The sequence below is a fragment of the Anas platyrhynchos genome, chromosome 12, assembly GCF_047663525.1.
Source record: "Anas platyrhynchos isolate ZD024472 breed Pekin duck chromosome 12, IASCAAS_PekinDuck_T2T, whole genome shotgun sequence".
Taxonomy (NCBI): domain Eukaryota; kingdom Metazoa; phylum Chordata; class Aves; order Anseriformes; family Anatidae; genus Anas; species Anas platyrhynchos.
In genome coordinates this window covers 15,957,602-16,245,959 of record NC_092598.1, presented here as the reverse complement: position 1 = coordinate 16,245,959, position 288,358 = coordinate 15,957,602, and the positions used below count along the sequence as shown (strand labels likewise).

The window sequence follows — 288,358 nt, the reverse complement described above, 5'->3', positions numbered from 1 at the left end:
TCCAAGCTGCAGTGATAATTCCTACAGAAAAGCCAACCAGAATTATACCTTTCTCAGAATTAGATCAGATCTATAATTATTTTTCTTTTAGAATTTATGTTTATTAAAATAGCTTTAAATAAATAAGGTATAGGAGACATTATCTGATTAAAGACTGTGTCATAACATAAATAAATGGTATAGCCTTAATTTGGATGTTCTGTAATTTTTGAATGCTTGACTTTTTAACCTTAACAATGCTCTTCTGGTACGTACCCATGTAGTGCATGTAATATATAATAGAACAACCTTCAACCACAGTGTCCTTGTAGTAGAACAGGAACATTTACTATAGATTTTATTATAAATGCCTTAATGAAATTCTAATCAATAATACTTTGGAGAATGGTAAAGAAATTGAATACATTCATAGGTAAAAGGAGACGTTATTATCTCAGTTCAGTAACTATGAAATAGAAAGATGAAAAAAGTCTGTTTTTCATATTAGAGCGGAGCACAGCTGTACAGTTATATAATAAAGTATCGCTTGTATCCATGGCAATAGGGAGTAATTGATGCACCACAGTTATTTTTATAAACCCAAACAACAAAAAAAATTCAACTGGAAATTTCTTTTCCAGTTTCTTGGCATTGTATGCTTTTTATCTGTACATAATGTACAAATTTATAGTCTGAATACACTCACTGATCTGACTTGTTGAATAAAACATGCTGGTTTTTTGATGCATATTAAAGAAGATGGGGATCTCATACCCAACAACCCAGTCTTTCATGAAGGATTTCATGAAAAATATTTCTTGGAATAAGATATATTAACTCAACTTCATATCACTTTGGATTTAGGATATATACACCCTGGGGATTTTATTTTTTTTATGATTAAAATGTTTTGCAGATGTCTTACAATAGAAAGTTTAGGAAAATTTTAGTGAGAGTCAATAGATGGCTGTAACATATATAAAAAAAAAATAAATTGAAAAGATCTAAAAACACATTATTTATTGCATGTTGGACTTTCCCTGATATGGTCCCCTGGCCTGCCTTGAGTAAAAAATAGGTCAGATGTGCTGTTTTAAAGAAAGAGCTTTAATTGTCAATAACTCCTCTCATTCCTTGAGATTATCCCAGGAAAGGATATCACTGCTTTTTACTTTTTTTTTTATTTTTAATTCTATTTATGTACCCACTAGATAACTGAAAGAGAATCATGTCATCATTAATAATAATCTGGTCTGCTGCAGAAAGGATAGAAATATCTTTCAATTTCTCTTTCTTTTTTTTTTTTTTAATTTATTTTCAAGTGCAGATCCACTGATCGTACCAGGGTTTACATTTGCAATAACTAGTGTTTCCTTTATTTTTAAGTAACTACAAAGTTGAGAGGTTCTGCTGTAAAGACACATATTCTGTCAATCCACACCTCTTGTACTTTTCTTTGATGGGTTTTGTTGCAAGATAATTTTCCAGTGGAAAGACAACGACAACAACATGACAATGACAACTGAAATGACAATGACAATAGTTCTTATGGTAAACTTCTTTGATTTTGCATTTTTTTCTTTTTACATTTAGTCGTCAGAATTCTAATTGTTGTTACAAACTCAAGATGAAACATAGAATCATAGAATCATAGAATATCCTGAGTTGGAAGGGACCCTTAAGGATCATCAAGTCCAACTCTTGACACCGCACAGGTCTACCCAAAAGTTCAGACCATGTGACTAAGTGCACAGTCCAATCTCTTCTTAAATTCAGACAGGCTCGGTGCAGTGACCACTTCCCTGGGGAGCCTGTTCCAGTGTGCAACCACCCTCTCCGTGAAGAACCCCCTCCTGATGTCAAGCCTAAATTTCCCCTGCCTCAGCTTAACCCCGTTCCAGCGGGTCCTGTCACTGATGTTAATGGAGAAAAGGTCTCCTGCCTCTCGACACCCCCTTACGAGGAAGTTGTAGACTGCGATGAGGTCTCCCCTCAGCCTCCTCTTCTCCAGGCTGAACAGGCCCTTGTTATTTAGTTTCTGTTTTTATCCTTACCCGACTTCTGATGATTATTAAATAAATTCTTTACAATGAAAATTATGCATTGTATTGCAAAAGACAGATAAGAACTCAGGAGCTTTTAATAAAAGATAAAGCATTATGCATATCCCCAAAAAAGATTCCCAAACTATGGAACATTTAACTATGTATTCTTATAACTGTGCATTCAGTACTGTATTTCCCTTCTTTACACAGCTTAGTCTCTTTTGTCTCTTTTCCTTTTTCATTTTTTTTTCCATTGTTCATTTTCTTCCAGTTTGTTTTGTGGTTGTTTTTTGGTTTTTTTTTTTCATTTTCCCTTTCTCAGGTATCAATGAATACTTTGCTTGGATTGACAGATATATATGACCACAAGTCACTTGTTTATTTGCAAATTAAAAATGGGTGGTCTTTTGCAAATGCCTGTTGATGTTGTTTAGCAGAGATCCAACTAGTCTGGAAACTCTCCATCACCATTTGCTCAATCAATGGTCGTATTACATTGTATTACAGTCATATTTCATGAAACCAGCCTAAGAGCTTTTAAACATTTGGAAAATAAGAGGGCAAAGATGTACATACAATCCACATATCCACAGGTTTACTTTGTGTCCTCCATCCTGGAATTTACAGGTTTGTTCGGCAATTTGTGGTAAGTAGACTTGGCCTGGGTCTTTAATTCAGGACAGCAGCAGGCACGAGTTACAGTGTATATGTATATACACTTTTACCTAATGTAAATTAATTTTAGCTTTAACTTCCCTTCTGTGATTCAAAAATTATAGCCATTTTGATACAATTCACTGTTCTTGATTGTGTTTATATTTAATGAAAGCAGCTAAAAGTAATAATCTTCCATTATTTTCTCTGTTCAGGATATTTCTTCTCCTCCCCTCCACTACTATATCAAAATGCCTTTTTGTCTAGGGATACTAAACAGGGGATTAAAATGCGTTAACAAAAGAAAGGTTATGGAGTGTGAGTCAGCAAGAACAAAAGAACCAAATACATCATGTAGAAGCTAATAATATTTAGATAGGGAGCCCAGAATTTAGCATTTTCATTATATTTTTCAGTTAGCATGAAAGTTTAATCTTCCACTAATCATTTAAAATGTAAAACAAACAGAGCTCTCAGCATATCAGAGTCTATACTCAGATCCCCAAGAGAGTGAAAACCACAAAAGAAACCCAACAATATGATGCTATATATTCTGAGATATTGCCGGTCAATCTGATTTGCCACATGCCCATACATTTTAATGCTGACTTCATTATGAAATCTCTTCTTGATTAATCATTGGTGAACAATGAGTAAATTGCACTCCAGCATCAGCTTGAACCAGGGCGTTGTTAGTAGCAACATTCATTTGAAAAGCATACCAGATGGGCTGAGGAAAGGTCAGTATGGTACTACTACGATAACAATGGACAAAGCTCATAAACTGGTGGTAGAAATAGTTGAACTGAGACTACAGTAGCTTTGCAGAACAGGTTGAGACTCTTTAATCATGTTGTTTTTGTTTTTTTGTTTTTTTTTTTCTTTTAAACTATTGTTAAAGAACCATATTATCAAAACGTTTTATAGCATTCTTTGCCCCATCACAGTCCACGAAAGAGAAAAAGGAACACAACACTATTGAAACTACAAATAAGTTTGTATCGACTTTGGTATGGACATCTGTACATTGAGAATTATTACTGCATTTAATTGTATCTTCTATGACTATGCAGTTTTGCACGGTATTTGAGGAGCTGCTTAACATGTGAAGCAGTCACAGTCTGAAAGGTTCTTGAGCAAACTATATTAAAAAAAAAAAAAACAAAAAACACCATGGGTATTTGCATAACATTATAGTAGTAGATATACTTTACTATATTGAACATATTTGAAGGTTAGTAAGAAGTTCTGGTAAAATGATATTTTGAAGTTACCACATTACATGTTACTGAAACTACCAAAAAAAAAAAAAAAAAAAAAAAAAAAAAAAAAAAGCAGGGAGGGGAGAACATTCCCCTGCGAGCTCATAAACCAACAAAGATAACACTACACAACATTCTTATGTCTATTCAAAGTAGGAGTGGTTCTCAGAACACATTTTTGTGAAATTCAGTTGGGCATCCTGTACTGTTCATTACAATTTCCCATTCCACCTACATGTTGATCCCTTTTATGAGAGGCTGTAGGTTGTTGGGACATAAATATTAAGAAAGTTTACTGTCTAAGTCAAATGATTTTCTAGAATTTGTTCTTCAGAGTAGACTGAAATATGACACACTCCTCAGTGGCATCTAATGTAAGGTCGAATTCCTGTAGCCCACATTTTGCTCATCTGCTTTCCTTTAGCTGCTGAACCGTTACTGAGATCTCTTTCTGTGCTGGTTGTGTACTGCTCAATGGATTGTCTTCAAGGGACACCTCCATTTACCCCTGTATACAGAGCATTTGTTTTCAGGCACTGCCTCCATTTCTGCAGCCCAAATCTGCTTTTCTGCATGGCATCCTTATGTCAGATAAAAGAGGATGAGGTATGGCAACATCACCTCTTTCCAGTGCTACCATTGAGGATGCAGAAGGACAGTCTTCCAGCTTTCCACAGAGCTAGGGGCCATAGGGAAGGAAGTTCTTCAGTTTTATAGAAAAGCAATTGCAAAGTGTTTAATTAGAAATTCATGGTTAAAATATCGCAGAGGGAAAAAAAAAAAAGGAGGAAAATACTTGAAGTACTTGTAGCATAGAGAGTATTGTTCGGACAAGAGGCTGCAGGGAAGGACAGTGAAAGAGTCACTTTCTCATAAAGAGGAAGAAATGTAATTAGCAGACAGCTTTACTGTCTGCAAACTGTTATAGGATTAGCTGTTAACACAATATTTCTGAGTTCTGCTATCAACTCAAATTAAGAACATGCATTTTCAAGAACACATCATCTTTAGAAAGTATTTTGTTTGATGACTCTTTACCTGAAAACCTGATCAGAGAAATGACTAGTTTGTGAGGATTTTTTCCTGTACATTTTTTTCCTGAGGACTTTCTTCACTGTTATCTATATATATGATAAGTTGTGTTAGATCATTCAAGGGTGTGGTAGGTAGTGATTATTTAATATCATTGGGGAATTTCACATGATGGAAAAAGTATATCATGTTTCAGGAGAGTTTCTTTTGCTGGCAGAGAGTACTTACTGTGGTCATAGTGGGGACGTGTCAACCACATACGTGATTTTGCTCACCTCTGGATATAGAACCATTCAGCTGGTGAATTTTAGACTGCAGGGAATTTATTTCTCATTATGACTTGAACAAGACTGGGCCTGGTTAAAGGCTAGATGGGGATCTTATAGGAAAGTTTCTTTCAAGGTCAAGTCTTGTTAATAGAAACTATAATTGCTTAATGATTTTCCACGCAGGTTTCTAAACTGTACATTACAGAGAGGTGTATATAACCAGTAGGGTATCTTCACGGATTGAAACAATTCCTTATAGGAACCTAGGTGGCCTTTCAAAAATATATTTTATTTTCCTAGGAGAATAGCGTTGTTGAATAAAAGTCATAATATTATTAAGATGGGTATAAGCACGCTGTGTTTATCACATGCAGCAATGTCTTATGACTTGGTTGCATATTATGAGCACTTATGTGTGTTTGGGTTAACTGCTGCTTTTTAGAGCACCTGCTTCTATGTACTGTAGCTTGTAGGCTATGGGGCTATTTTATTTTTTAGATTTTATAAAGTACTTAGAAGAGCACTGTAGGCATAGAAGTATTTCAAAGAAAATTTGATGGCAGCATGAGGAGTATTAAATTTGTTGTAAAAAAATAAATAAAATAAAATAAAATAAAATAAAATAAAATAAAATAAAATAAAATAAAATAAAATAAAATAAATAAAACAGTGAGTCCAGGTTTTCCATCCCAAATAAGCGTGTCATCTGTATAACTGCATGGGCTTTGTAATAAAATTATTTAAAATCTGTTTTTTACAGCAGCTCAGTTAACTGTGTGGGGCTATATGTGCTTATGGTTCAGAAGTGTAGATTTTTGGAAGCAATGTTTTTCTATGTAAAGATGAAGAAGGTTAATGCTAAAATGTTTAGGGGATAACATGGCAAATGTCAATGTCAGCCTACGGCAGTAACATGCAGGTTAAAAAAAAAAAAGCTACATATAAACTATGTAGCAGTGACACATCCAGTGAAAAAAAGGGGGGGGGGAGGAATATTTTTTTTACATTAGAAAATTTCTGAATGGGTACTTCTTAGTCTTTCAAACCAATTAGATTTTCTTTTTAGGCACAACTCATAGCCCATTAAGCCTCAGAGACAACTATCTCCAGATCATCTGCTATGTATTTTTTAGCAACACTGTCAATCATACATTTTATTTTCCACTAGTACTTTGTATTCTACCATAGCATTTCTAAACAGAACCAGTATCTCCAGAGATAAATCATTTAAAGAAATTTCTTTTTTTAATCTATTTTTTAAAATCTTTTTTTCTTTAAAAAAAAAGAAAAAAAAAAAAGAAAACAAACGGTTTAAGTATAATCTTAGGGACAGGTGTCTACTTGGGTTATCAAATGCAAATATGTGTTTGATTCTTATCTACCATTTGTCAACAAGAATACCATAGTCACAAGGCAATGTCGTACCCCAACCATGTGCCTGCTTCCAGGTGGAAAGAATGACTCACATATATAAACCTTTTTCTAGATATCACAATGGAACAAATACACACAGGTGTCACTACCCTGTACCATTATGTTCCTCTCACTTAGAATTCCAGCCAAGAAATAGCAAACTTCACCCTTGGAGAGACTCATAAATAGTTAAGTACCCTCTATCAACAAAGGATAAAAGGGAAAAATAACCAATAAAACTACATAATGAACAACTACTGAACAAACAGAGCTATAGCACTCAAACACAGTCAAGTTATTGCCTAGGCTATTACAAGGATTTTACAGTAATATCATTTGATTTTCTAGCTCCACAGCAATTATATCAAAGGTCTTTTGGTCTTTTACTCTTTTCAGTTGTGTATCATTGTTTTAAAATAAATTCTATTATGAAGTCCAGGGTGGGAAGGAACAACAAGAAGTTGTTCAAGGTCACAGATAATGATGTTTGATAGCATGTTTGTAAATTTTGTTATCTTCTAACTCCTGGAAGTCAACTGATGATATATTCTGCTTCCCATGCAAAGAATACAGTAAAATACAACATATTTTTTCACTACAGATAAGGGAAGCCCAACTTCTTGATTCTAGATGCAAATTGGAATTCTCACAGTTCAGGTTAAATTGACTTTGGCTTCATCTCACAACATCTGAAATCATACTGCAGTTCTCCGGTGCTTTTAGGACATAATTAGATAAATTCATAGATTAAGCTGCTCCTGGCAGTAGTTGCTCTTCTGTGAATAGTGAACCAATTCCACAGCACATTGAAATACAAACTGTAGTTGCAATACCAAGTTGGCAATGCATCTTTGCTGTCAATTGTTGTGTGCCATATGGACCCACTTAAGCCTCTTCCTCTTTTGGCTCTTGAAGAGAAGGCAGCCATTGTGGCCAGTCATGAGGTCAGTTTGGAAACCAAATGGCCCAGGTGCAAAAACTTCAGCAGGGACATCTGCATCCATGACTGGTTTTTTGGCTAGATTCATCTCTGTCCATATTTAGAGATGATATCTGCCTTGCGTAATGTTACCATTTTCTGCCAAATAGACCCCAATAAGTCTGTTCTAATTTGTATTGTAAGCGATCACAAAATAAACCCAGTATATTGCTATTTTTTGCATCCCATTCTACTCTTTACTTCAAATATGAAAAGAGCTAACATTCTTTTTTCAGACTGCTTATTCTATCAGATAATGCACATAGAAGTTCAGGTGAAGGTTCTAACAAACTCAAATGTGGATATTAATAATTTCTTTTTAAAAAGTTAATGCCAGCCACCAAGGAAAGTTGAGATACTCAGAGGAAAGATCAGAAGTATAATTATAGTGATATTGATGCAGCTACAGCCTCACACTTTGTACAAAATGCAAATACTTTATCCTTTGATACACAATTCTTAAAAAGACTATATAGATGCATATTAATCAAGCTTATTTTGTGCTCAACAGTATCAGAGTTAACAAATATCTACTGGATGTGTAAGTCGTACTTATGTTTCCTGCTACAATTCTCTCAGAGGCCCAGATAATCATACTGGTCTCTTCTCACCTCAAAAAAAAAAAAAAAAAAAAAAAAGCCTTCTGAAATGAAAAAAAAAATCATTCAGATTCTATTATCATTGCAGGGCTGTAATGCTATTTGAAAAGCAAGCAAAGTGCATTCTAAAATAACTCATGCATTTCATATATTAATATTATTCTGTTGGTACAAGATTTTCAGTTTGTCATTCTTAAAACAACACATCAAATTTAACCTTCAGTTTGGACAAAGTACAGATAAAGAGTACCTGTGCAAAATCTCAATAAAGAGTCTGACCTACCATTGTACTGTTCAACTTTGATACTGTTCTAACAGCATGCAATGCAAGAATCAAGGCATCATGAATCAAGGTCACAATATTTGACAAAGACTTTCTAAAATTACATTTTTAAAAAAGAATTATCTCATAAAATATGTAAAAGGTATATATTTCTATTTATATACAAAAATCAAAAGCTTAGATATGCCATATACCAGAATTCTAGTCTCATTACTCTAATATATAGTATACTGCTGGCTTTATATTATACTTTGTTACAGCTTTCTTAGTTTTAAAATGGATTAAACCAATCCTCTTTTTATATTGATCTGTGGAAAAGCGTAACTCTCCCTCTAATGTAATTCATCTCTGCCCTGCTTTCCCTCTATCTTTTGTGCCAAACTGTTACACAAACCACCCTTGGGTTATTTCTCCCAAGGTAACTTGAGTCCGCTGGACATAGAACCTACAGACAAATCTGACATGACCCCAAATTACTAAAGTTATACAAATGTATTACAGGACTAAGCAGCTTTGTATCAGGCTCTTCAGCCTGGAGTCAGCTGCACTGAAATGAAGATCTAAAGGCAAATAAAAATGCCGATTAGGAGCTGCATCCTGGAAGAAGTAACTCTCAATTTTCAATTTTACTTTGCAAAACACAGTGCCAAACTCCCCACTATGGGTTAGCTTTGAGTCTCTGCCACAGTGGTCTGAATTCTGTCTACAGGCCTTCAAGAAACTACTGTTCAGCAGAAGAATAAATAAATTAATTAGTTAAATGTTGTAGTATGCTGTGTCCAGAACAAGTCTGCAAGAATGTTTTTTCTCCCAGAAAAGAAGGTGGCAATCTGGAATGCTAGTGAACTGGCTCATAGTTGACACTGAGCCTTTGTCAAATAACTGACAATACGTTTCAGAAATATGTGAGCATTAGCAGATGCACACAAGCCTTTGGAGAGCCCTAGAATTTATTTGTAGGTATTTCATACCAAGGAAATCCAGGATTCCATCCAGGAAATGATTTAGAATTCCAGACACACATGCAGCAGTCTGATTGGCATCTCAATAATGCCTAAGAAACACACAGGTTTCTTTGCTTGATTTTCATGTATGGATTCTGTCTCATATTAGTAATGAGCTGTTCCATTCCAGCCAGTGCATTTCAAGGCTCCTTCAATGATCACAGTGCCTCAGCTTGAGGTTCATGCTTTAAGATATCACTAGAACTGCGCAGCAGTTATCTAATTTAGGTATTTTCATGGACTATATATAAATACATATCTATGTATGCTGTATATGTGCATGCTACTTGGTTTCTTTTCCTTTCTGTACTAATAAATATGTAACAAAACTATATGTAACTCCAGAGTTTAAAAAAAATAATTGCTAAATGCCTCCTTTGTATTATATCTAAGACCAAAAATAATTTACTTATGTAGTTATCTTTAGGTAACAATGCAGAAACAATGCGATCCTGATAATATGTTGAAATGCAAAGATCACATTCAGCTTTGTTGATCTAATAACCGTTCTAGCAAGCAAACTCAGCACAATTTTTCCAATACGGCTTACAAATGTCATCAGAGTCCCCTCCTATGCTGCACACATGAAGATGTATGTGATGGTCATACCATCTCTACAGTATCAGCCCTGCCAAAAGATACTGGCTAGAAGCCAAAGTCACAGCCTGCTCTCTAATGAAAACAGAAGAGAGATGATAAGAGAAGCCAGGGCATTGGAATCAACACCAAACATACAAGCATAAATCTTCACAAATGCAATAGCTTAGACCTGTTTTTTCTGTTTACTTCTAAAGTTTTTAAGTATGGCTCTTCAAATCCACACACTTCACACTGGCTTCAGACATCTGGAACTACTATTGAAAAACAAAACAAAACAAAACAAAACCACACACACCTCACCAAAAATACAGAATACTACTGGTGCCTTTACATTTCCTAGAAAACTGATAAAGAAATGAAACATGACACCTTCCAGAATATACGCCATGATGGGCTTTAGTTATAGCCAGATCCTTGAAGATCATCTATGAGGCTTCTCCCTTTTCCTACTGTTCTTTTGTTATCACATTATCAGCTGGGACACCTACACACAGCCAACCAGACATAACTAAGTTGTAACTAAGGGTCTTCACTCCCCCACCCCAACACATACACAGACTACGAACATTTAGCTGGCTTACCTGTACCTGTTTGGATAAACAAGATGTTTATTCAGATATAAAGCAAATATCAACTTATATTCTAAATTACTAACATCATGTTTAATTCTGTTTTAAATTTGCATTAGTCAAATCATTACAGTATCCCTTTGAGTGTTTCAAGCTTACCTATAACTGGAAAAACATAGATAAACATCAAGTTCCTCTAAGTCTTCATGATCTCAGCATTAATACATCGTATTTACATTAGTTGATGTGATAGATGAATTCTGCCATCTGAAGAGAAAACATGGGACAAATGACAATGAAGCAACCTATAAATTTATTCTTAAAATACTTATAAAAGCAGTACAGTATTTAATCATATATACCAAAACAGAAGTTATTGTCATGCTCTTAGTAAGACTAAACATATAACAAGCTTAAAGGAAATCTCTCTACATCAGACTCAGATTCTACAAAAGGCTGTCAGCACAAATGTAAAGGATTTGGGGTTTTGAGATAAACCAGCCTTGAATAATAATCTTCTGATAAACTTAAAATTCCAGATGGTCTTTGTAGGTTCCAGACAACAGCTATATTCTTACAGCATCATGAAGAGGTATCTGACCTGTTTTTGATAAGGAATGTAGGTAACGCATTTACTTAATTTAATGTATTTTTTAAAAGAACTTGAAATATCCTAGGAGGTCGTATCACAATCTCCTCCTATGGTTCTCAGAATATTTTTAATAGGCTTTTGTTGAGTAACACAATAATTTAAAGGCAATTTTGTAATTTACTTAGCCTTTTTTAAGTGAACAAGATGCATTCTTCCAATTTACTACCTCTGTGATAATGTTCAGGGCTAAACAGTGTTTTTAGTCTAAAAGCAAGCCTCCAGATATTCTTACACTAGCACTGTTTTTTGACAAGTTCCTAATTAAGTGAACTCTTTGATACTGTAAGCTATAGCAGATCAACTACATAAAATGAGATGTCAAATCTTCCCCATACATCAGGCATAATGCTACTATTTTCATCGGATCTTTACAAGACATCAGATATGTTAATATTTATGGAGTATACACCGAGGAATACTGCTAGAATTAATAAATAATAAAGCTAATATTTTTTGCAAAAATAAATCATCAGATATCTCATTATAAACTGGATGTCTTCAGTTGTAGATAATTTAGTACAGTAATAAATAACAAGAGAACACAGTGCTGATGGAATTATATTCCATTATTCAAAATATCTTGCTACTCATAAGAATGTATTCTTTTGTGTCCAAAATCATGAAGATAGAACTGGTTTAAAATTGAGGGTACTTTCAAACAAATAAAACGTGGTTGCCTCTAATATGCCAGCTAGGCATTATTGAATAGATTTATACAAGACATACTGTTTCTCAAACGTACTTCAGATTCATCCTGGGATGTGTCTTTGGCAAGATGTAGCTCAAAAAAAGTCTATCCCATTGTTCCTATTGTCTCAGCTATAATGGACTTCTTTCTTGAACAAGGTACTATCTACAAATCTCAGGGTTGCCACTTGTAGTATTCACAAAATTCAGGTGTAGCATTTGCAGTCACCAAAGAGGCATAGATACCACAAAAAGGGGTGTAGCTTGTTTTTGAGCAACTACTGACAAATTCTTGGGAAGGCTTTATAAAGACCTTGCACAAAAGTTTGTTGCACCTCCAATACAACAAAACCAAATCAAAGCATTCGGTGTTTGTTGATGCTTGCATTCAATACTCTTAATAACTTTCTCTCATCTGTGCTGTAAGCTATTCCTATGGTTCAGTTCTGTAAAATCACTACCAAACTTGTGCACTGTAGTCTGTCAATCCAGGGAGACTACATGCCATCTTCAATGTCCCACCAAGTGCTGTGGGCTTGGCCACTTCACTGTACAGCTAGGCTTTCCACAGAGGGCTAGAGAAAAAGTATTGGGTTTGCACACTGGAACAGGCTCCCCAGGGAAGTGGTCACTGCACCGAGCCTGTCTGAATTTAAGAAGAGATTGGACTGTGCACTTAGTCACATGGTCTGAACTTGGGTAGACCTGTGCGGTGTCAAGAGTTGGACTTGATGATCCTTAAGGGTCCCTTCCAACTCAGGATATTCTATGATTCTATGATTCTATGATTCATTGAAAGTCAGAGGGAAGTGATGCTGAACTCCAGCAGACCTCTTAATTTTTAAAATCCCTGCCTATTCTCCTTGACATGGGACACGTCTTCATTCTCTTTTTAATCTATGTCTGGTATGTATTGTACAAGTGTTAATTAACTGATAGCAACATAATTAAGAAAATGTGGCCATGGATCATTATAATTTAGTTTCAGACACTGACAACCAAAATTGAAATACAATTCTAAAACTGCAACTTGCTGCCAAGCACAACAGAAATAGGAATATAAACATGAGGTTATGATTAAAACTCCAGAACCTTCAAAAGTAAGTCATGGTTCTATTGCTTTATTTTCCTGTGGCTCTCTTCCTCTTTCTGTGGATTTCCTAATCTATACACAGTACATGACTGAGATTTACACAGGATTCTAGTGAATCACTAAGCCCGGTCTATTATTGAATTTCTCCGTATGCGACTTAGTGAACTGGTTTTATGTTAAAATTACATTTAAAAAGATAAGCCAAGACACATTTTCATTCCACAACAGATAACTTCACAATGTATTGTTTAGTATTCTGTGTCTCCATCTAAATGACTCAGTGATGATTTGTTTAAGCTTTAGGGGTTTTAAATATATACTGATCAAATACTATGTAGAACAGCTTAAAGGGAAATTATACATAAAATCGATGTTTAATTGATTAATTTACAAGTCAGGGACTTATGAGACTACAAGCTAATATAAAGTGGAAGGCATAAACTAAATTATCCACCAGGTGGGTTCCAACACATTTCTACGTCTGCGAATTTAAAATTCTGGCAACACAAACAGTAATGTCACAACAGAGGGTGTAACACTACCTAGTCAGTAGGAAAGGAACAGAATGTTATTTACTTAAATTGCCATTGTTTTCAGTAGCACTGTGGCGATTTACACACAGTGAGGATGTGGTTCTCAGAAATCTACAACATACCTCCATTTTTATCATCATTTACTAGGTTCAGATTTGCTTTTTTTAGCCTATTGTAGTAACACTGGCAGGAGGGGAAAGGAAGCAACCCATTTACACTGAATTTTAATGATATTATTATGCAGATGAGCCACACTGCTCTATATCCAAGAAAAACTTCTAAGCCAAGTTTACAGTGAGCATAAAAGGAACAAATCCTCATAGTTTTTTAATACCGAGCTCCTAGAGACAGCCAGTACCCCTATTAGTCTCCTGTACAGCCCTGTACACAATACTCCTGGTGCAGTGACAACACGGTCAGTGGAACAAGAAAGACATTGAGAACATCAGGGAAGCAGAAGAGAAACAGGCAGAGAAATAAAAATTAATATTTTTATTTAAAAAAAAAAAAGTGTTTTGCTTATTCTCTTTATGCTGTAGGCTGCATACAATGTGATTACAGGGACTTCCAGAGCTACTTTCAGTGCTCAGGTAACAAAAAAGGGGTCCATAAACAAGGCTCTGAGACACTGACCATTTTCATCATTCCTTTATTTGCCACTGCACTCAACCCAGCACAGAGTGATGATGCAAAACATTGATTCCCACATTCAGAATCTGTATCTAGCTTTTGGAATCCCTAGTTTCCATCTTTCCACATTAGAGGTTCAAAGTTCTCTACAATGAAATACATACATATAGCAGAAAAATGTGATTCCTTATTTTGAGGGATACCTGTCCTACTACAAGTATTCAAAGACAGTTTGAACCCTATCCTGCAAATAACTGAGTGTATCTTTATGCATACTGAAATCAACAGAGCAGGCAAAACACAAGGTTACACAAGTAAGTGGTGTGGGAGTGGGGCTTTAGGCATTATACATCTGCTTCTTCCCAAAAGGTAGGATGAATTAAATCCTGTTTTCCACCTGTGAATTGAGTGAATAGAAGTCAGGGGAGCAAACACCCTAAAGAAGGCAAGTGACAGCAATAACGATACCATTCCTGAGAAATATAATCTAGAGTTATTAATGAGTACCTTTATGACCACCTGTCTAAAAGCTAAAGATTACCAATATAGAATACAGAGGGAAATTGTACCAAAAAATGTATTTTTAAAGCCATTATGAGGAAAATATAGGTTCGTTTGTCTTTTTTTTTTTAATATCAAAGTGGTTATTTTATGCATTTTTTAATGTAGGAATTCTGTGAGTTTATCCAAGGTAAGTATGCAAGCATTAAGAACATAAGAACATGGACATTGTTTGGGATTAAATTAAAACCATTTGCCTTATGCATGCTCATTTCCTTTTTTACTACTCAATTCCCCTATGATGCCATCTGATCACTTCTTGAATGTCCCCTGTGCTTTTGCCTTAACAATCTTGCCTGGTAGGCCATTCCACACATTTGTGATTCTCGGCATGAAAAAAATGCTTCCTGACATCTGTTCTGAATTTGTTTCTCTTTAATTTCCATTTATGCTTCCTTATCCTAACATCTGTGTCATTCTGAAAACGGTAATTCAGATTGACGTTATCTGTGCCATTTAAGATTTTACATTCCCTAGCTGAAAGCTACTCGTAACCACGTAGTGTTTTTGTAGTTCTTATTGATAGTTAGTTTAGAAACATTTCCTAGTTGTAATTCTTATGTTTTAGGTTATACTTCAGCTTTGTTGTTGGATTTTTATTCTCTTCTCGGGCACATTTCTTTCAGACTGAGGGCTAGCACTGTACTCAGTGGACCAATTTCAGCCCATAGGTCTTTCCCACAGCTGTCGTATAGGAGGAAAACATGTAGAATTTGGCCCAATAAGCTTAATAGGGGTATCAAGAGGATTGTATATTATGCTAATTCCTGCTGTGGGTTTATAGCGTGCCTTTGGTAGATCTACAAATCCTGCACTTAGGAAACATTTCAATTGTTTCTCTCAATGGCTTAGATATAGAAACAAGTAGAATTCAGTGAATATTAAGTTCTGATAATTTCACCCCACTTTGTCCAAACAGCCAGAGAGGTGAAAAGATTAACAAAACTACACTTAAGGTTCTCCCAGTCTACAAAAGAATTTGGGGATACTTTTTCTATTCCTTCAAATCCCTAAGTCTGGGACTCAAATATATGGTTCTACCTGCCCTTAATTAAACAAATTAATTCCAAGATATGAATTGTCAAACTGCCTAGACTCACATCAAGCAAAGCAATTAACAGCATGTTTAAAAGCAATTGGAAAACAGTCCCACTTTATATGGCTTGTAATTATGATTCAGAGTTTAAAACATAACAGAATTAGAATTTTTTCTAATACCAGAAAAAAAAATGGAACTAAAACAAAGCAATATGGTAGCTGATTGCAGTCTGGGCTAGGGGTTCAAGCTGGAGAATATAAACATTGACTACTGATCCCTTTTTCATGGTAGCAAAGAAGTATAGTTCATACAGAGCTGTCTCGCATCATTAACCAAGGTTTATCCTTCTGCTTCCAAAGTACACAAATCACTTAGATTTTTTGAAATTATCAAAGGACGTAGTACTTCAGGTATTTTTATTCTAACTTATTTGTGATTATTGAACTAGTACCTCCAGCATGTGTCCCGAAGGTGCTAGTGAATGATTAAACTGGTATTGCCTAGAAAGGTTCAAGCAATAATTGCTAGCACTTGGCTGCCCTACCTAAATTCCCCCCGAAGTATAACCTTTTACAGTTCATTCAAGTTTCAGTATCAAGTTCATAGTTTTCTGTCTGGATATGAACAGATGACACACTTGAAAGCATCATTATTACATTTAATTCCTATAACAGGGTAAGAAAATTACAAGTGTTTCTGTATATTTAGAATGAGTGAATGTTCTATCTAAGTAACATAGTCTTTTGTAATGGAAAGCTCCATGTCCATCATTTAGAAATTGTTTATTCTAGATGGAAAAAAAAAAAGAAGGTGACAATTTTATTATTTTAAAGTTTTGTCTTGATTCATTCATCTAAATTAAGTAGGGGATTTTGAAAAACCTAAATGTCATCCAGTTTATGGCACAAGAATACATCCAATTAGAGAAAAAACAAACAAACCAAAAAAAAAGCAGTCACACATAAACATGGTAGAGGTGTATGTGTGCATGTAGGAGGGCAGACCAACTTTAAAAAATGAGATATTCAAGCATGTCATCTAAATATCAAAGTAAAAATCCTGCTCTTTATAGCCAGCAGAGAACTCCTTATTGAACACACTGTTAGTGAAAAGGTGGAACAGGAAGGAACTGATCTCAATATCAGTTTTAATTAAAGGGCAGGAGGGAAGAATTTTTACTATATCATATTATTTACAGCTAGCACAGTACCTAGATTATTTTCCTTTAAACAGGGATTGCAAACAGCAAATGTTGCAGTCTAATCAATCCTGCTAAAAAGTATAAAGTTTTGTGGTTTTGTTTTGTTTTTCTTTATGCAGTCCTCGACGTTATCTGAAGTAAAATGAGACAGTTATTTTACATCATGTTGTTTAGGTTTCATGCTTTAGGCAGGAAACAAAGGTATTTTCGCAAAATGTTTGCTATTCTGGGACATAATAGAAATTCCTATACTTCCAAGTCATGATTCCTGTCTTACAAAACAGGCCTGGGCTACTGACTGTGCTCTAACTAAGCCTCTTCCCTGATTAAAAGGTAAGTTTCTTTCATGGTTATATCATTTTAAAGCCTATTCAGATGTGATAACATTTTTGCTCCTGTATCTTGGCAACATGATTTATTCCGTTAACACTGAGTGTTGCAGTCTCAAAAAGCTGTACCATCTGGGTTGAATTAATAGCCTACCCAGAGAAATAAATGAGAATGGTCTGCTATAATTAACATGTAGGTAAAGTATATTTAACAGATTATTATAATTAATATGTCAGTTACTGATTTCATGCTAAACAGAGTTGTGAACACAAGATATTAAGATTAGTTACCCTCTCTGTATGTGCTTTGAAAAAATGCAATGGAAGAACAGATCCACAGAATCAATAAAATTGACCTTAACGTTAGGAATATCAGATATGAAATTTTAAGCAAAGAGAGGCAATGTAAGATGTTATGGAACAGCAGGAGGAAATCACTGGTTTCAGGAATTCAGAATTAATACCCATAAAACTCAAATCTGACCCTAAAAAACAACAACAACAACAAAATGCATCAGTGATACAAATACTACTGAAGGCATCCATCTGTAAAGATTGACATGACAGATCTGTTTCTTAAAGATGTCTTGGTTTATAGCACATAAAGCACAGGATACATCAGAAAGCCAACAAGAGATGTGGATCTCATCAAAATTCCATCATTCATCCACACACAAAAACATTTGCTTTTTTTTGGTAGGCTTTTCATAAAACACAAATATTAGCTAGGTTTTCACAGGTTACCCTAAATCCAGTGGTTGTTAGAGTGACTTCCACAATAACATCCATCCCCCCAAGAATATAAAGTTCCATTTCTTCAGCTACCCCACAAAATATGGGATACCCCACTTTGTTCAGGGTCTTAGGGACCTTTTTGGCAGAACTGAGTATAATGATATTGCCAAGAGCTATCAGGCAAATAATTAGAACTTCACAATTAATACTGTGCATCTTTATTACGGCATTGTAAGAAATCTGGAAATATACAGAATTGAAGATTAATATTTGAAGATAATCCTACTCCTTAGCACAAAGTAAAAAAAAAAAAAAAAAAAAAAAAGGCTTCCAACTGCACCCCTCACCCACCCACCACTGCATAATTAGTGCTTTTGTGTCTCCAGATTATCTTTAAACTGATGTTATTATAAATCTTGTTTATTACTGAACAGACTAGGGGTCATTTGACAATGGTGTTAGGCACAGTACAAACAAAATATGTAGGAGAATCCATTCTACACGGCTTGCAATTTAAATAGAGAAGACAAAGAGGAGATGAAAGGGACAAATTAAATTCAAATGCAGTTAGAGAGCCAGGGGAATTCCCTGCTTTATCCTGACTTTCACTTTATGCACAGGCACAAAAGTTAAATGAAATACAAGAGTAATATTTTTTAACACATTTGGGATGACAGAATCATGAAACACATATAAACAAGGCAACAGATTAAGACAAAGAAACCTAAGCCGGACAATGCTATTCAGCACAGGTCTCTTAGAACAATAAGGAAAAATATATTGAAATTAAGGTTAAAATTCGTTTTTTAAAATAACAATATTTTGGTGGAAAACATGATTAATCAGCAGAACTTTCTGCTAGTGGAACTCCTCCAGGATGCCAATAGGTTGTGGAAAACACCAAATGCGAGATTGGCAGGCTGATTGCAGGGAACATTTGGTGCTTATGGGATTTCACAATTATATAGCTGAAAAGGAATGCTACAGTATTCTACAGTAATTGTCACAATTTAAATAATTACTTTAGCTGAGTTCTATAGAATAAGGAATAAAATCAACCGAAAGGATAATTACAAGCATGGCAGAAGGTTTCAAAAGCATCTATCTAGAGATTAAGATTAAGGGCAACCCTTCTGCATTCCTTTCACCTTCATGCCAACCACAATGATGCCATTAATACCCTCCAACTATCTTCAACTATCTCATTTCTAGGTACAGGAGATCCAAAGCAGTTACATTCCCAGCTCAAACTCACATTCTATTGTAAAATACATTTAAGTTCTGCAGAGTAATTTGACCTTAACATTGCCAAAGCAACAATTAGGATTTCTGAGAATTAAATATGTTTTCTGATTTATGCTTTACCCTAGAAAACTTGATATTAGTCTGACAATTTTAAGCAAGGTGGATCTACAGTCTGTTCCAAAGCCATAAATCCACATTTCCTTAACTCATCCAGACTCTTCTTTGTACAAAATAACATACTTGTGTGAAAAGAAGTCAGGATCTTTTAACAACTGTTCTTGTACCTTCTGGAAGGATATTAATTTTGCTAATGATTCTTGTTGGATTTCTCCCCTTCTGCACTATAGTTGAAGATTTAAAATAAATTATTTTGAAATTTTATATGTTCTCACAATACCATCTTTGCATAAAATTGGAGTGTATACCATAAACAATTCTTTATTTAAATTGTCTTTATATATAAATTGAATGTTATCAGAAAGGTTTTACAAGAATACCCCTGACACTAATGCAGATTTTAACATATTATAACTGTCACCGGCATGTGTCCCTTAATATACATGGGACACTGGATTAGGGAAGCAGAGAGGTATTTGGCAGGAGAAAGGATTCGTATATAATGAACATATAATCCCATAAGTGAGTTTACAGACAGACCTCAGAGCCCCACTACTTCACTCTGTTTTGTTTCCTTGGTGTCTGGACAACTTCCTACATTAAGTGGTAGCTAGAAAAAGCTATGAAAATATTTGCTTGATAGTATGCAGCTACCACCTTCTTCACATATTCAGTATTTCTTAGATAAATGTTTCTTGCATTTTAAGTAGAAAATGAAAAGATGTACCAAGTTTTATCTTTCCAAGAGTATTCTCGAATAGGTAACCTATGTGCTTCCCACTATATTTAACTCATGCATTACAGGATCTTACAAGCATGATGCTAAATGAAAGGCTTTTCTATCTGGCCGATATCTATTTATTTGCACAGCATCCTGTGTCTACAAGGTACCTTGCAACAAGTGAAAAATGCTAAGCAAAGAACATTATTGCTTTCCTGAGGATATTACATATGGAGAATCGCTAAAAGGCAAAAACCAGCTACTTAATAATTCTCTCCAGTAAACAAATGCAGGGGAAGTTCATGATATTGAGCAATATTGTTATCAAGTGTGCCTGAGACTCGAGCACCTGACTATTCTTTTTGGAAAACAGCTAGTTTACACAAAGGAAATACGTATGTCTTCTGGTCTGAAATGAGTGTCAGCAGGCAGGTAGGGAAGGTAGTGTTACAGTTCCATGTGGGCCAGACTTGGGAAGCTTATTCATAATAGAAATGCTTTCTGGATGATTAGAGTCAATACTATGTGCTTGCTTGCAGTGCATTTTCTTTTCAGGAAGAGGTAAGAATGATAATTTCAGCGTGGGTTACTAGCTGAGTCATACTATAAAGCGTGCACTTTTCATTTTCTTTTTTACTGTGCCATACATTAGATACATGCACTTAAGTTATCGGTGCATATGGAATCATCATTACATGCCATACAGGCAATGGTCCACAAGTGACCAGAGCTGTCTTTTGTCATAGTGGTAACTCCCACCCTAAAAATTCCATTTCTTCAATGAAAACCTGCCCAGAGATTCTAAGGCACTTTTTCTGTCAGGTCTTATTCCCCATTAAAATGATAAGCACATACTATATACTAGGTAATATTTTTAACAGTATTTTCTTCTAGAAGAAAAAGAAATAGAGAGAGAGAGAGAGAGAGAGAGGTCTCTTTCTGGTCTTATATAAATCCAATGCCAAAAACCAGGTATCTTAACCTGAAAAATTGTTCCACATCGTTCCACAGCCAACACTTCCTTTTTAAAAAGTAGAGAAGTATTATCCTAAATCAAGAATTGAAAGGGTCACGTTACAATCTACATAGGGGACAGTTCCAGTATCATCATATAAGGTACAACATAACTGTGGTGTGTGTGCTACAGGAGCGGTCCTCCTGGAACAAGGACAATATACATCTAGGGAAAATAAGATTTATTCTCAAAGTATTCTCCAAGAGACATCAATCTAAATGAATGACAAGAAGAGCAGATGAACAAAATAAGGAAGCAAAGGATAACAAGGAAGCTTGAGAAGCAGCACGATAAACTTAGGTCACAGCACACGGCCTGCTTAAGCACCACAAGCTCATCAAGAGCTTAGATGGGCTTTGGTTAAGCAGTACCAAGCTTTATGGCATTACTTTGGCCACTGGAGGGCTCTTATATTTTTCCATGAATACCTTGGTGAAGAATCAATATTGCAAGTGTTCTTGCTAATATCGTTTCCCAAGTTGCTATCATGACCAGCATGCCAGTGCAATTTCACACAAATCAGATTCAGTTTAGAGTGCTTTTAATTTATTCGCAATTAAAAGGTGAAAAGGTGAGAAAAAAAAGGGGGGGGGGGGGGAGAAAAAGCCCTCTCAAGTAGAGGCTATCCATTTCTTCATAAATAGGACACCTTTTCAGAGACTCTCTTTTGTATGCAGTGGTAGGAATGAGATCAGTACAAAACACAAAAGGAATAAGGTATCAGTGCTTGGTATTGTGAGGGCATTACCCAGATTCCCTGTCAAGTTTCAGTCCTGTACAAGCAATAATAACCATTACTGGGCTTTTTGGTTTTCAGTCACTGCTGTGACTCTCAATACAATGAATACAACAGAAAACATTTCAAAATTGCTCATAAAAATCTTTTATTTTTCCACCTTTGAAGAAGTGTTGGGAGAGTTTCTGACAAAAGAAGGAAGTAATTTCAGTGAAAGGGATAATGAGAAGTATGTTGAAAGAGAAAGAGTATAGAGGGCAGGAAATGCAACAATAAAGTTCAATTAAATTATAGAACAAACTCCAGCAGTGAAGTATATGCTGATTTTTTTTTCTTTACCTAAGAACAGACAGGAAAAGATCTATGTAGGCTATTGAAGATAAAAATATAACCATTGGATAATATATTGATCTTTGCCTCAAAAGCTGATGTTCTACTGAATACCTCCCATTCTTTTCAACAATTCCCTTCTGTAGCATTGCTGAGGAAATCAGAAGTGCAATACATGGAGGATCTAAAGTAGCATCCCTCAGTCGGTGATGCTGCTCATTTCATGTTGTAGAGACTGATGCCACAAGGAATGAGGTGGTACCCTTGTGAGTAACACATGACACTGAGATCAGACCCTTCTAACATCAGACGACACTTCAAGCCATGTACCACATTAGCAGCCAGTGATCTCATTCTGACGTTCCCTTTAGTTCTTTGAGATCTAAGGGAGGGTGGGGAGAAAGGAGTTAAAAGTATCAAGATAACTGAAAGAAATCACTGTTTGTTTTAGTTGTTTTCTACTTTAGAAATGCAAGTATACATTAAAAAACTCAAAGTTTTGGAAAATACACTTAAGATCGCTACAAAACCTACCAGAAATGTTCCCAATGTTTTGTCTTTGCAAGAGCCCTTCTTAAACCCTAGGACCAACCTTCACGTTGCCATAATTGTGACAACAGGATTTTGCCCTTAATTCTCTCATAGTGTGCTAGCTGGGAGGCAGGCTGGCGCTGTGGATCCCTGTGACACCTGTGAGGTTTCACACACTTCCAGCTTTTCAGTAGGTGCTGCCCATGTGGCATGAAAGGTTACTTTAACTACTTGAAATCCTGTTAGGACAGAAGGACTTGTGTCAGCCGGGATAACACCAATGCATAAATTAACTGCAAACAACCACGCAGCAACAGAACAACAAAAGCCTATAGGATGCGCTCTATGTTGTGAATTTGCCACACACACACAAAATACCACAACAACGTTAGTGCTCTGACCCAGCTCTCCTGAGACAGGGAGACCTCTTAGTGTTGTGTAGAAGAGAACAGGTACAAGTCACACTTGATGCCCAGAATTAGGAGACACAAAGCAAACAGTAACTTCTGCCAGCTGTGCCTACCCACCCCAGGGAGATACAGTGAGATATCTGCATTGCTAGCTGCCTGGCAATAGCTAAAAGCTCCAAAAGACAGGTCACTTGAGCTGCAGTTTGGTTTTGAAACTGACTTAAGACTATGCTTTTCCCATATATTGACCTTCACCTTTTAAAAAAATATACATGCTAAGACCAACAGTTATATGTGGAGAGGAAAATCCAAACTGACTTTAAGGTTACTGCCTGGGCTTACTTCGTTTTCTTGGTTAAACCAAAATTTCTATCCTCTTCATTTCCACAGCAGCTAAGAAACCTCTGCTTTTAAGTGCCAGCACTTAATATATGGAACTGGTCACCCCAAAAAAAATTAATATTGTAATTGAGCTGATCTGAGTGCAAAAGCCTATATTTACAATGCACTTGGCAAAGAAAAGTGTTTTGCAGGATTAGTGATTAATTCATAAGCATTATATATGACTCACTGTCACTATTTCCACTTGTGCAACCAAAGCAAGTCCACTGACACAGATTACCATACCAGGGTTGGAAAGGTAAATCAGTGGTTAAAGGGTATTCAATATGGAGAATTAATCCTTTTACATGCCTAGCTTTAAAAACATAAACCTGTTTTCATTGCTTTTCCTTAGAGCAGAAGCATAAAATAAACAAAAACCTATAGAATGACCTTTAGAAGCATATTAAATGCATATATTGCTTGCAAATACTTGAAATGTGGTATATTGTCTTGCAGAGTTTTAATATGGGAAAATATTTTTATATGTATGCAATACAGGTACAGATATACATCTTTCCAATAATACATTGGCAGAGAATTCTATTTTAAAGTTAAAAAGCACTAATAGTGAAAATAGCTTCTATTTTTAATTTTCAAATTATAAAGTTGGCTTAGGTAAGTATTTTCTCCTTAAAAGGGAATAATACATAATGACAGAATGATAGGAGCATAACAAATTATAAAGGACATAAAAATAATTAACCTGTAGAAATTAAAACACTCAGTACTTCAGCATCTAGAATCCATTAAAAAGTGTTGGGACCATTCTATGCAAAAAGCAAAGAAAACAGTCACCAAGCTGACAGCACTAATGTTTAATATTCTTAGGCTTTTTTAAAAAAAGTGTATTTGCTGATATTTGCAATTCTTATAATAAAAACTAATAAAACACATGAATATATGCATTTCTTTTATCTTGTGGTCTGAATTGTTGATCACATTGACTTCTCTCTGGCCTTCCACCCAACCTGAGAACAATAACCGGCAGCTATATCATAGCCTTCAACTGCAGCTGCAAGGTTAAGCAGCACGTCCCACTTGTTTCTTCATTTGAATGAATTAGTTCCTCTTTGAAGGAGCTGGTCTACTAAGGTGTGCAAAAAGTCTGCTTTGTATGAAGATGTTTGGAATCAGACAGCATCTCTGCCTGTCTCCTGATGGATACCCCAGTAAAGCCACTGGCACAGCCAGAGCCCTGGAGCACCACGAGGCAGCTGCATCTTGTAGCCCAGCAGCAGCAGAGCTGCCTTGGAAGGCACCACACCTTGCTAAGTAGTGCAAGCAAAGCCATAGCATTGCTGGTTCCCAGCAATAACTTGCTTAGTGTCAGTTTTCTTCTCTCTTTTTTAAACCTAATGTGATTTACTACCTTTTCTACAAAGGACTGAACCATACTCTCCTCTACTTAGAAGCCTCAGCAACAAGGCCCAAAAAAAAATCAGCTGTCACTGGCTGCTTTAATTCACAACTGAAGTGATTATAGCAAGAGTGCTAGACACTCCCAAACAAAAGATGAATATTAATAAAAAGGTCTAAACACTATTTTAATAAAAACAGAGGTATCCCAAATTAACAGCCACTCTTGAAAGCTGTGCCTCTGCTTTCCAGAAATGTGTTCAGCTGCTTCACTTCAAGAGAGGGAGCTGAATGCAGCCCTCCAAACAAGAAAAGCTCTTTAGTGACAATAATTGGCATTTTAATCAAGACATGGTCTCTAGGATTCTTGACATTCAAAAGCATTTTTATTTGCTGAAATGGAGAAAAATCCTACCAGAAGGTCTACAAAAATACCAGCAGCTTCAGCAGCATCTAGCTCCTCAATGTAATATTATTCCTGTCAAAATTCAGTATTTGGCACCCTACTCTATTTCCAACATCAATGCATGAAGCAAATGCAAGTGTTGCATTTCAAAAGAAATTAAGGGTTAAAATTGATGTACTTCATTCAGTTCACTTAAATCATTTCTAGTTAACAGGAGCGATGTCATATTGGAAAACAAAGTACCAGAATCACACTGAGTAAATGCAGCCCGCCTCTATCTTCCTTAAAGGCCTCTGCAAATATACTCTTCAACTGGCATTTAAAAGGGAAATTGAATTCCTTGTGCACTCATGTTTTAGAAGGGTATGTTGCTTTGTGTGAGCTAACAGGTACCCAGGGCTGTTCTGATGATGTGATTGGGACTCCATGATAAACTGATTTACTCAATACACTATGAAACCATAGGGCAGCAGAGGGACAGGCGCTGAGCTCTGCACTCTGGGGACAGTGACAGCACCCAAGGGAACGGCACAAAGCTGCATCAGGTGAGGGTCATGATAGGTGCTAGGAAAAAGTTCTTCACTGAGAGGGTGGTCAAGCACTAGAACAGGCTCCCAAGGGCAATGGTCACAGCCCCAAACCTGCTGGAATTCAAGAAACATTTGGACAACTCTCTGACTTAGAGTCTGATTTGGGGCAGTGCAGTGTAGAGACAGGAGCTGGACTCTATGATCCTTGTGGGTCCCTTCCAACACAGGATATTCTAACAGGCCAAACCTGTTAAGTTATAAATAAATGCATCTTCCTTTTTCACAATGGAATTGCCACAATGGTTCTTAAAGTAGATTAGTTTTACCAAACATTGTGTGCTGTAGGAGCCTTTTCTGATGGATGTGATAAAGCAGTGTGTGTTCTGACTCTGTGAAAGTGTAAACATGCAAAGCAGCACATTTTCCAGGGTTGCATAAGAATAAATATTATCTCAGAGTTCAAGTACAAATGGTCTTTGATTAAATAAACTGGGTACTTTAATTTTTATGGATCTATAACATTGATATTTAATGTTCTGTTGTTATAAATGATAAATGGAGTTTAAACACACATAACAATAAGATATTAACAACTATACTGTAACTTTTGTCAGGCAGTAATTTGCATTTAATAATTTCAGTCATTTCATTATTCAGAATTCCTATTTTCCCTTTTGGGCTTTTTGACTCCTCTTTTCCTCTGTGCTTAGGTTACTTTCTCAATGCAGCAAACTATTGGGATATAATGGTTAAATAATGTGAAATTGCACTGATGCCAGTGAAATAAAAGTGAGTTTTACAAAACCAAGTTCCTTCCCTGAACATAATAACAGTAAATTTCTAGTGTCCTGTAGTGCAATATCCATTAGATTTATTATGTTGCAGTTCCCAATCCCACTAGTTCTGCCTGAGGGTGAGTATATTACATTTCATCACAGTTTCATTTTCTCCTACAGATGAGAAATGGGAATGCTATTGCAGTTATGTAGCATGCATGTGTTAAATCTGATCTCTAATAAAATCAAACACATCACAACTCACAGCACTTTAGCACAGCGTCGGCAAAATGAAACACCATCTGTCATCATGTAGAGACTGCCTTATTGTAACACAAAATCAAACTGCTCAGTGTGAACATTGTTATTTAATAAATGGGTAAATGGAAACTGATAATTATGAACTTATTTATTTTAAATGACTGGTTAAAGCTACAAAAAATGCATTATAACTTATCAATTAGATATATGGACATTATACTAACACCAAGAACAAACATCCGTAAGTCAGAATTTTAAATGCATTTAGTGAAAGAGAGATAAATATGTGAAACAGACACTTTCAAAGACCTGTCAAAATGTACGCTAAGGATAGGAACAATGAGGCAAAAAAATCATTGCCTGTACTAATGTGACAATTGTAGTTTCTGATATAAAAACAGCTGAAGCCTATGTTGTTAAAGCATTGCAAGCTGTCCAAGCTGATAGCAACTTGTAGCAAGCTGGAAGGTTTAAAGATGAAATTAACATCAAGCTACGGTCTTAATGGGCTCTAATGCTAAAGGTTAGTCATCATTCTAATATTAACTGGATTTCTAGGAGCTTCTAGTTTGGCCTTTTTAATTCATATCAGACTCAAGAACGATGTGACATATTTGCTGTTAGAGAATTAATTACCTTAGAGAAAAAAGCATTTGTCAGCTAAACTGTTCTTTTCAATTGGCAACAACAGATAAAACAAGACTTTGTGTTTATAATTACAAGAATCTGGATTTGACAATTTAAATGCCAGTTTCTAGGAGTCTCGGTTTGTTTTTGCTGTTATAACAAAAACCTGAGTCATTTACCCTCAAAAAGGGACCTTTATACCCAGAATATGAAGGTTTTGAAGAGCTATTACTGTATCTACAAAGATAACGTGTTCTGAGAAAATCTTAATAGTCCCATTGCCCTCATAGCACATCTAAAGGACCCCTGAGCCTGGTACGATGTCACCAGAAGTGTCTAACACAGGAACAGCGAGGTTGCCTGATGTTTCAGGGAACAAATAATGCCAGTCAGATCTCCCAGGTTTAGCAGTGAGAGTTCTCTGTCCTGATGATATTGCATCATGACCTGAGCAACCACTAGCAATTCCAGCAGAAATGTACTAATGGATTTGCATTTAGGAATATTCTGCTGATTTAAGACTCAGGTTATTATAAAAATTTCAATATAAACAATAATTTAATTTTTTTACCTATTCATTTTCGGGTTTTGTTGCTTTAAGGGTTTTGTTTGTTTAAAAAAAAAAAAAAAATTATAAGTAGTGTTTTCCCTTGGAAAAAACCTTGTCCCCTGTTCTGAGCATGCCATTTATGGAGCTTTTATGCATAAGTGGGTGCAGCCATGAACAGAAATCCATGATTTCTGCAGTAAAAATGAAATCTATATGCGTGGTTACATTTTCTATTCCATTTATTAGACTGCAGATGCATAAAAAATGGACAAATAATTGAATGAGAAAATGCATTTAGCCTTAAATAAAATTCTCAGCATTTAAGACTGTAACAATCCAGACAGTTATTTCTTTGGCTTGCCTTGCTGTTCTTAGGCCTTGAAGCACCTCCATACAGCAATACCTACCAGGCAAGACCCCAATAAAACTTAGGCACCAAGTGGTAAAATAAAAACAGTGAGTGTCCTTTATCCTGCGAATTCTCAAGGCACCGTACGATACAGCCATTTACCTACCACTGAAATGCAGCCACTTGCAGTGAGAAACACAGCAGCTGTTTAACAGCCCACATTAACACTACGCAGCAGTCTAGGACAGGCGGCAAGGAAGAATACCCTATTGAGATGAAAGTGGAAAGAGAAATTACAAAACCTAACTATAATTACCAGGGTTGGATTGAGGCCAGGAAACAGTCACTATAGCATCTTGAATAACCACAATAAGTCTGCAACTTGGTTTTATAGCTCAGCCAGGAGATGGCATCTCAATCAGCACAGAGCTCTCTAAGACCATACTGGGACACTGCTTTTAGTGGAGAGCAAAAGGGAAATTAGGGATGGCGTATCAGCTTTATGCAGAGTTGTCATGGTTCTTGTTGGCTAAAATTAGATCTTGAACATTAATTTAATGTAGAGTTTTTGTGTTGATTATATCAGATTAGGAAATTATACAATCATATATGAGGCTTTTGAGAATAGCGAAATATTCTGCACACAGGGAACACTGATATACTTTCCGTATGTGCTTCATTTATGAAAGCACTTATACAAGGGAGCCCTTAGAGAAGTAACATCTTTCCAGGAAGACTCTGGAGGTTTGGTTGCTAGGAAGTTACATATGCTTGTGTTTTTAATGAGATTTAAAGTATCATGCATTATATATTATTTTCTGCATTTAGGATGTTCATTATTTGGCTTATTTTGTACCTCATTTTGCATTTCTGGCATGTAATCTCTCTGCATACAAAATATCTTTTATAAAGAATTCCCTAAGAAATTTCAGAGATTACATTTCAGATTTTTCCCCCTCAAAAAAAAAAAAAAAAAAAAAAAAAAAAAAAAAAAAAAAAAAAAAAACACTCATATAGCTTTTTCCTTTATTGACATCTGCTGCAGGCATTCATTCATTGAGAATTTGTTTCTATCAACTTAAAGAATTTATCTTGGCCTGTACTGCAGTAACTATTAATGAAGACATTGTGTGCCTTCTATCCTTTTTTGTGTCATATATCATCAGAATCCTTCCAGCTTTGTTTTCAGAAGATATGTTTAATGTCTGTAGGTTTTATTTCCATGAAAATCACAGAAGCAGTGTTTAAAGAGAATTTTTATAAAGATAAAATACTCAGCTTCTCTTACCTTTAAACATTAAATTTTACAATTTACAAGGACAGCAATTGCACAAAAGGATTTTAAGAACTATTTAGTTTTAACTGCCCATCTCAGGAAAGCAAATCATTATGTAAATGCACAGAGCCAGCTTTTTATATGGTCTTTCTTCATTTGCATAATAGAGATGCTAATCAAAGGTCAAAAAATGGCAGCAAACATTTCTGTTGAAAGTAGAGAATGATATGGCAAATAATTATGATGGCAGTTTTGGTCTAAGGAACTGTTTTGATCTGCAAATAGTTTTCAATAATTTTCAAAACTGCATATTTAATATTCATTGAAAATGATAGGCTGGCTTTTCACCAGCTTCCTGTATTGGATTGCTACTACACCTACATTACACAGAGAAAGAAATAGAGCAGTTTCAGCATTTTAACTTTAAACACAATTTGAGAGGTATGAATATCATAATCGGTTTGAATATTTGTACAAGTTGTATTACAAGTGCAATAATATGAGATGTTCTGATCACTGCATTATGGGCGTAACTATTATTCATTGCTGAAATACCTGGGGCTGGCCAGGTGGCTGCAATACCTGTGTGCACACAAGCAACCATACACCTCCAGTGTTGTGCTGGTCCCAAGCACTGCCAGTGACCCTATTTCCTGGTTATGTCCCACTATCTCCAGTTGTCCCCCCACATCCCCACTACTCATGCTAAACTCACGCTTGTTTTTATTTTTAACTCCCTCTCCATCACTGCAGCCTGTTCTGACCAACCCAGCCAGCCTGCCATAAGATGACAAGAGTATGCTAACTTATTTTAGGAAGTAAAAAATGTATTCATATTCAGAAAGAAATCTCTTGGGAACAGAGGAAAAACATAAGAACTGGAAACCTCAGAGCATGCCATATTTCCATCTGGTGGATATCTTCTATAGCACTGTCCAACAGGACACTTCCCTCTGACCAGTCAGTCTCAGAAATTGCTAAGGAACAGTCCCCTTGGTCCTCCTCTTGGACCTTCTCCCTCTGGTGAAGTACTGGCTGCATTGAACCAAGGTGGGCAATGCTTCCCCAGCCTGCTTAATTGGCATCTCTTACCAGCTCTGCTGCACCTGTCTCCTTCCAGCGCTGTTAAAAAACCCTTATCTTCTAACAAAATAGCTCACCTTGGCAACAAAATCTATGACCTAGTCAGTGAACAACCCAGCACTGGTGTGTTGGGGATTATCACAGTAACGGGTATAAAATCACTCAGAGAAAAGCTTCTGCCACTTCTCTGAATTCCTGCTGATCATCCATCTCTCAAACACATGTAAAAAAAAATATGCAAATCTGAACTTTACAACTCAGTTTATACCTGGCCTGGACTGTATTCAAATGCTAAGCCCTACCTTTCATTTTATAGCAGGTAGGAGGGCACAGATTATAGTAGCTATGTATTACAGTGGTCAAGGTAATAAAATCTCCTGTTGCAAACACCTCACAGGCAATTTGCTATTATAATTGCTTGATACGTGACAGGCAGTCAGTATTTACACTGTTTTATCGTTAGCGATAAAAAATTGAAGGCTTTATACCAGTACCTGCTCCTGCTATGACATTGAAAGAAACTCATATGAGACAAATAAAATATATGAAGTGGCTTTTGATCTTCATATGTGGTTTGTTTTGAGAAACAGAAGCTTAATAAAATTTCATACACGAAGTTGGCATCAGGTTTACTTAGTCTCAGATAGAGTCATACTGGGCATTTGCGAAAGAAAATTTAAGTCCTTGATGAGAGAAGTTGATAGCTGTTTCTCTAGAGAGACTGTCATGAATTAAGCTCAGTTTCCATGAGCAATCCCTGCACACATATTGGTAGATGTGGGAACTTTTGCCTGGTTCCCAGAGTTCAACACATTTCATGGCAATGAAATTAACAGGTATAACTTGAAAGGAATGAAATGTTATATCTGGTTATTTCTTTTGAAGTTTCAAAAAAATGACTTTTTCCACACTGTAATAAAGCATAATTTTATTCCTTGTATGGAATAAATAGAAAAGCGGTCAGTGCGGAGCACAAGCGGAAGGAGCAACCCAACAGTAAGAACCGTGACTGCATAAGCACAGCCATGCTAATGGTACTCAGCATCTTACTTGAGGCTTCCCTTCCCATTATGATTGCTTTTGCCAGAATACTTGTGCACTTACTGCACTTCAAACACATTGCATAATACCCTAATTTTAAGTCTAGGACTATCTACAGAGTTCTCCTCTTTATTTCTAAAGACTCCCTTAAAATGATCTGCTACAAATGTTTGAAGAGTTTGGTGCGCAGTTGAATCGAAATGATTCCTGTGTTGGTTTGCTTCAGATGAAGGAAATAACTTTTTATTTACAAAAACACAATGCTTAATCACATGCTTTTAAAGGATAAACTGTAGGCAATGGCTCTACAGGTTTGAGAGTGCAAAATCACTGAAACACAAAACCGTAACCCTACATTAAAAAAAATATTTGCAAGTTTGTATTCATAACTTCCCAATGCATGAGACAACTCAAAGGCTATAAGCATTCATAAACATCAACCAACCACCAGACGATGTATAAAAATTATGCCTTTTCTTTGTCTATTCAAAATTTGTTGTCAAAATAAAATTAAATGGCAAGATTAATCCTGTTAGTGTTTCCAAAGTGTGCTTTCGGTAACATGGGCATATGCTCTGTCACTTATTTCTCCTGTCTCCTGCAACACTGATGGACACAGCTGTGTGCTCCCGACACCCTCTAGCATATGGAAGTGTTCCCTAAATTCAAAAACTGGGAAACCGAAGCAGAAAGTTTTTAAGAGTCACCCTGAAAATATACAGAAATTAAACCCACTGCTCATGGTTATGGGGATCATACTGGAACACGGATAAGCAAAGAGATAATGCCTTAAACACAAAACTCTTCTAGCCGCAGTCGAATATTTACTGTCTGACCTGCAGCTCCCACACTCCACTGTCGTATATAAATCACATTTCTGCGATACAGGGAGATTTCACTTGCAATTGCAGCAAAACCTCATTAAAATGAACTGGCAGACGGAATATTTCTACCTTACAGAAAATTGGTGAAAAGACAAGAAAATATTCCTCGCCTGCACTTGATATTCAAACATTTTCAACCACTCTAGTTGCAATATTTATGTTGTACATATAGAAAGATGGATATATCCAAGCTGTAGAACACAAAGTCAATATCTTTCCCACGTACAACAAAATAAGCCATGTCTTCTGTTGCCTGCATGCACTTCTGCACACTGATTTACAGTTAAACTGCCACCACAGAAAACTGAAATAACTCCTCAAGCACAGCTCACATTTTTCCAACCAGTTTTTTGAAAGGTGTCTATTAATTCCCTCTGAATATTTGACAGAAAGCAAACAGGTTATTTTTATGAGTTGATAAACTCATGACTTTAAACTATCTTTCCTCAATTATCAGTAATGTGTACTGTACACTTCATTTGGTTCTTTCTTTGGAACTGAGTTAAAGAATAGTAACCACATATATGTGTGATATATAACCACAGCTACCTTCTCACGGGAGTTCATTACTCAGCAAAACTATTCATTTAATTGTACATAAGAAAAAGTGTTGATTATTCCCACAGGGAATGCCTTTTTAGCTTAAGTGCTAAGCTTCAGTCCATCCCTGGCAGAAATAATCCTTTTTGCAGGGAAAAGAAAAAAAAAAAAAAAAAAAGAAAAAAAAAAAAAAAGAAAAAAAAAAAACACCTTTGGGGGATTAAATGACAAATTCTGAACTGAGAAGCTGATACTGGTACTCTGTTCCTATTATGCCTGCAAGCAGGGTATTGTTTGGGGACCAGAAGTAGGAGGGAAATGGTGATGGCAGGATACTGTGAGAAGACTGCCAGCCTGGAAATTTCCTCACTCTGCGAAGCAGTAACTTTTCCATCTCTGAATGTCCCCATTGGAGAAGATCAACATCTGAAAAACCACAGCCTACACACTTACATTTTAAGAATGCATCTTAAAACAAATACTGAGTCCTCCTGCTGGCTTGCTGTCAGAGCAGCGTGTGCAGCCTGCAGCAGGGGCAGCACTCAGCTCCCCAGCCCTCAGATATTGGTACCCTACAGCGACTCATGGGATTTTGGCAATTTGATCAAAGGTTTTCTCCTCAGTGGAGAAGTGGCATTTTAGACCATTTCAGCAAAAGCATGCCTTGTTAATGCATGTACATAAATTATTCCATATTGTAATCTAAAAATTTGAATTGTTTCACAATTGGAAATCTGAACTTTATTGGAGCTTTGACAAGCAGTCGAGCTCTGCTGAGTCTGTGAGAAGCCTCTACACCAGCTACATTGCTATTCAGTGAAGGAAAAACCAGCACAAGTATTTTATACCTTTAAAACTCATTTGAGCTGGAGACATGATAGCTGGGGTAGGCAGAGTTCAGCTTCTGAAGGCCCTTCTTGATGGCATACAGCCTCCTGACAGCAGCTAACATCAAGCTTAACATACCAAGAGGACCAAAGTCAGCAAGTTGCAAGCAAGCGTTCCCCAGAGGAGGGCATTTTGCTTGTGCCCTCTCTGTGAAGGCTCCCAGTAGCCTCACGTTAGCGTTACCTGCCCTAAACAGAAAGAAAACTCTGAAATTAGAAAGCTGATGGCAGCAACCTGCACACCTGAGCAAAGGTACAGTAACACGTTTGTCAGTACCTGCTGGCTCCCAAGGGCACAGAAAGGGTCCTGGACAGGTTGCTGGGTTTCAGCCTATGCTGAAGCCTGAAACCTCATGCACCACTCCTGCTCTGAGAATACCTATAGCTATTGCAAGACCCTTTTTCTTAAAAGCTGAGATTTTTATTTTATACATATGTATTTATTTTAAGAACCATGGCTACCTGGAAAGGCAATCCCACAACAAGAAACAATATGCTACAAGTTTCAAGCCATCATTCTAAAGGGCTTAACAGGATTATATCATGAATCTCCAGTTTAAATTTACATACTTCAAGAATATCATTGTAGGCCAATAAGCATATTGAGTATCTATCACATTTGCAATAAAACCTGAACAGAACTACAAAATTGACAGCATGTAAAATTTTATCTTCTCTATGACAGGAATGGTTGATTGCACAGAGGTTCAGAGTTTGAAGAATGAGACAAAGAACTGAAGTTAAAAACTTGCCAATGGGTGATGAAAGAAATGCTCCAAGAGGAAAGGTGAAGCTTTAGTAACTTATCTTGAGAAAAGCAATAGACTGCCGTCCAGCCATAGAGGGGATTTTTAATTCTAGATGAATGTTGTGTTTCATTTATTAGTCTTAGAAATAAAGGAAGAAAAGTAGGCAAAGACATTTCTCTGAGCCTAGGCACCAGACAGCTTTCTCAGAGCATAGGTACCAGCATTTTACCACTTGGGTATGGGGAGGCATGGCAGTGGAGAAAGAACGTGGGAACATTTTAGTATAGCAAGAAGAAAAATAGAGATAGAAAAATGCTTTGTCTCTCCCCTTCTCTTAAACTGTGCTGCACAATCTAGGAAAGGGATGGTTTTCTCTTTCAAAGAGGATTTTAAGCAAATTTGTGCTGACACTACTATTCCCCTTTATACAATTTGAAGCTGGTTTCTAAAGGGACAAAGTATTTGATGTTCTGATATCAAGACGTGTGAGATTTTTCTTAGATCCTCAAAGTGCAGGATGACAGCCTCAGAAAAAAATGAACTGATGACAGAAACTAAAGAAGAGGCGATTTCTTTCTTCTGGACATTTAAGCTCATTTAGTAACTTTTACCTAATCTTTGTTATAACTCAACCATAGACTAGAATATAACACACTATAGACAGAAAATGGAACTTAAATGTCTACAAAAGGAAATGCAACTTACATGAGGTAGGTTATAAAGTCATTAAAAAAAAAAAAAAAAAATGTTCAAAAGCTTTGCAATGAACCAGGGAGCAGTAAAGGCAAGAATTTCTGCAAACCCTGAATAAAATCCACACTAAGCTAAGGGCCTCTTCCTGGTCTATAATCAGTTTATATTCACTAGGTTTGTTTTTGAAGTAACAAAGGTGGGTTAATAATCCCTGCGCTGTGTTCCTAGGTATATCACTTATTACGTTCATCACCAGCATGGAGAGCCATCCCTTTGAAACTGGTCACCCACTCACTTTAAGCCCAGATTTGCCTCAGGGACAGTAACAAAGATATTTCTGCCCTAGGATCATTTACTTCTTTCCTAATCCCTGCACCAGCTTTGACACCGGCACGAGTGAACATTCCCCAGCAACTTTGGTGTTCAAAATCAGTTTCTCAAGTTGTCCATTGCAATACTTCAAAACCCAAGAACAAAGAACTTACACACCTAAGGCAGCTGTTCCACAAACAACAGGCTGATAATATCTTTCCAGACAACAAGAAGGTAATCCAGAGGTCTGGTACACCCAAAAAAAAGTGGAAGAACTTCAGAAAGACAAAATTCACATCAAGCGTACGCAAAATAACCTAGTAAAATAAAAAGAATTTTTACAACTCTTTGATGTAAAACTTCTCATTGGTTAGATTAGAAATACTTGTAATATGAGAAACATCTCTACCTTATGTTGTCCCTCTTTTCAACCTCAGTTCCAGAAATTTGATTTTTTTCTTGCCTTACTAACCAGTGCTAACACTTTCAGGATGGACAGTTGGAAAAAAACACAAGTGAAATACTAACTCCATAATCATGAAAACAAAACAATGTTTAAACAAATAGCTAAATCATAATCCTGAGCCAACGAGCTGACTGTTTACCTTCAAACATCAAAATGGAAGTTGAAGATCACCTAAAAAGCTAAATTTTAATTGAGGAGAGACAGCAGAAGGAATTTAAGTTGCATGGATTTTAGAAAGGTCACCAAGTCTCTGCTTCTTCCTCCATTCCCTTTCCACCCTTCTTTCAGTCTTTTATTTCCCTCTGCACCACACAACTGAAAAGAGCATTTGGTCCAAAGTCATTAAGTATGGTATTGGGGTGAGCCACATATGTGGATAGGGAACTGGCTTAAATGTCACAGACAGAAGCTGTTTATGAGGCAGAGCAGTTTGGGACAGAGGGATTAGTGGAATGCCACAAGAATCAGTATTAGGCCCATTTTTGTTCATTTTATATATCACTGACCTAGGACATGAAATATGTATGAAGGTGAAGAAATTTGCTGATGAAACAAAACCTAAGAATGGAGCCACTAAAGACAAAAACAGAACAGCAATAAAATTCTGAATGACAAATAGACGAGGATCACAAGCTGATACTGTTAGTGGTTTCACTGGCATCTGCAATTCATTGTAAGGAAAGATAAGGTTATGAGATTACAAAAAAAAAATAAAAGGTAGTGCTCTCTCAATAGCCATATGTCACAAAACATTTAACAGGAGTCGAATATGGTCCTGGTACTGCAAAAAACTTGAAAACCATCTGCACAAGGATTAACAGTATTTAAATTAATAAGGCGAGAGAGATTCTAGGATAGATACAGTAAACAAAAGTAGGACTTGGAATAAATCACTCTAATACTACAAGGGAGACTCAAAGCTACATTTGGAATGCAGCCATAGTCCTTGTCCCTTTAATATAAGAAGAATATTATGAAAGTGAAGATATGAAAAAGGCAATCAGAATACTACAGAAACTAGAAATTTAGTTCACTTCACAAAGGAGTGAGCAGCCAGTAGACCTTGGGTTAAAAAAAGATCTTAGGGGATGGAAATCTTTTTGAAATATAAAGAACATCAACTGGAGTATAAAAGAAAGAATACAACTACCTAGAGTGAAGGAATTATAGTGATTTGAAGGCAATTTGTGAAAGTTATTTGTCTCAATAAATTTATTTACAGATTGCATAAAGTGAAGAGATATAACACACCAGTACGATGACAACCAGCATTGCCTGAAGAGCTATTCCACACGATGGTCAGGAGCATTGGATGCCATGCAGCAGTCCCACTGCATCAAAAGTAATTTCACACCGTGCTGTGTGGGTCACCTGGTAGATGGTGGTCAACACCACAGTTACCCAGAGGAAAAAATAATAAAGCGGACAGATCAGAATTACTAACTCATCTACTCCTACTGCATGTTCATCCTAGACTATATTAATAGCACAGAACTGCACTAAAATTAATGAGGTTTTGAAATTGCAAGGAATTTTATGACTGATAACACACTGTGGCACAGCACATCCTTCGGAGTCATACATTATCCCCCAAGGACTACACAATATACCAGGCCACTGATGGTTCCCTCAGATTTCTTTCCAGGATATCCTCAGTTCCTTTTACCCAGGTCTGATCCACCTCTTCCTGAAATCAGTGGATAGATTCCTAACAATTTCAGATGAAAATAGATTGTCCCTCAGTTGCTCGTGAATACATGCAACATCTTCAGAATTACTACATGGCATGGCAACGCAAGGTGAGAAGGCAAAAGAGTATATGATTTCTGTTGCAATACTAAAATTTTAATTTAAGAAAAATCTATTTTCTTAGCCTGTGTGATCTTCTCCTACCAACCTTAGTAACAACCAAAACCAGATTAATGTTATTAGAATATTATAAACTTTCATTATGTTTAATGTAAGAATCTGACAAGAGATTATATTAAATACATTTTCACCAAAATTAAAATCACATTGGAAAATTAATCCTACATTTGTCAGCTATAATTTCAGTCTCTCTGAAGTGATTGTTACAAATTGGAATCCTAAGAAAAACACCACACTAGGTACCTATCAGCCAGATAAAGTGAATTTGGAGAGATGAGTTCACTTGATTTGATAGCCACCTGCAAATACACAGGTTGTGTTCTTGTCATCTGCACTAATTATCCAGACATGACTGGCTCCCATTAGCTCTAATATGGTCTCAGAGGAATTCAACGGCAATGCCTCAGGTTGAAGGGAGAGAGGGAAGGAAAAAAAAAAGTGGCAGTTATTACTCACATCTGGCATCTTTTTCTTTCCCCCCCCCTCTTTAGTGGGAAAGCATCAGGTGCTACAAGCAGCACAGAGCGACACTCTTCCCTCAAAGGTCTTACTGACCTCATGGCCAAGCAGAACAATCGGAGAAAACATGCTTTTGGGAGGAACCTCTTGTTCTGAAGTCTTTCCTGCATTTACTCCATCTTCTATGCCAGGAAAAGCACCAAAGTAGCTCAAAACCAGGAGAGGAGCGGAGCCAGGAAACTTGACACCTGACAGTGCTCTCTATTTTTACTAACTGTTGAGTAAGGAAACCATTTGGACGTGATTTTTATTTGTATCATTCCTGATATTCCCTAATAAAATCATAAGAAGTTTAGGGTAGGGATCTTTATTTTACACCCCCCTCAAATCAAGATATTAGACAAATGCATGTTCATTTGAATTGTGAGTGCATGTGTGCAGTTATCAGTGTATGTTGAGACAGGTGCAGAAACTTTTCACAATCAGTTGATTAATCACTGTTGTCACTGGGAAACTGAAAAAAGTTTTCAGACTACTTTTGTATAGGACCTGCTCAGAGACAGTGATTCTAGTGCAACAGGACAGTCACAATTTGAAAAAAAAAAAAAAAAGAAAGAAAAAAAAAAAAAGTCAACGGCCTTTATAAGACAACCTGGAAATACTTGTATGCAGAAATTATGGCGGTGTTACAGCAGTGTTAAGCTGAACTTGCTGAATGACGATATTGCCTACTTTAGAGGAATATGATATTCCCTAAATAAGCTATTTAGCTGTATTCCAAAAAAAAAAAGTATATATTTTGCAACCATTGATTCTTTTATATTGCAGTTGTTATACATCTTGTATAATTATAGTGTAATTTAGCAGGTTACTTATTGCAATGACTTCACTTCTATATCAAGTTTGGATTTTCAAGTGAGTTATAATTATGTACCTGTTAAAAAAAGGCATGTGATAAGATCTTGCATAAGTACTGTTACACATGAAATAATTTAAATAGGGAAAGTTTCAGTGTTCCAGTTAGTGGAATAGACAGCGTCCTCCTTCAAGGACATTATTTATGCTCTTCAGCGTGGCCATGACCAAAGTGCACATGCACCTAAAACAGGAATTAGATAAATTTCAGGCTAGAAGGATTTCACTCTTTTTGTGCTGATAGAAGAGACATCACAAGGTGCAGTGCTGTGGAGATTCAGCACTTAAGCATAGCAGGATTTGTCCACGTGTAAACTTAGAAAATTCTGTTTACTGTGTCTGCAAAGAGAAAGTATTGCTATTGATTGCAAATAATTTTATACAGATGTTTGCTTACAGGCAAGTAAGCCTAAGAGACTAGAGGAAAAATAGTGATACAGATCAGACTTGTCAAAATCTAATTTAGCAGTTTTTGATCAGAAAGCAGATGACAACTGATGACTTTATGCAAGCTGTTCTGAAATGCACCACGAGATGCCAAATAAAGCACAAAAGGAATGCTTCCAAAAATACAGTACATGCCCTCAAAACCTTGAGTTTTAACACAGATGTTATTTTAGTTATTTTCAGTCTTTCTTACAGATTACTTTTAGTTTCTACAAGACAGCTAAAAGAAACCTCATTTTATTGAAACAGATCCTAAAGTGAATAATCCATTTCCCTGGCTCCTAGCCTCTACACATCATATCTTTTCAATGCCTAACCACCACTGATATCATCAAATTCAAGGTATCCATTATTCCATTATCCATTATATGATTCATTTCTAATGAAAATTACCTTTGCAGTCATCTTTGTTTAAAAAAAAAAAAAAAAAAAAAAAAAAAAAAAAAAAGCTAATATCTGCCTCTAGGTTCCTGCCTTTAACTGCAACTGCTTCTTCTGTTCTTTTTTTTCCCTAAATGATAACAGGCTGTCAATATCTCACTCACCCTCACTCACCTTTTTCAGGTGCCATAGCACATATGGGAGGGGTGGAGGAAGTAGAACAGAAAGTTGCATCCAGAATTCACTGAATATTGAAGAACAATCTACCAACTGCACATTGGTTTGCTTACAAATAGCCCCCAGCACAGCAGAACTAATAAGCTTATCCTCCCACCCTCCCAAAAAAAAAGACAGTGTTGACCCCACCGGCTGAAAATGACACCACAGAAAAGCAAACAGCATCTGAGGTAAGAACAGAAAATACTAAATCATGTTCATTTACTGACAATTTTGTACTATTTCCAAAGATAATCCTGATGTCAGAGTTGACTAGTCAACTAGCTATTAGTAAGCTGAAAGCAATTTTAGCTACTTTCAGTAGCCCTGATAAACTAGTGATTCAATATGTCAGCTTGAGAGTGATGAATTTCAGCGGTTTCAGAATGAATCCTACAGTATATTATACATGTCATAACAATCCCACTCTCTCCAGAAGTTAGTAGTCATGGAATATATCACACAGTTTGACAAGCAAATCTCTCAACAAGATCTACGTTTATTTCCTATGACCTACAAAGCAACTCTTATCACAACAAATGGAGCAAGCCCAGCACATCTCAGCATAAAGACAGATTGAGACAAATCTATCTACGTTACAGAACAACCTCAGAGGACTATCAAAGTAAGCTAAAGATATATGCGCTCTCTCACAGTAAGATTTTAAAATCTATCTTAACTCAAACTAGTATGTTCACAGCTAAGCGAGAAACGATGTGCCAGGAACTAATTAGGAAACAGATAAGATCCAAGGTCTTGGATTCCGTGTATTGTACTAAATAGCATCCTAATAGCAAGATATGGTCAACAGTAATTTTTGCCAGAAGTAACCAAGGAAACCACTTATCTGAGTGCATACATGGAGGGGGGGAGGTAGCAAAGGAATGGACTCAAATCCAAATTCAGAAAACTTGGAGAGCTAGCTGAAACAAGCCTCCAAAAGATGCAGCTGTTTGGAGAAAGAGCTTATACATATTTATTGAAACTTTTTTTTTTGGTCTAAAAGCACAGTGAAGACAAAGCAGATTCTCATACAGTACTGAGAATAGTATGGCAGTCAATATTGGTCATGAGGCAGTGGTGTCACAGTAATTCATAGTGAGATTCATGTTTTGGTAACTTCTGGATCTTTGATAAATCTTGCTTACAAGACTTGAACGTCTCAGCAGCGTTTATGCAAGTAATCTCAAATAGTCAGCAACTACGTCTATACTACGCTCTGCAAGATCAGCTTTCTGAGAGGTTGTAAACACAGCAAACATCCTCTTCCATATCACCAGAGCATGCCCCACACCAGTCAGTTCAGTCCCACCTGGTAGCACAGTGACACACTGGGCTTGCACCACCTCAGGTGCCGGGCAGCAGACATCGGGTGCCACCAAGAACTTCTGCCTCAGAGAGCAGCATCACACAAAGGTTTAAATACAGGGCTGCTGAACTGAGACCAGTCTGAAAACTCTCAAGCCGCAGCAATCACAGGATGACTTCCTATTTGTAACAGCGTACTGTAAGCTTTCTTCCTGGCACCGCAGCACATTCTTGAATAACCTCATGAATTAATGCTGTAGATGCCTATTTAGAGCTAACCTTGAAAATTGTCCAGGAACGTTGCTGTTGTAGAGTGTATGCATCACTAGAACATGATCCAAATTCTTTAAAATTGAGACATGCAAGCCCCCCTGCAGTATTTTGTCTATGTTTTACAGAGCATTAACTGCTACTAGCTCATTTGCAAGATATGAATTACTAGCTTTAATTTACAGAATTGCACCTAGTACCTGCATCCATCCATGCTCCAGTGTCACTGCTGACAACTGCGAATATTCTGATAGCCTTCTGTAGGAATTTGAGTATGTCTAGATGAAAGGATTGCTTCAGAAGTACACATGCATTCAGTTCTAACCGAAATCAATGAGCATTTAGCATCTACCTGCCTTGAAAAAGATCGAGGTCATCTTGATTATGAGGCATTTCTTGAAATATTTCTTGAAATTTCATTGAAATACGAAGGCTATTAATGTGTGGCTTAGGACAGCAGGCAGAGTTGCCAGACTTGGCTTTTCTTTGTGTTAACTACAGTGCTCCTTATGGTACTTTTCTTTAGATTACTACTGTCACTTTACCATTTATTCACTACAAAATTATTGAAAACTTTAAGCATACTGAGTTCATTCATTTGCAAGTGTAAAAATAATAAATATACCAGTGGCAGAATATTGACTGTGATACTGTTTAACTGTTATGATGCCTGTTTGGTAAATGAGTAATTAAAATGAGCCATTGTGTAATTGGTTGCACCATAATTGGTTTCTGGTTGGTTGTTTTTTGTATTATTTTTTTTTAACTTAAAAAAAATAGAACTAGATTAGAGTAGTGCAGCTGTATTGGAATAGAGAGGGAAAAGAGGGATGTCTCCATGCAAATTCACAAGCAGAGGGAACACTTTTCAACAACTTAAAACCCAGCTGCACAGCTAATTTGCCAAAACATTTTTTTTCTTCTAAAAAATAAATAAAAAATACTCAGTTTTACAGCCATATGTGAACACGTCCCAACTTCTATCTGCCTGGTAGTTTGGAAGGGGATGCTACCTTCTCTCCACATTTATCTATTTAGATGAACTGGAAAAAAGTCAATTGCAACAAAGATGGAGCGGAAGTCAGTGTGGATCTGTGTAATTCAAGAGGCAGTGCCACAGACGGGAAGGGAAAAGAAACCGTGATGTAGCAGAAGAAAATTGAAGGAAGATGGTTGCAAATATATTTCTAGAGGGTAAGGGGAAAGACACTGAGATTGCTCTTTTTTTTTGGCTTAATGAATAAATCATTTTTGTTTCCTCCCCCCGTATGCACCTGCTGCTTTGAAAAGCCCCTTCCACAACCAACAACTGAACAGCAAATGCTGCACAATGACTCAAATGTTGCTGGAGCCATGCCAGCAAAAATTACCACTCTTCAACCAAGATAAACATCATATTACTTCATTACCCTTTTAAAACATATGCAAATTAAATCCATTATTCTTTTTTCTTACAGAAATGAAGTTCCTTTGGCTGGAATTCAACGGCTCCCTTTGTCATCATTGACCATGAATGGGTGAACTTCATGTAGATGATGCCCATTTCCCATCTTTGAATCAAACATTAATACCATTTGACAGTAATAAATAACATTTATCACAATAGGGATCTACTAATGATTTTCCCACTAAGCTGGCTCATCAGAACCTATCAGCTGACAACTGCATAAATGAGATTAGCATAACAGCTGCCTATGACAAATGTATCTAAATCATTTTAATGCCAGCTAGCTCTTTGATCTCCCTATCACGTTGTTGCCAAAACTAAATCCATTTCTTCAAGATACATGTTGTTTATTACAGATACATGTGTATATCCCACACCATTATGGACTCTAGAGCTTTCCATAATTAAAAGAATTAAAACCACCGATTGGATACTGCCACTACAGTGTAAACTTGCAGCAGTGCACTTCAGAACAGCATTCCACTGCCTATTCAATCCGCACCTCTCTCCCAAATTGTAGGATTCAGCGCCGAATAGCTGTGTGTTGCTCTGGCACAAAATACATGTTTTAATGTAAATACACGTATTAACTGCTTTGTGAGCATTAGTTACGGAGGCATCATTTTCATACAGTTAAAACTAATTCCCAGTAAGATAGGACTTGGTTCCATGCACACGTCAACACAACGAGTCTTTGTGTGTGTTTGTATGAATGCCAAAGCATCAGCAAGAACAACTCACTGGTAGTGAACTGTGTTGGTGCGTTGACTGCTATTGAAGGGATGCCTGTGAGACCCACACAAGCTCATAACAGCCTTCAGACTAAAACCAATGACAGAAGTCTTTGTTGCACCTCCACAGCAAGGTTTTTAAAAGCACCTCACCAATTTCCAAATCCTGCCTTAGCTGAGTCAGAGTGCTCCCCACTGCCTAAATTCAGGTTGCCAGTTGTGTAGGGCCTTAAGGATACAGATGGCTTCTCTGAGGTCCAGCACACATGGGAAAAGATAACACCTAGATGAAGTCATGGTGCTTCAGAAGCCAACACAGCATAAGGAAAGAAAAAAAAAAAAAAAAAAAAAAAAAAAAAAGAGAACACTATTAAAAAATAGGTTTTCCTCAAGGCATTTTTGGGGAATCTTAAGTTGTAATTTTCAAAAATATTTACCTCCTAACTATTCTACCTACGGATAAGAAAATATATCTACTTGAGTCTGGTGGCATGGAGACATTTCTTTAAAAAAAAAAAAAATGTTCCTAGTCCCCTGTTTTGAGCCATTTTGGAGCAACCAATATCTTGAAACCTGTCAAAGAATCTCCACTGACTTAAGTTTGGATTACTGGTGACTTTACATACAGACTGCCTCCAGGCATACCTACACTCGAGTGCCCTTGATTTAAAGCCCAACTGTGCACACCTTGCCTGGACTGGGCGCCTTCACACAGCACATTTATTTTGTAGTTCATTGTAGAAATTTGCATGTGTTTTCCCATCTGTGTTTTCAGGCAACTTCTAAACAGAAGTAATCATAGCTATTTATACATAAACCATCTTAATGGCTATTCTGTGAATAAATAGAATGCAAACTAGGTGTCTGTGCTGCATTTAAAGTTAAAATAAATACCCATTTACACAACCAGCTAAGTAAATTCTGCAACATGAGTCTTTTAACTTCAACTGAAAACCAAACTAGAAATATCGAGTTGCACCAGAGCTCAGTTCTCCTAGAAGTAGCACCAATTCACAGTGGAAAAGGTTTTCCTTAGAAATATTAATTTTGAAAAGTTTGAAGGGTTTTGCATAAGCATGGCAAATGTGCAAGTATGAGAACTAATGAGATTGCAGGCTGAGAACTGTTACAGTATTCCGGTTAGAGTGCTCTGTAGTAAATATCTTGTTTTTAATGCTGTTAGATTCACAAGCACTTTGTTCTTTCTTGCTTTGCAATTAAAATTCATGGGATGTTTTCTCCACATATTTTTCAAGTCTGCCTGCATTCTCCATATCTTACACAAATTTCTGGCCATTTTTTCTTCATGTGAAATGAACAGAATGCATGGTCTTTTTTTCCAAGCCTTTTGTTTTCTGAAGCCGGCCATTTTTCATGGATGAAACTGAGGTACACACTTTCCATTTTGACAGTATTTCTTATCATTCCCTCCAGTTAGCATTGTCACCTTTAATTATTTAATTCTGAAGTACAAGGAAGGCTGATTTATATCCATGAAGTATAATTACAGGCAGATGGAGGGCTTGGAAAGTAAAAACACTGAACTGAGGGTGTAATAAGTGCCTGTAAGCTTCCTGAGAGAAGTCCTCTGTGCCACCAGCTAAAAACAAAAACCCAAACAATTTAAACTAAATGAATCCAGGCTGTTGTAGGCACTGAGTTAATGAAAGCGAATATAAAACTAATAAAGTGCATTGGTTGTGGTTGCAAGGTAATTTAAAATGTTTTCAAGTACAAATGATGAAATGTGTTTGTATTAATCAAAGTCATCTTCGAATGTGCCCATGGTCAAAAAGGCTTTTTTTCTTCCTTCAAACCTCCACTTCTCCTGAAATCACTTTGACACAAGTCCACTCTGCATTTTGAAGAGAGAAGCGCTTTCTGCAGTTCTTTCATATGGTAATGTACAGCATATTTTCAGCTGCCTTTTTTTAAAGTTTAAACAAATGGAAGGCTTATTAAGAAGATATCATAATTACATGCAGCTATTTTACTAGCTCTTATCTGAAGCAAAAGCAAGCAATTAGTTGAGAACATAAATTCATTCAAGACACTTACTGAACATGAGGGAATAGACCAATGGGAGAAAATAGGCCCATTTTACCGTTTCATCTTCCCTGTAGGAAGACAGCAAACAACTAGCAAGCTACCACCACCTACCAAATAGCTCATACGCTTGAAAAATTAACTAGGATTTCAGAAGGCTGCAAGATGGTTTAGCAAGTGGCCAAACATACCAAAATTCACCTCAGTAGTCCCAGCTGGAGGACAGTTAACCAGACAAACAAGAGAGCTGCTGTTATAATACACAGGAAAACCGGGACAGGCTCGAGTGGTCACTGGTTTGGTTCTCACCCGCAGAAACTGAAGCCCGCTGCTTTCTTAAGATATCACTTCATTTTCAAATTATGGACCACTGAAGAAGTAATACTAATACATCAACATAAGAAGATTAGTGCTTCATTCTGAATGCAGATACCAAATGGAAAATATTATGACCACTGTTAATGCTTATTCTGTTTGACTTTCTCTGCTTTTTAAGCATTCAGTTCTCTAGAATGCAGATCACCGCCTTCCCCCGCCCCTAGCATGTGACACGTTTCACACGTTTAGCATTAGGCACATGAGCAGTGGTACAGGGTACTCTGGAACCATTTGTTAGATCAAGTTAAGCACCTGCTTAAAGGTGTTAGCACGTAAGGACAGCCTTCAGGTTTAAAGCTGTCATCTAGACCCCCAACTGCAGCCATCACTCCCTGCACATCACAAAGCTCTGTTGGAGAAAACCCCACTGAGAGTACACAGCTGTCGGGATTTAAGATCTCAGGGACATGGCCAAGTTGTGACCTCCCAGGGGATGGCACAAGGCAGGACAGACCAGAGCAGAGGGCACAGCAGTGGGGGGAACAAACAGGGAAGAACAGGTTCCTTGTGGAGACACCGCAGTGCTACATCCAACAGGATGCTGAGGACACCAACATCACTATTCCAAAGGCAGACCTGGAGGCCAGGGACAGGTGAGGAGCAACGTGCAATTTGACCACAGTTGGCACAGTCTGGAACCTGCAAGGTAATCCTTCACTGGGAGCCTCTGAACTCAGAGATAGTTCTTCAGGTTTATTATATAGGAAGCTCAGAGATCTTATTACCCCTGGTAATCCAAACTAGACTTAATACATAATGGGTTACTCCCTATCCTGCTTTACTTTTAATATTCCTTTCTAATGAATACAAGTCAAGTAAAAATAATTAGAAACAGGCAGAGGAGAAGCATCTACTCCTCCCTTTTTGTCAAGTGGGTAACCAAAATAAACAAAAAAAACACCTTGAAAGCAACCTAAGATTTTTCCTACTTCTATTCACACCGTATACGTAGAAGTTTCTCACATATTTAAGACAACACCTTCATGCAAATCTTCTCTCTCCACAAAGATAGATAGGATATTTGTGCTGGAATTCGTTAATGTTTTCCAAACCACTAGAAAAACAACTGTTTTTCTAGCAGAAGTATTTGGCAGGCACAAGGGCAGAATAATACTTCATCTTTCTGTAGCTGCCTTCACTTGCAAATCTCAGTAGTATTAATTCATTTTGGAGAAACACTAATGATAGTTTTTTTCCTCTTGTCATCGATTGGGCTCTGAATATTTCTTTTAATGAATGCGACATAATTCATGCACAGTCACTACTGAACCTAGCAAATTCATAATTAGTGACAATTTTGCACCTGCTGTTATGGGTAGATGCTGTTCTCTTTAATTTAACTTGATACCTTGATTATTCATCGGAAACGGCAGGAGATGCCGATTATCTTACATGTTTCCTGAAAAGAACATAGCACTTCCAGCTGGATAAATACAGAAAAAATGTTTTCAAGAATTTTCCAGCAATCAAGACACCAACCCAGCAGCGCACACGTTGGGCCATTGCTTACATGAACATCGCCCCAAGGATGACAGTGATATTTCATATACTTAAAAGTGAATATGATAATAAATTTGACCATATTTTTAAGCTAAGCTACTAGCTGAAGTTGGAAGCATTACATGTGTTTTGTGCAAGAGATGATCCTGCTGGAGTGTGTATCTGACTCCAACATCAATCCTACTACAAAGATATCTGAATTTCGAACCACAAATGCCATGGGGTAGCTTGAGAAGTTCTTTGTGATCACGAGGAATGGATTACAGACCAAAGAACGGAGCACGGTCCTGCTGGATACATGTGTACTCACAGCTGCACAAATTTCTATTTCTTAACTCTCTTTACCCTACAACGCTCAAGTGTTAAGTATATCTGACAGTTGAAGCACGTTTTTGTTCTCTAGACCTAATATATAGAGACTGAGTCTCCCAATAGCCTTAACAGTTCTTCCTGCTAGGAGCATAAAAGCAGCACTTCCAAATAGGGAAGGGAAAAGGAGTCTTGTGTATGGACTCACAAAGCTTTATGTCCCAGAACCAAAATAAACCCTCTGCTACCCCTTCAGTAGTTCAGACCCAGAAAGTCAGAGCACACAAAGGTTCTGCACTGGTACTCCAAGGCCCAACGGTGTATTTGGAGCAGCACTGATGGGCCTGCTTTATCCTGCAGGACTTTGTTCCCAGTAAATAGGCTGGCATTTGAGAGGTTTTTATAGCCCAGCCTGGATCAGCTGTGAAATGGTACAGTACATCACACACGGCTTTCCGATTTCCAGTTATGCCTTACACTCCAGCATTCAAGGCACCAGAAACCTAACACAGGCCACTACTAGTGGATGATCCTACAGTGATGAAATCCCTGCTAATTCCATTGTCTTTCAAAACAGTGTTTACTCCCTTCTAGAAACAATGAGCACCACACCGTATTAAGGAATCCTTTCCACCCTCTTTTTTTCTTGAGGACAGGTGGGTCAGTGTTGGCAGCACAGTGCAGGGTGCTATAACGCATGTCATTTCAGTTACCCTTACTACAAATGTTGTTTAAATACTTTAAATCATGACCCCTTCCTCAACTGTAACCAAGCAGGAGGGAAAAAGGAAAAAAGCATTTGCAACCTCCTTTATCTGGCTGACAGATGCATAATAAAAAACATGCAAGGAATAAAATTCTTGCTTGGAAACTGTGCATGATCTTTCAGAGTACAAGTTACATTTGAGATTTGATTTTTCTGGTCGTTTCCTTTAAAAAAAAAAAATAATAAGCTACATCCTCAGTTAATCTTAACCTACTCCAAAATCAGGGCCACTTGATCCTAGCACTGCTAGGATTCTTCTTCCATCTCAGCAGGGGAAGCCATACAGTGTATTCTGACATTGTTTCAGGTGCACCTTTTTGCATCTCCTCCTCTTTGGAGGGATCCTACAGACATTACATTTTTGCTGAAGGATAAAACTCCCTACAAGAGAATTGTGTGTTGTGAATTGGTTCCACAGAGCCAAAAATACAGGACCAAGTAGGTATTTAAAAGTAAATCTGATTATTTTCCTAATGCAGCCTATAAACTTACTACGTAGTTTAATTGCTCTCTAGATAACTCACATTACAATTACCATAAACTGAGTTCACTACTGAAGTATTCACAGAAAATGCCATAACTTCATAATTACACAGATATAATGGGAATTAGACAATAAAGAAATGCATACCCAAGCATTCCTCCTAATATCAAATAATTATGTTTAGGTAGATACAGAACCATCAGCATACATGAGCACACCACTGACTTCCTTTTAAATTATCAATTCCGTGATCTCTAAATTAAGAAGATTACATAACTCTTGAACAGATCAGTGTCAGAGGCAAGAAGGGGTATTGCTCAGAGCTAGCGTTGTGGTTTCACCTGAGATAATTTTCTTCCTAGTGGCTGGAATGGTGCTGCCTTTTGGGTTTAGGATCAGAATAATGCTGCTGACACACTGGTGGCTTATGTAGCAGAGCAGTGCTCATGCAGAGCCAAGGACTTGTGCTGCTAGCGAGAAGGCTGGGGATGCAGGACAAGCTGGGAAGGGACGGAGAGAGAAAGCAAAGGCTGTGTGGTGCTGAGCTGCCCACAGGTTAAACCACAATAACTAGTAAGCTGGTACCAGGAACTCAATCTAGGCCATTAAATTCCTCTACTACAATAACTACAAGTCAATCTCTTCTGTCACAATACAGTCATATGAAGACAAACCGAATTTGCTCTGAACAACTGTCTCTATCTTGCCTGCAGCTAATGAAACCTTCAAGTGCCACCAAGATGAGCACAGTGAACACTGCAGAGGTACAGAGGAGTTACTTTATGTTGGGTGTATTCATGTAAAACGACATTTGCCCTGTGAGCATCTCGCAGACAGTGAGGTTGCATTGGACATGCAAGCTAGGAGCCTGTCAACTGCTCCTGTTCTTCATCAGCCCCTTTACCAACCAAACGCTCCTGCTGGTCCTGATGAGAAGCCACAGTGTGAGAGTTGCTCTGGTGCATACTCATACATGTACATCAATCTAGGCTAAGGATGCCAGACGAACAATCCCCACACATACACTCCCATCTATGAAGACAGTGGTTTCTCCTACAAGAAAGCCATTTCTCTGTCAATAAAACTCAGCTACTACAATGAGATATTTGCGACAGTCACGATACCTGTTACACTAACTGCTGGAGGATTTTTACCTCTTTGCTCAGAACAGTAGTTTGGATCTTTATATCCCATAGTTGGAACAAAATGAAACACAGAACCATGCATACATAACATCAGTCTAATACCTACCCTTGATAGCAGGTTGTGCCTGCATGCTGGTTCAGCTTTAGCAATTCAAGTGCCACATAAAAAATAAATTTGCATTCTTGAGTATTCAGTTTCAATGGGTGACTATAATGAACACAGACACATTGAATACAAAAGAAAACACTGGAAAATCAAGGACTTGCTCTTTAATCTTCTAATAAATGTATTTTAAAATGTTTTCTGCTGACTCAAGGATTGCTTATGTAGATTAAAATTCAGTTTTAGCATACACCAAAAAAGCCATGAAAATTGCATCTTAAATTCTGTTGATATGCCAGGATTTAAGCTCACTATTTCTGATCCAGGCCATAAAAGATTTGAAAGGATTAAGCAACTCCTCAGGACATGCAGAAAACACCATCTTTGCTGCTGTAATGTAGCCATGAATATGTCCTCATGAGAAATGTTTCTATCCATTTTCAATCATGTAAACACATGTCAATTGTTCAAACCTATGGGAGAAAAACAAGCTGCTTTTCCCCCTTCATCTGTTGTTCAGAAAGTTGCTGCTTTGTCTTTAGAGCTCTGCTGATGCTGCTTTCAGCAAGCCAGAACTCCATTGTTATAGCCTGTCTTTTCATATGCCTCTGGGGACTGAAAGGATGGTGCAGATGGTAAACAAACATGCTTTATCGTCTTTGAGCTTAGACTGAGAAATTCAGATTTGTTTTTCATTTCTGGAGTGCAACTAAGCAAAGAGATCGCTCAGATTTATAATCAAGCTGGTTCTCAGTTCTGTGCAACTCTTCTATGCTTGTAGCGTCTAGCATAGATATGTCTCAGACACAAAAACTTGACTGGCAAGTTTTAGCGTTTCGTTATGTACCTAAATGTCATCAGGCTATTTCATTCTGCTTACGCATTATAAATGTAAGTCAGAACTCTGATGAAATGAATTCATAAAACCTGAAGCTTCATCTCATGTGTCCTATTCACATATGGGGCATGGCGTATGAATATACCTGAATTAGCACACACCAATTAAGGGCAGAACTTAATGACAAAATAGGGGTATGCTTCCTTCACTGTATTGTGTAGCTAGCTCTCCACCTGAAACTACTGATTCCCTACAGAATGCTATTTTCAGTCATATCAGAAATCTACATTATCTTCAACATCAATGAAATAAATTGTTTCAATGCTACCAAAAACAACTTTATGCCTATCTGACCAACATACATGTAGATCTAAAGTGTAGCATGTAATTAGAAAGAAACAGATTTTGGTCAAGTGCAACATTTTACAGAAAGATATAGCAATGAAACAAGAACACACTCCATTTGTTTAAACTATCATTAGCAGAAGCATAAGTTGTTACTACAACATGCTTGATATTTGCTAAATGGCATAATAAAAACCACCAAGTCCACAGTCCTAGAACTAAAGCTGCCAGCTTAATCTGGCACATCAGAAATATTAAAAATTATGCTAGCTACAAACAGTTAATTACTCAAGTTGTAAACCAAAAATTAACCCTCTGGATAATAAGTCTGCTCCCTGCAGATGTCACCACTTACTTAAACCAGAATGACAGGATCCATGTATGTCACACAAACCACTAACCACTGAACAGTGTTTCCTACTTTCATTAGTCCTACTGTGAAACATGATGCTTGAAGACCAAACCTATATTCACCAGTTGCTATTGCAGTGACTATTGGTAGAAGATATTGTATTTTGGAGCAGCAAGAAAATTTGAAAGATCTAATTTCTTCTTAGAGAATAAGAGCAACAAGACTGAAGTCACATATTAATTGTGAATTTATACCATATTCAAAAAGAAAGAACCTGGGCATTTTGTTTGTTTGTTTGTTTTTTGTTTTGTTTTTTACATTACTCAAAAGAATACCAAAACTTGGAAATAGTCATGCTGCTATTTTAGATAAAAATTTAGTATCTCAGCTACTTTTAAAGCAACTTGAACCACAAAGAGATCTGTACTAGTTCTGTTCTCGCTATACAAGTTCTATCCAATTCATCTTTCTTTCTCACAAATCTGCCACTATGATGCAAGGACAGATGCTGCAAGTCATGCTGGTATGGATTTCAACTTGAAATTTGCCTTTGGAATTCCATCATTGTGAAACATTGACAAATTTCATACGGAGAAAGTTCTAGACCCTTCTGTTTTAGAAGGTGAGGAGGATACAGCCATAACATTTATCCAGCCTACAAACTACGGGCCTTTTGCTGAAAACAAAACTGTATACATACTGCTGTATACACCAATATGCATACTGCTGTATAATGAAATTGCTGTGTCTCTCCTTTAGCCTTCACAGGTCAGAAGCAGTCCAGACTCCCAGCAGTCTACGTACCACAGCTGAAGGTAATTTTCCAGCTTCTCTTGTTTGCAACAGAATGTTGCATATTTTTCATTATACAGAGTTTCTCCACAAGCCTCTGGAGAGGCTGGTTTTATACACAGTTGCTCACCATCCAAAGCTGATCATATCACTCGATTCACACAGCTTCTTGCTTATAAGGACTTTCTCATCCTACATTCAGGTATTTCAAAGTGTTTTCAGATTTCAAAATGTCTAGTACAAGCTCCTTTTATTCAGCTGGGCACTGGAGAACTCTCATATGAAAAAACAGTAAGGTTTTCACCATGTTATTGTTCGCTTTCATCTTCTATTTATCACCATGTCTTCAATTTCATCTCTAAATTACAGAGCTAGGACATTCTGATAGGCACAATTGCTGCTGCTCAGTTTACTACCTCCTGTCAGTCCTTGATTGCTTCATGACTTTTATTCATCACAGCTTCAATTTATTCCTTGTACAGAGTGACCAAAGCCCAGAAAAAGGAGAAAAAAAGATCAGGAGATTGCTGTAGTTAACTCTTCAGGGAGGTAAAGAAAGGAATAACTTGAATAAAAAAAAATCATCTAGCAGAAGTCACAATAGCTCAGTGAGTAGTATATGCATGTTTACGAAGTTACTTTTCTAATACATTATTCTGCAAACATTCATCTTCCATCTGGTCCTTTTATAAAACTTACTTTATTTTAAGATGTAACAGAAATTCTCTGTATTTCCACCTCTTTACACAAGGGTTGTACTTGCATTAACATGCTTCCAACATGCAACAGAAGCATGCTTGTAACAGGTTGCTAAGGGGATTTAAAAAAGGGGATCACTGATTTGTAAGCATTCAGAGATTTTGAAATAATTGGCTTCAGGCCATTTCTAATATATGATTGGGGAGGTTATCTGTTGAAGGCCCTTACTCCTAGTCAATTCACTTTGAAGTGGAGGGCCTCACGGAGCCCCTCAGTGTATCCAAGGCTTAGGAGCATATCTATAGAGAAACACTGCAGAACCTCCACACCTGGATAACATCTACAAACCTACAGATCTACAGAGAGATTTACCCTGCCAACATATAATCCATCACATTCTCAAACATACAGGTTTGAAGGGGATCCCAGAAGTGGAGACATCGGTAGGTGTGACGTTAGCAAGTGCCCCACTGGAAATGGGGGTTCTGCCAGCCAGGGAGCACGCACCTGCAGCCCATCCACCCCGCAGGCTTTGGCCTAGTGGGGCGCACACATCCCACCACCACGCACACCTCAGTCTTTCCACTTCTGGTTTTATATACATGAATATCCACCACATCTGCACACTACCCTCCCACCACAACCACCTTCCTTCCCATTCCATACGAACTATTCACCTTATGCAGGCAGTTTTTTCCTCAGTTTCCTCTCAGACTGCAGTGGCCCACTGAAGCTTCAGCCTTCGAGTCCCTACTCAGAGAACTGTGGAAGGAGCAACTTGCCCTCAAGAGCAACCTAGTCGGCTGCCGCTCACCCTTGGTGCCAACAGCAGTACGGCAGCAGGGTGGCTGTGCTGAGTGCCACCTTGCCTAAGCAATGTCTAAATTCTCACTTTTCTACACAGAGACAGAGCTGAGGTTTGGGTCTGTGCGATGACTGAAGCTGGTGGCACACTAGAAACTGAAGGGTCCTAGAGGAGGACAGATCCACAGCTGCATTTAGGTATCACTGGCAACTCATTAAAAGGAGCTGAGCAGTCAGTAGCCTTAACTGAATATTTTGTTGAGACCACATGGGTAGGATCCAAACTTAAAATCAAAATGCCTTGGGGCAAATAAGAGGTTTTCTTCAAGTATCACCCTACACATACAGGTATGCACTAAAATGACAAACAGAAATGGATATTTCTCTCATAACATAACAATACCAAAATTAAATGATAGCATTTCAAACACACAAATCTTCCAAAAAACACCCCACTGGAGACCTATAAAACCAGCAGCAGAGGCATCCTGGTTTATTTAATCATTTAGGGAGCAGCTTTATTTTTCTCCTCTCCTCCCCCCATTAAGTTCTTCTGTTTAAAGACAACCTTTATATAACAATAATTTCTTGTTCGCTGGTACTTACAAAACAAACTTAATCAGATATTTATTTGTACCGCTTAATTTCTGAACATGCCTTCTCACCTTAATAGTTGTCAGGTGACACAACCAGTAGTCATCTTTAATGCTTTTATGTATAATTTGAGGCAGGTAGGGATAGGTATTACCTGTACCTTATGTTAAGACATGCAGTCTCTACAACTCCATTCTGCCATATTTTGTGTATATCATGCATCTGTTCATACAGGTCCACTAGTACCTCAAAATATTTATGTTTTTGCAAGTTTTTTCTTTTGTTTTTTTAAAAACTGCACTATCTGTTGCGATTCACTTTATACTGAAAGTTAGCTTAGCAATGTGAAAATACAACCTGCCTACAAAGTATGTCAATACCACTTTGGAATATAACTGATGATGATGATAGGCATCATTTGTATGGAATCATCCCACAGGCAACATTTTAGAAATCACAATACAGCAATACACTGCAATAAGCCCGGTTAGAGAAGTGGCTCTCTGTATGGAAGGAAGAACATAAGAAGAGGTAGGCAAATCAATACTATCTAGTTTTAAGTATGCTCAGTGTTATCTTGTGCTACTGCATGACAGATTTGGCTAACATACAACATAATACACCAATACTTGCTATGTCACCGAACTTCAGTAGAGAGAAAGATAATCTAGTAGAAAAAGCATCCAACTAAAATGTTGGAGGGCAACCTCTTAAGGGCATAAATAACAAGCACAATAGCAATGAATAGTTTGTGCTGAGGTTTAATTCTGCTTTTAATATGGTATCACCCTGTGCTGGTAATGATACAGAATATCTTTATCCCAACAGATCCTCTAGAAGCAGTGACTCATACAGCTGAAGGAAGAAATCTATATCCTGCCATACTGACTTGGGATAGCTCTGCCTTCTTTACAGAACCAAACTATCTCTCCACAAGATCATCCAAGGTTTTGAAGTATATAGCCCCACTGATTGCTTGATAAGAATGTTCACGAAATAATAATAATAATAAAAACTATTTAGATTACACCTGAATACATTTAACCTCAGAAAGAACACTAGCTATAATCCCTGCATTTCTGACGGTCTGTTCAGATTTACTTGTTTTGAAGGGTCCCCAATGCTTGCTCACAATTGCCCAATTTCAGGTTAGAACCTGAATAATGCATCTCTAAAGCATTATTAGGATTTAACACTTATTATTTGGACTCTTATTAAAAACAATATTTAAAAGTGCACCTTTTCTATTCCCATACAAGAATTGGTAGCAATTATTTTCTGTCCAGCTTGCCTTTAATGCAAATCTGATGTGTGAAAAAAAGGACAAAGATAACTAGCAGAGGTTATTTTAATAACAAAAAATCATTTCATGATTAACCATTATACATATCATATTGCAGCATGGGATCATACATAATAGCAGCATGAGAGAACCTGTAATAGCAATATGAGGGCACTGCTCAGGGGTTTAGTGTGCAGAGTGAACAACTGTAATAAAAAAAGGTGAAAATCATGGAAAAAAAGGCCACAATTATGGATACCTTTTGAAATGGAAGAATAAAGGCTCAGAAAGTGGTATATTTAAGTACTTTTAAATGTGTTTGAAACTTTTATATCCTACTCAAGTCTCAGTTTTTAATGAGACACCACAGATGAAAAGGGGACAGAAATAATTTTGAATGAACAATCAGGGGAGTACTTGAAAATCAGGAACATTTGAGGGGGTTTAGGGAAAAGCGTTTAACAGAACTCTTTGCTACAAAGGTTGAAAATGGTTCTCACTTATAATATCACTGTTGAAATAGCTGTAATTACATCTATATCTTTCACACAAAACCCATACAAAGAAAGCACTATTGATCTAAAAATCACAATTTAGGTAAAATATATACATCTCACTAGAAATACTTGTACAATATTTTCCTTAAATTCGTTTAATATCATAAGAAAGTGCCAGAATTACTCACGGCAATTATACAAGAGATACTGCAATTTCAAATTACAGTGAAATAATACAGTGCCTATTTATCAATTCAGCCTCAAATGTTGTCCTACTTACTGCTTCATTGAAATTGTAGTTTAGATATTGTATGTGCCCATATTTTTTCTATAGGCATTTCATTTAAAATATGCCTTGCCTTCATTAGAATACAGCAGAGGCATGAAGTGCATAATCTACAATTCATATAAGGCAAAGGGCATCTCAGAAAGATATTTCGATAGCAAATTGAGCTGGAAGAAAGCGTTTCAGTTCAATTCATGAAAATGAAGAGATTTCTTTTTAACCTACCTATCTCAGTGTTCCATGAGCAAGATTTAAGAACAGATGGAACAAAATTTTACAGATATAACAGCAAACATACCAGTAAAAAAAAGCTAGATTCTCAAATGCTAAGGCATCCAAAATCATCTCTCATTGCATTATCAGCAAATTTTAAAAGACCTGTGCTCTTTGCAGTTGTGCACCTACTGTAAAATTATATCTTAACAAGTTCCAGAGGTCTGTGGAGGAGTTAAGAGTTTAATACCAAAGCTGAAAAGTTTGCTCAGAACATAAGCAGCAATTTCAAGTGGTGACATCCAGCATTATTCATGGTACTGTGAACAACAAAAAATAAAATAAAATCAAGTATGAGTGATATAAGAAAAACAGTATTTTATCTCGGGTCAAAAGAAACACTGTCGAACTCAAGTCCACAAGTAAGATTACTCCTTTTCCAAAAAGGGCTAATCATGCAAATTCCCTAAAACACCAAAACCTGACAAATGTAAGTGAAATTCAGTAATATTTCATAAAATAACCCTATGATGAATTGATCGATTTCTTTTGTGTGTCATCTGTACATTGATTTGTAAATTTCACATTAAAGACAAGCTGATAAAGGTAATGTCCTCAGCTTTTGCAAGTTCACTTATTGCCAGAAAACCTGATGCAAAGGTGACATTGACAACTGCTTCAAAGCAGGGTTCTTCTGCCCCTGACACTGCAAATCCACTTTAACTTCTCACAGAGATCTAATACAGTTTGTTTGCCAAATCAATATCTTTGGAACACTTGCTCCTCTCTGAGGTTTAGAAATGAATGCCTAGACCAGTGCAACTTGTTAGAGAGAAAATTTTGTCTGCTTTTTAGCCAAATCAATACGACTTCGAAGAATAATATAGTAAATCAATAGTAAATATCTTCTGGATTTATCTTATTGAAAACTGATTTACTATGCGGGCTCTTGAAGCATTCTATATTTGTGCTGTATTTAAATTAGACATTATTTCAGCAGACTGAAATATAGCTGCACATGACTTAGCAAAACGCATTCAATGCCTGTTAGAAGTATGGGTTGTGACTACGGTGCTCAACCTGCACCTACTGCTCTGTAGTCTTACTGTAGGTGCTACCGTAAGCTGGCAGTTACCTCTTTTCATTGAATGAAGTGGTTCAACGAATCTCTACTTTGATCAGTTACAAGACATTGAAATACATACAGAAGTCTCACTCCCTAACAGGATTACACTGACAGTAAATGCGAAGGCAGGAATAAAAACAAAAAACCTTCATTACACTCACAGCACTTCAGTACACTTACCCACTCTTACACGAGTACGTACCATGACCTCTGAGCTATTCTGACATACTCCCTCCAAAAGCCATTTTTTCTTAGGTTTACAGTGCCTGATAATCAACTTTCTGTGTGCTTCACCATCATGCTGTCCTACAGTCCAGGTATTATGCTTCTAAAGTAACATTAAACTCTGCAGAGTCACTCATGCTCCATCCCCAAACACCGCACTGCTCCTCTTGGGCCTACAAGTACATTCAGGCCTACGTTCAGAAGCAATTGATTTTGTTGCTCTGTGGTATGTGCAAGAAATACTGCTAGAATGCAGCCTGGAGAGTATTTGGAAGGGTACTGAAAAACAAATCAGCAGAAAAAAATACAGGAGCTCCGGAAACAATTTTTTGTATGACCTGAAATGAAAAGATGTTCTGAATAACACCCCATGGAAGCAGATTGGAAAAAGCATATTTAACAAGGATTAAAAGATAAGAGATTTGAAGATGAGTTAGAGCCTGGAACAGAAATACTGAACACAAGTGTAATCCTAGCTCTGCGTTATCGTGTGGCCTTCATAAAGTCAGTTAGCCACTGCCTGGAGAAGCAGCTTCATGCTCTGGCTTGTCTTCCTCTGTATCAATGTAAGTGTTTAAGTTAGACCGAATATGTGCAAAGCACACAGAACACATTTGGTATGTTACTTTCCCAGAGTTTCAAGCAACACTGTTCTGCACACGTGATGCCAACTGGAAGAATGTGACAAAAAATGCAATCCCAAAAGACTGAGACTTTAAATGCATATTTAGCACTACTGTATGCATGACTTATAAAAAGCATCCCATGAGGACAAGCTCTATTGAAATTCAAGTCACAGTTCATATTAAGTCAGTTTATTGTTTTCCATCTATTAAGTGAATTACTTTAACTCAGGAACTGTTTGTACATTGAAATGCTATTTCTTTATGGATTTTTATTATTTTTTTTATCATTATTACTATTTCAAATACAGGTCTGGACAAAGAGTATACTGTCGTATTCAATAACTTTTTCTTTTTTTTCCATCAGGAACAGAAAATGCTAAGGGAAAGGTAGATGCAGACTTCTTTGAAAGCCTGCAATTGTGTCACTACAGAATTTGTTTTTGCCTATGTCCTCCAAGCCATGCTTTAATACGAAATTAATTTTATGACTGTATGATCATGATGTGACATTTTATTCCAACACAGACACCTGCATAACCTGTGGATAGCTTATGAAAATCAGACTTCTTGCTCCTAGTGCTGCCAGATTATTGGAGAAAGATGTAAATTTAACTTACACTCATGCTCTTCAGAAGAAGCAGCACAGAATTTACAGAGTATGATGAGTACTGGAATAGCTTTAGCTCCTCCTACAGCTCCATGATTGTGTCACAACCTTCATTAAGACCTGAGGCGCTCTCGAGAGCACTGGAAACCCATGCTACAAATACCAGTTCATTAAGAGTCGAATAGGGGTAAGCTTCCAAACAATGATATTCCTAATAAAAATTTGAATAGTTTAACACATTGCACTAGCTGTTCTGTGCATCTTTTTTGGTCTTTCAAGAAAGAAAAAGTCAAAGGACAGGCGACAGGCTCCATTCCTGTGCAATTTACAAGCTTGGAAACATGAGCATGCCTTTTCCATCTCTCATGAAGATGAGATTTAAACCCAACCATTCTTAATGTATTACAAGAAATACAATTATTTGAATTGGTTTTTCATAAGCTATATCTTCATGAATATATTGGTTCATGTTTTATTACCTAAAAATAAACTATAGCTGAAAGGGGTGACAGAATAAAGAGTAAGTCATGGAATAAAGGGAGCATCTGCCAGAGGTGCTCCTGGTTCATCAATGCAGAATTAAACTGCTAAGTTATGCTAAGGGAAAACAACTACAACTTGAGCTCAGTACCAACTAAATATAGCATCCAAAGGGACACAGAGGGAATATCCTATCAAGATTGATAAGGATCTAATGGTTTCCACAATATTCTCTGAAGAGGAAACTATTTTCAGTAACATAATTCATGTACAGTAATAATGCCAACGGAAAACAGTATAAAAGCATTTAAACGTGCAAAAGATTAAAAAATGGTCCTTCTATAAACATCTTTTATAGACTTTTCACCCATCCATCATCAGAGAGGTAGAACACCAGGTCTATGCATCAGATCACTGATGGAAAAGGAGTATAATGGTCAGAAACAGAGCATAAGGACACACTACTACTTTGTTGTATTGGGGGTGTGCTTGCTTTAAGATCCAGTAAAAATAAAAACATGAAGTTGCAATACAGTACCTTCACTCAAAACATCTCAGCTGCAATTGTTATAACACAAAATGCAGTATCTGACTAGGTAGTGGTAATAGATGTAGTTTTCCCAAACCCGTAGTTTTGCCATACTTCATTCATATGTACGTACTAAATTCCAGATGTGTCACATAGGTCGCTCACCTTTTAAAATTAGAGCTATACAATAATTTAATTATACTGTAAGTCTTACCAGTACGACTAAGTGCAACTTTATTTGGGGGGAAAAAAAGCTTTTGAAATAGTGTTTTAAGTTGCTTGTGAAATACAGCCTTATAATGAAATCCTTCTTGTTCTCATGATATAGAACACTCTGCCAAGTCAAATGTTTAGAATTATAGCCAACAATTCTATTCTGTTTGTAGTACAGTAGTACAGTACATTTTCTGGCACATGCAATTTTTACTTTAATTATTTTATTCTGGGGAAAAGAGTACAGATTTATTACCAAGGTGGACACCAAAGGCAATATTATTATAGTTCTAACAGGTAAATAAACCAATACATTTCTTCAAGCCATGAAGCAACTAACTGCACTCAGAGAAAATAGATCTGAAGAACTGGAGCAGAAGAGTTCAGAGGGGAGTTACAATATCATTCTAAGAGCAAAAGGGCTGTATATCGCTCAGAGAAAATAGTTGACTTCCTTAATATCTACTCAAGTTCTAGAATACACCAGTAATCTGAATTAGTTAAAATTATATCTAATTTTGTTCAAATAATTTTCTCAACCTTACAATATACATATTTTTTTTTCAGATGTTTTCCCTCACTGACATTGGGATACAGCCTTAAATAGCTGATCCAAAGGGTTAAGTTGATTAAAATTATAAATGACAGTAAATATTCCTGAGTAAAGTAATCAAATATTTGAGTAAAGGGGGTAAAGGGGGGGGGAAGGGGGAGGAGAACAGGGTAGACTCATAGACTTGTAGAGTAAAAATTCTGTAGTTTTATTATAGTCATGATTTAGCTGAAATAACAATGCAGTATCAGATCACAGAAGACAACATGAAATCTATCTTTCATATGTTTTGACATCTTAATATTTTATACATCAAATTCAAAATACGTTCAGAAGCTCAGAAGGGGCAGATAAGATGCCATTCTACACATCAGGGAAATGGAGCCATTTCTGGATTGGTATTGCAGCAATTCAGCAGCACACATAAGTTTTTAAGGCAGGACATTAAGAATTACTGTTATTCATTTCAAATTGCTGCCGATAATTACAGAACTCAATTGCAGAGCTGGAAATACTCCAGATATGAGAGGTGCTAATACCTTTCATCTTACAAAAAAAAAAAAAAAAATGACATGCTCTAACACTTTTAGTATACTGCCTCCTAGCACTACACTACGGCACAAATTTACAGCTAATTTGAAGAAACGAGCAAGGCACCTTATGACAACATCATTACCAACAGAGAGGAAAATCTGCTTTAAAGTCACCCATCTACGTAGATGGAACATCTACACATTTGTGAGGACAACGGAATTGCAGCCAAGATAGCTGGGTTACAAAGCCTTTCTGTCAAAGATAAATAGGTAAACAGAACCTTAAACTGAGAAAAAAAGTACTACCAACACCACAGAATTGCATTCAGCTTCTCATTTGTTTTTGTTGGTCTGATTTTTCAACTGACTTCAGCCAAGATTTCCAAATCACTTGCCATAGTTCAGAAGGCATTGCTGTAAGAATCACACACTGTCAAAAAGAATAGAGCCACACCTCTCTTGCTTGGGCCTGCTCACTGCCGGAGCAATGACCTGAATAATGCCTTGAGTATTGCTTGGGTTTTCTAGAAAAGCACTGAGTTTGACTAAGCTCTTGATTTAATCTGGCTCAGCATACACTGGCAATACTGAAAACATGATTTGACCACAGATCTCTACCTGCACAACCTATTAGTCTAGACAGATCTTCTTTGGATTGACTGTACTCCGCTTAAAGATCCTTACTCTTAAGTATGCTGGAGTTTTCATAACAATGAAGAAAAAGCATTTTATTATAATCAAATAACTGTTATTTGCAAAATTGTACGTCAAATTTCAAGATTGTACCTCAGATTTGCTGTTGCAGTCCTACCCGTATGATCACTGCAAAGCTACTGAGTCACGTATAGAAAAAGAAAATGCTAGAAATAGGCAACTCAAATGCTCTTTACGTCTACTGGTCCTAAAATAATAATAATAACAATAACAATAACAATAATAATAATAATAATAATAATAAAAAATAAATAAATAAATACTTGCTTTTTAAAAAGTAAAAACAAGTTAAGATCTTAATTACCAGAAGTCATGAGTCTCCCATGCTTCCTTTAAACTTATTCCATAACTGAGCAGTATCATGCAAATAACAACACTGATGTGCTACATAAATTATGCTCTTGTGATCTGTAATGGCAGTAAATCACTAAAGAGATATTCAGATTAAAAAATAATAATAATAATAATAAACAAAAAAAAAAATAACACCGACATACAGACAAAAACACACACACACACAAAAAAAAGATTTAATGGGGTTTGGGAATTGTAACTATTTCATGATGAAGCACAATGGAGCTTTGTACTTATGGAAGATAAGTCTTCCGTTGAGTTTTTCAACTATCATATATATATAATTTAAACAAAGTTACTTACTCCTTTAGTAATAGCATTTCTTTCAAAACAAAGAAGGAATTTGAAGAAGAATATCCTAACATTTAAAATAGCTGAATTGTAAACAATATACATAAAAATTAAGGAGAAAAAAAAAAGATAGCTTACAAAGTCAAGCCTTTAGATTAGGAAACATCCAAGTTAATGAATATCCTGCCTTACTCAGTGCAGAGAATGGCAGTTTGCTTAATGAGCAGCTCTTCAGTACGTGGTTTCTTTGTCATTGAACCAAAATGACTCCCGCTTTATTTATTGCAGTATTCTTGAGGCAGTTAGTTTTTCCACATAATTTTTCTTTAGCATTCATCAGTATTCTCTCCTACATTTTACCAAACATGGATTAGTATTGACTTCTCATACTATTCCCATGAGGTGAGGATCTGGTATTTGACATGACAATACTATTTGTTGCCACCCAATTCACGTATTATATTTTTTCAGGTACAATTTCACAGAAAAGAGCCTTTCTAACTACACAGCCCTGATTCATCAGAGGAGATGCATGCTGAATGAGGCAGACATCTCACAAAAAGAATATAGGATTGTAATAGTCTATGTTATAGAGTCACACCAACACTCACCAGGGACATCAGCAGGGCTGGAATTCTGCCTGTAGCTTGACAACCAAAAAACCAGCAGTAGCAGAGACATCACAACATAGCTTCAAAAGAGTGCATATAGCAGTGCACATAGCAGTGATTATTTTTAAAATACCTACACAATTTTTCTACTACTATTCACCTCAAAATTCTTACCTATCTTGCAGTCCAGTATGGTATTTTTCTCTCATCTCATCATTCCTGGTTCCCATTCTGCTGTTTATACAAATCTGCCTTCCAGTTCTAATCAGCACTTGATTTTCATCTACGACCTCAGTCTTTCTAAGACTGTTTGTTCCCATTCTTATGGCTTTCTCCTTTTTTCCTCAGACTTGTTACCTACATCATTCCTCCTGTACTGCATTACCACATTATTTCTTGTGCTTCTGATTACGAGTTTCTTTAGCCTTTTATTTTTTAAAATAAAATCTCTAGCCTTCATAAAAAATAGGGCTGACAGCACCAAACATAACTTTGTTATTATTAATAGAAAAGCCACAGGTTATGGTGGCTATAGTTTCTATAGTCACTCCCACCCCAGCAAACTTTATATTTTTAAGATTGGGGTATGTGCTCATATATTAGCAAATTCATTTCGGAAACCACACAGACGATCACAGAACAACATGGTTTTAACACTTTCACATTGCTTTCCAAAGCATGAGGAGCCAGGCTAACTGAGCAGAGACTGGCTTGAACTATTCCCTACTACTGGAGTAAATACAACTGAAAATAATATACTAGGGCCAAACATTAAACAGCAAAAGATGATGACTGAAGCCACAGGTAAAAATCAAAGCGCACATACTACTCTAAGTACAGTAAGAAAAACATTAAAACAAAAGCAATTAGGAGTTTCATCCTTCAGATACCAATTTAAATTTATTATACTCTAGCAATGTTTAAGTGGTCTCAGCAACTTTTAAGGAAAACAAATATTACTAGAACTTGCATTTGGACTCGTACTTTTTCTCTAAGTCAAAGAAAATCACAGACGTCAATCTAAATGCAAACCTAAGCTCTTCATAGTTCAAACAGGTAGGACTAATAGAACAGTATACAAATAGAGGTCAGAATTGGGCACACCACGCATTTTCTATTTGTTATTAATAGCTAGATTACACCCCAAACTATTATTGCAACAGGTTATTTAACACTGCTCTGACAAGCAATTCAGCTAACCTGTTAGTATTATTACATAGGAAGCAAGTTCACAACAATAATAAAGCTGTATCTTCATTATCCGTATAATTATTTTTTAATATAAAATGACAGAAAACCATCTTCTTCTTTCTTCTCATTCACCATACAATTGAAAAACTGACTTATGCAAGACATCAGGTAGTGACATAAAATGAATGTAAGGATCCTAGTTTCATTTTCAGTTATAAAACATGGAAACTCATCTCTGACAGAGCAGAACAAAATCTAGCCGGGAGAGTAATTTTTCAAACATCTAGCCATAAAAATAGAATGATCAACCGTATTTCAAACCCAATCATTAATAATAGAATGATTTTGTTCCCAAAAAGTACAGGTTTTATGAGACTATTTGAGATTTCACAATGGAATCTCTATCAAATAACAGTTTTATCCCATGTACTATATACATATGCTTCCCTGCTTGGCATGCAATTCATTTAGCATTACAAACACATTTCTAAGTGTATAGCCAAGTTTACTGCTACATCAGAAAAGTGTTTCCAGTATTTTCCAGTACACCTTGGGAAACTTCTTGTCATTCAGCAACTACACGTTCAAAACAGATTGACTATTACACCTCAGCTAGGTAGACAGGTGTAGGTTTATGGAAACATTCTAAGAAACATGGAGCATGTTTTTTTGCTGGTTATTACTGTAAAGAAGGAAAGAATGATACTACACAGTTCTACTCTACATGACTTTTAATGTTTTATCTAAAGTTGGTATCGTCAACTTTTATACATGATGATGGAGAGGACTGTTCATAACAATTCACTGCAAAGCTAAGAAGATATATTACAGAAAACTATTCTGCATATCTGTAAAATACGTGCATCTGAATGTGAAGACATTTACAATAAATGGAGGGAGAGGGAAAGAAAACAAAGTTAAAGTTGGAGAGTAGTCTAATCAATGAGCCAAACAGCCACTGAATTTGCTTCGAATAGCAATTATTTTATCACCTAAGCATCCTGCTTCAGCCACATGTTAAAGTCCTATTCTATGGCCAAAGGAAGAAGTTATTTTGTAGGCTCATATTGCTATTAGGAGAATATGCAGAGTGTGGGGAGACACTTTGCACAAGGGCTTGGTGTCATCAATGAGTTAACAACTTTTGCAGTGGTGTGGTGTGAAAGATAGTGAACTTGAAGTGGCATTTCCCCAAAAGCTGTGTGGTCACATCCTGTGACCCATAGATGATAAAGATAGACAAAGGTTTTGTGAGCATATTATTGACACCTAAGTCTGATTTGTCTGAGCAATTCACCTTGAAGCCAGCTGCAGACAGCAAAAAGGAAGTAAGAACCATGAGGTGGAGCTGCAATTTCTTTTTGCTGCTTTGCTTGGCAAGTCCTTCCAAGATGACTCAAGCCAATCTGTCTGATCATACACACTGTTCATATTTGCACATCCAGTCACATTCTTCCTATAAAGCTTCAGAAAAAAGGCTCTGCCTTGTCAAGAGTTGTATCCTGTCTGGCCAACGGAAAGGGAATTATGTTGATCAGGTAGAACTGTAATTAAAAAGATACAATAAATCTTGTCCCACATATATTTCTAACTACTGGTTAAAACTGAACAGTAACGGTCATCTCCAAAAGGCCAAAGGAAAAACTGCTCTGGGATTGAATCTGCTATTCCTTTATTTTGAAATAAATGGTCAATACCCGAGCTTCACTGACTTCAGTAGAAAAGCTCCTATTGACCTATGCAGAGCATGGATTTTAGCCAACAAGTCCGATAGCACATTAGGTCCCATTTGTCTTGAAGAACTTCATTGAAAGAATTATCAAAAACAATTAAAGCAGCCTGGCTAAAGCCATGGTAAAGATGCAGCATGGATGCATCTGACATGTCTGCAAAGCTAGATAAAGGCTTGTGTTCTAGGAAACAAAACCAGCAGAACTGAGCAATAATATTTCAGAGATAAGAGTGTAATTTGAGTATCAACACTTTCAGGGAAGGAGCAATTAAGAGAAATATTGAAGTGCCTAAGAAATAGCTTTGTGAATCCTTATGTCAGACTTCTAAACAAGAGAAAGTGGGTTTTACATAGCACAAGAAAGATCAGCTTAGATAGGAAACCAGCTAGTGGGAAGGAAACAAGTGTACTGACATTATCTTAGATATTTGAGTACTGCGCTGGATATTTTTTCAGAAAACTAAGCCATGCTATGCAGTTTAGCATAGAAAACATTGTGTTCTCCAAAACTGAAACATATCCCACTCTTTTTAACCGTCATAATTTTTATGTTTGAATGACTATGTGGCAGTTACTTATAGGAAAATATATACTCCTCTCAAAGCATTTCTCATTAAAGTATGCCTAGCTGAGTACTGGCACAAAAAAGAGATAAAAGAGTACTGGCACAAAAAAGATAAAAATTAAGTCAATTGAATTACAGACTGCAGTTTATTCAAAACAGGTACCGTACACCTTTCCTAGACATGTCCCCAACAACAACAACAACAAAAGATTGCTTTCATTTTTTGCTAACTTGCTGGTTTTGTTTTATTTTGAACAGATTAGGCATCTTTATCACCTGAAAAAGAGCATGCTGATCTCTTCACTACCTAAAAATAAAAACTTACATATAAAAATGCATTATTGTGGCAGTTTGTGTAAGAAGCAGAAGACTTTATTGCTTAAAAAGATCATGCAGTTATTTGTGTGATCTCAGTGGAAACAGGCTGAGCTTTTAACAACTAAAGACAAAACTAAATTCTGACTTTCTGTTGAGCTAACTAGCTTACCTTAACATATCAAACTATGTAATGTCTTAGACAATTCATCACAAGCATACTGGCGGGTCCAAAAAAAAAAAAAAAAAAGTGTTGCTGAATGCTGGAAACAGTTTACAAGAATATGAAAAAAAATATATAAATAAATGTGATGTTGCAAAAGCAAAAAGAAAAGGATTCTATTATGTCACTACCAAACTTCTCTAAATATTCTATCACTGCAGTTAGGACTATTTCTCTGGATTACAAGTCATGCTCCAAGCCACAGTTACTACGGTAGCTGAATTTACCACTGAAAAGATTTGTCTTGGTTCCTAAACATGCTTTTTTAAATTCTGAGTACTAACTAGTTAAGAAAGTAAGGAGAGCATTCTTAGAAACTGTAGTTGCTTATTTAAGTACTCTTTTCTACTTGTTGTCTATGAGGGTGCTCAAATGAAGATATTATACTCTAGTTATACTAAAGCCTGCAACTATATCATTTACCTACAGCAATTTATTCAAGGTTTCATCATCGCGCTGCTTTGAAGCTGAAAATGAAAGAGTTTACATTTAATGAAGACCATCTGAAGTGTCCCCATTGCAGCTGCAGGCTCTGTAGAAACTGTAGTGCAGGAGGCAATATGCTGTATTGTAATGCAGATTTGCTTAAGAGTGCATCTGCAGCAACAAGATCATTTCCCATGGTCTTCACTGTATTTCTTCTATTATTCATAGAACACAATGTAAATGAAGCTATAAATTTTAGCACATACTAAATGTAGAAAGATAATGGAAATTGTGAATTATGAATGAATCACTGTTATTGTGATTCCTCAAGGATTCTGATGTAGATGATTATATGCATGCAAAGACACTGTAGCTAGATTTCGTTATATTGATCTTGAAAAATGATTTTAAGAATATTATAATTAATATACAGAATTCAGAGATTTGTTTTTCATGACAATGCTAAATACAACTAACCGTCAAAGGCAATTACATATCAATGCTACCTAGGGGCAGGCAAGCATACTTGTATTTAGGATTACTGAATTGGGAAGAGAAAGATAATAGCTTGCAAAAATGTGTTTCCCAGCTACCCACCTGTGTTCTTTCACATTTAAATAAGCCACAGGCAAAGTTTATGGCGCATTTTGTAGTGAGCACATTCATATGCCAAGTAATAAGCAGTAAGATAGGGGCTTTTTTGTATAGGGTGGCTGGAAGTAGTTTCTTTAAATGGAAAAAGTATTCTTCTGCAAATTGCACAAACAAGCAACCTACAAATATCAGTCTATTTGCCAGATTTATTACAATAGCAAGAGGTATTAATTATTATTCTTACCCATTAAGAACAGTTCTGTTGGTGATATGACCAAATTCAAGAGCTGTTTTAATTCAAACATGTTTGGAAATTAGTAAAATTATTCACTAAAATTGCTCTAGCTATAATCAACATCATCAAAACACTTGCAAAACCTTAGGGCAAGTCTGGATCGCACCAGATATAAACAGTAGCAGATGCATATTAAAATGGATTGGATCCTCAATTTCTCATGCATTTCTGAATCTCTGGAATCTGGATCATTTCTCAGAACAACCTTTACTCTATTTGTAACTACAGAGCAATTGACTGACTGTCATCTAAGTAAACTTGTTGACTTAAATACAATTATTCATCTAGGAAAGGGATAAACAAGACATTTCTTAACAATTTATTACTGCATGTGCCTGTGATCTATACCAAACATCTGCACCGTTTTGTGCATTTCTGGGTCACAGACTTCAGTTACCAGGCAATGCAGGCACCTCACATATTCCTGAATTCATTAGCTAAGTATTAAGGGCCTCTGAGTCCTTGTCCATTCTTCCACATTCGAATCCACACAAAGAAGTGAACTCTGAAGAGAAGTAAGGGATAATCATGAAATCTGTGCACCTCTTTATACTCAGCACAGTCTCTTTAAGTTTAGGCTAAAGCGTATATGGCCAACATGTAAAAAGGCTTTGACACATTCTGCTATGGAAAAAAGTAGGATATGAAATAATGACAGCTTGAAATATGAGTTCTAAGGACCATGCACACACAGGAAATAAAAAACAAAAACAAAACCAGAGTAAACAACTACCTGTACTCAGGTAGTTCCACCAAACTTGAAAGTTCCCAAATGAAAACACCATTAACTGTAAGATATATACTATGTTTACAGAATTAAATATAAACAAACTTCAGATGACTATTAAGGATTCCTAATATTTGGAGTACTAGATTTTTTTTTAATGTGTATTAAACTTGTTTGCATTAAGATTTTTACCATATTACTTAACATTTTCATTTGTAGAAAAAGCCAGTTTCACTGTTCTGTTGCATATTGTTGGATGTTCCATGCAGTATTAAACCTAATGATCTATTCTTCACTTTTCTTCACTATTGACCAGCAGAGCTGTAGGACTCTAACAACCTGCAATATGCCCATGGTGGTCCCCAGCTTCTGACAGCCTGACTGGCTGTGAGGTCCAAGACCAAGGGCTAACTCCAACTGACTGGGACAGAAGGGGACACACAGCATGAGGAGTTGGTATCACCACTGCTCTATCGAGGACGTTGGCTCACTCCAGTGGACATTCATTCAAATCCGTAGGAACTTCGCTGTTGCTGTTAGCACACACATCTCCTAGAAACCCCTAAAGACCCTTCCCATTCCAGGAGGTCTTCAGAGTGTGTCACAGCATCTGTCAGAGCTAAAACTGCCAAGTGAGCCAGGCAGACAGGCTGCAGGCCCAGCCTCCATGAGCTCAGCACCACAGCGCTCCCCTCGTGCCAACTGCCCCCTGTCCTGGAAGCCACATCCTCTCCTAGAAGGTGGGGCCACTTTCATAGCTCTCCCACACAAGACCCCTACAGCCTGTACAGTTCAGAAACTTTGTATACTAAAGAAAATTAAATGATTGCTTCCAAAGCATCTTTGGTATCTTTTAATCAATTAGAGGGGAAGAACTTTAGGAGCCAAACAAGAGCAGCAGTAATTCTTCACTATTTCCTGCCCGTGGCATTCATTACAGCTATAGAGGAAATGACTACACAGAACATGGATTATGTATCACTGTATAAACATGTCCTTTGATCTGGTATAGGCATTACATTACTTTCACATACATTACATACATCAGCTTTCAGAAGTAACATTTAAAAAAAAAAAAATGTTTACTTGCAAGGGCTCTTGTGAAGTTAAACTGGGATGAATAGGCAATTAAAGTTCAGAAACAGATGTAATTAAAAACACTTTCAAGTAGTTTTGTACATGGTTAAGTGATTCTCACCATATGAACTTTAAAACTGTTGTGCATAATAAAGAGAATAACTCTGAAGGGAGCACATGGTTTCTTGTCTCTATCAGTCAGGGGGGTTGTTAATGCCTACTACAGAACCAACTGTCCTGATGGCACAGTTGTTTGTGTTTTCCTTTTTGTTTGGTTGTTTTTTGTCCTCATCACCAGATGTATCAGGATTTAGAGATACATTTAACCACGTTTCAGAAAAGCACCTGATGTTTTATGAAGTCAATTCTATACTAATGCTATTCAAAAATCAAAATTCTAGCACCAAACAGCGAGCTTAGTTTTGGTTCTGAAGTGATAGTCAACTCAAGAGCAGGCTAGACCAAATCCTCAAACCCAGACACCGTTTAGCTCTAGCAAAACTTATTCTCTACCAATTCTGTTGTTCGTGTCATTCTGTGTAACTGATCAACAGCAAGCTTCAGTATGCATACCAGCCTCAATTAAAGATTGATACAAAAACAAGTGTCTGCAGATTTTTATTTCATTTAAGTTCAGCACATTCTTTAAGTGTGCAATTTTCCTTCCACTCAGTATGAAAAGACATACTTAATTTTATTTTTATTTTAAAAAAATCACAAAAAAACATCTAAGTATGAAGTTGGTTGCTACCACTTTTTGAACTTTTCCCAATGTCAATTCATGAAGACAGAGGAAAATTTTTAGAAGAATTAAAGCACGGTTATTTATTTGAAGTTGAAGCCCTGTTGACAAAAACGTTCTCTGATAACATCAAGATTGATGATGATCACACACCATTTGTGTTGAAGTCAGACAAATGAAATGCTTAAGAAGAAATCCAAGAAAGAGTTACACACCTCTGGTGAGTTCAGTAGTCACAAGGACACAACACACCAGGTGAAGTCCTGGTCATCAAGTATTAACAGTTACGTGGTCAGTGCACAGGTTCTGAAGGAATCCGATGTTAGGATTTGATTATTGCGTATTTCAATGCGTTTAAACAGCTCTCCTGAGAAAAACATTAAAGATAATGATCTCCAGAAGCCTGTATGTTAGGCACTACCTTTTCTGGTGGTTTATGAGGAAGCCAAATGACAAATATAAGTTGGTATGTCAAAGATAATATGACACAGCAATGACTGGGAGCAGAGCGTGGGAGTCCTAACTACCTCCTGATTAAAAAGTTACTTGCCATCTGTTGAGCTTTAGAATAAAATTAAAAAAGGTCCTGTGCTTCCAATGGTGCTTCAAAACTAAGCCTCTGCTCCAACAGTAACCTGTATTTTATAAATCTAACTCTTATGTATTTACAAATAGTGAGTCACAAACAAAGTTTAGTTTTCCAAGGCAGATACCCATTTGCACCCCAATAAGTCTTAAATAGGGTGTATTTTGACCAGTTAGATGATAAAAACAAAAAAGGCAGTATTACAACAGAGCTGCTGTTACCAGAATTTCATTTTATAGCATTCTCAAATTTAAATTACTCCACATACTGCTGTAAAAACATTGTTCTATTACTAACATTCTCAGTGTGCTTTTGTTTTACGTATTTTGCCATTTGTCCATAGAAATCCGTTTTGTAAAACATATTGGCAGACTTGTAAAAGGTGATTTATGGTACCATTTAAGCACTTATCACTTGCTATTCATTATTGCAGCTACACGATTCTTATGGGCTACAAAACACTAAGCATCTCAGCACAGCAAACTTTTTTTAGTTTAGGAGGGTTCATTATTTTTCAGACAAAATATTTGTTTAGTGGCTTGTTTATTAACAAGTCCATCTACAAATGTACATCTACAAATGATCTCCTAATTCCTCATTATTCATCAGCATGACAAACCCTTAGGTATTAATCTTGAAAAAAATACAGCTAAATAAACTTTAAGCATGAAAATAGCTTCCAATTTTCTCTAGAGATGTATAGAACTGTATACTAATTGTTTTTTTCTTTCAAAATTTGAAGTGATAGTTTTAACTACAAATTTGTATAGCTAGCTAGCAAAATAAGCCCTTGTTGGGTTTTTGTTCATTTGTTTGTTTGAAATAACCCTTCCCTAGGCCCCAGCTCTGTATAGCAGTAATTTTGTTTTTTCTACCCATAACAGGTAGTTTAATAACATCCCACACTTCTTCAAACTTCTCCTTATTTTTACGCATGGGCCATAGTAGCTAGAACAGGACAATCAATGCTTTTCTACCAGCTCAACCAGATTAACTCCATAGACGCTACCAACACTAACTAGTGAAGTAGCCACCAGACAGCAAACCCCTAGTATAACAGCCTTCGAAACTGCAAACAGTAAAATTACTTCAAAGTAATTACTGCACATGCAAAGTTCAGAATTCAATATTAAAAGGCTGACCAAGTGCAAAATAAAGGTTCTCAAGTACTTCCAAGTTTAATGACATGTAAAAAATGATAGCACCTCAACACACCACAAGTCACTGTACATATTAAAAATCTTTCTTCTGTGCAATCCCGCTCAGAAAACTCTGCAGAGCCCTCTGAAAATACATACCTGCTCTGTCAAACACGGGACCTGAAGGCACCAAAGTGTAAAAAAAAAAAAAAAAAAAAAAAAAGTGAAACCTCCCTCATAAGAACCCTGCACACTAGATTTAAAGATAGATGGCATTTGGCTTTTGTTGGAATTACAGGTGTTAATTCAAATAATTGAGCATGATGCTTGCTATCATTTGAAACTAACATCAGTAAGATATTAGAAGACACCTCCAACTGTACTTGCAAGAAAATCAGTTTGGCTTATGGGAAAAAGAAGCTATTTACTTACAAAACTGATGGATAAAATCTCCTAATTTTTTCATGCATGTGTCATGCATGCATTAAGTTCTATGAGCAAACATTTCAAAGCCTATTTGAGGTTGCTGAGCTACAACAAACTAAACTAGCATGTTGTTTACAAATCATCTACTTAAAAGCAAAGTAATGAATAGTTAGGAGCATCATAAATCACTCACATAAATGTTATACTTATCAAGTATAAACATACATAATAAACATACATATCACAAAAGCAAACTGACAAACATATAACCAGGAATTTGAAAAGTTTTTTTTTTTTATTTAAATATTACTTTTCACATTAATAACTAATCAAAATATTAAAATAAGCAGTAATAATAGTCACCAACTAACACTTGGTTTTAATAATTTTACCTGGGGGCAGCCACTAAAAGCCCTTGTCAATCAAGCACTTGGTCTGGTTTGTACCAGCTGCCACACAATCCCTAACCCTTTTCTTCTGCGCACAGGATAAAGGACAACCATAACTTATATAAATACCTTAAATTGAAATACTTCCTCATCAAATACTAATTGAGTTTTCAAAGATATCAAAAAACAGAAAGTTTGAATGAGGAGTGACAAGACAATTGTGAAAAAAAAAAAAAATACAGGGGCAAAAAGAAATGACTAAGAGAAAACTGCTAAGACATAGTAAGTATTTCTAACAGCGTGCAATAGAAACCAGTTTTTAAATCTTTCTTTGTCTGTGATAATCTTCAAAGCCTCTGTTTTGAAGCCAAATAAAATCCCAATCTAGCACTAAAACAGAATAACAAAAACTAGGACAGAAGTCTAAATGCACAGAAGAGTTCATTTTGTTTGAAGCAAAAAAAAAAAAATATAACACAAATCATCCAATTAATTTCTTATGTTGGACAGAAGCAGTGCTGCAACGGGCCTCAACACACTTAGGTATTTTAGCAGGTGAGCAAGTATAACTGTGCACATGATAAAAAAAATCCGTACAACAAAAGCATCTGAAAAATGATGTCCCACATTCCCACACATTTTAAACTCAAAATCAAAAAAAAAAAAAAAAAGTTATCATATACATATTCGTTACACTTCAAGTTGGAAGTAGAATGCTGAGAAGGGATGATGAATCACTGTTCAGAAGCCTGGATCTCAGGATGAGGATTTAAATGTTCTTTCCAAAAAGGCTCATTGTCCTTACATGATTTTTATTTTTTTTTTAATTAAAACCAGTAAGCAAATAAGCTATTCCACTTCACTATTTCCTATATAATTTTGGGGTGGAATTTTTAAGTAAATGCATCTGCAAAAGCACGTTTATTCTCAGAGTATTCTGCAACTTCTTGTTATCCTGCTGGTTTGATCAATTCATTTTTTTAAATCAATACAACATGAACTTCACTTTGACTTGAATACATCATTGATTTATTTTCAGTTATACTAACTTAACTTTGTTTTTGTGGTATTTTTTTTAATGCTGAAGATACTACAGTAGAGTCAGGTACTGTGGCTTACTTATTTTTCCATTAAGCAGTCAAACTCTAGATAGTTGAGAATCCAGGTGGAATTAACCAGTCAATCCAAACCTGTTCACCTTTATTAGCCTTTGCCTTTCATTTAAATATAATCCACTGAGAATTTTAACTACAATTAGTGTTTGCACTTACAGTGGAGGGACTTTACCTTCATCATACCCTTCTAGTCCACAGATGTGTTACATGATAGTAGTAGTATACACACTAACTGAATGCATAAGCAGGAAAATTTTTTCCTTCAAATGTAGCTTGGTGTATGTATCTTGGGATCTCTGGACCTTCTTCATGTCTTATCCTGTAGTTGATGAAATTGCAAGCTGAGAATGTGAATTATGCAAGAAAAGGGTATCATAGGGAAAGCAATATTTAAAAGCAACTCAAAAATCATGCAAGTACTATGAAATTCAGAATTTGGTTAAGATTTAGATTTGGTTATATTCTCTGCAAGGATATCTTCCTTTGGGGAAGAATCCACATCTGCACAGAGGTGAACCCCCCTTCCTGTTCTGTGTACTTTTTCAATAAACCTTATTCCCCTGACTTCAGCAAAGGCAGTTTAGCAATAGGAAGTTCATGTAGAGCCATTGCCCCACATGACCCACATAGGTCTACAAGAGTTAACATCATTTAGGTCACATCCTGCACAATCAGCATTAAAACATCTAAAACCTCACAGGTTATTCTGTAGTAATGCACCAGACCTTTTCCCCATTCGTAACTCTCACATCCAACTTCTTGCTTAATAGTTGCTGTCTCTGGATTGCTACTCACCACTTGACTCATTTCTGATCCCAGCTCTATTGCTGGCTTTCCTAGCAGTTGCTCCAGTGTGTTTTTTATAAGTAACACACAGCAGAGAATCTGCATGTGATGTGGAAACTACAATCTCTAAAGAATCCATACAAAAAATACTCAGGCACCTGTCTATTTTTGTATAAATGTAAAATAGCAGTGTCTTGAGATTCTCTAGCTCATCAACCATTGCAGGATGACTGAGTGGCTGCTAGAGAACTTCAAGAATACCTTGACATCTTGTTAAAAGCTTCTGATTTGCTGCTTTGGAAACAAATGGCTTCCTTTATAAAGGTTTACAGCTTCATCCTTCTACATACTATACCAAGTGGCTACAAGTCTATGCTATCATACCATCCAACATATACTTTGTGAAAATAATTTTCTACTTCAGCTATTTTAAACCAAGTCTCAAAGGTATTCTAATATATCTGGCTCAAAGTATGATTTTTTGCCATGTTACTCACTGCTGACAAATTACTTAACTGGGAAGATTAGAAAAAAACATTTCATCTCCATTCTCCAGTCTTTCCATTCCTAGAAGGCTTGTCAGGCTAAGAAATAACTATGGGGAGCCCCCTGTTAAAATGCTAGCAGTGATAATACACATTAATTTTCTCCACTGTCTCATGAGTGTCTTCATGCCGAGAAGAGAATCGTAGTTTACATATTGATGAGAACAGCATAAAGATACTTCCCTGTAGCTTTACATGGGCAGTATACAAGAATAGGACTGCAGGGTTCCCCAACTCTCACCTGAAGTTTCTGTGCAGAAAGGGACACATTTATAACCCCCTACTGCTACAAAGAAGAAAATAATCTGTTCTCCATGCCCACCATGAACAGGACTAGTAATGGGTTTAAATTACAATGAGAAAGCTTCAGTTTAAATGTGAACAAAACCCCTTCTATTAGCAAAGACTAGAAGGGATTGCCTGTGGAGACTTCAGTCTCTATGATTTCTGATCTCTAAGAGTAGCTTCGACAAACATCTGTCCTAAATCTTGAGCTTTGAACTGTCCAATACATTAAGCATGGCAAGGTTCCAAATAAGCTCTCCAAACTGATGAGCTCTCCTGCAGTTTACATATGCAATGCTATTCAAGCTATATTAAAAGCTACTTTGCAGCAGGTACAATATTAAAATCTGAATTTTATTTTATTATCATCCCTGAAGGAATGTGAAATACATTAAAATAGTGTTGTGGGCTTGATTAAAACCAAGCAAAGATCCATCATCACTTTGTAACTTCCAAAACTCTACCTATGAACTCAGTAGCAATGAGTTGTACCTACAAACTCCATACACTGAGGAATAATTCGCCATCAGTTCACAAAAGCTGAGTTTGACCAACAATAGCATCATAATTGTTATGACCACTATATCAAATAGTCAGCAAATAAACACGTTAGGTAAGAGAACAAAGCAAGATGAATTGACTAATCTTTATTTTGAGATTACATTGGGAAACTGACTAAAACACACAAACTTACTTAAATACGAAAGCGAAGGGTACATGAAAGTAGCTTAACTACTTGATTAACATATAGATGCTGTTGTTTATCCCTGTAGTCTAGTGCAATAGCAAAAACACACCCAGAAATCTGAAGCACAACACAGACCCCTTCCAGAGGGCATGAATTTGACTTACCACTATGTGTGACCACGAAGACTTTCTGGAGTCGGGTATTTAGCAATTCCTTTATAAATATTACTAGAAAACAGCTTTGCAGCACAGTGACCATTAAGATCTTGATCAAAAAAATCCTTATTAAAATTACAATGTTTAATACAGTAAGAATCTTTTTTTTTTCTAACAGGAAAAAGAGAGAAAATTTTTGCAGAGTACCTGAGCACAGCCGTCTACAGCTGAAGTCGGTTTTGTAGTTGACCAACTATTGGCTACTTTGCACTCTGTAAGCTGAAAGAAGCACAAATACAGGAATTTGGGAGAGCAAAAAGTAAGTGCTTGTGTTCAGGTAGACTTGCTGCAAGACTTGTTAACATGGGGACGGTTAGCAGGTTGTTCCATTTGGCCCATCTGTTGTATTCAAGGTTGATTAAATTTGGGGAGGAGAAAAACAGAGTGAGGTCCATCTTCTAGCATCGTATACTTGGTACCAGGCAAGCATAAGGGACAGGAGAGGATTTCACTAAGAAAGCTAAACGTTTTTCAATAGATTTCTTATTTGCCTGTTGACCACAGAAGCAACACACAAGGGAACAACCTGACATTTTGATTTTGAACTTCTCTTCCCCCATTTGTGACCTGCACTGGGGTTAACATGGTGTTATTCTGAGACTGCATCCAGAAGCCCCACAGGTCTTTAGACTTGTACAAAAAGAATATGTATTAAGTTAACATCTTCCCGATTGCATTCAGCTTACTGTTTAAATGCTCAGATGTAAACAAACATGCGTTACTAGCTGAACATGGCTTAGTGGCCTGAAATTTAACCTTCTTCAATAATTTCACTGGTATATTCAAATAAGGACACGGGGAAGAGTTGTAAAGCCAGTAATATGCTTCAGAAAATGCTTTTCAAAATAATCCATTGTAAAAAAAAAAAAAAAAAAAAAAAAAAAAAAAAAAATACATACAGGACTGCAGCTCTGCAGCACAATTAACAGGAAGCACAGAGATCTAGAATGAGAACCATCTTGTTCTGGGTAATTCAGAACTGCAAGCACTCACAAAAATCAAACAGCATTTTCCCTTTGAAGCACAGGGCTACTTTTTTTGGACTTTGCATTTAGGAAGTTAACAGGATTGGTCAAAAATCCACAAGTGTGCCTTTATCAGAATCAATCCATCATGTCTGAGTTCCCAGACATACAGGATCGCATTCTCATCCTTTCTATTGAAATTATATTTGCTATCAATTTTAAATGGTGAACCAATTCTGTTCAATGATGAATGAATCATCACTGCAGATACCAACAGCACAAATAAATTACAGTCTACTGCTGCATTGTATCCTTTTGGGAAAGCTGCCATCATTCTTAGTACAGAAACCTCATGTGTTGTAAAATTATTTCTATCTTAGTTGTTACACAATATTTGAAATGTCCTTTTTCCTGAAATGGGCTTTTTCCCCAGCTATGTTCTGGATGCAGCTCTCACTTTGCATTTAAGCAGGGTTTCAGGTGAATTAAAAAGGACAGATATGGCAGCCCTAAAGTAATATATGAAAGTCTTATTGTATTAGTCATTTTTCCTGTCATTTTGTATTAGTGTCATATTAGTCTAATGCAATACTAACATGATACTGAAATGTTAGCATATTACAGATTACTCAGTGTGTCAAGCTTGAGTCTGATCATATTACTTTGCTGTGTGTATTTCAGTGATGAAACCCTTCCCTCCCACCCCCTGAAACTGTGCAGGACTAACAGAAAACATAAGGCACAGACTGTGCAGCAGTCTCAGGCTCGTATAATAGGTATTAACATCTCCTGTGCCAAATGAAAGGACCTAAGACAACTGACAATATTGATTCAGTCTAGGCATTTGTTAGTACAAGTAAGGTTTTCCTTTTTACTTTAAAGTGATTTCAAGTCTCCCTGCACAAACTGAAGAATTACCAAAGTAACAGCATTTGGAAACGTTCCATGAGAGGGGAAATCCACTAAAAAGGTAAAAGCGTTAGATATCCCCTCTGAGTCTTCTTCACAGTTAGCCAGGAACTACTAGATTTTTTAAATTTTTATTAAAGTCATACAGTTTTCTCTGAGTATATTTTATTCCAGTGACCTAGCATCAAGTATGAAGTCAAATGCGTAACCGAACACTAGAAGATGCAACTGGGTTTTCTTGGTCATGTCCTGGATAATAATCATATTCAAGTAAGAGTATGTAAACAAAAGCAGAACAGAAAAACCAATCAATCCATATTACTGTTCTCTTTGGTAGTAAGCATTAAAACACTGTTCTTGGAAATGGTATTTGAATGATTCAAGCCCCCAGACACAGGTAGGAGTGCAGGGGATGACCACAACAGCTGGTGACAGCCATTATAACATGTGACATTTCCTCTTCAGAGGAAGAGGTGCAGCCAGTGTTTGTTTCAGAAGTCCAGATCCCTTGTTCATTTACATAACTGAAGCACTTCAAATATTTCAGTAACATCTAAAAAGATTTAAATAGATACCTTATTGGAAACAAATACAGCACACGAGAAAAACAGACCAAAGCTGCTTCTTAAAGATCTTTATTAGGCTTGGTGGGCATTCACAACTTTGAAATACCTTTATTTTTAAAATTGCATTCTATAGGGAATAAACCACCAGCTTCTTGTCTACATTTAACTAGATGTTGCAGTGGAGCATTTTTTCATATATTAAAGGTTTAACATGCATACCACACTCACCTCTGTTCAACTACAGAATGATATCAAAAAAGCTCCGTTTGGATTATATTAGAGCAGTGTAAACTGCAAAGTGACTCCTGCCATCAAACACTATAATTTTTATCTCCTCATATGTACAAAACACATGTGTTTGTATACACACAAGAATTTACTTCTCATTCACGTCTCTAATCTCCTAGCTATCCCAGGCACAGGTGGGCTTTTGTACAAAAAGACATGGTTTGTAACTACGGAGCACAAAAAATCATGACAGAACCATGCTATTGAGTCTTCAGAGCTTTAAGTGATTTTAGACAGCCTATATTTTCTGCAAGGATCAGAAAAGAAAGTTTCAGCCCAGGCCTATGGCTTTAAGTCAAAACTCAAAATATTAGGTTTATATATAATCAAACACTACAGGAAGCTAGACTACCAGTTTAATGTCATTTCACTGTACTGAACGAATTCTAAGCATATGATTTGATGAGCAGAGTTGTATTGAATTTGGATAAATATTTAAAGCTTTTCAGAGTCCTATGTAAAATCCAATAAACACATATTTGATCAAACTGCCATCTGCTGGGTATTCCTGGGATTTAAGTGGTTTGGTTGAACACACGCTTCTGGGTCTGAAAATACTCTAACAAGAGCTACGAGAAAATCTTTCCATTTCCATCACGTTTTTAGCAGTTAGGTTTACAATAAGTAACTGCACTCGCTCCAGCAGAAATGCTGTCAGCAGCAGCACCACAGGACTGGGCCATGCCACTGATGTCCTGTGTCCCTGCACAACCTGCTCGTCTTGCCCACATGATCTCTTACATGAGGCTTGCTGTGGCCAGCTCAGTTTGGAGTCACTTCTGCAGCCCCTCAGCAGAAAAGGCACACAACAAAATTCACGTGGCCTAAAGCCACGTATATCCAGTAACAGCACAATTTAGTAGAGGTGCTGACTGCCAGGTCAGGAAGACAGGGAAAAAACAAATAAACAACCAAATGCACAATGGTAAGAGAAACATGAAAGACTAATAAAGGAGTAATGACAAATTATTTCAACTACCTAGATAAAAAGGGCCATCTGTAACAGAGGAGCAAGAATGCCTTTTCCAGGCCCTCAAAAAAAATACTTCTCCTTTGAAGCATCCAAGGTTGTAGCTATCAAAAAGCAAGGCTATCTTGATAGTGTGCTAGACAAATTTAATAACTGGGGTCAAATGTGCAAACAGAGTGCTCCCAGAAAGCTCTAATTACAACTAATGGTGGTACGCTCAACTTTTAAGCGAGGTTTCAAATTCAAACGGCCTTGAAGGTGTAAGAAAAATAACTAAAATCTTCAGGCTTAAAAAAAAAAAAATAGCAAAGGGAAGCACACAGTAAAGAAACACCTGTTGTTTTCATCTTCCAACACCCCTTCTGCAGAGAGGGCAAAGTGAAACTATAAAATACAAAGAGCCATCAACTGAGCTGATCTGACAGGCTGCTCCAGAGGGGCTCATTGACAGCTTTCTTACAACTTCTCCAAAGCATTTTAGTCTAGGCACTCAGACCTATCTCACAACCCCAGTATTTCACCAGCTGTTTCTTTCCTCAAGTCCCTGATTACATTTTAAATATCCTAAATCACCTTTCTCAATACTCATTTCTAGCACATTCAGGAGGTAGAGCTCCAGGTACTACGATTATCACTGAAACAAAAGAATTCCTTTAGGGCAGAAGGAGATGATGGTGCATTGCTACATAAAGAGTTGCTCCATATAGCTGGCAGATCAGAGTTTAAGAAGGTACATTATGCACCTAAGCACGCAAAAAGCTTCATGGAAAAAATACACAGCTAGCCATGGTAACTGATGCTTGGGATCTTCCAAAAGGCAGGGCATCTGCCAAGAGGAAGCACAAAGGATGAAATACTTGTGACAGGACAATGCTGAAAAACAACTGTCTACAAGAGGTTTTTTGCTTTAAGAATATACTGCAAATTAACTCATTTCAATCTACTGTATGGTTCCCATTGGGGTTTGCATGAATTATTAGGAAGACATGCAATTTTCCTCACTTGAACACTTACAGAAAGTATATGTTATTTTAAAACTCACTGGGATAACAGGGTGGAAGGGCAGACTTCTAACTTCTGAGGTTTTTCAGAAGGCTAACCTTCCATATGAAAAAGGAAGTTTGAGGGGGGAAGAGTCAAGTGTTATCATTTTCCTTTTGAGCACAAGCAGAATTTAAAGACACTTGAGGAAGACTAAAGAAAACCCAGTCTGTATACTTAGCTATCTTGTGTAGAAAAAGAATATACAAGAAAATACATACTAGCTTATCACACTTTGATATTAATATAACTGTCTTCATGAGAACTTATTATGATAGAAGTACACATTAAAAAAGTAATCATCACAATCTGAGTTTAAAATGTTTAATCCGAGTTAAAATTAACTGTTATGTTGTAGTTTTTGTATTACTACAATACCAAACTCAAGTGCAAATTGAACCAAAGGAATTCAGCAGGACACCAGATCAGGTTATACTACACCATAATCCTATTCAGGACCAAGTCAGCTATGCAGAATCGCTGTTTGTCAATGGAGAATGAAACAATCCTTATGTTACATAAATCACCATGAAATGCTTGGGGATACCGATGGGTGGAAAGTGCTAAATAGACATTGTCATTTAACATTGGTCTTTATCTTTTAAGTCCTACAAAATTCAAATGCATGTGTGGGCTACAATCCCTGATTTTATTCCCCTCTGTCCACAGGGATGATTTACAAGTAGTAGAGTTGGATTGCTAGTCCTATATGGCATTTTGCATACCATCAGCAAGTGCAAACTCTGGTATTTCAGAATTAGAAAATATTCATCTTCTGACAGATGCTTAGAAAACCTGCAGCCATTTTGATTAGTACAGGCCCATTAAATTCTTGGGAAACTGCAGTAGGAGAAAAAGCACAAACTGGAGCTAAAAAGGGTACCTCAAAATCAGTGCACCACAAGTCAACCACATAAAAATGCACCTTATATCAAAAGCCAGATATAAAGTGGTGTTCTGGCTTCATGGAAGTGAGGTTTACAAAATACCTGGGTCAAAATTCTGTACTCTTATAGTAGTAAAGTTGTACTGAGACCAAAGACAACTACCACTGCTCTGTTGTGAAAATGGCTAGTATCTATCCAGTAGCATAATTTGTGTATAAGGGTTCTCTTACTGACTACATGTTCTCAAATCTTCAGTTAATCTGGATGAGGTACATGGTAGCTATCCAATTTGACTTTGAATGCCGAGGCAAAGCACCAAGCAGTAGAGAGTCATACTGATATCTTTATATACTACATAAATGGTATCATTTCACGAATGTTCAAGCCATTGCAAAGCCCAAGAGATTTTTGATTTGGCTGGGAATACTTGATTCAAAATATTTTAAATGAGCAAAACATCTACCAGTTGTTCTAACCATCATATTTGGTGTATTCTAGCCGTTAAGCATATACTGTTTACAGCATGTGAGTAATAAATTGGGATTTTGTTTAAGTAAATGGTGAAAAAACTGACTTCATAGAACACAATCTATTTTATAAAGCCACCGTCATGGAAGAAATTAATGAACATTTTCCTATTAGAGTGCCTAACCATCCAATACTACTCCAAAAGCAAAGCAAATAATGAAAACTGTATGACCCTAATATTCTTTTCACATTGTGTTTTTTCATTCTATGACAGTTGCATAATTTAAGTGATTAAGTTATCTTTGCAGGTATCACTTCAATTTAAGAATACCTAAATATTTAAAGTAATGCAGCAAGTACCACCGCTTTTCATAGCAGAGTCAGTGCTAAATAACCTGGAAATACTTCAGATGTTATTAGTGCCTTTTTTTTAAAGAAAAAAAAAAGCTGCACACATGGAGAGAGCATTTGGTCCCCATTAATAATAAACGCTAGAAAAAAGATACCAGATACAGCAACCAGATACACTTTAACATATATTCATCCCGTCACACTGATGTGCAAATAGGTGAACTAAAACATACTTTTGTTGTACCTCAATTACCTTCTTATATAACATTAAGTAAAAGTTAACTCATAACTTTTCCTGGCATTTCCTCCCTCCATTAACCGAAGATGTACTTGCCCTGAAAAAACATGCATCTCACAAACAGGATAGATCAAATTCATTTTATTTTTTTTGAGTTATTTAACTAGAACATATTCTTATCTACAGTTGGATTAACTTGGGCTGAAACTCTCGTACAAATTCAAAGCTGCAGGTAGTAGAGGTCCTGTTACCTCCTAGTTAGGATAGGCTGGTCAAGGAACCTGTTGTTAGGGCTCTGTCCTTCAAGGCTCAGAGTATGTCTCTTACAGAAGAGATGACCTTCACACTCTGGCAAAAGACCTGTGAAACAGAGGGCACCCAAACAATCTACTTCAGGCACATGTACCCAAGCATAACAACACCAAGAGCTGAAGACATCTCTTCCTAGTCAAACCATTCTACACAGATTTCAGAAGTGCAGGCATAGGCAGAGTGAAGGGAAAGCAGAAGTATGCGATATATTTTTCTGTTTCCATTTTACATATTATGAAATGAAGGGGAAAAATGAAAGGGTTGCCATGGAGAACACAAGTTTCTCACTATTGAACACACAAATTAGGTGAAAGAATTAGAGAGAGGGCAGATGCTAAATACGTGTTCTTCTCGAACTCATTCATACCACTTGTATGCTCATATTCCTTCAATTTATTCATGCAGATCCCTTCAACGGGTACCAGAAGGAATTACACAGAGCATGAATATGTTAAATTTGGGTTTGTTTTCCAATGAAGTTCATTTAACCTGCAATTTCCATATAGTCTTATCGCAATGTGAAAACATCTTTAAAAAAAAAAAAAAAAAAAAAAAAAAAAAAAAAAAAAAAACAAGGAAAACATGCAGCGGTATAACATTCACAGAATCACACTGCTGGCTCATGGTCAACCTGTCATCCACCAGGACCCCCAGGTCCTTCTCCTCAGAGCTCCTCTCCAGCAGGTCATCCCCCAGCCTGTACTGATATATGCAGTTGTTCCTTCTCAGGTGCAGGACTCTACACTTGTTCTTATTAAACCTCATTTGGTTTCTTCCTGCCCATCTCTCCAGCTGGTCCAGGTCTCACTGAATGGCATTCCTCATAATACAGAGCATATTGCAAATTCACAAACAGCTCCACACAACTTACATTTCAAAAACAGATAAGTATGCCTGAGAAGGACATTTTCTGGGGAAAAAAAAAAAAAAAAGTAACCACGTGAAATACTGTGGTGTAATTGCATAGAGTGACTAGGAAATCAGTCGTAACTAAGATATGCTTGACTAGAGTCACTCAAGCTCCACCTAAAAGATAGAAAATAATATCAATGGGCCTAAGAGAGGGAATGTGAGGGAAGTTACCATCGTCAGAGGAAATACCATCATCACAATGACCTCCTGACTTCTGGGATCAGTCGACGGGCTGAGCCTCTCTTCTCCCCTCATTGTGACGCCTTTGGGTGAGATTTGAACACTTGGTTATACTGGGTGTCTCTGCGGAAACTTGGAAATCTCTACAGAGTCTTTCTGCCTTTTAACATGGTAATATCCAGGCTGTGCACCTGTGTATTTCATGCATGCTACCTTGCTTTTGCAGACAGTAAATTATTGCCAGCAATCCAGAGAACCTGTGTACATTTTGCTGTAATGAATTACACTTAACTGCATTGTTCCTAGCCATGATAGTTCTCACTGAACGCGACTAGAGTAAGGGCGTGATACATTATTGGTGCATCCATGACCCGTGATAGTTCAGTGCTCTGAATCTGACCAGACGCATATCGATTTATGCATTATTGGTGAATCTGTGATTGTGATAGTTCAGTACCCTGAATCCAAGCAGACCCATAACAGTTACTCGGCTACACCCCTGAATGCAACAAACATGACTTTTTAAACATTGAAATATCATATATCAGAAGTAAGCAGTTAAATTTTGCATGGTGTAAATCATGAAACAAGTCAGAGTACAGTCGTCTGATGCAACTTCCATTAAAATGGTAAAATAAGGGTATATAAGAGAAGCATCTTTACACTATGACCAGCTATAAAAACTAATATTAGGATCACTATGAATAAATTCAGAAAAAAAATATGTTCTTTAGGTTCCATTAGCATGAACCAGATCTTTGTTTACAGTACAAACTTACATACTGAAGCAAGTAAGAGAGTCCTGAATATTTTATCCTTTAGTCATATGCTTAAATGAGTTAAGCATTATCTACATTTTTTACTGCTTTTGTCAGAGGTAAAACAAGGAGAAGAGTTAAAAAAAAAAAAAAAAAAAAAAAAAAAAAAAAAAAAAAAAAAAAAAAAAAAATCCTAATGTGGCTTCCTAACAGAAGCCTTCAGAAGATGAAGAAAATCAGACTTTGCTCGATTTCTTTCTTAGGAGAGCCACTAGTGTTCATAAATGCCACACGCCAGACTATGCAAAACACATAACCCCAAACTACCAACATCTCCAGTCAGTGTTGGACCCACTCCTACCAGGGTACTTCGAGTCACTTCCAAAAGAGTGCAAGGTTTCAGAAATTGAAAAAGTATTGCCAACTATTACAACTTTAGTAACTGCGAGAATCTAACACTAACCTCATGGTATACATGTTTATCACTTCTTATTTTTGCATCTTTTTGCCCTTTCAATTCTACAGTGTTGTGAAACTACTTTTAAGAGCACAAGAGCTGAAAGTGGTGGGAGAAAATGACTGAAGCTATTTAAAAACGTACCTGATACAGTACATAAACTGTTTGACAAGGTACGTGAATACCATCATATGAGGAACAAAGAGCCTTTATTTTTTAAACATTGCTTTTTACACTTGATGATTTTGCCTGTCATTTCAGAACCCCTTGAATATGTTTGTTAAAACTCATGTTCACATTAACTTTTGAAGGTTCACCTTCGATTTTTTTTTTCATTTATAAGCTTTCTAAGTGTCAGGGACATTGTTAACTGTGAATGGAAGTGGATCAAAAAAGCCTAAAATAATTTGTGTAGCAATGAAGGCAGAATGCTAACTGATCTCTGGGGTATTCTGTTCAAAGCTGCCTTAAAAAAATTAAAATTACTTCCAAGTTCAAAGAAATGTAGTAATGCATAGTTAGCTCCAGACTGAACAGTATATTAGGGAACATCTTTAATATAGGCTAACATAATATTTTTCCAGACATGCTATGCTGGACATGCCCTACAAATGCAAAGGTTGCTTGTTTTGTAATTCCCCACCCTCTTCCCCCTCCCAAAGTAAAGAAAAGCTGAGGTGGGAAACTTGCTAGGACAGTTATCAGTATTTGCTTGAAAAATAAAGTAACAACAGTAGCTAGTGAATTATTTCATCAGAGCAATTTGGTAAATAGTTTCCATATATTTCTTGTTGATAGCAAGATACCTTACAGGAAAAACATAACAAAATTGCATTATGTAGTCTACAAGGTAGCACCGGCGTGGCCCACACCACTAGCAGCCACACCAACAGTGGAAGAGAAGAGGTTTAAGACCTTGCTCCCTGAAGATTCTCTTATAGCAGACTCATGAATACCTGGGGGACAGACACTTAACTACTTCATTTATTTTGATATTCAGAACAACTGAGGGAGTACAGTAGTTGACAATATGTCAGTTTATTATGACTTCATTATAAAATATATTTTTTAGAGTTCAGCACAGACTGATTTTTCAGGTTTCACCCATAGAACACCCATTATTGACTTCCAAATAGATAAACAACATGCTTTCCTTATGCCATGATTACCATTAAGTGCTTTAAGGGAAACATGCTCAAAATAAATACTTGAAAGAACAGACAAACAAAATTTAACATCTTGTCTCCAGTAGCGTACTAAGGACAGAGGTTAGGCACCACAGCGGTAAAATTCTGTCTTCAAGTTAAGGTGAATAAAGTTTGCCCAAGAATTCAATAAACAGTGTTTAAACACTGTTCAGAAAGCAACCTCCTAACTTCGTTTCCCTTTGTTCCAGCCCCAGACATATCTTGCATCTTTCATGTTTGAACAGGAATAGCTGAGGTAGCCAATAGCAGTTAACAATAAAATCACTCTACTTAATAGAAAATAAAATTTAAAACCACAACTCTAAGAAATAATTCAGAATACATAGGTACTGATCTATGAAGCTCTGGCCAGGTAAATTGCAACCAAGAAGAGGGCCAATTTCATTGAATTAAGAGTTATTAATAGTTGTCTAGCTTAAAACTACTGTCATTCTGTACAAAGTACTAGGGATGTTTTACAGAGAATGTTCTATTGATGCTCATGTTACAACCAGAGAAACGTAAAATTGAGGTGATAAGCACCCTCTTTTAAGAGGTGGTTATTCATTTTTACAAAAAGGTTATCACCTTACAACACATTTGACACTGAGTGTGATTTTTTCAAGTAGCATGAGATATTTAAACTGTTATGCTTGAAAATCTGTAGTAGAAATAGGGGCAAGCTGAAATTTCAACGTAATTTAAGGTCTCTCAAATAAAGAGCATTCTACCATGCTGCTCCCTCAAGGAAACTGTGGAGTCCTTACACAACAGATTTTTCCACCATAGTTTCTTAATAAGCAGTGCACAGGGATTATACACACAAAAATCTTCCATATGGAAATCTAACACTGCATAGAAAATAAGATTAACTCTGGCCCCAGTTCTGGGGAAGAAATGCTGGCACAAATACTGTTCTTACTGCTGAATTAAGTAAATACTCTGTTCTTCAAGCTGCACTAATACTTTACACATTCACATTGCTTTTCATCCTTGTCAAACTGTTGCATTTCTAGAACTCTTTTGCTTGTTTTGTAGCTTCGTGTAACTAGTCTTTTTTTATAAATATATATATATATATATTATTTTAATAAGTATAAAATGAAGAGTGTTTTCCATAAGAACGTGATTCTCTAAATGCTGTAACATCAGATTTCCTGCAAAGTGGATAATTTTCTGTATTTACATAAAATACAAGAAACATGCACTTACAGCATTCCTGACTGCTGGGGGTTTGAAACATTTTAATTATGCTGATAATTCAGTCCTTCTTAGTATTTACTATTATATTTATTTACTATTAAGTTCACACATCAGATGGAATTGAATGACAAGACTCCTTCATTTTCCCCTCCACTTCTGCCACAGAATCTTGATATGACAGTGAACAAGCAATTTCATCTTGTTTAATGCATCTGTCATTTCTACACTGTACTCACATAAAATTGCACTTAATTCCGTTTTTAAAAAAAAACACTCACTGGTCCTGGAAGAAAAATGTAAAAAGTATAAAGCATAAACTGCATAAGAAGCAGTTTAGAAAAAAAAAAAAAATCCCATTAGAAAACACTCAAATTCAAATGTCCCAATAAATTCACAAAATTATATACATTTGTGAAATTTGAAAATAAGTGAAATGCTAGAGAAAAAAAAAAAAAAAAAAAATCTCTTACAGTTCAGTAAAACCATGTTAAATTTGGGAAACCCAAAAGCAATAATTACAGATGGTTAAGTTTCTGAATATTTGTGCACAAAGCTGTCATGACTATGTACTCTTCAAAACAAAAGAAAAGCAGAACTGCACTTAAAGAACTTACAATAAGCTACATTGGGAATAGCATATACTTAGGATTTTAAAGCCCCATTAAAACTTAATAATTTGAGTCATTCTGAGGAGAACTACCTAATGGTTTATAGAATTTCTTGTCTAGACTTTTATGAAGATTATTCAATAAAAGAGTATAGTACATATTTACAAGAAACGGCAATAATAACAGATTTAGCAATAATAACAAATTTACCTATAAATCAAAACACTTTAGTGAGTCCTGTCTTTACAAAAACTGAAATTTAGTCCTTCTGCCAATCAATATTGGAAGGGGTGTCAGATACCCAGCCTTTTTTACTTGGCTTCTAGGATTCCTAACATGAAGCCTGTCTCAATTAACCACAACAGAACATGCCATTCTATATCTGATCCTCTGATTCTGATTGTTTTTGTAACAAAATGAAAGTAAGGTTGGCAGTTTACAGATTTCTTCTGTGTAAGCAGTGGACACAGCCTTTAATCCTGCATACATTTTCAATTAGCATGCAGTCACCTACAAAGCACAATCCAGTTTCATAAGACTATATGTTGTCAAAACAGACTCAGTTTTATAGTATTAACCCAACATTACAATGAATAAATACCAGTTAAATACATGAAATGTAGATATTCCTAAACAGTGATTTTCATGTCACTGTACTTTTCTCCCAGTTTGAAAGGCAGGTGGACCAGCTCATTATTGTGTAACTATCAGCTGCATTATTTCCATTAAATAAGTTTCTTTCAAGTCTATCAAACAGCAGCACCCATTAAGTTGGCCAGGAACAATTTCCAATCACTATAAAAAACAGCACCCCTATTCTGTATCATTTTATCCAATTTTCCTCAATTTATTATTTTTTAAATGCACAATTTTTCTTCTATTATTACAACAAATCTCCTTTTCAAGTCATACAACGTGATGTTACTTTCTTCCTGCAGCAAACAGTACTAACAGAAAGTAGAAGTGATACTAAACGTTGCCCACAACTGTAATGGAATGTCTACGGAGTCTGACTTTCTACACTAGACTAACTACCACTACCACTCCCACAGATATTTTTAATCAAGCAGAAGAAAAGAAGTAGCTCTGGAACTAAACAGGAAAGGATTTTTCACATTTAGCCTTATTATCTGGGGGGAAGAAGAATGCAGAAAATACATGTAAGTGTTTAAAAAAAAAAAAAAAAAAAGAGAGAGAGAGAGAAAGAAAGAAACAAAGGAAAACCAAGCAACACCTTGTCTTAAACTCCTTCTCCCAAACAGTTCTTCCCAGTTCAAAGTCTTGCATTGAAATATTTCAGTTCAACCTTCTGGTGATGTCCCAAGCAAGACATCCAAAGCAGAATTTGTGAAGGACAATAGCAGAATTTGTGAAGGACAATACACAGGCTTGATGAGAAACAAATACTTGTACACTTATGATACTGAAGATCTACGCGGAATCAGTTCCAGAATGAAATATTCACTGCTACAAGTGTTCAGCCAGCAACCAGCTAGTATCGTAGTACACAACGAACTCCTGCTGCATCATGAAAAACTAACTTTGTCATGATCAAATAATGGTTATACATAGCAAACCATGAAGTCAATGTGGCAAAAATAAAATACATGATTCGATTACTGAGGAATCCATAAAACCAACACAAGAACACTGCAGCATTCCAGCTCTTACAAGCTGTTTGCCAGTAAAACATTCCTTTCAATACAGATTCAATATTTCTACTGCTGCTCAAGCATCTTTTAAGCAGTGTCTCAGGTGAGCAAAAAAAAAACACAGGTCATTGCTTCATCTGCTACTCAGGGAGAGAACTATACATACAATGTGACGTTTGGCAGTTTTGTAGTTTTTTTAATGTATAATAGGTATACATTTGTGTTTATGGAGAGAAGATGAAGCAAGTTGTTCCTTGCACTTGGGACAGGAAGATTTACAACTCTTTAGTTCCTGCACAAATTGTTCTACAGACTTGGGCATAGCTGCAAGCACTTTCCTGCCCAAACAAAATGCATTACTGCTTCATTACACATCTCTGTGAAACAAAAGGTAAAACATTCATCTTCCCTGAGCTTAAGATATTTTTAAGAACCTCAGTGAAACCTCTCAGCTGCTTGCAGGTAGCTTCACACTGTAGGGGGAGGCACTGAAGGAACAGGGAGAGACTGGTACACTTACACGTACCAGCTCAGGGTTTCTGTAGTGTCAATTACTTAAAGCCTTGATATGCAGTGTTCTTATCTGCTGGCTTAAACAAATGCAAATTTATGCAGCATAAACAGCAAAATTGAAACATACCAAGATAAAACTTTCTGGAATAGGGTTACATGAGACTTCCATATCTGTGTGATCTTACAAGAAATGGTAAACAGAAAAGAGAATTAACTGAAGGCCTTCACAAGTGTTGCTTTACATTGCTCCTTTCAGATATTCCACAGAAAAGATCTTCCTACCATTTTAAAGCATTTCCCTAAGCCTTGTCACTTATCAGATCTTACATGTAGTTCTGAAGCATTACAGCAGCAACATAATTATAGAAACTTTTGAGACAATCTTCACATCTCAACTTAGTTAAGGAGCAGAAAAACGACACTAACAAAGCTACAGAAAGGAAACAGAATGATGATGGGACAATGTGAATCACGGCATTGTGCCTGCTGCTGCATGTATAGGAACAAAAATCTGTACACTTAAGAGAGCAGCTAGTAGAGGTCAGCCAGAAGTCTGGCCCTGATTATTAAAATGTAAGCAATTAAGGTCTTTTACCACATATTTTGGCTCGTTCAATTTTCCCTTTTGGTTAGGGCACTATTGTTAAGTTCATTAAACTGCAGTCATCTCCCCACCAAACAGACTTTCTATTAAAAGGTTAATAATGGTCATATAAATTCACTCAAACATATCATTCTTTTTATAATAAAAAAGGTGGAATGATGATCAGAAATTAAAATGATGCTTCACCTCAACAATAAATGTGTTTAAAGAGTATAAAGATAGCAAAAATTAATTTTGGAGTGATCAACTCCTGAATTTAAATGAATATAATTATGTAATCATTAAATTACTTGATGGACTTCATTAAGCTTATTTCTGGTTTTGATGTCATTTTTCTTTCCAATTAACTCAGCTGTTAAGATTAATTTCATATAACTAGCAAAAGTAAAGATCAGAGCCAAGACTCACAGCACTTAGGTTCACAGAACACCATACAGCATTGAAATCGATGACTTCTGCAGCATGAATACAGATTTGCTATGTCCATACCACACTAACTACTGCAAGTCCATAAGAAAAGCATTGTTTTCTACATTAAATGCCATCTAATATAATGCCACTTAACTAGAGTTGCCTTAGAGCTTAGTGTACTTGATTCAAATCTTAATATTACAGAATCAAAGAATTTCTAGGTTGCTTTCAGGCATGAAAACAATGAATGGATGCCTTACATAGGTGAATCCTTTACATCTGTAAAGGATTCATACTATATTATTTCATTAGTATTGGTCTGTCATGAAACTCTTTAAAATACCAGATTCTCTCAAGTTCCATCCACCCTTTGATAATAGAATGAGTTTTACCAAGGAGATGCAAATCAAGGCAAAATGTTTTAAGAAGTGGTGTGTCTTGCTCCTAGGAAAAAAAGTGACCATTACCATTAACTATAATCCCCTGGAACTATTAAGTAATTGCACCCAGCACCATAAAAAACACATTTCTACTGCCGCATTAACTGTTGTATATGAGTGAGAGGGAATAACATCTGAAACCAAAGTCAAGATGACAAAACAGATTTGCTTTTTCACCTAAATTCTACTTACGAAAATGTAGCCTGAAATCTATGAAATATCGAGATCTATTAACAGATCAAGTTCTCTAAAACAAATCATCCATTTCAGCAGAAGACAGAATTTAAAAGACATTGCCCCTATGTATACATGTATTTCAAATAAACTTGACTGCTAGAGACAGACTGCCTGTTACACGCTTACTTCATCTTATCTGCTAAGAAATTAACAATGACTTTTGTTTGAGTCACTGCAAACAGTAGTATATCACTACCAGAAAACAATTCTCTTCCACAACCACCTATGTACAAACTGAGTCACAAAACTCCAGCTGAAACCTGTCAATAACTGTTTTGCTTTACAACAGCCTGATGCTGTAAGGTTCAGAGTACCTTCAACTTTTATTCAGATTAAGAAAGATGTGTGCCAAAGTGCTCACTTACATTAGGTGTAGGACAGTCAAATTAAGATTGTCTTCCAACTCAGTTGGAAGACAAACAACAGGATTCAAGTCATTTTACCCTACAAATTCCCAAAGAAGTTTTTAGAAGTCTGAAGATGTGCCTTATCATATGTAGCACCATGTGACTGACAGCTACCTGTGCTATACAGAGCAATTCAATGTATTTAGCTCTTTTTTTCACAGGAATTTCAAATACTGTAAATCCACTAACATGTGATTTTAAATAACAGTGTATTGTTTACCTTCAAGGGAAAAACCATTGCATCAACACTGCCCAAGTTAGGGAAAAATAAGTTACAGATATTTTAGAAAAATGTCAGTTTACAACTTCACAACCTAAACAACATCAGGAAGATACAGATAGTATTACAGATTATAAAAGGTGAAGTAAATAAAATGGAAAATATATAAAAACACATCAAAATCCAACCCTAATCTGCAGATAAAGCCTTTGCATCCAGCAGCAGTTAGATATCAATACAGTTCTTCCATTAGGGTCTAAAAACATCAATTCAGAGTTGTATGAATACATGTTTACAAAATACCAGGTCACAAATTTAATTAAATTCCTGAGGATTCTAGTAAACTTGTGTCTACTGCTCCTGTTTTCCTGAACAACAGATAAATGAGGTTTCTAATGTAAGCTGAGGTTGGTGGTTTGTCTGTGTGTGTGTCTGTGTTTTGTGTTTTTTTTTTATTGTTTAAAACATTTGTTCCTGCTTCTTAATTGAACAAACAATGTAGGAGCCTAGTTTAACAGCACTATAATCCCCCTACAGGCAACATGACCAAAACTGTTCAAAGTCAGTCATGCTCATGATAACCTGATATAAAATAAATAAAAAGGGATTTTCTTTCTACCATAGAAATAAAGCCAATAAGCCAACAGAAACTGTGGTGGCACAGTAATTTACTTTATGTAACTGATGCTACTGTATCACCTGTGCTCCTATGTGGTTGGATAACATACGTGCATTCCTTGAGAAGTATTAGCCCAACAAGATTTTACTGGATATGATGTAGCAATATCATGGTCCTTACATTCAAATGCATTGCTAATCCAACACATAAACAAAAATAACAAAAACACATAAAAGCAAAATCAATACAACAAACCTTGTTTAGGATCCCCTGTCATAGTGTCAGATGTAACTAGAGGCAGATGATTGGTTTTGTGGCTGTTGATACAGGTATTGCCACATAATCAGAGGATAAAAGGTGTTACCTATTTTGTGAGTTTATTCCTTGGTATTTGCCAAGATTTACCGGATGTTCTTTTCAAGCAGTACCTAAATATTATATTTGGGTTATATTTTATCACAAATATACACCCATGTATACAAATGGATGCATGTGTACAAAAAAGCAATGGGTTAGTTGGATTTGTTTACATCACACTGTAGCACAAACAATGTTATTGAACCATAACATTCAGATAGCCACCACATTTTTTCCAGTAGAGTTGGCATGAAATCAAAAAAGTAACAATGCAAGATTTGCTACGTTATACTTCATACATTGAGCTAGAGCAATGATTATTTAAGTAGTTTCCACACAGATTCCCAAAATGCTCTTTATTTTCTGCTCTTAAATGGGAAAAGCTTGCAGTGAGTTATCATCAACTAAGAGCATCACCTTCGGGGCCTTTTGTTCATTTGTTTAAGCTAAATTAGTTTCTGATCTATTAAGATTTAAGAAATGAATTTTGGGGCCTGATCTTGTCAGAAACCTATATGGAGCTACTGGGAGAGTAAGCTGCAAGTTTCCAACAGTTTAAAAGCAGGCCCTTTTGTGGATGATAACCACTGGAAGAGTAAGTTTATAACAACACCCATTTCTTTGGTAATCAGATCTTAGGAGAGACAGGAGGAACATACATCTGTAATATCAAGATCATTGAGGAAAAAAAAAAAGAAAAAGGGAACAGAAAATCCTACTTGTCATTAAGAAATCAAATTTGTACTCCTTGTTTTGACTCAGAGGAACATATTCAGTTTATTCTACTAGACCAGGAAAAAAAAAAAGGGGGGATGATTTTTGAAATAATTTTGAAATAATTTTGAAATTTACTAAAGCCATAGGATTTAGGTCACCCCCTTGAAGAAAAAAAAAAAAAGGACTATTTTTTGCTGGCTTAGTAGCAGAATGGGAAAAACAGAATAGATTTACAGATAGATATAAGGGAACTGAAAGCTAGAAGAGTAGAGTCATGATGCTTCTTCTCATCCTCCAATGTAGCTCCCTAACACTTGCTTCACTTGCTAGTAGTATTTACTACTTTGCATAATGGAAAAATAAAAGAAGCTGCGGAGATGCAAGGAAAGGAATAAAGCAGCAGATTAGCTACACATAGGAAATATCTAGAGCAAATAGGTAAATAACTTAGCTCAGATTCAGAGAAGTCCAAGTAGACTATCACAACTTACTGGGATCTGTGATTTCAAGCTTCTGACCAGAATTGTCTTTCAACTTGAACATGTAGAACAGTAGTTGCTGTCTTTCTTCTCCTGAAGTTATTATAGTTCAGTAGTTCTTGTCACAGTCCACCTGAAGCAGAGACAACACAAAGCTCTAGTACTAGGGGAAAAAAAAAATTAAAAAAAAAAAATCTATCTTATATCTTGATTCAAAGAACATCAACAGGTTCCAGAGATCTGTTAACTTATGCTAATACAATCAAATACAAATCAAGACTTCGCTAATGCAGGTACATTTGTCATCACTATTCCATACCTATCTATTCCCATATCAATTGTTTATTTTAATTGAGGTAGACTAAAAAAATGCTATGGGCAGCAATTAACGAGTGGCTTGAGGTAATCTTAATGAAAAAAGATTATGCTTATGACGTTTTTTTGTCCTCCTCTTCTTCCTACTTGAAATTATCAATACACACTATGTAAATATGTACACATTTATATGTATAAATTTTATACATAAAAGGCAGACTTGAAAATAGAACCTTGATGGGGTGGGTTTTGTTTCTTTGTTTTAAATAAGCTTTAGACAGTCCCAGCTGCTGGTTCACAGAATTCAGACTCCAACTAATCCCTGCCACTGGTTTTATACTTATGAAAATATGATCAGGAATAATGGAAAACATTGAATACAGTGATTTAACTGTCTTAACTGCCAACTGCCAGAGATTTTTCACTATTGCTTCCAAATTCATGGACACTTTAATCCATTTGTCAAGACTAGGAAAGTCTTGGAGTTACGTTGAGTCAGCAGCTGGCTGCAATACTCACAAGAGCCTGATTCTCCAGTAGTTTTTATACCTGATCTGATTCTGAAACAGCTTACATTTGCACCATTTAATTCAAAGCTAAAAACGAAAACAAGCACATGGGTTTTCTCTACAATTTCTTTATAAAACTCGGGTTAGAAACAGGAAAGTAGATATTTCGTAACATAGAAAACTTCTCTGATTAGCTTTAATAATGTAGCAGTTCTTAAAATCTCTTCTTTAATGCATCACGTTGTTTTTGACATACCATGGTACACAATATGGCATGACACAGCTTATGCACCCTTATGTGCCATGGTAGAAACAGTCAACTAGTACACCTGAAAAGGTACTTCTGTGGAAGATGCTGACCGCGTGGCAACTCTGTTCAACCACGACAGAAAGGGGCAGGGGCAGCATGGAACAGGACAGGAGGGAATAGGGTCTTTATTAGCCCTTAAGTGTTCTGCAAGCTACATGCTCACAGCTTTAATCTATATATTACTAATTAGATCAACAGGTTTTCTGACAATACTGATTAGAAGAAAGCACTAAGCAGATGCTTAGCTCACAGCTTATTACAGAAGGCACAGGTGAACACTGGTTTAGATACGTGTTGTACTGATCCGTCCAATGATCGCATGACCCATTAGGTTGGCTGCCTGTATTATGTACTGAGGCTGTGAAAATGAGAAGTCACTCAGCACTTCTGAGTGGGAACACCACCAATAAACACATTACTGCCACACATCAGTTATCTGGAAATAACAGCCTCCCAGCCCATTAAGAATAAATCTAAAATACTTCTGGAGGAAGAAAACGGAGATACTGCTGCAATTTCACAGAATCCAGCATATCTCCAATGGGTTTTGTTTATTTTAACAAACAAATTACACCAGAAATGCTCAAAAGGTTAAACTTGGCTTTGGCTGAATTGCCAAAGGCATTTGTGGGGTAGTGGTGGTCATGTGCTGTTACATGTCTAAGTTCCTGCCATCAAAAGTTCCTCTTCACTGTTTACTTAGTTCTTTAGGTAACAGTTTTGAAATTATTGGACCATCCCTACACATAAATTACAACATATGCTCAGTAGTAAAGCAACGAGATCACCTTGGCATTTTTGAAGTCTAAGTGCAGTCACTCATGAACTCTAGAATCAAAACAAATAAAGATCTCTTTCACTGCTGCCTCATTAAGGAGCTTTCAGGACACAGTGACAATAATTGTCTTCCCTTCCCCCATTTTTTGCTTTGTCAAATTCCAGAATTATGCTGATAAGTTAAAGGAATTTAGAAGGGATTTGACAAGAACAGATAGCATAGAACAAACATCTGTGTACTGAAGTGTTCAAAGTTAAATAAAAATTAACTCTGCATTTAATACCAATACTTTCAAAAAAGAAAAAAAAACACGTCAGATTCTCAAGGAAAAGAATAATTCCCTTGTGCAGAATAACCTACTCAGCTTGATTTCACAATTATGGACTAACTTGAAATATTTAAATGTAAGTTTTCAGAATTCACCTATTACAGGACTAAATATGATATGATCAGACCAGGTCATTAAGTCATATTAAGAAAACAAAACGGGAAGAAATAGACATACACATTCTCTTTGAGGGTCAGAGAGCTACAGACAACTTAGTGCAAAAAGTTCAAATATCAAAAGTCAGATCAAATGCAGTACAGTGATAACAAAGCCTTAGTTTCAAATGAAGAAAAGAAGATGACAAATCTTTTGCAGAAGATTAAGTTCCCTCTGATGAACATTCAATAGAGCTATAGAGTGTGGGGAACTTCAGATCAATAACCGGATTTGCTATAGCAATTTAAAAATGAAGCTGGGAAGTATCAGCAGTAATAGTGTATTTAAGCAGATGCCTGCAGAGGTTCTCTCTAAAAAGGACTCTAATGAGTTTACACTCTTACTCCACCTATCGTATCCAGAGGAGTAGGAATCTAACGATTGTTTGGTCCTCTTGCAGCAGTTAGTGTCTTATGCCTCACTAGATTAGATAAATGAGATAATTAAGGATCATGTGGAAAAGCTTGCTAATGATTAAAGCAGACATTGAACGAGCTTTTTATGTATTCATCTTCCATACGATTCAATTCTACCTGATTTACATCTGCAGTTGCATGTTTGTGGATCATCATATATCGAATAGCAATTTGCTTTTCAACTTTCACACTTTACATACATGAGAAATCTAACTAATGCCAGTGTACACTGCTTGGCAGATACACCAGGCGGACAGCAAAACCAATGTTTCAGCAGGAGCACATATTTCTGAAATATGAGAGCACTCTAAAGAAACAAACAGGTAGTCATACTGACATGCAAGCCTATAAACTGTAAAAGCTCAGGAGCATCATCCACACAACCATACTGTCCTTCAGACAGTAAGGTGCTGATATGGTGGCAAGAGTCTTCTCTTGTAAAGTCTTTTTGATACCTAAAAGAGTAGATAAGTTTCTTCCAGACAAAATGGAAGACTATGGGTTTTGAACATATGGTCAGGATGCATGAATTTGGGTGGCAACAATAATAATGGTATCTGTACAGGCTTCCCAGCTCATTAGTCCCATGAACTAGAAAAGGTTTAGGAAGATAATATCCAAATAACCTCAAGTTAGGTTTGTTTTGATTATACATTATGACCATGACCACACTTACAGCCAAAATAATCCCAGGAGCAGCAATTCTGTTGTTGGAGTAACACTGTAGCTTCATCAGAAAAGCTTAAAATAGGACAGAAGAAGCGAGAAAAGAAACAGCTTCAGAGATCATCAAGTTAATAAGTAATTTCCCATTGAAAATGTTTTCTTTAGATCAAACTTGTAAAAGGTCACTTTTGAAAGTAAAAGTTTTCATTGGTTCTACATTTTTTAAGTCAATAAAAAAATATCTGGTGTTTCAGTATAGGTCTTCTCAAACCAAATAAAATTCAAAGGAATCTCAATCTTACCACAAGGGCAATACTTTTAGACCTATATACACGTAGTATCTGGTGTCCCAGCAGCACAATACTATTTTGTAAAACAAAATCCATGATCAAGAATCGATTACACCGTGTTTCAACTGCATGTTTCCAATTTCTAATGCTTGTGCAGTTGCTTGTAAAGCTTTATGCTTACTGCTGCTTACCCTGTTTTTTGGGTGCAAAAAAGGGAATCTCACCACACTTGAGCCCAATTTTAAGCACTAACTTACAAGCCCAGGGAGATAACTACACAACAAGGAAACACACAAACTAATTGAACATGATAGCTGCGATCAGCTGACTTCATCTTTTTATATCCTAAAAGCTTTCAAAGTGTAACTGAAGCAAGCTTATGGCCTTCTGCTTATGGCCTAGCAGAAAGTTGTCTCCTACAGCAGGAGAAAAGGTCATCATTCCCCAACTCCCTCCCTTCTCAGAGGTCTCTCCAACTATCCCAGCAAACTGCAAACAAGGCATATGTTGAAGGAGAAAATAGTACCATCCAAGATGAATTTGAATTATCTGAGTCTGTTCAATATTTAGTGCTTTTTTTGTATGCAAATATATTATTCCAAGTTTACGAAATGCATTTCTACACTTAAATACCAGAAAGGCTAAATGTGGAAGCTTCCCCATATGAGTAGTAGCACCCTGCAGAAGGAAACTTCAATACGGCCAAAAATGGATGCTCAGTTCAAGAAAGTGTCCATTTAAAGCTCTGAAAACACTGAAAAGATGTTTAAATCGCTAACAGAATTACTCATTTTTACTTTTTTCCCCCCACCTGACCTCATTTAGCATAGTGGAAGGCTGCTTTTCCTGGTCTATTAAGACTTCAATAAAATCATTCATTTACAGTTAACTGCAACAGTATTCACATTTAGACCTGAATATTAATTGACTGATAATGAGATGATAAAGCTGCTTTTCTCTGCAGGTGTACCAATCAATTTCGATGAAACCAGAGCATTTTCCTGTACTGAATCTGAAATTAAAAAGTGATTTATATTTTCTAATAAAGTGGTTTTCATTGATCTCCTTCTGAAAAAGTATGGTTTCATTTGCACCTTTTTAAATTATAACAGTTTCCGTTTTCATATAAATGATTTTCCAATATTTTTGGCTCCAATTGATGATTAGCTTTGATATAGCTTTACAGAGTTAAAACCTTCCAAATAATTTAGAACTTTTAATAAACTTGAACATTTCCAGTCAGAATGAATCTGTTTTAAAAGACAGCATCAGGATCACTTTTAAGTACATATAAATGGAGAAGTCAAAGAAAAACTGTTTACTATTATTAGTAGTCAATGTCACTCCAAAACTAATATGTCAAAGACTTTTACCAGCCATCAGTAACGAACTCCAGCTTGCAGCAATTCAAAGTATCATTATCTACTGAAATCTTCTAGCAGATGCTTGAACTAAAAGCAATTAGATTTCACTTCAAAATTATTGTCTTTCAAGAGATAATAATTAAGGAACAATGAAAAGAATGCTGGATTCTGAATAAGTGTCCAAACACCAGAGTCAGCAAAGGGACCAAGCAAATTGGGTGCAGATAGCTTGCTTCAGTGCCAAAGGACCACAAGAGGAAGAGGAATGAAAATGTGAGGTACAGGGTGGAATACTTATATCTATAAACACTGCTTTGCACTTGGAGAAACTGAGGACAGAAGCCTGGCCCCAACAGCTCTCAGCTCTGGAGGTCTGGCACCTTACTGAGCACAGATGCTCGCCAAGCTGCCACCTACAACATGTGCAAAATGCAGAAGCACTATACAATAAGAAGGATCAATGCTTAATATTTAAGCAACTGGAATATAAAGTGTTTGGGAGTGTAAAGAAACTGACCTGAAACAAGCAAAAGAGTTATGTTTTCTTAAACAAGTGAGAAGCAGAAACCAGACTACCTTCAGCCCTCTCAGTGACTATAATCACCATGCAAGTAACTACTAACGCTGCAGGTGACCATGAACTCAGCCACCTCAAAGTTTTTCATAGCAGTAAAAACATTCTTTAAGGAATCACGTAGTAATACTTATGTTTCAGATACCAGAGGAGTCCTAGATAAACTATGGATTTGCAAGTGCCAGCCATCCAAAAAGCAATTACTCATCAGAATACATAGCTCATAGCACACAAGCAGCTTGAGTAAGAACATTGCAAGCAAGAAATGCTCAGTTCTAACATCTATTTTACCAGAAGATTTAAGCTCATCAGACTGGATCTGATGCCAACACTTCAGACAATCATCCCAGAGCAAGCCAAAGTGAAAAACACGCAAGCCAAGAGATTTCATGGGTCTCAAACACATACATGGAGCCTGACAGATAACAAGAGGTTCAACACAAGCTGCAGAAGGTTTGAATAAAATGGCCCAGGACTAGGAAGCAGACTAGGGCAGAACAAGCATGATCAGGAGCCAGGAGTTCAGAGCTACAGATACAGAAATGATTCCAGGACCTGGGAGCTAAAATTGTAAAGCAGTTTTAGTGAAGGCCAAAAGAACAGCTGAGATGTAGCACTCAGTCTTTCACAGGCTTCTCTTGAATGATCTGTTTGGAGTAATATTTGCCCATCACAACAGGGCCTAGGAATTTAACCAGATAAACAACAAGTATTCATAGTAATTACTTGAGACTTGTGGTAGATGCCTTAGAATAAATTCATCAGAAAAAAAGTAATTTTGGTTTGACAGAAGTTACAGAAGTCAGATGGATCAATGAATCAAGGAAAGCAGTAAGAAAATATTTATTATGACAACCTCTAAGTAAATTTTCGTATACTTTATAGATGACAAATTTATTGTAATTAGAGATCACTTCTTACTGCAGAACTGCTTGACAGATACAGGAAATGGCTTGCAGTCACAAAGTCTGCTTGCAAGGATTCATGGCTTTTGGAGTTTTCTAGAGCTGTATGCAAAAAATCATGAATAAAACATCAGTCATTTTGCTCTGGTATAAGTATTTCATTTGAAGAACTTAGCTTCTTAATGCTATCATCTAGCCATACCATACCACCATGCATTGAAAAGTAATTAATTTTCTTACTCCACTGTAAAAGTGAAATGAATTAAAATTGATTTTCAATCTGAATTTTCAATGGTAGCCCTGAAGTTGTTTCTCTCCGGTTTGTTAAGGATCATCATCTAATGGAGTAACTTGTGATGATTTTTAACCACAATTTAGAAATACGTCTTACATTCGAAGAGGAGTACGCAGCCGTTCAATTTATTCACACCAAAAAAAATGTGCATCTTCAGCATTATACTGAACTCTTCCCAGAGTGCTCCCATCACATTTCTCTAAAGCAAAGCACAAGTATGTTTTTCAGCCATTACAGGAAAAAAAAGTACTAATAATTACTGTAAATTTCAAAGTATCCAGAGTCCAGAGGCAACACGTATTACCTGAAAGGTCTCCAAATAGGATCCTCCAACAGGTCACTGCCCTTACCTTGTCCTGCTGAGCTTCTTTTTATTTTTAGTAGGTAGTTTGTACCCTTTAGGAGCCATGTTTAACACTAAAGCTGTTCTAAAATGTTACGCAAGAGCTCAACACAGTCAAGACTCAAAGGAAGTCTGCTTATAAATACAGCTTCCATAGCTTAGTGTTACAGATAGCCCAGGAGTGGCCTACAAGCACTGGTTACAACGCAGCAATGACAACAGCAAGTGTTTCAGAACTTAAGCACTAGGTAGAAGAATACTTGAGGCATTCAATTTATAACATCTGAAAAAAAAAATATGCATTAAAGCCCTGATAGTTAGCAATATATAGCTTTTCCAATTCGGAAACTTCTACATGTAATACTGGTTTCTTGCATTTTCCCTACTAGTCGTCAGGAAAAGCTTGCGTACCGCACTCCTCTACACAGCGGTGGCCTTAATTCCTTTTACAACATCGCCCTCTAGCGTTTATTACCCTCAGGTATCTTCTGGAAGCAGCTCATTTCCCTTGCTTCAGTGATTTAATACTTTTGAAGAAAGTTTAATACGTCTTAGCAAGTATTTTTGTAGGCAAAAAGTGTTCAACAGCTGGGAGAGGAGATGAAGGATATGCAGATAAGGTCTCACTTAATTTAACCCAAACTTCTTGGCATTTCAGTTCACTGTAAGAAGTATAATTTGCATATAGGAAGGACTGTTAATCCTGAAGAACCAGAGCACTCATCTCATCACAAATTTCAGTTGAGACTACTGATTTAATTCTCACTCCATGTTGTCACCAAAGTGGAGAATGAGACACATAGCACATTCATAGGCTTATTTGGGCAATAAATTTGAAAGGTAGCATTTCAGTCAATCTTACTAACCTTATGATAGAATCATAGATGATTTGGGTTGGAAGGTACCTTAAAACCATCTAATTGCAAACCTCTGCCACCTCCCATCCGGCCTGGCCTTGGGCACTTCAGGGATGGGGCATCCACAGCTTCTCTGGGCAGCCTGGGCCAATGCCTCACCACCCTCACAGTGAGTAATTTCTTCCTAATACCTAATCTAAATCTACCCTTTTTTAGTTAAGACCATTCCCCCTGTCCTGTCACTACACCCCCTGACAAAAACGCCTCCCCAGCTTCCCGGTAGCCCACTTTTGGTACTGAAGGCCTCTGTGAGGCCTCCCTGGAATCTTCTCTTCTGCAGGCTCAACAACCCAATCTTAAACTGATTTTACTACAGAATGCAAAGTTTTTATATTAAAAAGGGGTTGTTTATATAATTTTATACATACAAATATGTGGGCACACACTTAAGGATTCAGGATACAGGTAAGTATTTGAGAAATGTAAGTGGTTGTCCACCACTACTAGATGGCAAATGAGGAAAAACAAGCACTGAGGCAGTATTTTTTTATTTTATTTTTTTTTTTATTTCCAAAAAGCAGGTACTACTGGGACACAGCAACATCTAAGCGAGGAGTATCTGTAATTACATATGCAAGATGAAGGCCATCTGTTACAAAACATTACAAACCTCCTTCCCATTACTCTCCTCCCCCTGCTAGATGGCATGGTGGATTTACATAATGCCCAGTAAGAATCTAATTGCAAAGACAGTGATACCATGAGTCAAAGGCATGTTAATATTTTACAACCAGCTAAGTAAAAAGACAAAACAACCATTTCTATGTGATTTCAGCTCTAAAAAGCAATGGAGTGACAATTCAAAGAACTGCAGCAACCAAGCTGGCTTTAGTTTAAGTCATTACCTATATGTCCACACAGATATAATTAATCCTGTTCCATGACACCCAAAGCTAAATTAAATATCCTGCCTACTTACAATGTAGCATGTTATTTTTTTTTTAGTCTTATCCATAAATACAATTGCAAGCTTTCCCTAAGCATGTTCCTTTTTTTGTTTTTTAACATCAGAATTCCATATGCTCCAACGATGATTTGTGGTATTTTTGATCTGGATCAGCAAAAAGCTTTCATAATATATTTTTATTCATAATAGACAACAGTGGAAAGTAACAACAGCACAGAAAATAGGATAAGAATGGTTACAGGTGAGAGACCGAACTCATAAGTGAAGACACTCCATTTCAGGAGTGAGGGAGGTATGATTATAGATCCTTGGGAGATGGATCAACTTCCTTGCACAAGATGGGAAGTTGGATGATCACTGAAGGTTGCATAGAAGAAAGTTATTTTGCATTTTTCAATCCCCAGATCAGCTCTGGTTTCCAAAATTGTGGCAAATATTTTATTTCTGGGATCACTGGCAAGACTCCATAGACTTTCTATTAACTGTTCTGTCCCATTTGCCACTCTGTAGCTTTCATAATCAATTATCCACATGCCAAAATTCAAAGAACATGCTCTCAGCATCGTTATAAAAAATGGTGTTATTTTGAGGGCAGCAGGACACAAAAGACCACACAGCCCCAGCACCTGCTCATAAGGCAGTTTTCAGTCATCTCCGCAACTGTTTGCTTATCAAAGACTTGCTCAATAGATATTTACTAACACTTGCCCAAGTAATTTTCCTCCTCCTTTGAATGTAAAGCAATAAACCAACCGTTTTTCCCTCCCAGAGACAGAGAAGCGATGGGAAAAACAGAAAGCTCAACATAAGGGCATATAGCAACTCTCAGAGATAAGATTACATAATAGGGTAGATAGGAAGAGTGCAGGAAGAGTGAAAACAAAACCAACAAAACCCTTGATGTTTGGAGGTCAAGTACTCTCACACCAGACTCCAAGATCACGTGCCTACCACACAGCTTTCCTTTCCTTCAGTGTTTGTGGTGCATCATAGCACAACGCACAACCTTCTGAGCTAGTACACACATTGCTAGCAGGACAGCTAGCTAGCCCTGCCCAGGGCTCCATGCTGCTGCTTGTGGTCCAGTTCTCAATATCATTTCAGATATGAACAAATGGGTCTGAATCTCCCTGACAGTATCACTACAGTTCATCTATTACAACAGCCTAGACCCAAAATCCCAAGCTCTGCAGAGCAGTTTCTCTGACATGTGCAGACTAGCTATGCTAGATGAGTAAATCATGAAGAACATGGTAGGACAACATTTTATAAGCCTTTTTGTGAGGAAAGGGAGACACTGTTGAAAATTACCTAAGTCTGAGTTGAAGGAAGCCAAAAAGCAGTTACAGGATAATCTCCTAGGGAAAAGAGGAAACTAGGTATTGTATCCAATGTTAAAGAGAAACTACAGGATGTTGAGTACCACTAGCTTGGTAACTTATGCCATCCTCTGTTTAATTTCCAGGATGTAAGAATCAGAAATATAATATGCTTAGAACATTATAAATAATTTCCGTACTAGTAGCTTGTAGTGTGTACATAGTAAGTTCTGAGACTTGAAGTCTGTATCAAGAAACGCTAAATCATTATCTGGCCAATGCCTTAAGCTAAGTACTTGAGGGTCAAGTGCCATTTTAAAAATTCATGTTAGAAATGCCAGCTGTGAAGTGCAGGAACTGAACTGGTAGTCCCAACAGAAAGAAGTACAATTGTTCTGGAAGCACAACCTTGCCCTCCCATCAGGGAGTAAAGCTGTAAATATACCACTTTAGGGAACACTGCACTGGGTCACTGGGAGAGCAAAGGACATGAAGTTCTCCACATGACCATTCAAATAAAGATACCTACCTCAGGTCCCAAGCTACCACTAAGAATATAGGATCCAGTGCGTGAGAGAAGAATGCATACACACCAGATATGCAAGCAACTGCCACAGGCTGCTGTTTACATTGGCCACCTGCCACTCCCAGCCACACTGCATGCACCTTTGAAATGCCGTGGGTGCCACCAGTCACTCAGATGAAGAACCACCTGCAAAGTATTTTCAGAACTTCTCAAACTAATCATCCCATAGTACTCTAAGGTAAGACACTAGCCCCTCCGCAAGTGTAGCAGTTAGACATCCTTACAGTGACGGTAACTCCTGTTGTAAACTTCTGGATTTGACCCCCAGGAGCTTCAGGTTGCTAGGTGTACCCACGTACCAACACAGTCTGGTAGCCTACACACTGGCAGTGAAATTATACACAGGTTGCTCTAGCTAAATTCTCAGTTTACACAGTGAAAGCAGCTATATTTCATACTCTCAAATTAGCGTCGCCAGCATTTAAACAAGATATGCTAATGTAGACATACAAAAACACCAACTAACATGCATTTGGCTAAAGAAAAGCTCTAACAATCTGCTGAATTATGGCTTAATTCTGCCAAGTGTCAAGTTCCCATTTGGAAGCGCCAACCCCCTTTAACTTGTCTTCACTGGCTTTTGAGGCTATAATGCACACACAGCAAGTAGTAACAGATCTGATCTTTCCTGCTTCCCACCACCACCTCCATGCCAACTGAGGTATGCCCAATAGGCGTACTGAATAAATTATATTTACTGAACTCAGACTACTCATTGAATATACATCTCCATGTTAGATACCCACCACAGCAAGAAACAGACCCTTCAGAGAGGAGTCACCTTCTGTTATTCCTTCTCTACCCAACAGTTAGTGTTACCCCTTAAGAGACAGCAGGTTTTCATTTGTGTAAGACACAGGATTTAAAAGAAGCTAAGTTTTTAAGCAAAGAACACTGACAAAGCACATCTGAAAAAGCAGAAACAGCAAACAATTTTTTTAGCTCAGAAGTACATGAATTTAGTTAACAGAAGTGTCTTAAACACCCAGCTTTACCCTCTAGTCAGTTTGAAGTGCTACACTGCCAACCCTCAGAAACTTAGGCAGATGACCAAATATATCATATATATGCCCCTTTGAGAGTTGAAGCCAGATCCTCTTCTTTTCTAGAGTTTGTCCACAATTCAGAAACAGCTAGAAGTTTATTTTCCTCTCACCTTACTTGTTTTCAGTCAACTCATTTGCTCTCAAGCTAGAATAGTTCAAAGTAATTAAAATAGGTAAGTAGAATGAGGTAAAACTATCAGACACCAAACTCAGATGAATAGGCTACTGAAATAACTTTAAAATCTGCCTTATTTATGAAAAAAAGTTCCAGAATATCATGTTCTTGAGTTGTTACATATGGCAATCAAGAATATTTCAGTGCTATTACAGAGCAGGCATTCAGCCTTTCTTGTAAAGTGAGTGCGATACTTCATTAAAGATGCACACCATCCACCGTTTAGTGGACACACAATAAAGATTTCGTCTTCTCAGAATGGACATATATAAACACTATTCACAAGTGCTTAAATCATGAGAAAACTAGGAAATGCCAGACTGTCTTTTAATTAACAGTCCAAAGTTAAGTATAGGTCAGACCACAAAGAAATGTACACCAAGGTGTGTGCATGTCTAAGCATGTGCACATCCCTCACTGCACGTGTTCAGAACTGAAAGAACCAAATATGTTACAACATTAATTTACTTGGTTTACATCTTCAAGCACAGGAATTGTTGCACATCTTTTCATCAACAGGACTGAAGACTGATTATAAACAGGATTTTTAAACTGCTCAAAATTCCAGCACATCAGATCATAATGAACTGTAGTAAACATGAAGGTATATCAATGGATCAACATGCACAGTTCGGAGAATAGACAAAACTTCACATGTAGTTGAATTTGTATATACTGAAGTACATTTGTGTTTATCACATAACACTTTCAGATTATTCAACATATATTATTGCTATTTATACTTATCATTACAATACAAACTTAGTCAGAGTCAAAATTAACAAATACATACACATACATTAAAAAAAAAAAAAAAAAAAAAAAAGTCAGTTAATGCCTTAGATTTAGGTCTCCATTGATTTCCACGAGATTACTTCAGACTTCAGTGCAAGTTTCCAGGAAGCAATGTTGATAGCTTGCTTCTTCTGCAACACACAAACTTCTGAGTATTCACACAGGGAATCCATCAAATTCAATGGCATATCGCACCATCGGCTGTAAATACAGACTTCCTTCAAATCCTGTATGAAACTCGACTTGATCTGCACAGTCTGTCAGTAATACAAAGATCAATCCCTTCAAGCACAGAACACCAATAATTAAGTTGCTTACTTCATAGCTGCAGTTTGTATTTGAATTACATCAATATCCTATTTCAACTTGTTCTGTCACAAGCACTGTCCTTCAAAGCCAAATTCTGGGCAGCATCAGCAGTTGTTTCCGTGCAAGGGTCATCTTTTTCTTCTTCCTCAGGCTGTTCTCCAGGTTTTTGGACAGATTCCACAACTGCTGTGCTCTTACTGGTATTGCAGCCCATTTTGGTCTCAGTCAATGAAGGTTCTGTGATTTTTGGTAGAAGTCTATAGAAGGCTCACTGCATTGAAGGAATGAAGTACAAGGAAATGAACTCCTAGCTAAATAGCATTCCCTATTGTATTGTTAAGAGCAAGTATGTTTGGTTTCTGTGACAACACACTGATCCTGCTAATCAAGCACTGGCCAATAAAGAGCTACAGTTTAATGCAGCCAGCAAAAGACAATTTTTGCTGCCTTTCTAAAAAGCCTATGAAACTGTTCTTCACTCATATTTTTCCTAGATGAGTAACTCATGATTGCTTTGCCCAAGGAAGCCTATTTAATTTTAACTTCTAAACACCCTATAGTTTAGTTACTAGGAAACAGTGCCTTGCTACACACACACAAAAAAAAAAAATAGTCACAGCAGCAAGTCTATATATTTTTCTAAGCATTTTCAGTATTGTAATCTATACTACTAGGTTATGTAGACACCTGACTTAAGACACTAGTCTTGAATAGAAAGCTATGAAGTTATACAAATCCATGTGCCCAAAAACACTTAAAATATCAGCTTGAATATTAAGTCTAGTACAAAACAAAAAAAAAAGCACCCCAAAAATCTCACCGAAGTAGCTGGAAGTTTTCAGCTGAAAAGCAGGAGTGAATGAATACACTCAGAACTCAAGCATGCCAAAAACAGCAGGTCTCTACCAGAAGCTAAACCAATAAGCCAACTTGCATTCTAACCCAACATTCAAACAATTTTCTAATAAAAACTTACATACAATGAGCTCACAGTGACTGGCTGACTCCTATCATCTATCCTCTACAAACTAAAGCCAGTAGTACCTCCACGCGCAGGGCAACTTCATTGGTGTGTTTCCCCCTATGAAAAGAGTTATTAAAAAAAAAAAAAAAATGCAGAGATATGTTTAGCTAAAAAATCATATTGATATTTCACACAACTATATAGTAGGTAAGTGCTCAACAGTACTAGACCTTATAGCCACAAATTGAACCCCACACTAATTGACTTGATCTTTCATAATCAGCTATTCTTAATATAACAAGCATTGGGACCACGGTTGCAGGGTTGCCGGTACACAACGAAATAGGCCCTTATTTTCTAGACCTAGAAAAAAAAACAGCAGTAAACTTCATTACTGGGTGTTGATCTGCATATGCTTGCAAACAGTAATAGAGATACATTAAGGTGAGGTGTCTTAATGTGAAGGATGTCCATATGGGAAACAGGGTACAGGTGCCTCAAACATGCTCAGCAGAAATAAAGGGAAAGTTGCTCACTGTTCCTTTGAGGCAGAGGCTAAATATATTGCATGATATTTAAGATTCCCCCCAAATTCAGGAGAATCAGACTTGTGCATCTGAAGCAAGTCCAAGCACCACCACGCAGTTTAACTGCACAACTCAGTGCTTCTCAGATGACTACTGCTGCCCAGCTACCACCAGGGACGTTGCTCTCTGCTTCGAGGCTTTTGTGTTATGTTCCCTTTTACTAACGGCTGTTAGGCAAGAGGGTGTTTTGTTTACATCATTTACTACCTCCCATTTTATTCAGCTAACATTAGGAACACCCACTTATCTTTACAAGCATTGATAAGCCAAGTTACAGAGCAGGAAAAAGTTATTTAAAAGAATATTACATAAACTTGTGTGCTCCTCAGGTATATCTGATTTGCTAGTTGAATTTCTACTGTTACTCTTGGCATTTAATTGCACGTGCAGCATAGACACCAGAGCAACCATAACCTAGTCACTACATTGTAGAATCTGTACCTGCCAGATTGATTTAAGCCAGAATGCCTGATAAAATGAGAGGAATATGGAGCTGTTCAGAATCTGAAGGCACGAGTGTATTTTCTGGGTTTTGTAGGAAAACAGGAATATGACTCTACACTTCTGTATTTCTGCATTTGAGTGCTTAATCCACATTAGTATACTTCCTCCTTTGAACGTGATTACTCCTGTGAAAGCAGAATAGTTATAAGGATGTAAAAGAATCGGGCAAAAACTGATTCCCAGAACTCCTTAAGTCTGCCTATGTAGGAATTAACGATTCTGGAGCATTTACTGCTCCACGTTTTCAGAACACTACCTCAAATTCCCCACTAGATGGTAGCTGAATACTATGCTGATTCTGCAGTATTACACAGCCTAGAGTAGCCCTAGGAGTTGCACCTGATTACAATTTTTAAAGGATTACTCCCAATATCTTTTAAGAAAAATAAAACCTTCCCAGAGGTGGCACTGTCTTAAATATTGACTGATTTACGTTTCACAGAAGTTTTGAACCAGGAAGTGAAATCCATTAATGTAATGCCTTTGGCACCAGTGAGTTTCTTTATGTGAGCATGGGCTTCATCAAAATTGTAGATCTTGCTAAAAATGTACCTTGTATGTTCTTGTCACAGATGGCTTCATCATACATTTTTCAGAAAATACGGGAAGGGGTACTACAGGAAGTAGGATAAAATCAGTTTAGGTGGGAGGGAAAAAACTGTCCAAATGCTCTCAGGCATGAATACTCATCACAACATGCAAGCAAACTGTAGATGCTCTCGGTTCTCAAATCATTTGTTTCCAAGGTTAGCAGCCAGAAGCCATGGACCCTAAAAGCTTTGTTAGCATGAGAACCTTAATTTTTGTACTTGAGACGTGAAGTCTAAGTCTGTTGTACTGAACATAACAAGTTTAGGCCCAGACCTAGATACCATTCTGGTTACAAGAGAGAACAGAGAGCTTGGCACTGCAGCCTTTCTGAACTGAATGCACCCACTCCCTGCACCCTGTTACAACCAGTAGTCTAGGTGCAGCAAGAACCCTTCTTATAGGGGCTGTACACAAAGGGGTAGTACAGACAACCCTTCGGACCAGCCTGCAGGTTGTGGCTTCATTGCCTGTAAGGAAGCTACGGTGCTTACAGACAACAAGCCGACACCATTTCAACTTCCTTGAACGGCTATACGTGCACCTTTCACTATCACTGTTAAAAATAGTCTTTATTATTTTTTGGCAACATCTATGTCCTTTTCTCTTTCTTTTTCTTTCTCAACAGAAAGCAGGTTTGGATAAGAGGCACAAAGATAATTACACTGTCCTGCTACGTTAGTCTACTTCGGTCTCATTGCAAATCACTTGGTTCAGTCTGTTCTGTTTGTGATAGTGAACAAATGCCTGTTTGCCAGCTTTTGCCATCAGAAATCTTTAGAATATCTTGATTTAACATATTTACTTCCTTCTACTGGTAAAAGATAACATTTTCTGGAAAGCTCTTCATTACAACCCCAAAATTAATATTGTAAAATTCCACAAGTTTCTTCAGAACAAGCAATCAATCATTCAGCTGAAGTACTCGTGTCCTGCTTGTAGCAGCAGGCTCAAGTTCAGTGCAATTCAGATAGCAAACGTCACATATTAGAACTGGACAATAAATGCAGAAGAAGGTTATCTACAAGTGTTTGAAGAAAGCTTGAGGTGTATTAATTACACTTCTAACCCATTCCTCAAGTTTCTGGCCCCTCTTCAAACTGGCCACGCATTGTTTTCACATCTGAGCAGCAGTCAACATACCGATGTGCTACAAACTTCAACAACTACACCACTGCAGCAAATTCTTGTTCCCATAGCAACACTACTAGCTTTCCATCCCATGTTTCCTTTAAAAAAACTTGAAATGCGTAATAACCAGGCAAATAGGAAAGTCTACTGCACAGTAAGTTCAGAATATTGCTTCTCCCCATCTTTATTGGATTAATAAGCTAAAACAAAGTCTTTTTCCTTTGTCTGTCTAGTAACAAAATATTATTTACGAACTACTTTACAGAAATACCCTAAAAGCAACAAAGCAAGCTGCACATTGCAATATACTGAGCATGTATATGTGCTCATATTCGTACTCTTTTCTTCCCATAGAAATAAAGGAGATCACCTCATTAAACTCATGAGTAATCCACCTTCTCCAAGGTGGAAAGACTGCCTAGGTAAACCTCATTTACAAGGACATCTCAGTGCTTCTTTTAAGATGTGAGTTTATCAACAGAAGACAGCCTCCACATGCAGGTACATAATCAAGTTATTTTAGTTTTGGGGTTACCATAAGGTATGACTTCCCCACTGCTGTTCTCTGTGCTTCCTTTGCAAATAAGAAGTGTTAAAATTTCCAGTGGCACAGCACATGCTGTCACCCCTCCATTTCTTTACCAGAGATTTCTGAAATTGAATGGCTCAGCTGGAACGGTGACAATCCAGCCTTATATTCATTATGGCTCCTTAAGAGGATAGCATAAGGAACAGATATTAAGTAGTTGGACAAGAAATGACTCCCTGGATCCCCAGTCCTCCTTGCCTCTGAGTCCTAGCTGCTGTTCTGTTGCTGTCACACACGCCCATGTTGCTGTACACCAAGAAGGAGGAACCACGACAATCTGTTCTCTTGAAAAAACACAAGCTGTGTTTGGCTGGCTAAGAAAAAAAAGTCTGTCAAGCTAGTAAATATGTTACAGTACTTGACAATTTTACCAAACTAAGTTTAAGAAATGAGCTTTTGGAATTTGAGTGAGCTATGTCACACTCTGAGCCTTGTATTGTATGCTTCATGAACATCATAAAGGGAGGTATCGTTGTAGAGGTAGATGCCAAATTCCTGCTATCTGCTAGGTGAGGGAGAGAAGCAGCACGTCTGCAATGAGACATGACAGAGGTAAGGACCGGAGAGTGTAAGCTTTTTCCTCTTTCTCCAGAAGACTTACGTCTACATAAAAAAGGACTGCCAATTTCCTACACTAAATGGGTATCTGTCATAAGCCTGTTTCCTGTTGCACTGACAGTCTTGTTTCCTAGTCTGAAATTGCCAACTCAAAATTATGTCCATTAACGATTTCACAAGTAACCAGCCAGATCACACAGCTTCCTTACACATTGACTAGTAGGAGAACTCTTCAGGATCTTTAAATATCAGGGACTGCATTGCACCTTAAGTGCAATTTCACAAGAAAAGAAACCAGTCTCCTCTTGGCAGCTAATGAATCCTAGATAATTCACACAGTTTTTGAGCAATCCTGAAGCCTAGATTCATGTGCCCTAATTCCAAAATCTGCATTAGAGCAGAGAATTAACGGGCTGTTACACAGCTCAGCATTGCAGAAGTGAGAAGCTGGATATTCAAGTACTACCTCAATACCTATAATACTATGTCAAATACAAATCGTGTCAAATCAGTACCTGCAAACAGATGCAAGAACAAACACTTTAGAAGTGAATAACTGTATTTATTAGAGGTGTTAACAAGGCACACACTTAGAAATAAAGATCCCTTTTAATTTAGACTGTTCTAATAGTTAACTAAATAGCATAACTTGCTGTAACAATGAAGCAGAAAGCAAACATTTTAGATTGACAAACTGAAATCATGGTCTTTGTTCCAAATTACCAAGGTAAAAAAAAATGCAGCATGGAGGCAGGTCTTATACTGGGGACAGAAAGCATAATCAAAAAGAAAGAGAAAAAATACAGAGTTCAGGCTGGGAGATTCAAACTAAAGCACAGGCTGATAATGATGAGCAAGTGCTGCTTTTCCTGTAGCTCATGAAAGAGCTGGGAAGTTTCTAAGGGGCAGGGGGGTGCTGGGGTGCAAACACATGAACCCAATTATTTCAAGATCACAGCAGGATCTTAGAGCACAGCTTCATAACCTGGGAATTCCCATTCTGCACTCCTCTCAATGCACGCAACTCTCAAGTGCCTTCCCAGTTTCCCTTCACATTAAGTATTGCTTTAGCTACCTCAGAAATAAAGAGTTATTGCCCAGGCATCCACTGCTACAGTAGCAGCATTTGGGGGGTCTAGAGGGTTAGCAATCTGCACAACTAAGTGTAAAAGCCTGTTAAAACATTAGCACAAGCAAGTAACAAATTCCACAAACCTGCTGTTCAGAGCTTCTAAAATTGTTGTAATATATTTTGCATAGTACCTTATCTAGCTGAGCTTATTTGTGACTCCAGTTGTTCCATTATTTAAAATTATTAGAGGTTCACGAGCTGTAGTTATTAATATAAGCAGCCATATCAAACATACTCTTTGTAGTTTAGAGGCAGCATTCCTAAGCAGCCTGATACCCCCACCAGATGAAAGGCCCTAAGTAGGAATAAAACATAACCTAAGCCCATTCTATTGCAAGTTTGAGTCCAGCTGAGATCTTATACCAACTGCAAAGCTGTGAACCAAGGCTTTAAGTATGGAAATCACCTAAAGACTCATTAAAAGTAAATATCAAGATGACAAATTCACAAATTAATTCCAAGACCAATGAGTACCTTAACATTCACTTTTGTCAAGTGGGAGATTTTGTTTTGTGTTTGTAAGCTAGAGCAGCAGTATTCAACCCAATTTATTCCAAGTCAAGCAGCTTGTGTATTGAAGGGGTCAACCTGTACAGCTGGAAATAAGCATGTTCAAACCCAACAATGACACTGGTTAAAAACATTAAGATACACATAGGTTAAACAGACATCGGACATTTAAAATGCTGTTGGTTCAGCACGTTCATGAAAGAGCTACAGGTTAACAGTTCACGTCAACACAATCAATACCCTTCCAAGTAGAGGGTTATTTTCTTTTATCCCTTTGTAAATAGCTGCTTAGTCTCTCTGTTATTTAATTCATCCAATCCTATCTTCTGTCCACTGCTACCTTTTTCCTCACCAAACACTCCCCCATGCTTTGGCCAGTGTAGCTATGTTCATAACCACCAAGCTCTGCTCTTGTTCTTCCATGCCCAGAAGCTCCAGCTGCCCATAAGAATTATGCCCACTGCTTTTAAATCCTTACAACACAATTATATACACCACTATATAGAAATAAGATTCTTTAGGACTTGAAGGTGCAAAGATCCAGAGTAGGCACAGCAGAATTTTGTAACTAAGCTACTGAAAAACTGAACAGAAGTAAATTTAGAAGAATAAAGAGCAGCACAGAGTACTTCTCTGTGCCTTCTTCGATATTTGAGAGTCTGTTCAACTCCGTGCAACAATAAATTTGATATTATCCAACTGGATAGTTGGTTGTTATTGACATAGTCAATATGACTATTGACATAGGCCCAGTACTTATTAAAACATTCTCTTGAAGGTTAAGAACAAAACTTCTAAACACACCAGTTCCAAGCCCTGCAAGCATCCCATTCTCAACTCAGAACAAACGTTCTACGTGTGCTAGCATCTGTCTGGCAGGATATGGCCAACAGCAACGACCAGGACCAGGACGGACCACTCGAGTCTGAAAGAGCAAAGGCAACAAGTAGGTCAGAGCACCAGACAGTACCATTTTAAAGCAATCTAGGCAAACAGTTTTCTCCTCTAACAGCATCTGAACATAGATCAGAAAGTTTCAAAGAAAAATGCCCCAAGATTACAAAACACATTCGTCTGTATCACAGGTGAAGAGCCTCCTCCCTGCTTTAAGGGACTGGTGTTCCCCTCCTCCCATTTCACACTGAGCTCTTCCCTACAATAACAGAGAGGCATCTTGTTTAATTCAAGTGATTCCTAGTTCCATCTTGAAACAGCCCAGTTTGGGACAGGCCTGAACTGGGGCAGGGCACAACACTACCATGTGGCAAGCAGCTGCAGCAGGGCTTTGGGGTCTAGAGCATAAGCCCCTATTTCCAACTTTGCAAAGTAGGTTTATGATCTGGAATTCAGGCTCCAGTCCTCATATAACTGACTGTTAATAGTAGCCAGCTAGTAGGAGCCAGCCTTCACAAGGAGCCAGCTACTTGGGCTAGCTAGTACTGCCAAGTCAGACCATACCACTTGGACTGCCTACCTTTACAAATTCACCGTAACACTCTGATGTAGTTAAATGCTCACCACATGGGATAATATCAAATTTGGTGGGTCACACACACTTCCCCTGGACAACAGTTACAGAAATTTTTTTAAAAGGACTCAACATGGCACACAGCAAGTGGTATCTGGCTTTGATGCTACAAACGCCTTGACTTGAAGACAATTGCTCACATCCCCACAGCTCAGTCTGAACTGCCAGAACTCAGTAATTGTCACTGGGATATCAAGTTCTCATTGTTTTAAAAGAAGTCTCACTTTTTGATATGTCCATCAGAGAACTGAATAAAAAGCAAGTTTATATTCTTCAGTTAAAACCTATTCTAGAGATCACAAATTTATTTTACCTTAGTTATCAGAAGGCTTTTCTTAGTCTGCTGAAAGACTCTACACTGTCTATTCATTTCCTCTGTAACCCTTTTTCTCACTATTTAAATGACTTCATTAGCTTTTGTAATTCCCCTCCTCCCAGCTTGAGTCATAATCCTGTAGTGTGTATGCTTCTCAAAAAGAAATAAAAAAATTACATATAAGTACAGCTTTTCCCCAGCAGATTCTTATGACTCCATTAGCTATTCACGTAATTCAGCTCTGAATATGTCTTGCCTATTCAGCAATACATGCTTTTCCGTAACACAGATCACAAGTTTCTGTGCTAACCAGTAGGAAACAATTTCAGATCTGAAAGTCACTATGGCAAATTGGAAAAACACCTTGTTAAAACACATTTCTTCAGCAGGCAGTCCCTAAAATAACAGCCATTCTTTGGGTTGCCTGTCTTCCATTTTCCACTGAGAAAAATCATTCTAGACCAAAAGTTTAAAGTTTCTTTAAATCCAACAAGTGCATGGACTAAAGGTAACCAATACAAAAACCAATACAAAAAAAAAAAAAAAAAAAAAAAAAGTCTCTCCTTTAGAGTTCAAACAGTTATGTATTGATAACTTCAGTATTAGACCCTATACTTTCATTTTGCTTTAAAGGGCAGGATTAAATGACCCCCCCACACACACACACACAAAAAAATATAAATAAAAAAGCAGTTTGCAGAATTAGGAGCAATTCACCCACATCTAATCATTCTTACAGGAGTCAGGCCTTGAGGCAAAAGAATGCTATCAAGTGTAACGACAAACATGTTCTTACTGCTGTTTGCCATACTTATTGGACATAATAAACTTGATATGCTGGAGGCTATAATTAATCTCTACTAAGTGAACACTCCTCTTATGATGATTTGTCTACTGAGCTGTCAAAGAACAATTAAGGCTTTGATAAGTAAATAAATTAGTTCATTACAGTCCCTCTTCTTTTTTAAATGAGCTCATAGATTATTATGTGGCTCTCCCTACTCCAGTCATCAGCAGCTACAATTCTTGGACCCAAAAGCTAACACAGACACTCCTTTTCAAACTTCTACATTCAACTTTCTCCATTACTTCCACTAACTTCAATTTCATGTTGTGTTTAAAAAGAGTTTGCAATTTTTAGTGCTAAGAACTAGGTTTTAAAATGAATGAGGCTAGACAGTAACAATATTATTTGCCTTCTGTTGCTAGACCTCAGAGCAATGCTTACATCTCACAAGAACGTGCACAAAAGTAAAGTTGCAGTGCCCTCTTGTGAGCAGTCAAATCTCATTTTTGCAGAAGTACTTTCAGCAGTGATAGGGTGAGGGGGGTGCAGCATTAATGCTACAAACTGAGCCAAAGTAGAAGCATTATACTTTTTAACTGGTTACCTACATATGGACACACACAGAGTTCTCCTGCTTCCTGAATAGCATACCTGAAACCAATGAAGATATTTGTATAAAAAGTTAAATAATATTTAAAATCAATTGAACTTAAGAAACAGGGGAATAGATTCATTCATTTATCCCTTCAAAACTTTGAAATATGAAAAATCAATACCAATTGCTTCAAGCTGTTATTACTGGCCACAATCTTGTTTTATTAAATACCATTAAAAAAAAAAAAAACTAGCATGTACACACACATATGCAAGAAGCTTTCCCTACAATTTAAGCATTAGGTAACAAGTGATGAGGTGCTGGAGGTTACAGCAACTATTGTTGGAAGTTTAAAACAAAAAGGGAGCAAGGATGTTGTAGTAAGGAGTGAAAAAGCAATAAAGCAGTCGAACCAACAAGCCAGTACAGCCAAATGCAATCCTAATTCCTAGATGGCTGTGAGGAAAGCATCAGGAGATGGCAATTAAAGTCTGTGCAGATAAAGGAAGGCTACTCAGATAGAACAGACAGTTAGAAGTTCCCAAAGGTCAGTGCTCTGTCATCACAAAATCCAATTTTTATTATGCATCTTTAGGAAATACAAGTACAAATATCTGGATATTCACTTTAGTTTTGTGGCATCAGTCACAAACTAGACCAGTGACAGAAAGCTCAGAAACAGTACCTCACAACTGCTGTCACCTAGGATCCACACATTAGAATTAACTTTCTGAAATGCAGCAGTCTTTGCCAATATGTATTTTGTTAGAAAATGCAAATTTTGTTTCTTGTGCACAGAGCTGGTTTACTATGCACAGTAATAGTCAACAATTCAATGAAGACAATCACTGCTCTGTTTAACCTCCACAATGTTTCCCTACAGTTTCCTGAGGTAATGTTTTAAAAGACCTTTAAGCATAATTTTGCCATATTCTTGCACTTCATGACTAGTAGTTTCACAGAAATTAAGCTTAGCATGAGAAACACAAGCCAAAACATTCAAAAGTTCTTAAAAGTTCATCTTACCACATCAACTAATCACTTCTAAGCTGATATTAAATATTTGATTTCAGCCCAGAGAGTCAAGGTCCAAAGGAGCTTCGTTTGTTCAGGCACAGATCCAAAGAATCATTTTAACTGAATTTAGGTGCACGGGTCCAAATTGCTGCAAAACCCCAGTGAAACGAAAGCACTCTTCAGCGACTTCCTAAAACCTCTGGCAGACAGCCACATCTCTGTTCTACCTTCAGCTCCCCAGTTGAGGGTTTCAGCACTGCAGATGGGGAGAGCTGCTGCTGCCTGCTTGCACTGCTCTTACAGCACGCTGGGATCACTAGGGATTGACGAAATCCCTGGGACCAAATGACTGCTGAATCCCACACAGCCTACCCTGAATTTGTCCTCAAGTGAAGAGATGTAAAACTTTCTGTTTGCAAGCTGCACCCTCCCTTACTTGTTCCATACTTAAAATTGCAAGGCAGGCTCAGCAGAGCCACTGCTGCTTTGCACTACATGAACCAACGCGGTCTCTGGTCTAGACAGGATGATTTCTGCAGGGTGTATGTTTCGGGTGCTCAACTGCACAACTCACAGACATTAGCAGCTACTCCATGATACCTCAACAGCTCACAGGATGATGATTTGTCTTGTGACAAGCTAAATGGAAACAATGAAGTTCACACAGTACCAAATTTATTTTACAGGTAACTTGAAGACCAAGTCTTGTGTCTAACATATACCAGGCCAAGTTCACTTCAAAAATACAATGCATACACCAAAAAAAAGTCCAAAGTTAAAAGTTGTCTAAGACCAGGTGAGTTTCACCCCAAGGTTACAAATACAGAACTACAGAGAACACATTCTCACTTTCAGTTTCGTGATTACTTCAGTATTACCTCAGAGCAAGTTTGAGGATGACTTACCCAAAGTCAACACTGACAAGAGACTGAATCACCGCTTCATCGTCAGTTTTACCAAAAAACCTCTGATAAGCCACATTCCTGTTGTCAGGCAGCAGAACAATTGGCTTGGCATGTTACATCATCTGGATTTATAAAACGGATGCCTGAATATGTTGAAGATTGCACAGGAGGTTTCTGAATATGTTCTAGGGATCTGAGGTTAGAAAGCAAGCTTCGAGAAAGGAAGCTCCTGCCAGTTCCCCAGACTGTCCAGATCTCTCAGTGGCAGCCCTGTCTTTGAGCAAAGCAGCCTGTCCTTCTCACTTCAGCATCTTCCAACACAGGTGTGAAACACAACTAGTTCCACCATGGATCCCTGGAGTATTTTATTCATTACCAGCATTTGCGCTGAGTACTAAGCACTCCACACCTGATCATCCAGACAGTTTTTATTTTCCTAAAGTCAAAAAAAAAAAAAAAAAGACAAAAAAAATAGTTTTTTGTCCATGTAGAGCATAAAATCCTTGGGCATATGAGTATTGCAGGAGATCGTATGAAAAGCCTCACTAAAGGTAAGATAAATGACATCCACTGGTAATTTTACCTTAAAAAGAATGCTTTATAGCCTATAAGATTAGAAGCTCTTGCTTACCAGTAAAAGGACATCTTTAACTTCATTACCAGATAAAACACAGCTTTAAAAGAAAATGGGCTTCTAACAGCTTCACAGTTATCTCCAGAACCATCACAAGAGGGCAGCAGAAGCTTTCTACACGCACAAAGTTAAGCCATGCGGCTGGTTTGAGCACCAGCTCACGCAGCCCAGTCAGGCTCTGCAGTTCCCAGTCCCATCAGACAGATGAACACCTCACACAAAACTGAGGTACCAAATCCAAGTTCTTCCAACACCTGCCTGTGGCGGTAGAGCTTTCCATACACAATTCAGTTTCCAGAGTGTATTTCACTGGCTTGGTATTACAGAAAAAAAAAAAAAAAGAAAAGGAAATAAAGAGTTACAGAGTTATTATTAGCAGCTCACTATTTGTTATAGTACACTTCACATAGAAAGAAGAATAAATAGCATTTTACGCCAGAAGACTGCACTAAAACTTAATGTTTTGTGAGTGGCATATGAAGTAAACTCCTAACTGTTGACACTAACATGAATTTCTTTTACAAAGTATATATGGGACTCAACATTCAGAGGTGCCTAAGAAAAGCCAGTACACGGATCACACCAGCACCAGAGTTAGTATGTTTCATGGCAAGTTTTCAGGGGGGCACAATACTAACAATTGGTTTTACAACTAGTTTTACACCACAACTGCAGTCCCGAAGCTAGAACCCTAGTATGGTTAGTGGAGCTACACGGGGAAGTGCCACAAGCCTATCAGCAGTAGTGTGTAGTCACCGTAAAGCAGTAACTCTGTTTATGGGGTAACTTCCAGATGGTAGTTTTGTTACTCCTTCAAGAGAGTTGCTTCCCTATAGCAGTCCACGAATACAGCAGCTGACAAGGTAGTAACTTACTCTGTTTTGTACACTCAAGCTACCCGAAGAGTTGTCTAAGCCTCCTTTTTAAGTACTCTGAAGTGTTTCCCTATTCAGTACTCAAAATGAGATAAAGCCCTACACTGGCACTGACCTGTCTTCCCACTCCTTCCCAATCTTTCATCAGAAGCCGCAAGTCCTTAAGATGTATCTGATTTTCCTATAGTATGAGCTCACTGTTTTCACATGAGTAAGAGAACCAAAAACCCTCACCAGGGAGTAGAAGCTACCACTAAACCCCTGCCCATCTCTAAAAAGAAAACCCTGTGGCTATAATCTTTGAAGTAGTTTTCCCAATAGATTTCAGTAGATTTTCTTGTCTTATAACACCTGAAAACAACTGTGCTTTTTTTTTTTTTACTATCAAAGTAAGATTTCTATTACCAGGGCAAGTGGCAAAAGAGAACAGAAGCAAAAACAAACAAACATAATATTTATTTTAGTAGGAGGCCGACTATCATCTCATAGCTGGGAAATAACCTCCAGAAAATAAAAAATCTTCAAGAGCATAAGACTTCAAAGAAAAAACTACACTTACTTTAAACCCTGCAGTCAAATATCAGGTAATACCATATCCATTCAATTTTTGGTAATGTAAAGAAACAGAAAATCGAGCATGAAAACAAGAAAAATACAACAATAATAATTTATTTTTTTTTACTACATGTTCTCAACAACTGGTCTACTAACATGATTTTAAATACTCACGGCTATTTTCAGATCATCGTAGCCACTTCCAAGATACTTCTGGACTTATGAATCTCTAACACGTTTCTACTTCAATAACATCTCCTTACTTGCTATTTCTAAAGCGATTACCTTTACTTTCTTTCTCTTGAAAACTCCTCCCCATTTGACTCCTCTATCGAAAAAAAGCAGTAAGGCTTCAGTGCTATCTTATGTAGCGCAATGAGAGACAGGTGACCTCAGTCCTGTGCTCCACCTGATCATCAAAACCTCCAGTTCTGTTCTTGAATCAGCTACCTTCTTCCTAACACAAATGCTTAGCAGTGGTTCTTTACCACAGTTCCTGTTTAGACATGATCTTTGCAGACTATGCTTTAAACCCTGACTCAAAAATCTCATCTCAGCACCCAGACTCACAAAGTATCCTCAGTCTACCAAGAGATGAGTGATTCTCTCAAAAAGGAGCACAGCAAACAGTTAAAAAAAAAAGTCCACAAAACTGGTTACTACCAACAAATCCCTAAAAGAAAAAAGGGCTTTTTTAGTTTCTTACTGAAAACAGGACTTAGACAAAAATACTTTTTCAGTAAGTTCAGATTCTCAAACGTTCTCCTCTCATACTGCCTATTTCATGGCAGACTTCATTTTAGTACTACAATTATGCTTTTATCAGCTAGCAGTGTACTCGTGGCTGTCATTGTGGCAAGCGGAGAACCAAACTACAGATGTAGGTGTTGGAGAAACAGCAGTGGAAGCAGCATTCTGATATCCCAACTGCAGGGTTACTTAATTCACATCAGTAGTTTCCAACTGCCAGGCAAACTTCTAGGACATATCAGTCAGAATCAAACAGTTTGGGTGCCGAGAGGTTTCCATGTTACAAAATAGGTTGCCTGCAAGTATAAATAGCAATCAGATTTTTATTTGCGGTTATTTATGACAATATTCCATCTCTTTTTGATCCAGACCCTTGGATGCAATTGTCCCCCCACACACAGTCAAAAGAATTAAACTTAGTGCTAACCTAAAAAGATTTATAACCATAGTCTGGTTTACATCTGCCTCTGCAAGGCCATGAGAGAAACCATCTGCCTCTACGCGCTCACTTTGCATCTGCAGTGTTTCACATCTGCAGGTGTGGAGCACAGCTCCTCCGTGCAGGAGCTCCCGTGTATATTTCAGATCAAACGTGTTTACAAACTGCCAGCCGACAACACAACAAAACAAAGTAGACCTCCCCAGCTTGAACTGTATGGGAACCTATGACTGTAAATAAGTTCAGAGGTAAAATAACACGAGCTTACCCTCACCCTGCAGATTTGTTAAGGGCTCCAAAAGTAATGTGAAAGTGTTCTCCTCCACGTTCGTGCAGCGTGTTGTAAAGGCAGCGCACCGGGTAGCCACGAGACATCAACCAAGGCCCAGTCTGCGTGGCACTGCAAGTCCTCACCTGCATCACAGATTCCTACCAGGCTTCTAGAGAGTGTCGACAGAGACATATGAAGAGTTGCTCTAATAGCTGCAATCTGTGCAGGCAGCCGCTGTTTGCTTTCCCAAGTCCCACAGAGTGGCTACAGAGAAGGATCAAAGCAGTCACTGTGGCAACAATGGGATCTCAGCAGCTGATGCAGTGCCTGCAGACCTCATTCCAGTCCTGACCTCAATACCCCTACAGCAGCTTCCATGGATAATCAAAGGACAGGAAACCAGGCAAGTGCAGCAATCAATTTCCTCTTTTTTTTTTTTTCTTGGAAAATTTTATCCTGCACCCAGACAGGATAAAAGATGAGCCAGTAAAGTGTGGGACTTCTCCTCCTACAGCCTATGATGCATGCGAGTGGTAGGTCCCAAGGCAGAACGAGCTGCTGGAGTTCCGTGGGAATCCAGAACACAAACATGCGTGTGCTCTAACTGCTGTAGGTAGGACATCTATAAATAAAGGAGGGGAGACACACCGTATTCTTCCTACTTTATCAAACCCAATATTTTAGAAGAGTCATCTGTATGTATTGATAGATCAAAGCATTGCAGCTAGCTTATGAGGGAACAGTGGTGGTGAGAAAACAAGTATCTCACAAAATGTATGAAACCAGCTAAAATTATAATTGCTTTAAATACTGGTAGCCTTTTGGATGGTGATATAAAGTGACAGAAGTTTAGCAAAATTGAAAGAAAACATTTAGCACTCTGCAGAACTTCTGTGACAGTGATCCCCAGAACTGATGATATGTTTAAGAAAATGAAACCCCAAACAAAAATCTACATTTAACTCCGCACATTTAAACAATCTGTTTTTTTTTTTTCCTTTTGTCTAAATGCTAAGAGATTCATGAGATTCAATTTTCTTTTTCAGCAACAGAATAACCAGTCCCATGATCCTGTTTTCAGTCATTCATGTGATTTATCATTCTAAGCCTGTGTTTTCAACTTATGACATTACCATTCAAACTCTCTACATCTGAAAGCCCTTCACACCGTTATAATTGCATTGACAGCTTTATTAAGGATGCACTATGATTGGCTGGCTAATTGTACTAAGAGGATAAAGGTTGCCTTTCTTTTGAAGAAATACTTTTTCAGAGAGAACAGAAAAGTAGAGACATATGTGCTTTCTTCTCAAAACCATGAGGACGAAAAAAAAAACACCACCAAACAACAGGCACGTTTATTTTTTGAAGTTATCTTCCATTGTTCATCAGAGAAAACATACAGAAGCAAAACCTATAGGGCTGGCTAAAAGAAAAGAACTTCTAAGAGAACTTCAGCATAACTGTTAAAAGCAGTCAGAGAAAAAAAAAATAAAGCTTTAGCAATGAAGGAAGCAGAAGAAGGGAAATAGAATATTAGAAAGCTGAAACTTCAATTGCTTAAAGGTTTGCATTTTGAAGTAATGGAGAATAAGAACCTATCTTATGTTTCTATCAACATAAGCTTATTTGAGCTATTTAGAGATCCTAAAATTCATGTATTACGACATGTAGTTATCTGAACTACGTAAGAAATCTGATATTGGCTATAATAATACAAACTCTTTTTAGAAGACAGAAGCAACAGGTCGCAGAGAACTAGAAGCGCGTCCCTAGTTCTCTTCAGCAGGCTGCAGAGGATGCCGAAGGGGCAGATCCCTGCTGCCCCTCCCCGCACAGCCCATGCAGTCCTCCTGGGCACCACGCTGAGGGGAGGGCGACTCTGGGAATCCCCCCGCACTGCTTTGCATCTTCAGTCCGCGGGGGAACCAAATCTTCTTGCTGAGGCCTCCTCTGAAGAGCTGCATAACCGCTCACCTGTGGAGCTTTTTCTCCCCCTGCTGCACCCGGTGAGGCAGCAGAAGCCCCAGAGCCGGGTGCCCCTTGCAGCCCCTCCTGGCTGGAGGTGATCCCCTAAGGACTCCTGCCCAGGACCTGTTAAGTCACCTCAGAGATATGATCTCTAAGCGTTTTGTGAGCTGCTACTCCTCGATTTGGATCTCCAAATCAATACTCGACGTGTGAAGTACTCGGTTTTGCCTGCCTGCCCCAGACGCCAGTCAGCGTGGCAGGGGAGCCCCAGGCGCCGCGCTGGCAAGCCCAAGGAACCCCTGTGGAGAAACCCCGGCCCTTCGCGGCGTGCCCGAGGCCGTGGCGGCGCTGCCTTCCCCCACCCACCCCCGCAGGGCCGCGGCTGCCACGCCAGGACCACGACCGAGGCCACCGACCCGCACCCCCCCCCCCCCGGCCGCCCTCACAGTGCGGGCAGCAACCGCCCCTCACAGCCCCGACCCCCTCCTCTGAGGGCTCAGCCGGAGGGCGCCCCGGGACTCCCCATCCCCGCTCCCCCCCCGCCGGGGCCTGCCGAGTGCAGGCGGCGGGGATTGGCCGCAGCGCGCCGAGGGGGCCATGTTGGCTGGCCCGGCCCCGCCGCCCGCGCTCCATTTTATCCCCTCCTTCCCCCCCCCTCCACTGCCACCGCCTCCCCTCAGCCAGGGCCGGGGGCAGGAAGCCCGCCCCCTCCGCCCCCCCGCCCCGCCCCGCGCGCTGGCCCCGCCCCCTTTTCCTCCCACCCGCGGGTCCCCTCAGCCCCGCGCCGCCGCCGCCGCCGCCGCTCCCGCTCCCCCCCCCCTCCTCTCCCTCCCCTCCCCTCCCGCCGTGTCAGCGCGCGGCGGCCCCCGCGCGCCGCGGCCAATCAGCGCGGGGCTGAGAAATATGCAAATGAGCCCCCCGGCCCGGCCCCGCGGGCTCGCTGGGGCCGGTGGGGTCGCGGCGGCGGCGAGCGGCTGAAACTTCGGCACGGCCCCGGCACGGCCCCGGCGCGGCCCCGGCAGCCGGCGCGGCCCCGGTAAGCGCCCGCGGGGAGCCCGGGGAGGGGGGCGTGGGGCCGCCGGGGAGCCGCCGCCGGGCTGCGCGTGCCCGCGGCCGGCCCGGTGGGGAGCTGTCAGGCGCGGGGCATCCCCCGCCGCCCCGCTCCGCTCCGCTCCCTCCCCCCGCGGCCGCCCGTGCGTGCCGGGCAGCGGGGGAGGCTCCGGGCGCCGCCGCCGCCGCCTTGGCGTAATGGCGAACCCGGCGGTGAGTACGTGCGAGAGGGGCCGGGCTGCGCCCCGCCGAGCAGGCCGCGCTCCGGGCGCACCGGCCCCGGCCCCGGCCCCGGCGGCGGCCCCGGCCCCTCCTTCCTCCTCCTCCTCCTCCTGCTGCTGCTGCTGCTGCCGGGAGGCTCGGCGCGGCCTGCTCCCCGCACGGCTCTGCCCCTGCTTCCGCCCCTCGGCCGGCACGGCCCGGCCCGGCCCGGGGCCGCCGCCGGGAGGGAGGAGGGGAGGGAGAAAGGGGGGGGCCGGGCCGCTGCCGGGGGTGAGGGGCAGGGATGCGGCGCCCGCAAAGTTTGGAGGGGGAGAACGGGGCCTGGCCCCGGGGCCTGGGCGCTGCCAGGTGAGGGGAAGGGCAGGGGGCGCTGCCCGCCGCGGGGAGGGCGAGGACGGGGCTGGATGCGCCTCGGCCCCCCCGGCGAGGAGGGGGAAGGGAGAGCAGGGAGGGGGGGGCTCCCCACACAGCTCCTTGGTTGAGGGGAGCTGGGGTGCGGCACCCCCAGGGTGGGCAGCGGGGCGCCCCCCCCTCGCTCCCCGCCCAGGTGGGCAGAAAAAAAGGGTTTGCCAGGCGGGGGAAGCCGAAAGGAAAAAAAAGGAGGCGGCTGTGGCAGCCCCTGGGCTGCATCCACGGCAGCAGGAGGTGGGGAGTGGGGCAGGGGAAGGCCGGGTGCTGGGGAGGGCGGCCGGGGGCTCTGCCGGGCTGGGGGTCGCTGCTGGGAGGGCAGCCCCAGGCTCCTGGCCGCAGGTCCCTGCTGCAGGGGTGGGAGCTGAGAGCAGCCGGTGGGAGCACGGGGCTGGGATCTGTTGGCTGGCGTTTCCCAGGTAGCAGGCTGACTTCCTTGTGGGATGACAAGGGGAGGATTTCGAGGCCAGCTCAGCACTGCAAATCGCGCTGGGTGAATTGGTGGCGTGCATCGTTTCCCACTAAAGGGGAGACATTGCGCTGGTTCTTCCTGAGGCATAGAGCGGTGAAATGTGAAAAGCTCGTCGTTCCCTCCTCGCACACGTTTTTGTGGGCAGGGACACGAGGCAGGTGAGGAGAGCAGGCTTCTCGCACTTGGCTGCATGGCTCTGACACGAAGGTTGATGTGTGCACTTTCAGTTCTCAAGAAGTATTTTGCACTCCTCACTGTCTTCGTATAAGTGCCATAAATCTTCAGCAACTACAAACTTCCTTCAGTTCGTGAAAGTTGTTCAACTTCAGCACTGTGAGGAAATAGAGCTCGGTCTTCCTGCCTTACGCAGAAGAAATCTGAACCCTTTAGCAGCACTGTGCATACTCACGGGGCACAAAACAGCAATCTACATCCATAGAGAAGGTTTTTAGTTCTCCTTGTGTGTCTTTTTCGAGAGTGCGAGAAGTAGCCATGAAAAGTAATTCTCCTCTCAGGAAGATTAGGCCCATCAAGTGTGAGACCTTTCTGCATCTCTTTCAAGCTGTGTCATTTGACACCATCGAGCTCCTATTTGGTAGGTGTGAGGTAAAATCATTCTTTCACTTACATTTGCATACAAATGATTGCACGGTTAGCATTCAAGGCAGAATGTTAACATTCAGTCATCCTTGAGAAATACCTGGGTTTTTACCTGGCTCCGAGTTTTGATGGCTTGGTACGTAGATCAGCTTTTTGCTAGATTCTTCCATAGGATAAATATTTTTCAATTAGTAATTATTCCTTTTATATACTTTGTTAACTATTAAAGAATGAGTAGCAGCAGTTAATATCTTTTGGTTTTATCGACTGACAGAGTTTCTACCACCTCCCATTTATACTTTTTTCTTTCAGGCTTAATAATGACTTTTTCATTGTTCCTGCATCTGGCAGATGGGACTTCCAAAGCACCATGGACTTAAATATGCAGTTTTTGTCATCCAAAGAGCAAAAATTAATATACATGGCCTTGAAAGTTAACCAATGCAGGGAACTGTGTGCCAGGCGAGGGCACACAGAGAAATTGGTGGGAAATAGAGTGGACTTCAAGCCTGGGGTATCGGTAGCTGCCCAATTACAGCCCACTGTGAACCCTCTAACCTTACACTAAATGTGAGGGGGCTTTCTCTTTTTAATGAGAAAGGGGGGCAAACTGCCTCAGTTTACTGTGCATTTATAGTATGATAAGGACAGGCACATAGGTGGTTACAATGCCTCTGCTGGTTTACTTTGTGCTTACTGGTTTGTGTTTAACCAGGTAGTCCCATTTGTTAGAATTTATGCTGCTCTTCATGGTGAAGGTGTGCTACCTCCTCTCCCTTGGATTAAAGCTGTTATTTTGGCTGGAGGAAGAACTGGGATTTTAAGCCCCATAATTTTTCAAGGATTTTGAGGGATCTCAGCACCTACTCAGAGCTGCTGGTGCTAAATGCTCCTGAAGATTACTCCAAGGGTTCAGTCATGGAGAAATGTTGATGAAGGCAGAGTGTTGTTTTTAAAAACTATTTTTAGTGATGTTATCTAAGTGATGTATGACATGAGCCAGTACTAGGAGACTACAGAAGCCCTGAAACAGACATTGTTCATTTGTTTCCCTGTATAAAGAGAAGGAAAAGTTAGCGATGCAGGTGGATTAAAACAAAAACATCCACATGATGCTTTAAAATTACCTTGTTTGTGCAACCCATAAAGTAAATGGCTGCACTTTTGTTCTTGTCTTAGAGGGCTAGTTGTAAGATTTTTTTTTGTGTATCTCACAAATCTATAATACTAAGAGTTAAGTATATTAATCCTTCAGACACTTCAGCAGTAAAGGTAAGCTGGACAATTATGCATGTGTTTTATGGGTCAGAATTTCTTACAATGCGGTTCCCTTTTCTTCTTTTTCCTTGGTATCAGGCTTGTAGGTAATGGCCAGGTGTTCAGACACATTTCTTTCTTGGATACTGTTCATGCAGTTTAGGATGAGAAGTTGGATCTGATGGAGACAAGCGGCATGAGCTGACACAGTTTGGGATTGCGGTATTAGACTTCTTTCTGCCACCGTTGTTAACTAAGGTGTCAGTCAACTTTGGGCCCTAGGTTCTTAAATTGTTCAGTTGAAGTATGTTTTTGGGTTTACCTGAGATCTGGTAACTTTCACGCTCAGTTTCTTTTCTAACCAAATTAGTTCGTCAGATAGGTTGTATTCTTCTGCTCAGCTGCCTTCATTTGTCCTTTTCTATAGCCTCTTCTATCAAACAGTGTGCTTAATGAGCACCTAGAAATCTCCCACTCCCAGGCTTATCTTATGTGCTCTAATTCCGTTTTCTAGTGCTCTTCCTGCAGTTGGTGTCAGGAATGCAATGGCAATGTGTATGTGTAAATGGGGGATGGAGAAACCAGTTGTCTCTTAAGCCAAACAGTCAAGAACTGATAGTTAGCATTACTGGAAATATTTTAGGATGTTATTGGAAGTAATAACTCTTTCCCATTCAGCAATATAAGCTATTGTGCTAAGGTTTAATTCTTTTGGCCGTACAGCAACCACCAGAAATGGTTTGCAGCTCTTTCTTTGAATGAAGGAATGGCAGGATTCTCTGATTTTTTTGCCCCATGTAATCAATCCATAAACGTGAGCTGGCCAGATGTCAGAAAGGCTGAACAGAAGACTTTCCTAGTTACAAAGGTGTGAAGAGAGGTCTTTTTTAAGCAGTTTTTTTCTTTTAAGTATTGCATGACGAAGTATGATGTGGTTTGCAATGACCATGTTTTCGAGGAACTGCAGAGTTCAAAACTTGCGGAAGATGAGCTTTAAATCAAACACTTTTAAAATGGTGTGGTTAACAAAGCTGTAGCTCAACTTCAGAACCTTTTAGCATCTCAGTAACACTTTCAAAATGCATGTGTAGTATTCATATGGATACACAGCTTTAGAGAACCAGCTTTAGTGCTGAAGTGAAAGGCTACTCTTGGGTTGAGCTCTCCTTTAGTGCTGCCTTTGCTTTGTTACGAGGCTACAAGAAAAGGCAGTTCTTTTACCTCAGAATTCAGCAGAAATATTGATAGGATGTGACACCTGTCAATGAGCCAACGCATTGATCTTCAACTTCTCTCTTAGGATTTACCAAGGAGAACTCAAGTTTTCATGTCTTTAGACATGAAATAGTAGTAAATGCACATTACTTTTATTTTTTTTTAAAGAAAATAAAGTAAATATTTTTGTTTTCATCTTAAATCAACAGTTAAGGTTTGCAGCCAGATAGAAAAATTTCCTATCTTTTTTTTTTTTTTCTGAAGACAAATAATATTTTTTGACTTTGTTCTTTATCTGAGTCATATTCAGAAAATTTAATAACTCTGGTTACCAAATGGTTTCCTTCTGCAGTGTCCTGTTGGGCATTTTTCCTTGTGTTGCACGAGCAGTATTAGAAAACTCAGTTGTGTTCTGGTCACTAAAATTGAGGGAGTTTTCCACAATTTATTCTGCAAATGGCTTTTATAGAGCAAATTATTTTATTACATTTGGTCCTTAACGTCTCAACAAAGAAAAATTTAAGTTTCATAGAGTTTAGGTCTGTGTAGTGGCATGAAATTTGCCTCTGATACTCCATTTTTTAGAGGGAATCTGAGAGGTAAATTGGACATTTTTGTTTTCCCTTACCTTGTAGCGAAGCCACGGCAGTTGGTGGCTTCCACCAGCATTGCCACGTGTTGGGGAAGAGATTGGGCCTGATGCCATGGGGCGCCGTGCTGCTGGTTTCAGCATCCAGGTTTTGAAAGTTTTTTTTGTTTTTTTTTTTTTGCTGTTTTGCAGAAGGTAGGCTAAAATCTAGGTTCAGAGCCAGAATTTCAGGAAAGTTTTTTAAGAATTAACGCTCGGTTACCCTTGAGAGACAGATGAGTATTGGCCCATTTCAGCAGGGGAAGTGTTTTAGAAGTCTGCGTTGTCACACGCTTGTGGCAAAGGATTGGTGTTACAGCAGGAGCCCAGATTCTCTGGCAGTCTATTGTAAGTGAATTCAAGAACATGTTCGTGAAACAATGAAGCAAGATGATAAATGTTATTTTGCTTGAGATAATATCATTTTTCATCATTTTCTTAAGAATAGTATGTTCAACTAGTCACAAACTCAGAAGGTTTTGCTTAGCATGTGCTTGGGAAGGACTTTTTTGAGAAACTTGGATACCAAATTTGCTTGAAAATAGTTTTAAAGGAGAAAAATTACATGCAGCTTTGTTTCTGAAAGATACAGATGAGTGTAATAGGTGAAACACTTGATGCCAGCTTGTGTAGCATGAACCTGATGGTCCCAACCTGTTCTGTTGAGCAGAGCGCTCATGGCACTGATGTCCATGGTCCTCTTATGTCCTCAGCTGGTGGTGTCCAGACTTCAATTTGTGTTGTTTGGTGTGTTTTTTTTTTTTTTTTGCAAATTTTTAGGAGTTTCTCTCTGTCAGTGTCAAGTCTTTGCTACTGTTGGTCTGTACTCACAGCTCATTTGTAGAACAGACGCGAGCCTTTGAATTGTTCTAGTTGGTACATCCAGGTCATAAAATTGCAGTAGTTCATAAAGATGCTTATCAGATGAGAACATGGGAATTGTTGGGAGTTAATATGCTAACAGATTGTGAGCTGAAAGAGGGCTTTGCTGTGAAGTCTTTCTGTCTCTGAAGGTTCCTTACGAAATCTGGTTTTAGGCCCTGTGAAAAGGAGAATGCTTTTTTCTGGTTTTCAGTGCGTTCATTTCTCTACCTCTTAAAAACTGCAGTAAAGTTCCTCAGGAAGATAGTGGAATTCAGAAACGTGTCTCGGGTATAATGCTGGAGTTCATGATAAAAGCAGCTGGCAAATAATTAGAAACCCTCTAATTGCACACACAAGAAATTTAGAGAGCACCGAGAGGTTTTTCTTTTTAAACTTAGAGGGAAGCCTGTGCAACTGCCTTTCCAGTGATCAGATGTGTAAGTTACAGGGACGTTACACTGAATATCTTGTTCTAACTCTTCTGAGAACTAAAGAGCCCGTTCCTATTCAGTGCGGCTATGCTGAGATTTGTGGGCAGATCTCTTAAAGAGAAGTTACTCTGCAGAGTGGTATTTGCACCTGAAGAAGAGCAGACTGGGAAATTCTGTGAGCTGTATTAGCAAAATAAGCAGCACCTCTCAAGTTCTGAAATTTGACTCTTCCCTTTGGAGAAGCAGAATGATGGTAATGTTTAAAGAGCACAGCAAGTTATTAGAATAGCTTCCTTCAGTAGTCCTGTGGCAGAACCCTTGAACTTTCTAACATTTATGTTCAGTAAAATAAACTGGCTCAAGGATAAGCCTTACACTCTTTACAAGATGCTTCTTGAAACTCTAGCCATCTTCCAAGCTCCTGAACAATTGTACCATGTTGCCCTTCTCCATACCGCCTTTGTTATTGTTCCTCTGTTGAAATTAATGCCTGCAAAATATAAATGAGAAAATGGAAAGTGTGTGTACACCTCAGCCATTTTAATGCAATGTCTAATGCCAAAAGGCTAGGTTAAACCTGAGCTGAGACATTATGCACTGAAGCAGCAAAGGCACATGTACATGTTTTGTTCTGAGCAATGTGATTTGAGGGCAGTAACCTTTGGCAGATAGGGTGAGAGAAGGAGTTGAAAAGAATAATTTCTCAGTCTGCTGCTGCTAAGTTCTCTAAAGGGTATTTGCCAAAGACCTAAGACAAAAACACACAAGGATTTTGTATAAAACTTAATGCACTCTTTAATTAAATCTAGGATGGCGCACTAAGAAGTGGAACTTTGGGTTAAAATGATTATTTTACACTATTTGAAATGCATAGCTTATATCCTGTTGCAGTAATGCGTATAAAAGTCTGCATTTTGGGGTCTAAAATGAGAAAGGTGGTTATTGTTCAAAATCTTGTGCGGAATCCTAGTTCTCTAGGATTCCGTCAAGAACATGAGAAAATCCTTGTGCCCATAGGTTTTTGTGCATGGTTTTTGAGTATTTCATGATGAGGTTATGTTAGTTGGTCAGTGGAAGATAAAAACAAAAAAAGTTTCTAAGATAGCCTAATATGTCTGCATCTAGTTCTACATAACTTTAGTTCTGGTTCTATTTAATATAAGCTTCCTCATGTATCAGCAAATTTTCACAATTTAAGATTTAGAAGAAGAATTAAGACCATGCTCCAAAGAAGGAAACTGTACAGAACTTTTTTTTAACCATACAGATATGTACATAATTGTGTAATTAAAAGCTCGCGTACAACATAGCTTAGTTGAGAATCTGGGGAGACAGACCTTGTTTTGCATCTTAAGAAAGCTTTAAGTTCCTTTTGCATGTGTTTGGCACTCAGTGCAATCATCAATGATTCTTTCTCTGTACGAAATACTACTTATATTTTACTGTTAGAATAATGTATCGTAGTTCTGTTCTTCTGTTTACATACATTTTTTCTTCTTTTCAACGTAGGATATTTCAAACTGCTAAGTACTCCACAGTTGTCTCCATATTGGAAGCTGTTCAAGGAAGCTGGCCTGAAGAGTAAGTAATATCTTTTTGTTTTGAAGATTTCTGAACACACTGCTTCAGGGAGGACAGCTATGTTTTCTGATAGCAAGGAACTTAAGATAGTGCTTGTCTTGTATAGTAGTTACAGGTTAATTAGACTTCTGGTTTTTACTGCTTCGGTTTCATATGTAGGAGCAATTACTTGATTGAAATATAATAAATAATATTTTTCAAGCTTTTATTCAATTAATTTATATATTGTACAACAACTTTTAAATAAACAAGTTTAGGAATTAAAGTATATTTTGAAATGCTGCATAGTACTTGACAGTTGAATAATTTTGAACTTGATTCTAACATCTGGGTGTGAAGAGGACTTTTTGCATAATGGGAGATCTATTTGACATCACATAAAAGGATAAATGTAGTAATAGTATTCAGAAAAAAAAATTACTGGGATGTTGCAGTTTTTTGTTTTTTTTTTTGTTTTTCTCCCAAAGTTAGTAAAAATAGGCACTTCACTTCCTTATTTATGAGACGTCTATAACAGCATGGCTATTGCCGATTGTACATTAATTCTGGTGTTCTTGTTTTTATGATATCTATTAAATAATTGAGTTCCAACTGTTGTATTTGCATAATAATATACTATTATTTCAAGTATAATCTTAAAATTGGTTTTGTGTGACTTGTTTAGTATGTTTCGTTTTCAGGTCTCTAATGATGAGGTGCTCATCTGGCCATAAAGAGCATCTCTGAACTCAATTCTTCGTTAAAGAGATGTGTTCTGTATTCATGGGTAAGGAGTTTCATCTTAACTTGCATGCTTTTATGTAGTATCTTGTGGTATATTGTTAATTTCTAAGATTTTAGCAACTGGTGTTGTACAGGTTCATCGGTTACTCAGTATAGAGCTCCTTAGGTGCATGTATGGGCTCTTAATTTTGACCCAAGCTATTCATGCAACTTAGGAGTTCTAATACCTAAATGTCAGTGGTCTGGCTTTCATATTACATTAACTTTTGGTTAGATAGTGGGACAGAGTTTTTGTATATAGGTGAACAATAATTCTAAATAATTACGATTTGGTCAGTGAGTTTTGATTCCTTTTTGGATATATACAACAGTTCTACTGGCTTTCATTAGACATTTACCATGCATCTGTTGAATTTGGAGCTCTAGAAAGAAAAGAAAACAACAAACAAAAATAGATGTGAATTGTATGTAATTAAAAAAACAAAAACAGTTTTTCAGTAGTAAAAGCTGTATCTCATCTGAAGAAATTTTTGGGTGTTACTCCTACTTCAAAAAAGTAGAAACAAAAAACTTGCAAAAATCCTACTAGAGAATGGGAGTTTTTCTAAATGCTACTAATATTTTAATCTTTGTAGGTCTCTAAATAAAACAGCTAACTTCATATGTTGCAGAATTTGGTATAATGTGTTCCCTTCATATATTAAGCACTGCTTGTTGAAATATCATTTTGAGACTATAAAATAAACTTGAGTTATAAATTAATGTTATAAATTAAACTTGAGTTAGAAATTAATGGATCCTTGAAGAAATACATGAAGTACCACAAACATTGCTGATATCATTGCACGATGTCATGGAATTTTATATATAAAAATTTTGTGATACACCTTCTCTTTGGTGTGGTTTTGCTCTGAGCTTAAGAAAAGCTGTTCTCAATGAAGGATCTGTCCCATACGTAGTGCCTGCCAATCTCTTTGATAATGGTAGCAATTTGGCATTAATTGCATTGAAAGATGTTTCATTTCCATGTGAGATGTCCTTTGTCACGTTGGTTCGCTTGAACTTTTATATAAAAACTTTAAAAGTGTGTAATTGTCATTTGTCATTTATTTTTTCCTGTAAACCTTCAATATTTACTTCCCAGAGGCTACCTGCTTAGGGGAAAGGAGGAGAGGTGTTAGATGGCAGTTATTGCATTTGTGAAGGGTACAAGGGGGAGCAGTGAGTGATACGAAGCGTTTGGTGTAAGCAAAATAAGTGCAGATATGCAACCAGACCACCCTGTATCCATATGGCAAGTACACCCCAGTCAGTGTGCTCTGGTTGTATGCTCTTACTCAGAGTTGGAGCCGTAGCTGTGGACAGGAATCCCCTGAGAATTTAAAGCAGTTTCAAATCTTTTTCTGACCTTCAAATCAAAATATGAAGGACTTATCTTTTAAGTATTTAATATAATGTCTCTGAACTCTTTAGTAGAATAGAGTTCTAAACAAAAGTATCATGTTGAGGGTGTGACTTTATTTAAGGTACAGTTTATTATTCCAAAATAGTTAGAAATGCATATATATGAAAGGCAATTTTAAAATTAAAAATGCATATATATATATATATATATATATACATACACATGCATGTATAGATTTAATACACAACATACTAATATAATATGCATTGTATAAATTAAATGTGGATATTTATTCTCTGTTCAATGAAACAGACTATCCAAGCAAACTTTTTACTGATTTTAGTGATACAAGAAAGAGAAAACTCACCTCTTTGATCTGTATTTGCTATAGGTACCGTAGCATTCTTATTCAAAGACTTGCTTATCTCTTTCTGTTAGAGACTAAAACAGTTCATCTCTACTAAATGTCTAAATATTCTTTTTCTATGCTCTGTATTTCTTGAATTTGAGCGAATTGTTCTGTCCCTTTGTGTATTTTAAATTTAACATGCACATTGATCTTAAAATCTATAATATACTATCATTTATATTGAGCATCACTGGGAAATTACTTCTGTATTTAATTTACTGCAGCTTTTTGAACTCAGCCAAAGCTTTGGTTATAATTAAATCAGATAAATAACGATAGTGTAAATGTAATTTATTTCTAATATTGGGGGAGGGAAGAGCCCTATCACTTCTGAATATCATGCAGAAGTGATCAGATTTTTCAGTATTTTTTCTACCACAGTATACCTCTTTTGACATAGTGTTTCATCTATTAGATGGGCAAATGATACAAATCCACCTGCCTGTCATGCTGTTGTATACTACATAAAATTTAGCAAACAAAACTATTTTTCAGTCTTTCACAGATCTTGTTTGGAAGCAAGTCTGTTATGCTTTGTTGTCTTGCTTTAAAACAAACAAAACAAAACAAAACAACAAAAAAACAACCTGTCCATGCATATAACATAAAACTCCTCCCTAGTTATGGCCATCTGTGTTTACCTCTTCTATTTCCTTTACATGTAATCTGGATTTCTGTTATGTTATGCTTGGATGACTTCAGTTCTAATCTCTTCTACTAACTTGTCCCCAACTTATTTCTGAGGCAGCTTTTATTATGTGTCTGGATAGCCATTATTTCAGCTTCTCACATAAAAAATGTCCATCAAAGTCACCTGCTTCCTATTATCTGTGATGCTGTCATATGTCTGTCATGTGAAGCTGCGATACTCAGTCCCTCAAAGGATGAAAGAGGAGACGTCATTAGTAATGTCTGAATCTTTACCTGTTTGGTGTGCTCATAACTAAACCAGCTAGTTTGCAGTTGTCGCTTCATCGTTAGTAATCAACAATGCAATTAATGAAATAATCAGGTTTTATTTTCCATTTTACTGCTACTCTTCATTGACTGCTACTTCTCTTCTTGCAAGGAAAATTTGTCTTTTTCTTACAAGTTCATTCTTTTTTTGATATATGTGATAAAATACATTTTTCTGTACTTTTCATCTGTTTATTGTATCTTCTACCATTGCCTTCATTTCTGCTCTCGCTTGTTCCTATAGCTATAGCTTGTCTTTTTGCAACTCTTACCTTCCACACATTAATCTACTCTAAAAGAAATTCATCTCTTTGAGACTTTCAGGCTGTCTTTATTTCTTCTTGGCCTTTCTCTCTGACTAGAGCAAAAAAAGGTTGTTACTAAACTCTGATGGACAGCCAGAATGGAGAAAGTTTGCTTTTTTTTTTCCCTTTGCAAGAAGTTACATTAACCTTTTTAACTTGAAACCTCCGTTTCCTAACCTCTGCTCTGGTATCGATTCTGTCTTGTTGCACGCGGACTTTTTAATGAAAGGGATCAAATAGGGCTGAGTGTACCCAGCTTCATTTCTAAGTGGTTTTGGATATAAATAAAACTTGACAAAGATGTAAAGTTTAAAGAAGTTAGAATTACAGAAAAAGTAAATGAGCTGATTTTGGAAATTAAAAGGAACAGGAGTAGTTAATTGATTTATATTGTTTGTAATAGAAAAGATGTTTTTACAAACATCTAGGTTACCAAGTTGTGTACTTTTAAATGAAAAACATGAGCTATGCAGAAGTGAGTATATTTTCATTCACTTGGACTTGTAAGATCCATTTTAATACCATTTCTTCTGTTTTAAAACTTTGGTTTAGATCTCTACTATAAAGCTTATGCTAAGAACTAATAAATTATAAGTGTTCTGTTTAATGAGTAGTGAAGTGATAAAAATAGAAGCTGGAAGATGTTTTTGTTTTAATTCAGGTATGTTCGCAGAATAACTTGATACTTCTTGCATGCTGTGCTTTGTATGAGGTAAAATTGTAGAGTTAGCAGTTGGAGAAATTTAATGTTTAAATGAGAAATGCTTTAGAATATACAAGGATGACAAACCTTGAAATGTGTTTCAGCATGTCTGAAGAACACATCTGATGTTTTTTCTTAGCTCTTGTTCCATTTTCTTGCATAAATCAGCTTGATACAAAATTGAGAGGTTAGAAAGAGAGAAGCTAAATGCTAGTAAGGAATATTGTTGGATGTCTCTGGGTTCCACTATATTAAAAAAAATAAAAAAATAAAAAGTGCAACACCGTGGAAAATTACAAGTTTACCTAATGTCCTATACTTGGTAAATGCTGTTGAAGCAATTCCAGCTCATAGGGGGGCAGTAACTTCTTAAACTCAAGTAAAGAGACTGTGGTCTTCTGATTGCTTTGTCAGGTTGTACCTCTGGTGTGGTGCCCTTTTTATTTTCTAGAATTTCTCCAAGTAGGTCTTAGACTTTGCTGTTGTAGAAGGATCTTAGCAACTTTAAGCTGGGTTGAGATTAATGTTAAATCAGTATGAAATAATGGTGAATTGAGAAATACAAAGTATTACAGTTAACTTAGTTTCTATAGCAAGTGTGATTATCACAAATTCGGGGCATAAGGGGCATGTAAATGTTGAATTCTATTTATGAAGAGAAATCAAACTGGATTGCTGTAAAATAGAATTATTAACCATAACAGTGTTTACTTGATGGGAAATAAATAGTTTTAACAAAACAGTGTTGGGATTTTGGGTGGGATTTGTTTGTTTGGTTGTATTTTTTATTTGTTTGTTTTTTACATTCTGCCTCTTGTTACTGTAGTTTGCTTCATTGAGTAGGGATTCAAAACTGGTTTCCCCATTCTGATTAGAATGTGACTGCAAGAGGAACTTGTCTTGAGTGAGAAGGGTTTTGGAAAAATACTCATAAAATACTGTCTGCACTTGCATTGTTAAACCTCTGGTTGTCAAGTACAATAGATGAAAGTCTTAAAAGCACTTATTTCCTAAAATGTTCTTCTGCCAGCCAGAGGTAAAAGAATGTCCAAAATTCAACTTGGTACAATAGAGTTGTTGGGGAAAAGAAAAGGCTGGATGAAAGTGTGCTAAAACCTAACTGTAGGTGCTATCATTTCCTGGGTAAGGGGGAGCAAAATAGGGGAAGAGAAGCACTTACAGCATGTGAAAGTTTCCATGTGAGAATCTTAATGTTTCATTAAGTTGGATGTGAGAAGGCAGAAATTTTTTTCAAGGTAGGGACGGAAAATCATGCTTATGTGCCAATTTAAATCAGAAGTGTGCTGTGGTTTGCCTTCATGTCCCTTCATGATTTGCAAGCTGAGCATTTAACATTTTCATATATAAGTACAGCAGAGACACAAGAAGCACAGTCACTAAGTAAGTCTGGAAGATGACTGAGTGCAAGGGTTAGTTTATCCCAATCAGGTATTGTTGAAGTTCCCAGGTATGCTTTTCTTTGGGCTGAAGAAGCATGATGCATTTTATGGACAGTGAATTAAAAAGCTAAGTGTAAAAGTACTTTTCTGGTCAAAAGACAAGGTGTCTTTGCAACAGAGTTGTGTTCAGGCTATCTGCAGTGGTATTCTTTTGAAAATAAAGTGTTTATTTTTATTTTTTCCCACTTGATCATTTCTTGTCTACATAACAACTTTTGTCATGATGTATGACGTGCATCTGCTTAGCCTGGAGAAGTTTCTCGTGTGTCTAGCCTTCAGATTTCTCATTTGGAAGTCCATCTTGTTTGGATGGTTGATGCTGACATCTTCAGGTTACCTTTTCTTTTTACATATACGAAGACTTTTTGTTTTATAAACCCTTTGCATCTTAAAAGATATATTAGAAAATATATAATATATTTTATATTAGAAAAGTTTTGTAGTCTCTTTATTTCTTACTTTTTTTCATTATCATGTAAGGAAGTTGGAAGAACAGGGATGGGAAGCATTTCTTGTCTTTTGAGCGAAGAAGAAAATTGCCATGAGGCAAGCTCAGAGTTACAGTGCCATGACTGTAATGATATTAGCTTTTTTTTTTTTTTTTTTTTTTTTTTTAAGTTATTCAGCAATAAAACACGGAGAGATTGTCTGGTACGTGCTTTTTCAATACATGGACATTGTTACTCCTGTTTGATTCTTCTAGGCCATTGTATAATTAAATTCAAGAGTGTGTATAATATTTACTGTGGAGTTGCTGAACTGTACATCACTTACCCCACATAAAAATATTGTACATCTGGTTGTATCGGTATCACTAAAGACAGAAGAATTTTTTTTTTCCCCTCAAGTTGTTAGTACAAACTGAATAGCCTTTCTTATGAGTCACAGTGAAACAGAGTCTATCTGGGCATAACCAAGGAGCTACGTGCAGTCTGGTGAGGTGGTTATGCTCAGTCCCAGTATGTAAATTTATATTGTTACAGGCTTCAAAGCTGAGTTTTTAACAGTTGAGTCCTCGATAACCTGGAACTTGACATTTTACACATGGCTACTTTAATTACCATCCATCTTTCCACAGGTGGGCATCTATTAAATTAGATTATTCTGTGGCTACAATATTCTTTCCCTGTAATTAATCTTACTTGGTTTTATTTTCTTAATTAAAATAGCTTTGTTCCCCAACTTATCTTTTGAGTTGAAATATCCTAAGATGAGAGATGATTCTATTAGAAATGCTACAAATGCTTGAAAACAATGCAGGTCTTTGGAGGTGTTGGTTTGGCGAAATGCAGATAGAGATCTTTCCTCATCTTTTTTGGTACTTTTCTGAAAAATGTGTGTGTTCAGTAGGTCTGTTTTATTCTATATCTTTTACTGACTAGGGGATATAGGAGCTCATCTAATTCATCTTGGCGTAGCCTAGTTGAATTACCTAGCTAGAATAGTGAAATAGTTCAGATGTGGAAGTACCTGAACATGGATCTTTTAATAACAGTGCAGAAAAATAGTTATTTTTAAAATGCTTACAAGATAACACATTCAAATTCCATCAAATATAAATAGTTGCCTTACTAGATCACTTTATATTGGAAAACATTACTGCCTTGATTAAAACAAAAAGTGTTGTAAAATACGTCATCCGCATGGATCCTAGTGTTGGCTTATCTGTCTGAAGGTGTTTGGTATGGGGGAAGTTGTCATTCCATTGAATTTGATCATAAGCAAATTAATTTTACTTCTGGACTACTGAGAAACACAAGTCTGTTACAATTTGGTATCTTTAATGAAAATGAGAATCTGAATTTGTGTTTAGATAACAGCAAACTAGAAACAATTTGAAACCCATATATTTAAAACATCAGATTCATAAGGCTTAAACTATAAGAGCTGTAGAGGACATTTGCTAAAAGCAAAAAACAACTCTTAAGTGATTTGTGCTTTACCTACATTATTAAAATTATGAATGAAATATCAAAAATCCATAGAAATATGGGGAAGGGAAAGGAGGTATGAGGAATGACTTGAAATACAAAGCAATTGTGTGTAATTATGCTTCTCTTTTTTTCCTCTCCCATAGGATGCTTTAACACTTTAAGACGAACATTTCATCAGAAGCACTAATGGATGCTGGTATGCCTTGGATAAGGTGGTGACCACTGGATGTAATCTGTTTCTGTTTACTGCAGAGAGCCGAAACTGACTCCTTTTGGAGTTGAGAGAAGTTAGCAGTACAGACCTACCAAGATGACTGATCCTATGATGGATTTTTTTGATGATGCCAATCTTTTTAGCGAGACCTTAGAAGGTTTGTCAGATGATGCCTTTGTTCAACCTGGACCTGTTTCACTTGTTGATGAATTGAATTTAGGTGCAGAATTTGAACCTTTGCACATAGACTCCTTGAACCATGTGCAAGATGCTCAGAATCAACAAAAGATGAGTGAGTTTGAGCCGCTGAATCAGTTTGATTCTTTGAAACTTCACCAAGTAAGTACGTCTTTCAATAGCTCAGCAGACAACGTCTTATCGCCACACTCTCAATTCAACTGTTCACCAATTCATCCACAAACCCAGTCTAATGGGATGTTTCCAGATGTGGCTGATGGTAGTCCTATGTGGGGTCACCAAACTGCCACGACTGTTTCGAATCAAAATGGGTCCCCCTTTCACCAAGGACATTCTCAGTCTATGCAGCAAAACAAAAGCTTTGTAGCACACCATGACTTTGCCTTATTTCAGGCTAATGAACCGCAGCATCAGTGTGCCTCACTACGATCTCAACAAAGCAGGAACAACACGGGGCAAGATGCTCTGAGTCAGCCAAAAGACTTCCTGGAAGTTAATGTATCTACTTCTCACAGAGTCAATGTTAACCACCCACCTCCAGTTTCTAATCCTTCAACTTCACAGCAGCCTCTGTCTGTTCAACAGTTTTCTCAAACTGCAAGTGCTTCAATACATTTTTGTGGGAATCAAGAAGGAACTTTTGATGGACAGTCCCCAACTATTACTCCGTGTTCTGTCAATAATAGCCAACAATTTTCATCTCCTTATTCGTACTCTAATAACCACATTTCTCCTACCAGCCTTCTTCAGTCTACAACAGCTCTTTCTAGTAGCCAGCAGACACACCCTATCTCTGACTTCACTGGAAGCGATGCCTTTACATCTCAAACAGGGACCAAGCAAGAAACAACCGAGCACATGTTGAATCCTAATACACCTTTGAATTCAAGTAGTTTTCAAATGTTGCATTCTGCGCATCCTCAGGGCAACTTTAGTAGTTCAAAACTTTCTCCTGTGAATATTAATTTTCCAGCTTCTGCTGGTTCTGCTTCTCAGATAAGCCATTTCACAGACCCTATTGAGAGCAATGGTTTTACGTCTCTGGATGAGAACTTACTTCATCAAGTTGAGGCTCCAAACGAACCGTTTACAGGACTTGACCCAGATGACCTCCTTCAGGAAGACCTTCTGCCACAGTTTGATGACTCTGCGTTTGTTCAGGATAGCACAAGCCATGTTTTAGAGCATGACCTGGAACACCATATAAGTCCCCATCAAGTAACACAGGCGTCTGATATTGGTCGGGCACAGTCGCAAAGTCAGATTCATCCCTGGCATTCTGCAGTTTCCAGTCAGCATCTGCAAGAGAGAAGTCGTATAACCTTACAAGGACAGGTATGTGGGGGTTTAGGGGATGGGGTTTTGAGCTGCCTGGTTTGGCTGCTCTGGTATTGGTACTTGTGCCAAAGCAGGGTGACTGGAGATACTGAGCTTTTGTTGGTAATTGGTCCTCAAGAAGTCTGCATAACTCGTGGTTTATGAAAAAACTGTCGATGCAAGCCTGCTTTCTCTTCTCCTGTTTTCTTAGCATTGTAGAAAACCAGATTTATATGACCTGAGATAGTTGTTCAGAGAAAATGGAGCCAGTCCTTCTACTGCATGTATTTCCTAAGTACAGCAGAGAAGAACAGTTGTTTTATGCTTCAGGTGTAAATGTCGTGGCTTATTGTCTTTTAAAGTACTCATAGCAGTGCATTTTTAAGAGCTTTAATAAGAGGTACTGGTGTGGCTGATTGGCTTTGGTCCTTTGCTTGGTAACTTTGTGCTCATTGTCATTAACTAAAAATACAGGGTTTTTTTTGTTTTTATATGATCGGCAATAATAGAAACGGCTATACCTATTTATTTCATTACTTTTGGGTAAAAGAAAAAAATGTGCAGTTGTTCTTGCATAACATCCGCATCTATTACATGTATTAAAGCCCATGGTATGGAGGGCATGAAAGCACACCAATTATCTTGTACTGTTCTAATGGCATACAAGAGAAATTAACTTTGCAGACAATGGTTTTCATATTATCTGAAAAGATAAAAATTGTATGAACATTGAAGAGTTTAGAAAAACAATCTTGCAGTGACATGAATATATGAAATGCAAGGTTTTATAGACTTATTTTTAATGTTTTCTCTAGTGAGCTTAGTGAATTTTCAAGTAGTTTTAAGTGGTTGTGATAGTAAGTTCTTTCCCCCCCCATCCCAAACACTGACCCCTATCTTCATCTGTATCACCTTGTCTTTTGTTGAAGGTGTGTGAGCAGTAATAAATTGAAGTATAGACTGGTATTTTCTCTTCTGAGAGTAGCTAAACTTTTCAATAACTAACAAGAACAACAAATACCTGTTGAAGAAGCTAGTAAAAGTTCTCTATTCACAACTGTGTAACCAGCAAAATCATTTGTTTTGATTACAGTTATTGGAAAACTCACTGTGCAAGATTGCAGGAATTTTTAGCACACAAAAAAATGTATTACAAGAGAAATTGTATCGTGAATATAATAGAGATGTGGTAACCAAATACACAAAGAACTATTTAAAATCTGTAAGTCATTTAAGCTGGTGCTGCCGTTTGTGAGACTGGTTTAGTGACTTTCCATTGTTAAGGCTTTCTTTGAGTGCCATCGCTGCATTAGCTGTAAGTTAGTTCCTGAGTGCTGTTGCCTTTTGGCACTGCTTGGTAGCTTCAGGCCCGAATTTGATTTGACAGGAATGTCTGAAACTCCTACTAATGGTTTGGCAGCAGGAGCTGCAGCTTCTGTATGATGCATCTACATATTCAGCCGCTCTTGCTGGTAATCCGGGGCTTCCAAAAGCGTGAGGATGTCTGTTCAAGTCTGTGTGCATCTGAGCAGTAAAAATGGGAAGATTTTTAAATGGTGTTTTAAATTCTAGTAGGAATTTAGCTTCTAGTTGGGAGAGGAGAGAGGAAATAGCAATGTTTTCTGGTTTTCCATCTGTGCATTTCAAAACAGAGGCAACTAACATCAAATACGTATGTGCATGTGGCCTTAAAAAGCTACAACTGTTGTGTTACTTCTCTGTTCTCCTCACGGATGCGCTCTGTACCTTACAGTATGGATTGGTGTCCTGTTGGAAGAGTTGTTGGGAAGGAAAGGAACTCAGTGGCTGAGACTTGCTTTAGTTAGCTTGCAAGACATGTCCTATGAAGGAGGCATTGTAAAATGTGCCATTGCTTCGTGGCATTGGCAGTGAGATGAGGCTCTCACACTTGAATCTCTGGGCCTTGTTCAGTAGATGACCTCTCCTCCATTACAACCTGGGCTGATGTGCATGGAGCATGTGATCTTCATTTCCTACGAGCGAAACTTCTGGTGCTTCAGTTGGTGTAGTGCTGGCGTGTTGCCCCTAGGATATGCATACAGCAGTGTACTTCAGATGAGCTCGATGGATGGAATGATGCAGTAGGTACAACCTGTTGGCGCTGATGTTCTTTCTTTTTTTCTTTTTTTGAGGGTAGGGAGTGAGTAGAGGAGGGCACAGCCTATGTGGCTCCTCGTGTTGGTTCTGTCCAATATGAGCCCCTAACACGGGCACGGAGCTGGGCTGCTGGTAGGGCACTGAGGTACTGCTGGGTTCTGCTAAAGCAACAGAGCCCAAACTCCCTGCCATGGGGCTGCAGGGCAGAAGCCAGAGCTGTTAGCTGCACCCTCGGGTCTCCCATCGGTATGAGCGGGATGTGGCTTCCTGGAAAAGCGGCAGTGGCAAGAAATGCATGCGTTGGGATGGTTTGTGAGGAGTGCGTGGCATACAAGCCAGGCAATGAAAAGTAGGTCTCATGACTTTTTCTGGTGCTGTAATTTTTCTGTAGCGTACATCAGAACCTTTTTAAGACTGTATCAGCCTCACTGACAGCACCGTCAGTGCCTTGTTTTGTAGCCTGGAACAGAGGGAAAGTTCTGAGACCTGTACAGCATGTTCAAGTGTTTGGGAGGGTTGCTTTGGTTTTGGTAGTGGCGGGAGAAGGACGCATCTTCACAGGATTTCAGCTCTTTGTTTTGTCCTTTTTACTTCCTTCTGGAACTTTGAAATAACAGTGGCAGAAACCAGGTAGGCATATCAGCTGCTGGGTAGTTTTTTATTACGATTCTAGGGTATGAAATAAATGATATAAATTGGTTTCAGACTTTAAGTTTATCTAACAGAAGAGATGCTTAGTGTTTCCTCCAGGAAGTGGTTGTGCAGTGGGAGCTGTCATACAGCTGCAAGGAGCCCATCGATGGGGGAACGATAGGGGCAAACCGTGTGCAAGTCTCTCTGAGCCTGCAGCGTGCGTAATATGACTTAGTAATAGTATGGCAATTGGAGGAAACAATTACTAGTGGATTTAGTTGTTTTCAGCAGTTTTGCTTTGATAACGATTGAGGGGTTTTGAAAAAGAGCTATTTTTAAATTTTATGAAGTAGTTGAACTGTAACTATTGGAGTGGACCCAACATTAGACAACCAAATGTCCCCAATTGCAGTGGTACTAAGATCATTTAAAAATGAGACAAGATGAAATACTTGTGACTCCGTTGTTTGAAAGGAAGCATGCTTATCGCAGTGTAACTTGTAAAGCTATTCTCTCTGTACAAATTAATTTAAAAATTAATAGTTCAGTGTAATAGTGCACAATTAAAAACAATCTAAAATGTCTTCTGCTGCTGTTATACTTTCTATGCCTGCTGTAATTAGATTATAATTGTAAATATATCGTGCCTCTTAATTTTACATCATGCATTTTTCATCATAGTTTGATTATGGGAGCGAAATGAAGTGAAGGAATACACTGGAGATCTGTGTAGTCTCCCCCTTGACTAATATAACGCTTCTGATCTTTTTGCCTCCTCTTAAAACTGTTTTGAAAATATTCTCTTTGCTTTTCATGAGTGTGAAAGAAGGTGACAAATGTAGGTATCCATGTTCAGTTCTGTACGCTTAGAAGAAAAGGAAGTTGAGGTGATATTCTGAGGTTCGTAGTGGCCTGAGAGAAGGTTGCCACTGTAAGGTCACCCCAGGGCCTTCCCTTCGCCAGGCTGAGCAGCCCCAGCTCCCTCAGCCCCTCCTTGTAGGAGCGGGGCTCCAGTCCTCTGAGCATCCTCACGGCCTCCTCTGGACCTGATTCAAGTCCACGTCCTTAGGCTGGGGGCCCCGGTGCTCCTCTTGCTACATATCTCAAAGCTTAATGGAGATTGGGCTGGAAAATAATACTTCATTAATGGTTGGGAGCACTACACGACAAGGGGTTGATCTCAGCTCTTAGTATCAGGTGAATCTTTTTTCTACCCCTTTTGTGACTAAATGTTTGGCACCTAACTTGATAATTCAGTGTATTCATGAAGTCCACTATCTTGCATCTGACGTTTGCATTTGTTTTGTTCTGTTGTTGTTTTGAAACTGACTTGAAACTTGAAAGTGCTGTTCTGCTGGCAAGTGCGTGCTTTCCTACCGCTTGTTTCAGAGCAACAAGTGACGCTGCTTTTAGAGAGAATTTATCTTGTCCTTATTGAAAGCTTAGGAAGAAATATTGACCATACGTCAGAATGGTGTAACTTGATGCATGAGGATATCGTCAGAGGTGGAAGTTTCACCTGATCAGAGGACAGGGCACAGGCTTTGCTGAGATGCATGCCCTGCGTGGTCGCAGCCTTTCACCTGTGTTAGCAGCTCCCTTCCTTTTGTATCGGCTCTAAATTTGGTTTTGCAAGTATCCCTTGGATTATCCCACTCAAAAACCTCTTGCTCTGCTCTTGATTGCCGTTCTATTCATATACCAGATCTCAAATCCAAGACGTGCCTAGGAATCAGTGATGTGTTGTCTCAGTTAGCTATGGTTGGCCCAACAAGCCAATTCATTGCAACGTGCACTTAAGGAAGATGTATAGAAATGAGGGCTAGAGTATTCTTCAGAATGCATTTCTGAAATTCCACGTAGTTTATTTTTAAGAGAGCCCATAATGAGAAATATTTTCAAATCCTGAACTGGTGTGGCTGTATTTAAATTCTTCGTAGCAGAGACCGGCTTTTCTGCATAGTAAGCTTATTGCTCTTAAGTGTTCTTACGAGACCATGTTGTAAAATTATGATCCTGTTATTAACGTTGTTTGTGAAGCAGTGTATGACAGTTTTCAGTGGGGCTAAGCATAATAAAATCTGTGACTCAAAATTTGCCCTGTTTTGCATTATCTGAGAACTGAAATCTAGACATCTGGTGTATTGAAAGCACTTGTATTTGGTGGGGCATTAGCTTGTAATCTGCAAGTGGTGTTTTTTGTTTGTTTGTTTGTTTGTTTTAAAGCCCTTCCTTCCCCCCACCCAAAGAGAGCCCTAAAAACCTCATTTTCTTCTAAAATGCTGTTAAGCATATCCATTGTATTTATATTGTACTCGTTCCTTTTAATTATGGTTAATTTTATGGGTGATGTCACCACGTTAACAAATGGAAATCTGTTTGAACTTGCCTTTTAAACACTTCTAGGAGTTGCGTGCTCTGGATTTACTTCTGTGTTTGAGGAACAATTTTCACCTTCCTTGTAGTTGTAGCAGCTTAATAAATTGTCTGCCACTGTGAGGCAGCAGAATTCAGTTGTCATCTCCCAGCACCTAGCAGGTTTATCATGTCTGTACAAGTAACAAAGTACTCCCTCCGCTGACCTTTTTTGCACCGTATTTCCCTGCTTTTTCGCTTTCTATTTTCAGAAGGGCCCACACAAATGGGAGGAAGTGAAAGTGGAAAGTGGCAAAGCTGTGTCAAGCGTGTAGAGTTAATGAGATGAGTAGGGCATCATCTTGGAGCTGAGTAGCACAGTTCCTGGAATGAGCAAACTCTTTCAGACTCTAACTGTATTTAATATGTGTTTCAAAACCAATCTGTGGCTTTTTGCCATGGATGTCTTCATCACTCAAGACAGCAATATTTTGCTAGCTTTACAGTTGGATGTATACGAAGAATTTTGTTTTTTATATATTTTATGCAAATTTTAGGTAAGCATTTTATACCCCCTATTTCTTTTTAAAACGAGAAATTGCATAGGATGGGGGAAAGGAAATATGTGTGTATGAAATTGGCTTGTAACACATTTACTGATGAATATTTGTTGATATATTTAAATTTCATCCATTTTTTCATTTGCCTTGCTTTTCTTTAGGAAATACAGCTGCATAACAAGGGAAGGACAGAATTGCTGGGAAAATGTACCAGGCTATCTGCTTTAGCATTTTAAAAGCTTTATGAGTTTGTCAGTAGCTAACATCTCCACCAGTTAAAATGTTTAATCATTCTTCTCATTCGGTTTTGAATCATGCTAGCTGTTGCTAATGCTTGTTCTTTTTTTTGAAGTCTCTCTGAACCTTCCTCAGTTGTCAAATAATTAGGCTGTCCAATTCTTTGCGTACATTTCTTATTTAAAAAGCAATACCTGCTGTTGTAACGATTGTTACAATTTAAGAATGTAATCTTTCCTGAGATAATTGCACACTCATTAAATGACTGTAATAATTGTCTTCAAAATGCTCCAAAAGAGAAACCTTTTTGTAAAAAGTTGTTAATGGGTGGCAGGCACAGGCAGGAAGCTTCTGTCTAGCTTAGCTTACAGGGGTAATCCTCCAGGGTGAGACAGGTTGACAGAAGTAAGTAAAATAGATGATCTTAAAAAAATGCACGAATAAGTAAGATTGAATATCTAAATACTTATTTGCAAACAGATGTCTTGTTAACACTGAAGAACCGTAAAGCAATGAGTAATGATGCAATGGTGCAAGCTCAGTGTCTGAGCTTGGTGCCTAATTAGAAAGGGGGGAAAAAAGGAAAATAAAACTTGTCTTGAATCGTCCTCTAAAGACAGCAGTCCGTACTGTAGACTGTTGAAGCAGTAGTTCAGTGTCTGTTTAAAATACCATTAGATTAAGGGAAAAACTTTATGGGGAAAAAGCTCCCTTCTTACATCATGTGTTAATTCAACCATTTGTGCTGTGAACTGAACTGCAAAACTGATTCAGGAGCTGCGAAATGGCTTTTTGTTGCCAGAGCTGTTTCTCGAGAATACGAGTTGCTGACTTGGTTTGCTGCGTAGTTGGACAAAACTGCACACGCTAGAGACAGCGGCAGCGGGAGAGGAAGGCGTGATGAGCTGGGAAGCACCTTGTGCTGCAGTAAGGCAACCAACTGCGTGCTGTCACGTGCCTCAGATGCTCAGAGGACATCAGTGGGCTCACAGGGGGACTCTCCCTTGGTACTGGCGGTGACCAGCTGTCCAGTGCTGTTAGCTAAAGCCTGATATGTTGTTTTTTTTGTTTTGTTTTGTTTTTTTCCCAAAAGGCTTAAGGCATAGCTTTGCCTCCAAAACTTCCAGAATACCATTCCACCTTGAGACATTTTGTAGAAGATCAGTGTGTTTCTAAAGCGTTAGTGAAATCTTACTGCCAAAAGAGAAGCAGAGCTTTTAAAGATGTTAACCAGTGGCCTGCTTTTGAAGCCAAAGAATCTTAAGTACATTTGGAATTCATGTGGCTTTTATACAGGTGTCAGTGTGTTATGTGCACTCAGGTTTTACAATTTCTTTTAGCTGTAACGTTAAGTCTAAATACATAGAGAAACCAAAACAATTCCCAGCACTTTGTCCACTCAATAGCCTTCCAGAACTGGGGGGGTGTTGTTTACTTTGTAGTTTATCTAGATAAAAAATTTGCACAAGCTCCTAGCTGCATGGATTCCCAAGACAGTATCTATCCTTATGTGCTGAGAGGGGATTGAATTTGGCAACTCTTAAAGAAAGTAAATACAAGTGAGTGGGCTTCGAGGGTGGTGGGACTGAGAATTAATATTTTGATTTGAATAAATTTGATAAATGAATCTAGGAACATAGCTTTAGGCTAGGAACAGTTGACAAGTCCTATATTTTTTGAGCGTAGTGTAATTTGTAGTCTACTTATTCATGTTTCTTTCATAACTGTGGTAGGCTTTCTTTTGCGTGGGTTATTTAGCTTGTGCTTGCACTTACTTTGGTTTTTTGCTCTCTTGATGTCTTACTGTGAAGGCCAGCATTTTAATGTATATTCTAGGAAAATGTTCCAATCTTTTCTGTAGTGCCTTTTCAGGAGGTGGTAAGGTAATTTCCATGTTAGTAGCATCCTGCATATGCATACAAAATGCTATTGAACAGCAAGCCAGAACTAGTTTCATAGATTAGTAGAAAGACCTACTGTAGGAGATGTTCATAACATCACAACTGAGTTCCAGTTTATATGCTGGAAAGAAGTATTGCTCTTAATGTTGAAGAAGATACCTCACTTCTTGTCGTTCAGAGCATTTTGTTTGCTTCTTTTGTTGTGCTTGGAAAGATTGTTTCAGAAGGAGAATTTCTGAATTCTAACCCCAGGCTTGAAGCCCTGTGTTTGTTCAGAGGTTCCAGGAGCCTTTCTCTCCAGCTGTAGCGTTAACAAGTGGCAGGTCACCAGGCTGCAGTTCAGCATTCGTACTCGTAGACAGAACTGTGTCAGGGATTGCTTAAACACAACTTAGAGCCCCGTGCACACAGACACAGAGATGCTCTCCAAAATGTTTTTGGAGTCGGGAAGTGTTACAGTGCTGAATGCTTTAATAATACTCAGATGGAGCTGTGAAATTGAAGTATGGTTTTAACATCTGGCCTGTCATGATTTATTATGGGAGAGGAGTACACAGAGGGAAGTGCCAGCTTTTCCATGGTCTGTGTATTGTTGTGATTTTTCTGCAAGCTTTACACTTAGGGACCACTGATTTTAAGTCGTGCTGTCTTGGTTTTAGTATTATTAAATTCACCAGTAAAAATGTAAGTTTGAGTTCAGCATATTCAGACTAGAGCAGTATCTCTCCTGCTGAAATTATCACTTAGCCTGTGCTTGAGCAAGGGATTGTTGATGCATGGGAGCTCAGTTCCTGTTCTGTAGGACAAGCATTGCTTTATCTCTTCCTTTGGGGATTTTGTTCTGGGATAAAAACCATGTCAGAATTAAGAGGTGATGTTCCAGGCATAACCTGAATATGTGCTCTTCTGTTCTACCCCCCGCCTCCCTGTTTTATGTGGCTTTTGATGTGTATTTTTTTCAAAGTCCTGCCAATTATAGCCATCTGAAATGAGATCTGTCCAGGAAGCTAAGTGGCATGACTGAAAGCATCATTGTGTGACATGAATATGCATCCCTATGTGGATAGGGAAAGGTGTCTTTAACATCTTCTCATTGTTGGTAGGATTCCATAGAGAGATTTATGTGTACAAGCTTAACAAAGTTTCCTAAAGTTTGTTTTATTTTAAGTAAGCAGAGGCAAAATCAGAAGTGTGTCTTACTGTCTATAAGATTGGTAAGAACAATTTTGAAAAAAGATTTATTTTGAAGTTTCTGTGTTGGAGCTCTTACTTCTGTCATCCCGTGGAGGATTCTTTCACCTGCAGTCATTTTTTACTCTGAAATCTGATCAAGCTCCTGATACTGTACAAGAGGCATATTTTATGGTGCCAGCCTGCTGGGCGCTTTCACTTAATAGAGTTTAATTGCAAATGTGTGTGGGCTTTCACTGACTCTGGGAGATTTGGGGACGTGGTGAGTGAACCTTCCTGGTCGGGGACAGAGGCAGGAAGGTGCTGGTGTCCTGGCTGTGCCACAGGATGTCCTCGGCAGCACGCGGCCGTCTCTAGCCAGCCTGTCTTTCTGTGTATGGTTAACAGCAGTTGCTGTTGACTCAAACTCCGTTAAAGATGATAAAAATTTCATTTGTCTTGAGCCCTACACCTAGTCTTGTCTCTTGTGCAAATAGCCAGCTTTGGCTGAGATAGAAGATCACTGTTAGGCTTCCTTCTAGTGAGCTGTTTTAAAACTTTGTTTGGTCCCTACCAAAAGTTCCTACTCACTACTGTTTTTTGTGGTTAACCCAGTGAAGCTCTTGGGTACTATGCTCTCTCTCTCTCTCTCTTTTAAGACACTTCTGGGAAAACAACAGCTTGTTTTTTCCTTTGCCTGAAATTGAATCCTGCTGGTCCCCTATAGTATCCCTCAACTTGTGAGCGTTGTTTTCAAACCAGCACCTCTTTTTAATAAATGCCTTTTCTGTGGGTGTCTGGTTTTCCCTATTCATTGAGAGGAGTGGGTTTTTTCAGGAACATTTGAGAAACCTGTATGCAGGAGTAGTTTTGTTAGGCTTATATGTATGCTAAAGTGCTCTTCTTTTACCTTGGATATTCTAGCACCTTGGCAGAGAAAGCCATCAAAGTAATTCCTTGAAGCTGACACGGCAGATATGCAAGTTAGTTTGAATTGAAGAGGAAGAAGTATGTCCCCCTTTGATTTAAATGGAAATATGCTGTGCAGTCAGCACTGGTTTTAATGATATGTGACTTCCTAGCTGGTAATGTTAAAAATAAATTGCTTTTCCCAATTTGTGTCAGTGTCTTATAATGTATCGAAAATGCTCATTTTTTTTGTTTCACTGAAATTGCAAACATTGAAGACATTCTGGTTACTCTGTTAGGTATCAAGGAATCCTACAAAAATGCCATGCTCACAGATTGAGTGAACTTCTAAACTTAAGTGCTTTTAATGAATAAACTCCCTATTTGTAAATAAAGAAGTCTTGCATGTAAGACTTACTGAAGATGTAGCTTGTTTCAATTCACAGATAGTTTATGATCAGCATTTTCCTGTTCATGGGGAATTAAATCATATCTTTTTCACGTTATCTCTTTCACAGCACTTGATTTTTTTTTGTCATCAACAACCAGTGAAAGTACATGCTGTTTTTAAATCATAATAATAATAAAAAAAGAGGGTGCTATCACAGAATCATTTCCTGACATTGCCCGAGACAACGATCGGTTGCAGCTCCAGCGGCCTTCATGTTCTCAATGAGCTGCTTGGCTTCGCCTCCAAGTGAACTGTAAGGCCGCATCCATTCCGCGTTACGAAATTTGAGTTGGGTTTGGTAAGCCACGCTGTGAAAACATCTGATGGAAGAGAGCCCGTGTCTGTACTTCGGTTAATCCGCAGTTGCTCCTGGGGCCTAGCCCAGCCTGCCTTTCTGTCAGTAATTGCAGTGAGGTGTGGAGACAAGAGGAGGGCAGGTTCACGCTAGTTCAGTGGAGCTGCTGCCTCCTGCCCTTCACTCCCATCGCCCCGGCAGGTTGAGTGGCTCCGCTGAAGAAGCAGAGTGCAGAAATGAGAGCGGGGACGGCTCCGTGTCTGCCGCCCTCACCTGCGGCTGCCTGGCTGCAGTGCTTACACGCCTCAGGCTGTGGGGCAGGCAAACCTGAGGGCTTTGGGGGGAAGAGCATGAGGAAACAGTGGCATCCTTTCCATAAGGATGAAAGGGGGTTGGGTTTTAATTATAAAAATCTTCTCTTATGAGGCCATTCACATCAGCAGAAGGTGTAGAAAAGGAGCACTTGAGTTGTGACCAGAAGCAGCCACCCTTCGGGCCACGCGGTTTGTTGCTGCGAGCTGTATGCGGGCCGTGCTGCTTGCTGGCGGTAGGTGTGGATCATCAAGGTGATCAAAAAGCTCCTCGTGTTCTTTTGGGGGGTTATTTGGATGGCTTGGGATTGTCTTTGTTTGGTCTCTTTGTCCTCCCTCTGGTTGGTAAAGAAAAGCAGGAGAAAATCTCTCGGCAGCGCACAGAAGTGGTGGCAACTTAGAACATGAGTGGGCAGGCAGCAACTTGGCAAAATGGCAAGGGGAGAGCTCTGCTTTTTTTCCCCCTTGTTTGTAATTGTTTTCTTTCTTCTTCAGGCTTTCGCAGCCAAATCTTTGTAGTTTTACATTGAAATCAGCATTTTTAAGGGTTTTGCGTTTTTTTATAGTTTCTAAACAGAAACAAAATGGCTTCATATAAGACCCAGAAGCCCAAATGTGAATACTTTTTCAAGTAATATGGAAATTGACTGAAGGCTATAAATCTGAGTAGGGCCTGTGTTGTTTAAATTGCAGTGAAAAGGTTGGATAAAAGCTGTCTCAGCGTATTCAACCTGCCTGAGTTTGCACACCTTTGTAACGCCCGCCCTCGTGTCAGTTTTAATGTGGGGTAGTTTTATACACAGAAATGGCAAATGGTAGGCATGTCTGTAAGTGCTTACAGCTGCAAGGATCAAACATAATTGCGTCTTCAGTTTTCACAGTGTTTATTTCACAGTACACGCAGTAGTTCCTATCTGTTTTGCTATCAAGTCGTTGACTTGAATTCTATTACTTGGCTGCCTGGACAACAGCACATAGGTGCTGTGGGGTCAGGATTGCTGCTCTGCTTCACCTGTGGGTTGGCTCTAGTGGTTTCTTCTCTGGAACACCCAGAAGTTGGGCTGATGAACAACTAGCCTGCATCTGCTTGATAGACTTTCAAGGGATGGTCTTTGAGCTGGTTAGTTACAGAGTTCCAGTGGATTGGTGCCAGCTTATTTGAGCTGTTGTCAAAATTGTCTTTAAAATAAATAAATAAAAATGGAAGCTTTTGGTGAAAAGGAAAACTTGAAGAGTTCAGTGTATTCTGTGTGCAAATGTCTTTTTGTTGTATATCGTGGTTGGGGTGTATCTTATTTCAGGTGTTAATTTTTCACTTTTTTTTTTAGTTAGAGATTGAATTTATTATTCATAAGACTCTGATTACAGAACACTAAAAGTCTTTCTGGGTTTCTGAGAAAAAACAAGCTTGGATTTTATTTGGCTTTTTGTTTTGCTTTTTGATCATTCTTGCAGTTTTGGAAAAATGCAAATGCTTAGCTAGCTTCCTCTTCTGACTCATAAGGCCTCCAAGTAAGCTGCTGCATTATGGCAGATCTTGTTCCTTTCCAGAGAGGCACTTTCTGAAAGATTCTTTCCCATCGGAGACTAACTTCCTTTCTGGCAGTAAAAAAAATAAAATAAAATAAATTAAGTTTTAGACCACTGCATCAGACTTGTCTCTGCATTTAAATCTGCACATGTGAATTCTTCCTGACTTCAGACAGCCAAACTTGTGAGTTTATTACCCTTTCAGGGTGGGAGCGATAAAACATCAAAAGAAAAAAGAAAAAAAGTGTAGAAAGTAGTAGTTTCTGAAACTGACAGGAAACTATCTACAGCACTCTCCTCTTTGTTTTGTTATGTTATTATGCATAGAGAATTGAAGTAAATTTGAGTATTCAGGATGGAAGTACAGAAATTAATTTTTTTCATGATATATTATCCTAAATCTTACATTTCCTGTATTAAACTTTTTTTTTTTTTTTTTTTTTGAGAGAGAGGGAGGAGTGATAAGCCCTGTGTTTCTGTGAATACATAATTTTCTTGAATCTCCAGAATTGGTTTATTTTAATTTATACATTGTAAAGTTCCTTTTCAATCATGTGTTAATTCTAGAGAGTGATACTAGGCCTTCACAACAGGACCAGTAGCTTAAACATTGTAAGAAATGGGCCTGTACACTACAGCCTTTGCTGTTTTCCAAGAGTTCAGCCGTTCCATAACGTGGGCAGTTCAACCGTCCCGTCAGTTGGGCAGGTTGGAGGCGCTCCGATGAGCCGCTGGGAAGGAGGACCAGGAAGCTCAAGGTGATGTGAACGCTGCTCAGTTTGAGTTTACAGCAGGAGTAACAAACCGGGTGTGAAAGATGGAGATTTTGGCCACTCAGATCAAACAGCTGCTGAAGAAATCTGGGTCCCAGTAGGATATCCGTGGTTCTTTCCTTTTGATGCACTGGAATGGCTTCTGGGGTAGGGGGGAGAGGAGGGAGGTAGCGAGGAGACTGCTTGGAGAATTGCTGACTGCTCTCTAGCAGAGGGAAGTTGAAGGTTTCTTTGGTTGGAGTAGGGACAAAGGGAAGAATGAGAAGATGATGTGGTGTCCAAGGGCTGCCTTTTGCAGCTGGTGGTCCCAACACCTAGAGCATCTCAAGTGGATGCTCGGAGGTCTAATGAGGACTGAGCTCATTTCCTTGCCCCACATCCTGCTTAAATCCTGTGTGCTTCATGCCAGTTGCCAAAGAACAGCTATCTCAGAGACGTACCTAATTTGGCTAAATTTGATCGATGGGCTAGAAATTACTGAGAACTTGGAGGCGTAAATGCACAACCTGGTATGACGTGGTTGTGTAGCCTTGCTTTTTTTTTTTCTTTTTTTTTAAAAAACAAGCTGGAGGAAAACTGAGCAGCTGTGAGCTGGGCAGCTGCTTCTCTGAATGTTTTAAAGCTCAATCTTCCTTTCAAGACACAAGCCAAAGAGTGTGTGATTACTGAGGCTGCCTCAGTAGGGTTCTGGCTGCCACGGGATGTGTTGGATGAGGAGCAGTGGGACCAGGTCTGGCGGTGCCTGCAGCGTGCTTGCTGTCAGCGAACAGTTGTGATGCTGGCATTTCGACTCTCCTTGCTCATGGCACCGCCAGGCTGCTTTTTAGCAATTCAGCACATAGTAGCAGGAATAGAAAATGTTCCACAGTAAGCTTTTACTTGCTACATTGTGTTGCTACGTGCTATATTTTCAAGAGACCTGGTGTTTGCAAACAGGAAAGAGGGAATACTGAATCATTCTCCTGGAGGAAAATTCAGTTTCTATTTGTGTATTTATTTTGGTGGTGATTGTTTATGAAATTTTATAATAAGCATTTGTATATTTATCTCTTTTTGCAAAGCCTCCAAAAATAACTCGAGGAAAATGTCTGAAAAGATGACTTACCTTGTGGGAAGAAAAAAACAAAACTAAAAACCAAAAAACACCCTTCAGTTAAGTCATTTAGGGGTTTCCTGTTGCTTGCTTCCATTTTGTGATGTGGTTTTGTTTTTCCTTTATCAGCATTATGAAAGTTAGGAAATAAAGTGTAATCTTATCCTACTTTTTTTGAACAGAGAACACAAGCTCAGTAAGCTTTCTTCATTTTTAAAATTGGATATGTTAGGGTATTTTTGTCTAAAGGAAAGCTTACATTCAGTACGGTAAAAATTATTTCTTACCTTCCCTAACAGCATTTTATATTTACATGTAATATCTGTACAGGGAGTCCCCTTACTTTGGATCTACAATATAATGTAAAATTCAACTGAATTCAATCTTGTCAGAGAAAAGTTTTGTACAGAACAAAGTTAACAGCTTATTCTGCTTTGCTCCCGTATTGTTACTTAGCAGGTTCTTGAAGCACTTGATGAGATGATGAGAGATGATTTTAACTAACCCATGTTCAGTGGTGAAAGACTAAAAATCACTGCAGTTTGGGTTAATAATATATTTTTATGGAGTACAAAGGACTTTAAAAAAAAAATAGGTAAGTTGGAGAGAGATGTTCCATTTTGCTGCTTTGCAGCATTCTGCTCCACACTGTTACAGAAGCTATTGGACTTCCTTGACCTGTTAAATAAAAGTTGTCCTATTGCAAAACCAGGAGTATGTTCCAGCAGAAGCTGCCTTTTACCTGTACTTTTTAAGAATATCTTTGATGTTTTGAGATTTCAGTGGATCAATACATATGTAGGGCTTTGTTTGGGGGTTTTGTACTCTAATGTCCAGTCTCTTTAAAATCAGAAAGATCTGCGTTGTTTTCTTGTCTGTATTTGGCAAATTATATGACACATCTATTTCCAGATACTTGCACAGGTCCTGTGTGAAACCAGTGAGGTGAAACGTGACATTCTTTTTATAGAGTATTGAGTTAAGTGAACTTTTTTTTTTTTTTAAGAGGTTAAATAATTGTAAAAATTGGCAGGTGAGCTCAGTCGAGAGTATAAGAAAGAATCCAAGTAGGGGTGCTTTTTCTGTTGGAAACATTCACGTATTTGGGGGAATAAAGCTAAGAGTTTTGGATCCAGAGGACTGGCATTAGAAGCTTTAGAAAATCTGCAGAGGTATGGCATGGCTCCAAAACTGCTCTGAACTTGAGTAATTCAAATCTACAGTGCATTCACAAGTCCAGTTGACTTGAATGTGGTCGTTACTTTTTTCATACGTAGGAGCAGGGCGTTGAGGCTCACGCTGAGCGCAGCGGTTCTTCTGGCAGGGTGCCCGCCCTGTGGCTGCAGCAAAACCCCTGCCGTGCATCAGCCTGGGATCAGGGCAAGTACTCAGTGCTGCTAGTTGGGCATGTGACAGACAGCACCTGAGAAATGCTGCCGAGGAAGTTGGTTTTGTTGGTGTATGTCATTTTCCAAATAGCTGTGTTCGGTGCTACAGACTAGAACAAAAGAAATCGGTACGTGATGGGCACAGCACTCCAGGCCACTGAAAGCTGACACGCATCCAGTGCAGTAGCTTGGCAGGGTGAGCAGGATGAGGTTCTCAATTTCTTTCATTTCCTGGCAGTTTAACACGCTCCATTACATAGTGCTTCCTTTAAGATATACTGGGAGACAGTTTTTATACCACTACTGAATAGTCAGAAAAACAATTCACCCTGTTTGGTGCTGAGCCCCAAAATGCCTCTGCTCAAACAAAATCTTCCACACACAAAAATGCACACTACAGATTCATTCTCCAGTATCAGATGCTGCCTTTGCAGCAACAACCTGCTGGTGTGCGTGTGGGACATGAAAAGCACTTGCTTCTTTCTTCCTAGGAAGATGACTAACATTGCTGGCCTTTACATTACTGTTTTCATTTCTACGTAAATTTAAAATTTATCATAAGCCTAGTGTTAAATTTGTGGTAAGGTATGACCTACAGTAGCCAAATTTACATTCAAAAGTGCCTATTATACAGACACAGACTGTTGGCTCCTCACTTTGCTGTAGTTGTCAGCCATTCATTTATCAATGTTACAGGTAACAAATATGGGAGACAGCAAAGGTAATTTTTTTCCTGTATCTTTTTTTTTTTTTTTTTAAATCTATCTGTAACACTTCAATGTTAATTCAGGTTAGGTTTCATATATCTATCTCTAAAATTCTGTATCCCTGAAACACTGAATCATTTATAAGAGCTGATAATAAGATCCAAGCAGAGTGTGGAGTATTCTCAGCATAATGAAAGAATCGCAATTTAGAATGCTTCATTGACTCTCCTATTAGTTCCATATATACACCAAAAAGGAAGGAAAAATTATAGAACCCCATGGATCTTCGTTCAACAGTGCTCTTAGTTCTGTAGAGCAATCCCAACAGATGGTATGGGGCAACTGTTGAGCAGAAAATAACAAGCAAGTCAGAAAGAACTCCGAAAGGGAGGAAAAAAAAAAGGTTTTCTGGAGAAAAGAAACCCTCATGCATGTTTAGATGATCTTTCTGTCATTTGTGTGGAAGCAGCTTGATTTAACTGAAGTTTTTGTCACAGTAAGTCATCAAAAGACAAATCACTGCCTCTTCTGGAATTGCCATTCAGCAGAGGATTCTGTGTGCACGTGGGGTGACGCATTTGTCTTGTAAGCGATCTTCTACAAATAGACTCTGTACAGAGAGTGAGCTGGTATCTTCTTTTTTAATAGATTTCTTTTTGATTATAAAACTGTCTTAAAACCACCACTAGAGTTAATTATGCAGGCTTCTGTAGAGAAAAAGATTTTAGAATACTCGAATGGAATTCAGAAGTCATTGAATTGAGTTCATGCAGTTTTTGATTTGCATTCCTAACTACAGTTTTGTGATTCAAATGATAAATGTATGTTCCTTTAAGAGTTTTCTCTGGGGTAGCTTAAAGCAATTGCAGTTTCCGAATTCTGATGTGATTCTAATAGGAAAATATACGACAATCTAATTTGAACAGAAATAGAAACAATACTGATCATGATCATTTTTACTATTCTTCCTATATTTGTGTCACAGCTGGGATATTGATACTATTTTGGTGGCTTGACATGCACAAAGGGATTCCTTGTTTAGTAATAAACAGGGACAAAGATGATGAAGTGGTAATGCATGAAGATCAGGTTTCCAGGTGGCTAATTTTAGCTGCTTTCAGTGCAGTTGATGTCAAGGTCATCTTGATTTGCCTAATGACCTGGTAGACTAGCAAGAACTTGTTATGCTCTTGCCATACAGGACCTCGTGCTTGCAGATCTTCTGCATCTTCATGCAGATGTCTGCTGCCAGTAGAAGGAAGAGTCTTTCAAGGCGTTGCGAATGTAACCCTTAGCTTTCTATTTTTTAGGATGGTTGGGATCATAATTTATTTTGTAGTGGTAGTTGCTGTTCGGGTGAGCTGATCCACAAGTGAAAATAATTATTTATTAAAAAAAAAAAAGACGGGGGTTATATAATTGTAGTCAGGAATGTGTGACTAATGAAAATACCAGGGAAAAGCATCACTAGGCCTTAGAGTAAGTACATCAAGAATGGACACAACTCAAGAGAGAAATTTGCTCTTGAAGACTGTGTGCACACGGAAGGGAGAGCCATACTACTCCAGCATGGTACCCGTGCCTACTGCCAGGCAGGGTTTTGTACAGTAGAAGCAACACCTTGTCCATGGAGCAGGTAAGGCAGCACCTGGGAGGGTTTTCTAGGAGATGGAAGCTTTTCCTATGTTAAACTCCTTTTTTTCTTCTTGGGACTTCCTTTGTAGTGATATGCAGGGGATGTGGAGAAACCGTGTGTTGTCATGGAGCAAATTTAAAGTGTGTTTAGGTCTTGAAGGGGACGTAAGGAAAAAAAAAAAAAGACAAGCACAGCACAAGCAGAGGTTTGTCCTTGATGTGGGAAATGCTGTTAGGCCAGAGAAGTGCTGGGCTGATGAAAGCCACGCTGAAGTGTTGCAGAAACTCCTTCCTGTGAAAAGCCTCCCTGGTACAGTATTCCCAGCTATCAGGAAGACTGCTGTCACGATTGTTTCTGGGTATCATCTGGTAATTTGATTGTTTTTACGTGAGTTTAATTAAGATACCAATCAGACATGTCGAGTACCTTCTGCCCCTGTAAGACACCACATCGGTGTCTTTTCAATGCCGCTGAAGGGAAGATGCTTTGCTGGCAGCTGTGAATCAAGGCATCTGTGGGGAAGCCTACAGCTCTCGTTTTATCTGTTCCACCCTTAATATTTCTTAGGGATAGCTCTTCCACGTGACCAGCAGGCAGCCCGTACCTGCTGCTGCTAATGGCTTTAGTGGGCGGCAGCGTGAAGCCGACACGGGATTGACGTGGTTCCCCACGTCTCCCTGCTGCCACAGCTCTCAGAGCAGCAGCAGGGAACTGCCAGGAGCTCGGTGGTGTCCTTGTGCTGCTGCTCGCCAAAGCTGTCAGCAGCACCACACACCCTGGAGCTTGCTCCGTGCAGGCTCGAGACAACATCACGTTGGTTTACGTTTGGCTCTATCGGGATGATTATCTTTGCAGCCACGAAAACTAAAAGCATATTTTTCCGAACAAAATATTCAGTTTTTAAATACGTCTGCCTCAGGGTTTTTCTTTCCACCTTCTCCTACACATTTGTCAGCTAAGCATTTCTTTCTCAATGCTGATAGATGAAATAGGTTTGTAAGCCACTGGCAAAAGGACGTGTTCCTTGAGGGTGTTTGATCGGCGTCCCCTCGGAGCGAGGGGAAGGGGTGTTTTTGGCTTGGCAAAAGGCTTCGTCCTTTTCCTTGTGGATGCTGTGTAGCTTTCAGAATTTATTTCCAGTGTGCATGATTTTGTAACTGCTTATGAGTTTATTTCAGGATGAATTGGTAATCAAAATAAAAGACCTCTGCAGCATCAGATCCTTTATGTCGCTGTGGTTGCTAAGTACATGCAGACGTTGTCCTTTGTAATGCACGGGTGGTTCTGGGTCTTCTAATCTAAACTCAGTTGCATTGCTTTCCAGTTTTGTGTTTTGTGACCTATGTGACTTCCCTGATGGAGGTTTCACTACGGCTTTATTTAGCTCAGAATGGCTGGCTGGAGCCTTCCGGTATCTTTGTTGGTGTCATTCCAGTATGGTGAGAAGTGGCACAGCAAAACCGAAAGAGTACGTTCTCAGCCCTTTAACCAGCAGCTGGCTTACTGTTGGTGGAGTGCAGGAGATGTAACTTAAAAACAGAAGGAATACTATGGAGTACGAAGCAGTGGGCCAGCCCCAGGAATTAAAACACACAGTAGCCTCATCCAGCATGCTCAGGATTTTACAAAAAGACAGTAAAACAAGTTGTTGAGGAATAACTTGTGGGGCAGCTCTGAGGAGATGTAGCCTGAGAAATTTCATCCTAAAGTAACAAAACACTTAGGAAGAGGATTTCAGAAGAATTACCCAAAAGCTACCATGGTTATTCTTGCCCACTTAATTATCAGGCAGGCTTTTTCGTTTGTTTGCAGCCCTAGAATGGTTCAGAGAGGACGTTCATTCTCAAAGTCCTCTAACCGTACCAACTTCAGTAGCATTTGGCTTAGAGCTGAAATCATACTGTGAGTGCCTTAGGAAACTTCTTTTTGTTAACTGATCTCAAAAAGCTAAAATAGTGCATTATTTAGCATCGTCCTGAGTTATGAAATGGTAACTCTGCAAGATAAATGACAGCAGTTTCTGTTATATATTGCATAACCATAACGTGAAAGCATCTTGGCTAGGGTTCTAAAAGCAAAATTAAAATTTAATAATTCTCTGTAGTGAAGCTGCATATGTGCAGAAATACCTTCTGAATTTAGGTGATACTGTTAACTAAAGGATTGTTTCATGTGCCGGTACCGCTAGTGTGCCAATTGAGGTTCATTTTGAAGTGAATCTTAAATAGAAGTAAAATCCTGGTCAAGTGTAAGGCCTAGTCTTAACAGTCAAAATCCTAACAGAAATCATATCCTGAGCTATTTCTTGATTCTTTTTTAGTGGGCTTCTGAGGAGGAAAAGAATAAAAGGAGGTTTTGTTAGGGAGTAGCTGTGATGACAAAGGTGGGTTAAATAACTCTGGAGAGTTATTTTTTAGTAACTTTTTTGTGTTTTTTGAGAACACATGTAAAAATGCGTCTGTTCTTTTAAAATAGCACTTGAAACAACCTTAAAATGGGGAGGACTTTTCCATAAAGCCATGTCCCATGTAACTGGGGGGGCCCTCACCACAAGGTGTGCGTAGACCTGGGCTGAGGGAGAGGCTGAGATCCCGTTCAGGATTTCTTCCTTCTCTAGGAAGCAGCGAAGCCTGTGAACAAGTCCTGATGTGGTCACTGGTGCTTGCTTACAGTGCTGAACTGCCTTTGGAAGGGGGGAAGAAAAGAGCAAGGTATGTCGGAGGACAAACTGGCTTTGAGGCCCGAGGCTCGGAGTGCAGTGTGCGTCGCCGCCCCCCGCGTCGATGCGAGACCTGGAGCGCTTCAGGGAAGCCCCAGCCTCACAAATGCTCTGTGCCCCCGGTTTCAGCCCAAAGCCAGGCACAGCAGCGGTGTACGGCGAGCGGTGGAAGGGGAAGAGTTAATCCCTGTACCACATGTAGGGAAGAACAGTCCGTTGGGGGTTAAATTGCAGAGCCTAATGGAATAATAACTGGTAGCACCATCTGCTGGCCTACTTCCGCAGAAGGAGTCAGTATTTTTAACGACATCTCTAATATTCATGCTGATGCATTTTGATGCTTTGTGCATTCATTTCTTTCTGTGCTTTGTTGGAATCTGGCTATCTGCTTACGGCCCGGCTGGAAGCCCCGCTGCTGAGGGGCGGCAGGCGGGCTGTGCCCTACCTGAGTGGGACGATCTGTGGACGGACGCCTGCCAAGGGAGAAATATGTTGATAAATCCCAATGTGTGTTTGTGGAGGGTTGTGCATATCTTGGCTGCAGCTTGCTAAATAGGCCATTTAGCAATCTTCTTTCAATGCTTTTCTCTTGAGCACTGCCTGGGGTGCTGAAAAAGCAGAGGGCAAGCCTTTGTCTGACGCCAAAAATGTCTTCAGTGAAGAGGCCAAGAGGAAGGGTAAGTGAAAGCCTGAATGAGTGGGAGGAGGAGGGGTTCTTTGGGCTAAAAGGCTAATGGGATTGAATAACCTTCCTTATTACTGGCTGCTGCTGCGGGAGCCGTGCTGCATCGCCATCTTGAGCTTGTGGCTGTTTTCTCGAGTCTTGGTTATTTGTTATAGCCTGTAGGCCTTAAGGTGGCATTTTAGAGAGTGATCCTAAACCCTGCCTCCTTCCTGCTGCCGCAGCACTGCTATTAAGCCTTTGATGAGGCACGTATAGAAAATGTATCCAGTGAAGTGCACTGGATTTGGCCTGAAAATGTGTTTGGAAATTCCTGGTGGCTTTTCTTCGTGCTGTAGTCAGAGGCGCATTTACGGGTGAGAATGTAACATAACTGTTATCTGCTGGTTGTTTTTTTTTTTTTTTTTTTTTTTGTCTGTTTGAATAGGAAATTCTTTCCATTCCTCAAAGGGGGGCGGGGGCAGGAGGGAAGAAAGCAAAAACATGTCTTCTGCTCTCTTTAAAGAGCGGCTGCTCATTTGGAATTGAATTCTTTGCGTAAACAACCTGCATCGATGAAATAGTGCTTAAAAACCTGAAAGCAAAAACAAGACGTGCATTTTCGAACGAACGTACTATGTTGATCTAAATAAAATGATCAGAAAGCAGTATTTTTGGGTTGATACAGAGCTGCATGGGCTTAGTTTTGGTTTTGTCTTTTTTAATCTTGATTTTGTTCGGCATCAATTCTGGTTAGCACTGAGTTGTCTTGTGGATATTATGTCTACCATAAGATCTATGTGGTCCTGGTATCATACCGAAGAAGAAATACTGATGCTGTTACCTTTGGGAGTTCTTGGCTTTCTCAGATTTTATGAGAAGAATATCTACTGGAGATGTCTGAGATTTGTGTCAAACGTATGGGAATGCTTGGAAGGTTAGGGATCGGTGTGTCTAACCACAGAGGAGGAAAGAACGCGGAGAGAATTTTGTGAAGATTTTTTTTCCTGTTTTTCGGTATGCAGACTGCTTGTGTAAAACCAACAATTGATGTACTTATTCTGAAACCCACGCCATTCTGTGGTAAAAACAGAATTTCTTCTTTGTTGTGTCTGTATAAGTCTCTGCCAGTTTAATTTTTTATATGCAATTCTAGATTAAAAACACTTTTTTTTTTCCTTGTAAGAAATAATTCAGATTGTTAAAATAAGGGAATTTTGTTTACTTTGTCTCTTTCTACAGCCTCCTTCCTCCAAGAAGACTGATGGTTCAGGATCATATACTAAGTTGCAGAATACCCAGGTGAGGGCAATGTCTGAAAAGAAGCAGAAGAAAAAAGCAGACTCTGAAAGTAAACAAGAGAAGGCAAATCGCATAATATCTGAAGCAATTGCAAAAGCAAAAGAGAGAGGAGAGAGAAACATTCCACGAGTAATGAGTCCTGAAAACTTCCCCAGTGTTTCAGCTGAAGGAAAGGAGGAAAAGAAAGGTAGAAAAGTTAAAACCAAACCCAAGGACAAGGAGACCAAAAAACCAAAAACTGGTTCCTCAACCAAAATTAAAGAGAAAACAAAAATTGGGTAAGTAGATTTAAATGTTGTCTTCTCAGATTGCACATCTGTGATTAAAATGAAAACTGCTTACTGATAATATTCTCCTTCGCTGCCTACACAAAATTCTTCCTAATTAAGTCCATGTGTGGACTTTGTTGTTCAGGAACAAGAATGCTTTGTTTTCCTTTCAGATAAAATCATTTTAGAACTGTCCTTTGAAAGGAATGGCTTCTGTGTTTTAAATCCATTTCCTACATTTCTTTATACTTATTTTGAAGTATAAACAACACCAAAGTATCTTAGTGTCTTTTCACCTACTGTTGTAATCTGTTCCGACTCCAAATTAAGTTCATCTGATATTATAAATGCTGTCTTTATCAATTCTGGTATATATCTTCAATGTGTGATACTTTGAATATTCTTACAGATACCACACGGGGTGTTATAAGTAAAGTGCATATTGGAAAATTTGAATTCTAAGTATTTTGTAGCCTTCAGTCATATCGACTTAATCTGCCCTCTTAAAGATTTTGCAGACTCAGCTGGATCAAGCTGGGTTGATGCCCTGGGGGTGAGAAGCCTTCAAAAGGCATGTTAGGTGTTAGAGCTCTGCAGAACATTCGATACATGGCACTCCTCCTGACTTCAGAGCTAACCTAGTTCTCCAGAATACTTTTAAAGGAAACAATGTGATTTCCAGTGTTAAGTGTGTCAGTCAGGACTTGAAAGGGAAATTTTAGCTACGATTAGATTTTTGTTTGAAATGGTATGCCCTTTTTTCAGTAACAGACGTAGGAACTGGCATGTCTGTCCATATTTAAATGTCTCATATGCATATGTATATTTTCATTTATACGGAGGAGAAATGAATGCTCTTTTAATCAGCCTATTTCTCTGCTTGCATGCTCCAAACAAACCACTTCCTTGAGAAGTTACCCGATAGTATAAAGGTTACTACTCTAAATATAACTTGATTCTTAACCTGAACTTTCCTGGTCTTAATTTCTTTCCCTTTAACTTAAGGGTTTGCAAATGAATGCTGCTTATACTTTTTAGCACTTCATTGTGGTTCCTTCTCCTGCTCTCCCCCTTCACCCCTCTGGTCTTGTTTAAAGGCGGGCGAGTTGGATATGTACTTCCAAAGTTGATTTCCCTTTCACATTTCTGAATTTACTCGTGTTCTATAACAGGTAGGCGTTTTGTGGGTCTTTCTAACCAGGAAACTTGCACACTGTTGTTCAGCCACTGTCAGATTCTGTAACCTTTATGTGAATTGCTCTAGGTGCTTTGTAGCCGTTTGTCTAGGTAATTAACAAAACATACTGAAAAAGAATCCTTATGATATGCTACATAATTCCCATATTTTTGCTGCTTTTTAGTCAGAATAGTGAAACGAGCTTTTACCTTTGATTAACACTTCTGCATTCGGTTTTCTGTCTTCATGAAATGCTTAGCTGTGCACATCAATTTGCATCAGTTCTCAAGATTGCACAAGGTAGTATCAAATGACAAGCAGACATTTGTCAAACTGGGTTTTTAAGTGATGTTTGTGCTTGATCCCAAGTACGCTGAAGCTGGCAGACAGCTTTAATTCGGTACAGTCAACTCTGTGTAATTTTGCATTGAGCTGCGAAGGTTTCCCTCCCTGCTATTTACCAGTCTAATCGAGTGCCCCAGCAGCATGCTACCTTGCAGCATGGGTAAGTTCAGTTAACAACGTGGGACAGATACCTGGAGAATTAGGAGTCAGGTCATATTGGAGAGCTGTGAAAGTCTTCTAGAGCCACAACTTAGGGATTCTACCAAATTTCCATACGCTTTAGTGGACTGCTGTAAATCTAATGCTTCTGGACGTCCATGGGCTTCATTTTTGTATCTGAATAGCTTGATGTGGTTTCATGTTGTGTTAGCACTATTTTACAGTTTTATAAATAAATACGTATCTTTATATAAATAAAATACCAAGTGTTTAGCATGAGTGTATACCATAGGGAATAGCACACACCCTGAATAGCACTAATTGCAAGAAGGCTCTGCTTTCTGTTTTAAAATAATCCTACCAGATTCTGTTTTATTTGTAATTGTACCTATTGATCTTATGGAAGTAGAACACTTACTATAGTATGGCTAAAACTGGCTATTCGAAGGTGATTAAGAAAGTTTGGTTACCAAGGTTTTTAATAAAATTTGTTTTACCTAGGGAAGAATGAAATGAAATCCAATAATTCATAAGGGTTTTAGATTATTAAAACACGTTTTCTAAAGGTTTCTTCCTGTCTTACATTATTAGAAAAATATTTAATGAATCTCAGCACATTCTGCAAATTGTGACATCAAAATAGTATTAGGATTTTAAATGTGTGGGTTGCTACATCCATTTTCCCCTTTATCTTAAAATAAAACAAGCTCCCATTGAATCTTGGGAGAAAGTTCTACTGTGTTCAAGTAATACTTTTAGAAGATTGAGCCCTTTATTGGGCAAGGAGACAGGAGGACTTGAATTCCGTGAGAACTTCTGTGTTTGGGAGGTGGTGTGGAGCTGTGAGTGCTTGAGAGATGTGAAGTCACACTCATTTTCCAGGTGACTCCTGTTTGGCTTTAATCTCATCTCTCACATCCCATTGTGCATCAGACGTAGCCTGTCCAATACAAGCACAAGTGTACTGTGTACCTTCTCTGGTCCAGTACTCAAACAGCAAGCTCGTACGCAGATTGGGATCAAGGATTTAACGAGGATCTTAGGTCCTGACCGTGTAGCATGTCGTGTGCTCCTCTTGAGGAGGATTGAGAGAGGTACAGTTACTCAGCTGTGAAAATGATGTGCTCTGCCTGGCTCACCTGGCAGAGCTGGAGCTGGCACACTAGTTGCTGAACAGACCTAGTTAAAATGGCCTGCTAGCCAACAGGCTTTAGTAAAAAGGAAAAAAAAAATGTGCATTTAAATATAATGCAATATAACTGTTACTGGCATTGAGTAGCCCTCATCTAGGATCAAGATAAGTTTTAGCTACCGTGTTTCTGGATATCAGGGACAGCATGATTTTAATCTTTTTCTTCCTAATTAAGCATAATTAATTGGTATGTCTTTGGGGGCTTCATGTTAGCTGTTTACCTCTTCTGTCACGATTCCTTTGAGATATACAGGTATATAAAAAAAATAAAAGCCACAATAATTGTTTTCAATTGATCACTGCTAGTTATAAACTACTAGGAATTACTTTCTAGGCAGGCTATATTTTATTTCTAAAGGTTCCGATTAAGGTTTTTTATCCTCTGACCCACTGAAGTCAAAGAAACAAGACGTGTTCATTTCAGTCCTCTGGTTTAGAAATAGAATCAATAATTAGTAAAGCTTTGATGCTGTAAGCATTGCTGAAGATAAATGACTAAATTCCTTTATTACCAAAAGTGTCATAAGTGCATGACAAATTATTAGCTGTATAAGGATGCATGTATAATGTATTTAGTATTACCAGATATGGAAATGGTTATCTTTGGATGTTCATTACTGATAAAGCTAATTGTTTAAAAATTAAGTTACTTTAGTGGTTTCTCTGGACTGCAGAACTGCTTCTCATGTACTGTTGATTTAGCAAAGCATATTGAGTTTTAGAAATCTAAATACTTAATATTTTTGCATAGAACTTGTATGTATTTACAAGCATTTGAGCTGCTTATGATTCCAGTTCTTCCATTTACAGTGATACATATTTAAACTCGAAAGTCTACCTTTAGCATTTTACGTAAAGGATAGAAGAATTAGGAATTTGTGAACGTTCTGTTGTTCAAGAAAGTAGATTGGCATTTAGATTTATAGCTCTCAATGTACTCCCACCTACTCAAACACAAAATTAAATATCATGGTCCTGATTAAAAGCAGTAGCTCAGCAATAGTGATATAAAGGGCAATATCATTAGACTATATTTAGGATTTTTTTAATCATGAGGTCATTTTTTGTTTGTTTTTAAATAAATAACTAAATAAATTTCCCCAAACCATAGAAATTAGATTTACAAAAGTTCAGTTGGGGGTCATAGCCCATAAGTTCAAAACTGTTTCCCATTACCAGAAATGGGTGTATCATTTCATGTGCTAAAAGGACAGTGTTGAAGCTTTTTGTATTAACCCTTAAATTGCATAATAATGAATCCAGGAAGTCCTACATGATCCTATTCACATAGTAAATATTGTTATTGCCTTGAAATGGGTCTCAGATGTACTTTTTAACAGTACAGAGCCTTTTTAGGACCCAAGACCCTGGTAGAAAAATCTTTACATTATCACTTGTTGATATGGTACTGTCCAGAGGGTTTGAATCCTTTCTAAACTCAGCAGCAGGAGATGTGGGGATGGAAAAGAAAAGGGAAGTGATTCACCTATTAGCTGATCCTGCATCATTTAAGGTTAAATGTAAGAACTTGAAGTCAATTTCCTAGAAAGTAGACATTGTCAATTGTCTTGTATGTTTTATATAAGTCGGGAAATGCAGGCTGTATGATTTATGCTCAAGTACAGGAGATGTCACTGAATGTCTTTGTTCAATCAGATCATAACCCTCTTTTTTCGTGACTAGAAATCACACACATTTCAGATTCGATCATCTTTCTGGGATGTGTTTGCATTGAGCTGTGACTCATTGGCGTAGTTTTCTCTGCTCCCAAACTCTAGTTTTGATGCACCAGTTGGGTTTAAGTGACAGAATCTGAAGTCTGCTAACCTACTACGAAGTATTTGAATGCCAAACAATATGGTCTTATTAACAACAACAAAAAAACAACACACTTGTTTTTTCTCTTGCATTATTATTCCAGTTCTGTCTGAGCTTGAAATGGCTGCCTGTTCCAAGTAAGACTAGATGAGTGTTTTAAAAATCTGTCTCCAATTCAAAAGTTACTAATTGGAGACATATTTGGAGGAGACAGTGGCTAATATTAAGGTGTTGATATTATTTATTAAACATGTTAAAAGGATGAGAGCAACTGTTTTCATACCATCAATATACTTCTCATTTTAAGAGGATATGCTATCTTGTCAAGGAAATATCTGCTTTCTGTTTTGCCAATAAATTGGATTTTTAGCTAAGTTTTTGGTGATAAACACTAATGATGTAGATAACCAGCATTTTATTACTCATGAGTTAATAAAATGCTTTGACTGCAAATGAAGTATTTGGGAGGCGGCTGTTCGGACACTAGTGATTAGTTATTTAGTGTTTCTTGGTTTTGAGAAAACAGGACTGAAATGATATTTTAAAAGTCAGCAATATCTTTCTGTTTCTTACACCCCTATTACAAATTTGCTGTTTTCATTTTTTTCCCTCTTTCATACTTGCTCACGTTCAATATTTTGAAGGCCTTGAGATTTGTTCTCATAATTTTAAAGCTGTTAAAAGTGCTGACAGCTCTTCCATCACATTCTATTAAACAGGAGGAATGGACCAGATTCTAATTAGTTGTTAATTTATAGGAAAGTAGTTACACTGTCCAGAGATTTGTTCCTCAAATAGTGGTTCCTGGTGCTCTTGCTGATGGCTTCTGTTAGTTTTGAGACCTAAATTAAGAGTTATGTGCTAAGGATCAAGAGTAATACTGGCTCCTCAGATGGCTTCTTTCTAATCTCTTCCGTTTGTATACATTGCTCAACATTTTTGGTTTACTTTAAAGATACAGAAGAAAAAAAAACATGTTGAAGCAAACTACAGTATTTCTAGATGTTATGTAATCAGATTTTAAGTTTAAGAAGGCGAGAAAAAATGAAATTGGAATGGAGTCGAGTGGCATTATTTATTCTGTGTCTACAGTGTGCTGCTTCCTTTTCATAGAAACAGAATAGATAGTTTCTGTTCAGAACAGTTTGTTTCAGCATGGAAAAAGGGATTTTAGCCAAGGATCTTTATGCTTTCCTGCAGAAATCTATAAACTGGCAAGGCAACTTGCTCTGTCAATGAAAAAATTTCACAGAATTGATCCAGTTTACAAGCTTCTGAAAGTCATTGTTTTCACATAGCAGATTTTTTTAGAAGTTTTTGGCCAAAATATGAGCAGATTGCATTTTTACTAAGAGAAACGCACGACTTCAGCACCATACTGTCATTCAGCAACTTTTGATAGCAAAGTGCATGGTAGTTCTGGGCACTGGATGAGAAGGAAGTGAAACTGCAATTATTCCTCATTGGCATCGTATCCACATGGAGGATGAAACGTTCTGATCAGTAATGTGTAAAGTTGTTAAGAAAATTTCAGGGAGATGCATGTGAAGAAAAGTACTGAGGGTAGGGAATACAAGATTAAGAGAAGATAACAGCTGATGGACAAGTGGAATATTTATAAGACTGCAGGGACGGGTCAAGAGGTAAGCACACAGGGAGACCAAAACTACAGAGAAGGAAGTGAAAAATGTGCAGGAAAAGATGTAGAGAAGTCTGTAGTCCCCAAACAAGCCCATGTTCGAAAGCTGGATATCTGCTATTCCGTGGATAACACTAGAAGCTGTAGGAAAATGGTCATGGCCTTCATAACACTGTGCTGCTTGAACCCAAAAGGAACCTGAGCCTAGAATATTAGGCACTAGGGTATGAAACAGGGATGAACCTAGTTGCATAGGTACAAATGTTTAATGTGGCAGCATGCATTTATGAAATATTTTAACTCACTGTTATGTAAAAGAGTCCAGATTTGGATTAGGTTGGCCAGAGAGGTATCAGCTGTGGAGATGAGCAGTGCTTGGCAGGGCAAGGCCCTGTCTGCCCATGGCTTTGAGCAGGAATTGGACCAAATGTCCTCCCAAGACCCTGTCCAGCTTCACTTGTATTCAGCACTTAGTTAATGAAGGAATATTTATTGGAGAAAAATAATAATCTACAAATTATGAGTTCAATAGTCTGAATACATTCTATGTCCGGTATTTCAGTGAAAAGATCAGCAAGGCACAGCTAGAGATGAGCCCAGCGTGTTCCACTTACTGATTACAGAAGGGCAAAGCTTAGAATAGTGCCTGGCCAGGTCTGCCCGGAGTCTCAGCTAGCCTGGTATTCTATCTCCAGCCACGGTCAGAAGCAGATGCAACAGGCAGGATTCAGGAGCAGGAGAAGCATTCCCGATGCTGCTTCATGTTTTCCCAAACTCCAAATGTGCAGCTCAAGAACTTGGGGTAGGGATGGTTTTGTCAGTTCGCTGGTCTTCCAACAAATTCTATCCCACCAGTTTGTCACGTTTCCCTTTAAATCAGTGGTAGATGGTAGTATCTGCAACTCGGTATAACTAGGTTCAGAAAGTCAGTTGGTGTGCCTTGCCTATACTACTTCCAAAAATATTAGCTAATTGGGCACGTTAGCTGATAAGTGCTGATATAACACCTTTAAATTCTACAGAAGAAAGTGAGATTAAAAAGGAAGGAAGTGGTTTATCTAAGCCTATCTCCGGAAAGAAGCATATTTAACAAATATCTGAGGATCCAACAGTATCAATACATAAATAAACTCCTCATTAGCGATGGAAAAGCAATGGAAAAATCCAAGAGCCTGTTCTCATATACAGTGGGGAAAACCATTGTATTCATTGTTGAAATTATTTCCAGCAATTCTGATAAGTGTTTTCTAAATACCAAGCTGAGGATGCCTAATGAAAAGCAAGGACTTGAAGACCAGGATTTCCCTCTGAGCAGGCAGCTCTGCGATCACACTCATTGCAATGTAATTTCATCGTGCATTTTCCAGCGCTGTTCAGTTCATAATGAAACAAAAAAATGGGAGTGGAAAATATTATCTTTATTTTCTTTGATCTTTCCACATTTAGCGGCTAAATACTGAAAACGTGAAAACGTTCAGTGTTTTAAAAAATGTCTGTAATCTTTTGGCAGCCATGTTGTTTAATCCTACCCATAATATTTTGGTAGTTTAAGATTTTCATTTTCTTTCTGGAGTGCTGGTTTGGTTGTAGTAAATACATGATAGTTTTTTTGGTTTTTTTTTTGGACACTTCCAAAAAAGAAAACCCAGAACACATGAGATAAGTGTTTCAACCACCACCGCATTCTCATCAGTGTCTTTTCAGGTGGCCAATATATTGGATGCTACTTTGGCATAAAATAACTCAAATTGTCTGTCTAAAAGCTATTGTCAGCCATTTAATTTGTGCTGTAAATAGCAGAGACGTGTGTGCCGGAACAGTTGTCTCTTTCTCTGGTACACAGAGCTGATGATCAGATACTATGTGAAATATGTGTTTTAGGACAGATTTTTATGTCTGTGTTTTTGGGTAGTTTGTAATCATTCTGTGATTATTCCACTGAAAACATATTTGAAGACTAGTGTTTGGCACATCTCGAATATGAAAAAAGAAATATTTTGACACCTTTTAAATACAAACAAATTAGATGACATTGGTACCATAATTTGTAGTATAACCTTTAAAGCTCAACTGAGAAATAATTGGTGCTTTTCATTAGAATTTAGCCAATTTCTTCAGCGCAGTGTTGGCTCTCGGAGTATACTGAGTTCTTAGAGAAGACAAAACTACTGGGGCTTGAATACGGCTTCTTTTTAATTTTCCTAAAGGCAAAAGGATTCATGTAATTCTCTCACTTCCACCATTAAATGACTAGATTAAGCATACAAGCTTTGCAAGTCAGACAGCTTTGAATTGTTTTAGATTGTTGTCACTAGCTAATCTATTAAATATTGATAAGAAAAGATACAGTTTACAATGAGAGGTTATTTGCAGCAAGTTATTTACTGTCATCACCTGCAGATGATAGGTATGCCAGTTTTTGTCTGTATAATTTACCATTGTCCATTAGTTTAAATGTTAGATTTTACATTTCAGTTATTCATTTATAGATATAAAATATTTGATAGAGGAGTGTAAGGTAGTTGGATAACTGCTTACTTGTAGAGAAACCCAGACACATGAGTAGAAAATACCTAGTGTTAAATTGTAGCTTTTTGTTTTGAGAAGTATTTTTCCTTTTTAAGGGCGTGGTGCTTCCTGATTTTTATAGTAACGAGTAATGGAATTGCTAGTCTGTGGCATTGTTTTTAATCTTGAAGGTAAGTAAACTTAGTATATAGCATTCATTTATTTATTTATTTATTTATTTATTTTTTCCCCTAACAGAAAGCTAATCATCACACTGGGTAAGAAGCAGAAAAGAAAAAATGAATCTTCAGATGAGTTGTCTGATGCTAAGCAGACTCCGCAGCGGCCAGTGAAAGATGAAGACTCACAGGTAAGCAGTCAGGGTTTTTCTCTTTAATTTGTATGTGCTCTTATGTCTATAGGCTTTCTTTTTCCTATCTCTCCAAAGAATTATATTTCTGTTGGTGTCTCGTGAGTTACTGTCTTTCTCAGTAATACATGTCTCTCATTGATACAATCCTCACATTATCGTCTACTTTTCCCTTTTTGAAATAAGAGAATCCTGTAGGTTAGAGACCCTCTGTAGTAATGGGACATCAATGTCCTGCTCGCATCTCCTGCATTTCAGTACAGAAGTGTGTAGATTTGAGACTGTAAGTACTCATCTCTTGAGCTGGCTGTTAGACCTGATGCCTACCGTGGGTGACTTTGTCATAAGAAGGGGAGAATGTGGTAACTGCCCAATAGAAGGGGCATTTACCAGTCATACCGCTTCCTGGAGAACATTTAAAAGGCCTGTGGCAAACTTTGCTCTTTTTCTAAGCACTGCTTCTGTAGAAACTGAAGAATTACTTTTTTACAGTGTTGGATCAGAAGGAGCTATGCTCAGTATGCTGGCAGGCTCTAGTTGCTTCTGAAATGCACCTGAAGGAAGTGCAGGATTGAGAACTGAAGGGGTGGGGTCATTCTCTCCTGGCATCTCTCCCTTGTAACTTTTCTGTCTTCATTTTTTAATAGATTGCCCTGGTATAGTCACTTAATCATTTACAAACTTTATGCACAAAGAAATATGAACTGTGTAAGAGATAGTACCCTATCTATATGCGGATTAGTAACAGAATTGCAACTCTGTTCCTTTGGGCGGACAGCATTAAAACCTAAGATTTCATTCTGAAGATGCACAGGTTTTTATTCTGTAGCAATTTCATTGAAGGGGATGTAATCAATATTCATAATAAGTTTCTGAGTAAAAATTAATTGCGTGATCTGATGACAATGTCAGAAAATAATCATGAATTGCAGAGCTGACCTTTAGTATTTTGCAGATGATAATGCTGGGGAAAAGAGGATCCAAAGCCATTTCCAAGAATGGCTTTTTATTAATTTAAATGATGAAGTGCCCTAGGTAAAGGTTACCTGGAAGAGACTGTGGAATGATTTATTCCTCAGGGTATTTGTCTTGGTGTGGAAGGCCCATTTGGCAGACTTGAGAGGAGGTGAAAGGTTTCATGGTTCTGAAGTACTGCAACTTACCAACAGGGTTCTGTAAACACATGAATATAATCCTTTGGGTCAACAACTTTAATACAAAAGACTGAAGTTCATTCCTTTTTGGTTATTGTTTTGGAAGGTTTTTTTAGCTATTTGATTTTTAGTATTAAATGATCCTTGTATGAAGGGAACAGAGGGTGGAGACACTGACGGGTGGAATGGGACAGCAAAAAGTCATGCTGCAGAATGTCACGTAACACTGCTCTGCCTACCTACAAGAGTTAGGGAGCATAACAGGAAAGACATCCATTGCTTTACTTAAGTCTCTGCTTTAATTCATTCTCCGTTAAATATTTGAACGTGATTTTCTTTTCCTGTTGCAAGTAGCTTTCTATTTTAACCCAGGTGGGGAAGGTTAGTGTATTTTTAGGTAATTTTCCCTAATTCATTTGGTATGTTTAGTTTCTCAGTAAGTGTATTCCTTTAGTATGTTGATTTATGTGTTGGAAAAATGTTCAGTACTACTTTCTTTTGTTCCTTGTATCATTTTTATGACCATACTTCTCAGCACAGGGAAGTATACAGCCTCTTTCAAACAAAAGAGGTTATATAAATACTTAGGAGAATGTAGGTTTGTAGATGTTTTGTTAATCATTTTATAAATTCAGAAAAGACATACTGAAAAGGATTGAAAATACATTTTAATGACTCAATAAGTTAAATAAAATATCAACAACGACTTAATGAGTAAAACTTGAACCTAGTTCTTAACCCTTTTGTTCTTAATTTGTGCATCATTTTGCATTGCTTCTATTAACTAGCCATTTGTATAAAAGCTTGCCTACTTTCTGCAAAGTATTGTTGATTTAAACTATACGGTCACATTCTTAGAGTTTGTTTAAACCTGAAGTTTATTTTTGCCTTAAACTACCCCCATGCACACTTACTATCAATGAATAGCTAGTCTGGTTGTTTTTCTCATGGAAAGTTGACTGTTTTATGCACATTTAGTTTCTACAGAAGAATGGTCGGATGCTCAGTCTTTGATGTTTACTGTATTGTATAGATTTTACAACTTCTACCTTACTAAAATACTTCTCAAATAGTTGTTAAAGTATAGAAACGTCTTTTACCAGAGTGCAGCCAGACCAAGGCTTGAGTTTAACAGTCAGGAAGAAAGTTCCTGTGCTGCAATCGTACCGTTGCTTCATTTCTGTTCTGCAGAGGCCAGCATGACCACAGGATGTTGGGGTTTGGTCTATCCACAACTTTTTCTTTTCCAGCTGGTTACTGCAGTATACTGCAACCAGCAGTGGCTTTTCCTAAACAACAATATGCTTTCTGTGTAGCTCAGTATAGTAAATTTTATTAATGTAAGCTGTTATAGCTTACATTAATAAAATAATAATAGCTTAGATTTTATTTGTGATGATGAGTTCTTTAAAGCAGATTGCAATGTTTTCAAATGTTAGTGGCTGTATGTGAACTGACTGTCATGATCCTGCTATCACTATTTATGCAGTAGGTTTACAAGTCAATCATAGGATTGACTTTTGTTTAGGACACATGCAGTGTCCTGTAAATTTGTGCTGTGGGGGAAGGAAAGGATACCTGAAGGTAATCTAAGTTTTTGACGCCTAAACAGAGACATGAGAAGAAATTGCTGTCCTAGACAGTATTTCTTTAATATAATATAACATTATTTCTCCAGCTGGAGCTTGTTGTCCTCAGCTGAAACAAGAGTGGAAGATAGCGAAAAAGCTGAGTAGGCAAAATGCTGCGATAAATAGGTTTGATCAAGGTGGAGGAGAAAGCAGAAAAATGAATAAAGAAACAAGCTATTAACAATCAAATCAGAGTTGATCAACAATTTAACCAACAAGATCTAATAATCTTTCCTCTTACTGTTTTTGAATATCTTCTTAATTTTCATATTACTGTTGTTTAACAGAGAAAGCATATGTTGCATCTTTCACTGAGATTCTTGAATTGGACAAGAACATACAGCTGTTCCGCTGTTTACTGTTTCAACTGCTGTTGAAATACTGATGCTTTCTTAAGGGAGATCTATTATGTGTCAGTTTAGTTCACCCACCCTCAAATTACTGATCTGTGTTTGCTTGTGAATGCTAAAAATAAAAGCATCAAATGTTCCTGTGAAAAGCATTAGGAAAAAAAAATAGTCTAATTGGTCCAAAATAGGATTTGGCTACTTCTTTACCTTGTGGTTCACATGCTTGATGTATTCCATCAGATGTTGGCCACTGATTTTAGATAGAGCTGAAGTATTGCTTAAAGAACCCTGAAAATTGCAGTTTGTGTTGAAGGAAGTTTTTGGTAAAGCCTCTTAGTTTTATTCTACTCCATGCAGAAGAGAAGATCAAATCGTCAAGTTAAACGGAAAAAGTATGCTGAAGAAGGAGAAGGAAAGCAATCAGAAGAAGAAGCTAAAGTTTCTGTGAAAATGAAAAAGAATTCAGCTCCTTTACCTGCTGAACAGCCTTTACAATTATTTGTGGTAAGTAAAATCTACCTTGGTCAGTAGTAGGAACTGCCCAGTTGTCTCAAGGAGTTCAGTGAATAAAGCTCAGAATTATCATTACTAATCTGCAGTTCATTCAATGTGACATCTTGCCAAGGTCTTAAGAATTGAAATAAATGACTTAGAGCCATTTTCTTTTTCTATTAAAAGCATTTGCTGACTTAACAGAAATTAGGGATAAGTATAAAGGTAAGACAAAGGATAAGTATGGCTGGAGTAATGTGCTGTGCTTTGTTGGTACAGGATAAAGCTGTGCACTACTGTTATCATGACTTCCCAAAATATAAAATTAGTTGAGCCTATGGGGACCTCCGCTTAGCAAGATTTTAAGAAGGGTGCTCCTTTCCTTCCTCATTCTCCCCTCAGGTTCACACTTCAGTGTTTAACTTGTGCCAATTCTGGTACTTGAAGTTGGTGTTGAACAATTCCAGGTAAATAAAGTGGCAGGATATAAATTTTACAGAAGTGTTCTTGAGACAATTGAAAGAATGTCCAAGCTGTAAGGGAGATGCTATGGTTGGGAACAAGTTGGACAGGAGGGAGGTTGACCTTATTGGAAGCAACCTTCAAACATGGGCTCACTGTCTCTGGGACCACAGCTTGAGTGCTGGCAGAGCTAAATAATCCACTGTCTGTCACACATCTAAGCCCTGCTGGAATTCACAGGCATGACCTTGTCTGTCTGATTCCACAGCATAGTTCTGTTCTCTGTGTTTAGAGTAAATCTATGCTTGACATATTATGCTACAAGGTTTTTGTTTTACTAACTTTTTAACCTGTCTACTAGAGTTCTTGCTTCTCCATCTCTGTGTAATGAAGCTCAGGGTATGTTCACTGTATCAGATTAATTTAACAGGGCATACACAGTGAGTCTGTTTCTGGAAATCACCATTGCTTGCACAGTAAGTGTGTATGGCAGGTGAGCACTGAGTCGTCTGGTCTTTGGAAGATGAACTGAACTTACATTTCTCTCTGGATAGATATTGGCCTTTCTTTTAAGATAAACATCTGGCAGTTAACCTCCTGCATCCTAAGAAAAATATTTTGGTTTAGTATGGGAACATATTTTCTTGGCCTAAATAGTAGTAATCAAATACTAATATTAAATAACATAATGACAACCATACTCATCTGCTTTTGCTTTTCCATTAAATCTATGTTGAAGGAGTAATATTCATCGTACTTTAGATTTGTCTGCCAGTATGGTAGAGACTGCTACTGGTAAAGCTCCTATTTACCCTTGCTGTTGATCTTTTAACAAGCCATTGGTGCTGATGAAACCTTTAAGCCTGATCAGCTTGAAGAGAGAGCATTTACTGCTATTTATAATGATGTCATGGGTTTTCTACATTTATAGGAGAATCCAAGTGAAGAAGATGCAGCAATTGTAGACAAAATCTTATCCTCTAGGATAATAAAGAAAGAAGTAAGTGATTGTCATCGGATGAAATTGCATATTTGAAAATGGGTTTTGCTTCGTCATTTTACAATTCTCTGAAATTTCCTTTCTAGATATCTGCTGGGATGACTGTAGAAACAGAAGAGTTTTTTGTAAAATATAAGAACTAGTAAGTATTAGAGTTGTTTCACTGGAGCTGTTGACTAAAGTAAAGACCATATTCACCATCATCTAGATAAGTTTTGTGTTGTTTGGAGATTACTTGTGATTGTTTTTTTTGTCTTTTTCACATTTTTCTTTGTAAACTTCAAATTTTAAGATTTATTTTATTTTACCTATGTGACTAATTTTATTAGATTCTTGCTGATAAATGTAACTTAAGCGTTTCTGGATTCACATGTTTTTGGAGTGTCAGGTACTCTAAAAGACCTTTATTTAACTTCATTTAAGTTCATGTTAAATGCCCGTGCTTTTCTTCTCAGATCACTTGAAAGAGATTTAGGAATCCATAGAGTTCTTTGGATCTTAGAACAAAAATATACCACCTTAACTAGATGCTTTAATATGATTATTCGGAAGAAAAGATTTTTAATCTTTACAGTGAATTCTGTCTTAAATGGTAAAATAGTCTCTTATTTGAGTGAAATTCTGTTTTATAAACTATATTATTTGAACTGTGTGTTAAAAATAGATAGTAAGCTTTGGCTTACACTAATATATTAATGTTAATCTTTGTAATTTTAGCTCTTATCTCCACTGTGAGTGGGCCACAGAACAGCAGCTTTTAAAGGATAAGAGAATCCAGCAGAAAATAAAACGGTTCAAACTAAGGCAAGCACAAAGAGCTCACTTTTTTGCAGATGTGAGTATGAAATATGCAATTAAAATAAGCTGCTTTTTTCCTTGTCAAAATTGTGATTAATATTAGTTTTTAAAATACAAGAACTGAATGCTGAAAAGTGAAGTTTAGCCATCGCAGCTGGGTGTTGGGTTGCAGCAGGAGGTGGCTTGTTTAACATAATTCTAAGAGCACCTCTTCTTGAGTCACTGAGCTAACCTGACTTGCATGTTTTAGAGGATTATTTGGGTTACTACTTAAGTGATAAGGAGGGAAGGGATATTTTAGTGTGGCGAGGTTCTCTGCTTCCAAGAGAGCACTTCATGCCCAAATGAATCTGCGTAATGCCAGATCCTCCTTCAGTGCCAGTTGTCTCTTGAAAAGGGTGAGGGCAGGGTGGAGTTGCAAAAAAAAAAAAAAAAAAAAAAAGCCTCAGTAGTCCATAACTATCGAATTCATACATTCCTGATCGGATTTTGTGTATGATGGGACCAAGTCTCAGCATGTGCCACCTTTTTTTGGCCTCTCAACTAATTTTATTAATCTTGCATTGCAGATGGAAGAAGAACCTTTCAATCCTGACTATGTTGAAGTAGACCGGGTATTAGAAGTCTCTCTTTGTGAAGATAAGGACACTGGTGAGGTAAATATATCCTAAAGCAAATCTAGAAGGTGCACCTCTGATAATTGTATTTCTAGCAGGTTTTGGAGTAGCATTTTCATGATTTTAAGCTTTGAAGATGTATTTAATGAGCCATGTCAATCTTGTCATTTCCTATGCTAGTCATGTGTTTTTTTTTTGAAATAGAAATCACAAAGTGCAATGGCTTCTCTTTTTATTAGTATTAATATATAAGAGTAAATAAAGCTTAGGTGGTTATTAATATAAATGCAAGTTTTGGTAAGAACCATGTGAGTTCAGACAAAAGACTGATCCCATGTACAGTCCTGCCTCTGATAGTGATGAGGGATCTGCTGAAAGAAGCACAAGAAGGCAGGCCATAAATAGGTCCAGTGGTGATACCTTCTTCCTCTCTAATTCCATCCCTAGCCTTTTGACAATCAGTGATCTAGAGGTTTTTTGATAGCCACCAGTGTGGCTATCAGTGAACCTTTTTCTCTGTATTTATCAAAACTCTTGTTACCCAGCGTACCTCTCCTGGAAAGCTATTACAGACCAAGAAAGCAAGTTTTAAAAAATCAAAAAAGAAAAACCCGTCAAGCAAATGAAGTGCCAAAATTCAGAAAGTGTCTGAGTGACAAGCAGAAACTGAAGACAGTAAATTTGTCTATTTAAGGGTGTTGAAATAGCTGTGATAACTTAATCTGTTCTTTCAGATAACAAACTGAGCAGACTTTTAAACAGTGATTTCAGCTGTAATCTTAAAAGAAGGTTGAGGGTTAAAATTACTTCATATTGTGTGCAGCAGATTTGACATTATTGTGCTTTTAGAAAACAATGTTCCCCCCACACTTTGCCCTGAAAACTTTTTATTTAGCTTCTAAATCTTTATTTACTGATTCAAAATAAATCATCTGCCTTGGTTCCACCTTTTCAGACTTCTCCTAAATTTTTATTTAGGTCTACTGGGAGATAAAGCTTTCTGTTGTATATAAGAGATCTCTGGTTTAGGTGCACTCTTGAGTGCTTTGTTTTAGGCTTAGGTAGCCTGATACGGAGAGTAGAGGACATATTCCAGGTGGTACCTCTGTGTTAAATTCTTTTTTTTCTGTTCCTACAAACATCACACTGTAGTAATTTATCTTCCCAAAGACTGAAACTTATTTGTGGGAAAGTGGAATTGAAAAGTACTCTGTGGGTCTACACCAAGTAGAAGAGTATGAGAAGCCAAGGATAAGTAGGTAGTTAAAAAAGAGCCTCCACAAAACACCATAAAAAGTATCAGACATGTATTTTCGTTTCTGGGTCTGTCACCTAAGTTAGGTCCTCAAATAGTAAGGTATATTAACTAAGGTATATTAGTATGTATACTAAATTAAAAGCTGATAACATTCAGAATTTTCTTCTGCAGCCTGTTATTTACTATTTAGTAAAATGGTGTTCGTTGCCATATGAAGACAGTACGTGGGAGCTGAAAGAAGATGTAGATCAAGCAAAAATAGAAGAATTTGAACAATTGCAAGCTTCCAGGCCTGATTCAAGGAGATTGGTAAAATTATACCTAATTTACCTGTCTGTCTTGGCAAATTGGATTTGATTTTCCTGACTGTAAACTTCTGTGTTTAAAATGTAAGGCTTATTGACAATCTGTGTAAAGGATCTGTGTGCCTTGTTAGCTAGGAATAATAATGTTTTCACGTAGGCATAGATAAATATCTAAATTGTTACTCGGATTAAAAAAATAAAAGTTTTTTTGTTTAGGAGAAAATATGAAGTGTTAGAACTTGCTGAGCCTTTAACTGAATGATGAACACCACATTGAATCTGGCTATTATAGAATCTAAACACCATTAAGATGAGGAGAGAACGGAATAAAATGAAAACATCCTCTTGTGGAGAACGGTTAAGTCTTGTGCTTCAACACTGAAGGAAATTAGCAAACAGGCCTGTCAAACAGATTCCATAATTGCTTCCTGCTTTTATTTTTCCTCTTTTAATCAAGGGCTAGCTGAAAGGAAGAAAAATACTTCTAATGAGGAAATTCATGTTGTCTTTAAATTATCAATCTTCTGTCTTAGAGGAGGAGGGGGAAAAAATACTTTTTCTATTTAAAGTCCTGTGTGTTATTGGTCATAGCTCACTTGTATTTAAGACATATCCAGCGTGTTGTAGTGCGCTTGTTCTAATTTATTTTACGTATCTGAATATGCACAGTATCTTCTTTTATAGGCTTTGGATTTTATATTTCTCTTTTCTTTTATGTTCATATAATGACAGAGGTCGTAGTTAACGTCTTCAGATTACATTATATAATTTTTTAACATTTATTTAAAATCCTGCCATTTTGGTGTGCGGGAAGAAGGGCTTTATACATCTCCGTTTACCGTATTTGGCTCGGGGAGAGAAAAGATGATTAAAGCGCAACCATCCAACCGATAGGCATCTCGGCATCAGCAGCAAGCGGGTTTTGTCCCAGGCTCCGGCACGTACGAGGAAGTATGTGCTGACTGCAGCCCTGCGAGCGGCAGCGCGGCCGCTCCTGAGGCTGGGCAGCGGCCAGATGGCTGCTCGTGCGCGAGGGGAGGAAGCCGCAGCTGCTGGGGAAGGACAGCCGCTGCCGCGGGGACGTGGGGGCAGATGCTGCTGATGCTGGCAGCAGGCGCACCAATTGCACGTCTGCAGTTCAGATTCGTCAGATAAGGCCTCATCAGTGTGGAGCAAGAGCGAGCTTTTAGAAATCCTGAGTGATGTCAAAAGCACAGCTGATCAGAGAAGCTTTTAGGAAGAGTTATTTTGCTTGACTTCGAGAGTTTATTGACACTGAAACTTAGAATCTACCTGAAGAGAGTCTTCTGCTGCAATCCCACCTAGCAGCAGTTTGTCTTTTCTCAGTTGCCTGCTATGAGCTAGTTGCCACCCTGTTGAGCTTTCAAGCTTGGAGCTAGGCTGGCTGTGTAGCCTCTCAGCTGTCTTCTAGTTTGCTAGGGAGATGAAGATAATGCACCTTGATACGGTTACAGGTCTGTTGTGTCATGTCCACAGTATCATGATCCTGCCTATGCTGATGCTGTCTTTCATCCGATCTCGTGGTGAAACTGATTCAGGGAACTAAACCTCCCTGTATTTACACAACCTTTTTGTATTCCCAGCATTGGCTTTCTGAACTAGCTGACTCTGATCAGATGGTTGTGGCAAGTTCTGAGAGGAAAGGGCAAGATCACAGTTAACTCTGTAGACTGCCCAAGCTATTTCAGGACAGCTTCAGAACCCAAACTTACTCAGACTGGTGATCTTGAGAAATACCACCTAAGTATTCAGGTGCTTGTAGTTGTGGGACAGCTCTTCTTAGAGCTTACCAAGTCAAATTTCAAAGATTCTTGGAAGGTTCTCTGAAGGCTCATCTGAATGAATTAGTGTTTCAAATTAGCAAGGCCAAGCTATTTGTATGTTTAATTTTAGAAATCAATTGCTTGGTATTATAATCTCAATAATTTTAAAAGTATTAATTTAAATAAATAAAATATGAATTTCAGGTTTCAGCAAACTACTTATTAGCAAGTAATTTCAACAGTGACACCTTCCCAATATTAAGAGTGAATAATTACATTGTAAATCAGAGCTGTTAGACTGGAGAAGTAGTGGGTAGAACTGTTTTGGGGAAGAAAAAAAGTGTGCCAATTTGCATGTGTGTTTTTCCCTTGAAGGACCGACCGCCTCCAAACTCCTGGAAGAAGATAGAACACTCCAGGGAATATAAAAATGGCAATCAGCTCAGGGAATATCAACTGGAAGGACTTAACTGGCTCCTATTCAACTGGTACAACAGGTATATTCATAGATCTTTTTTAATGCAAATTTTAAATATGGGGGTGAACAAGTGCTACAGGGTTGATTACTGTTTTGACTAAATATATCTTAGCTTCTCTGCTCACAGCTAAAAAGGTATAACAGGAAAAAATGGGAAATTTTCTTCCTTTGAAGCTGTGTATACAGCTATGTTTTTTATCAATAATGGCAACAAAAAAAAATTGTAAAGAGAAAAACTAACCTAACTGAACATAAATTTTCAATAGCTTGAGGAATTATTAAAAACAAACAAACAAAAAAAACTTCCACCAAAGTACAAACTTCAAGAATTTTTGGAACTGGAATATAATTTTGTGTTATTCTCTATCAAAATACCCAAATAAAATTACTTCTTAAAGGTTTAAAAAAAATTATAGTCTCACTGCTGCACTTTCATCTTGCAAAATATTTTCTAGAATTAGTATATGTTTCAAATATAGTTACCTCTTTTCAAACATAAGACTAGTAAATAATTATTTCCTTACATTAGAAGCTAATTTAACTTCCGTTCATAAATACAGTATGGTATTAACTGGAGTATAAGTGCTTTCAGGATTTTTTCCAGAAGCATGTCTCTGTATCTAATTCAGATATCTATTCATGCATTGTCCTGCTTGCTTTCTTTTCAAAGCATCTGTTGCTTGTCCTTTAGAGGCAATGTCAGTGAGCATACCATTTTACCACATAAGTTCTGTGATGTGCAAAAAAAAAATAAAAAATTGTCTTAAGCTCTGCGTAAGGCACTCCATAGCAGTGTGAGCACCTGTGCAAACAGCAAAGGGTTGGAATACATGGCTGAGGGTGAGCAGCTAGTGATTCTTTGCATAGCAATTTGGTTATATGCATCTGTGTGAGTTTGGGAAACGTGGGGGAAGTTTGGCTGTGCTGTTAGGATATCCTCTGTTAATGTGAGGGTAGCTGGGATACTTGCCATCTGTGACTATTATGGAATCTTCATTGATTTCTAGCAGACTTGTCAAGGTGAACATACATATAGGAAATCCAATTAATTTAAATTCCTTTAATTGGGACAGATACAGTCCCAGAAGAATATTTGGAGTAATTTTCTAGGAGAATGTCACAGAACATTCCATTCCTATGGTTTTGCCAGTGCTAAATGGAACTGAAAACTTGTGGTTTTGTGTGCCAAATTTATTCTTTGCCCTTAAACAGGGAACATTTAGGAGCATCGTCTGCAGTACTTTGATTTTGACTATTGTTTTAAACTGGTATAGTTGAGCTTTGCTTTTATATTTTTATCCATTTGAATAATAGCTTGAATACTGCACTTTCTTTGACCTTAATAACAAATAAATATATTTTACTTTCAGGCGAAATTGCATTTTAGCGGATGAAATGGGTCTTGGCAAAACCATTCAGTCAATTACATTCCTCTATGAAATCCTCCTGTCTGGTATAAGAGGGCCTTTTCTGATCATAGCTCCGCTTTCCACTATAACAAATTGGGAAAGAGAATTCCGCACGTGGACTGACCTTAATGTTGTAGTGTATCATGGAAGTATGATCAGCAGGCAGATGATTCAGCAGTACGAAATGTACTTCAGGGACTCCCAGGTATTGTAATGTTGCTTGCATTAACTATCTAACCCAAAGACTGCCTCAGGTAGTAGGAATGAAAAGTACGTTTTACATTATCTGTACATAGACTTAGAGAAAGTCATTGTACGCCCCATGATGCATTTTAAAGCTTTTTGCTTGCCTCAATCTTTAACATATGCTTACTGAGTAAGTTTTGTGGAAGTGGTTGCAGCAAGATATATGTTGTTTCAGTAAGCTGAGTGATTTTGCAGTTGAATAACAGTGATGCTGATACACGTGTGGAGATTAAAGTGTATGCAGATGGTTGCAGTTGGGCCCTGAATGTGAAGAGCAGTATGAACAAAAATACAGCCGATTAAGCTCTGTTGCCTTTATGTAGCTGTTAATTTCCTTTCCCTACTGTAAACTAGCCTTGCCCATGTACAGTTTGCTTTTCTGTCTTAATTACTTTACGTTAATTGATAAGAAAAAAGACCTGAAATCTGACTTTTTAAGTTTTTTTCTGTGTCTATGTATTCTGCATAGACAAACATTTTATTTTTTAAAAAAACAAGGCAGTTCTGTGAAATTGATATGCCTGGAAACCTTTTTTTTTAAAGCAGTTCTAGATATTAGATACTAAAATTAAGTCTTGTTTCTCTAGGGAGTTACTGTATACTAACTGTCTTATCGAAGGCTTTCCGTATTCTTTATCAGACCAGTGGAGTAAAGCAAACTAGATAAAAGGTGTTTGTTTAGTTGTCAGCTGATATTTTTATTACGTAACTGTGTGACAGTTAAATGTATTACTGCCATATTTTTACTGGCTGTTTTTTTTCTGTTAGAGAGTCTTTCAGATTTTCACAGATTCAGAAATGTAGTACTGTCAACAAACACCTTAGAAAATGTTTTTATTATATGGGCTATATCAGTAATTTTGAAGTGGTTAGAACGTGACTGTTGGCTAGACAATATTGAATTCCTGGTGGTGGATAATTGTTAGTATTAATTGCAGTGTTAGATAAATGTGTATGGGATGATAAAATGTTCTATAATGTAAGAACTAATGTCTGACTTTGGGTAAGATTTCAGCGACAAAATCTTTGAAATGAGTAGATTCGAGATAATATAAGTTTTGTGTTGATGAATCTCTATAGGGACGTATTGTTCGAGGTACCTACCGATTCCAAGCCATTATCACAACCTTCGAAATGATTCTTGGTGGCTGTCCAGAGCTAAATGCAATTGAATGGCGATGCGTTATAATTGATGAAGCACACAGGCTGAAGAATAAAAATTGCAAACTCTTGGAAGGACTAAAATTAATGAACCTTGTGAGTAACTTTTATTTTACTTCTGTTGTTTGATTTTATTTGTTTCCTGTACAAATAGTTATGTACGATATGATGATAAATCACAAGCTTGCTTATCTGTCAAAAAGAGGCCTTGAGCAGTCTTTCTATGGAAATACCTGTTCCTGATGCTCTCTTTGAATGCCTGTATTTTTGAAACCTGATACTGGTATGTTTCTGATGGAAAAGAAAGTGTGAAAAGCTCTAACTGTAAGCAGTCTATTTCTGATGATCCTATTGTATACCCTGTTTAGATTACAATGCTGACTTCATTTAAGATGGTCTTTGTAATACTAAAATGTTTCTAATGCAAACGTTTTTACATTAATGTTTAAACTATCTTATAGCTTTTTTAAAAAAAAACAAGTTAGTTAACAATAAAAGCAAGCAATGCTAGGAACAAATTCCTGTTATTTATTAAGGTATAGTCATTTTCTAATACTGTAGTTCAGATTTTGCTTGATACAGTGGAAGATTTTAAAAACACTACAATGAATCTTAAGAGTATATTTTCTGTAGTATGAAGAGAGGGGATTATATGGGTGAATAGTACAGGGAAAAGTTGAAGTATTCAGTCATTTATTACACATGAAGAAAGAATTTAAAGAAAAGCTGTTTGAAAATACCATTCTTCTTCTATGGATTCTTTTATCTGTATTACCTTTGTACTTAGTGACACGCAGAGCTGGTCATATGAAGTTAAGACAGTCAGACTTCACAAAATAAAATTCTAGCAAGTGTTTGCACTTAAGTTACGAGACTTTTTTGTTTCCTTTTATAGGAGCATAAAGTGCTGCTAACTGGCACACCACTGCAGAACACAGTAGAAGAATTATTTAGTCTCCTTCATTTTCTTGAACCGTTACGTTTCCCTGCTGAATCTACCTTCATGCAAGAATTTGGCGACCTTAAAACAGAGGAACAGGTATTGGAAATTGAATTAGTTTGGTTTGAGTTTCAGTATCTGAATGGGTGATTTGTAGGAGAGACTCTTGTTTTGTATAGGAACCATTATTGCTTCTCCCCTTGCCCCTTCCTGTGTAACATATCAGTTGTTTTTTTGTCATGCATGTAATATTCCTAAATCATGCAGGCAGAAGAATGTAGTTAAATATAATATTTTGAAGTTATTGAACATGTCAAGACGGTTTGTTAGGGACATTCTGAAAAAAAATCACAATTTAAAAATATTTCTCAGATGTCATTTATGTTTATTGGGAATTTAGTTAGAGCTTAACATTTTTGTGGAAAAACACTGATAAATTTGAAAGCAGAGTATAAATTGCAGAATTTCAGTTAATGTTAAAGAACTGTGTTTACATTTTTGGATTGATTTTATAAGTATAGGAAGTAAACAGGGAGAATAATAAAACCTGAAGTTTTCTGCCTTTGTAGACAGTTTGCAAACAAATGCTAAAAAGATACACCTTTCTTTTTTGAAGTACATCAAACGTTTCTTTAGTAATTTAAAGTTTAAAAATAAGACTATGAAATATCTTCCAGATAGAATATATAAGTCCAGAAATGAAAAGTGATGCTGAGTTCAATTTTTTTCCCCGACAAACTTGATTCATTCAGGTTCAGAAACTACAAGCTATCCTGAAACCCATGATGCTCAGACGGTTAAAAGAAGATGTAGAAAAAAAGCTGGCTCCTAAGGAGGAAACTATAATTGAAGTAGAACTAACTAATATTCAGAAGAAATATTATCGAGCAATTCTAGAGAAAAATTTCGCTTTCTTATCCAAAGGAGCAGGGCAAGCAAATGTACCAAATCTGGTTAACACTATGATGGAACTCAGAAAATGTTGTAATCATCCTTATCTCATCAAAGGTATATACTTTTCTACTTTTATTGAAATTATATAACAACTTTTTCTGGCAATCTTTAACATTTTTATCAGACTTATGAAGTACTGGGTTAGGAGGAAATGTTATTTGACAGATGTAAGGCAAAGCTGTGAGGCAGTTGCATATTTGAGATGTGAAATGTGAGCTTGTTGTTTTGTACAATTCCACAGAACGTTTAGAACTGATTACCGTATTAAAGTGTTACTTGACTTTAAAAGCAGTATGAATGAATGCTTCTAAAGCGAACTTTTGAAATTTTACTACTTGCAATAGATACAGTCTGTTTTGGTGTTTGTTGCTTTTGTTGCTCATTTTAGATGTTTTTTCCTGCTTGCAAGAAAATACACCTTAAGTTCTTAATGTTTTTGCTATGTTTTCAAATATAGTGGGACTTTAAAAAAAGGTTTTCAAAATACTGTTCTTAAGACTCATGTCCCACTTCAAATATTACAGAGGTAAATGGGCTTGTTTTGTTTTTTTAAATTACTTTTTTACACAACACTTGGAGTAGTATTTTTGATTTTGCAATTTGGGGTTATTCATCTAATTTTAGATATTTTTTTTCTGTGTTCTGCTTAAAAATACAAGACTTCTTTTCAAAGAGCATAGAAATAAATCTTGTTAGACTTGAGATCCATCCAGAACTCTGTTCTGTCTCCAGCCTTGGCTAATCAGGGACCTTTGATTAGTACAAGCATTGATTTTGGTAACTTATTCTTCTATGTATATGGAGATATTTGTGTAGGTATACTGGTAGACAGAGATTTATTCTTTGATAGGTGCTGAAGAGAAAATCCTCGGAGAGTTTAAAGAAACTTACAGCCCAAGTGCCCCTGACTTCCATCTACAAGCAATGATCCAGTCTGCTGGGAAATTAGTTCTTATTGATAAACTTCTTCCAAAAATGAAAGCCGGAGGCCACAAGGTCCTTATCTTCTCTCAAATGGTGCGATGCCTTGATATTTTGGAGGATTACCTTATACATAAAAGGTAAGATACTTCATGCTCTGTCTTTGCAGTATATTGATGTCAGTGGACATATTTTTGGACATTGTTGTGGGGATAACAATACAGCATACCAAAGATGGGAAGCTTGGTGTGTGTTTTTATTGCTTTGTTTTGTTTTTTGCAAATCACTAACTTACCATGTGATGTCTTATCAGTTGTTCAGCAACAGCCGGACAAATTCACAGAGAAACTGAAGCTGGTTGAGTTTCAGTTTGTTGCTTTTTCTATTAAACATTCTTTAATATATATCCACACTGTTGGTATTACTTATCAGAAACCAACCAAATTCAAGCTCAACACTGCCCATCCAACCTCCAGGAAGCATATAATATGTTCTTTACATCATGCTGAACTTGGACCAGATATGGGTAGCACAGTTCCTTACTACAAACTAGGAAATAACTGGAGGTTTAATTTCTTTATGAATGTGAAAAATGGGCTTCCTATCTTGCATAAATTAGTACTGCTTTGAATTTTGCAGCAGAACGGAAAACCAGTTTGTTTACTGCCAGACATAATGCAGCTCCTTAGATGGCCTTGTGCTGTCGTGTGTAATAGCACCCTTTGGTTATTCTGTTGACTCCACTGAAACTAAGCACTTACAGATGTACGTGACTAAGTACTATACATAAAGCCTTAGCACGTAAAATCTGCCCTTAAACTCAGCTACAACCAGTAGCTGCTATATCAACCTGAAAAATGAAAAAGGTTCTGGTTATTTGTTAGAAATTAAATACTATTTTAAAATGTGTATCTGTCAGTAAACTGCACAGTAATACAGTGCTAACATCTAACAAAAGAATAGACATGCCTTCATGCAGTGCAATACTGGAACGGATATTGGAAATTGTTTGTAGATCACTAGTATCTCTTTTTATCTTAATTGTATATAAAGTACACGATTCTGTGCTTTTTGTTTCACGAATGTAGTTAATCGAACTGAGCTTAACGTTTTGTATTTTGTGTGTGTTCACTTCAGTACACTAATTGTAACTTCATAGTGGTGCTTACAATCCAGTATGAAACTATTCATTTTTTATAACTATCTGGCAAGATTTAGATTGGTGCATGATAGGTACAGGTACAATCGTGTGATATCCACAGAAGCTGCAGCTCGCTTTATGCTGCTGTTTGATTAGAAATGTTAGAGTGCACACATGATTAGACTTACCAGAATTCATGACTGTAGGAGATGGCTGCCTGCCAAATAGCCTGTGGTCCTGTGGATTATCTGCTGTCCCATTTTATGGCTGATTAAAAGAAAAATGGTTGTGAAGCTTTTTAACTAGATACACACTCGGCATCTTACTCTATGTACGTTTAGAAGTATTTGCTCCCTTTTTAAGCAAGACAGAGAGGGTCTGTTTCATTTCCAAAGTTTTACAGGGGTCTTGGTAATTATCAAAGGTAACGGAAGCGGGAATTACACTTCAGGCTTCTGATTTTGCCACTTTTAGTTTAAGTAGTCATAGATTCATTGATGCCTTGATAAAAGATAGTGAGAGGTGCTGTGAAGTCCTTTTTGTTCTATTTCTCTTGGTCTTGCCAGAATTGATGTGCAGTTTGCTGAATGCCAGCTCACTAAGTATTCTTTTGTGCTGGTTACTTGGTTACCCTTCCTGTGCTCAGACAAGTTGGTGTGTAATACAGAAGTACACTGCCTGCTTCTGTGGCCACAGGCTGAGATCCAAGAGTAAGATGGGAAAAACTTCTAGGTGCCCCCATTAGTCTTGAGTTTGTGGTGTCTTTTAGTGCAACTAAATGCCCTGATAATGTACATGTATGTTTCCAGGTATGTATAGTAAGGTACTTGCTGTAATGGACGAAGAGCATCTCTTAAAATATTTGCTGTTAGGACTTCCTGATGTACATTAGTACTACCATGCTCTGTCCTGATTTCTGGTAATCAAAGTTTGTGACCTTTTATTCACTGTAAAAAAAAAAAAATGCAGGCAGATTTGTTCTAATCCCCATTTAAACTATGAAAAACTTTGTAGTGATCTGTGTGTGTGACAATTTCCAGATATTTATATGAACGAATTGATGGACGAGTACGAGGTAACCTCAGGCAAGCTGCAATTGACCGGTTCAGCAAACCAGATTCCGATCGCTTTGTGTTCCTTCTGTGCACCAGAGCTGGTGGTTTGGGCATCAATTTGACTGCAGCAGATACGTGTATAATTTTTGATTCTGACTGGAATCCTCAAAATGATCTGCAGGTAAATTTGTTTAATATTGAGATGGAAGACATTAAACTTGGTTGATAGAAATTTGGTCTCTCAGAATGTTCAGTCTCTGTTGTTCATGTGCATCACATTTAAATGTTCAGGTTCGGTTCTAACTTTTTCTTTCAAACTGATTAAATGCCCAATACAAGGAAACTAAGTCAAAGAGTTTATAAATCTTTAAGATTTTGATGACACTATGAAACCTGAGACAGCAGTGGGGTTAGACTCTGCATATATTGAGTAACTGTTTACAGAAATAGAACTGTTCTATTTAAACTTAACATGTAGATGAACAAATTCATATAATGGAACAGTGAACTAATCAAATTTAGGAATTGAATGCTGAAATTGAATACATTCTCAAGTCACAGCTTTTTAGAGTTTGTATCTGGAGATCAGATAACTTTGGGGTTAGCATGTCTTTTTTGTCTAGTGCTACTGGGAGATAAATACCATTCAGTAGCACATTCATCTGCATTTTTCTTATTACTCTGATTTTGGAAAAACTATAGGCACATGACTTCTTTTTAAGTTCGTATTTTCTTAATCTTACTTTATTCCTAGATCGATCTAAATTCTTACTGTTCTCCCTTCATTCAAAGGCTCAAGCCCGTTGTCACAGGATTGGTCAGAACAAAGCAGTGAAGGTCTACAGACTGATAACTCGTAACTCATATGAAAGAGAGATGTTTGACCGAGCAAGCCTGAAACTGGGACTCGATAAGGCTGTCTTACAGAGTATGAGCGGAAGAGAAAACAGTGTTGGTGGTGTATGTAGACTTACTTCCTGACATAATTTTCCTTTTGATTTTGTAATCTATGTTTTCTGATATAAGATAAGAATAGTTGAAATAATTTACAAGTTATTTCGGTAATAACGTAGCAGTTATTCTGGTAAGTCTTCCTTGGTTTTGTGCCTCTTAAGGTAAACAATGTCAAAGTTAAACAAAGGGAAATTTTATTTCTTGTTTTCCTTTTATCTTCCTGTATCAATATAATGTGTTACTTCAATATAAGGTGAGATTTACATCTAGCATTAAAGGGTAGGTTTTTAAACCTTATATTCATCCCAGTATAGAGACTTGCCAAAACTAGAGACAGGTGCATGTATAAGTGGGTACTGTAAAGACTGCAAATTACTTTAGTGGTTAACTAAATTTATCTCCATCTTCAATAATCAAGATTTTAAATTCAGAAGTTACAAGACCCTGTTAGGTTGTAGAAAGACTGGAAAGGGAAAGAAAGAAAGAAAAAAAATTACTTTTGGAGATCTTTTCTAGTTTTTTTTAATACCTATTTTATTTACTCAGATCCAACAACTCTCGAAAAAAGAAATTGAAGACTTGCTCCGAAGAGGTGCATATGGTGCCATAATGGATGAAGAAGATGAAGGCTCTAAATTCTGTGAGGAAGACATCGACCAAATTTTGCAGCGCCGTACTAAAACTATCACAATTGAATCAGAAGGAAGGGGCTCCACATTTGCCAAGGTACAGAAGCAGCAAGTTTTTCTTTGACAGCATAGGCCTGTAAACTTAATTGAATGTTATAAAAATTTATACTTGCATAAAAGCAGATGACTTTTGTATGTGCATCTGTATGTTAGGTACGTTTTTTGAGATCTTATTTATATTATTATCATGTGCATGTAGCAAAATCCAATTTATGCATACGCCTTGACTAAATGCCAGACACAAAACAAAGATGAAAGTTGTGTGTTCTGCTTTGGAAAAGGGGACTTGAAGGACATAATGGGCTGCAGTAACCAAGAATATTAAAAGACTTCAGTTTATAGATTCATTCATATTCAGATATATGAAGAGCAAGGGAAAATGAATATAAGACAATTTTTTAATAAGATTACAGATAGTTAGGCTTACTCTAAATCTATTTATACATGGGTTATAGTTTGAATCTGATCTTTTTTGGTAAGAGTTTTGAAAAATCAAATAATACATATATATTTTAGGAGTAAAGATAAAAGGAATAAAGAGGGGGAGAATAAGAATATAAGGCCTTAAGAGTAACACTGAAAAAAAAAAAAAAAAAAGACTCTGTTTCTAATTTGTGGTGGGTATAGGAAAAAAGGTAATTTTGTGGCATCCAAAAACCTGTGCTGGAAAATTGGATAAGCAGAATGAAGAATAAACTTGAATCCTTTAACTTCCAAACTTGCAAAAATGAACCTGAACAAATATAAATTAAGATAAATTTAGAAAAAAATCTCAGGCAGTATAATCAAGCTTGGAGCACGTGTCCTTCACTAATGCAGTAATGTGATTGTTACATTTAAAAAAGATGTGAAACAGAAAGCTATTTAAGCTGATGTGTATGTACTATTTTGAAATGCACATTTATTGAGGATCTCTTATATCTTGCTTATTTGTGAGTTAAGTTAAAAAAAAAAAAAAAGCTTTCTGAAGAAGCGATATGTAACCAGTTATGGAACATGATCATGACTGTCTTTTCATCACAAGAATTAGAAAACTTTATTATTTACTTATTTTTTTTTCTTTTTTTTTTCCAAAAAGTGGTGTATTGTTTTTTTTAAGGCCTTCTGAAATTAAGCTTATTCCATGCTTTCAAGCTTTGATTGTTGGTAGTTTAAGTACTCCTTTGAAATCTCCCTCAAGCGAGTACTTTTTGCATGAGATGAAATCCCCAAATGCTGATAAGCCTCTTCAAACGATTCTATTTTTTTCAATTCAAGTAATTTAGATTCAGACTTGGAAGCAGAATAATCTTGCTGCTTAATGTAGTTCTCCCCTGATGGTGCATAAAAGTTCATTAGATTTTTCTGATATATTATGGATATGAATTTAAAAAATGAAGGGGGAGGAGAACTTTGAGTTGCTTTGCACCGTTAGTAACTTCTAAAGGCTTAACAGCTGCTCGGGAGATTTTGATGGAATAAAGTTACGCCGCACTGATGCATTCAACTCTACAAACTTCTCATGAATGCTGTTGGTAAGATATAATTATATTTTTTTACAGGCTAGCTTTGTTGCATCTGGAAACAGGACTGATATTTCACTAGATGATCCCAACTTTTGGCAGAAATGGGCCAAAAAAGCAGAAATAGATATAGATGCCATCAGTGGCCGAGTAAGTATTTCTCTCATATTGTATCATTTTTTCCATGTATGTGCTTGCTGTTGAAGTCTGAGAAAGCAATATAAATTTTTGGTGCTTCTTTGTTTAATATATCTATGAACCAGAGTTTGTGTGATGGTTACTTTGTGTGGATAATCAACCAGCAGATAGCTTTAGTATGTCTTAGCTCCCTGTTGTCCTAAAAGAGTTTGGGCGGTTTTGATTTTTTGTTGAAGTCCTGGAGAAGGTTGAAAATGTGTAATTGTTCTGATTGCCTTGTTTCTTTGGCTGTAACTGTTCTGGAATCTGCAAAACAGCAGACAGAGTTGTAATTACTGGTTTTACAATACTGGAAGTTGTGACTTACATGCAAAGACATTCCTATGAAGTCAGCTCTAAAAAGGTTTCATTAACCCTTTTTTACTGATAGAGGCTACATCATATGTAGTCTGTGGAAGTATTCAGCTCAGATGAAATGTTCAATATGGCTTTTAAGTAGTGTGCTGGCATCGTTGCATGAAACCCTTTTTTTCTTGTTGTTGCCTTAAATACTACAAAATGTTTTTACAAGCTTTACAGGTGTTTTCCATGATGTCTTTGCAAAAGACCTATTAATGACATTAGACAGAGGTTGTTCCTTTTTGAACTAAAGCAAGCTATTTACAGAAAAATTTCCAACTGTTTTTCTGATATGGTTTGCTGGAAATTTTGCAGAACAGCCTGGTTATTGATACCCCAAGAATTAGAAAACAAACAAGGCCCTTCAGTGCTACAAAAGATGAGCTGGCTGAATTGTCTGAAGTGGAAAGCGAGGGTGAGGATAAACCGAAACTCCGCAGGCCATGTGACCGTTCCAATGGATATGGAAGAACAGAGTGCTTTCGGGTGGAAAAAAACCTACTGGTCTATGGGTATAGTATACATCCTTCTTTGTTCTAGGAAAAAAATAAAATTAAATTTAAACAAATAAAAAGAGAAAAGAGGGGGAAAAAAGCAATTGTTTTTCCATGTACTAAATTGTATTTATGGGGAAACTTACATTGGTGAAGTACAGATCCTGACCAGTTAATAAACAGGTATTTTTATAGTGCATAGACACTATATATACGGCTTCCTTAAGGTATCCATTGGATGTGATCCTAAGCATTTGAAGATGAATTACTTTTTGCAGAAATTCTAAGGAATAGTAAAATATACCTAATCACACAACTGTAATTTTAGGTGTTTGCTTTTGTAGCAAGACTAAGATTCACCTTGGTCTTTTGGGGGCTTTTGGGTATGGGAACATAAATGGCAATATTTATACATATTGCAGTATTGCAATATGTATACATATTTATACATCTTGCAATATCGAATAAGCATGTACTGATGGCATTCATAGCATTTTTGCCTTTTTCCCTCCCCCCCTACATTTAAAGGAGCTCATTTAAATCTTTGTTATGCTTTTATTGTTTTAATTGCTACCCTCTTTGTTGTTTATTCTGTTAAAATGAACTACATACAAGTTTTAGATTAAACTTGCAATAACCTGGTGTGTCTATAGAGAGATCTTATTTAAAATTTGAATTTTATTTTATGAATAAATTTGATATAATCATGGTGCCCTGTATAAATCCTTCTGACAATTCGCAGTTGAAGAAATATTAAAGAAAACAGGTAAAACCCTTTCTTCAGGGAAGGGTAGACACATCTAATATGGGCACTCAAGTAGTCTCTGTAAAAAAAAATTACTATAAGGGCTGCAGGCAGGCTTAAAACTGTATACATAGATTTCTAAAATAAGCTAATGAACGGCTTGGTAACTGTCTTGTTCGTAATTGCAGAACATCTTGCACTTCCGTGAGGTTTGAATAGGAACTGAAAATCTAACCAGTCATTTTAAGCATTCTTATATCAGATGTTGTGATTTTATAAACAAAGTCTTAGGTGTTCTTTTCATCCACCTGAAAAGATAAATGACTGCATGTTATCATTAAGTTCCAGTGAGCTTTGTGCCTAAAATGATCTTTTTTTTTTTTTCTAAACATGTAGTTTTTGTTTAAAACCATTTTAAACGGGTAGTCTTGTTGGAAATGTTACTTTCATATTTCCACTCAGTAATTTAAATGGAAGGAAAAAATAGAATTTATCTAAAATTTTTAGTATTTCTTTTTATAAAATAAACCTGCTGCAGTGTTTCACTTTCACGTGCTAACCTGTGATTCTCTTTGGACTAGGTGGGGTCGCTGGAGAGAGATTTTGTCACACGGTCGCTTCAAGAGACAGCTAAATGAGCAGGATGTGGAGATAATTTGCCGAGCTCTCTTAGCCTACTGTCTTGTTCACTACAGAGGGGATGAGAAAATAAAAAGTTTTATATGGGATCTCATTACCCCAACAGAAGATGGGCAAACACGAGAGCTGCAGAATCACCTTGGTAAGGACCAAAGTGGTTTTGTGGTTAAAAAGCTTCGCATATGCATGCCAGTGACAATGGGATAAAAGCAGCTAAAAATTCTGAAAGTGTGCTACTTGAAATAGGTATCTGGAGTAAGCTCCATTTAATTCAACCGATGGAAAATGTGTCATTTCTGCTTCACTTTGTTTTTTGATTGCTTAACCAAATGGGTTGGTATACTGTATTTAAGCTTTTTTTTTTCATTTTGGTTCATAAGAACCTATTTTGTTTCAATGTAGGTGATGACATGCTCTTGTCTCTGCCTCTATCTCCTGCTTTGTGCCTAGCTTGTGAAACGTAATTCAGAGATGCTCTAACAGACCAAACAAAACAAAACTTGTATTCACAAGCTGGAAGGCTGGTGTATTTTCTAGTAGGTCACAATATTGGTATAGGATTTAGTAGCTATAAATATCACAGGTTCTGTACCTACCTGTTGCTGTTATTGTATTATTTTAAATTATATAGGCCTATCAGCTCCTGTGCCTAGAGGAAGAAAAGGAAAAAAGGTGAAGACCCAGGCTAGCACTTTTGACATACACAAAGCAGAATGGCTTCGAAAATACAATCCAGAACATCTGTTGCAAGATGAAGGATACAAAAAGCACATAAAACACCACTGCAACAAGTAAGCAGTAGTTGAGTGTGAATATTTTTTGCTTCTAATGTAAAGATTTTTTTTTCTTCTAATTCCTTGTTGTCTTAGACTTGGAAGTACTTGTGTTGCTATGAAAAAACAAGTTTTCATGGTGTGTGTTTGATTAGGACAAATGGGCTGTATTATACTATGAGGCGAAATGAATATTTCGTATTAAAAATAACCTTATTATCCTTTTTAAATAAACTGTATGTTCCTACATTGCAAAGCTGGGGGCCTGAGAGAGAGAGGATCTTGCTAGCATGTTTTTGGAGCCTTGTAGCAGCCAAAGACTAAGGAACTTGAGAATGCTTAGCAAAGAAATTGAAAGCGCTGAAGTTGTTGCTCCTAAATCTTTTTTTTTTTTCCTAACCTGGTATTGTTTCTAGGCTTCTGAGAATCTGAGCTGGCTTGCTTGTTGAAAGCTTATTCACAACGATGAACGAGGTTATTTTAGATAACGCATTTCTTTATAACAAAGCTTGTCATACTCTGCTTGAAAACTTCAGGCAACTATAGACAAAAATTGAGATAAAGCATGGACAAGCCATTGAGGTCATGAACTAAATTTGAAGTGAGGAGGAATGAAAAGGGATGTGAAAGATGTTTATTGTCAGCCTGTTGGAATCTTTTTAAGGGAATCTTCCAAGTAGGAAGAGGGAAACAGAAATTTGCTCTTAGCAGTAATTTATAAAGCAAGTGAGTATTCTGCTGGCTCTGGTCTTTCTCTAGGATTTGAAAGGTATTTTGCAATGAAACAGTAGCAATAAAAAAGTGCAGCGTGACTTGAATTGGAGGTTATCTCCTCTCATAACTGAAGGAAGTATGTTTTAGGAAAATGGCTTGTAAACCTTCTGATGTCACAAAAAATAATGAAAGCTTTTAAAGTCTAATATATCTAACCTTTTTTTTCTTTAGGGTCTTGCTTCGAGTAAGAATGCTGTATTACCTAAAACAAGAAGTCATTGGTAATGAATTCCAAAAGGTGTTCGAAGGAATTGATGCCAGGTGAACTATACAGAGGGTTTTTGCCTGTTTATCTTAGATGTAAACCTATCAAATGAAAATTCAGAAGTCTTAGACCCAAATAAAAGATGTTGCAAGCAAATATTTCTATTTTTAGGTTGTGAGGAAAACATGTTTTTATTTGCCATGTTAACAAAACACTTTGTATTTACTTGACACAGGAAGTCTTGATTCCTATTTAGGAATCTAGCTATATGAAATTATTAAAAACAAATAGAATGTGAAAGTAAGTGAAAGATGAAATATGTTTGACATTCTAATTGGCAGGTTTTCCTTGCCTCTTTATGCACACTTTTAGTTAAGTGCTGCAAGTTCTATTAATTTTTTTATGGAAGAATTTCTGTGTGAGAATCCTTGAGCTCATGGCTGCAAGAATTTGCAGTAAATAGGAACTTTGAGTTGGGTTCAGAAAGCTGTTATAAACATGTATGGAGTAGTCCATCTCGTGCTATTAAACACAAAAGCAGGTTAAATTTGGTTTTACTAAGGTTGGTAAACACGAACTGCTAGACATTGGCAGAATTCAAAGAGAATATTGTATTCTCCTTCTGTTTTCGTATTCTTTCCCTGTTACTGGTCTCTGCCAAATACAAAATACCAAGCTGTCTGTCTTGTATTGCTGTTTAATACTGTATTGTGTAGCTTATGTACCTCTTAGTAGCATAGTCCTACATTAGTTAACTGTTACTTGCTTTTAAATACCAAAGTGCATTTAAAAAATATATATATATATCCAAAGAATCTTTACAACCTTCAAAATAATCTCTGAATTGTTTTGTTGGACATGGAATGTGGTACATGGGTCTTTGAAGAGAGGAGTTTGAAAACCTTCCATAACGTACAAATTCCAAATTTAAAATGTATTTCTGCCTCTGAATATTACTGATGTCGATGCTGTTGGTGATTCTCCTTAGTGAAATTGATGTTTGGGTCCCTGAGCCAGATCACTCAGAAGTTCCTGCTGAGTGGTGGGATGCAGATGCAGATAAATCCCTTCTAATTGGAGTTTTTAAACATGGTGAGTAATATAAATGACTGCATATGTACTTCCCCATCCCTCAATATCAACTTCTACCATCTTTTCTTTTATAGTTTACTTTAAAAGATGACTCTGTGCCACTTTTTTATAGGTTATGAAAAATACAACACTATCAGAGCAGACCCAGCACTGTGCTTCTTGGAAAGGGTTGGCAAGCCAGATGATAAAGCGGTTGCTGCTGAGCAGAGAGCAAATGATTATATTGATGGGTAGGAGTGCTTCAAACTGAGCATGAATGTTTTAAGGACTTAAAGTAAACAAGACTCAATTTGTGTGTGTTGTACTTTGTTCTCCTCTTAACTAGCTTTATGCTAGTTTGATGTCAGTGTTGTGAAGAACAGTACTTTGAGCAGAGTTAGAAGTGTGACAAAATTTAATTATCTGGGATTTCACATTTAAGGGAGAAATACATCAACTTTATGTTAAAAGGATTGCGCATTGTGCTGCTACCTAAGAAATAATAAATGCTGAAGTGTACAAGCCTTCAGAGGCTGAATACTACAGATCTATTTAACTTGATTTTAGGTTGGTCACCTTGATGTGTTTTCATGTGTAGTTAACCAGTGACACCAGTAGATCACTTTGAGTATTACTGGATAACTTCTGAAAGAGAGAACTTCTTTACTCATTGCTTCATCAATGATATTAGCAACTGTGCTCATAAAGAATATGAGTGAGACAGTAAATGGGAGGGGGGGCAGGATGTTATGAAATACTTTCCTTGTTTCAAATATAAAATTAAACACAGTGCATGTAACTAAATTGAAACGGGTTTTGCTTGATTTGAAAGAGTGTAAGGTCTTCCTAAATATTATTAAAACGTGTTTTGTGTTGAAACTTTAACAGGGACGTAGAAGATCCGGAATATAAACCAGCACCAGCATTGTTTAAAGATGACATAGAGGTATAACAGCCATCTATTAATAGCTATTTTTAACACGCTTAAAATGTGTTAAATGTTATAATGTGTTTCCATCTTTTTCTTGAGCAAATAATTACATTTTTCTGTGTTTTTCAAAATTGATAGACCTTACTCCATGCTTCTCTGCAGTTGGGGGTGGGGAACAGGAGCAATTTACTGCGTAATTGTGTTGTGTGCCTTGTTAACTGCCTGTCCAAAACTCACGTTACTCTTGTTCTTTGTCATTATTTGTAAATTGTCTACAAGAAGTGCATTTTACCTAAATCGTTGGAGAAGGATACATTTATTTTGTTTCACTTTTGTTTTTCTACAGGACGATGTTTCATCTCCAGGTGATTTGGTAATAGCAGATGGAGGTAAATAGATAGAACTTGAAATCTGCACCTTATTTTTGGTTGCTTAATTCCCCTGACTTAACTAAAACTTGTTGACATTGCCTTGTGTAGACCCATGGAGACGAGCAACGATTAATTTCTTTATTTTTTCTGTGATTTTGTCTTAATATAGATGGACAAATGATGGAAGGAGACAAAATCTATTGGCCCACCCAGTCTGCCTTAACAACACGTCTTCGACGCCTAATAACAGCTTATCAACGAACCAGTAAAAATAGGCAGGCCCAGCAGATCCAACCAGCATTCCCAATACAAACTAGTATGATGCAGCCTCCATATGAAGAAGCTGCTCTAAACCCAAAGATGGCTGCTAAGATAGAAAGACAGCAAAGGTATATGCATTATAGAAATGCAAATGTTTATGCATACTTATTTAAAATATATTTAGAGAGAAGTAATTGCTAGCCACATGATATAGTGAAGAAAATTACAGTTTTGGTTTTTTGTTTTGTTTTGTTTTGCTTGGTGGTGAAGGTGGACAAGAAGAGAAGAAGCTGATTTCTACAGAGTTGTGTCCACATTTGGAGTGGTATTTGATCCGGAACGGGGACGATTTGATTGGACCAAATTTAGAGCAATGGCTAGGCTACATAAGAAAACTGATGAGAGCTTAGAAAAGTACCTGTATGCTTTTATGTCAATGTGCAGGAGGGTCTGTCGTCTCCCCTCAAAAGAAGGTGGGTGTATATATTTTTATCTTTCGTTTTCTCTTTACTTTTTATTTAAAGTGTTTTTCTTGATTATTGCCTTCTTTGTTCATGTATTCTGAAATAAAAATGGGGGTAAAGAAAATAAGTAAAGATCTTAAGTGAAGCGTAAAATTATAAGCTTATAATGGGGGAACATAACTGATTGAAGCCATCTACTTCTAGTATTGCTTTGCAGTGGTTGTTTTTGTTTTTGTTTTTTGGCAGATTCTCATCTTTTTGTTTTGTTTTAAAACAGAACTTGTAGACCCGAACATTTTTATCCAACCGATTACAGAGGAGCGTGCTTCCCGGACTTTGTATCGCATTGAGCTCCTAAGGAAGGTTCGAGAACAGGCCCTTAGACACCCCCAGCTGTTTGAGCGACTAAAGCTATGTCAGCCAAACCCAGACTTACCTGTCTGGTGGGAGTGTGGGACTCACGACAGGGATTTGCTTATTGGAGCTGCTAAACATGGAGTTAGCAGGACAGATTATCATATCCTTCGTGATCCTGAACTGTCATTTATGTCTGCCCAGAGGAACTATAGTCAGAACAAAGTGGCACTCTCAAGGACTTCTACTCCGCTCTTGCATCAGTACCAGATGGCATTAGCTGCTTCTCCTCTTACACCGCAGTCAAGATTGCCAGATGCTAAAGTGAATGCTCTCGAGGATGCAAAAGTGAAAAATGAAAATCTGAAAGAGGATGCTCAGTCTTCTGGAGAGGAATCTATGTCTACAGAGGAGACACAGACGATAATGAAATCTGAACCTCTGAGTCCAAAAAACGGCACGCCAGTACAAAATACAGACCACAGACCTAGTGTGAAGACTGAAACAGACAGGCGCATGGTGGCAGCAAGGACAGAACCTCTAACTCCAAACCCAGCTTCCAAAAAACAGAGAGTCAGCAAAAGAGGATCTGACTCTAGCTCTGACTCAGACTCTGACTCAGATAGATCATCCTGTTCTTCCAGGTCGTCTTCGTCATCCTCTTCGTCTTCCTCATCTTGTTCACACTCTCGATCAGGCTCTAGCTCTTCTTCATCTTCATCTTGTTCTTCAGCATCTTCATCCTCATCATCTTCATCATCCTCCTCATCGTCCTCATCATCATCATCGTCTGAAGAGAGTGATAGTGATGAAGAGGAGGCACAAAAACGTGGTATGTTGGTAGTCTTATTTCTGAAATACAATTTTTAAATTGAACAAATTTATTCCTAATGGAAGAATGTCCAAAAAAGGTTATCGAATCCCAGAAAAGTAAATGTAAGCAGTTTTGCTTGATCTGAAGTGAGTCAGAAAAAATTCAAGAGAGCTTTTTGCTTTGCTTCATATCAGTGCTTTGGATGAGGTAGTTGGTTTTGCTTGCCCTTTTTTTTTTTTTTTTTTTTTTTGCGAGTGTACAAGTTTGTGATGTAAGCTGCTTTTTCTTAAAAGCTCGAGGTGGCAGAGCAGTGTACTTGCGCTGAAAAATTTCAAACACTTAAATGCATACTTCAAAACTGCAGTGATTATAGAGTATAGGACCCAAGAACCAGTAGAGACACTTCTGGAAGGTTCAAAGTAAAAACAAAAGCCTCTGATCAGTGAAGTGATTTGAAAAGTGCACTAAGCCAACCAATCATTATTTGAAACATTCCTTACTTTTAGATACTCTGACCTGGACTCGACTTTTGCCTTGTTCAGACTCAGAATGTGGAATTATTTCTCTGCTCTGTGATAATAAATGGTAATAGAAAAGAGAAGAGAATGAAGTTAAGCCGTGGCATTACAGCATGACTAAATAAACTGCCTATTCTCCCGATACCTCAAAAGGAAATATTTAATCAGATAGATCCTGTTGTTCTTTGGAAATGACAGGTAGAACCCTTAGGGTTAATATACTGGGAAAAGTGGGCAAGTTAAATGCCTCTTAGGCAAAATAATTAAGATGCTGCTCCCTGTAGCAGTGGGAGGACATGTTCAAAGGAAACAGCTGTATGAAAAAAATAAAAGCAGTGAGAAAAGGAAAGCTTACATGACTTCGATCTTCAGTTCTAGATGGTGGATACCATAACATGTGCTGCAAGTCAAAATATTAGCCTTGCTTTCTGCCAGCTCAGTCTGTTTATGCAAGTAATTGTGCCATCCTCAGATGTGCAAAATCTTAAATTCTTTCTGTGGCTATTTTACTGTAACTTGGTATTGAAGAGATTGGCAAATGCTGGAAAGCTTCTCTTGAAATTCATCTGTGCTTTCAGTTTTAGGCCCAGTTTTTGCATCATACGTTGCATGGCGGAACTTTTGGTGTACTTTACGTATTTGAAACATAGTTTGAGAGAGTAAAATAATACCAGGTCGCTGAATACATAGCTATAGCTAAGGACAGATACGAGTTCAGTAGAATTATCCTGCTTGTTTTACTGACGTGGTATTTCCTTGTTAGGCAGCACCTTTTTTCCAGTGTGACTGTTTCCGTATGACATAGTGAAACTTCTATTGTGAGATGGAAGCAAAAGTAAAATAAAGATGAAGAGAGAAATATAAGAAAGTCAGGGGACACACCTAAAAGTTACTGGTGGGGGAGAGGGGGGAAATCAATGATTTAAAATAAGTAAGTAAATAAAATTACAATTATGCAGAAGTGCGTTTTCAATATGAATGAGTAAATTAGAACATCCAATGTTCCATATAGTAAATGAAATGGCATTTTAAAAAGTAGTATCCCAATAGATTTGCCACACTCTGGTAATAGACACCTTTCTTTTCAATCTAATTCTGTATTTTAATATGTTTACCTGTAAAACAAAGTACTAATTTTAAAGTAAAAAAGGACTTCCTATCAGCTTACCGTGTAGCATGCCCATTTTCAAATATCTCAAATTTGGCACGTTAAGCTCTCAAAAAGTTAACAGAAATATATATATATATATATGGAACTTACATGCCTAGGAAAGGGTCATCAGTCACACTGAAAAAACTTGCAAATTAATTGTTCAGTGTGATTTGGAGTTTGGACTTTCTTTGAACGTTACTTGTTACTTGTTACTTATGTGTTGTTTACCTGAGCCTCTTACTGTGAGCCTATTTTTTAACTTACAACATCAAGTGATATTAGTGGTTTTATTTAGCAGAAGGAACCGCTCATATAAAAGCATATGATGAAGAAAGTGTAGCTTCTCTGAGTACAACGCAAGATGAGACGCAAGACAGTTTCCAGCTGAACAATGGGACACCAAATTCCAGTTACCTCCTACAAGGTGGCTACATGTTGGCAGCATCCTATTGGCCAAAGGCAAGTTTATCGTACTACTTTGAAAATCAAGGTTAAACAGGAAGGTGGGCTGTGACATTAGTATTCAATTAAATATGCTAACAACACATCACAGAAGATCTTGGGGGGGGAAACAATTGACTTCAGGGTAAATTATAGTAAAGCTGCAGTTAAGCAGTTTACACATCAGTTGTAGAGCTGTATCTGTACATGAGATAACATTCACTTGGGAAGCAGAATGTGAACGAAAGCATATGTTGGATGTAGATAAGATAAATGATCAGGTATTTGAGTTTTAAGTCAGTGATTGTACTCCTTAGAGTAGTTCAAAAGTATGTCAAGAGTGAAGTAGAGCAAGAAATCATTTATGCTACATGTTAGAAACTATTTTATTTGGGGATATCAGACACCTCCCGCTACATTGTAAAATCCTAGTAAAATCCTGAAGTTGTGCTGAAGTATAGACTGGGTGAGGCAGTGATCTAATACAGCTCTCGTGTTAGAATTTTTACTGTGTGACTCTGTATGTTGAAATAGTCCAGTATATGTGGAAAGATAATTGTACTAATGGACTGCAAATTCATCTTATTTGAAATAAGTTCTGGATAGTTTTAAGCTTTTTAGTTGTGTCCAAATTTCTAGGACTGACATAACTAATTTCAATTCTGTGGTTGATTGTTTGCTTTTCGGTCTTCCACAATATATTTTTTGCATTTGAGCGTTATGTGCTTTTTTGCTGTTTTTCAATAGTCGGAGAGAAGATTCATGTGATTTGGTTCATAGTTAGGAAGTTCACAGAGCAGTTTGTTGCATACTACATAAATGTAATTGTATGCAGTGTCACTAAGCATTACACTTACAAAAATACTTTCTCTGGTTTTTAGGATCGAGTTATGATTAACCGGCTCGATAGTATTTGTCAAACAGTGTTGAAAGGTAAATGGCCTTCAGCAAGAAGGAACTATGACAGCAATACGGTGGCATCTTTCTACACAACCAAGCTTCTGGATAGTCCGGGTGCAGCTGCAGATTACAGTGAGCCCAGTGCACCAACACCCCCTCTTGCAGGTGTTAAAGAAGAATATGATCAGTCACCACAGATGTCAAAGGTGAAGAAGCATGTACGAGAAAAGGAGTTTACAGTGAAAATCAATGACGTATGTTTATTTTTATTGCCCTAGGACCTGATTGCGATTGCGGTGTGCGGCATGCTTTACCTGCAAGTGGCTGCCTGCTCTTATTCTCACTTCCTTCACACACTTGTTTGTGGGTATTTGGGTCTGCTTCTTCTGAGGTTTTTGGGTTTTTTTCATTGTTGGTTTTAGTTTTCATAAAACTCTGGAGGGGAATCACCACTATTTCGCTCTTTGAGTTGAAATTTTGCTGTTATATTGCTTCTTTAGACAGCCTGTTTTACGCATTTCCTTAAAAACTGGGTTTAATAAACAGTATTTCTGTTTGGCTTTTTTGAACATTTCAGCATATCCTGTTCAGCAAATAGTTTTTTTTCATGGCCTTTTAGAGAATTACAGACATGTTGTCAAGCTAGAATGTAGGCTAGAAGCTTCAAACGTTTTTCTTATCTATATTTTGTGACCTGTTGGTAGCATGTAAAAAATACACAAAACTTTTTTCTTGCAATTGGATTTGTTACTTGTTTAGGATAAGATCAGGTAGGCAGCTGTTTAGTGTCTAGATTTTTCAATTAGGATGTTATGTGAAGATGTTATATAATCTATATTCTTAGAGGCAATTCCACAAAATTTCCAGTCAGTTTCCTTTACATGGAGGAGAGTCAAGACTAGTTTTAAGGTCTAATGTAAGTTCTTTGTTCTTCATTAACTCCTCTGGAGTAACCGTTTGTATTCTCATACAAACTGAAACTCATACAACAAAAATCCTGATTATGAAGTAGTCGTTCTGCTTCAGAAGAGACTCTTCTAACCCTGGGATTTATTTAACAGGAAGGTGGTTTGAAATTGACTTTTCAGAAGCAGGGACTGTCTCAGAAAAGGCCATTTGAAAGCGAGGAAGGTGCATTGGGACAGCAGCAATACCTGGCTCGGCTACGTGAACTCCAGAACGCTTCAGAAACCAGCCTCGTCAACTTCCCCAAATCACTTCCTGAATCGGGTATATACTGTGAATTCCTAAAATGTCAGAGGACATGAGGATTAGTAATAAATCTTTTCTTCTATGTTCTTCTGTTAAACTCCATGTATATAGGCAGTGGAGAGAGATGTTGGCAGTGTTTTTTTGCTCTAAACTGCTATTTAGGGGAATTCTGTGCAGTGTGTTAGGGAATGTGGGCACCTGAGTTAGGATATCAGACCGCGAGTACTCTCACAGTGTCAGTTAATTGTAAAATTGATTTATTAGAAGGATGCCATCTTGCATTTTAAACACCCCCACAAGAAGATCGTAGTAATTATAAAGCTCATCAGTCTCCACTGTAAATAATGAGTTTAAATTACAGCTTATTACGACTAGTTTGGAAGTAAAGATGAAGAATTCTAGACTTACGCCCGTGTTGTCTTTGCACTCTTCATATTCTTGCCTGTGTCTCATGTAATGAAACAGTGGAAGACAATAGTCTAGAAGAAGGTTTGTGGCTTACAGCCAAAACCTCATAGTTTATTTTCATAACAGTAAGTGTATGTGGCTAATTAAAAAGCATTTGAATTTAGCAGTTAAAAGTTGGATTAAAATATTTGTAGTATTAGAATTGGGTGCTTGCATTAGGCCAGATTCTGATCAAATGGCTGTAATTGATTGCATGCTTATGCATATGAAAACATCTCCTTTGAAAATACCATCCTTAGCTTTCATTTTCTGCTAAATATATTACATGTTGAAATTATCTGCACTAGCACAACTTCAGAATTAAAAGAAAAAAAGGAAATAAAATTGAAGTGTTTCCTCTTATGAACAACTTAAGCATCGACATGAATTTGGCTGTGTAATTTCATTAGGTACTTCCAGTCACATAACAGCCAGCGCCAACGGAGTGATAGTCGACAGTCAGCCTGCAGTCAAAAAGAGAAGGGGAAGAAGAAAGAATGTGGAAGGAGTTGATGTCCTCTTTATAAATAGAAATAAGCAGCCTAACCATGTAAGTAAACTCCATTCTGTATCCAAAATAAGGCCTAGATTACTGTTAATTCCTTACCTGAGTGTAACTGGTTGTCAACATTCAGTGAAAAATTAATTACACGGCTGTTTTTTCTGAAACTGTTCACTGGATGCGTATAACTACACCAATAAGAACTGGTGGAGTTTTACTAAAATATTAGAAACATTACAATTTTTTAAAAAATTCTAGTTTTGATAAGCTGTTTTGATTAACAGTGTATTATTAAAAACTTGATATTTGTCTTAGCAACACCTTGTGATGTTACACACGTTCATGTGTTATGGGACCTGATCTTACAGGGATTTAAAGGGAGCTTATCTTTATGCACCTAATTAGTCTCCCCGAGTCCTTGAGTTTGTGCGTAATGATCTGCAGGACTGTGGCCTTCATTGTATCATACGTGAAATAATCGTGATGGTTTGCCTTTTATGGAGAACTTAGTCGAATGTTTTGAATTTCTCCAGGTTAATCCAGGTATTAACTCCTGCCAAGTTGCTGCAGGAATAAACCCAGCGCTCACCTACACGCAGTCACAAGGCATGCTTGATGCAGAGAGTCCAGTTCCTGTTATTAACCTAAAAGATGGAACAAGGCTTGCAGGTGATGATGCCCCCAAAAGGAAAGATTTAGAAAGGTGGCTGAAAGAACATCCTGGCTATGTTGAAGATTTAGGAGCTTGTATTCCTGTGAGTATTCCTTTCAGCTCTACTTCAGTGAAACAGCAAAACATTTCTCATAAAATACATTTCAATTGGTACTGAATGTTTCATGGAATTACTGTCTTTCTTTGTTCTTTTTTGTTGTTTAGGAAGGAAAATGTCTCATTTTTCTTACACGTTTGAGCTCTACAAGCCTTTCATTTATTTCCTTTCCTTCCAAATGTAATTGCTAAGAAAAGTAATACTAAACAAAGAGATTTGATATTTGTATAGCTGTACATAGGATTTACAAAATTATCTAAGATAAGAAACCTAATTAGCTAATCGATATCATGGTAATATGAGAAATTATGGGAGCTGAAAACATGTAGCAGCATAGTTAGTGATGTGCAAGAGGGGTTAGACTTTACTGTGGGATGTACCCCCTATCTGCGTTACAGGGTATGGTAGTGATCTTTATGTGGGCGTGATTTTTCTCAAGTTACTTCTGAATTCAGATTTGTTAATGTTGAACAGAATGCCAGAAGTCTTATTTATGACATCTTGAATAACAGCCTTATTTCTTCAGAAAGATGTTATAATACAAAAAGAAACAGCATCTGTGCTAGTTAACACACTGATGAAAACTGAAAAAATATTAAAACAAAACAATGGGTAGAAGCTGTTTCTTGGTCTTCTCATTACATAGGTGTGATTTGTAAATGAATACTGGTGTTAACATGTTTCTGAAAGTAATTTTTACCACTTTTTGAAAGAGTTGTATCAGAAACATAATTGGCTTTGTAATTTCTTTATAATAGAGGACACAGCTGCATGATGGGAGGCCCAAACAAAAAAGACATCGTTGTCGAAACCCTAATAAACTGGATGTTAATAGTTTGACTGGTGAAGAACGTGTTCAGCTCATAAATCGAAGAAATGCAAGAAAGGTATTCATATTGCTCTTCTCATTTATATGTTCCCCAAATTAAAAGTTATCTGAAATAAGTCTAGTATTTTATCACGTGTAACTTTGTGTACAAATTAAAGGTTTTCTGTTAGGGGTTTGGCACAGAACAAGAACATAGATCACAATCTTCTAGTAAGCATTTTATGACTATGAAAACGTACAAGATACTGCTAGGAACTTACCTTGTGGTTGAGAGTGAATTGAACACTCAGTATATTGCAGTATTTGTGCCACTGACTAACACAGAAGCATGGCCACTGAAATCTTTTGTTCTGTTGTAAAAATTACTCTTTGTACCTCACTATTTCAATTTAACTGTCGGACTTGTTACAGAAACTTTTTCAGGGAAAGTTCCTAGTCTCTGTATAATCTCAATCTACTTGAAGACTAGCAGCAAAGACAATGCTTTTAAAAAGGACCTGTTTTTAAATTTGACGTTTTTTTTAGTGTAATTCTTTGTATGTTCTAATCAAATAACAGCATTCTCAAAAATTCTAAATTCTGGGCATGCCATCTCATTTTTACATGATTGCGTTTCAAAAAGATTAAAAATAGATTGGTAGTGCATCTCTCATAGCATCTTGTCTATTGGTATTGCTTAAATCCTGTGTACTGGATCATTTTGCATTTTTTCTTTATTTTTGTTGTTATCTCTGTCATTCAACCTTTATGGGTCACCAGCGTATATGCATTGTACATAAAATTGCTAGGTTTTGATCAGGGGGTCAAAAGTAGTGGTTGTTGGGTTTTTTGGTCTAAAATTTGAACAGTGGAAGATGGGAAGCCAGATGCTGAATACAAGTTTTCAGATATATGAATATATGGTCAAAGTTCAAAAGATGTAATGCACTTGAATGTGCTTTGGGGAAGGCAAAAGGGCCATACTCAAGAAAAGCATATAGAACATTCCTGTTATTTATGGAATGAATTTAGATAGTTGGGATGGTGTCTCTGAGTGTCAGTGTAGTATTAAAGCAGCATTCCAGGGAGAGTCTTCGAGGTGTTGATTGCATCACCTTCTAGAGCATTTTCTCTGTGTTGCTGCCAGTTTCTGTTAGAGAGTAGTTGCAAGGAAAGCAGTTTTTTTTATTGTTATTATTATTTTAATGCTGCCATTAAGGTCAGAAGCTTTGTGTGTTTGTAGAGGAAAGTGAGGCAGAACTTGGGTCTTTAATCTCTTCCATGCATTGGGATAGCTGCTCTGAAGAGGAACCTCTATGGTTGCTAGTCTCTTGAAAAACACTTCTCTATAGTAAGCTGTGCCCTGAGGAATCTTCAAAGTTGATTACTGACAAATGAGGGATTTGGTCTTTGCTTGCTGTAAGAGCCTATGTTTTCATGATGGCTTTTTTCTTTTCCACACCCAAGTTGAGATGGTCTTCCTCTGTTACCTTATTACTCGGTTTCCCCAGTTATAACCTGCCCCTGACTTACCTTCATCACTGAACTCTCCAAAATATTCTCTCATTTTCTTTTCTGAATTACATATTTAGTAACATGGGGTGGGAGGACCATAAGTAGCCTAGGAAATGTGAATTTAAGCTGCAGTTTATAGACAAAGCTGAATAGATACTGCAAGTCTTTCTCCTCTCTTTCAGCCATTTCTTCTTTCTTTCTGGATCATAGAATAGAATCATAAAATAATATAGATCTGAGTAATACTTGTGGTTAATTTGAAAGCTTACTTCCTTGCTCATACGATTTTATTAAGACATGCTGTCTAGCAGTCGTAACTCAAAAATTACCTTCTTTGCATGGAAAAAATACATGAACTTCACAAGAGAAACAGAGCCTCCCAATGGAAGTATTTTAGAAGCAGACTGAGATAAGAGTGATATAGTGAATAGATGAAAAGGTGAACAAATGAGATTATAACTACAAACTTGCTATTACTTGTTCACTATTTTCTATTCATAGTGTTGCTCTTTGCTTTGTTACATGTTTAAATAATTTCCTGATGTTTAACGTAGAATGAATGTTAGATACTGAAGTTGTGGCATGTGAGTGTAATGGAGGAGTTAGGGCTTAGGTTGAGAACAAATCAGGAGTGTCTCACATATACCGACAGAAATCAATTAAATGCTATGCTATACTTACTGATAATTGTAAGACTATATGTGTGTTGTTCTATGAAAGACAAAAATGAAACAGTGTCAGTTATGGTTGCTGCCTTTTTTTCTTATCAGAAGAGAAATATTCACTAACTTCTCTGTTCTGTTTCTCAGGTGGGGGGTGCATTTGCTCCCCCTCTGAAGGATTTGTGCAGGTTCTTGAAAGAAAATCCAGAGTATGGAGTGGCTCCTGAATGGGGAGATGTTGTAAAACAGTCTGTGAGTATTGGCAAAATGAGATATCTGTGGCGTGGGGGGGAAGGCAAGGTTTCGTTTCTGGTATTAAATTATATTAAATGTGGAGTATGAGTCAGTGTTAGCTTTTTTTTTCAGCTTTGTTCCTTAAAGTGGTTTGCTGGCACAGCTGTGAGTAGGCGGAAGAGAAGGGACGGTAACTGGCAACCCCAAATTAGAGATTTGGTTGAAGGTGCTATAATGCTGTGACTTCATCTCATAAATGAGGGCTTGCAGAGGTGAAGTAAATAGTATGCAAGCCTTAAAAAGAAGTGGTCTGAACCCCATTTTAATAGAATTGAAAGTAGTGAGTCTTTATTCTTAAGTTTATGGATAAGATGAAATATAAAGACATTAAATAGATACAGGCAATAATAAAAAGGACTTGGAGATTGGTCTGTGTGCAGTCACACGTCTATATTTAACCTTAAACTGATTTTTTTTTAATTAAGCGGTATCAAACTAAGTGATTAGAATGTGATAATATTGCAAAGCAGTGCTATGTTTTAGGTCTTGAAATGAGTGCTCCTCTAATTAGCTGCATTTGGGTTGATGTGCAAACGAACGTCTGAAGATGAGTTAGCAATGGGTCTGAGAAGACATCTGCTTAGACCTGGCTGTAGAAATGTCACTTGAGATGTTTGAGATGTGATAGCACAAAGCCACCATAAATTCCAGTGAGCGGTCTAGAGATCGAGCTGCTGTACCGGCATACTGGAATCTTCTTTGCCACCGTTACTGTATGCTTGTGGGGTTTTACTTCTGGATCTTTATGCTATCAAAACACTGATGATACACAATGTTTCTTGCAGGGATTTCTCCCAGAAGTTATGTTTGACCGTATTCTCACTGGGCCTGTTGTGCGGGAAGAAGTAAGCCGGAGGGGAAGGCGCCCGAAAAGTGAGATTGCTAAGGCAACAGCAGCTGCAGCCGCTGCCACTGCTGCGAGCGTGTCGGTTAACCCTCTGCTAGCTAACGGACTGCTGCCGGGAGTGGATCTGCCTAGTCTCCAGGCCTTACAACAAAACCTGCAAAACCTGCAGTCGCTGCAAGTAACAGCGGGCCTAATGGGAATGCCGGCTGGCCTAACTGCTGGAGGAGACGCCAAGAACATGGCCGCCATGTTCCCCATGCTGCTGTCAGGGATGGCTGGATTACCAAACCTGCTGGGCATGAGAGGACTTCTAACCAAGTCTACGGAGTCTATTTCAGAGGATAAAAAGGGAAATGATTCAAAAGAGGTGGATATAAAGAAAGAAAGGACAGAAGACCAAAATACAGATACTGGTGGTGAAAACTCTGTTTTGAGCTCTCCTTCGACATCCTCTGCTGCTGCAGCTGCCAATCCTCTCTCTCTTAACCCATTACTTTTGTCCAACATATTTTATCCAGGGATGCTTCTCACTCCAGGCCTTAATCTTCATAACCCAGCTTTGTCTCAGTCTAATATTTTTGATGTACAGGACAGTGAAAGTAATGACACGGGCTCAGCCAAGCCCACAGAAGAAAAGGAGGAAAATTCTAGGGTTAGAGATCAGGAAGACAAAGGGGGAACAGAGCCAAGCTCTCACAACGAAAACAGCACAGATGAGGGTTCAGAGAAAGCAGATGCTTCATCTGGATCTGATAGTACATCATCTTCATCTGAGGATTCAGATTCTAGTGATGAAGACTGACCCCAGACTCTGCACTTAAATTATGAACTGATTTTGAATTTATTCTTTAATTATTTCATTGTAAATAACCCAGTGTTGAGTGCATCAATGATTTACTGACCGAACATTTCAGTATTTGTTTAGAAGTGCAAACTGCTTTCAGAGACGTTTTGCATGTAATATTTCTTGAAGTTCATAAGTTTCTGAACTTGTACGTACTATCAAATACACAATGGTGTAAAATTACAACAAAAGGCATTATAATTTTGTTGGGGGGTTAATTTTATGAAAATAATGCTCAAGTAAGAGCTGTATATTTAATATATTTGCAGTGAACACAGAATACTTTATGCATATTATTGATTTAATTTGAATATAGTTTTACAGCCTCCTTGACACTTATAATTTACAGATCAAAACTCAGCAATAATTTGGGCAGCTAATGAATGTCATGAAAGCTGTAGAATCTACATCACCATCCATTGCTTTAATTACATGAAAATGCTCTAGTGTTGTGATGCACTGCTGTTTCCAATTCAGGTACAAGTGTGTTTAAAAAGATAAATTTTTCCCAATCAGCCAATTAAACTGGCTACCTGTTACCTCAGCTGAGTTAGTTTAGGAAGTTTACATTGGTTTCTATTACTTGTTTTCAGGTTTTGTTTTGTTTTCTAAAGACATCCTGTATATCATGTTAAAATCTGAGCTGAGATATGACTGTTGGTGTTTTTTTTCCCCCCATCATTACAACTGTTCTGTGACAGCAGTAAGGGGGAAATAACAACAAAAACTGTCTTATCTCATGCTACTTGGCACCATATAGATCTATTTAGTTTACACCTTGCAAAGTTTTGGGCTCCCTCCGCAGAATTAAAAGTCCCCAAATGAGGAGTAGTTTCCCCAAGACTCAGAAGAGGCAAACTGTCATAAAGTGCCACTGAAAAGACCTTTCAACACTGCATACTTCATGTAAAAATTGTTTGTTTGCTTTGTTTGTGTAGATTTCTATTTGTGTTTTATGTCATAAAACCTCCTGGAGTTACCAGTTAATAATGGTAAATAAAGTATAGATAGTTTTGAACTCCTTTTGAGTTTAAACTTCTCTGCAGATTTAAATCTGACTAAATATTAAATATTACCCCAAATCATTATTGGGATATCACTTCATATGTTATGCTGAGTTACCCACTAAAGAAAAAGCACTTTGAATAGTAAGGAAGATAAATTATTCCTAGAAACAACAGTTAACAGGGCATAAAGCATCTGTTGAAGTCCAAAACCTTAGAACCCTTTACTATATAAAATCTGTCTAAATATTTGATGTGTGATCTGATCCCTCCTCCTTCTTAAGCTGCTATTACTCTGACACAGTAGAGGCCCAGATTCACATTTACAGAAGATCTGAACTGACTGAGATTTCAATTGACCTTAGTTCCATCATTTGCAGTCCAAGAAAAGGCAAGTGTTAAGAGAAAATAGATACAGGTACTAGTAGAAGTCATTGAAAAAGCTTTACAAAGGGATAAATTTAAAAATAAAAACAAAAACTGTATATTTTGATATAGTTCTGTTGCTTGCTTGTACAGTAAAACAACTGTGTTGTTTTTTTTTTTACCGAGAACTTTACCAATGAAATATAAGTTTCTATGTGCAAAATAACCCCATGATTAGAAGCAGTATTACATGTAATTACACAGCTATACAAGTACCATTTGGATTGTGCTGGTTACATATTTTCCCAAATAGTATTCTGATTTTTGGCCCTTCATGCAGTGTCTTAGCAATAGTGAAAATTAAAAACTGCCAAGAGAAGGGGGTAGCAATTCTTCATCATGGAAAAAAAAAAAAAAAAGGAAAGAAAAAAGTATTGCATATTTAATATTTTGCCCTTTGTAATATAGCACTTTTATTTAACTAGGATGCATCTATGAAATAGCCAAAGTTCTACAAACAGTTATTAACTTAGTTTGCTGATGGATTACGTCAACAATACCATCACTTCCCACCCTTACCCCACAAAAGAAATCCTAAATCTTGTGGCTAAAACCTAATTTATATCAGATTTATGAAATAAAGTATTTTCCTAATTATGCTCAAGTGAGTTTGGTTACCATTCTAGTGATTCTTTCTATGTAATAAGGCAATTACAGTTTCAAGTAATGAAGGCTGGTACAGACTTGAACATAATGTATTGGGTTTATTTTTAATCAGTTTGAACCAGAAGGGGAAAAATGTCCCACTATCAGCTAGACTATATGCAAATACGGTTGTATAAAGTTAAGGGTTATAAGGAAACCTCAGTAGAATTACACTAATACTGAAGTTAAAATTAAAAGGATATCCAAGGTGATGATAAAGTGTGTGTTGGTAGTTACTAAAAGAACCTTAGCTGTTATTGCCTTGTATTTCTATCCCTTGTTTCAGGCTTCATGATCCAAGTCTTAGTCCAGTTTTTCTTTTGGACATTTGCAATATTTGCCAGTTGTGTTCTGTGTAGTCTGAATTTGCTTTCTGTAGTTGAACAAGCGTCTTAAAAAGTCATTTGTAATTTATTGAATTACTTTCTATGATGTTCTATAGAGCAAATGGAAGTTTAATTATTTTTTATTAAACATATTCTTTGACTACCCATGATGTCAGCCTCAATATATGAAAATAATGCTGTGTAATGATTAAACGTGCATCTCAGAGCAGCAAAAGGTAAGTCTCAGCATTACAGATGAAACTGAAATTACTCTTAAGGCCTTAAAAAAAAATCAAGCTTAGGACGTGTGTTGTGTTTTTTTTTTTTCAAAAGACAGAAATATTTTACTTTTGTATATTTTATCTGGGGATTGGTTTGAATCCATTTCCTATATTCTGTTGTCTTACAAGCAAAATGGGCTGCTGTTCCAGCCCTTGAGTTGCTGTGGAAGGAGTACATAGTCTAGGTTCTGGTTAGAAATGAGAACACGTCTAATGTTCCTGGGTCAGCATGTTGGGAGTGGACTACCTTTTTGAATCTTGCTTCTCAAAACCCTGTATTACTCCTTTATGTGTTTACCAAATCTTTCAATTTTGTACACAGCACTTAACTATTTTTCATTTTTTTTTTCTGCAGGTTACAGATACTTCTTCGGAATGCAGATTGTCTCCTGGTTGTCAAGTGCCTTCTTGTTTTTAACGTGTCACTGAACTTGAATTGTGGTATCCTTCTTATTTATTCCACTCTGAATTTTGTCTCTAATATCTAAGCTTCTACTTTTTCAACTGTCTACACAGGTGAAAAAAATGTGTATGTGCTTTGCTCTTATGTTCTCATCCATTTCTTTTCTCCTTTAAAGTTCTGCAGAAACTGTAATAATATTTTTTCATTTATTTCTAACAGGCCGATTAGAGAACTGTCACAGACTTGAGTAAATAAAAAATAATGTATATTCATAATCCTGTAAATTTGTAATTCAGTCATCTTATTCTGTAAAGTAAAATATGAACAGATCTATCTTCAATGAGATTTCCAAGGAACAGAGGATGGAGGCATGGTTTAATTTCTTGTGCTCCTCTCAAGTTTTTTTTGAAAACCCATCTGGATACATTGATTTGAGCTATAAGGCTGTTAACAGGCCGTCCCAGACAAATTCCTGTCCTTTTTGTTATATTTTGTCCAAGTAAATTGCTCTCGAAGTGTTGTTTAGTAATGTATTTTTATATACCCATTTATCTGTGTAAACAGTTTCTGACCTAGTTCTACTATACCCGTGAGTATCTTAATATAAGCAAACTGTGTCAGTGTAATGTGGGATTTGCACTGCTGCAGTTGATGAACACTTCAAATTTCACATCTGTATGTTTGCAGGGTGTTGGGGTCATGCTGGTATTTGCAGAGGAGAATAATTGCAGTGGTGCAGCTAGTACTGTTCCAGGTAATGTGTCTTGTGCCTACCCCCTTCTTCTGCCACTTCCGCGTGTAAGGGCAGGCTGGTTTGGAAAATACATGGGAACTGGATGTCAGATTTGGGGTCAGAATCTTTCACCAGTGCTCACCAAAACTTAGAGCATGTCGTCAAGCTTGTTTCAGTTCTCAGAACAGTTTTTGATGTGGTAACTGTTGTCAGCAACTCTGCTTCACGTTGTTTGATCTGACACACCTCTCAAGTAAATCACGTGGCTTATCTACAATTCAGCTTTTTGCCCCCCTAAGGGAGGGCTTCTAAATCCTGGTTCTAGAAAGAGTGTACATAGACTGCTTTGTTTTTTCAATGCGTCAGCAGTTATAACCTAAATAAGTTGTAATTTCTGTTTTTTCGTTATGAGCATTTGAGAGTTGTGAGGGGAACATGTTGTCCTTTTCAAATGGAAGCTGAAAATTTTCATTGGTCTTCGTTCACTGAGACTTGCTTTAGTAAAACATCAAATGCTGGAAGATTTCTGCTAACATTCTGCACACTGACAAAAAGACATCAGAAGTAGCAGGAGAACTGGCTGTGCTGGGACAGTCCCAGGGGGAATACTGGAAGGAAGCCTTCCGTTGATGTTTCTCCCTGCGGTAATACTTCTGAGTTAGGTTGTCATCTTGGACCTGCCGTGTTGGGACGTCAGACCTTGCTTGTTATCTGTCCTGCCTTGTCTGGGGGTCCCCCTAATTTCTCAGGAGGTAAATGTTAGCCACTCTTCAGAAGTTTGAGTTAGTGTGGGGTCACTGTGTGGGGTCAGTACAGCTACAGCCTGTGCATCACTGCCATTGTTGTTTGGCCTCAAGATTTGCTACCTCTTTCTTGCATTTTGCAGGAAAAATAGTTTCTTATCCAAGTCACCAGGAGATGAAAAAACATGAGGCTGTTTCCCTCATCGTTGTCCAACCCCACTTTGCAGATGTCCGAGTTGTGTGCTCTGTGACGTGCAGCTGTGTACCAGAGCAGTGCCACCTCCCTAAGAGCTCAGCTTGGAAGCTGCAGCTCCCCGCTGTGACGGAAGGAGGAACAAAACAAGGAAATACTTATACGTGGAGGCCTTTCATGGTCTAGGAGTATCATCTAAAATTAATTCACGTCTGTCTCATCACAGGTTCATAAGCCAAGTTTCTGAAAACTGGTAGCAGTGGTTTATTGTCAGAAGGCCTAGCCCTTCTCAGGGACCCAGAGTGAGGGTGTGCGGGATGGTCCAGTAGAGATTTGCGTAAATTGCTGATGCTGGGGGCTGTAATTCTGTAATTTATTCTTACAACAGAGGGAGATAAAGAACTGATTCCCGTAGTGGGAACTACTCCATTGACATGATTAGTGATATTTTATTGAATCGTTTACAGCGTGTACTGCAGCCATTAGTGCTGTTCAGCCTTCTTGCTGCTTTGTGAGAGGGGGAATAAGGAGGGAGGGAGGGCACGGAGGAACACGTAAATAAAGCCACATCCTCTGGGCTGAAAAAGGTATCGGTGGTTTCAATGTCTGAAGGGTTCTTGTGTGAACTGGCATTAGACCACTAACAGAAAAACAACACAAGATTTGAGCTTCCTAGAGGAGAAGGGAGAAGCGTCGAGTTCAGTCACGTATTTTAGAGCCCAGCTGCATCAAAAACTAGGGCAGCATGCAGCGGGCTCCCCTTGTTTATCGTGGAGGAGTCCCTTCTCCCTCAAGGCGCCGGCAGAGGGGCAGGGAGCCCCTAGGCAGCACCTCAGCCGCTCAGCTCCCCCCTGAGGAGCCGCCCCCGTCAGGGCCGTGCCCCCCGGGCCCCTCCCTGCGCCCTGGCAGCGCCACCGCCTGATGACGCCACAGAGCCCGCGCTGCCCGCCGGGAGCCATTCCCCCCCCCTCTCCCTCCCTCCTCCCCCACCGCGCCTGCGCACGGCCCCTCCTTGCCGGCAGCCAATGAGCGGCGGGGCTGGTGGCGGCGGCGGCCCGTCGGGAGCGGGCGGCGCTGAGGGGCGGCAGCGCGTGCGCGGGGCGGGGCGGGGCGGCGCTGCCCCCTAGCGCCGGGGCGCGGCATGGCGGGCGGCGGGGGGGAGCCCGAGGCACGGGCGGCGGCGGCCGGGGGGGGCGGCGGCCCCGGGCCCTGCCCATGCCCCCCCGGCGGGCCCCGCGGGCCGTCCCCGCCGGCCGAGGAGGGCGAGACGCGGCAGCGCTACGAGGAGCTGTGCAGCAGCCTCAACATGGACGAGAGAGCCCGCTCCGAGGCCTGGCTCAGCTTCCAGAGCATGAGGCGCAACTACACGCTGGAGGTGGGGCCGCGGCCGCGAGGCGCCTCAGGGGCTGAGGGGGCTGAGGGCTGTGAGGGGCCGGGCCCGGGCCGTGCTCGCCCGCGGCCCTCGGCAGGTTCCCTTCCCCTGACAGCCGCTACACCGCCGCCTTTTGCTTGGCAGGGGAACGAGCTGCACTGGCTGGCCTGCGCCCTGTACGTGGCCTGCCGAAAGGCGATCCCGACCATGAGCAGGGGGACGGTGGAGGGAAACTTCGTGTCCTTAACCAGGATTTTGCGCTGCTCGGAGCAAAGGTAACTCTGCTTCTGGCCAGGTTCAAAACACGAAACCTCAAGGGCCGCTTGTCAGCTTGAAAAGCTTACAAACTGTGGATAAATGATAGATGTCATTCTTGCTTCCTGCTGTCACAGATCAAATTTATACAGCAGGAAACTGCACTGGAGCTCACTGCCCCACGAGTAGGACAGTTCCATTTGGGTCATCAGTGTGTCATAAGAACATTGTCACAAGAACGCTGCTTTTTAAAATTAGCGATTAACTTCCTGTGCTCAAAAGGGGAAGAAACCAACCCGTGAGGAACAGTTTTTTGAACACTGAACGAAGTGCGAGCTTCCCACAAGAGTAACCGTTTTCATTGCTTGTGACAACATCAATACCTTTTCACGTTTTTTTCTTTTTGTCAAGACTTTCACTTTTCATCTGTTCTTGCTTTCCGATGCGAAAGCAGTGTCAGGTTCTGACAAACTTTGCTCGAGTGTTTTTGTCTATAGCGTAATGAAGGAGAACTTCCTGAAATAAATGTTATTTATCAGCAATGGGGTTGTTTTGTAGCAATTTAGTAGATTAGCAAAAAAAGAAAGCTTATATGACTGCTCATTATGCATTTTCTCCCCCTGAGTCCTTTACTGTTGGAGCACTATTATTTGTCTAAACAATACAGAAGAGTTCCTTCAAAAGTGTTTTTTCCAAATTAGCCATTCAAGGAATTGAATACGGACAAAAAGTTCCTGTGATTTGGACTATGCAAGACTAACAACATTGAAAAAGCGTGCTTAGAAAAAGGAGTGAAAGTGAACGGAAGCCAAATTCATGAATTGAAATGTACCTATGTAAAAGTGGTACGCTGTATTTTTTCCTACTTTGTAGAGCTTTTTAGTGTTCAGTAGAGGTCAGATTTTATTTTATTTCAGTAGATAGATTATTCAGAAAAAATGACAGCAATATGCTTTTATAGTAAGCTGTCTGCTGGAGCTGATGGTATCTTTGCGAGGAAAAGCCAAGAACCTTGAACATGTAATTAACAGGGTCATCAGCAGAGGGTATCGCAACGCACCACGAGCTACCCAAAACCTTGTCTGTGTGTGTAGGTGAAGGACTGGCTCTGAACACTTTGCACTACAGCTGTCATATTTGCAATACTGCTATTTTATCAGTAGTTAGGAAAGTAGCAATTGCTCTTTTGTTGTAAATAAATAAAAATGTATGGTATATTTCTGGGAAAACAAAACAAAACCACAACAACCTCAGAGATCTAACCTGTTCCATATTTTCAGCCTGATTGAGTTTTTTAACAAGATGAAAAAATGGGAAGACATGGCAAATCTACCCCCTCAGTTCAGAGAACGAACCGAGAGACTGGAGAGAAACTTCACAGTTTCTGCAGTAATTTTTAAGAAGTATGAGCCCATTTTTCAGGACATCTTCAGATATCCTCAAGAAGATCAGCCTCGTCAACAGAGAGGAAGAAAACAGAGGTACCTTTCTGTAATTTCCAGACTGACTTTTGAGCATCACTGTCACAACAATATCCTGAAATTGCTTGGTGGTTGTAAATGTGCTTTAACTGTGTTTTTGTAGTAGTTCTTTCTGATATCAGAGTTGGTCTGTTTGTCCTCGCTTCCCGAAATTTTAAAATCTTTTTTTCCAGCTTGTCAGATCTGACAGGATGCGTGAAGTCCCAAAGCTGTTAAGTTTCTGTGATGTAGGGGTAGGGAAAAAGATGAAAAATGAAAACCAGCCTGTAGGCAAGAAAGTACTGGTATTTGTAAGGTGAGGAAGGCTGGAAGAATTTGATCGTTTTATGGTCCGACAGCCTCAGTAGCTCACAGAACGACTCAGTCTGTTTCACCTCACATTAATTCCTATAGCTTTCTCCATAGAGGCAGATCTTCTGCATGTTTTAATTTACAGTGGAAGCTTTGGTTCTTTGTCACTGTTGATATTATAAAAGCAGCAAAGTTATGCACTAGCCTTCTTCTCTGGTTATTTTGATCTTAACAAGATTTTATTGGTTTACGCTAGCACTTAAGCACAGCTTGTGCTAAATAAACTGTAAATGTTAGGAAAAAATCCATTTCTTTGTTTTCTTCTTTTTTTCCGTTATAATTTTTGTGAGCATAACTTAGTGTTATTTCTAACCAATAGTGAGTTACAAATGTATTGAGATGTATTAAGATGACACAATGTTGAACCTACAATATACTGTGTGTATAATTCTACAGTTAGAGGAGGAGCCCTGCTAGTTGGCTAGCTTGGGTGGTGAGGTGTGAACTAATTTTGAAAATCAAGTCAGAAGATGATACTTCTGATTTTTGTGTGAAATACATAGTTTTGATATTCCTTATGTAACCTGATGTAACCAAATAAATTATTTAAGGCTGACCAGACAACTGGAAAAATGGAGAACATGGCCTCACCCTGAATGAATTTACCCTGTATTTTGTATACCCTGTAAAGCTACATACAAAAATGCTTTACCTAAGTACGTAGGTGACACCTGTGAACAAACAGTATGTTAACATCAACACGCTGCGTAATGCATTCCTCCAAGAACACGTACATATACGTGGTTATATCGCTTAGAATACTCCTGAAGAAGGCATTTCAGCTCCAGCTCTCAATTCATGTTGGACTGCCATGGTGACATTCAAATCGTTGTGTGCAGACTGAGATCAGGGTTCCTGTTGTGTCTGCAGTAAAGCACCGTGCAGCCTTTTTATTACCTCTGTCAGGTTTTTGTGTGTTTTGTTTGGTTTGGGGGGAGAGGGCATAGTTAAAGCTTTGGCTACTCCATGGTAAAGCCTAATTTTCTTTCAGAATGATTGACTGTTGTGTGATGTTCTGTCAGCCTCAATTCATTGAGCTTACTCTGTGTCTTGCTCTGTTTTTCCCCAAAAGACGACAACCGTGCACAGTGACCGAAGTGTTCCACTTTTGTTGGGTGCTCTTTGTTCATGCAAAAGGTAAGAGATTTGAACAGGATTAAACACTGCAGACCTGGTTTTGTTGTTTTTGTTTCATATCAATCCCTAAACATGGGGCAGTTACAGGCCTTTTGCAGAAGGGCTCATCTGGTCTTAATTTCCCCAGCTGTATGTTTTACTGCACTTCTGAGGTAAGCTGTATGTCAACAGTAGCTTTTATGTGAAATATCGCTGTGATGTTTCCAACGTTTTGGCAGTTTAAGCTGTAATTGCAAGGTAAAATTAGCTGAGAGTTTTAGTGAATTTGTATTTAGAGACAGTTATAATTAATATGAGATATAGATATATATTCGCTAGGAACAAAGAATAATTTAAATTCCTCGTAAATTTCCAACAATGGTGATAATATTTAATGGATTTTTTTTCTGTAAAGTGGTAAGAATGTATCATAAAACTCTAGGTGTGATTACTTCCATGCTGTTATCACAGATAGCGTTCTAATTCTTCTGATAACCTGTCCCTCACGCTTTTTAAAAAATGTGCACACAGTAACTATACCAAATAATAATGTACATTACAAAGTAGGTCTGCAAATGTTTTTCACATACGGATGACTTGTCCCTTGCTTTTTGGACATAGCAGTGTATATGCAACTGTCTGGTTGCCTTCAAGACAGATTCCTTTGAAAGACACAAGGGGAAATCCTCTGTTAATAGGCTTCTATGGAAATGTAGCAGTGAAGAGGCAGTGTGTTGCAATGTATGTGTAATTGTTGCTACATATGTATACTCGCTATTGTAAAAGCACCCTTAAATCCAGTATGAATAGCAGAGAATTGCAGCATTTTTTTCTTGATAATGACTGATGGACCATAGAAGGGAACAGGAGTTAATCCTTTTGCACAAAGGATAGTGAAACTCCCCAAAATTTTAGCCTTAAATTGTTCAGTTATCATATAGTGTATAGTCTGTTTTCATCAAATCTGGTTGTTGTTACAGTGTTTCTGCTTACCTGGGACTTCAGGTATGGCTTGGGTGAAAGTTCTCTGGGAATTCCATATAAGTTAGACACTTGGTATTAGGCAAATAAAAACAAACTTTATGCTCCGAATTGAAGGAACTTTTGAAAGATTCTTATCCATTAATAATTTCCAGAGAGTTTTTATATTTTTCGTGACTACTTCTTGAAAAAAGCTAGTAGTCTCATTTCTACAAGGAAAGGGAGAAAAGAAAGACTGTGGGGTGTTTGCTTTGAATTTAAAAGTAGAACGGTGTTAAGGTTTGTGCAGTGTGCTGTGATTTCCGTAATTGGTTGCTTTTGAGGATAGGACAGAGTAGGTTGTCTCAGTATTGAATTATCTGGTACTCATTTTGTCCAATACAGATTAACCTTTCCTGCTACACTGTACCACAGAGCAGGGGGTTGTCAGCAAGCTCTTTTTGGAAGAGTTACCAGCAATATCACTGGACCATCACCATCATCTCTTTGCGCAAAGATCAGGAAGGCTGTGGTGTTGCATGGGTGCTGTACCAAACACCTGTGTCTGATGTAGAAGCTTCCTTTTCCAATAGGGTGCAAATTCTGTGTTTCAGGGAAAGAGAGACTTCTCCTAAACAAGCATGTTACTTGCATCCTTGAAACACAGTGTTATTTTACATCTTTTATTTGTTTATTTATTTATTTCCCTGCACTCCAGAGTAGTGCTCTCAAGCAGTATGAAACGTCTCTGCACTCCCCTGAAACAAGAGCAGTCAGTACCGTACCTCTTTCCAGTAGTCAGGACTTCACTTTGTTAGCACACTTGGGCAGCTGAGAGAGTAAGTGGGTCAGTCTGAAACATCTCCGGTTTTTCTTTTCCTTGCTATGGAAACCCCACTTCTGTGGGTAGAGCGGCAAAAGCGCAAAGGGACTAATACGAGTCTTGTTCTTGCTGGATTCTTGGTTGGTATGTTTGAGTAGCTGCATCGTCAGTTAACTACATGCTCACTGGTGAGCAGTTTCAGACATGTGAAGTAACTTTGTAGACTGGAATATTGTGCTGATAACACTGCCAGTTAAGCTGAAAAAAAAAATAAAGTTACAGTATTGATGAACTATGAAATTACAAAGTGACTAGTGGTAACTTTATTAAAGTGTGGCAGTACAAAGATGTAAACTGAATGTTTACCATTTGAGGAATTAAAAATTCCTGTTAAGTTTTGTTCGTTGTGTTTTGAGGGTTGGCAGTAACCCTTATCATGGCAACCACACATCAGCGGCAAGTTGAGGCTTGTCACTGTGATATTTCTGCATGCCTCAAGATCGGTGCGTTCAGTTCCACCAGTGCACAAAGTGCAGGTCTTGCTTGCACCTCTGGTACACGCTGCACATAAGATACTGACTGTTCAGTGATAGTGCTGTTCTCGCCTACTATTTTTAAGAATTTATTTTTAAACTCTATAACGTATTTAAAATGTCAATTCAAAAAAGATCTCATTTTGCTGCACCGAGATAACAGATTTTATCTCAGATAACTGAGATAACTGAGATTTTATTAGTTCATGCTTGGTTGTTGTTGTGGTTTAAGCTGGCCAGCATCTAAGCACCACACAGCCCTTCGCTCACCTCCCCACTCTCTCGGGGATGGGGGAGAGAAACAGGAAAATGAAGCCGGTGCGTTGAGGTAGAGACAGTTTATTAAGACAGGAAAATAATAAATAATAATAATAGTACTACTAATACTAATGTATACGAAACAAGTGATGCACAATGCAGTTGCTCACCACCCACTGACCAATGCCCAGCCTAACCCCGAGCAGCCGGCTTCCCCACCCCAGCTAGCCACCCCTATGTATTGCTCAGCAGGATGCAGTATGGTATGGAATACCCCTTTGGCCAGTTTAGGGCAGCTGTCCTGGGTCTGTCCCCTCCCAGCTCCTGCTGCACCCCCAGCCTGCCTGCTGGCAGGACAGCGAGAGGAGCTAGAAAGTCTTCCGCAGTGTAAGCACTGCTCTGCAACAATTAAACAATTAAAACATCAGCATGTTGTCAGCACTCTTCTCATCCTAATCCAAAACATAGCACCCTACCAGCTACTAGGAGGAAAATTGAATCTATCCTAGCTGAAACCAGGACAGTTGTGAAAGAGAGTGGTAAATTATTATCTGAAATGTCACTGATTTAACAAATCACTTGTATGAACATACTGGTAACGTAAAATTAGATTTATTTTTGACTGCTGGCAGTAGCTATTGCCGTGCTAGACTTTATGCTTCTGAAATTGATCCTGTCATGAAAGTTACTTTAAGATATTGATTAAAATTTTGCTTTTATATTTAGGAGTTTGATTTCTTTCTTGTGAACGTGTTCATGATTTGGAAATAACTGATGAAAGTGTACAGTTAACACAGATTTCATGTAGACTTTTTTATTTTAAATAGTTCAAATTATCTACATTCAAAATATTTTTATCAAACATAGAATCAGAAAACTGGATATAAGTTTGAACAAACAGGTATGTTACTGGTAGAAGAGTGACAAAATGTGTAGGAAAATGCTTTAATCATATATATATTTTGATGTGTCCTACATGAGTTTATTACTATATAGTAGATCTCTTTTGGGAGCTGCCCCTGTTTTTCATTGTGAATTCAGCTAACTGGTTAGGACCTTACCTGAAAAAAAAGAGTAAAAGACTTAATAATATTGAAAAAATGATAGAAAATCATGCTGTACATATAAATTCATGGAACTGTGATTTATGATATGAATTAACAGCACAGTTGATTTTAGAACTGTTTTTAGCTCTGACGATTCCTTTCAAGGAATATCATAAACCTAAATGAGTTTAGTAAAGAGTGAGGAATCTGAATATAACCTCTGTGAAAGGTGATAAAAGAATACAAGTATTCTTTTCTAAAGAAAGATGATGAACAAAAATTATATTAGAGGTATGTAAAAGAAAAGTACATTGTAAACCAGATTAAAGATACACATTTGTAAAGATAGACTTTTGTAAAGCATAAGAGAAATAAAGTTCAAAGTATGTTTGTAATGAGCATGCCCCCAACAGAATTGGATTTGTTTTGAAGAACGGGGGGCTGTTGGACGGGTGGGGGGCTGCAGTTCCCAGGACATCTGAACACTTGACTCTATCCTAGCAGGAGATAAAGTTTTTTGCAACATTCCATAACAATGCAAAATTGGGGAAAAGGATAGTCTCAGTCAAAACCCATTCTTCCCCTTACACGACTTCAGAACAACATTCTGCCTCAGAGAGGTGGAGGAAGACTCTGATGAAGGAGTAACACTGCCAGGCACAGAGGCTTGTGTTCCCAGAGTTAGGGCAACAAAGTTTTGTCCTTAGGGCAGTTTACATTAGTTCATGCTGCTTCAGGTTACTTAGGTACTGATTGATCAGGTTACTGTGAAAGAGGGAGCCTGCAGTATGCTTAGCAGTATCTCCGTAAGGTTTGTTTTCAAAACAGCACAATGTATTTGAGTTCCTGTATGATTGCTGCTGTTCCTGAAAATGTATTTATCATTATATTTGCTATATGCTAGTGTGTGTCCATTTTACTCCCTCTGTTTCTATCCAGATATTTCCAATCTTAGTCACCTGAATATGTGCTTCAAAGATTCCATTATTGATTGCAATACAAATCTCAGTAGTTTTTTGTAAAATAATTTTAAATTTTTGCTAATTAATTTTAACTAATTTCATGTGTCTTTCTGAAATTGAAGGTAATTTTCCGATGATCAGTGATGATTTGGTCAATTCCTACCATCTCTTGTTATGTGCTTTGGATCTAGTATACGGAAATGCTCTGCAGTGTCCCAATCGTAAAGAACTCCTGAATCCTAATTTTAAAGGTATGTTGAAAAAAAAAAGTCTTTATCCAAAGTCTGCAGGAATTTCTTAAGCTGCTGAAATGAGCATGAACATACATAGTACAGAATAAATTGAGTAATACTCATATGAAATATGGGGGAATTATTGTTGTCTCTGTCTGGCCACACAGTTGTATTCCTACTAATGTCATTTGTGATAACAGACTACTGAATTCTGTAAATAGTACATTAAGTCAAGAACTTAATATACTATGGAAATACCACTGAAGGAGTTTCCAATCTAAACACTTCTGTTAATGACATGTTAACATCTGTGAAAGGGTTCATAATGACAAGGTCGTTGTTGGACGCAGTCAGACCAGAGGGCTTTCAGGAGGCAGCTGTTTGGAAAGCTCCACTGCCCAAAAACAAGGCTGGCACCTTGATTGTTTACATTGAGTGGGCACTGTACAATTAGTTATTCTTTCAAGGGAACTGATTAGTTTACCATTTTAATTTCACACTACCTGGGACCACACAGCACATAATTTTAGTTTAGTAAGCACACAGGGTATGAATTTGCAGGATCAAATAATACACTGTTCTTAATTGTAGGTCTACCTGAAGACTTTCACAGTAAGGATTATAAAGTGTCATCTGATCCTCCCTGCATCATTGAAGAACTGTGTTCATTACATTATGGATTAGTTTTAGAAGCAAAAGGCATAAAGGAACATTTTTGGAAGCCATACATTCGGAAACTTTTTGACAAAAAGGTTGGTCAATACATTTCTGATGCAGAAAAAATTCTCCTTAGTCATTATCTTCAGGACTTTTTTAAGAACTGAAACGTCCATCCTTTGCTCTTAACTCTCTTACAGCTTTTAAAAGGAAAAGAGGAAAATCTGACTGGATTTCTAGATCCTGGAAACTTTGGCGATAGCTTGTGAGTCAGCTTTATTTGTGGTTTGGATTGTATTTGTATCCCCTTGAATTGTAACACAATCGCACTTGCTTTACTCTTGTGTCTTAGCATTAATGCTAGCTAGTTGATTTGCGTATTTCTGTCTATGTATTATATTGAATTGTGTTTCAGTTCCTTTTCTTTGAGGTGGTATGGCCTGAGGCATAAGAGGAATGATTCCTTACTATAGCGTTACTTAATGTCTGCTTTTATTCTGGTTTCTATGTGTCCTTGATTTTTTTGTACATAATTGTAAATGTTGGGAAGAAAAAGCTGTGGTGGCACACTGAGTGGGGCTCAAGCCTGAGGGAAAAATCAGGTTTGGTGTTTATTCCTTTTTAAACCTAGAGATGCTATGAGCAGGACTTACTCTTTTCTTTTAAATGGTATGAAAATGGCAGCTGCAGGTTAGGGTGCTGTGATGAGTAAGGTTGGAGGAGTTTCCAGCCAAACACCAGTTCTCAGTATTATGTTCCTCCCGTGGCCATACCAAATGGCAAGCCAGCAGATACAACGGAAAAATAATGTTCTCGTCACTGTCATGTATTAGATATTGTTGGTTTTAAATGGTTAAAATAAGTTCTGAGGTAGACTTCTGACAGGCCAGAAGTGTGCTCATTCACTAAACAGGTAAACAAAGCACTAAATAAAGGGGGTTTGTGTCTGTCTTTTCCTCTCTGTTGTAGCAAAGCCATCAACAAGGCCTACGAGGAGTACGTCTTGTCAGTAGGAAATCTGGATGAGCGAATCTTTCTTGGGGAGGATGCAGATGAAGAAATAGGAACTCTCACAAGGTGCTTAAATACAACTTCGGGAATGGAAACAGCCGAACGAGTGCAAGTGAAGCATAATCTGCAGCAACACTTTGACAGGGTGAGTCTGACATGGTCTCTTGCTGTTTTTATGGAGAAGACATTGAGTTAGTCTGCATCTGGTTGTAGCAGATGTTAAAAAAAATTACCATCTTTATTGGAGAAGCTGTTCTGGGAGTGCACACAGCATAATTGAGTTACATTTTACAACTGCTTAGATGTATTGTGTAATTTTGTGAGGGTTTTTGGGCAGTATTTCTACATGCAGAAAGCAGACATATTTACCTGGGATTACAGAACATCAAAATGTTCTTGAAGATGGAAAAATATCTTAAAGGAGAAGGGATATGAGGCAGGCAACTGAAGGATGTGAGCTCCATCAGTACAGTTAGATCAGAGAGTACAAAAGGGTAACGCAGGCTGGAGCAGTGAAATGTGATCTTTTTCCAGTGTGACAGTTGGTTGATGGCTTTCAACATTCTTGAGGACAAAAATAATAATAAAAAAAATACTTTCTGCAACAGAATGGAAGTGCTAATTGTTTATGCTACATTCAGGAGGACTTCTTTTTTTATCTAAGAGTCACACTTGCTGACAGGAAACCCTGGCTCAGTACAGTTTCCCTACAAGCTTCTGCTGCCTTTGGTACTCAGAGGATGGGAGGGGACTGCTGATGTTTTTTATTTAGGCCTCTTTTGTGCTTCCCTCCAGTATCTGCATTTCAGTGTGAGGTCATTTCTTCTCTGTTCGCGCATTCGCCCACCAGCATTTGATACCAACATCCAGGTGACAGAGGGAAGTCGTTGCTGGTGACTATCCGAGACATGACTTGTTGGGGCTGTTTGATTCCTTGTCTTTTTCCCCAGACATGTATTGTAACAAGTTAAGAAAGAATTCTAGAGACTGACACTTCTAGGTTGTAAGCTCAGAATTTTGTAACACTGGACAGTTGTGTGCTTATTTTCTGTCTTTTTAGTCCAAATCCCTGAGGATTACAACCCCACTTACTGGCCGCAAGTACATTAAAGAGAGCAACCCGTATGTGACGCCTGTTTCCATAGCAACATACAGCTTGAGCCGCCTTCACACCATGCTGGCCGGGCTGAAAAATGCCCCCAGCGAAAATCTGGAGCAAATATTCAGGTAAGTTTGATGTTTATGTTATATGATGTTTGATAACCAAAAAAAAAAGTTTAAAACGGAAGGTTATAATAACAAATGTTATTGTGAGATAGTGTAATTTAAAAATGCAAAATCATGAAAGGTTCTGTAGTAATGTAACAGCCAGAGGGACACTAAGCTTTCAAAACACTCTTTTCTTTATTTCTCTGCCTTTTGTCCTTGAGATTGACAGCTGTAAGAAAACACAGTATTTTAAACCCAACTTTCTGAGCTTCTTGAACAGCAAACTGCTAATAGATTTTCTTCAAGACTTTTCTTCTTACTTAGCAGACCTCACTACCTAGCAAGTCACTTCATACTGTAGGAATTAAAAATATTTTTTTCTCCATGCAGATAAACTTTTACCTTAGGTACTGTGTATTTTAACCCACTTTTTATATCATGCGGAAAATGCTGTTTAAGTATTAAACCCTTATGATGAAAAGATGTGCATATTTACTGCAATATGCACAATAATATTACTACGCTGTGGGTGTTTTACAGCTACACACATATGCGTGTATTTGCAGTGCTGTCTGAGATATTTCCAGCTTTATGCTTTAATCATATTATCCAAATGGTAGATTTTGGTTTTGTTTTGTTTTGTTTTTTTTGGTCTTAGTAGGAATTGGACTTTGAAAATTTAATTTGTATTTTCAGGGCATGTTCCAGAGATCCTTCTCAATCTATTGCAAATAGAGTAAAAGAAATGTGTGAACTCTATTGCCAGAGTATGCAGTCTGAAGGAGAATTCAGTAATTTTTCTAAAGGTAGGAAACATTGCAGTTGCACTTTAATCTCTATTCATGTATTTCAAAATGCTTATCCCTTTTAAGTAAACTGTGTTTTTATAGAGGCTCTGCTTTAGCACAAGAATATTTTTTTATTACTTCTGTCTTTTCCTGGTATTCTTACGACATGGCAACATTCAACCCTGTATAAACTTTCATAATTAAACTTGGCTTATATCATTGGAATTTGATACTTACAAGTTCTACAGAAGGGAAAGAAAAAGCACTCTCAAGGGTAGAATGGCTTGGGTTGGAAGGGACCTTAAATATCATCTAGTTCCAAGCCCCATTGTGAGAGGGTATTACTTTTCATCTCAAGCATGGGTTTTTGTAATAGTAATGAAAAACCTGACTCATTATATTCTTCAAAATTGCTACAGCAAATTTGGCTTAAATACAAGGTTTAGTTAGTACAGATATTAATTAAAATCTTGCTAGTATAAACACAAAGTATTGTTTGCAAAGCTGTCAAGATTTGTGAAGTAAGCAAAGACGGATTGGAAGTTATGAAGATGCTCTTTGTGTCTGTTCCTGTCACCACAGTTGCTTCAGTGTTTTCTGTTGCACAGTGCAAGTTGGATCCATATAGATCATTTCCAAACCGTATTTTCTGAATTTGAAATATGTGCATTATATTATAGCAATATATAACTGCTAGAATACATGGTGTATTATACACCGTGTACATGGCGTACTTGGTTCTTGTACATGGTGTTTTTACCAAATCGTGGGTTCAGTCGTAAGTTGTTTTGTTCTGCAACCACAAATCTATGCAGGATAGGGGAGAGATACCACAGTTAGTGTTAAGTTTTTAACATTAGTTAGATTTAGTTCTGCAAGTATTGCAGCCCCTGCCACACAGAAATCCAAGTAAATTGTCTTAAGCTATAGAGATAAAACAAATACAGATTTTTGAATTGTGTTTCATGGTATTTCTATTTAAAATTCCTGCAGATGTGGCCAGTAAGCATTTTCGTCGTGCTGAGGTACTGTACTACAAGGTTTTGGAGTCAGTTATTGAGCAAGAGAGGAGGAGACTGGGAGACACTGACTTATCTGTAAGGAAAATTAATAATATTGTGCCTCTTTTTAAAGTTGGATATGCAATAAGGAAATCAGTTGTAGAACATGACAAACTACTTTTTTAAATGAGGGTAAATTTCTGAAAAGTAGCCTGTAAGTGTACCTGAATTAAAGAAAAACTGTACAAGAAATCAGTTGTGTTTGCAAACACAAAGGATATGTAACATTCTTAAAGAGTAAAAGATGTCTCATTTTGGATTATGTTCTGCCACGTACAAATGGAGATCTTTTTTTAAATGCCTGATACTCTTGCTGCTGAGACAGAATAGAAAGCATTTTACTGTTCTGTTGCACTGTAAATTAAGCACTAAAACTTGCAATTCTCTTGCAGGCAATACTGGAGCAAGATGTGTTTCACCGGTCTCTGCTGGCATGTTGCCTTGAGATCATTACCTTTACCTATAAGCCACCTGGAAACTTCCCCTTCATCATTGAAATATTTGACATTCCAGTTTATCATTTTTATAAGGTAAAGCATTTAACAGTTAAAAAATGCTGATCAAGTCATGCATACTCTTGCCTTGCATTAAGTAATCTCCTCACCTAGATGTTAATTTGTACTTGAACTCTTCATTCTCAATTTTTATCCTTTTTGTGGTGACTTTTTTTTTTTTTAATAGCTGGCTGTCATTCTGGGGTGTAGCTTGAGCATTTAAAAATCAAAGTACTGTTTCTCAGTATCACCCAGGAGCAGCATACCCAAACAGTAACTAACAGATTATCATTTCATCTTGAACCAGCTAATGAGCTGTTCTGAACCAGTGTGTGACATCGTTTATTATTTGTTTAGAAAAATACCAATACCTCTCTTCTGATAAACCAGCAGGACAACAGCTGATTGAACCATAGTGATGCAGCCTGATACTTCTACTAGTCTCTTCCCTGAAAATTAGGAATTAGATCTTTCTGTAAGAAGAAACACATGAAAACAAGTATATTACACTTATCGCTCACTGTTTATTTAGCATTATGTGGAGTTCATAATTCTTTGCTTTACAGGTAATTGAGGTTTTTATTAGAGCAGAAGATGGACTCTGCCGGGAAGTAGTAAAACACCTTAATCATATTGAAGAACAGATCCTGGAAAGCATGGCATGGAAGCAGGAATCCATATTGTGGGACAGAATCAGAGATAATGAAAACAAAGTTCCTAGTTGTGAAGAGGTAAGCACTTCTTTACATTATGTAGCTTCACATAGTTTTCCTACTCAGACAGAATAATAGAGTGGACACGACATCCTGTACAATTGTTACACTGGTTTTAAGTTAGACTTGGAGTAGTTTTTCAGTGCTCTTCAGTGTTTCATTTTCTTGTATATACTTTGCCATTCAACTGTCTTAGGTTAGAAGCTTTTAAAAACTTGTTATGCAGTGAATCTGTGATAGAGACATTTTAATAAAAGCACAATTATTTTAGGTAATGCCACCTCAGTATTTTGAGAGATCTGCTGGGAACAGTGTTGTAGGTTCTCCACTGACGCCAAGACGAATAAACGAGGTTCGTGCTGAAAGTGGAGGACTTGGAAAAGGTGAGATTTTTAAAGCATAACACAGTTATTGTTCTTAGACCACATCTTTAGCTTACAAACCTAAATGGTGTTACAGAAGGAAGCTACTCCGGCAATGTAGAATTAGTTGCAAAACTTGTAAATGGTATTTCTATATATATTTCTATAAGTCAGATATTTAAGATACATTCATTATTTCAAATCAAAATAGTGTTTTGTTAGGGTGGTTTCAAGGTTTTATGTGTATGAAGAGTCTATATGTATGTGTATAGACAAATATATAAATACATATATTCTAATCAGTAGCCCCTAAACGGTTTGTTTTATTGTTATACCAGAATAGAAGCTCTGCTATATATTTACTTCTGTGAAGCCTGTTAGTTTAGAAAAACATTGAACACTGCATTATTTGAGATCAAGTCATCTGTAACAGTGATTTGTAAGCCATAAATGTAGACAACTTTTTAAAAATGCTTCCAGAAGAATTTGGCTGACAAGTTTTGGTTCTTATTAGATTTCTTTCGTGTATTTGTATAATAAGAGATTATACAAGAATTAAATGTGTATATATATAAATATATATATATTTTTTTAAATCTTCAGGCCTCTCATCTTCTCCCACGACCCTGTATGACAGATACAGTTCTCCTACAGCCAATCCCACCAGGAGAAGACTGTTTGTTGATAATGATAATACCTCTGACAGTGGAACTCCAGTAAGAGTTCCCCAGCAGCCCGTGGTAAATACGGTGCCTGTGCAGAACATGAATCCTGAAGCCATGTCCGTAACTCCTGTGCCCGGCCAGACGCTGGTCACAGTGGCAACTGCCACCGTAACAGCCAATAACGGGCAAACCGTTACAATACCTGTCCAAGGTAAGGGAAAAGCAACAGTAGGATTAGGCTGGTTCTCATCAGAGTATTTGTATACAGACAAGTACATTAGGGAGAACAGCATGCCAGTGGTGAAAGAGTAGGTTTAAGAATTAATAATTGGGGAAAAATCATACGCATAGGGGAGCAGAATTTAGAGACAGAACACTGACAGCACAAAGATCTTCTGACTGCCAGCAGCTGTTTATTGAACTTAGATATTTCAATAACCATTCCTTCCTTGACTGGCAGGGCAAGAAAGTAGCATTATTATTAAAAATTAGTTCAATTCCATTATATTCCTGTCTTTTTATGATAAGAATTCCAAAGCATTTTGATGAAACGATTTCCTATCTATAATACGCTATATATTATAAGCAACAAATAAAAGAATTACTTAATTATTAAAACAAACAAAATATCATTCATACCACCAAAACCTGCTCTCATTTCAGACTCTTTTTCTTAAATTACAGGTATTGCCAACGAAAATGGGGGAATAACTTTCTTCCCGGTCCAGGTAAATGTAGGAACCCAGCCTCAAGCTGTATCTGGCTCCATTCAGCCCCTCAGCGCCCAGACTCTTGCTGGTACCCTGAACACCCAGATGACTGGGGCAACGTTACAGCTACCAGGCCAGGTAACTGTGCAGCAGATCTCTCCTGGAGAGCAAAGACAAACCCAGCAACTTGCCACTGCCGCATCTGCCAGGCCCCGGAAGATGGGCTCGCTTTCACTCTTCTTTAGAAAGGTACGTTTCAGTCAGATTTGTTCTTTGTTTAGTTTGTATTGCGGTAGGTCCTCTAGGGCTTAAAAATATTTACTTATTTTTAATAATGGTAAGAGAATGTTCAGTTTAAAAGTTAATGTATACCTTAAGTCTATTTGGATACATACCTTAAGAGCATGCAGACCATTTCGCGCTGGCAGGGGAGTAGAGTAACACTGCTGTAGTTCTGGAGTAGATTACAGATGTGGCCAGCATCCGCTTAAAAGTATCCATTTTCTTTTAAGGCTCTTTACAAGAAAGAGATTCACCTTTGAGATGTTCTTATTTATTCAATACAGCGGTTATGTGGTGCTGTTCCTGCACTCCAAATAATTCCAGAATTTAAGCTTCAAACAAATGCTTTCTTAGCATCAAGACCAGTAAACACAAAAGTTAAATTTAGTTATTCTTCTTTTGACTTACCATTTGCACAAGTTCTACAGGCTGTACAAGCCTGAACTGTGCTTTAGCTTGGATGAGAAAAGCAGTATTGATGTGCTCCTAAGCACAGTCTCAATGTCAACAGGTGTATCATTTAGCTAGTGTTCGTCTACGGGATCTCTGTGTCAAACTCGATATATCTGATGAGCTGCGGAAAAAGATCTGGACTTGTTTTGAGTATTCCTTGGTGCACTGCCCTGAAATCATGATGGACAGACACTTGGATCAGCTGCTCATGTGTGCCATCTATGTAATGTCTAAGGTAAGGTGAATAAAAACACCTGCTGCTTTTTTAAGGCTTAATATACTATGACTACAAATTCCTCAAACAACCTACCCAAAAAACAACCACCCCTAAACAAATCATGGGGGAAAAAAAAGGAACACAGGAACAATTTTAATCTTGTCTGTTTGTCTATCCTTAGGTTACTAAGGAAGACAGATCATTTCAGAACATTATGCGCTGCTATCGGACACAACCACAAGCCAAGAGTCATGTAAGTACAGTTAATGTTAAATGATGTGGCTTCTGGTTAATTAAATGCCTTTAGGAATGTAGAGATTTTCAAAGTAAAATAAGATTTAATGTTAAATATACGCAGTCTGTGAGCACTCTCCTTAAAGACAGAGTCAAAATCCTGCACTACCGAAAGCTTTTTATGCTGAATTATATCTATAGATGAAAATATTTTCACTTACAAGCTACAGCACCAGTGCCTAGTGGATAATCATCGTAGGAGGCTGTATTTTCCCCTGTAGGAAACAATCTGATACCACAGAGAAGTCTTCTAAAAAGCAGCTCTATCGTGCATATTGTTTCCTGACTCTGTAACTGCACATTTAATCATACTTCCCGTGTTATGCTCCTCTTTTTCCCTGCAGGTGTATCGGAGCGTCCTGATAAAAGGCAGGAGAAGACGACGACAGTCTGGCAGCAGCGATAGCAGCCAGCAGAACTCACCTACAGACAGAAGTAAAGAGAAAAACAAAGAAAAAAGTGAGTGTTTCCAAATTGCCTGTGTGTTTTTAATCCCCCTTCCAAAACATTATGCATGAAGTACAAGTTGGATTTTGTGTCGCCCCACACCAAACAGGTCTTTCTTTGGTACACTTGGATACACCTAAGAACACACCTTTAATGAGTTGCTAACTCAAGCTCAATCCTACATTTGAATCAGGCCTGTTTGAATCAGTCACTGCACAGCTTAGCTTCAGTTTACCACAGTGGCGGCTTGAACTCCTGAAATGAGCTGGTACGCCAAGGAACACGTCTTTGTGAATCAGAGAAGACCAGTGCTGGCCCCTGTTCAGCTCCTCATTTACTTATAACCATCATGGAGCTGCAGCAGTTTCTTTTAATATTTTAGCTGAGAAGCAGCAGCTGTCTGGCTTCATAGCTAAGAACAAAGCAGCCACCCACAGCATCTATTTTAGTAGATCTGTTGTCTCTGAAGTGTAGATGAGTCTTTCCTTGACATTTGAACTAACACATTTTCCTCAAATGACCTTCTGCACAGGAAAGCAGGTAACTACTGCTGTATATTCTTACCACCTGCTACTTAATAGATGACAGTATAAAAATAGATCTTAATGTTTTCTGTCACAGAAAGGTGGCAGGGAGGGGAAAAAAAAAAAAGGTACATACTGTTTGCAACTTCCCACATTAAACCAGCAGGAAGTACTACCAAGACACCTATTCCTACCAGTAGCTGACAAAAGACTGACATTCCTTATTTGAAATTGTGCCAGCTGGCAACTAGAGCAAGCTACTGTTGAAATTATAGCAAAATTCCTGAGAAATGGAGTTTTAGCTGAGCTTAACGCGTGTGTCTGTACATATACTCAGCAGGTATATCTTGAACAACATACTGCTTTTTTGTAAGCAAGGATGCTAAGGCAACAAAATCACCATCTCTGCTATCGACACAAAATTCAGGGTCACCATACTGCAATTTCACAATGTGGTGCACAGCTCTTGTGTGAAGCTGACTGTCTGGGATCAGAATGATTGAATTGCCCAAGGCAGCTATGACTGAATAAGGCAGAGCTTGCTCTTGTCTCTTCAGCTAGCAGAGACTCCAGCCCCGTGATGCGATCCAGCAGCACCCTGCCTGTACCTCACCCCAACAGCGCTCCCCCTACGCCGACCCGGCTGACCGGTGCCAACAGCGACACTGAGGAGGAGGAGCGAGGGGACCTTATACAATTCTATAACAACATCTATATTGAGCAGATTAAAGAGTTTGCCCTGAAGTATACTTCAAATGGGGTAAGTTAACTCTGCTTTTCATTAGTAAATAGATCTTGTTTTGTTGTACATGCAGTAAAATACACTCAGCTAACCTCATTTTAAGGGAAGGAAATTCAAGGGCTTTTCTTTAGTGACAGTAATTTCAGTTCAAGGACATACTCTGGTGCTGAAATATTAAGCACTTCTGTTAATTAATCATGTATGAAATACACAACACCAAGCCATGTCATCTACCAGCCTTGGATACAGTTAAAATAAGTAAATTATTAGTATGGCCTAGAAGTATGACCAAACTTGCCCATATTCTAAATAGGCAAGGGTATGACTTAAGTTTGGAAAAAAAATCTAAACCATGCTTAAGGTGACCAACTTACAAAAGCCTTACTGTAGGTAGCTTACTGAGAGTAGGCAGCTCATACTGAATGCTTTTTCTTCTTCTCTTGAGCAGACCGATTCTCCTCCACTCTCGCCCTACCCGTTTGTAAGAATCGTCTCCCCTCGCAGAATACAGCTGTCCCAGAATCACCCAGTATACATCTCACCACACAAAAATGAGCCTACTCTCTCCCCTCGAGAGAAAATATTCTATTATTTCAGCAGCAGCCCATCTAAGGTAAGACTAAAGTGTTTTAGTTTGATTTTACAAAGCTTTAATTCTACCTTTTCTTTTTGGTAGTGCAACTGGAGAAAGTTGTACAACGCATCTTTCTGTTTGCATTGTTCAAGGTGTACTTTGTCACCTAATGCTCTCCAAATTGACAATTCACATAGCTAATTGACAGTTCACATATCTCAGAAGCTATAAAGCAATTAGGTGTCCAAGTTGCTTGTGTACTTGGAAAACTTACCCTTTGCAATGGCACACATGGAAGACTCAAGAGGCATGGCCATGGTGCCATTTGCTTTCAGGTAACAGGAGGGGTGATTTGGCATGAAGACACTTGGAGGAGTAGAACACTAAGTATGGTCATACCCTCTTAACTGCTTAGTAGAGGAGAAACATCTCAATGCGGACAGACTTACCAAGTGAATTCGAAACAGGCTGAATAAATCCTGTGATCTCTGGTCACCAAGAATGGAGTAGAAACCTTCCTCGGGAAGCATCTTCTTTCAGGATCAGAACTGCTGCATCTGTGGTGTGAGATAACAAGTCCTAACCACAGGGTTAGTTTGTTACAGCAAGTACATTGTATAATTGCTAGAAATAAAGCACACGTAAGATCACAGTAAAGGAATTAACAATACTTCACTTTTTTGGTAGCCACAATACAGAGAGATAATTCTGCCTTTTTTTTCCTGCTTCTCCCCAGAGGCTAAAGGAAATTAACAGCATGATTAAAACAGGAGAAACTCCAACAAAGAAGAGAGGCATTCTCTTAGAAGATGGTACCGAAGCACCAGCTAAGCGGATCTGTCAGGAAAATCACACTGCTCTGCTAAGGCGACTACAGGATGTGGCAAATGACAGGGGCTCTCACTGAAGTCAGTGGTCCAGCACAGGAATTCCCTCTCTCCTGCTGCACGGAGCCAGGTAGCTTCACGCATCGCACGGGTTCACCGAGCCTTGCAAACACCAGGCAGTCATCTTTTGTTGTCTTTCCACCTCATGCCTGCCTCCTGCCAGACCGCGCTGAACCTTGGGACGTGGCAGGAAGCGGCAGGAGGCGTCTCCTATGATGCCTGGGACACTGAGGATGCATTTCAAACTGCAACTCAAACTTGCCCCATCATTAAGCTAATTATAAGGCAAGGGAGCTGTCTTCAGGCTCTGGCTTGAGAAAGCAGTTAAAAAGCTTTTTATTGCTTGGAGGATGCATCCCTAATACAGCTTTCTTACCTTGCAACAGGTATTTACATCCATTTGCTCTAACCAGTCTACTTACACTGTTTTTGTCAGTGCTTTACCTTTTCAGCTTTGGACAAGGAAGTTATGTATGTATCAGACATGGGAGCACTGTGCCAAGATGCTCATATTCAAGGGGGCCTTTTTTTCTTTATAACATTAATGACCTCCACAGAAATAATGACTGACGTGATTTTCTAGGAAAGTCCAGTTGTTCCCCTTGGAAAAGGAAGATAGCTTAATTCAGGGCTCAAAAAAAAAAAAAAAAATCCTATGTGAGTGGATACTTTTATATTCGGGATGTTCTGTGTGCCCCTGAAAACGATCACATTATTTTGCTTTAATGTCTGGGCACCTTGTATAAAAGTAGCTGATTTTGTTATGCATTGTTTTTAGCTGTGCAATGTTTTAAAGTGAACTCTTGTTCAAAAGGTGGCACTTTTGATAGGGCTGTGAAGCATCATTTTTAAGGCAGATTAGTTTTGCTGTATATTTGCAATGGCACTTTCTAAATGTGAATATTTTTTTTAAAAGGCTGACTTCAGATATTTTTCTTTATTGAAGCAATTTGACTTTTGTATTTATTTTCAAATTGACATCCTATAGCTCCCCTCTTCAGCAAATGGCATTAAGAACTAATTTTAACTTAATGTGCATGCAGTAATGAATGCAGGAAGCTAGAGATGTTTACAAGCATATAAAATTCCTTGAAAAAAGCAATGTTTCTGCAGATTGCTCTTTTTGAGAGTCAGGAACTGGCCATCTCACTTAATCAGGAGGAAGGTAGCTTCCACCTCTTAAAAATGTATACTCAGCTTTTTGTTGTTGTTTGATTTTAAAGGCCAGAGTGGTTGTGATTTTTTATTTTTCTATGGACAAAAATCAGACTGCCTGGGAGAGAAATCCCTCCCCTACTAATAGGATCAGCAAGCACCGCATGTATCAATTAGACCGACTAATTGTTTTCATTTAAAACAAGCATACCAACAAGCTTGGTATTTTAGAATTAAGTCCTTTCCTAATACCTGGTGCGCTATACTATAGCCATGTACTCATTTTCACTGACAACTGGGGACAGTGTTGCTGTTCAATGTAAAATTTAGCACACACTGATCCTGTAAGTTTTTATAATGAAACAATTAAAAGCTTGATGTTTTCACGCATTCCTGCTCCTTTGAATAATGGGAAAGTTTAGGACTTAATTTCACTGTAATTTCAATTAAGCTAAAATAGAAGCATCTTTCATTCTTACCTGTGTAACAAAGGCTGAAGTCAAGCAGCTGTGTAGATGTTTCTGTAAAAAATATTTATGAAGTTGTCAGACAATTCTTGTTACTTCGTACCATTTACAATACTTTGTATGAAAATATTGCAAGTGTATTTTTCAATAAAGAATTTATAAACTCACAATAATGCTCATGTGAAAAAAGCTTCTTATGTGCAAAGCCAAAAATAGCACATGTCTCCCAAAGGCTAGGTTTGACCAGTTGGCACGTAAAGAAAATACCAGAACAGTGACACAGCTGAGAGCTGTAAGGTACGTGATGTGCTTCAAGAAGAACTCTGGACAAACACTGTAATTAATGGTTTCAAATAATACTAAAAAATTGCACTTACTGGTCACACAAAGTGAAAAGGCTTTACCCTTGCCCCAGTTTAGTCACTGTCTGTTGAGTTTCCTCACGTTGGTCTGTTGTAACTTGGTGCCTGCAGGAGGGGAGGGCCCAGCCCTGCCTTACCTGGGTGTCACTGCGAGCAGTCATGGGCTGGTGGTGGCCGCATTCCTCTTCCTGGTGGAGGCAGCGGTGGCAGGACAGGAGCTCCGTGCGAGAAGAGGACCCCAGAACGACAGCAAGCTGGTGCTACCTCCTTGTAACATAACAGAACACATTTTAGCCCAAGGAAAGCAGAAATCTTTTCATAAACACTAGCCTCTGCACTTATATCTGAGCTCAGTTAAGGGGCGATTCGTAATCAAGTTAAGAGCTGTTTGGACCAGCAGCAGCCAGGTGCTATTTTTACAACTATGTACTGGTTTTTCTCTGCATTTAGTTAGCTGCCCTGGCCCTGCTTCATGAGCTTCTGCTGGTTTTATCCCTTTATGAAACCGGATTGTTAAGGAACCCTCAGCAATTTAGGATGCAAAGAATAATAGATGCACAATCTGTAGTGTACACTTTGAAAGAAAAGCTAAAAAAACTACTTCAGAGGTGTTCTAAAGAAAAACACACATGTGAATGTTGTCTTTTTTAAAAATCTCAATCAATTACAGACAATTTGCTTCAAGACTTCATTGTTATACCAGCAGGCTAAAATTTCCATTTCTCTTTCTGAAACATTATTTACAGAACGCAGAATTGTAAAGGCGATACTTAGAAGTGTTTTTTCAAAATGCCACTTCAGCAAAGCATTGCAAGGACAACTTTTTTTAGTTAATTTCTCATTAGTTGACATACCAGCACTAGGAGCTATAACAGCTAACAAGGAGAAAAGGCTTTTGTATCGGCAGTACAGTTTTGGTACTTGCTTGCTTACCTTGCTCCTGGAACAGCTGCTTTTAATACACAAACTCATGCTAGATGACCCAGTTATCCTCTCCCCTTTTTCAACCTGAAAAAAAGGAGATTATTCAGATTATTTATTCTAAACTAAAGAAGTTAAGCATTCTTTAAATAAATGTAATTGTTTCCACATCAGCAAACTGCTGTTAATGTAAGTTTTACTGAGAGAAACCCAGTAACAGCCTACAGCTGTCCATAACAGCTCAAAGATAAAACATGCTCAAATCACCATCATTTTTACTAATTCCTTTCATCATCCTTTCTTGTCATTGCTTTTACTAATCTTTGTTTTCTAAACCCCAGCAACAACTGCACAAAACAATCGTAGCCACATCTCCAGTTGCCAGTGGGCTATGGATTTGCTCCATATTGCTTTACCTCTGCCTCCACCCAACACCATCAGTCCACCAGTAGTTCAGGGGAAAAAATTACTTTTCTGCTTTACACAGCACTATGAATTAAGCTTTGTGTCTATCCTGCTGCAGCTGAAATAAAAGAGCAGCCCAAAATTAGAAGGGATTAAACCTCTAAGCACGTCCTTCAATTAAGTGGCTTAGGAAATTTGCAAGTCAGTGATTTATTACAGAGCCTTCTGAATAATATAATACAAATAGATAAAAACCATCACCTGCCAGTTTAGCCCTGGTTCTGTCTCCCTGCCTAGCTGGCACATTGTGCTCAGCCAAAATTCCAGGCCCATGTCTCTGTTTCACTGAACCTTTCACAAACTGAATTGGAAGTATTTAAATCTCAATTCCCCAGAAAAGCGTAAAACAAACAGCAGCAAGACACTTAATGCTCACAGTATTTTAGCAGCTTCACTGCAGGCTTGTGCCTGGGCTCTCAAAACACGTTCCCCACGCATTTTCCGTGAAACAAAACCCCACCACCACTTTCCGTGCAATAGAAGCTCAGCTTTCCAATCAGTTACTCCATTTCTGTCTCCTAATCAAGTTCCAACAGAGCTGTGACAATTCCAACACACTCAGCCCATCAGAGTCTGAGATACACAGGCTAGTAGGGGCACCGATGCCACACAGATGCGACAGGGTCGGTGACAGAGCCGTATTTTTCCTTTGCACTGAGTTACAAGGACATCCAGAGTTCCTCTCACAAGTTTCTGCAAGTCCAACACTGCCTTCAAGTCCCCTCTCAGTATGCTGTACCCATTCTAGAGCCTCCCTAGCAGAAAAGCTGCAGCCACGCTTCACTGGATAAACACATTTTATAAAGGGTAACGACTGACAGCACACACCATGAGCAGAGCATGGGGTGAAAAGGAACAAATGCCTGTTTAGTGTTATCAGGTATTGCTACCCTAGAATGCAAATAGCCAGAAAAGCTTATGAAGGATTTTTTTTCCCCCCACAGCAGATCAGCTTCACAGGAACCAAGAGAAAGGTACCAGAGCAACAAGAAAAAACATTTTCTGAGTATTAAGACAGTTGTCAGGCAGCTGGCAGGCTGCTGCACACTGTGCCATGCGTAGGGCTGAGCGCAGCCCATGCCCCGGGCACAGAAGTGCTGGGGAAGATGCAAGCTGCACGTGAGCTCCTTCCTGCAGCCCCACTTCTAACAACATCCACTGCCAAACACAGCGTTAAATAAGAGACACCAGGAAAGAGAGAGAAAGGCCCTTCCCCCTGTGCACTGCCTTCAGGTTTGTAAAATTGCTAGTATGAAAAAAATAAAGAAAAATAATAATAATAAAAAAAAAAAAAAGAAAGCAAAACGTGCCCAACCACCAAAGCAGTCTCTTGCAAAACATGGACTTTGGACAGTCGCCTTCTTTGACCCCAGTCCACGTGTACAACCACTCGCAGCAGCTCAGCAGCCTTTCCACTCAACATTTCGGAACTACTTATGGCAACAAACAAGTGAAGTCCCACGCTACAGTCCCAGCTACAGCCCGGTCCCGTGCCACCTGCAAGCTCTTCCCTGGCAGGAGAGGCAGGTGGCCAAGCAGGAGCCTGCCTGCCCCTTGCTGCCTCCCGGCGCTCACTCACCCTTTTCTGTGAGGGACGGACGCTGCCTCCAGCCTCTCCAGCGAAGATCCCGGGGAGACAGCAGCAGGAGACAGGCGCAGGGCTGTGCCTGGCGGGGAAGCCAGGAGCCCCCTGGGGCTGCCAGGGGCCAGCCTGGCCCAGGAGACGCCAGGGGTGCCATCAGTGCCCCTGAGGGGGAGCACTCCCATGTTTCCAGCACGGTTAGAACACCACTTTCAATAGTTTGTAACAAGAGAAAACCAAAGGCAGAACGCAGTGCATTAAAGCCAATAAGTATGTGTCAGTTGGCTGCCCTTATTTACATGACCATTTACACAGATCTGCACCTCATGCAAAGTGGCACCAGCAGCTTTCAGAGCCGCATACAAGTTCAGCTGCACGTACCTTTTTCAGAAGCACCTGGCTGGTAACTGAGACTTTGAGTTCCTCTTACTTTAACCTCAAATTTGTTTAGCAAAGAGCCACTCTAAATTGTATTTCTCTTACTACGAGTACCAATGGAAGTACTAAATTTCAGAAAGAACCTAGGCCCTGTAACAGACCCTCTTTATGACTGAAAATTATGGAAATTGAAGGAAGAGCAGCCCCACAGAATGCACCTTTGGATATGCTTTGTTGCCTCAAGAGGCCTGCTGTTCTCCACATACCCCCTGCACTCTTCATCTGAACAGGAATTCCAGCACTCCTGGCATCACTCCAGGCAGCCCCAGGAAACCACTGCATCCCAAAGGCAGAAACTTGAAAAGGCAGAAAGCACCGTCATGCATTAAGGCTTCAGCATTACCTGGAGGAGAATAATTACTTAATTCATATAACACTATAGAAACCACGCAAGTCACCCTTACCAGCACATTAAGTCAATCATTTGGTATATTGTAACATATTACTTGTGAGTTCATTGTACCTTTCCTTAAAAACTAAGGATTTGTTCTCAAAAATTAGAAAGCCTGTTATAGGACAAGTGGGTGTAGCTTCTGTCAGACAAAAACAAAGAAAAACAAAAGCTCACATCATATTTATACATGAAGTCACCAGTAACTTGTTTGTTGCACTACTGCCATCAGTACAGGTATGAGGAGTTAAAGGAAAAGCACGCCAGCTGTAAGAGGCTGGCATCACAAGTACTGAAGCTATAGGAAAATCCTGTTAGACAAGAATAAGACATTTTGCTGGGTTATGATGCTAGGAAGACTTGTGGAAACAAAAAGACTCTGTCCTAAGCTTACACCAGCTTTAAAACGTTTTCCTAGACGTGGAACCAAACTGTTCAACCAGTCTCTGCAGAACGTAACAGGGTGCCTGCAAGTACTTGTGCAGCCAGGTGCTTCCACTCCAGTGCCAGTCTTTGCTAAGTGTCTAGAGTACAGATGAACAGAGGGACAAAAGCAAGATCATCATTTCTTTTTATTTTCTTAAGGTGTCACTATTAACACACATTAGTCGAGCTATCCTAGTTATCCCTTCAGTGTGGCCACCTAGTGAATCTAAAATCATCTAAGATTTTATTAGCTTAAGAGACCACCGTTAAAAGCTTGGATTTTAGTGTTTATGGAATAAAAGTCTACTAAGCCTGACATTCTGCTTTCACCCCGTCAGACTAACGTGTGCTTTAGTGACAACATCCATTTACAAATCAATAATACATCATACACTGAGTGTCATCCTCAGCTTTACCTCTGGAAAGTGCTAAATGGAGTCATTGAACCACCTATTTACAATTTCAAATCCTAACATATTTACAATAGAAACCGAAGTATTTAAAACCATTAAATATAGTGTTTAACTCTGCTATATTAGTTTACATGAACACAGCTTACCTCTGGCATCATATTTCCTGCTAATATTTCTGCCAGCAATTTAAGATTTAGAAAAAAAATTGCTATTCCTGGAGGGAAAAAATAAAAGCTTAAAAACCAACCCAAAACCTCCAGGCATTTCAGAGCCCTGAGGAATTACCCACCCTAGACAGTCTTCAGGTAGAAGTACTGCAGTGTTCAGAGATGCTTCCAAACTCCAGGCAAGCCTTTAAAACCTAATGCATATGTAAAACGTTGAGTCAGCAATCCATCAAGCAGGTTTACTGGAGTCACTGCTACCGTTCAGTTTTTGCTAATCCATAGTCAAGAAGGAAACTGCTGCTTTGCTGTTTCTCCCTCCATTACATTCCCTCCACCCGCAGAAAGTGTTGCGTGCACCACAGTCCAAAAGAGCTAGGTAGGCAGTGTCTTCTCTTCTTTGCTGAAAGGCTGAACTGAGCCAGGCTTGACCCATGAGAGGCCAGAAACATGCATGCTTTTGCAGTGCTGATCTTCTGGCTTCTTCTAGGTAGAAGAAAATTAAAGTCAGAATTATTTGGTACCCCAAACTCTCTTGTCCTCTCCCACCCATTTTAAGTTTGGCAAATACAAGCTGAAAAGTGGTATTGTTTGCTCTCCTCAACGAGGAACAGAACTAAGTCTATTGCTTTAATTTCTGTGGATGTGCATGGCTTCTGTAGAACTACCCTGACACCACAGGAGAGTTTTAATGTCTTAGTTCACATATTACTACCCCATTATACTGTAAAGATTAAGAGATACTCTTTGGATGGAGCATTTTGATTGGAGACCGTAGCCCAGCACCACTGCACTGCAATTTGCCAAATTTTTTGGTTCTACAGAAAGAAGAGTCAATCCAAATCAAAACATGTCAGCCATTAGCTCGACACTAACAGCTCCAGCGTGGCTCCTGAGGTACAGGAATTACAACAACAATAACCAAATGAGCCAGGATTGCAGCAGCAGGGAGAGAGAGAGAACTCAGGACTTGGGAACTTCCTTTTACAGGGAAAGCAAAGAAGATTCTCAGCTACAGTGATGTTTTGGAACAAGTCTCCTAAGCCATGGAAATCAGGCTAGTCTTGCTATCGACAAACTACTCCAACAACTGAAGTGCCATACGTGCACTACCTAACACATTCAGAGTGCACCTCCCTGCCAGCCCAACAAGGCCACGAGGCACCATTTCACAATCCTGAGGCACAGTGAATGGAATGACTTGTCACGCCACTCCAGGCAGACCCAGAACTGCTGTTTGCCAGCTCTTGTTCAGTGCAAAGAATGATTTGAAAAATAAAAATAATAAATTGATTGACAGGGACAGTATGTTTTCAGAGAATATTTTTAAAGCCTTAGGTTTTTCAGAATGCAGGCTTATTCCATTTGGCTTTATTTCCAAGAAAGACAAGAAAACCTCTTCTACCCTCTGGTCCTGTGTGCATTTATATGCTCAAAAGCCATTAGATAGTTACCATCACTACTTCAGCTCCAGCATAGATAAAGGGCCATTGTTTGAGTGTTACTGCCCCTTGGCATTACAAATATCAAAGGTATTGCTCAGGTGAAAGTTGTCACAAACTGTAACATTCTTGCCCTATCAGAGTGCTTTGTGATAGATGCAACTGTAAGCAGCCTTCGATTAGCAGACAGTGCCTTACTAGGAAACAGCAGCATCAGAAACGTTAGCAAGGTACTCTGCTTGTGCTGCTTGAAAGGGTTTCAATGAGAAGAAAGCCTTCAAGTTTTTATTAAATAATTAAACATCTTTCCACAACAGAGAAGAACAAAGGCGGGGACTGTCAGGTTATGCAGCACTACTGACCGTGACAAATGCAGGACAAGCTAAACAGGCAGTCAGCAAATCTCTCCTTTCTCCTTATTCCCTCCCCTTCCATCTCCAAACAAAAAATCTGCCAAATTTGCCAACAATTGTACTCAGCCCAACAAAGCTTTCTAGCTGGCTGAACAATTAATTGCTTAACACACTGAAGTTAGAACAGTGACATAACTGCTCAGTTAGGACTCCAATTCAGTTTCCTCACGACTGCAGATACAGAAAAGGTCTGCCTGGTACGTGCTCATCTCAAAGAGACACGGAACCTTCCTTGCCTTTTCAAGCAACAAGCCCTTTTTACAGTCAGAATCGGGACTTTGTGCGTACCTTCTGAGTCAACATCTTCTCTCTGGCTTCATCGTGTACAGCTGGATTCCAAGGAGAAAAACTATGGAGAAAGTACAGTTCTCTCTTACCTCACAGTTTTGGAAACTAAAGCACAAAGCAGCAGTACAGCAAAACACAGCAGTTTTCCTTGGTCTAGTTTGATGAATTTCAAGTCAGCTACAAATCTGAGTTATCAGTGTTAAAACATACATTTCTTGAGAACTTAACTCACAGTGGCATGGATCTTTTCAGCATTAAATACACTGTCTCACTATTTAAGATTTACTCAATATTACACAGAAGGAAACGAGCACAGGAATAATTAAGGTACTTACAAACATACAAAACAAAAGGACAGCCTACTTTAATCTGTTTGCAGGGAAAGGCTTCAATAAAAATTATACCAAAACTTGTTCTCAAAAAATTAGGATGTGGTGAATTTGCTCATAGTACTTACACGATTGCATAGGGATCCTCTATTTTGGGCTGATCAAATAAGTGACTGCTGCATAGTTTGACACTGTCCACCACTTTACTTTTGAACAGCTGAATATCTTTTTCATACCTACAACAGAGAAATAAGCGATGTCACTTAACTGCAAAGAAGCACAGGTTTGCTCCGGAAGCACGAACAGATTTGGCAAAAGCCTCAAATTAAGTTTCTAATGCAACCATCTCCAAAGGTAAAGACCATGAGTTGATTGTACAGATCTCGTTTCTACACTTCTGTGCAAAAAAATCTCTTAAGAGACTATGTCTATAAACACAGACGATACTTACAGCACTGCAGCCTCAGGGTTCAGAGGACTAGTTGTGTCAATCTTGTAGAAGACTCTGCGAGCATACATTAGTACTTGCCATATGTGATTATGATTTCGCCTAAAAAGAACAAAACATGGTGAAGAAGGGAAAGAGCCTCTTTCAAGCTACCCATCAAAATGTTACCACTAACCTCCATTTTGCAAACGCTCTTTTCACATCCAGTTCACCAGACATGGGATCTACTAGCGGATGGAAGACAGGCAGATCAAAAACCAAGCGCTGAGTTAGAAAAAAGAAGAATCCTAACGTTAAAACTATTGGGTGAAGGTTTTTTGGTGGTTGTTTGTTTGTTTTGGTCAGTCAGATGTTGCTTCCAAATACTAATCAACTAGTACTAGATAACAGGAAAACACCCTGAAGTGATTTAAAGCAACTGTGAAACTGTAACCCAACATACCCAGGCTACGTGCAGGGTCTTGTCCTCTTTCATGCTCATTACCAAATCAGGAAACTAATCCTGTGTGCCAACACAGGTAATATCAGATAAAATCAGATTAAAGCCAAAAACAACCCTCAGCTATTAGTAACTGAAAGCTTTTTAAATACTTGAGCTACATGCAATAGTTTTTTTTATCCTACACATTTTTAAGTAAACTGTGATGTCACCATGGTGTCTTTAGTTGTGCACAGTTAGTTTCCTCTCGCATTTGTGTGCTGCTCCAAAAGAAAAATATTCTAACAAGGTTTGAAAGCCCTATGCTAGTAAAAAACATTATGGATATATGAGAGGCATATGAGTTTCTTTAAAATCTTTTCAAGATACTGATTCCTACTAATTCCGTCCTTTTAAAGGTGATAGCTTTACACAAAACTTGACACCAAGCAGACAGCTTCCTGACATAGCAACTCCTTCTCAGCTACAGCAGTTCCATACACCCACCCCCGATCTTCCTGTTAAAGAAATCTGGCCAAGGGGGCCGGATGCTCCGCTCTGGAAAGAGTCCGATTGCCACATGTGTGTTTTTGTTTTGATGGGGATTTTTTTTTTTTTAAACAGGAATGTAATAACTTGTATTCTTTTCCCTAGAGAAGAAAAAGTGACAGCAGATTATCTATTCCCTTTCCCTCTATTTTACCAACTTTCAACTCAAGATCTTAGTCCTTTGTTTCAATGCATTTTAAAACAGACACAGGCAAGAAATCCTGCAGCACTGTAGCAAGCACAGCACAAGAGCCTGCATTTTATGTTCCATTATAGGCTACTCAGAATTTGTACACTAAGTGCTTCAACTTCAAGTTCCTTGCCAAGGAAGTAGCAGATCAAATGTTGTGGTAAAGAACTGGTTGCTTACTTGAATACTCTAATTAATCTAAGCTCATAGAATTCTCTCTACACCAGTCTCAGTAATCAGAGCAACAACTTCCTTCCACAGACATTAGGAAATATATACAAGATGGCTCACAAACATGCCCAGCCAACTGAACAGAACTAGTTCAATGAAATGAGAAGCTACCTGGCGCGTTAACTTTAACAGGAAGCCGGACTTAGAGCACCAGAAAACCCCAAGACACACACAACCACGTCCACTTACCGGGCAGTCTCCATCTGGGTAGTTATCAGGAATATAGACAGTAAATTTAAACACACCATCCTGGTAGAGCCCATGTCTTATGAATATTACTCCAAACCACACTGCAAGTGAGAAAGTTTTCTTGAGAAATTTGAAGAATTTAAAAACAAGCATGTATTGCAATTTTAAAAGTTAAAGTTTAAACTTACTTAATGCTGATCTGTAAGATGGCTGCACGTAGACACCTGGCAGTTTCTGCTTAACAACCAAGGTACTGCAATTAGAATCAGTATTTAGAATAGCTCCACAACTGCATTAAACCTACAGCAAGCTGACAACAGTAAAGCCAGAACGTACGGCCAGTAGTTTAACAGGAGACTTCTTCCACGAACTTATACTCAATTCCCAAGGGCTGATTGCTCAGAGGAGGCGGCAGGTAACTAGCCAAACCATATACTTTCACTCTGCTTTTCCTAGCTCTCCACTTAAAAAGCTATTAAGAGGCAATATTATTTCTCCTGAGAAATATTTTCTCTCTGTAAGCAGAGAAATGGAAATAACTTATTTCCCCGGAAGATGCATTTAATGCTTCTCAGCACTGTGTGATTTCCACTTTTCTACTGAATTCCCAGTTTCAAAGTAAAGAGTAAAAAAAGGATTGCTACTAAATTTCTTTGAACAGAGGCTTGCATTCAATTCCAGTTAATTCTGAAAGTGTACCAAACCTTTAATTTTAAACAAATTTTCAGTTTTAGATAAGACTATGTGGCAGGTCAACCAGGAATCCTACTGGCAAGAGACCAAACAAAGTAACAGAGAACAGAAAAGACAGGCTGGGTATATTAGAGATCTACATCAAGTGATTACAGCATCTCATTAGTAGGGACCAATGCATTTTTGTAAACTTGCACTTATTTGTTAATTCATTTATTGTGAAGATGATCGAATTATCTTCAGTTACTTCAGTCATCAATGACCCTTGAATTAAGGAAAGATTTTCTCCCTCTTCCTTTATTCTTTAGGAAGCTCCATTTGATAAACATCAGCACTGCAGAGAAAAATCGTGCTACTTTTTCTATTCTTCCAATTAATGAACACAAAAACTTCCTTCTAAATCTAATCAGCTACAGTTGTAAGGTATGCAGATTCTACTGAATACCATAAATGATCATCTGAAATACTCACTTCATACGTTTTCCAGTTAGTTGCCATACTGGCCTATTAAATTAAACTCAGCACACTTGCACTAGTAAACAATGATCTTAAAGAAAAACACTAACACATCTCTCTGCTAACTATTTCCATGCTGTATGTGAAATTGTTAAACAAGAAGAATACAAAGTATTCCTGCATGCTGCAGAAGAAAGACATTTTTCTTGAATTAAGAAGTCAGAATCAGTTGCCTGAACACCACATTTTACATTTAGAGAGTTCTCACTTTCAACTTAATGGTTAAATGCAAGATCTGAAGCTCAGTATTGCATCAGGACTCCAGGGATTTCATTCCAAAAGGCACTGCATACTTGAGAATCCAATATGTCTACTACCGACAAAGTCTCTCCAGCTTTATGGCATAAAACAGTTTAAGTAACCCCATATAACTGTTAAGTTTTGCAGACATACAGCTTTGTGTGTGTGCTCCCACAGCACTCTGCACATCACTAGACTGGATCAAATAAAACTGATCAAACTGATCCAACAACAACTCTTTAAATTGCAGTGACTCCTCCCTCTCAAGTACCATTAAAGACAGGAAGACACACAGCCTTCCTAATATCCACTTAATAAGCACTTTCAAGTGTTCCACATCCTAATTCCATTATACAGCGCCCTACCTTCATAACCACCTTCCTACTAAACATCTGCTGGCTTCTGTATTATTGATTGTTTAACAAATGAGGTATTTCTGACCAAAACGCTTTGAGGGTAAGTGGTCAGGTAGACCAGCTTTGGTAGACCCAAAATGTTTTTACTTGAAGACTGAGAAATACTAAAATTCAGAAAATCACATCTAAACACAGCCCTTACAATTTCATCCCTTCTTCTCCCCTGCCACCTCAAGAGGTGGAGGTTGCTGCTCCAGAAGAATTTGGTGTAGCACAGGGTTTTACTGCATTCTTTAGGGGCTGTGGCAGACACCACACAAGCACTAGACCCCTACAAGTTATTTTTTCACTGAAGCATACACCCAGTAACCTATAACAGAAAAAAAATAGTGAAAACCCACAATTCTGCTAGGAGGGAATATTCCAAATAAAAAGGCCCGTAAGAAGCATGTGTTCCATTTGTCGACTGGGATGACGCGGCAGGGGAGGCAGGCTTGGTTATTGGCACAGCGTTCTTTGGGATAGAAGGTAACTGTTTCTTCGTAGAGGTTCGTGGAGGACTGGTTCTCAGCTCTCCAGTCAAAGTTTTCTCTTCAGCTTCGGGTCTCTGTTAGATTAAAACAGAACCAGGGCATGAGAGGTTGGAATTCAAAGTATTTAACATAGGAACATATTTTAACACAGGCTTAAACCCACCCTTAGTAATTACAAGTTTGATGAGATTTGTCTTGGGTTTTGGTGTTCTGTTGTTTTGTTTTGTTTTAAGTGATCTTGGGTTTTTGTTTTTAGATAAATTTTTATTCAATCAAACCTAGCCTGTAAGTGCAAAAGCAATCAAGGCTAGGTTGGAAATCTGCAGATTAGGACACGGAGGTTTGTACTTATTTAGGCGCTAGAAGCAGGTAATATATACCATCAGCTTAAAGTCAGGCTATTTCCAGCACATCAAGGTAAGTCACTTCCACTGACGCGCATCCTCACATTCATAGACTTCAAAGTCTACGACTTTGAAGAGTCTCTGAGAAGTACCGTAGTAAAGCTGAGAAGAAATCAGAGCTTTCTATGGAAAACTTAGCACAGGTGGGAAGTGAAATACATGAAGACAAACATCCCACTTGGCACTGATTGTGCAGCCTGCTCCCGATGTGGGAGAATCACTGGCTGACAGTGACATCGAGCCCAGGTTAAGTAATTTTGCTCTAACAACCTTTTTATGCCTATGTTGTTTCACATATGTACATACATACACACACAGACTGTTCTACTTAGTGGGTCACTGCTACACTGCTAGAGATCACTATTAGGTACAGACCTCAAAATCATTCCGCAGGCTGCCAGGACACACCTGCAGGTTACAGACCGGTGACTAAGCTGTGCTGGTCACAGGCACGATTTAGGGGATAGCGTTTCGAAATGCTTGAGACTTGGGCCAGTAGCAATACCTATGCCTTGAGCACCATCAACCAAGTTATAGAATTTTCTCTAGTAATGAAAACCTGAGAAGCAAATAACCTTCAAAGTGCTGTGCTTTTAGACAGAGTCTCACGTAGCAAGTAACAGCATTAGAGATGCAGTTTTGCCAGTGCTCACTGCACATGCAATACCTGGCTAAAGTCTACTTAAGACAGTAAAAAATGTCATAAGCAGCAAGTCCTTCAACTATTTGCACATGTTTGTCTTTCCTACTTGAAAATGCTTCAGATAAGACAAGTCATTGCAGCGAGTTCTGGAGAACGCTCCGTTCACAGGCACATTCCAGTTCCTGCAAGTCACAGCCAGCTGACCCTTTTATTGAAGGTGATCCCAGCCCTCAGGATTTAACACCTTAGAGCACCCACTCATTATATCTACCTTGCGCACAGAACTTGTAGACATGCTCCAGAAAGGGTTCATAACGTGTATTCCAAATAAAGGACTGCAATTTTTCTGTGTCTTCCGTTTCGTCAGGCTTCTCTGGTTTACACCCTAAAAATACACAGAATGAGTGTGCATCCTTACAGATAAACAGGACTCAATATATAAATAGGATTCAGATCTAATTTTGCACCCAGCTTTATGTTGCTGTAAAAGAAGAGAGCTTCTTGGAGTTAAGACCAACAGTAGCTAAAATCACCAGAGCTCTATTATTTATTAGATTCCAGGACAGTACTATAGCTGCCTACACAATATTTTTGCACTTGAACGCCTCCCTTCTTTCTGCTAAAACAACATTCTGAGAAAGACTGCAGCATATTCTTTGTCTTGCCAACTGCCAAAGACCATCTATTGGCTCAGCACAGTCAATACAGATCCTCTACACACACAAATGCTGAAAGGTATCACTTCAGCGTTCACACCCAGCATCGGACAGCTCTACAACAGCTCACTCTCGCAGCATGGCCAAGGGCTGTCCCTCGCACACACTGCACACTCTGCAGATTTCGGAGGCACTCCAGCCTGAAAAATTACTGCCATTCCCAGGGCACGAGATGATCCTCCCATGGAGCCTGCATTACGTATGTGTCATTCTGCTTTCATCTGCATTGGTGCCCTGCCAGGAACAGACAAAGCCACAGAACACAGAAGATTTTCTGTAGCTATTTAATGGGCTCATTATGAGCGCTAAGCTTAATGCTCATTAGATCAGCAGTTCAATTACAAGGACTTCAGCAGTATTTGGAGTTTCGGTGTTTCGTCTGTTCAAGCCATTCGCACAGCTCCCCTTTGGGTATAAACTCCAGAAGTCTTTTTTTTCCCCCCCTCTTAAAAAAACGTCTTGTTATTGTTTGTGCAAGAGCTCTCTCGCCTACACCACCTCATCTGGCACTGCCTGTTTCCTCTACTCCTCTTTTTTTTTTTTTTTTTTTTTTTACTCCTTTTACTCCTATCCTCCTGGTTTCCAATATTCCACCTCCCACCCCACCCTTTCTCACTACATTAAGTTTTGAGACAGTACATTTTGCTTGATTTCTTTAATATGGAATCATAAAAACACTGACCAAGACAATTCAGAGGATGAGAGGGACAAAGACAGGACAGCACAAGTTATACTGAGGTCAACACCAAGTGTTTTCTACAGCACACAAGTCACCACCACCTGTTCACACGTTGCTTTGAATAGTTTATAGAGAAAATGATAACGTTAAGATCCAGACTCTTCCTAAGACAATCAAAGCTAACCTTGTTAAAAGAAAAAAAAAGAATTAAGCCAGGCTACTTGTCAGAAAAAAAAAATCCTAGCTGTGCAAATGTTTAAAAGAAACTCCGATATCAAATGCAGTTATCTAACTACAGCCATCTAGATACTGAGCAGCCCAGCAGTAAAAAATTGCAAGCACCATTCAGGAAAGCGATAAAAATTAATTCAGTCTCCCAGCCCCAAAGCATCTGAGGCAAACATTCCAGGACACAATTCCTCCAGATATTTTTCCTCTTCAGCAGCCAGAGAGCCGCATCGCTCCGAGCCAGCAAAAACAGAGGTGCAGAGCAGGGGCGTGCTCTGGGACAGCGGTGGGACAGCAGATGTTGTTTTCACCTTTCCCCATCCCCTGTCTGGAAGGCAGAGCCCTGCCAGAGGGCCATGCCACAGGCCCTTCCTCTTACCCAAAACCCAGCCAGACTACAAGAGCGAGATGCTCGGCTACCAAAAGACAAGACGTTTCCTTGGGGACCTTCAGCGTGACCCGAGGGCGGAGGAACTGACGCACAGAGGGCCCGGCTCTGACACGAGCAAACTGCTGGGAGCTGAGGTGCAGGTCGGAAAACAATTAGCTGGAACCTGGAGTGATTACATTATGGGTTTGGGGGAATTTTTTTTTTTCTTTGAGGACTAACACAAACTGCCCTATTCCAGAACAAGAGCTGAGACACAGGAGCCAAAAAGGACACGGAACAAGGTATGTACATAAAGACCAGCCCAACCTACTACCAGCAAGACAGGAACTGATCTGGAAGCGTGATAACTGCTGGATGCAGTTCCGTCACTGACTCCACCTTGCAGAAAGCAGCCATACGTGCTCAGTACGCTCTCAGCTCTGCTGAAACGCTTTGCATTACAGAGATGCCTATTTACAAGCTATTAAGAACCAGTTTCATCTCCAAATAAAGCGTTACTTTAGCCCTAGTTAGAATACAGAATAACTTCCAAAGAGGATCCCGCACAGAGCTCCTTCAGCCAGCTGCAGCCCACTAATAAGCGATACACAGCATTTCCCTTAACACGTTGCACTGCCCTCAGCCTCGCCTGTTAGGATCCTATGGATGATGGCGAACTGGTGGCCTTGGAGTGCCAGTCTGCCATGCAGTCACTGAAAAAGCCATTCAAGGTGTTTCAAAGTTGGTTTCTTTTGAATCATGCTCACTCTTTCTAGCTACGCTATACAGGAGCTGAGCACGGTACCAGCACAAGAAACATGGCCTGTAACTACTTATGCTCTCTAGGTCCTGCACCTAAAAATGTACTACCCTAGATTAATCACAAGTCATTGCAAATAAAAATTAAAATAATGTACTATTGGTGTGTTTCAGTTGGCCTGGTGATCCTACTTCCCAGCACGAAGGCTTACAGCTGCCATGGGAGTGAAATCCCAGCATCATCCAGGGGTGGTTCCAGGCAGTGCAGTCACTCAGCGTCACCCTGCCTACTGAGCCTTCCATGGGGGTACCTGCCGCTACGGCACTCTGTGGGGCTGCACCTACCGACAGCAGCAGGCTCCCAGCAGAGCCCAATGCACTGGCTTTGCTCATTTTACGCGGAAGGAATGAACACCTTCAGAACGATCACCCAGGCTCCTCTCATCACCCACAGAGGCTGAGCAGTGCACTGCCCAGCATTGCCTTTACAGATTTCTGCTGCTTCAGGAGCCGAGCGCCACAGCTGCACTGCTGAGCTGCCCTCCTCACACGGGCCTTGTGTCAGCCTGCACCTTTTCCTCTAGTGCTTTCCTTCTGCTACAACAATTAAAAACACGAATAATGTGAAGAGCTGCCACTCCAAATGCTGCTCCTTGGCAAGGCTTCCTGGCTTTTACAGCGCACTCGCACAGTGGAAGCCCTCCTGTGGCTGCCCAGGCCACCTGCCGCCCGCAGCACACCCCGCAGCGGCACCCCCAGCACCACACGGGGTGGCCGCGCTGAGGGCCGGCTGCAGCTGGGCTTTGTGCACGTCCCCTTGGCTGCCCCGGGCAGCTGCGAGGGACCCCGGTGCCTGTGGGGCCGCGTTCCCTGCCCGGCACCGGCGGGGCCGTTGGGGCTCGGAGCCGTTGGGGATCAAACCCCCCCCCCCCCCCCAACCGCCACCCCACTGCCAGCGGCTCCCTGTGAGGAGCGCCCGGCCCCAGCGGCGGGGCCCGCCCCGAGCCCCCCACCCCCCCTGCCCACAGCGCCGAGGCCGCGGGGAGCCCCACCCCGCTCGCCGCCCTCCCCTCCCGTGGCAAAAATGGGGTTAGAAAGGGGGAAATTGGTTAAAAGCCGCGCGCCCCGCCGGGCCCTCACCGCGCTCCGGCCGCGCCGCTCCCCGCCGCCCGCCGCCCAGGCCCCGCTGCCGCCGCCCCCCTTTAAGCCCGCCCCTCGGCCTCGCGCAGCCGGGCCCGGCCTCGCGCTCGGCCAATCGCAGCCCCCCCCGTGCCGTGGCGTCACCGAGGGGCGGGGAGAAGAGGGGGGAAGCGGCCAATGGGAGCCGCCGGGCGCTGCGTGAGGTAATGAGGGCGGCTTCGCTCCCCTCAGCGGGTGGGGCGGAGGGTGCTGCGGGGAACGCCCTTCGGAAGGGGATTGGTCCGGGAGGGTGTCCGTCTAGGGCGAGCGGGCCAATGGGAGGGGGGTGACGCACCTGTCAGGCCGCAGGAAGAGAGCGGCGGGGCGGGGGCTGGGAAACGCGAGCCTCTCCCATTGGGCGGCGGGGCGGAGCGGGGAGAGATGCGATTGGCGGGCTGGGGCGGCGGGGGCGGCCCTGCCTGAGGGGCTGTGCAGGCCCCAAAATGGCGGCCGGGGGCGGGAGGGGAGCGGGGCCGGCCCCTCACAGGCACCTGAAGAAAGTGATCCCCTGCTGCGCTTCTGAAACACTCACCCAAACACATTTTCTGGAGCTTGACGCCTCCAGCAAACTATGTGAATACATAACAGAGGCACGGCTATGGCACTAACACCAGAACAGCGCTAAATAACAGTGCGCGGGGTATCAAATACCTCAAATAAACTTAAGCAGACTGAATTGGTCCTGCGAGATGAGCTAAAATAAACGAGCCTCAAAATTTACACTGGGGACAGGATTCCCTTCTTTTCCACTATTCCAGGATTCCACTATTTTCATACTACATGTATGTTGGTATTTTAACTGACTAGCCTAAAGTGCTATTCGTATCTTTCTTACCTTAGAAAAAAAAGTTTCTTTTTCTAGGGATTAGTGCCTGTTGAAAATAAGTTTAATAAAAGTCCTATTCCTTTTTACTTTATATCCAAAGTTAGGAAAAAATCATCTCAGAAAACAGTTTGTTTTTTTTTTTTTCCATTTCCATATCTCATTATCTGTTGAAGAAAACATATAAACATTTGTTAGGTCCAAAGTGCACAATCTTGAGGGTTTGTTGGATCAGCTTGAAATAGCATTACAGGTTCATTACTGTGTAAGCACGCCAAGAATGTCTTGGAAAATGACAAATATAAGAGATGGACTCATTTGAAATTCATCAGCTTCAATTTTAAATCTTTCAGGAGACTGAAGAGAGAAGCTGTAAAATACAGAGAACCAAATTATTATACATTCATATTTAAATCCATTTTTTTCTAGGCATACTTGCATACCTGTTTCACCCAGAAGGCTAAATGCAGGAAGGAATTTAATTTAAAACAATGTCTTCAGGCTAGCATAGGAAAAAGGTGTTTTTTCCACATACATAGAATCATACCCCAAAAGCACACATCCTCATAACCCCAAACCTAAAATTGCCAAGCACCTACCTGTAGCTCTGCTGCTGAAGGGGGGCCACGATGGCTGCATCCTGTCAGGCATATTCACCATTATGTTTAATTGTCCAGCGTGCAAAGACCCTGATAGTTCTGACCGGGCCAGAATTTCCCCTTGTGGTGGCTGCAGTTTTTAGAAATAAACTGAATGGAAGAGACACGAAGGAAGTTCCATGTATTTAATTAGCTGGAGGGAGTGCGTAGCACCACTAGGTGGTGTTCTGCAGCTGCTGTAGTCGCGTAAGGTGATCCATAGACAGCTGAAGGATGAAAATACTTCAGACTGGAAGCATGAATATGCTGTATGACAAGAAGTGATCAGGGCTTTTGCTGCCAGCTGCAGATAAATATGCATGCTCCTCTCCCACTGCCATTCCCAGGAGTTCTATGGGGACACTGACAAAAGAATTTTGAAAAAATACCATATATAGTTACACGAAACATCACCTTACTTGATAACTATCAGTATTAACATCACTTATTTCCCCCTCCAAAACAAAAGGTGAAATAACGTATTTTCTTTTTTTCAAAGCTAACAAGCAGAATTATAGTCACTGTTAAAAACTCAAAGCATTGAACGTCTTTTCAAATGTAATTAATTCCTTTGTGATTTAGATACTACAAGAAACACTATCATCACTTTATGGAACAATATAATTACAAATGAAAACAGTCAAGGAGTTAGGAGAAACTATCAGGCTCCTAAAATATGATGGTAAACATACAAGAATACTTTAAAACAGGTATTTTCATTTTAAAGGCATTTACAAAGAAGTCAGTGGGTAAGAGCTTATTTCACAATGCACGGTGGTGGTTTTCTATGGGGAGGAACACATCATGCCACAGTTCTCTCATCATTCTGAAGGGCAATAGCACAAACAAGATCTAGGTAAACTGGAACCGATATGTGCAGGTAAGGCTAGAGCTATTGAACGGCTCAGCCCTTCGTGCTAGGTAATGACAGGTACCTCACAGAACCACGGAATGGTCTGGATTGGAAGGGATCTGTAAGGATCTCCTAGTTTCAACTCCCTTGCCATGGGCCAGGACACCTTCCACTAGACCAGCTTGCAGAAAGTTATTTGGTTTGTGAATGCCTTCCCAAAACTTATTACCCAGAATGGTAGTTCCCATACAGGGCTTCATAGCTTGACAGAAAATGCTGTCCAGACCCATAATTCTCGTAACATGCCCTGGGTTTGGGGTCTCTTGAGCTGCTTTGGCATACTGCTCCATGCAGATTTCAAAGCATTTCTCTCAGTTCCACTTAGATTTATTTTAGTGCAACACAAGCCTGGTAACATAGTACAACAAAGGAAACATCAAATTAGTAAAGACTAATTAGAAGTAAAGGCTCTTAGGGACAAGATTGGAAACAAGTCAAATACAACCTGCTCCTAGCTTACACTTCATGTGGTATTTCTCTGGTCAATTCAGCTCTTCTGCCTCTAAGGTGGGTCAGTGCTGGGATCCAGTGTTCAGAAGCATCAGAAACCCCACAGCATCATCTAATGATACAGTGCCCATTCATGCCTTGCCTCTTCACTAACCTTATTCCTGGCACATGTCATCAAAACCATCCTTCTTATTTTCATATCTTTTCATAAGGTTGAGATAAAGACTGTCTAACAGGACAGAAAAGGAAGGGGAAATAACAAGGATTATTCTCATCCTAAATCCAAAAGGCAGCACCATACCAGCCACTAGGAAGAAAATCAACTCCATCCCAGCTGAAACCAGAACAACAGTATATTTATTTTCCTTGGGGAAGAGATAAGAAGAAACAACCCAGACTGCAACATCAAAATCTGTTATGTAGTTCTTGGGGTCTCTGCTCTGTCAGCAACACCGTAAAACTTCAACTACAAACTCACTTCTTTAACAGAGGATCAGAAATATTAAATATATTTATTCCCTATAGGAAGCCTTTCATCTTGCTAGATTCACTTCATATAAAAGTACATATGTATATAATATCCCAGCACTTTTAGATTTGCATGGCTGCTGATATATTCAGCTACGTGAGAGCTTGGCTGTTCCTGAACAGCAGAAGCTAACAATGACCAACTGAGGATCACACCGCAGCCTTCAAACTATGCCTTCTTCAGTATGTCTCATCATGGACATTCATACCTAAATTTGTCTACTGATAAATTGAAATTCCTCATTTTAGATTTTTCCAACCATTTTTGATGGTTTTGAATAAGGTGTTAATTAGACTTACAGCTGTAATTACTATTTCCTTACCGATAAGGGTTTCGTTTGTTTTAAATACCTTCCTTTCATGGATTATTTTGATTCATAATCATGTAAAACATACTTCCAAGCAAATATGCATGTAAACTCACTCTCAGGAATAACTAAGGATTACAGAGTAATCAGATTAAAGAATCTTTTTGAAAAATCAGTTTTGCAGAGAATAGTCATTAGAGCGCATCTGTATGAGACAACCGTGGCAAATCAGTGAACACAGCCCACGTAAACAACCTTTGATCAGCAGTTCCACAATATCATTATGAACTCCAGTTTCTGCTTTAACGATACGATATGATGAGTGAAAAGCAGACCAAAACCAATTCATAACTGTGATTTTCCAGCTGAAAATTAATTTGTTGACTGAAAAATACCTACATAATTTCAGAGATGATAAGACATAATAAAGTAGGACCATTTTTTTCTCCACTCACACCTGGAGCCAGATTTTTACACAAAAGTCACTTCTCTCCTTTCATCTTCTTATTACTTTCCTAGTAAAGTGACATATTAAGCAGGTATGTAAGTGGTTGGTTATTTAAAAAAGCTGCATATTAAAGAATTTAGTGTATAGCTGATCAAAGAAGTGAATATAAAGAGTAAAGGCTGTGAGGTGAATATGCAAAGGAAGCTATCACATTCAATGAGAAACAGCTATGAACAGTTACCCAAGATTGTGTCTGTGTAGCCCAACTAATCCAAGTCTAAATCGAGATGGTTTGTGGCTCTTTTGTCCAGAGCACATCATTAAAAATCGGCAAGCTCTAATATTTAGCCAAATAATTGGAACAGGCTCCCCAGGGCAGTGGTCATGGTGCCGAGCTTTCTGGAGTTCAAGAAGCGTATGGAAAACGCACTCAGATGTAGGGTCTGATTTTTGGGTGGTCCTGTGTGGAGCCAGGAGTTGGATTCCATGAAACTTGTGGGTCCCTTCCAGCTCAGGATATTCTATGATAACGCTGAACGTCCACTACATGAAGAAAGAGCATCTATCACAACAGACCAATTCAACCTCACAGCTCAAATCTGAGAATTTGAAAGTTTACACCCATCTTTCCCTTCAGCTAGAAAAACATTTCAGCCATACAAAACAGTACTGGGCTCCTTGCTTCAAAAGGAGTAAGAAAAGGCAGGATATGAACATGACACCTAGAAAACCTTCATGCAGAAAGAGACACGCTTAATTAAATACAATGCCATTTAGCAGCACTGTCATCGGTAGGGCTCACCTCACCTTTTCATGAGCCAGTCTTGGTCACTAACAGCCCTGTCATGCAGACTGCTACAGGAGGTTGGGCACCTCAGTATTCAAAAGATTCAAAAGACTCAGTAAATAAAAGATTTGTAAGAAAGATTGCTTCTCTCCTCTCCAGATAAAAGCAACATCCGGCACTATCTGCTCAGAGCTCGTAGCTCAGGGCACAGACGCTATGCTTGTATATGGAAACGACTGAATGAAAACTCAGAAACGCCCCTCTCACTCCTCATTTGTTTGTTGCTGTTTGTCTTTAACTATCTGTATTCATATTTATGGCTTAAAGTAAGCAGAAATACCACAGACAGTATATACAGACAACATTTACTGCATTTAGCACTTTCTAAAGCTAGACTAGGAATTGGTCTGAACATTTACATGAAAGGAAATCAAAGACTAACAGCCTCACAACCAAGGTACAGAAACTTCAGTCTGCTTGCCCAGTTCTGACTCGTCACAACTAACTGTGACTAGTCACAAATTTATGTTTAAAGGACATTACAGACCAATTAAAAGTATTGAAAAACTTCCTATTAAGTTCAATACAACTTCAGTTTAGATGCTTCATCTCTGAATAAGAACTTAAGTTGCCCAGGAAATCCTCAACGGAACATCTCCATCCGCATCTGTTTCATTGGCTTTATTTTTTTATCTGAACTTTTGTATTTTTTTCTATGCCATCTGCAACCCTTTTTTTGTAGATTAGTTGAAGTTTCTACCTCCCATTCGGTTATTTCTATTTCCCAAAGGTACAGTGATTCTCAATTAATTCAGTCCTATCTTCTATCTCTTTGACAGTTACCAGAAGCACAAAATGTTGGGAAATCTAATTTTTCTTCTCTTTTAAGTGAACAAGTTGTGCCTCTGCAGTTTTGAAACATAGTTTGGCTGTTTGTGATTTCTCTTTATTATAAATTTCATTCTAAAAAAATGTAAGTGTGAATTGAGATTAGATTTAAACTGAGCATGCATGTCCAAACATCATGAGAATTCCTCTATCAAATAAAACTTTCATCTTAATTATCCTTAATAATTTCCACTTTGCTAATATAAGGTCCCTTAATACCTTTGGAAAATGAAGATTATGAAAAAGAGACTATATGAAGATAATTATGTCTCATTTTGCAGAATTTTAAACACCTTCTTCCAGATAGTAAATCTAATGTTAATTAATAGTGGGGTATAATATTAGATCTGTCTCTCTTATGAAAATCCCTGATAGAATGTTCCCTGATGAAGCGGTGTCTGTGTTATTTTATATATTAGTTCCAATTTATAGCAAGGCATACTGCTGAAAAATGTTAAGTAGCCAAGCGTTCAACAGCCAAGCAAAGAGCTACCATCACAATTGAATTAATTTTCATTATTTCATTTCAAACTGTGTAATTACAAATAAACTTTCTCTTTCAAGGCCTTTAAAAGTCCTGCCCACTAAAGTTTTGAACACAGACAGGTGCTCTGGGTATTTGGGCTAGAAAGATTCTCCCCATTTGCTATAAATTTAGGAGCACATCTGTCTGTATGTGTTTGCATGTAGGTGTTTGAACAAGTCTTTGTCTACAAAAGCAGCCAACCAACCTACCAACCAAAACAGAGCAATACCCTAGCTAGGTCATCATGGCAGCTGCACACAAATCTGAGCACTGTATTTTGAGATAAACTGATATTATTTTCATTTTCTATATGTTTACATGTTCTATATGTATGTTTGAAAAGCCTATCAACTTCTAAAAACGATTTGTCTGGAACTAAGATACCTCTACAAAAAAAAAATAAATATAGGCAACAGTTGCTTTTAAAGGCTGTTGCTACTTCCCATCATAAATTGTATAATCATGCTCTTAAAAAGGAACGTGAAATTAGAACTGACTATAGTACTGCCTTAGTATTTTAGTCTGATCTATTTGCAAGGGTTTTTTTTTTTTGCTTTAAAACAGTTATATCTCAATCTTTAAACCAAAATGTAAAACGTTTGGCAATGATTTTATTTATGAGTATCAGTAAACTGGTATTAAACATATATTAGCATTAAAAATATTTTTTTTTTTTTGGTTCCTGTTTTTATCTTTAACACAACTTCAAAGGGCTTTGTGAGTCAGAAAAAAAAAAAAGGATGTTGAACTGGCATCTGGTTTAAAATCTGTGCTGAATATTTTGTTAGAAATTATTAGGCAATATGAGATTTTAATGCTAGTCTATTTATTAATGACTTTTTCTATTTGTATATATATACAAAACAGAAATATATAGTATATGTCGTATCTGTATGTAATTCTGCCTGTAAAATATGCCAGAATTACAGTTTGTCAAGCTGTGTCTTTTCTGGTGCTCATGACTGGGCACAAGTTTCTGTCACTACAGAATGATTTTTTTCTTAGAAGCATATAATGCACAAACACTTTTACAAGATTTGTTTTGTCCCCCCTAGCTTATCAACCAGGAAACTATATAGGAACACAATAATAATATCTAGACAATATAAAAAAGGAGAAAGTGAGCCAACACTAAAACAATAGTAACACAACAGCTGCACTTCTGTGTGAGCAAACCATTGCTCACACAATAGTTAATAATTCTTCCAAGTGCTCATTGCATCTCCTAGAGCCAAATCAGCCACCATGACAAAATAAGCACATTTAGAATTGAAATCATCTTAATATCAGAGATTAGAAAGGATCAAAACCACCATAAAGATAGGAAAATGAAACCCTCCATCCTTCCTCTCTTAGTGGTACTTGTGATTAATCTGAAGTAAAAATACTTTTTTTTCCAAGCATACTTAGGGGGTTGGCATTCAAATTTTCTGTGATCATCCTCTCTGGAAATCTGGTTTAAAACTTAGTGTTTACTAGATGAAAATATTTCAGTCTGCTCCTGTTGACTAAAATAGCATAGAATCAGTCAGGCCTAAAATTACCTAAATAGATCCATATTTTGTGAACAACAAACAAACAACAAGCAAGCCAAACAAAACTCTTTCCCACTGGTAATGCAGATTAAGATTACAGTCATACAGCACTTCTGCATCCTTGGATTACAGAATCACAGAAAGGATCAGGTGGGAAGGGAGCTCTTGAGATTGTCTACTCCACCACCCTGCTGAGAAAAGGATCAGCTGAAGCAGATTGCTCAGGACCGCATCCAGCTGGGTTTTGATTATCTCCAAGGATGGAGTCTCCACAGCCTTTCGGGCAACCTGCTCCAGTGCCTGATCACCCTTGTGTAGTAAACAGCTTTTTGGCTTAGAACAAAAAGCTGAAAGCAAAGGTAAGTTATGAAAAAGGACAGGAGGAGAAACAGCATTCTACAGAAAAATTGCCATGTAAACTGTAGCAGCCATGCAGAGAAGTGAAAAGATGTTTAGAAGTCTCAGATTTGAGAGAGAGAGGATTAATTTCCTTTTCCAACTCGCTATCTCCATCTAAAACTACCTGAAGGAAATTGATATGCCCTTACCAATCTCCTTTGATGAACATTTTGTTATTCAGGAAGGACAATGCGAGTTAGAACAAATCTATACAGCGTCACAGGGCAAGGAAGTGATGTACTTCATTTGCAAGAGAGAAGCAGCAATATGTTACCTGATATAGTGATTTAACAAAGTTTGATTGTAAATAAGACAGTGACTTCAGATTTGGTGGCAAGGTACGTGCAGTTATTTACAAGATAGAGGGTTAAATATTTACAGGATAGAGGGTTAAATTCAGTCATTCAGGAGATCCTCCCACTGAGCCACGAGTTTGGGAATGTAACCCCTTGCATTCTAAACTCCTTGAACACCCTATGTCCCACTCTACTCTGCGCTGGTGCGGCCTCACCTCGAGTACTGTGTGCAGTTCTGGGCACCACAGTATAAAAAGGACATGAAACTGTTGGAGAGTGTCCAGAGGAGGGCTACGAAGATGGTGAAAGGCCTGTAGGGGAAGACGTACGAGGAACGGCTGAGGGCACTGGGCCTGTTCAGCCTGGAGAAGAGGAGGCTGAGGGGAGACCTCATCGCAGTCTACAACTTCCTCGTAAGGGGGTGTCGAGAGGCAGGAGACCTTTTCTCCATTAACACCAGCGACAGGACCCGCGGGAACGGGGTTAAGCTGAGACAGGGGAAGTTTAGGCTTGACATCAGGAGGAAGTTCTTCACAGAGAGAGTGGTTGCACACTGGAACAGGCTCCCCAGGGAAGTGGTCACTGCACCGAGCCTGACTGAATTTAAGCAGAGATTGGACTGTGCGCTTAGTCACATGGTCTGAACTTTTGGGTAGACCTGTGCGGTGTCAAGAGTTGGACTTGATGATCCTTAAGGGTCCCTTCCAACTCAGCATATTCTATGATTCTATGATTCTATGATTCTATGACCTCATTGTGTGTTAGCCATCTCTCCTGAAAGCACACTGAGCCCGTTGCAGCCACCAGGACCACACACATCTATCACAATTGCCACTGGTGGTTATCACTTGACCAGGGTTTTGGGTGAAAGGCCAGGTTGTGGGGTGAGGGGAGCACACCATCACACACTGCTCTGGGTAACGTAGAATAGGAGTATCCAAGATTATTCCTGAAGCAGTAACAGCCTGGCCAAATAACACTGTGGCATCTCGCTGGAGCGTGCTTCTGACACCTGTGCTCATGTCTGGGTATCTCTTCCACCCTGCCACGCATAGATCAGTTGATGTCTTTTGCACAGGGTCAGATTTAGAATGCTTTATGCCATAACAACAGACTCCAGGGGAGCGCTGCTAACAGACCTAATGCAGTTTTCCCTAGGAAATTAAAGTTACAAGCCACAGCGTACTTAGATAATATAATTTTTGATTCATTCCACGGTAGTAAATAATGACTGAGACACCTAGTCAAAGGGTGATCCCAGCTGCTTCCTAGGTATGGTCATTCAAACAAAACACAAGCTAAATACCAAATGCTATACCAAAGAAAAAATGGAAACACAGTCCTACCTTGTATCTCCAAACACAAAATTAAAAAAAAAAGCTCAGAATCAGCTGCCCATTACAACTGCTATGCCTCCATGCCCCCCAAAGTAAGTATTAATGCTATACCAAACACCGCCCAGGTATCTGATGTCATTACTTGTATTAAAAAAAAAAAGACAGGCAAAGAGCCATGTATGCATAAAAAGCTGGTGAAATTCCTCATCAATTTTGAAGAAAAAAAAACAAACAAACAAAAAAAAAAAACAAACAAACAAAAAAAAACTTGGAGAGAACTCAGTTACCAGGGAAAATAATAGAGAGAAAATGCTGGCAGATAAACATCTTTTTAGTCTAGTGCCGAAAGCCGTAACAAGAACCAATTTCAAAGAGATATTAAGTAAATATTTTAATAGTGAGAGTGATTAACCACTTAATCTAACTACCAGAAGGAGTTGGTTTTACATCCCTTCTTAGATGTAGATTTATTAGAGTATCTTAGAGGAGATTTATTTTGTTTAGCTACTGGGTTCACTTTAACATCAACTGGATGAAGTGGAACAGCCTACCACAAAGTCTGGAGGTGACTTAATGGTCCTTTTGTGGACTTCTCCGAATTCATGGGCTCCTCTGTTTTAATGTGGGCTTTCTGAGTTTGAGCAGCGAAAGAAACACAGCGAAAGAAAGAAATTCCCATGTTAGTATTGCTACAAATCACCATCTCTTTGTGTATCTGAGAACTGTTAGATCAAATTTATACAAAGAGAAAAGATGTCCTCAGGTTCAAGTGCCTTAAAATATCAGCACTTCCTCTGACACACCGACAGGGCTCCACGCAGGACTGAATTAAAAGAGGCAAGCTGAACACTGATGTGTTCTCTTATAGGCAGTTTTAGCTTGGTTTTTCACTTTCTTTAAAACAAACCATCAGGTACTTGGTGTTTGAAATACATTCCAAGCTACAAGTACTTCAGGCTCCTCATGATTAGACCACTGAGATGGAATCACCCCCAAAATGTGGGCTCATTACTATCATCGCATGGCAGGTACTGCTATATTAACTGTGCAGTGAAGGAGCTAAGGCTTACGTTACACACACAGATCCCTCATTTTTACTCCCACCATCCATCACAGCAGAATCTATAGGAAAATGGAGTACAAATCATTCAGGAATTTACAACAGTAAGTTGAGCTAGTTCTGTGCTATGTCATTTCTAGAAGCGGATGCCTTTGTTTTGCACCCTAAGGGCTGCTCATATGCATAAATAGCCGCCTTTTTTCTGCTTCTGAATCACAGTGTCCAGCCAATACAAAAAAGATTATGAAGTATGAAAACTGCACAGATTTCCACCACAGAACAATAACAAGATCTATACTTTGATTTCCTGGGAAATAAAAATTGTAGCTATACTTCCTGTCAGCCCATTCCTTTGAACATGTTCTCTTCATAATTTGGGTTTTGAATCTAGTTTAAATGGCAGTTAAAAATTGTATGTGGCAGTACACAATGAAATTTAGCTTGACAGCTTGGACATCAAAACTAAAAATAAATGACTTCACATCCAAATAATAAGTAATAACAATGTTAGCCTGCATAAGAATAGCAGGACTGGATTCAAATACAATATTAATTTTAGGGATATGAGTGACTAGGGAGAGACAGAGGCAAAGAAACAAATCCTTCATATAGCAATAGTCTCTTCTTATCCCCCAGGCAACTGGCTGCCTTTCACCTCAGCGGCAGAGCAATTATGTGGCATAATGACTGCAGTGCAAATAAGCAGAGAGATTTTATTAAACCAAATGAGCAAATCATCTGCGTATTATTGCGATTTGATTGACAGTGACAAGTGTCGAGCAGACACGGATGTGAATATGATAAAGAAGCTTGCAGGAAAGCTCTTGATAATGTTACTCTTGATAAAGTTGCTCGGCAAACCTCTCTAAGTAAATAAAGGAGAAAGAATATGATGCATATTAATTCACATAGTTTGCAACCTGCCACAGGACTAGAGGAAAAGTTGCAATAGGTTCAGCACATGGCATTTCATATGAATTCTAAAATTGCATTTATGAGTCTCATAGACTTTACAATAATATATTAATATTAAAAGTAAAGGTCATTCCACATAACAGTTAAGCTGCCTGAGCTTCAACCTTTATATCAATAACAGGCTTGGGCTGGGGGCAAGAGGAGGGAGAAAACAAGCGGGAATGATCTGAATAATGTAAAATGTTACCTTGAAAGATTGCTGCCTTTTACTGGGATGTCCATTTACACACTTGTACTTTCAGTGGACAATTACATTTCTGACAGGCCTGCTGTCAGAATGATTAAATCGATACCTTTCATGCAGAGGTATTTGGGCATGTGATGAATTGACACGGACCTTCAGGCCTCTACAGAAGCTGCTCTTACATTAATGGCTCCCTGATGACATCATAGGTGCCCGGATTCCAAAGTTTCACATCGTTGCAGTCGGCACAGAACTCAGGATAATTACTTTTGGCACATGGAGTGGATTAACCAAGGTGGCTGGGAAGCTTTGACAGCACACCCATGGAAAAAAAGCAGCAGGAATAAAATCACCTGTGCTCCAATGGTATTAAGATCATGAATAAATGTGGGCTTACAAGTTTAAATTGTTTGACCGGGTAAGACGTGATAAATAGTTCTCTTTCCTTCACTCCATTTTTTTTTTTTTTTTAATTATTATTATTTTAAATTTGAATGTGAACAAGCAACATCTTTATACCCTACTTTGGTTAACACTCTTCTGCCATCAAGTACCAAGTTGAAGATTTTCAGTCTTTGAAAAAGAACTGTATCTGAAAGGAAATATTCTTGTCACATGAAGTACGCTGCATAATGTAGAAAGCATTTCTGATTAATGTTGTAATACTGACTTGAATACCTATTTGGACATTTTTCAAACAGAGCAATTTTGGAAGGTTCCGTATTATTCTGAGCTGATTCCTACAAATTTTGTGCCTTACTGTAACTATGCAAGTAAACTTCAACAGAGGCATCAAGAGCTGACATGCTCAGAATAACTGAGGCTTGGTAAAAAACACTTAATCCCTCTATTACTGACTTACATGAAAGATATCACAGATACATTTTCCATGATGCGAGCCTTCTGATGAACAGTCCACCGGGTATGAACTAAAAATAATAATAAAAAAATACAGTAAAATACTTAAAACAAAATCCATTTGCTGTTATATACATGTATGTTTTATAATCTGTTAGAATAAGTATTGTATTTACTCAAATATTATAATTTGTCTTTTAAAAATGAGATGATATTGATTCCACCAAAAAACAAACAAACAAAAACAACAACAACAACAACAACAACAAAAACACTAGAAAATTCAGTAAAGCACATTAATGTACTAAGCTAACTATAACCATACCAAGTCCCACTGTAGGAAATGAATTAGCAATTTGTGGCTTATATGAAAATCAGAATGTGGGTATGTGTTTTTCATCATTTTAATTGGAGTAAAATGTAACAAAAGTATAGAAACCACTATCTAGACACCAGGATAAAACCATCAGAATTTACTATGCATTAAAATTGTTTATGGTGGGTTTTTGTTGTTGTTTTTAAATATAATTTGAATATAATTCATTCATTTCTTTCTTTCAAGGTAGACAGATTTAAGAAGAAGTACAAACTAGAAATTTTTAGCATGCCTAAAATGCTTCTTTAAAGCATATCCAAGTTGATGCACTCTCTGGTCATTAAATGTAAGAGTAAACTCAGGTTAACAGATTCTGATCATTTTCAAAACTGAATCACTACTCAGTATTTTTAATCAAAAAGCAGTTAAATATCTACATAAGTCAATAAGAAGCCCAAACAAGCTTATTTTTAAAATTAATTTTTCCCCTAGGAAGATGTCTTAGATTTTACAATGAAATTCATGTTTAAGTTTTAAGATTTAAACATGAAGTAGATAATTTTGAAATATAAGTTAAGTACTAATCAATTAAAACAATTATATGAGTTTTCTTAAAATCCGTGTGAGCCTTCTACTATAAACCACACCATTATTGCCAGGTTAAAACCAGTGTATATTGTGATCTAAAACGCAAAATTTCTTTTAAGAGATAGCTTACAACCTGTAACCATTAAAAACAAAAATATTAATCACATATTCAAAGTTAACTGATACAGCAATGTTTTCTAAGACTACAGAAAGTTGATTTGAGAAAATATTGTTAATCTCTGTTCATTTTACTGAGATGCTGTTAACTGTTCTCTGAAAAACATATTTAAAGTTATTGTAGGAAATTAATGAAACATGGCAATTTAGTAAAACATCATACTAACGTGTTCACTTCTTGCCATCAGTGTGTGGATGGAGATTTAGCTGGTTACTAGAAAGTTTCAAGATTTTGCCAACCATTGCAAAAAGGAGAAATAAAAAGATCAAATACTTCGTATTTGTTGTTGTCACTTCTATGACACTTAAATAGAATTGAAAATAAATTCTTCTTCCAAGAAGTGAATTTGTTAAGAGTGGTGAAGCACTACTTTCCACTTTTAGTGTATGAATAGAACTTCACATACCTTTCCTCAATCTTCAGGTTCATTTACCAGTGACAATGATATGGTAGGTGCATCCATCCTCAGTTTAAGTTCTATGTAATGCAAACCCACAAAGTTGTTATTTTTTCAAAAATTTAGAAAACAAAACAATACCCCAAAGTTGTGACAAGCGGGGAAACAGGACTGAGATGGAGAATGAATGCTATAGAAGTCTTATTTCGTTGTATTATACCCTTAAAATTGTATTATTATGCCCTTAAAAATAACTAAATAAAAAATAGATTCTTTTCACTTAGATTGGAAACCTGAAAATTTTGCAGCGCACAACATGCATCTGTTCTCTGTAAGGAACAAATTCAATTTTATAAAAAAAAAAAAAATATATATATATATATATATATGTATATATATATATATGTCTGTATATTCTATGCAAGGTATGGATATGCAAGTTGAGCAAAACCAGGCATTAGCCTACTTGATTACTGGGTAGATTAACAAGTTGACTCACTTTGTAACGCTTCTTTTCCAAGTGTGCAAATTACAAACTTTATTCCTTGCAACTGGGGAATCAGGATTCTAAGCTATAGTAAGGTTGGCCTTCATGGAAAGAAAAAGGGAAAAAAAAAAAGTATCAGAAGACAGATTTTAGACCCTAATCTAACGGACCTGAGGTTTAGAAATCAAGTGTGCAGCAAGTAGTATTCACTGACCCAACATTTTTCATATCATCAAAATCTTCTCTCTCTTACTATTTTAACACAATATTTATGGTTAACAATAAAATGCTAATAGTCCAGTACTGGAAAAGAAATATTTCCAGAACTAAAATATAAATAAGAAATATGTTTTACATTTATTTTCTGAAATATTACTATTTCATTATTTTCAGGGATGCTTTGAGGGAGATAACCAGATGTTAGGATAGCCAGTGTCATGAAATTTGTCTAAAATAAAACTTCAAACTAGAACTGCAACCTAAGGAATGTCTTACCAATCACACCAAGCCTAATTTATTTTTTGTTAAATGTCAGAGAAAAGCATCTTCATATGCTCCGTTATTTCTCAGAAAAATTAAACTGATATGCTTAAGAACCGATAATAATTAAGGATCTACCTTAAGAAAACAGTAAAATTGGTTGCAAAAAGATGAAAATGGAAATATACTTTAATTCATTTTGGCATCATACTGTCCCCAAAGTTAGGATTACGTGCTATCAGCTGTAACCTGCAGTACATATGACAATCTTAATTCTTTCAATGATCACGGCAAGACAACAAAGCATACAATATATATAACAATAAGTGTCAAATAATAATTTACCACTTAAATTCATATAGAACCTTTCAATCTGAACAGTTACCCTGCACTTCAGGAAAAAAAAAATCATAAAAAACAAACAAACAAACAAAAACATATGAAAAAAATGATATGAATTCCTCTTTGGGGAGGATGACAGCATGTGTTAAATTGGGCAATATTTTAGAATTACAAAAAAAAAAAAAAAAAAAAAAAAAAAAGACCGTTTATTACAGGACACTTTAGGCAAGTATTGTTCATCTACTCAGTGAGCTGTAACTCTGCTTTACCTCCACGTAATACTTGTGATTAGTTGTGATAAAGTTGTGATGAGTTTCTGTTTTACACGAAAAAGTGAAAACCTGTAAGCAAAGCACTAGGTCTGTAGTCCCCTGCTAGCTCAGAGGACAGAGTGACACCTCCTGAGAAGTGTCCAGCTCACCATCCATCTAGTCCCACCTGTTAGTGTTTGAACTCCAACAAGATGCCTGCCCAAGGCAAGGCGGGACAGCTGATTCGTGAACAGTAGGGGCATTGCTGGCAGGCTGCACAGTTATTGAGTCCAGAAGAAAGAGTAGCTTTCTGAAAAAGCTCATGCAGAGGACACAGACAATTTGTAAACTTAATCAAATTAGAAGAAACCCTGTACAAAACAGAACAGTTTGTAAAAATTAAAGGCAATCACAAAACAGACAGTCAAATTTTGTATCAACCCTTTAATCCTTTCCACTTAAATACATCTTTGAGGTAGGAATCATTATCAAAAACAAATAAAAGTGAACTAAGCCCAAATACATTAGTTGCTCTACTAGAACCTATCAGTTATTTTGGTACTTTCAGTGATACTGACACTAATAAACTATAACAAAGATAAGAGTTTTTGTTGTTGTTTTAGAAAACACAAGGTTATTGCACAGAGTGTAAGAAAGCTAAGAACCCATACTGCACAACATATAAACCTCAGCCACTTATTTATTGAACAAATTAAGTTTATAAACACTTGGAGAAAACCTAGAGAAATGAGAGGATGAAGATGGGGCTCAAGATGGCATTAAGAAAGTACATAGTCACACAGCACACATTCATTATCAATATTCTACCTCAGGAAAAAAAAATGGCAGGGAGGGAATATTCAATGTTCTGAGAGAGGAGAAAGCAACATGGGTAAAATGTTCGAGTATAAATCTCAGCATTGACCTCCAAAGTGGCGCACGGGTAGGGGCAATGCTATGCCTCTCAGTCCTGCCCTGCCTCCGTGTATCCCATGCCCGCCCTCCCAGTCACCCAGGCTGAGGGATGACTTCCCAGACAAGTTAATCCTATTTATGGACCTGATAATTTCATGTCAGTGTATTAGACTTGTGTTCTACACCAAACACCTGAACATTGCAAAAGGTCTGAAGTAGGAGGTTGGCAATAACAGTAAAAGCGGATTTTTTTTTTTTCTTTCTTTCTTTAATTCAAACACTCAGAGGAAGAAAAACATGCCTCTAAACCAATGAACATGCAATTCTACTAAAACCAGCATATGCTTAGCCAGTGGATGCATTTCTGTTGCTCAGGGTGGCACCAGAAGTTACATGTTATATTTTTCATTTTCTCCAGTGGTAATTTCCTGGTCATTTACCTCCTCAATAATAATGTTTAGCTGAGTAAAATAATGCTTTAGGCTTTAAGTCTTAAAGGTTCTTCCCCCTTTGCCCCCCTCAGTAGGATGACTGATTTCAGCCCTTTAGAAAAATAAGCTTACTTATGAGACATTAGAGGCATTATTGCCTCCTTTAATATTCGTGACAGTCTCCCACAAATGTATCACAAGTTGGCATTTATTAGTGCTAGGCACAAGTAAGGGGCATGTTATTTGATTTGAATAACAGCTTGGAGCTACAGTTTGAGTCCAGAAATATATTAGTCAGAAACAATCTCATTTAATAACACAGAAACTAATAAAAGAAAAGTATTCCAACTGATTCAAAATTGAATTTATGAATATTGCTTAGCAGGATTAATGATCAAAAACTGAACCTGTTTGTCATGTTATAACAGACTTTTCGATTTAAATGCAAAACTAGAAGTCAATGAGACCAATGGATTGTATATTGCTTTGAAGAAAACCAGTTCATTTTACACATAAGCTTTGAAATTGGCAATAAACTTTAATTACAGGGTCAGATAATCAAATTATAATCAAATAGCCTCACATAAAATCTATGTTTGAAATTAATGAGATACAATTCTACCAGTCTCTAATATTGTACCTCTGAAACTTACTAAAAGACATTTCATTTTCATTTAAAAGTCACCTTAAGGACTTTTCCCTCAATTTCTTCTGCATAGCACAATTTTATTTGGAAATGTCTCATTTCTAGACCACACAGTTCTAAAGATTTTTGCATATGGAAAAATCATTTGTTATTCCGGAGATTTTTTTTTTATTGATCATAAGAATTTTAATATAGCAATATTAGAAATCTTTCAAGTAGATGCATATTTATGCATTTTTAGAGAAAGCCACAGTTCAAATAATAAAGCTGTATAGTTGTTCAAATGCACATACTTATTAAAATTTTCATTTAAGATGAAATTTTTCATGACTGATCTTAACTTGCAAGCGCAAACATATGCTAATGTACACTACCGCATAATTTGTTTATTTTCTGGGGTATGTAACCATTATAATTTCTCCCTAAATGTCTTACCTTACGTGGAAGAAGAAATATCTTACATTTAACACAAAAGATAGAAAGAATAAATCCAAATCTGCTCTGGCTTTCTTAAAGACTTGCTGCGTGGCTTCAGGCAAGTTGCATTACATTTTATAGCTGAGCTTTCTCAAGAGTGAAATGGCAGCTTAGTACAACTTCTGTACAACTTCATGGGGTTTATCATGGGATCTTATTAAAGGGACAATCAGACCTTCTTAAGCATGCAACTTAAAAGTATAGAAAATGCCAAGTAATTATAAAGCAATCACTCTACTTAGCAGCAACAAGTGCTAGATAGCACTCAAAGTAATTTTTAAAAACTTATGCCAAAATTAGAAAACATTATACCAAAAGTAGAATTATAAGATTTTACTACTAAGAAAAATATATTTTTAAACAAATTAACTTGTTTCAAGTTTAAAAAAATAACAATTGTAAAAAATAATTATTTAACCTTAATTTTTTAACAACAAAAATTAGATCCATTGCAGAAGACAATCAGTCCTCAGTAAACTTGGGTGTGAATTTACAGAACAGTAGCTATGTACCACATCCCAGTCAAGCCCCAGCAGGGCACTGCAGTCCCTCTAATCTGTGAAATAATCCACAGGGAGAGTGGTTCCTCCAGAACTCTTCTGGGGAAAAAGTAACTCCAGAGCAACTAAGACACATGCACAAAATATCCTGAAGTAAGCTAAAGTGTGAATGAGAAGTTCACAGGTGCTCCCTGGTACCTTCCCATATTAACGACCCAAGGAGAGCAACAATTGGAGCTGCAGAGGAAACTGATTGACAGATCTATAGGTGTGGTGTAGCTTAAATGTCTTTAAATAAATAACAAATTACTTCCACAGTAATATCCCTGATTATTACATATAGAGATATATTATGACCATATTGTGAAATATTAAGGACTGAGATGGGGTAGGAGGCTTTGTAATTCATAGTGCAGCCTTCGTGCCTGTTCCAGATTATTGCTGGGAACGTGCATCACATTTGGAATAGCTTTAAAAAATCTTCAGCAATGGGGATTCCCTAACCTCACTTGTGAAATTTATCTAGAACATTACACATCTCACCATCATGAAGTTTATTGTCTTTCCTGAGCGTGATCTACTTTCTGCTAGTCTCATCACTTTGGAGTTGCATAAATAAACACCATCTTTGATGCGTACACAATTCAAATATTAGCTCCCTTCTATTCTACCACATACAGCTATTGTTTGGGCAAGTTATGCCTGCTAACATATTCAAGTCAACCATGAATCAACCACAAAACAGACATAATACGCATTGCTAAAAGCAGAATTTTTGTCTGTTTGCTGATAAGCGAGATCGAAAATTTTCACATTTTACATCAAAACTCTGCCTGCCACATATACAAACATCTCATGATTTCAGTCATAACAAACCCATGTTTTGTTCTCTTAGCTTTCTGTATGTAAATTTATCCAGAAAAGATAAACTACAACTGATTACTGATTGAATTCTGTACATCATAACTTTTTTTTCCTTCCTCTTATAATGTTTGAAAGCTACATATGCTTCCCCCATCTCAGTTTCTCAGTGTTTTATTTCCTTGCAGAGGACAAAAGCCCTAAGGACAAAAACAATTTATCTAGTAAACTTCTAGAAAGCTGCAACCAACTTCAATTGAACTTGACACATTAGCACTTTCTAGGTCACAAAAGAAGAGACAAAGTCAGTAACTGACCTTGCTTATGAGACTTTTATAAATCCATTTGTACAGCAGCAGTTCACTGGATGCTTTACAGAGTGGAGAGAAAGTCCAGCCCGATATGTTACATGTCAAGACCTTAAGTATCCTCTTCAGACAGATGCTTTTTGTGCTGCTGGTGAAAAGGTAAATTGATTTGAATCACACTGGTTAAAAGGCAATCAGCAAGATATCTCAAGAAATAGTTGCTTCCCTACTTTTTCAGCTCCAACCTCTCAATTTTCAGTAATCATTAACTAATTTGGTGGCATTGTTTAGCATTAAAATCAGTTATCACAAGCAGATTAAGGTATAACAACGGGATAGGCTATGTAGAATTTTTACAGAAATAATGCTGGAGGAGAAGGGAACTGTGAACATCTCACCTGCATCACCGTGATCAGATGAAGGTACAGCTCTGTGCAGTGACTGACACAGTGTAAAACAGCTTGGAGGTTACAGGCAACCCACTGTTTGCCAATAGAAACATATTAATGTGTTCATTTTGTACAAAATTTATCTTCTGAAGTTTGGCCTTTCACCCCCTCCCCCTCCACCCCTTCTGACTTTTCCAAAAAGCTGAACTCTTTCCCTATGAATGCAACACCAAGTTGTTACTATTGGGTATATCGTTACCCCATTTATGACCTGAATTTTGAAAACTAACAAACAAAACCCCACCACAACAGCAAAAAGCTTACTAACCTTCAGTTTGCTTCCATTGGGAGGAAAAAAAAAAAAAAAAGCAACAACAAAACACATGTTGAAATCAGGTGTTTGTTTCCTTTCATCCTGGGCATTTATAAGGAATGAAAAGAAACACTTGAACAAGCAAATGGAAATTGTTTCTTCGCTTCTTGCTTCAAAGTCTTCATTAGCCGTCATATCATCCAATCATTATGCTGAGGTAATTTTACTGAAATACTTGTTATCACATCATATACTCACTATGAACAATGCAGAATAAAGTCTTGGGAACCAACGTATTCTATTCTTTACTTCTTATATGTATATTTACTTCTACATATGTATTAGTATTTTGTTGGATCCTTTGAGAGTCCTGCTTTTCTTTCTCCTAGGGCTGTAAAATCATGGATGGAGACATTGTGACATGTACACCTAGGTATCCTAGGTGTCTACCTGCTAGACTGTTTAAGTTTTTGCAGATTTATTTCCACCAGTTTAAAAACCATGATGTTAACTCCTTTTTCTCAAAAAAATATGTACCCTCTGATGTTAAGGGTCATTTATACTGGCCAGCATAAATAAAATGAGCCTCACCTAGAGGGCCAGATTCTGTTCATTTTCCATGTACCCTGTGACCTGACATATCAACCAAATTTATTTTTTTTGCACACCAATGCCCCATCTTTGCCTAACACCCCCCTTGCCATCATGAATTATTTTTCATCTCATGTAGAATCCTTTAAGAAGCTTTTACTGTGATAGATCCAAAACCCCACAACTTTCTCACATAACTGCTTTATCGACTGCTTGCACAGATTTCAAGATTCAACTCTCAGCAAGTCACAAGACCAGAACAGAAAAGAAAGGCCATTTTTCCAAGTTCACTCATTCCTTTGAGCAACCAATTCCCTACCGTCCTGTTTATGGAAATACTTGCAACTAGCAATCAAAATGCCATACGAATGCAACAGTAGCTTTACCCTGATTACGTTCATGTCTGTGGCACACTGTGGTAGATCTGTAACTGCCTGGCAAGTTTCCCTCAGGATACCTAAATCTATAGAATCACTGAACGAGATGCATGGTCTGTCCTGATCATAAATTTCCAACTACGAAAATAGTCTCTAACCATAGCCATGAGTTACTTTTGCAATGATTTGTCTTTGAAAAACTCCTACCCCCCCATGCCCTCCCCCTGACCTCCCACCCTGGTAATAAGCTAGCAATATCTCAAACCCTTTGTGTTCCTGTGTCAACACTATCCCCAAACTGTAAGTGTTAGCAGCTGTGCACAATATGAAAGGGTTTTTGAAACACAGGGAGACTAAAACAGGAGCAATCACAAGAGCCTCTTTGACTCTCAAAATGCTAAATCACACACTGCTGATCACTGAAATGGTTTCCTTTCCTTACCCAACTTATGTAGTGGTTTTGCTGTTTTGGCCAACCTACAAATGAACCTTTTGTAATAGGAGGCCTAAAAACTCTGAACATATGTGAGCATCCAAAGAGTTGGCAAGTTTTTGGACAGCCTCAGCTTTCTTTTCATTGTGAAAGTTTCTCCTCGCTGATTGTATACTCAAAATAATTTACTTATTTAAAAAAAAAAACTATTCACATTTCTTTGGATTAAATTTTAAAATCATGCTATAAAGTTACTGTATTTATAAATGCATCGGTTCCTCCACATCCAGATTGTGCATACAACAAAATACAATTTATCTGGGCTGAAAGAGAATGCAATAATATTCTGTAAGCCTGTAAAACATGGTGACACAAACACAAGACAAAAAGTCATCACTTTAAATGACCACAGACCTTGTCTGCTCTTTAACCAGTCTCTACCTCGTCTTCCCCATCTCCTTCAGTTTGCCAATACAATCTACTCTGTAAGAACAGCAGAAACCTGCTACAGTGTTAAGGGTTATATATATGTTCTAATATACCTTCATACGTTCTTATATATATTATATATCTTATATATATGTATCTTATATATCTTATATATATATCATATATAGATATATATATAAGATATATATAAAAATATATATATGTATTCATATGTTCTTATATATATTCATGATATATATTAAAACAAACAAACAAGAGAAACTCTACACCTTCAAAATTGTTTTCAGGAATTTCCTATATTTCACCAACTGTCTAGCACTGCAATCTTTTTATTTAGTTAAGCTGTATGCCAGGCTGGGAACTTTTTATGCCTCTCGGATTTATCTGCTCTACAAATTGTAAAGAAATTTCCCTTCACCCTACTGGTAACTGGTAAGTGCATTAGCAACATTTTCCTATATTTTCCATTTTCTGTTAGATCAGTCTTGTTGATTTGGAGCACTACTCCTGACTTTTAATTGCATAATTTTTTGATAATTTTGCTATTCTTCATTTAAGTGGGGAGCACTGCAATGAAATTAGTTCAGAGATGTAATTTTTGTGCTCATCTCCAACTCCCTTTTCTTGACATTTTCCTATAGCAGCAACTGGAAGACTGTGATTTTTTGTGTGCCATTTATTAAACATTTACAAACTATTGAAGAAAAAAAATAACTAATTGTTTATTCATTATTTTAATTACCGAGTCTTCCTTTTCCAACAAGAAAGTCCAGTGTTCAGCATTAGCTACTAGACATTTGTCCCACAAAATTCTTTTTAGATTCTTATCAGCTTTTAACGTTCTTGCGGATGCTTAAACAAGCAGCCAGTATCCTATGCACTTCTTAGCCACCATTTTGCAATCAGTATCTAAATTTTCAAGAGTACCAATGAATTGTTCATATACAAGAATTGTGGGAATCATCTTTGCACCTCTCAATTGCAATTGTCTATTTGCTGAAGTGCAAGAATTTCAGAAAACCATGCCAATGCTTTCTATCTTACCATGTTTAGTGCTACTTTTTATTGCCATTTTTCTTATTTAACTATTTTTGGCTTCTTTTTGTATTATGTATTATTTTGTATTATACTTTTCCTTGTTCCGTAAAATAAGGATTTTTTTTTTGTTAACCTACACACGATTAATTATTTGCTAGAGTAGCATACAAACAGTAGTAGAAAAAATAAAAATATTTGCAATTACATATTGCTCAGCTTCCATTTTTCCTCATGAGCAGCTGTTTTCTCTTCTGGTTGACTATTCCAAAAAAAGGAAAGCCTAAGTCAAATGC

At 38.1% G+C, this 288,358-nt stretch overlaps 3 protein-coding genes and 3 long non-coding RNA genes across 22 annotated transcripts; 2 read left to right on the top strand and 4 right to left on the bottom strand.

Moving 5' to 3' along the window:
- Positions 1 to 109,468: 109,468 nt before the first annotated feature.
- LOC106016220 (uncharacterized) lies at positions 109,469 to 129,001 on the bottom strand. Of its 2 annotated transcripts, XR_011812297.1 has the most exons (4): positions 125,031 to 129,001; positions 118,501 to 118,569; positions 112,058 to 112,162; positions 109,469 to 111,352 (listed from the first exon to the last, which is right to left on the bottom strand). It is a non-coding gene; the product is annotated as an uncharacterized lncRNA (long non-coding RNA). The 2 variants fall into 2 exon arrangements; XR_001188764.5 differs by lacking the exon at positions 118,501 to 118,569 and having other exon boundaries at positions 125,031 to 128,999.
- A 121-nt stretch (positions 129,002 to 129,122) lies between these two features.
- CHD9 (chromodomain helicase DNA binding protein 9) lies at positions 129,123 to 222,079 on the top strand. 14 transcript variants are annotated; one of them, XM_072043886.1, is made up of 44 exons: positions 129,128 to 129,323; positions 136,944 to 137,015; positions 137,696 to 137,781; positions 145,055 to 146,658; positions 147,595 to 147,603; positions 155,512 to 155,517; positions 168,044 to 168,103; positions 169,330 to 169,667; positions 178,755 to 178,866; positions 182,359 to 182,505; positions 183,887 to 183,955; positions 184,042 to 184,097; positions 184,673 to 184,790; positions 185,323 to 185,409; positions 186,800 to 186,937; positions 189,093 to 189,214; positions 190,566 to 190,809; positions 191,931 to 192,107; positions 192,907 to 193,050; positions 193,704 to 193,959; positions 194,756 to 194,966; positions 197,008 to 197,203; positions 197,815 to 197,982; positions 198,523 to 198,702; positions 200,207 to 200,317; positions 201,020 to 201,216; positions 202,525 to 202,724; positions 203,214 to 203,373; positions 204,301 to 204,390; positions 205,323 to 205,426; positions 205,539 to 205,656; positions 206,294 to 206,351; positions 206,683 to 206,725; positions 206,877 to 207,096; positions 207,239 to 207,441; positions 207,710 to 208,618; positions 210,567 to 210,730; positions 211,594 to 211,866; positions 212,674 to 212,842; positions 213,682 to 213,821; positions 214,307 to 214,528; positions 215,302 to 215,430; positions 217,676 to 217,780; positions 218,608 to 222,079. In XM_072043886.1, the coding sequence occupies exons 4-44, from the start codon at positions 145,222 to 145,224 to the stop codon at positions 219,469 to 219,471; spliced, it is 8,754 nt and encodes a 2,917-aa protein (XP_071899987.1). In that variant the 5' UTR covers positions 129,128 to 129,323; positions 136,944 to 137,015; positions 137,696 to 137,781; positions 145,055 to 145,221; the 3' UTR covers positions 219,472 to 222,079. The 14 variants fall into 14 exon arrangements, with proteins under 14 accessions (XP_071899986.1, XP_071899985.1, XP_071899987.1 ...); XM_072043879.1 differs by lacking the exons at positions 147,595 to 147,603; positions 155,512 to 155,517; positions 168,044 to 168,103 and having other exon boundaries at positions 210,570 to 210,730; positions 211,594 to 211,818; XM_027467007.3 differs by lacking the exons at positions 147,595 to 147,603; positions 155,512 to 155,517; positions 168,044 to 168,103 and having other exon boundaries at positions 129,129 to 129,323; positions 210,570 to 210,730.
- Positions 222,080 to 225,363: 3,284 nt separating this feature from the next.
- RBL2 (RB transcriptional corepressor like 2) lies at positions 225,364 to 247,542 on the top strand. Its single transcript, XM_027467016.3, has 22 exons — positions 225,364 to 225,642; positions 225,784 to 225,914; positions 227,175 to 227,375; positions 228,799 to 228,863; positions 233,547 to 233,675; positions 234,249 to 234,409; positions 234,515 to 234,579; positions 235,284 to 235,470; positions 236,386 to 236,552; positions 237,231 to 237,340; positions 238,316 to 238,419; positions 238,776 to 238,913; positions 239,444 to 239,608; positions 239,862 to 239,973; positions 240,556 to 240,828; positions 241,302 to 241,576; positions 242,121 to 242,297; positions 242,461 to 242,532; positions 242,918 to 243,032; positions 244,102 to 244,304; positions 244,735 to 244,899; positions 245,597 to 247,542. The coding sequence occupies exons 1-22, from the start codon at positions 225,409 to 225,411 to the stop codon at positions 245,765 to 245,767; spliced, it is 3,420 nt and encodes a 1,139-aa protein (XP_027322817.1). The 5' UTR covers positions 225,364 to 225,408; the 3' UTR covers positions 245,768 to 247,542.
- Positions 239,382 to 245,597, bottom strand: LOC110352213 (uncharacterized). The gene is made up of 2 exons (XR_005268803.2): positions 245,310 to 245,597; positions 239,382 to 242,996 (listed from the first exon to the last, which is right to left on the bottom strand). It is a non-coding gene; the product is annotated as an uncharacterized lncRNA (long non-coding RNA).
- A 4,540-nt stretch (positions 247,543 to 252,082) lies between the features above and the next one.
- AKTIP (AKT interacting protein) lies at positions 252,083 to 264,427 on the bottom strand. Of its 2 annotated transcripts, XM_027467017.3 has the most exons (10): positions 264,306 to 264,427; positions 260,685 to 260,798; positions 259,235 to 259,440; positions 257,217 to 257,281; positions 257,029 to 257,129; positions 255,627 to 255,715; positions 255,455 to 255,553; positions 255,132 to 255,239; positions 254,675 to 254,735; positions 252,083 to 253,017 (listed from the first exon to the last, which is right to left on the bottom strand). In XM_027467017.3, exons 2-10 carry the CDS (start codon positions 260,724 to 260,726, stop codon positions 252,907 to 252,909), a joined length of 882 nt encoding a protein of 293 aa, XP_027322818.1. In that variant the 5' UTR covers positions 260,727 to 260,798; positions 264,306 to 264,427; the 3' UTR covers positions 252,083 to 252,906. The 2 variants fall into 2 exon arrangements, with proteins under 2 accessions (XP_027322818.1, XP_071899988.1); XM_072043887.1 differs by lacking the exon at positions 264,306 to 264,427 and having other exon boundaries at positions 252,083 to 253,014.
- A 417-nt stretch (positions 264,428 to 264,844) lies between these two features.
- Positions 264,845 to 276,659, bottom strand: LOC106016217 (uncharacterized). 2 transcript variants are annotated; one of them, XR_011812239.1, is made up of 3 exons: positions 276,443 to 276,659; positions 265,767 to 266,168; positions 264,845 to 265,537 (listed from the first exon to the last, which is right to left on the bottom strand). It is a non-coding gene; the product is annotated as an uncharacterized lncRNA (long non-coding RNA). The 2 variants fall into 2 exon arrangements; XR_005268805.2 differs by lacking the exon at positions 276,443 to 276,659 and adding an exon at positions 272,198 to 272,355.
- Between the last annotated feature and the right edge of the window lie 11,699 nt (positions 276,660 to 288,358).

Excerpts from the sequence above, each read along its gene's own strand:
- CHD9 (XM_072043886.1), top strand. The coding sequence starts at position 145,222 with ATGACTGATCCTATGATGGATTTTTTTGATGATGCCAATCTTTTTAGC. Across the intron at positions 185,410-186,799 it reads AAGATAAGGACACTGGTGAG|CCTGTTATTTACTATTTAGT; the intron begins GTAAATATATCC and ends TTTCTTCTGCAG. Across the intron at positions 201,217-202,524 it reads AAAAACCTACTGGTCTATGG|GTGGGGTCGCTGGAGAGAGA; the intron begins GTATAGTATACA and ends TCTTTGGACTAG.
- RBL2 (XM_027467016.3), top strand. The coding sequence starts at position 225,409 with ATGGCGGGCGGCGGGGGGGAGCCCGAGGCACGGGCGGCGGCGGCCGGG. Across the intron at positions 236,553-237,230 it reads AATCTGGAGCAAATATTCAG|GGCATGTTCCAGAGATCCTT; the intron begins GTAAGTTTGATG and ends TTGTATTTTCAG. Across the intron at positions 244,305-244,734 it reads TGAAGTATACTTCAAATGGG|ACCGATTCTCCTCCACTCTC; the intron begins GTAAGTTAACTC and ends TCTCTTGAGCAG.
- AKTIP (XM_027467017.3), bottom strand. The coding sequence starts at position 260,726 with ATGAACCCTTTCTGGAGCATGTCTACAAGTTCTGTGCGCAAG. Across the intron at positions 257,282-259,234 it reads TATTCCCTCCTAGCAGAATT|TACCTTGGTTGTTAAGCAGA; the intron begins GTGGGTTTTCAC and ends TTCTAATTGCAG. Across the intron at positions 255,554-255,626 it reads AGAGCGTTTGCAAAATGGAG|GCGAAATCATAATCACATAT; the intron begins GTTAGTGGTAAC and ends TGTTCTTTTTAG.